General features: G+C 40.5%; 1 protein-coding gene across 3 annotated transcripts; it reads right to left on the bottom strand.

The window, feature by feature from the left end:
* Nucleotides 1-67,639: 67,639 nt before the first annotated feature.
* EPHA4 (EPH receptor A4) lies at nucleotides 67,640-211,911 on the bottom strand. 3 transcript variants are annotated; one of them, XM_059167923.1, is made up of 19 exons: nucleotides 211,602-211,911; nucleotides 210,513-210,636; nucleotides 207,391-207,458; nucleotides 202,506-203,169; nucleotides 144,839-144,994; nucleotides 128,317-128,655; nucleotides 102,934-103,058; nucleotides 101,571-101,730; nucleotides 100,115-100,226; nucleotides 91,546-91,604; nucleotides 89,617-89,730; nucleotides 89,170-89,355; nucleotides 85,157-85,218; nucleotides 84,495-84,704; nucleotides 82,434-82,583; nucleotides 78,776-78,969; nucleotides 75,383-75,538; nucleotides 74,095-75,044; nucleotides 67,640-70,126 (listed from the first exon to the last, which is right to left on the bottom strand). In XM_059167923.1, the coding sequence occupies exons 2-18, from the start codon at nucleotides 210,601-210,603 to the stop codon at nucleotides 74,930-74,932; spliced, it is 2,961 nt and encodes a 986-aa protein (XP_059023906.1). In that variant the 5' UTR covers nucleotides 210,604-210,636; nucleotides 211,602-211,911; the 3' UTR covers nucleotides 67,640-70,126; nucleotides 74,095-74,929. The 3 variants fall into 3 exon arrangements, with proteins under 3 accessions (XP_059023906.1, XP_059023905.1, XP_059023907.1); XM_059167922.1 differs by lacking the exon at nucleotides 211,602-211,911 and adding an exon at nucleotides 211,092-211,526; XM_059167924.1 differs by lacking the exons at nucleotides 67,640-70,126; nucleotides 211,602-211,911 and adding an exon at nucleotides 211,092-211,526 and having other exon boundaries at nucleotides 74,917-75,044; nucleotides 75,354-75,538.
* Between the last annotated feature and the right edge of the window lie 76,447 nt (nucleotides 211,912-288,358).

Below are 288,358 nucleotides of genomic sequence, written 5' to 3'. Positions count from 1 at the left end.
GTATTTTTCGATCTCCTTTATCATCTTTTCTTTTTCTCCCTGTCCTCTAAATTCAGCACTCTGGGTGGATTATGTAGATGCTAACTCCAAGATGTATTTCAAATTAATTCAGTTCTTTCCATCTCAACTGCACTCAGCTTAGTGCAAGCCACCATCATCTTATTCATCATCATAGTCTCAGAACTGGTCTGATGGCTTCTGTTCTTTCTTTTCTCCACGCTGACAGTGATCTTTATCAAATGCAAGTCAAGCTACTTCACTTCCTTTCTTTAAACCATTGAAAATGGCCTACAAACCCCACATGATCTGGCTCCAGAATTTCTAGAGCTTTATCTCATGCCATTCTCCTGACTACCAGCCAACGAGGATTTCTTTGTGTTCCTAAGATACAACAAGCATTTTCCTGTCTTTGCCTGATCTGTTTTCTTTGGTTAGAATACCCTTCCTTGACCTGGGTAACTCATCTTTCTCTCTGTCAAGTTTAAGCCTTAACTTTGAAACTACTCCTTGTAAGAGCACCCCAAACAAATTCATGTTCTTATTATTCTCAGAATATCCTGGTCTTTCTTTTATAACATTCATCATAATTTGATGTTTTTATTCATTTCTTATATGAACTTTTTCTCTAGACTATAAGCTCTGTTAGTCAAGGATTTTGTCTATTTTCTTCCTCATTGTATAAAATGTTGAACACAGGGCCTAGCACATACTAGATGCTTGATAAACATTTGCCATTAAGTAAATTTCCCTCTATAATGTGGTGTCCCATTTGGCATTTGGCTCAGCAACTGTGAGAATTCTTCTGAGGACAGTTAAATGTTGAATGCTCTTTGATGTTTCATATGTATTCTCTAGTCAATTCTTTTTTAATCTATTCTTTACTTTTTGGCAGTTCTCGTGTTTGGAGAATTGATGAGGGTTCTCTGGAATCTGGGAGGATAAAAAGGACAGAGTAAAAGAATACAACCTGAGTCATAGTCAAATGGTGACCATCACTGTGTCTCTTAAGACCATGCTACCAGCTCCAAGAGAGTCACCAAGCAGCTGATAAGAATAATATGCTAAGTACCTGTTGGGTTCTTAACTCAGCTTTCAGTTCATCTGACTCTGATTACATCTATGGCCATTTCATTCCAGGGTGGACTTCTGTCCTTGCTTTTGTTGACTTCCTGAACTGTTAGATTGATTCAATTGGGTATAGACCTTGATCCTTTATATTTCAAATGTGACTACTTTAGACCTAAAAAAGGATATACAACCTGCCTTGGTACATGCCCAGGATCTCCCATGGGCCTTGCTCTCTCTCCACAGTCCCCTCTTTCCACCCTCTTCCCAACACACCCCCAGTATGTTGTCTTTACAGGCAGCCTTGATTTGTTCTGATATGGCCAAACCCTGCCTCCTCTCACTTAATCACCTAATCTCAAAAGGGGACTTAAGTATTATCTATAGAATCTCCCTCACTTATATAAGGTTTGTGGTTTCATTGGTTCACAGGGAAAAACTGCAGTTCTGCTATAAAAACTGAGTATTAAGCCATCAACATTAGGAGACAGAGAAAGAGACTATTATTTCTAGCAGTAGTTTCTGCTATATTTCATGTCACATGGACTCAATGTTTCACTATCTAGAAAGTCTCTGAGATCCTTCTTCTCTTAATCTTTCTGTCTGCAAAGACTGACTCAAAGGACTCCAAAAAACCCCATTGGTTTGTTGTTATAATTTCTCATTGCTTTCATTACAAAGAGCAAGATCTTGTTTCAAGAACATTTCCAAAACAAATTCTCCTTTTTTTTTTTTTTGTATTCTACTACTGTAAAACATATTTATATAAAAACATATCCATATGCATATTCATTAAATATTCCATTAATACAAAAGTATCTAACCAGCATACATTCTCTATTACTATACTATTTATATCTCTACAATTCCCTGCATTGTTGAGACCTCTGCTTTTTAACTAATGCCGCTGCACTGAGATGTCAAATGTATCAATGTGTGACTTAAAACACAACGTCAGTTTCCACATTCATGAGTTGGACAAAAATAATACTGGTTGCCTCTCTGGATTATGTTACAAGATATGGATACTAATTAAGACAGATGGTAGAAACTATGTCAGCCTCTCTTACTTCCAGAGGTGGAGACCAAATCAACTTAGAGTAAGCCTTCCTTATTTAAGAAGTCTCTTAAATGTCTGACTTGAAGTTGAACAAACATAGGGCGGATAGATTCCCATTGTCTGGAATAAAAGGTGTAACAAAATCTTACAGGGCTCAGTCAAGACTGCCTTTCCTTAAGACCTCTGATATGAAAAGCTGGTCTTTGTGGATGTGCAGATCAATTTGCATAAAAAGCCCAGGGTCTCTGGGAGAGGAAAATCCAAGACCCACAAGCCTACTCACAGGGATATGATGTCACAGAGTTGGGATGCACTGAGGAAATACTTAAGAGTCAGCATCAGGGAAAAGTGGGAATATCAAGGCAATATAATGATAAGCTTTGGGTACAATGGTGAAGCAAGGAAGTATAAGAGAAGGAGTACTATAACTGTACCAAAAGAGGGTCACTTCTGTGTCCAGGGAGAGGACAAAGGAAGCAAAGTTTCCCAATAGCAGTAAGAAAGCTTTATCTTGGGATGTGTATGACTGGTCTTGAAAGAAAATACTCTGAGGTAGCAAGAAGTAACAATGGCGGTGGGCTGATCCTATTCTCAATTCCTCTTTATCTCTTCTTGTTTCTCCTCCTTCTCTGCTTTCTACTTTCTTTAGCACTGTAAGAATATACCCTAGTATATATTCCCTAAATATACCCTAGTGTTCCTTTGACCAAATATACCCAGGTGTTCTTGGACAATTTTGAGGTAGTAGATTCCATAAAGAACATACTAGATTTCATGTGATTAGCTTGGGTAAACAGAGAAGCAAGTGCTTATTTAAAAAACATAGAGGTGACTGCATTTATACCTTGAGCCAGGACAGACTATATTATTTATAATAGTAAATGAGTTCTGCAAATGACAATACTCTCTATAAAACATGAGAATTTTTTTCCTGGCTTTTGACTGTGATCTTTTTCTGGGGCCCAGTATACTCTGAAGTTGTCCCAGGTCATCTGAAAGTTGAACAAACATAGGGCGGATAGATTCCCATTGTCTGGAATAAAAGGTGTAACAAAATCTTACAGGGCTCAGTCAAGACTGCCTTTCCTTAAGACCTCTGATATGAAAAGCTGGTCTTTGTGGATGTGAGATTGACCAAGATCTAGAATAAAAATAAATCTTCTAAGAAGTATATACACGATGGTGTAAGGGGATGTTTGAGACAACAACTCTAGACTAAGAAGTACCATAAAGCACTTCGCTCTCAGATTGCATGATAAAAGCTACATTAAGGCCTTTGAAATCATTCTCCAGCTCCCTATGTAAGTGGTAAAAAAGTACTAGAGAAAAAGCCAGATATCACTGACCCCAGAGTCTTGTACATCACCTCTGCTATAAATTGACTGTCATGTCTTCAGTGTCCATGAAAAGAGATTCAGCAACTGGGAACTGGAGATACCCATTTTTAGCCAAGATTTTGCCCTTCAACTAGTCTCCCCAGCTCCCTTCCTAAAATGTACACAGAGACAACAATCCTTAGCAAAGTTCCTTTGACCACACTGCAGACATGGCCTTTGGCTTAGACGTTTGTTATTCAACCCTGCCCAGCACCATTTCTCTGCCTTCCAGCAACAGAACTTCTGTCTTTTTTTCATTTTGTGTTTTCATTAGTCTCTTTTCCTTACAAAACAACATAATAATCCAATAGCTCTTCTCTCCCATTTTCTACACCCATGCTCCTGTGTCATACTTACTCCCAAATTCCAATTTCTAAACAAATTTCCTGTACTCTGAAGGTATTCTGGAAATGATCACCATGGTCATATCACTATAGCAGTAGTAGTGCCTGGCACATATCATGTACTCCATAAATATTTTTTGATTTAACTATGTTCCTTGATGAACCCATTATATAAAAGAATTATTTTTTATCCATTTAAGAATATTCATCCTTCTTGTGATATTAGTCATCTTCTGAAATATTTACTGTCTTCATTCTCTCTCTGTAGCTCATACTTCTACTATTATTATTAATAATAATGATTATAATATACTATTTATTTGTTGATTTATTTATGTGCCACCCTGGCTATCTGTTAGACCAAAGAACTTAAGATGACTTATAAGAACACCCAAAATACAACAATATGACATAAATTTAAATAAGTAAAAAAAAAAAAGTCAGAAGAAAAGAGTAGAGAAATAAAAATGGGCTTGGAATAAAGTAAATGCAAAGTTTTGTACCATAAGAGCCCATAAGACTGTTCAGGGTAGATAACTGATTTGGCTTGCAGTTTCCTAGTTACCAGTCCTAAAAGGTAAACTCAACCATTTTAACAATTCATAGCATTTAAAAAAGAAGAAAAAGTTACTCCAAAGAAACAATTATTTGAGAAGTTAAGATAAGATGTTTTTCATGGGGGCTACTGAAGAGTCCTGTCATGTAGTAAACTACACCCCCATAATACCCTTAACAGGGAGTGTGCCAAAGTTTACTACTAGCATTTGAACAGTGTTCCCCACTGAAAGCCTATGACATCTCTCCCAAGGACAATGAAGTGTAAACATCCTGATGGAGCCCCAGTATGAATGATATGGTGCAGACACACAGATCTTTAGTGATCTGACTTAAACCAGAAGTAAATACAAAATCTAGTTATGCAGTACATAACTTCTAAGAAATTTTCCCTGGATATTGTTTCTCTCAGCTGAGTTTTGGTTTAAAATTGGTTTCCAACTGCTACCAATAGAAAAAAACAGCCACTTGTCAGGCACTGTATTCATTATCTGGGATCTCCAGATTAACCCACATGGTAGGTATTACTGTACATATTATGTTAATGAGGGAGCTGAGGCTCTGAGAAATTAAATAACTGCTCCAAGCCCACAATAGCTAGAAAATAAGGTCATGGGGATTTAAAACACAAGGCTTAATTCCAAACACATACTCATTTTATTTAATTATGAAAATTCTCAAATATTCAGAAAGACCTAGAGATCAATGTAACAAATGGCCATACACCTACCCACCATCCAGATTTGACAGATGTTAACATTTTCCCCAGCTCTAGTCAGTTGACTAAGTTCCTTCCTCTCAGTGCCTTTTTGGTGTCTAAGAGATGGAAACAGACTAACAAAAATTGCAAAGTGGCTTTTTTCCAACCAAACCAACAGAGAAATTTCCTGGCTGTCTTCTGTTATAAATCTCTAACTGCCCAAAATGACTTGGGCTGCATTATTTAAAACACATTGTGCCTCACCACCCCCACCCCGCCTTGTCTTTTATGCAGGTGCAATTGAGAGTAAAACTTTAATACTTCTCTGGAGAAGAAAAGGCTCCGCTGTTGGTTCATCTGCCAACTTCTGATACAGGTAAGTGCCATTTACTCCACCCCCAAAGAATCCTTTGTAACTCAAAACACAATGTGTGATTGACCCATTTTTTTTTTCCCATTCAACTTGGCTGAACATGAAAAGGACATGTTGTGAGAATATTCTTTTCAAAGGTGCCATTTTCTAGGTACATGAATTTTTTTCTAAGCATCTTTCATGAAATGTTTAATTTACAAGTGAAAGTGGATTCAAGATCTCATAACCATGGGTATGTGTTGATTTGAAATACAGTTTTCATCTCTCTTCACATTGTATTTATTGTGAGCTCTGGACAGCCATGAAAAGTGAAAGAATTTCTCTAAACCAAAGATGGCCTACATTTCAGAATTAAGAATAAAACAAGCCCTAGTTGGTCTACCAATTAGATTAATTAACACTATGACGAGAAGCTTAAGATCCAAGGAAGAACACTGGCAGATATTGATAGATAAATGGGTAGGTAGGTAGATAAATGATAATAGATAGGTGGATGATAGATGACAGGTAGATAGATGATTGATAGATAATAGATAAGTGATAGATATCATTCGATATCTATGATAGATATCTATATAGAGATATCTACAAATGATAGATAAGTGATAGATGAATAGATAAATGACAATAGATGATAGATATTTGATGAGAGTTACTGATAGGTAGATGATTGATAATAGATTGATATGTGATAGATAGATTCTCTTCAATGAACCAGTATGAAACTAGACAAAATGACCTCTTTACTTGCTACTACATTTAAATTTTTAAAATGGTATAGCTTGGGCACCTGGGTAGCTCAGTCAGATAAGCATCTGCCTTTGGCTCAGGTCATGATCCCAGGGTCCCAGGATCAAGCCCCACATTCGGCTCCATGCTCAGCAGGGAGTCTGCATCTCCCTCTGCCCCTCACCTCACTCATGTGCTCTCTCTTTCTCTGTTTCTCATTCAAACAAATCAATAAAATCTTTAAAACTAAATAAAATTTTTAAAAATTAAAAAATAAAATGGTATAGCTTAACTCTTATAACTTTCATTTGAACAATTATATCCAAATCACCATACATTAAAGTACTTATGGTAGATACAATTAACATTTGGGTTGACCATTCTGAGTTCCAAATTTCTCACTATTGACACGCAGAAACTAACAAGAAATATCTACAATCCTCACAGAATTTGCTTATCAATGTCATAAACTCCAACTTGTCTTAACAAATATTTGATTGAAGTCCTTTGTCTTCTTCAGCCAAACCTAACGATATGCATCCGGCTCAATTTTTAAAAAATGTGTTTTTAAAGGTTTCCTACAGCTTGCTTGTATGACCTTAAGTAATTTTCTTTTAGATTCTTTTTCTTTCCCAGGCAGGCAATAAGTGCTTAGACTTTGTACCATGAAGTGATATACAGTGGCAGCTAGACGTAGCATGCCTGTGTCTACTGAACCAGACCCACACAAAAAAAATTATATGGATCATTTGAACAAAAAAAAAAAAAAAAAATCCACTTTGTGTGTGTGTGTGTGTGTGTGTGTGTGTGTATGTGTGATTGTGTGTTTCCTGAAAATGTCAATTTAGAATAATAAAAATTTGCAATTAGGAAGTCTTTAGTGATTTTAATGATTTTCCTTCATTTTTTAGAATTCTACACTGAGGCCAGGAAGTTTAAGTGCTTTGTCCCAAATCACATGACATGTCTGTGGTGGTCAGCACTTAAAACAACCCCTTGATTCTTCTCATCACTTCACAAAGCCTCTGTTGGGTATCTCCATTTCCCAGGCATATTTCATTCCATTTTCTCCTCCTACCACGCCTACTTCCTTTTTCATTTTCTATTTCTTTCTTTTCTTTTCTTTTTTTTCTTGGTTCTATTTTGTATTGCTTTTTTTTTTTTTTTTTAACTTCCCACCTTACCCTATGTGTGAAGACAAAGACCTAGCTCTGGTTTAACTCAAATTGCAATGACTTTTTGTAGCTGTTCAAAGAGAATAAATCTTCTATTTGTTTTAACTGTCAGGTTTATTCCTCCAGCTCCCACAGAAACAGCCACTGATCTCCTCTTTTCTTTGACCCGATAAAAAGAGAGTTAAACCAGGCCAAATATTTTTAATAGCCTCCCCCCACCAAAAAAAAAAAAAAAGAGTATACACAGACAAACACACACACACACACACACACACATAAACATAAACCCTCAGACTGAGGTAACAAAGCCAATCACAGGAAAGCAGGACAGTAAAAGGGACAAAGAGAGTCTTCTGACAGGGGCCAGTAAAAGTCTTATTTCATCACTAATTTCACACTCCTGAACTCTGGGTGATCCTGGCCTAACATCCTCCCGTTACCATTTCTTAGTGCCCCAGCTCCAACTGGACATTGGATATGGAGCATGAATCTGTCCATTAAGGACACTCTGTCTGTAATCAAATACTAAGACAATATTATCTCAGAGCGTACATAGGGTATCACTTTCTTGCTCTTCTTAAGTATTCATAGCTAAATGATTAATGGACACACAAATGGATATAATGTCCCATAATATATAACAGGACTAATATTAAATGTGTTTCTTTTTTACTTTGTTTGAATAAAATTCCCAAAAATACTTTTAGCAAATGATCATTAATTATGTGCATTGTCAAATGCTCTCGGGTTCTAATAAGCAGGCCTCAGAATTTACAGTCCCTGGGTCTCTGCGAGTGCCCATAAATTCAGTGCGGGTGACGGTACTCAATAAAATGGCCCCATCACCGGAACAGAAACCTCAAATGGTTCACTTTTGGATATACCACAGATTTTTTTTTTTTTAATATCTACAATATGAGCAGAAAATACCCTTTCCGGATATTATTCCAAGGAACCTCCCAGACTATCTGAAGTTAGTTTATGGTATTTGGGTTTTTTGTGTTTTTTTTGTTTTTTTTTTTTGTTTTTTTAATAGGACTCTATTGCCCACAAGGGCTAAGTTCAGCCTTCAGCCTGTGGATTTTATCAACTGCATCTTTTGGACAGATGGGTTACCTGGGACAGAGATGAAAACCACAGCGGCTTCTCAGGGACTATTTATCAGCAAATATATTTTCCAAAAAAATAAAGATTTTAAAGGAAAAATGTTAAAATAGAGTTGTGACATCATAGTCAACATACTTAATCTTCAATGTCTTTGCAAATCCATTATACACTTGGGATGTCAGAGGGGTCTACAAATTACCAAGTTGTTTGAAGTTTGCTGCTTTCTGAAGTGGCTTTAGTCATTTATTTTCATAGAAATGTTATTTCTTCAACTTACAAAGTATGTAATGGCAAGGTCTTTTGAGACAGCTGTCTGAATAGAAAATGATTATCCATGTTCCTAAAGAAAGATGACTTTTTCTTTATATGAAGTCCTCCAAGGAACATTTAGCATTTTAAGAATATGAAAAGACCAAACTTCAATTTTTGAAGTATATAAGAAGTGTCCAGACAAAGAAGAGAGAAAAGCAGAGAAAAGCAACGGAAGGATGAGCTGCTTTGATCTGAGGTAAGGGAGGAAAATGCAGTGTATTTAGTCTTGAATGATTTTCATCTGAAGATCTCCAAATACTTTAGATCAATGTAAGAAGGCATTACTGTCTTGTTTGAATATCAGACTGAGGATGGAAGAAATATCTGGGCCTCCAGTTTAAGCTATAGTTAATGATTAAGTAGAATAAACTAGATGCTAGGCTAAGTGATGAATCCTATTGAGATTTATTTTTCTTTCTGGGAGATCTGTCCTTTAGAGGTTTAAAGTATCCAACTAAGAACAGGAAAATTCACACACTACCCTGTCTTTTATATGCCAGGAAGGTGCAGGATGCAATGCAGCCAGTAAGCATTACCACTAGAGATTTCATCCGAGAGGGAGACTTCTAATCAACTCCAACCCAAACTAACACAAAAAGCAACAACACGACAAAATCGGAAAACACAGGAAAATCAGAAAAATAAAATAAAGGCCAAGAAAATACCACCTGTCAAAAATGTTTAAAGAAAATGAACCGAGTAAAGAGCAAGAGAAATGAATTTAAGATCACTGCATCCAAACATAACAAATTTTAGGGGACATTGTGCCCATGGGGGCTGGACACAGGCTTCTGGATTCTCTGGCAAGGGCTTTCTTCCTTCCATGAGACGAAACATTTGTAGAGCTATCGTGTACTGCGAACCACAAATTATCTTGGCCCTTGTTTCAAGACTGCCCAGCTTTGGCCAGGACACAGCCTTCCAGCTTCTCTTTCCTGAAAAACAGGCCTTTCCTGGCTTCATTCTGGTATTGTTTTGTGTAATGATACCAACTCCATCCTAAAAAGAGACTCCTATTCCTGCAACTGCAGGAGCTCATCTAACCAACAGTGTATAGTTTATGCATATTTGCTTCAAAGCCATGGCAAACCTCCCTAGTGTGACAAAGGGCTACTCCTCCCACACCAGGAAAGCCATCTGCTCTGGCTTCCAGCACAGACAACCCTCTCTTACCACGGCAGTGCTGGCTCACCATAGGTCGGCTCATCTTCAGGTCGGCTATCATTATCGGCTACTCCCATTTTTTTTCCTCACTAGAGATCAAAATAAGGAATTCCCTGGATCCTTGAAATCCCATATAAGGTTGGGCCTTCTCTGTGTCTATTCAAGGCAGCTCTTGGATCTTTTAAGGAACCACTGCTGTTTGTCTGTCTGCATTATCATCTTCACATCTTGGTTCTGGGGGGATTGTGCTGAATTTATTCTGTTCAGTTAGTCTGAAGGCACTGCGTCCATTGTTTCTCAGAAAGCATTTTGTTTCTGAACCCTTTGATGGGAGAAATTATTTATTTGGGTTTGAGGTTGTACTTTTAGAATGGGAAAAGGGGTTATGGGGTCAGATAACCCCATTAAGGAAGGAATTATAACATTAAACAAGAGCACCAGAGTAGGATTTATTATTTTCTGAGTGATTCACCCTCCAGGAAGGAAATACTTGCCTCTGCTGAGCAGAAAGGAATTGTTTCATAATGGTCACAAACTAAGGTAAAGAAACAAGATTCAGACTAGACATCTCTGAATTTGGATATCCCAAGTAGATATTTCTTTTGATTCACAAACATTCACTATCAAGAGGCATATTGGGGCACAGGATGGGTGGGAAAGGGCATAATAAGTTCCATAGGAAAACACAGGGTAATTGATTCTGAAGGCGAGAAAGATGCTTTGAAGTCAGGGTTTTATCTCCCTTCCCCATGAAGCAGAGAAGCCCTTTTGGTGTAAATTGTTCAAATAGTGATATCTGCCTGCGAAGCTTGAAAACGTTGTTTTGTTTAGAAGGATAAGATCAGAATGGTAATTCAACTCCGATCATGTCCACCCATAAAGTGGGGACTCACTAACAAAAGCACCTCCATATTTTGGCAAATAGTCACATCTGGCAATTTCATTAACCCACAAGTTTTTCATCTGGGAATGGATCCAGATGTTTCAGGAGAATTTGTATTGGATCTGAAAGAATTTGGATCCTTTTGGCAAAGTGCTATTTTGTAGACTGATATCAGACCCTTTAGCTCCATCTACATGAAAGGGTCCAGATTTTGTTTCTTTGTGATTTAAACCCATTGGAAAGGCAAAATGTTTTTGCAATGTGTGCGCTCCATTCTGATGAATCAGGAGACTTGTTTTGCTGGCTTCTAGAGACCACCCATAATAGGTGGGGTAGGGGAGTGGGGGAAAGGCATATCCCTAGAGTTTAATGTAGAGTATAAACTTTTACTACTTTATTAAATATGTCCTCACAAACCTTAACTATTCTCCACAAAATTAACTAAAAGAACTTAGATGAATCAGAGAGACCCAAGAAAATGATCTAGCCCATCTCTCTCCTCACCTTTGGAACAGATTCTATTTACAACAATTCTAACCAATAAAGCTTTTTAAAATCTTCTAGGGAAGCAGATTCTGAAATTCTCATCATTGTCCAATCTAGTTCTTACAAAACTCTCAATGAAAAAGAAATTGTGTTTTAAGCTACTGGACATTAAAAAAACACCTTCTCTCTTTTGTGGTTCCTGGGGTATTCCAGGAAGGAAGGGAAGTATTTATATTGCTCACTCGCCATCGTCGTTCCTGACCTTTAAGACTATTTGATCCGACAGCTCAAGACAGATGGCTATGACAGCAGCTACTGGGTTAGTCTAATCCCATTGGCTAATCTAACTCCCCTGCTACTTTGGATGGTTGAAGCTTTGGAGTCAAACCAGGATCCCATTTGCAAGCCACATGACTTTGGGCAAATCATGCAATCAATCACTCCATTTCTTCATCAGAAAATGGTGGTTACAGTAGTATGTGTGTGTCCTATTAAATGTGTTTTAGGGAACAAATGAAATTATTTATGTAAAGTGTTTATTATGGTAAGTGATCAAAATTTGTTAACTTTCATTATGTATGTGTTTAAAACTACCATCACTAATTCTTTCTTCATGCCTCGCTTTACCTCCCAGTTCAGATGCCTCTCACTCAGACCTTTAGACCTTTCATCACAAAATAGAGATTCCCTGCAAAGGCCATTTCAGAGCAAGTGACACAGTCCCAGAACTCAGTCATGGGAACCTTGAATGACCTTATATCAACCCCCTGGGGTTAGCTTTTAAAATTCCAGATGTCTCCCCCATTTCTCAGAACAACTCTATGATATACAAAGCATGGATATGTATCATTTCTGACACCTTAAACTCATGAGAAGTCAATAATTTATCCAATGCCACACAATAGAATGGGGTCTTCCATGCTGATTCCATGTCTCCCAGACCAAAGCTTTTGCCCTTCCTTTCCACTGTCTTGAAATCACATCGAAAATCCTGGTCCTCAAACTAACTTGGAGCCCTGGAAAACTTTGGAGAAGGATGTCACAGAGGGACAAGAAGATCTTGAGCTTCTGCCTTCAGCTCAGGTCATGATCCCAGGGGCCTGGGATCGAGTCCCGCATAGGGCTCTCTGCTCAGCAGGGAGCCTGCTTCTCCTCATCTCTCTCTCTGTCTGTCTCTCTGCCTATTTGTGATCTCTCTCTCTGTCAAATAAATAAATAAAATCTTAAAAAAAAAAAAGATCAGGAGGAGGAAGAGGTGACTCCCTGATACTTCAGAAGATACTTGGGATCTTTCATGGGTCCCTCTCTTTACCAGAAAGGAAAATGTGTTCCATTTTCACCTCAGAACATGCTGAAAGTACCCCATTTCTTGGACTTTCCTCATTTGGGATATAGAGCCCTGTAGCAGTAATTCCCAATTTCAAGTGTGCATAAGAATCACTTAGAGAGATTCAATTTGATGGGTCAAGGACCGAGACCCAGATATCTGATTATTTAATTGACACTCCAACACATGTTGATGTGGGTACTCTCATTCCCCAACTGGAACAGAGCTTGCTCGAGTCCTAGGACGTTGTAAATTCTCTATTCTTAGTTTCTCTCAGTGGCAGCTACGCTGTAATTCCCTTCTGCTGACTCTGCACCCACTCGCAATATTATTTTTTTACACTAAATTTGCTGATCATGTAATATGTGTAGGCATCAAGCATGTATATTATGTAGATCACATTACTGCAATATAGCAAGTTTGACACCATCATAAAAGAAAATTAGAGTAGTCTGACAGGATTTAAGCAGTCACCAGTTATTTCTTAAGGTGATTTTAAAGCAGATGCATTATCTATAGGGAACATTGGATGGGTCCTAAATTATTGCTATTGGTAATGGATAGTTTTATTTTATTATTTCTAAGATACATGGTTCTGATAATATGTTACAGAAGAAAGTAAGAGAATTTGTTCCCCTACAGTATTATAGAATTAGAAGGAAAATGAATTCAGTTTATACCCAAAACCTTCAGTGTTCCAAACCTGTCCAGTTACAGTTCTGGCCCTTGTGCCCCTCTTTGTAGAGTTGATTCTTGTGACCTTCCCTTTGAGTTTCTCCAAGTGATGCATAGTCTCAGAAGTTTGTGTAATCTGAAGTCTAATTAAAAATATAAGTCCATGCAAGCCTGTGTGGATACTTGTTATGGGTGTGTGTGTTTGTGTGTGTGTGTGTGTTCATGTCTTACAAAGCAAAGAAGGAAAAAAAATGCAAATGCAAAAATATCTGGAAAAGTTTTCTGAGACCATTTCTTATGAAAAATATAGATGAATACCTACATAATATAGCACGTTGCAACAAATATGTGTGACTTTACACATATATGTACATGTATACACATGTGTGTGTACACACATATATAGTAACATACAAGTGAATGTTTAAGTAGTTCTTTGTGGGGAAAAGCACTGATTTGTAACATTTGCCAATTTCCGTGGTGTAAATGCTCCCACAATGGCTGAATGAAAGCTACCAACATGATTGAACCCACAATCTGCTTTCCTGAGCTGAGGGGCTCTAACTGCATCACTGCTATTTATTTACCTCTCTCAATTCCTCTTTGTCAAAGAGGAGGATTTCTCCAGCTAACCTCATTTCAACATTTAACAGTATGCTTTCTCTATTTACATACACACATCATAATTAATTGCCCTGGCTTAAGTAGGAAAGTAGGTGGTCCACAGTGTTTCTAATCGTACGGAAAGTAAAAAGTTTATCAGAGCAGATGTTTAAAAGCCACTGCACAAATTTAGGGTTTTGAAATCTACCACTGCTTCTCCCAGCATTCCTAATCGCATGTGTTGGCAGAATGGATTTGCACCTGGTCTGTTTATCATTGCAATCATTTCTTCCCATGTGCTCCACATATTTCTACATGTATCTTTTCCTTCAGAATGACTTCCTTTGTTTCAGATGTGAAATAAGAAATATTATTTCATGCCCCACCAGAAAGAAAAGAGGGGACAGAGTTAATTGTATCTGAACTGAAGTGTAACTATGGCCCTATTAAAGAGGTATAGTGATAGGCTATTGATCGCAGCACACAGGAAAAGCTTGTCATGTAAAGCCAAGAGGTTAATGTAATTACAAGAACGGGCAGCAGGATCAGCTGTAGCCCAGAATGGCGAATAACTAAAAGCTGCTTTAGAGACACATAATGTTGTCAAAGCATAAATAATTCATCCTAGCATTTGAGGAGAAATTACTCTTCTGTTCCAGCATATTATTCCACCATTAAAATCTTGCCTTCTGGAGACATTTGATATAGTCATATTTCCAGTTCTAAGTCATTGTGAGGCATGCCACCTTCATTGGGCCTCGTATTGTGTAGTTTTCAAAGTCTTCGAGAGGATGTGGACTAGATCCACAATTTGTTTAATCACTACAGTGCAGTTCAGATAAGAGGGAAGAGGCTGGGAAGGCTTTGCTGCATCTACTAGCTAAGTAGCAATGAAGATAAGCAACGTGGGGCGGAATTCTTAATTCTTGAGTTGGGTCAAACTCCATTCACTCTCGTTCCTTGCCGGCACTAACTCCTCACTGATCCAATCCCAGAAACCTTTCTCTAGTGCTGAAGAAGTGGAACAGGCATGAGAAACTGTGGCTGGTCCCACACCTTCCTTGTACATATCATCATCAATTGCTTATTAGCTTGGAGCAAAATACTGACAATGTTCATAATGGAATCCAAACTTTTTGGAATGGAATCTGCTTTTTGCTGGTCCTGTTTTTCTTTCCATCTGTCCATTTAGAAACAAAATGTTGTACTCTATGGCAAATGGCTAGCTACAGGCCCCTCAGAACCAACAGTCAACAACTATCCTGGAGTGATTACAACTATTATTTCTACACATGTGCTTGGCATGTAAATGGTAGGACTCAAAATAGTAGAAGAATGAACATAAACATGAAATCATAGAACCAAAAGTGACCGTAGAAGGGAAAATGTAGTTTCAAACCCAAATCTATCCTGTATCCTGCTCTGCCCTGCCGTGTGCCCCAGGATGGTGAACCTGGATCCTTGACCTTCTGCTTTCTTTTTGCAGATCAGCCAGTGAGACACCCTAGCAGATGATCAGAGAGCAGGAGGGGAAAGGTGGGAACATTTCTTATTTGTTTCCTCCATGCTGGAGGGCAGTTCTGGAGTAGCTGGCTTCTACAGGCTCTATCGAATGACACATCTTTAACATTTTGTGTCTCATTCAAGCTTTGGCAGCACTTTTTCCATCCCTTGCTCTGTAGACCTGTAAGATTGTACCACCACTGCAGCTCTCCGAGTGTCTCAGTATCATAGCTGGCTATCAATAGTCCCTTTATTGAAATTCTTCAAAAATCCCAGCTCAGTGTACTGAGCGTTTTCCCTGAGGATCCTGACTGATACATACAACAGGAGAAAGAGCACCAGGTCTGCTCCCCCTTCATATATTTTCTGGAAGAAATTCCTCCTCCTTAATTCTTAAGGCATCATAACACTTGCTAAAACCCTGCTAAAACCTTAGAGAAAGTCATGTCAAAACAAGACTCTGAAACACTCAGGGTCAGATACTCAGAGAAGAGTTGTGTCTTTTTGATATTCTAGGTCATACCACAAGTCAATTGGTTACCCTCTGACATCAGATCAGCTTCCTCTCTACCCACGTTAGAACGGGACTATGTCTCTCTTTCAGTGCCAAGAAGCTTAGTCTCCCCACCAGAGGTAAAATCTGCATATTCTGCCTCTGGGTGAGCTGCACTAGTGAGAAGCAACTCACTGTATATTTCAATGCATTGTATAGGACTCATTCTATACATTGAATATCCTTTTTTTTCGAACATTAACGGTTTTTTCTGCTTCTAAACTAAAACCATGTTCCCCTGAATTGATCCTGGTTTAAACTCACAATGAAATAACATAATCTTCATTTCAAAGAAGACATTTGAAGTATTTATTCAAAATGTCTGAGACATTCCCATTGGTGGACCTTAGCAGCAGGAATGTCTTGGAAAACATATGCTACAAACATGATCCCATGTTCACTTCAAACTCTGCCTAGCTTCTCTCCAGAGGATTAGTAAATATTTCTATTTAGCATCAGCAGCTAGAAGTCATCCTTGATTTAATTTTTGTCACCTCCATGCTAAAACTCTTAGCTTATCAGATCATTTTCATCTCTAAAATAAAACCTAAATCTCTCTATATTTCTATCATCTTTAATAATTAGTGCAACTTACCATCATCTTTAACCTGGATTAGTATTAATGGAATAAACTCACTGCTTCCATGCCTGCCTACTAATAATGCCCTTTGTACACAGAGCAAATAGTGTGACATTTCTAAAATGTAGATCAGATTACATCATCCCTCCCCATTAAGGCTTCCAATGGCTCCCATGATCTATAAGGCCCCTACATAAACTTGCAGTTCCCTATCCTTATTCCCCTCACTCATGATAATATACTAGCGTCACTGGCCTTCTTTCTAAGCCTCAAACATGGTTCCTTTCCCCCCTTGAGGTCTCCTCGTTCTTCTGCTCAGAATAATCAGCCTCCAATCTTTGCTTGGTTAAACATTCAAATCTAAAAAAAAAAAAAAAAAAAAAAAAAAAAAAAAAATCAAATCTCAACTCAGATGCCACCTCTTTGGCCTTTGTTACCACTCTCTAATGCCTTATCTTCAAGCTGTGTCCCCTCACCTTTATGCTGTTTCCTTCTAGTATTTATCACTATCTGAAATATATCATTCTTTTATTTATTTATGCTGCTTGTCCTCACATTTAGGGTATGAGTTCTGTGGGATCAGGAATCTCATCTGTACTGTTTACTCCTTTTTGTCCAGTCCCTAAAATGACACTGACAGAGTGAGGACTCAGAAGCATTCACTGAATTGCTTATCTACTGCCATAGTGTGAGGCAAAGTAGGGGTGGACTCGTATTCATTGTTTTTCACCAAATATTCTCAATTTGCTTCACTTTATGCTCACACTATCTTGCCTCCCTCCCAGTAGACATCAGCTAAACCTTAACATCCTCTGTTCAGTGGTAGAAAATTCTAGAACAGGTACAATGTGAAATGATTCTCATTTTCAATGAACGTCTCACAGGTATTTTTAAAACTTTGATTCTTATATATAATGCAAAGCTACTTATCAAGCAAAGAACATGGAATTTAAAAATACAAAAATGTGACCAAATGAAAGAGAAGTGATAAGAACAAAAGAACTGACATCCAAGTACCTTCCAGGATGAGCAAATCCTCCTCACTGTGGCTCATTGAAGAGGAGCTAGAGAGGGTGCCTCTTCCTGAGAATCTCAAAATCAAAAAGTTATTCATAAGATGGGGGATTTTTTTGATCTCGCATTCTGCTCATACAATCTTTATTTTAGCAGCCAATGGGGAAAGCCTGAAGGAGCAGATCTCTGAATCAGAACCCCCTACAGCACTGTTTATTAGACCTTGAGCAAGTTATGAAACCTGACTGAGATTCATTGTCCTCATCTGAAAATGAGGAGGTGCTGAGACTTGCCCACTCCTGGACAAGTTTGAGGGGAGCCAGAAGGCCGAGGGTATCTGTAAGTACATGGCAGCATGCCAATCATTACTGCTTCAAGAGAGACAGAAAGATGAGGGACTGGTGGTGGAAGCATTCACTGAGCAGTACAAGGGTGTACAAAGGATACTCCCCAAGTGTTGAACATTTGGAGGGAAAACAGGGAGAAGAACACACCAATAGGGAGCGATTGGTCTAGAAGTTTCTCATAGAGAAGATGTGATATGAACAAAGACCCGAAGAAGGACAGAGTCGCCATTTACCAGACAGAAACAGGAAAGGATGATTAGAAAGAAGTGCCCAGAACTGCCCAGAGGACAGGGATCTGAATGAGCAAAGCAGAAGCAGGTGTAGGGAAATGTGCTGCAGGTTCGTCTGACAGGAAGACAGAAGCCTCAGTGTAACGAGAGATGAGATGAATTAACCTAGAGAGGGGCCGAATGGTAGGAGGGCTTAAAACCCCAGACTGGAGGGTTGTGACCAGGTCTGGAGACAGGCAAAGCCTTGATCAAAAGAATACCTGGGGCCGCTGAGAACCTAACACCCTTCTTCTGCTGCAAGAGAAAAGGTGTGTCTAGATGAAGGAGGCAGGGGAGCCCTACTGCACTTTGTCAAGTTGAGCTGCATCTGCAGAACTGGGTTTTGTCTCAAGTGCCACATTTTTCAAAGGACATTGACTTGAAAGCACCCAGAGGAGGGTGACGGGAGTACAGAAGCTAATAGAAAGCATACCAGGCAGGGAAGAATGGAAGAGTCTGGTTAGACGCAACCCAGAAAAGTCAAGAAATGTGATAGAACTATCTTTTCTATTTGGGTTAATCTTGAATGACTTTAAGAAATTAAAGAAAATCTAGAACCTAGGAGATTCTGCATAACCTAAAATTCAGAGGTATTCTGCATAACCTAAAATTCAGAGGTATATGGAGAAGTCCACTTTCCTGGAAGCCAGAAGACCTGGATTGAATTCTAACTCTACCCTTCACTTGTGCATGCATTACTTACTTTCCAAGTCCTCAGTTAACTCATGTATTTTAAAAAAAATAAAAAATCTGGTTAGAGTAGAAAATCTCTAAATGGCACGAGAAAATGTCTCGTTGGTTCAGTCTATTCCTTACCAAGTTACCAGAAATATTAATTTTCTTGTTCCTTTTTTGGATGAATCTAAAAGGATATAAATCAGAGCAGCCGAAGTGACAGGAGTTTGCAAGCCATGAAAACTGGCCAAAAGAACAAACACTTGGGAGTTTATCAGAATCACATTACCCAAAAAATCTTAACAGAGTCAAAGATGGAAAATAAGGCATTAAGTGTTTGTTGTAGAGGGAGGACAGCTAGCTGGGAAATCAGGTAAGAAGAAGACACTCTCAACTGTGTTCAACAGAATCTTTGTGTTACAGACTAAATGTCTGCCCCATCCGACCGCACATTCATATCTCGAAGTCCTAACCCCTGATGTGATGGTATTTGGAAGCAGGGCCTCTGGGCAATGATTAGGTTTAGATGAGGTCTTGAGGGAGGGATTAGTGTCCTTAAAGAAAGAGGAAGAGAGGCCAGGGCTGTCCTTCTGTCTCTATGCCATGTGAGGACATAACGAGAAGTTGGTCATCTACAAGCGAGGAAGAGGACCCTCACCAAAAACCTAACCATGTTAGCACCCCCATCTCAGACTTGCAGTCTCCAGAATTGTGAGAAATAAATGTCTGTTGTTTGAGCCACCCAGTCTATATTTTGTTATAGTAGCCAGAGCTGACTAAGACATCTAGTGTTTCTGGTTGCTAGATGTTATTACTTCTCAGGGAAAGAGAGAAAGGGAGAGAGAGGAAGGAAGGAAAGAAGGAAGGAAGGAAGGAAGGAAGGAAGGAAGGAAGGAAGGAAGGAAGGAGAAAAGAAGAGAAAAGAAAAAAGAAGGAGGGGAAAGGGAGAAAGGAAGGGAAGAAGGGAGGGAGGAAAAAAGGAAAGAAAGAAAGAAGGAAAGAAGGAAGGAGGGAAGGTAAGAGAGAAGGAAGGGAGAGAGGGAGGGAGGAGGGAAAGAAAGAAGAAATGAAAGAAGGAAGGAGTTCTCCGGTAAAATAAATTTGGTTCGGCAAAATAAAAGTTTTATTTATGGCAGGATTTCTCAGCACCTTTAATATGTTCAAGGTTCTTAAGACTCAAGAAGGACACTGTACAAAGGAGCTTTTTTTTAAAACCATAAAGATGACCTTCTGCTTCACAATACCCACCACCTCCCTCTGCAAGCATTTTAGGAAGGGAAGAGTATTTATCAAGCATTACTTTACAGAAACCCTAGAGAGCCTTGTCCCTGGTTTGGATGGTTCCCAGTAGAGATGGTAAGAATGGTGAACTTGCCCTGTGGGAATAGAGCAGGGATCCCCTTAAATCAATCATTAAACACGAATGAAGTCCCTACAATTTGTCCATTGTAGTAGCAGTACAGAGATTAAAAGCTACTATCATTATTCTCAGTTTTCAAGATGCTAAGAAAATAAAACTTGCTCACATAAAAAGATAAATAACCGTGAGACACTCTTATTTGCTAACTGTCAGAAAGAGGGGGCCGATGTAGAAAGGAGCATGGCAGGAACCTGGAAAGATGGCGTGATCTCGGCTGTGATGGACGGGAGGGTGGGGAGGGATGTGGGGGGAGTGGGGTGCCGCTCTTGGAATGATGAGCAGGACCAGACCGGTTTACAGGAAAAGTCAGACATTTTAGCAGAAAGAGGAATGTGATCGAAGGGATAGGAAGACTCCTGGGATATTGTGGGGCATTGAAGAGATGAGTCTAGAGCTGAAAGTTCTGGAACAGTGGTAGGTAATGCTGGAAACCTGGGAGGGCAGAGTGTGGAGCTTATTAAAAAGAAACTCAAATACCAAATGCAGGACATTTGTGCCATGTCCTACAAGGAACGGTAAGCCGCTCAAGTTCTCGACCAAGTGTGTGACATGATGAGAATGTTCATGACACCTTCAGCTGCGCAGAAACCAGCGGAGGCTGCCAACCATCATTGGTCCCCCCATTGAAAGGCAAAGAATTTTTATTTCTGAAGCAAAGCAGTCATTCAGTTCCCTAAGGAATTCAGGGTGAAGGGGGGTGAGAGTTTCTGTTTTCTCTCTTCTTCTGGCAAATAAACAATCCTTCTGGTGGAGGAAAGGGTTCTGTGGACTATTTTTAGTCTCCTGCCAGTGGACCCCATGATAGAAGACATAGATGCGTTCTAATAAAAGATTCAGCTAGCCTCCTAGGCCAGCTCTGCACACTGTTTAAGTAAACATTCTAAAAATAATACAATAAACTTATATAACTGGGAGAGACAAGCTGTGGGTTGCAGAGTGATTTAAAGTGTTTCCTCCTTCAGTTTGGAGGTTTCTTTGAATTTCCGCCAAGAACAAGCCACTATCATGTCGAAGGGAAGGAACCTCAAAAGAAGTTTGGAGAGCCCTTCCTCTTCAGTATTTTTACATGAGCTGGACTACAACTCTCAGAGCCTTCCCTTGCTGGGCAAGAACCCCTCCTTGGTGAAGGGCAGAGCTGGGTGGCAGAAATGGTGTTTTGAGGATCTTCTTCATTCTGATTGCGTTCATGCCGCTGCTCTGCCTGGCCCCTAGGAGAATTCCAATGGGTGACTCAGGTCGAGGACTGAGTTCCGAAATGGAACAGAGAAAGAAAGGCATGCAACAACTAGCCCTGAATTATCCTTCCTTATCCTGCTTCATCATCGTTGGCCTCCCCTATCACCTGATCGCTGATGCTGTTGGGCCACGAAGCAAGTCGCTGTGGTCCAAGGGGTGAGAAAAAGAGGCTTCCTAGGGAAACAAAGCCTTACCTGGGGGGCTAGATCCCTTGTTACTAGTTCTACTAGTTACATATTTGCAAGAGTTACTTCATAAATCTAATTTTTTTCTAGGAATATCCCTAAATATTAGATGTTGCTTCCACTTAAAAGACCATGCATCCATATTGGAAAGGTTTTTTTTCTTTTCAAATTATACTTGATTTATGAAGGTCTGGATTTCCTTTATACTTTCATTAACCTAAGACATAGAAGACCATTCTACTGGCAAGTCTGGTTAGAAAGAAAAGAAACAACAAACAAAAGACTGGCATGACTAGAAAAGTGAAATATCAGACATTCTGAAATTATTTTTCAGGCTTCTCTGCTGGCCTCCTAGAAAGCCTCCAGTTTCCACTGAATGCTAGTTTGAAACCACTGCTGCCTGTAGGGCTTCCGACCGTTCCTTCTTAACTCTTGTGGCCAGCCTCCCCACCCACAGAAGACCGCCATCTTGGCAAGGGCATAGGCTCAGCCTTGTGAATGGACGCAGTAGCATGGAACAATCTGCAAAAGGAAGTCTGTGCGGAAAAGATCATGAGCTCAATATTCAGTAAAACTGCCTTCAGCTCTCCTTTTTGAAGACAAAGCCTGAAAGTCAAGCACTTCACTTTTTCTGGATTGCACTTGCTCTAAATAATGCAATCAATCCGGCGCTGCTCTGGAAGAGAGCATAGGGCGTCGATATCCAACCCCATCACCAGTCCAGCCTCGCTATCACAGCGGAGCCTGGTGCTCCCCTGAAAGCTCATTTATGAAAAAAATACAATCAAGCAGGTCTGCGAGGGGCTGCCCCTAGGGAACTTTTGTGTCATTGCCTTGAGGAGAAAGAAATTCACCTTGAGCGGCGACGAACTGACATTCTCTACGTGGTGCATGGTGTTACGTGCCTGATTGAATGCAGTGAAAAATAAATCGGGGCTGCCCAGCATCTATCCGCTGATGGTTATGTTGGAGCAAGGAGGCCGGCAAGATGATGTTGTCTCGTTAGGACACATAGCATTCATCTTTCTAAGATGATGAATCAGGAGACGCTCTCACTCTGTTAGAAACAAGAATCTACAAACCAGGGAAGAAAACCAGCAGCTCATTATCATTTCAAAACCACAAACTGAGCAGGGAACGCAGGAAGCAGAGAGGCAGCTCAAGGACACATGCCCTCCCTGTAAGGGCTTGACAGAGTGAAATAAATCAGCCCCATTGAAGACACACGGCAGCTCCCACCGGCAAAGGAGTGGGGAGTCTATTTGCTCAGCCTAAAGTTTCGGAAGCATCTTTTTCCAGGCCAGTCAACTGTGGAAGAGCCCAGATGAAAGAGAATCAGGACTGGAGTGGCTGCTGGAAGCCATGACGAGCCCTCCTCTCCCTGAGTGTGCAGGGGACAGTAGATACTGAACTCTAAGTCCTGGCCACCCCACAGTTCTCTCTAACCATGGCGGGGCTGTGACCTAGCTCAAAGGCAGATTCTTAGGGCAGATGATTGGACAATGGGCAGGAGTCACCTACCATCTGGGAGAGCCTATAGATCAGAGTACCAGAGAACGAGTCACTACAACTAAATAAGGAGAAAGTAGGGAGTGGAGGCTAGCAAACTGCTCCCAGCCACAAGGACAGATATGAACAGAGGGACTACGTGATCTGCTCTGCACACAGGACGCTTGCTATTAATAATTACACAATCAGAGGAAAAGGAGACTGCTCCAACAAACCGGGATGGAGGATCACTTTAGTTACGGACAATGTCAGGAGCAAAAACGGGAATGACTTCATTTTAGATCTTTCCCTCAAGGGGATCGAGGCCTTTTCCCTATCCAACTCTGCTGGGTCAGGAGTAGAATATCCTGCTCTTGTTGAGTAGCACTGGCATTCAAGATCAACCCCACAAGGAGGGATACTCCTCCGCAGGGCTGCGGTACCAAAGGCATATTTCGCTGGAGACAGAGGTGGTGATTGGGTCCGATGGACCTGGGTTTGGGGTCAGACTCTGGCATTTACATAAGTTTATTAAACCCCGTCCAGTTTTCAGACATCTGAAATAAGTAGAGAGGTTTTTCCATGGATGACTGGGAGGATTCCATGAGAGAATATGTTTGTAAATTTTACTGCAGCTCACCAAGCAGCAGGAACTTCTCTAATTCCAAATATGATTTACCTGTATTTATGTGCATTATTTCTTTCAAGGCAGAGTGCCTGGCAGAGAGAGAGTTTTGAACATATATGGATTATGAGCTTGCATGATTTTTGTCCCTCCTTTTTTTTTATTCTATTTTTAAATTTTATTTTAAAATCCAGTATAGTTAACAGTGTTATGTTAGTTCCAAGCATACAATATAATGATTCAACAGTTCTATGCATTACTCAGTGCTCATCAGAGTAAGTGTACCCCTAATCCCATTCACCTATTTTACCCATCCCCCCAGCAGACTCCCCTCTGGTAACCATCAGTTAAGAGTCTCTAGAGTTAAGAGTCTATTTTCTGGTTTGTGTCTTTTCTTTTCTTTGTTTCTTTGTTTTGTTTCTTAAATTCCACATATGAGTGAAATCATATGATCATATGGTATTTGTCTTTCTCTGTCTGACTTACTTTGTTTCCTATAATACTCTCTAGCTCCATCCATGTTGTTGCAAATGACAATTTATCATTACTTTTTATGCTAAATGATATTCCATTACACACACACACACATACAGCCCTTTATCCTTTCATTTGTCAGTGGATGCTTGGGCTGCTTCCATATTTTGGCTATTGTAAATAATGTTACAATAAACATAAGGGTGAATATATCTTTACAAATTAGTATCTTCATATTCTTCAGATAAATATCCGAGAGCGGAATTACTGGATCATATAGGAGTTCAATTTTCAATTGTTTTGAAGAACCTCCATACTGTTTTCCATAGTGACTGCCCCACTTTGGATTCCCAGCAACACCACACAGGTGTTCCTTTTTTCTCCACATTCTTATCAACACTTATTGTTTCTTGTGTATTTTTTTTTTTATTTTAGTCATTCTGACAGGTGTGAGGTAATACCTCATTTGATTTTTATTGTATTTCCCTGATGATCAGAGATGCTAGGCATCTTTTCATGTGTCTGTGGGCCATCTGCATATCTGCATATCTTTGCATGTCTGTTCATGTCTTCTGCTTATTAATAATCGGATTATCTGGCATTTTTTGGTATCGAGTGATATAAGATTGTTTATATTTTGGATCCTAACCCTTTATCAAACATATAATTTGGAAATATCTTCTCCCACTCAGTAGGTTATCTTTCAGTTTGTTGAGTGTTTGCTTGTAGAAGCTTTTTATTTTGAGTGTAATCTCAATAGTTTGTTTTAGTTTTGTTTCCCTTGTCTCAGGAGACATTACCTAGAAAAATGTTGCTATGGCTGATGTCAGAGAAATTACTGCCTGTGTTCTCTTCTAGGATTTTTATGGTTTCAGGCCTCACATTTAGTCTTTCATCCATCTTGAGTTTATTTTTCTGTATGGTGTAAGAAAGTGGTTCAGTTTCACTCTTTTGCATGTAGTTGTCTAGTTTTCCCAACACCATTTGTTGAAGAGACCCTCTTTTTCCCATTGCATATTCTTGCCTCTTTTGCTGAAGATTAATTGACCATATAACCGTGGATTTGTTTCTTGGCTCCCTATTCTGTTCTATTGATCTGTGTGTCTATTTTTTTTGCCAGTACCATACTGTTTGGGTTACTACAGCTTTGTAGTATAACTTGAAATCTGGGATTGTGATACCTCCAGTTTTTTTCTTTTTCAAGATTGCTTAGACTGTTTGGGGTCTTTTGTGGTTCCATACAAATTTTAAGATTGTTCTTTCTTGTTCTGTAAAATATGTTGTTGGTATTTTGATAGGGATTGGATTAAATCTGTAGGTTGCTTTGGTAGCATGGACATTTTTTTTTAATTTTTAATTTTTTGTTTTTTATAAACATATAATATATTTTTATCCTCAGGGGTACAGGTCTGTGAATCGCCAGGTTTACACACTTCACAGCACTCAATGAAGCACATACCCTCCCCAATGTCCATAGCCCCACCCCCCTTCTCCCAACCCCCCTCCCCCCAGCAACCCTCAGTTTGTTTTGTGAGATTAAGAGTCACTTATGGTTTGTCTCCCTCCCAATTCCATCTTGTTTCATTTATTCTTCTCCTACCCACTTAAGCCCCCATGTTGCACCACCACTTCCTAATATCAGGGAGATCATATGATAGTTGTCTTTCTCCGCTTGACTTATTTCGCTAAGCATGATACGCTCTAGTTCCATCCACGTTGTCACAAATGGCAAGATTTCATTTCTTTTGATGGCTACATAGTATTCCATTGTGTATATATACCACACCTTCTTGATTCATTCATCTGTTGATGGACATCTAGGTTCTTTCTATAGTTTGGCTATTGTGGACATTGCTGCTATAAACATTCAGGTGCACGTGCCCCTTCGGATCACTACATTTGTATCTTTATGGTAAATACCCAGTAGTGCAATTGCTGGGTCATAGGGCAGTTCTATTTTCAACATTTTGAGGAACCTTCATGCTGTTTTCCAGAGTGGTTGCACCAGCTTGCATTCCCACCAACAGTGTAGGAGGGTTCCCCTTTCTTCACATCCTCGCCAGCATCTGTCATTTCCTGACTTGTTGATTTTAGCCATTCTGACTGGTGTGAGGTGATATCTCATTGTGGTTTTGATTTGTATTTCCCTGATGCCGAGTAATATGGAGCACTTTTTCATGTGTCTGTTGGCCATCTGGATGTCTTCTTTGCAGAAATGTCTGTTTATGTCCTCTGCCCATTTCTTGATTGGATTATTTGTTCTTTGGGTGTTGAGTTTGCTAAGTTCTTTATAGATTTTGGACACTAGTCCTTTATCTAATATGTCATTTGCAAATATCTTCTCCCATTCTGTCAGTTGTATTTTGGTTTTTTTAACTGTTTCCTTTGCTGTGCAAAAGCTTTTGATCTTGATAAAATCCCAATAGTTCATTTTTGCCCTTGCTTCCCTTGCCTTTGGCGATGTTCCTAGGAAGATGTTGCTGCGGCTGAGGTCAAAGAGGTTGCTGCCTCTGTTCTCCTCAAGGATTTTGATGGATTCCTTTCTCACATTGAGGTCCTTCATCCATTTTGAGTTTATTTTTGTGTGTGGTGTAAGGAAATGGTCCAGTTTCATTTTTTGGCATGTGGCTGTCCAATTTTCCCATCACCATTTATTGAAGAGGCTGTCTTTTTTCCATTGGACATTCTTTCCTGCTTTGTTGAAGATTAGTTGACCATAGAGTTGAGGGTCTATTTCTGGGCTCTCTATTCTGTTCCATTGATCTATGTGTCTGTTTTTGTGCCAGTACCATGCTGTCTTGACGATGACAGCTTTGTAATAGAGCCTGAAGTCCGGAATTGTGATGGTAGCATGGACATTTTAACAATATTGATTCTTCCAATCCATGAGCATGGATTATCTTTCTATTTTTTTGTGTGTCATCTTCGATTTCTTTCATCACTGTATTATAGATTTTAGACTATAGGTCTTTCACTTCTTTGGTTAAGCTTATTCTTGGGCAGTTTATTATTTTGAGTGCAATTATAAATGGAACTGATTTCTTAATCTCTTTCTGCTGCTTCATTATTAGTGTATAGAAATGCAATGGATTTCTTATATTGATTTTGTATCTTGCCATCTTACTGAATTCATTTATCAGTTATAGTAGCTTTTTGGTTGAGTGTTTAGGGTTTTCAATATACAGTATCATGTCATCTGCAAATAGTGGAAGTTTTAGTTCCTTCTTACCAATTTGGATGCATTTTATTTATTTTCTTCCTTGTCTGATTGATGTGGGTAGGACTTCTAGTCCTATGTTGAATTAAAGTGTTGAGGGTAGACATCTTGTCTTGTTTCTGACCTTCAGAGAAAAGCTCTCAGTTTTTCACCATTGAGGATGTTAACTGTAGGTTCTCATAAATGACCTTTATTACTTTGCCATATGTTCCTCTAAACCTACTTTGTTCAGGGCTTTTATCATGAACGGATGTTTGCACTTTGTTCAATGTTTTTTTCTGCATCTATTGAAATGATCATAAGGTAGTTTTTCTCTCTCTTATTGAGGAGATGTATCACGTTGATTGATTTGTGAATATTGAACCACTCTTGCATCCCTGAAACAAATCCCATTTGATTGTGGTGAGTGGTGTCTTTAATGTATTGTTGGATTTGGTTTGCTAGTATTTTATTGAGGATTTTTGCATTTATGTTCATCAGAGATATTGGCTAGTAGTTTTCTTTTTTGTAGTGTCTATATCTTATTTTGGCATGAAGGTAATGCTGGCCTCATAGAATGAATTTAGAAGCTTTCTTTCCTCTTCTATTTTTTGGAATAGTTTGAGAAGAAGAGGTTTTTTATTTTTTTAAGATTATTTATTTATTTGACAGACAGAGATCACAAGTAGGCAGAGAGGCAGGCAGAGAGAGAAAGGAAGGGAAGCAGCCTCCCTGCTGAGGAGAGAGCCCGATGCGGGGCTTGATCCCAGGACCCTGAGATCATGACCTGAGCCGAAGGCAGCGGCTTAACCCACTGAGCCACCCAGGCGCCCTAGAAGAAGAGGTATTAACTCTTCTTTAAATGTTAAGTAGAATTCACCCGTGAAGCCCTCTGACCCTGGACTTTTGTTTGCTCAGAGTTTTTTGATTACTGAATCAATTTCACTGCTGATAATCAGTCTGTTCAAATTTTCTCTTCCTGATTCACTTTTAGAAAGTTATATGTTTATAGGAATTTATCCATTTCTCCTAGGTTGTCCAATTTGTTGGCATGTAATTTTTCATAATATTCTCTTACAATCCTTTGTATTTCTGCGATGTCAGTTGTTCTTCCATTTCTGATTTTGTTTGAGTCCTCTCTCTCTTTCTCTCTCTTTTTATGAGTCTGACTAAAGGCTTATCAATTTTGTTGATCTTTTCAAAGAACTGGCTCCTGGTTTCATTGATCTATTATTTTGTTTGTTTCTATTGTATTTATTTCTGTTCTAATCTTTATTATTTCCTTCCTTCTAGTGGTTTTGGGTTGGTTTGTTCTTCCTTTCCTAGCTCCATTAGGTATAAGGTTAGGTTACTTATCTGAGATTTTTCTTGGATCTTGAGGTAGGCCCATATTGTTACAAACCTCCCTCTTATAATTAATTTTGATGCATCCCAGAGATTTTGGACCATGGTGTTATCATTTTCATTTGTCTCCAAGAATTTTTTTTTTTTTAATTTCCTCTTTGATTTCTTGGTTGACCCATTCATTGCTCAGTAGCATGTCATTTAACCTCCATGTATGTGTACTCTTTTCAGATTTTTTCTTGTGTTTGATTTCTAGTTTCATAGTACTATGGCCAGAAAAGATATATGGCATGACTTTAATCTTTTTGAATTTATTAAGACTTGTTTTGTGGCCTATATATGATCTATTCCAGAGAATGTTCCATGTGCACTTGAAAAGAATATGTATTCTGATGTTTTAGGATGGAATGTTCTAAGTATATCTGTTAGATCCATCTGATGCAATGTGTCATTCAAAACCAGTTTCCTAGTTGATTTTCTGCTTGGATGATCTATCCATTGTTGTAAGGGGGTGTTATTATCCCCTACTATTACTGTATTACTATTGACTACTTCCTTTATGTTATGTGCTGCTTTATGTATTTGGGTGCTCCCACACTGGGTGCATATTTACAATTCTTACATCTTATTGTTGGATTGTTCCCTTTTATTATTATATAGTGACCATCTTTGTCTCTTGCTGCAGTCTTCTCTCTCTCTCTCTCTTTTTTTTTTCTTAAATCTATTTTGTTGAATATAAGTATTGCTGCCTCAGCTGTCTTTTGACATCTATTTGTATGATAAAAAAGTGTTTCTCCGTTCCCTCATGTTCAATCTACAGATGTCTTTAGATCAAAAATGAGTCTCTTCTAGGTAGCAAATAGATGGGTCTTTTTTTTTTTTTAATTATTCACTCTGTCATCCTATTTCTTTTGATTAGAATGTTTAGTCTATTTACATTTAAAGTAAATTATTCAATATTCAAATATTCAAGGAATATTCAAAATAATTATTGATAGACATGTATTTATGACCCTTTTGTTACTTCTTCTGTTGTTGTTTTTGTAGTTTTCCTCTGATCCTTTCTTCTGTTGCTCTCTTTCAAAGATTGTTGGGGGTGGGGATAATGATATATTTGGATTGCTTACTCTTTATTTTTTGCTTCTCTATTACTGGTTTTTGATTTGTGGTTACCATTCAGTTTGTATGTGACATCTTCTATATATAGCAGTCTATATTAATTTCATGGTTGCTTAAACTTGAACCCCATTCTTTATTCTTCTGCCCTGCCACATTTTAGATATATGATGTCATATTTTACATCCTTTTATTTTGTGAGTACCTTGACTGATTTTTAAAGGTAAACTTATTCTTACCACTTTTGTAGTTCCTACTTTTCTTACTTCTACTTATGAGCTTTCTGTTTCATTAAGAGTCCTCTTTAACATTCCTTGTAAGGCTGACTTAGTGGTCATGAATTCCTTTAACTTTTGTTTGTATGGGAAGCTCTTTATCTCTCCTTCTATTCTGAGTGACAGCCTTGCTGAATATTCTTTGCTGAAAGATTTTTTCCTTCACACTTTGAATACATCATACCACTGTCTTCTGTTCTGCAATGTTTCTGCTGAGAAAACAGCTGATTGCCTGGGGGTTTCCTTATATGTAACTGTTTCTCCTGCTGCTCTTGAAATTCTCTCTTTATCACCACTTTTTGCCATTTTAATTACTATGTGTCTTGGTGTGGCCCTCTGTGGTTTAACTTTGCTTGGGTTTCCTTGTGCCTCCTTGAATTGGATTTCTTGTTTTCTTCCCCAGATTTGGGAAGTTTTCAGCTATTATTTCTTCAAATAAATTTTCTGTTCCCTTTTCTCTCTTCTCTTTCTGGGACCCCTATAATGCAAATGTTATTATGTTTGATGGTGTCACTGAGTTCCCTGAGTCTATTTTTCATTTTATACTTTTTTTCTCTCATCTGTTTCAAGTGACTGCTTTCCATGACTCTGTCCTCCAGGTTGCTGATCTGTTCTTCTGCTTCCTCTACTCTACTATTCATTCCATCTAGTGTATTCCTAATTTCATATATTAATTTCTTCAACTCGAACTGGTTTTTTTTTTTTTCAATCTCTTTGTTAATGGTCTTACTGCAGTCATCCACTTTTTTCTCAAGTCTTGTGAGTATATTTGCAACCATTACTTTAAATTCTCTATTAGACATATTACATCTCTCCATTTCACTTAGATATCTTACTATGATTTTGTCTTATTCTTTCATTTGGGACATATTCCTCTATTTCATTTTGTCTAACTCTCTGTTCTTAAAAGTCAGCTATATCTTCTGCTCTTAAAAGTGGTGGACTTATGGAATAGAGGTCCTGTAGTGCCTTCAAGTGCAGTGCCTCCTGTTCACTGGAATCTGGCGCTTCAAGGGTATCTTCTATATGTGTTGCATGTGGCCTGCTGTTATAGCTGAGCTGCTTTTTCTGTAAATCCAGTCAGTCATCTGCAATGTCTCTCTTTGCCTGTTGTGGGCAAAGTTTGGTCCCTGTGCTGTGAGTGGTCCAGTCTGGGGCTGCTTGCGCTTGAGTTGAGCCAGATCAGGCATTTGCCACCAAACTGCAGGACAATTCCCTGAGAAGGTTTTGTTGATTGGGAGGTGGGGGTTAGGGAGAGGGTCTGCAGTAAAACCAGCTGTTTGCCTCCAGTCTACTGTTGGTTTATAGTCAGACTGGGGCATGTGCTTATCTTCCCCTGCTCCCTGAGGCAGGGGTCACTTTGGAACAGTGCTGCTCTTGTTGAAACTGTTTATATACTACCAGGTTTGTGGCACTACTCTTCATGGGTCTAGCCAACAGTGTATTACAGAGGAGAGGTCTTCAGGAGAACATGGGGATGGGTGTGTGATGCCAGCATGTTTTATGCTGGTTCACTGCAGGAGGGGACCTGTAACTGCTGGGACTGAGACAGGCTGGAATGGGTGGGAGGGATCCACAGAAGTGGGGATCACAGAGGTGGGGCATGCAGTGTTAACACGACTTATGAGAATTTGGTGTGGGAGGTGATCTGGTAGAGAGGCCTGGTTGGAGGGGGTGTGCCTGAATAGGAATTGCAAGGGTGGAGCACACTGTTAGGAAGTTAGGTAGGGCGTTATGGCACTGCCCTGGTTCTGTGCATTTAAGCTGGGGGTGGAGGAGGCAAATGGTGCCCACCAACTTCTTTGTTCCTGGATCAGTCTCCCAAGGATCCCTACCCCTCCAGCACACACTCTGAGATTAGTAAATAAATCACCCTCCCTTATGCCCCAGGTGTTTTTCAAACTGCTGTGTTATGCTGTATTTCTGAGGAGCTGTTTGTTGTGCTGTCTCTTAAAGGGTGGGGACTCAGCTTCCTTCTTCTAGCTTTCCTAGAGCCAAACCAAGTGATTTTTAAGTTCTAGACATTAATTCTTACTGGTTGTAAGAACTCACAAAACTTTCAGAGCCCAGATACAATGGGGATTTGTCTACCCTGGGCAAGTTCCCTGGTGTGATAGTCTGTTTCTTTCCCTCCTTCTCCTGTGGGTACCCCCCTCTGACAGCTGGACCCACAGGGGTTTATTTCCTACTATGTCTCTGACCTTCCTACCCTCTTCAATGTAGTCTCTTCTCTACATTTAGTTGTGGAAAGTCTGTTCCACCAGACATTTTTTGGGTTATTTACACTGATTTGAATGTTACCTAGTTGTATCAACAAGACAAGGTTCATTTAGGGTCCTCTTCCTCCACCATCTTCCCTGGAAGTCTGTCCCTCTTTCTTTCTTATCTTATCTTATAATTTGTACTTTTATGGGAGAATTAAAAATACAGTCATGAACCAAATATAGTTGTGATCACTGCCCAAACACCTCATGATCAAATTATTTCACAATTAGATATAAAAATACAAACACTGAGAAATTATTTGGAGGGAAAAAGTGCAGGGTAGCATGGGAGAGAATCATAGGGTGAATATATTTTAGCAAGGTATTCAGGGAAGGATTCACAAGGAAGTAGTACCTATATCTTGTGTGCTGAATGACAAGGAAGAGAAAGACCTCTGAGAGTGGGGCAAGGGCATTTGAGAAAAAGGGGATCTTTATGTGCCAAGTTACTGACCAGGCAAGAAATTGGCACATTTGAAGACCCTGAGGGAAGGTGGAAGATGAGAGAGACAGAAGGCAAAATATTGCCCCAAAGTAAGTCTCTAGCAGTGGGTGGTGGTCACACCATGGACAGCTTTGATAAATTTATACATACATATATATATACACATATATATACACACACACACATATATACATTAAAAATACATTATATATATATATAGTATACGCACACATATATGTATATACACACATATATACATATACATAAAAACATACATAGTGTGCCTGCTGTGTGCTCTTCTGGGTATCATTTGTTTGAATTTAATAGAAAAGTAATGAAAATCCATTAAAGAGTTTCAGGCTTGGAAGAAGCATGACCTATTTACAATTAAAAAGTGGAAAATCAGTGGGGAGGGGGAGAAAGAGTTGAAAGGAGCAATTAGGAAGCTCTTGCTGTAATTCAGGAAGGAGTGGATGGTGATTTGGACTTCAGCCATCTTGATGGGACTGGAAAGGAATGGCTGGACTGAGAATGTACTTGGAAACAGTGCTGAGGTGAAACTGAGTGTGGAGAGGAAGAAGAGAGAGGAAGAACAATTCTGCCCTGAGATGTGGAGCGCTGGCTGAACAAAGACTGAGAGACAACCAGGCATGAAAAGACAATTAAAAGTGCTGTGTGGATATGTAAATTTTGAGATATTTGTCAGATAATGAAGTGGATAGCTCAAGTGGACAGATGTGTGTATGTATCTAAAGCCCAAAAGAAGATATACATAATTGGAAGTAGTTGGAATATATGTGATATATATTTTTTAAGATTGATTGATTGATTGATTTATCAGAGAAAGAGAGAGAGATCGCACAAGCAGGGAAGCACCAGGCCGAGGGAGAAAGCAGGCTCCCTACTGAGCAACAAGCCCCATGTGAGACTCAAACCCAGGACCCTGGGATCATGACTTGAGCTGAAGGCAGACACTTAACTGACAGAGCCCCCCAGGTATCCCAGAATATATGTGATATTTAAAGACAGGGATAGATGAAATCATTTAGACAACCTATAGAAAAAGAAAAGGGTAAAGTGTGCTAAACACAGTCATTTCCCCTCACTGACCCTAAGAATTATTAAAAAAATAAATAACAGTAATTTTTTTCTTTGGCAAAAAGAAGGCATCTCACTATAAGCCACTTCATTTTTTATTACCTACCTGTGTAAAGCCCTTCCCTATACTTCAGTTAAGGTAGTCCTATTTGGGATTCATTCGTAAGTGTTCTTTATAGATTGAGAACATAAACTTTTACCTTCTGTGTTGCAATAGTTCTAGCTTGTCATTTATCTTTCAAAATTCTGTATAGGATAGAGTTTTTTTCCATTCTTTTTTTCACTAGTAATATTTTGTTTTTGTTGGTTTGTTTTGTTTTGGTAAAGGAATTTAGACTTTTCCTTCATGATTTTGCTTGTGGCATAATGTTTAGAAAGTTCTTGCCCACTACCAAGGTTTTAGAACAAAAATATAGAAACATAGAGGTTTATTATAACATTATTGTAACTATTTTTAAAAAACATAGAAATAACCTAAGAATGTATTTGTATTGATCTGCTAAATATATGACTTTATAAAATGATTTCAGCCATGAAAAATAATGCATGTCTGGCACCTGGGTGTTTCAGTCATTTAGGTAGCTGACTCTTGATTTCCACTCAGGTCATGAGCTCAGTGTCCTGGGATCAAGAACCATATCAGGCTTTGCACTCAGCACGGAGTCTGAGGATTCTCTGCCCCTTCCCTACCTCTCACTCCTCTGCACTCTCTTCCAAATAAATAGCCTTGAAAAAAAATTAATGTGTGTCTATTTACCGACATTGAACCATCTCCCTTATGTATTTAATAAAATAAGAAGAGAGAGAGAGAATGGAACATATCATTTTAAGATGATTCCTTTTTTTTGAAAAATTTTATTATTAGCAGCTATATTTCTGTCTATTGCGATTTCTATAATAAGTGAGTAATCATTTTACTTATGTATATCTTATCCCTCAATTAATTCTTGAGCTTGTCTACTCTCTTCATATGCTACCTACTCAAAAAAGTTCATTAAATTTTGTACATATTAACAAGAGATTATTTCTGATTTTTAAAATTTATATTATTAATAATGATGCCTATCATATATTTAGTGCATAATATGGCACACACATACTCCAGTTTAAAGGGGTAGAAAACTAGCAACAAGTTTTTAACAAACACATAATGAAGTTATCATTGTCTCCCACCTAAATAGCAAGTCAGAAATTTGGATGTTGACTGCCTTTGATAAAATTCTTCCAGATTTTTCCCTTCAGGCCATCAGGCTGGGAATTTTCCTCCCTTTCATGGCCAGGGGCAAACATGTCAAATAATCCATCCAAGGCTGACCTTGACAGCTTTGCACCTGCCTTTTTTTTTTTCCTGGTTTTCATTCTACACACCTCTAGATACCCAGAACCAGCAAGCCGCCCTAAGCCTCAGACTCTGTTACCTACTTAGACACCCCCCGCAAACTTCTCTCCCCCCAGACATCTCTCCAACAATCCCCTCCCTACCCAGCTGTTGTGTCATTTCTTTAACACAGCTGGTCTTACCTAGGAACTACGGGGAAGGCAATCTGATTCCATTTATTCTGAAGAAGTAATAGTTGACATATTTCTGATCTTCCAGGAGTCATTTGCATCCAAAATAAAATTAAGACATAAAAGAGGGGGCAACTCTGTAGCAAAAACAACTGTCATTGGTGGTAGGTTAACCAGTATAACCAACTGAAGTGGGGGGAAAAATAAAATGCAAATATGTCTGGACTATCCTGCTCAGGATGAGGGTTTAGTTGGAAGTGAGAGTGAGAAGGAAAGTGTACCAGAAAGGGTGTGTGTTGGGGTGGGGGTGGGGGGTTACAGTGGGAAGAAGAGGCATCACTTCCTTTATGATGCTCTTGATTTTTATAATGTTTTCCTTGCCTACATTTTAAAATCCATAGATCCTCTAAAATCTCCACATTTGGTCTTGTCTTGTTTTGTCTTGTTTTCTTATGGTTCTTTTCCCTCACTTTGGTAGTGGTGAGATCTCTAGCAACAGAGAGGAATCAGCAAGACGTTTGAACTCCTTGTGCCTGATAGTACCTGCCATGGGGAAGGTCAAGGATACGTACGTACATTGCAAGAAAGCCCCAAACCATTTCACCCATTTTTATTCTACATCCAACCTCACATTTCCTGTCTCCAAAGAGTCTCACCAGATCCTAAATTGGCCAGTCCTTGAGAAAACTGAGAAACCACACTGTCTTGGTCCAAAGAAATAGAGACACAGGGCTTACATTTTTCTCTTCCATTAGCATTCAAGTATTTTAATGAACACCAGATTTTACTATTTATTCCTAGGGGAGAATGTTTGAGTTTTTGTGGCTCATTTTATTTTTAATATTTAAAAATCTTTCCCCTCAATGAGGTATAACCATAATTGCATTTGTAAGAAGTAGGCTCTATTTGGTTGGTGGAACTGTTTCATAAATGTGGTGACAAAAATTAAGTTCATGTTCTTTTTATAAGGTGCTTTTCTCCCCATCTTTAAAAAATGAAAAACAAAACAAAACAAAAAAGGCAAAAAAAAAACAAACACATTATCAAAACGTGAAAGTTTTCAGGCCAACTCAGATCCTTGTTATGTGTAAATACCAATGTGTAATGACTGATAAGAAGCCATGTAAGCAAGTAGGTACAAGGAACAAGTCCTGTGCAAAGAGTATTCAAATTGTTCCATCCAACCACAAAGAAGAGCCAATCATTCCCTAAGTATAAAGTGGTTTAAAGACAGGGAATTGAGAACTAAATTTGAAGCTGACATCTTGACAGTCTCATGACCTAGTTTCAGGAACAAAGCTATACAAGAGTGACAAATGAAGAAAAAGAAGGAGAGGCAGACAGAAAGAGCTGGAGAAAAAGAAGAAAAAGAGAAAGAGGAGGAGATGCTGCTGTGAGGGGAAGAAAAGGCATCAAAAGCCAAGTAAGAATGAGATACTACAGCAGAACTACTTTGGCAGGCGACTGATACATGGGATGAGTCTATACATTTAAATATTTGTAATATATATTATCATATTTATGAGTATAAATTTACATTTTCCAATAGAATGCACCCACCAGAGACAACATGAAGGCCTGAGGGTTATAGGAAGCAAGAAAAGAAATGCTCCCAGTACAGCGTGCAGGTGGTCCGAGAGCGCAGCCTGGCCCAGCCACCCTGGCAGCAGGTACCTCATAGGGTGGAGGAGGAAGCCCTGGCAGCTACCCTCCCATAAACAGCACAGGTGGGTCTCCCGAACATTCCCTATAGCAATGGCAGCAGCAACAAAACGACAGAAGGTAAACGGGACAAATTTCGCAGCATTGTCCAGGTTTGGTTGCAGGGAATCTGTGCTGAGTATTGCAGGTTGGTGGGGCAGCAATACCCAGGACTGATGTACACACTCTAGAGACAAACTTGGGAAACCTCAGAAATGTCAGGGGAGTGGGATATTTGAATGCACTGTATCTCCTGACACTCATCAGGTGAGGTCTTCCAGCCAATGAAAATGGGATATTAAAGTCAATATAATGCATTCATAATCCCAAATAGAGAAGGGTGGGTCAGCTGGTTCCATTTGTATTGTTTTTTCCTCTTGGCTATTATACAAATCCACTCAACAAAGGAAATCCTGAAGACTTAAGTCCTCTGAGTGGCGACTTTGAATGCCCCAAATTCCTTCGGTTAATAGTCTCCAATTTATGCCTCAAAGATAGAAGGCTGTGTTTTTCCTTTAAAGATAAGCTAGGATTTAGAGCAAAAAAAAAAAAAAAAAAAAAAAAAAAAAAAAGTGTATCTTCCAGATGAAGTGTTACCTCGCACGTTCAATGCTCAATGCCCATTCTTCTAGTTATGCTTTCCCTATCCTTTTAGCAAGGCTGGGTGTTCAATGGGGAGCTCTGATGGTTTTGTGAATACTACATGTGGATTTCACTGTGGTGATCCAGCCCTTTTGCACATTCAGGCTTTGATAAGCACTATCTCAGTGAATATGCCCATTGCTTAATTTTAAATTCCATTTAATGCCCTCCCGAGGTGTTTTTAGAAGCAATAAACTAAGGTTTAATTTAACCATGACTTGAGCTTTTTAAATGTTTAAATCAAATTTGTCATAACATGAATGAAGAATTTAGATGAGCTAAATGATCTGTCTGGGCCTCAACACACATTTTTCTGTTAAAAAAAAAATTAGTAAATATTTTTGGTTTTGTGTGCTACCTGGTCTCTGTGACATTGCTCACCTCTGCCACAGTACCATGAAATATACAAAGATACTATATAAACAAATAGGTGTGACTATGTTCTAATAAAACTTTATTTACAAAAACAGGCAACCAGCCCAGGATCGCAGTTTGTTGACTTTTAGTCTGGGTCCTTAGATTGCTGTCACAGATAGCTTAGTTTTGTGATGTTGTGTTCCTAACAATGACCCATTTTTGGTGGTTACCCACAAGTAGAGAAGAAACAACAGATTTCAGAAAATGAGAGCGGAGTCATTAGAACTGAAGTGCCTAGCTCTATACAAGAGCATTATAGTCTTTGTTTTTTTTTTTAAGATTTTATTTATTTATTTATTTGACAGAGGTTACAATTGGGCAGAAAGGCAGGCAGAAAGAGAGGGGGAAGGAGGCTCCCTGCTGAGCAGAGAGCCCAATGCGTGGGCTCAATCCCATCATGACCTGAGCAGAAGCCAGAGGCTTAACCCACTGAGCCACCCAAGCATCCCAAGAACATTAGATTCTAAACAACAACAAATGAAACTATTTTAGTAAACAGATATTCATCCATGTTAAGAAAAAAAAAATCACAAAGGGCAAACTCTTGGTATGAAGAATTTAAAATAAAGATCAGGTAAATCTGTAGCCTAATTATAAAAGCACATCCATACCCACAGTGAAAAGGATGATGTCATACCAAAATGTTAAAGGAATTACCTTATTATGTAGATTGATGAATATTTGAAATGCATGGTTTCAGAAAGTCCTATCTCACCATGTAAGCAACAAAGCTGTCTCTTGATTGCTGATTAAGCCCATAAATTCTCGGGAATGATAGGCATGAACAGCTAAAGCCAAAGAGAGAAACAAAATAAAAGGAATCTGCTTCCCTTCGCTCTGATGTCTAGCCATGGCAACCACGCTCAACGCTATAAAAGGTAAGGACACAAACTTGCCTATTGAAGGCGGCTGATGGTTTTTCACTAACAAATGTCATTTCCAAAGATAATATGTTGATTTAAACTTTCAACTTTCCTCAGGAAATATTTTTTATAGGCCCACATTTTAGAAAAACCTCTTTTTCAAGCAATGAATATGTAAGGGGGGAAATGTGGCTTCCCTGTGGTTTCTACCATAATATAAACACCAATCTCTCATGTCATTCTCTGTTCTACAGATCAGAAAACTTGTTTTATTCAAACTTGAAAAATAAAATGACAAATTCCTGGTAGCTTATCTAGGTATTCAGTCGTTTCTGTGGCTTCTTTGTGCAGCTATAAAGAAATTTTTTTTGCACTGGTTTCTTTAGTAAAAATGATACTTAAGACTTAAACCAAGAGTGGTTCCTATTTGATATTCTTTCCTGCCCATCTTCTTACCATTTTTTAAAAATTGAGTTTTTAATTACCATACAGTAAAATTGACTCTTTCAGATGTAGAGTTCTGTGAATTTTAGCATATCTATAGATTGATAAAAGACAGCAACAGACCTTACCAGCAAGCCCACACATTTCCCCATGATATCCCTGGATGGCCACTCCTTTCTCCACTTCTGTTCCCCTGGCAACCTCTGATCTGTATGTGTCACTACAGTTTTGTCTTTTCGAGACTTTTTATCTAAAATCGTGTAAAAAAAAAATCATATTGTATGTAATCTTTTGAAACTGCCTTCTTTTATGTAGGATAATGCTATCAAGATCCAGCCAAGCTGTCCTGAGTGTCAATGGCTCTTTTCTTTGTTATTGTCAATGAATTTTCCATTATATTGATGTACCATGGATTGTTATTCATGCACTGAAAGACACTGGGGTTTTTCCAGCTTTTGGTGATGCTGAATGGAGCGCTGTAAATATTCATGTGCAGGTTTTTGTGTGAACATAAGTTTTAACTTCACTTAGGTAAATAGCTAAGAATTGGATGCCAATTGATAAGTTAAGAGTATCTCTAACTTTATTGGAAATTACAAACTGCCTTCTGAAGTGGCTGTAGGGTACCATTTTTGCATTTCCACCAGCAATGAATGAGAGTTCCTATTGTTCCTCATCTTCATCAGCATCTGATATTTTCAGTATTTTTGTTTGTTTGTTTTTAGTTGTTCTAATGGGTGTATGATAGTGCCCTCCTTTAGAAAAAAAGAAAGAAAAAAGTAAGTGTTTTGTCTTAGCGTTTCTGTTTTATTCTCTTACGAAAAATTATGTCTTCTGACTTCCTATTTTGTTCTAGCATTAAAGAATCTATGCTTTAAGGATGATTGCTTTCATTCCTTTAACATCTTTCTTTCCTTTTCCCCATTCTTAGTGGTTCCGAGCTAAGTGTAGATGCAATCCTTATTTGAGAAGGAGGAGTGAGTAAGTGGTTAATAGACAGTGAATCACCTCCCTTAGAGCAACACCCTATTTGCCAGGGATTGGCTATGTTGATTCAGGTGTGTGTGTAGTATTTTTTAAGAAGCAGAACTGGATTGTCCCCCTAAGCTAATGCACCTACAAATTGTCATATATATCCAGGCTTGCCATCTAAAGGAGATTCCTAACAAATACAATGTATCTCCACATATGTTGACAACCTATCTATAATACGATTCCATAAAGAGCTAAACACAAGAAGACCAAACTTGACTGTAAGAGATTTGGGGACTGAACTCTTGGGCACTAACTATCAGTGGAAAGGACACGAGAGTATAACTGGGGATTTCAGCGCAGGGATTCATTCGGAAAACTGCCAAGGTAGAGAGGGTGGAGGGAAAAAGAGTGAGCAGAGGGATGGTGGTGAGGGACCAGTGGAGAGTGATTCAACTTGGTTCTGGATCCAGTTCCTTGCTTATGCATTTGTTTAAAGTAGGTGGCCTTGGGGAAGCCTACACATGGGCCAAGGAAGGGAACAGGGAAGAGGTGAGTTTGCAGAAGTGTGGAGGTGAAGACTCATGTGTGGTGTTATAGAAAAAGTGTGTGCCCTTTACTCATTGGAGGTCGTCAAGACTGCAAATAATACACGATTAAAAAATAGTCTTAAAAAGGGATAGCTTGAGAGCCCAGGATAACACAGAGAGTGTAAAACAGAAATAAAGAAAACTAGTTAGGAGATTCAAAAGCAACCTTGGCCCCAAACACTTAATGTAGAGCCAGCTTTTTCTCTCCTGTTCCATCAGTGTCAAATTCCTCTCTCTTCTCTTCTTTTACATTCATATCAATCCCACCTCCCCTAGCCCCATGACGCGTTGATCTTGGGTTACTCGTGGTTCCATGTTTCCTACATTATTCCCTCCCAGAGAATGTTTGGAACAATTAATCTGATGTAGCCAGCATATATATGGATATAATTTAGACAGTGAAAAAGCAGTGGTTTAAAACGTTTGTCTTAATATTTTTCGTGTAAACTTATTGTTTCATACTTTGTTATTTCCCAGTTAAAGAAAGATTCAAGTTCAATGTGATGTGAGTCAGCAAAGCCCCCCAGCCACTCCTGTCTGCTGGGGAAGCAGACTGTTGATGCCACCTTGACTCCTTGCAGACTCCCCAAAATCCTTGGAATAGACCAAGCACCTTTCTCGGGGTTACTGTTTCCTGATGGATTTAAAGAGAGAAAGCTGGACTAGAATATGGACATTTCCAAGATCAGGATCCTAAGAACTGTATAAACAAAGTCCACGAAAACAACTAGAACCCAAATTCCTGATACATTGGAAAGTGTAGCACAAGATCTTGGACATAGTTGTTACCTATTGTATACTTCGTAAACTGAAGTGGATCTCACCATTTTATTTGATGTAACCCTTTTTTCTGCTGCATTTTTCCTTGCTGTAAGAACAAGTGTACATGAGTAGTTAGAGGAAAAAGGATTTTGAAAGAGAAAAACACTCGCCAACTACACGTAGAAATTAAAAATAACTATAAGACTTGGCTTGTGGAGATACAATTGTCATTGACCCACATGCTAAAGCATGGCGTGATATGTGTGTACACCTCCCAGGATGGTAAGTTTGCTGACGCACAATGAAATGTATTTTATTTAAATTTCAAAGGGAAATTTTCCAAATCAGAAAGTATTCTGATTCGCTGCAGCTGTCAGGTTATTCCTTCACTCTTATTTGCTACCTCTGAGTAACTAGAGGCAACACACAATAAAGAAGCATTTGAGGAGAACCTGGGAGACTCAGTCGGTTAAGGGTCTGACTCTTGGTTTCACCTCAGGTCATGATCTCATCGAGGCTCTGAGCTCAGCAGGGAGCCTGCTTGAAGATTTTCTCTTTCCTCTCCTTTTGCCCCTCCCCCCTCAAATAAATAAATCTTTAAAACAAACAAACAAAAGAAGCATTTGGAAACACATTCTGAATCAGCTTATCTTTATTAAGCCATGCTTAACTAAATATTCTTGGTCAACAACTTATTAAATAAAACTACCAGAAAATCAGGTGATGTTCATTTTACTTTGGAAGTTATTACTTGGCGGTAAGTACTAAACTTCATCCAAGGTTTCCCTTGATCTATGACTTCACGATTCTATATTTTCTGAATGAATCTGCCCATCTAGCTGCTTATAAACCAAGGAACTTAAATCAATGTATTCACATCCAATAAGAATTGTGTTGTGTTAGCATGGTCTTTAAAAAAATATCTGAAAGTAAAACTGATCGCATCATTTGGGGATAGGATGGCAGGCTTTCTTTTTCTTTTTCTTTTTTTTTTTTTAAGTAAAATTATGTAAGATGAGTGAGCTAGATATTACAATAAGGAATGCATTATAAGCATCCACAGTTTGTCTCTCTGTCTGGGGCTGATATTATAGACAGTGCTTCCCTACAAGATAACCTAACCACAACCAGACTGCCCTGAACAACCCACATCAGTAATGATATCTAGTTTGCCTACTTACCAGCAGTATGTTTTTAATGGACTGCATTTTTAAAAGCTCCTACAGGATCAGTTCTATCGTTTTCATTGTGATGACTACAAAAAAAAAATTTTTTTAAGGCTCCTTTTTGGAAAGTCACAGCATTTCTCATTATGTTTCCAGTGTCAGAGTCCGAGTTTGAAATTTTAGAAGAGTTCCAAAGAACTATCCCCTGCATATTTTCGCTATTTCTTTATCCCATTTGCCTCATATAATTGTAAATGAGGATATAATCTATCAAAAAGATCACCAAACACAACCCTGGGAAAAACCAGGGTAGGTGTACTTCTGCAAATATTTACAGGCTTTGTGTCTGAGGCTTTGAACGTAGACATTTCCCATTTTCATCTGTGTCAAGTTTGAGTATGTCTGTATTATCAGATGCTAAAAGAAGAATTAAACAGACTTGGATTCTGAGTGACTTTAGGCAAATACTTCCTGAATCCCAGTTTCTATTTCTATAAACCTCGAGGGGGAAGGGAGGTAGTAGCTCTACGAAGCAGTCATCAAGGCTCCCTCTTTCCACTGTAGTCTGAGACTCCAAAGACAAATTTCTGTTGTAGACCGATTGGTAATTGTTACCTGTTAATTGGTAATAAGTACTGATTGGTAATTAATTACCTGTAATTATTTACATGTGCAGCAAACAAGCCAAGACAGTCACACGCACAGCTTCATGGCACTCTTCTCTCATTTGAGCGCCAGCTCCTGGTGTCTCTGCATAATTTCCAAGCCTAGTTTGTCAACCGTAAGACGGCTCCCTCGACAAAATCCTGTGCTTAGCTCTGAGACTGTTGAAACCGTGCTTTTCCTTCCCCTGCTGCCTCCATCTCATAACCTTGAAAATAGCCAGGTGGTCTACTCTAAGTCACTCAGGGCTAATTAGTCACTGTTTATTTGTAAGCGTCGGTCCTCTCTGCTCCCAACATCTGCTTCTTGTACTCAGTGTTTAGCATCTATCATGCTCATCGTTACTAACGATGAGGCTGGTTGGTCACTGGGGCAAAGTTTCAGCCAAACTTGAAGTGAGTTTTCTTCATGTTGGCACATTGAACAAATATTTGTTGAATAATGATGGATTTGGTTAGGGAGAAACTATAGGCTCATATAAGTCTGTGGTTTCTACTAAATTGAGTGTAAATTTCATCTGTTTATGTTATTCTCTACCACTGCATTGACATAATGGTTGTAATGAAAGATAAGACAGTATTAAGGAGTTCTTTTGCTATTAGCTGCAGTGAATGAGTACTGAATAGTTGGGCCCTCTTACCATGGCATCTGCAACAGCCTTCATAAACCTGAGAGAAAACTGTGAGATGGACCCTCTAGAGATTTCTATCCTGGGACAAAACACGCGTCCCATCCCTCTCCAAAGAGTTCTTCACAGGTCTACAAGGCATCTCGGCCACACATTGGATGGGGGAGCATCTCGTCCAGTTTCCCAAGAATAGTTTAGTTAAGGTGTTCTCCAAGAGGCATATGGAGGGATATGAAACTTCAAGAAACTTAAGTTCTGCCCATCATAAATGTGGCTCGAAGTTGCAATCCGAAAGGATTTTGTTCTCTGCTCCCAAGAAACATGCAGCTGGAATCCACCTACAAGGAGAGAGTGGGAGAGAGAATAAATATGACATGTATTTCTAACACTACAATTTATATATATTTTTAAAGATTTTATTTATTTATTTGACACAGAGAGAGAGAGACATCACAAGAAGGCAGAGAGGCAGGCAGAGAGGGAGGAGGAAACAGGCCCCCTGCCGAGCAAAGAGCCTGATGTGGGGCTTGATCCCAGGACCCTGAGACTATGACCTGAGCCAAAGGCAGAGGCTTAACCCACAATTTATATTTTTAATTGGCAACTAAATATCTGCCTTCCACCCCGTTCTCCTAGAATTATAAAACCATTCACCAAAAACCTGAAGGACTTTTGTTTGCCCCATTTTGGGTTATTCAAAGCCTTTACTCCAAAGAATCACTCAGTGGTATAACAATGCATCACATTTGGATATCTCTTGTTCAGTTATCAAGCACCATTTTAAATCATTTGAACTGACGAACAGATCCATACAAAAGAGTGCAGAGATGATAAGCAAGTAGCTGGGCGAATCGTAGAAATTAAAGACGTCCTTACAACAACTCCCAATGTCTAAATATATGACATTACCAACTTTCTAGAAAGCCCTTCTGTGCTCTGTCATTTGTTTGTTTTCTCCCTTTTTGTGTGTGAAAAACCTCAAGCCTTCAAAAAAGTGAAATAATACAATAAACACAAGCACCCTTTTAAGCCAGATTCATTAACATTTGCCTTGCTCTTAGACCATCCTCCCATTCGCTCTTTTATCTAACCATTCAAAAATTGCCATAACACCTGACTTTTAAAAATCAATGTATTCCCTAAGAGCAGGACATTCTTCTAGTAGTCACAATACCATTATCATAATAAGTGACATGTCAATACAGTGACATCACCTAATATCAAGTCCATATTCAATGTTGTTCCCCAAATTTTCTTTATGATTTTCTTCCCATCCAAGATTCAATCCGTGTTTCTGTGTTCCTTATATTTGACACATATCTTTAGTCTTCTCTATTTTGTCACAGTCTCAGCACTATTTTTGCCTTCGGTATATTGAAAACACGAACAATACGTCTTAGAGTGTCCCAGAGTCGGGTTTTGAAACTAGGTCTTCTGACTGTTTTTCTTTGTTGTCGTGTTTGTTTGTTTCTGCTCCTGAGGGTGCTCCTCAAATGTCACAGACAAGACTAGCTACATAATTTATGGGACCTGCACAAAATGAAAATGCAGGGCCTCTTTTTTCAAAAGCAGGGGAGGAAATGCTTTTTAAGAGGGGGAAAGAGTAAGTTTTTAATCCTTAAAATTATTTTATTCCTATGAAACATAATGGAGTAGCAGTAATACATCAGTAACAATATCAGCTTAGAAAATGCAAAAAAAAAAGAGCTTTTGGTATTATATTTGTATAAGAAATAATAATCCTAATAAAATCAAAACTTTATTTAGTACTTACATGAGATCTTGAGTGATTGTAAAAATGTTTCTGGTTGTCTTCATTTTTTTTAGATCAATCAAATTTATACTTTTAGCAACTTCATTTTCAATCAATATAATTGAAAGTAATCATTCTCAGCAAATGAAAGATTACAAATGATTTTTGAGCATTTTTAACTTTGAGAAGGATCTTTATGCTGATGCAAGTGTTACTATAGTTAAGGGCATTTTATAGGCTGTGGCAATTTGGGAGAAATTTTTGACAATTTATTTTGAAATATAAACTTTAGTACATTTAGAGCCAATGATTCTTGAGAAACAACTTCTCTAAAAAGATTTAACTCTTCATAGAAATCAGTTTTGTATATGTTCGAATTTAATTGTAACAGTAAATTTATACAACGGCATTTTAATGTCTCCTCTGACATTTTACATAACTTGTGGAGGTCATACAAGAAACTGAAAGCAGCTCACGGTTTGTATGTAATTCAAATGCCTATTTATGCATCATATCACTGTATCTTCAATTACAAGGAAACATTAATCTGAGAAGTGTTTTCTTTGGTAAATCCAAAGCTTCATGGGAAAATAATATTCTTTTTTATTGAATGTGATCATTTTTAAATTTAATTTCGGTTTCTAAGCCTGTGGGTATCTGCTTTGCAATGGTGTAGCAATTTTCAGATCCAGAAAGTCTAAACTCTTTTAAGAATAACTCCTTGATATGCTTTATTGCAATGTCCATGCATATGCTACTATTTTGTTGTAATTTACTGACAAAGTTTGCTGGGTGCACGCCAGTAGTTCCCATACTGGTTATGTGTAATCAAGATGGCTGTTTATGCAATCTGTTGCTTCCTTGGGGATCCATGGTGCCCCGACTGCCCCAGGCATGCACATGCGCACTGGGCAGCCAAGCCAACTGCTCAGCGTGCGTGCTGTCTGCTACGTTCTCAGCCCATCCGCCTGAGTCCCATGCATGCTGCCAACTGGTAGATTTCCTCTGCTCACACACATGTTCAATTGTCTCATCGCACTTCACTTACAAAACATGAATTCAAAGATAAAATGACGAAGAATTTCAGGACAGAAGAGCAAAGCCTTAAACCAAGCTCATGTGTCTCCTGAGAGTAAGGCCACGTGACTGCTTCAGACAGAAAACCCATGAGGCTGGCTGACCCTGGGGACTGGCTAAGAAATTGTCCCCTAAAAGGCCAGGAGTAAGGGAATCTGTGGACACACATTATTTCCACAATAGGGTCAGTGGAAAGCTGGAACATCAAAGAGCAGTGGGAAGATGGCTGTTCCCAAGGAAATCCTACAGATTGCTGCCACAGGGCAGAGGTTCTCAGGCATGGTGTGGGTCAGCATGACTGAAGGGTAACTAATGTCACCATGTTTCTGACTGAGTAGGTCTGGGAGGGCCCGTGAATTTGTATTTCTAACAAGCTTCTAGGTGCTGCTGGTGCTGTTGCTGAAGCAGGAAGCCAGCTGTGAGGACCACTACCATAGGATCAGGAAGGACCAGTTTTTGCTTGATATTCCGTGTTTGTAAGAGAGATCAAAAATCCAGATTTTATGTGAAATAGTCCAATTTTTATACAAGAAATATTTACTTAAAAGTTATCGAACATCACATAAAACATGTATAGGTTGAATTTGACCTGAGTGTTCTTGGTTTATAACACTCCCACTAAGAAGTTATGCTAAACTATATGGAACTACCACTCAAAATCTTAATGTTGTTAAAACTCTAGTAGGAAATTGATACTATTCTCAAAAAGCCATAACCAGTGGAAGTGAAACTGCATTATTTATTATTTTAGATAAAACTGTAATTATTTTCCCTCAGACTGTAAAACACACACACACACACACACACACACACACACATATACACAAAGTATGATGAATAAATGCATGGATACCTTCAGCCTTACATTATCCAATTAAAAGGAAAACACACCTCACAAATTAGGTAATGAATTTTCTACCATGGGTAGGAGTTACAAGGCAAAAATGGAAAAATATTGTCTTGGACTCATTTTTGTCTGAAATGTCAAGTGCTAGGCATCAAGCCATATCTCCCCCACTCCCTTTACCTTCCTTTCCTTCCAACCTCCAAACTTCCCTTTATCATAAATACTGTACATTTGTCTTCACAAACCCAATATTCAACAGTTATCATTAGAATTGGGAGAAAAGAATGAAGGCATCTTTTTCTTACAGTGAAAAACTACAGCTGAATTCATTTTACTTAGTGGCAATTAAAACACATTTGTGAATTTATAAATATTTTGTAGCATGGTTCTGCAAGTGTTTCTAATTTGAGCAATGACAGGTGTTTGTTGTTTAAAATAAATAGTGATCCTGGGGTCTTTTACTTAAGATTCAAAATATGTCACTGTGGAAGAACAAAATTGAGTGCCAGCTAAATTTTCTTCAAAAACAAGTTGCTATGTGCTCTGCTTGGTTAACTTAGTTGACACATGTCAGACTAGCATGTGAGGTGCCTATCACATGCCAGGTACTGCTTTACCTACCGGCATGTAATTTCAGAACAAATCTGAGACTTAGGTCTTAGTAGCCCCATGTGATGCATGAGAAAGCTGAGCTCAGATAGGATAAGTGACTCAGTCAAGACCATATGGTCAAGAAGCGACAGAGATGATTATTCAAACACAAAGCCTGCATCTTACCCAGGGGAGTGGTCGCGGTGATGACCTTTGTCTTTGCCAACCACAGCTCAGCTGAGTACCTGTAGGAGTCATCCCACCTGGGAAATGCCGTCTTACATGCCGCTTAGGGGAGGAGGGACAGTGGGCTCTGAGTGAATGGTGTCCACATGCATCTTCAGGGAGCAACTGAAAAATGAAATCCTAAACTCTGAATTCAGAATGTTTGTATTCAAATCGTATCTCTGTAACTTAGTTCATGACCTTTGGCAAGTTGCTTAACTGCCAAAAGCCTCATTTTCCCACTGCCGCCCACCCTCTTCGTAACAATGAGGGGGATAACAGAACAGAACCTACCTCTGCAGCCGCACAGAGGATAAAAATAGATGAGCAGTACTCAGCACCCTGAGAGCCTAGTACTCGGCACAATGTGAATGTTCAAGAAGTCTTGAAAGCATAGTACTTGGCACAATGTGAATGTTCAATAAGTCTTGGTCACTGTGATGCTGCTTGATTTAAGGGGGATCTTTGGGAATGCTCCCACTCCCCAGTACCTTCTCTGCCCAAGAGTCACATTTGAAACCCTGGCAGGACAAATTCAGTCTTCAAAGTCATTAACTCCTCCTTCTATTTCAACAATCAGTTCAGGACTTTGTTTTTAATCTCCCAAGAAACATCTCCAAACATTCCGTACACATTCGCCAAGCATTCTTCTTATAAGATAATACACCATGTGAAATTATATCATACTATATTATGATGTATACTTTTTATTTGACCTTTGCCCTACTAGACTGTGTGCTCTCTGAGGGCAGAATGTCTTTCTATCTTAACCATCTTTGGGTATATCTATGAGTGCTGGCTCTTGCTCTAATCTGTTCGCATAGGCACCTACCTGGGCAAAGCACTCCCTCCTATTGCAAAGCATTTCTGTGAATTACTAAAAAGGTCAGTCTGTCTGACAGGCACCATGGCCCTACTAATGTCTGTGGACATACCTGGCCCTCCCTTGCTCTGTCCACCACAGTCATCCCCTGCCAAGCTCTGCTAGAATCCTCCAAGCAGCAGAATTGAGAAGTTGACTGTGAACAAATAGGAACCTTGTTTTCTCTGTCTGCATTTTGCCATGTTCTAAAATTCCTCGAAATAGAAGTGGAGTAGGAATGGTGGGAAAATGACAGGGGTCCCCCTTAGGAAAAGGCAATACAGGATGAACTGCCTGTAGAGGATTAAAAACAAAACCATCTAAAAGTCAACCTGCTTTTTACTCTTGTTGTATATGTCTGTCCTAACAATGGTAAACTACTCCTCCCTTTGGTTTATCTAAGTTCCAAACAAGTACTGCAGTTTTGGTGAGTTTAGTTATAGTGATAGCAAAGCAACAATGGTAATAACACAGACTTCAAATTAGCAAGGTTACCACTTATCTTTTAATAAACATGGTATTCCACATGAAAGTTAACTCAGAGAACTCCCGATTGTACAGTCACCCTCCAGATACACAAACTCAGCTACCTAATTTCATTTGAAGAGTAGAGAATCATTTAAAATCAATCCAGCTCACTTTGGGTGTCATTTGTGTCTTCAATTTCCTAACTACTACATATTTCTGTGTTTAAACAGTAGGTTCAGATTAATGGCAGCCTGGGGGTTGGGAAGATGAAGAGACAGGACTAGAGTTGCTTCAGCTCTGCCATTCTATCTGATCACTTGGACTTTTTGTGTTTGAAATGTAAAAATGATGAAATATAGTACAAATAGCAAGCTTTGCTTGGTAGGTACAGAATTCAGTTCATATATTAAATAATTTATTGAATTTTAATACTATCAATATAAAGTTCCTTTTTCAACTGTTTGTCAACTAAATAATGAATTGAGAAAATATTGTGTTATTATTACATGATTATTATAGAAGACAATTTTGTGGAATTGGGGAGAATTAATAAGTGATCTGCTCCAGGTGTCAAATATGTTTGGAATGCCATAAAAAGTTGTGCTGACCAGGTCATGATATCTTACAAAGAATAATCTTTCAGATATTATTGAAAGTCAGAAATCCACATTACAGGGATGCCTGGGTGGCTCAGTCAATTAACCTTCTGTCTTTGGCTCAGGTCATGATCCCAGGGTACTGGGATCGAGTCCCACATCAGGCTCCTTGCTCAGTGGAGAGACTGCTTCTCCCTCTGCCTGCTCTGCCTGATGCTCTCCCTGCTTGTGCTCTCTCCCTCTCTCTCTCTCTCTCTTTGAGACAAATAAATAAATAAAATATTTAAAAAAAAAGAAATCCACATTTGAGAATATACATATATATGTCTGTGTGTATATATATATGTGTACATAGAGAGTGAGAGAAATCCACTTACTGAGCATACATATTACTGACATGTATCATATAAGATACATGATATTACTAAAATCCAGATCAAATGCAACAAAGTCTAATATGGAGACAGAGGTTGAAACCCTTGTTTCCAGGTGAAATTCGTCCTGCTTTTGATCTTCCTCTATTTCCCAGGTTTCTGGCGCTTTTTTGCAGACTCCTGAGGAGCCTGCCCCACCGGTTCTCCCAGCAGTCAGATATGTGGGCACATGGCCATTCATGCAGGTAAGGCTCAGACTGGAACCCCTCCACCTTTGCAACCAGAGATTAAGTATAGAGCCCAGAGTGAGCAGGTGTACCGAAAATGTTAAATGGATAAATGAAAGAATGAAGTGTGTGAAATTAAACCACGTCAACATGATCTCATTTAATTAGAGCTTTTTCCCTCTTGGCTAGACCGGGAAAGGGAAAGGAGGACAGGCGGGTGTCAGGGAGGTAGTCAAAGGGTCAAAGCTAATGCTAGACACAGGGGGAGTTGAGCTCACTTCTCAGCCTGGCCAGGCGAGAGCCTGAGAGGGCTCATGTTTCAAGAGCTGCTCTACTGAGTGCTGGAGTTGAGCAACCAACAAGGAGAGTCCTTTTATTGTTGCTTTTCTGTTTCCATAGCACTTTAGGTTTCATGCTTTACAACCATTAATTATTTATTCCGCAAGGCACTCCAGAGAGATTATAGACTAGGAAACACGCAGAGCAAGATCGAGTGCCTTGCCAGGCCTACGGAGCACTTCAGTGAGAGTGAGGAAGACTGCCTTGTGGTTTCTATGCCTGTGTTCATGTCCCCATGGCCCTTCCACCAGCCTTTTCTGCCAGAGGTGAAAAAGCATGGTCTGGCTTCCCGAAGCTGATCAAAAAGTTGAATCCACTCCCTTTTGTTTCATCATAATTGAATACTTTCAGGAAAATGACTTTAGCTTTTGCAACTAATTTAAAAAGGAACTAATTAATAGGAAAAACAAAAAGTTACGTATAAACTATTGAGCTTTGACTTGATTTCTCCATTCCTTATCAAGTAATGACCGGGGTGAAACAAGATTTTATTGATCCCACTATTTCGAACCCTAAGGATATTTGGTATTTTGATCTATCAACCGGGCAGGCAGTCTCCTTTGAGCCACATCAATCAGGCAGCACCATCAACTACCCCTCCTTGTTTTATTCATCTAACAGTATTCAATTAGACCTCCAAATTTATTGAAAATATTAGCACCCAGCTCACTGCCTTTCTTGCCAAAATTAATCCTGTCCTCGTCATCACTCTTGGCAGATTCAACATCTAACAAAATAATCCATCCATCACTCTAGCCTCTTATTGCTAACAGTCTTTCCTTCAGTTCACCTTAGCCTTCAAGTCTTATGATCTTAACAACCTAGATCTCAAAATCACCATATCCATAACTATAATACCTCCACTATCTTGATTGTACTCGCTAACCATCAGCTCTATCTTTCTAATTCACATATTCTAACAAACCCCCCTCCATTCTAACAATTCTTTGATCTTCACTGGGACTTCTTTTTTTTTTTTTTTAAAGATTATTTATTTATTTATTTCACAGACAGAGATCACAAGTAGGCAGAGAGGCAGGCAGAGAGAGAAAGGGAAGCAGACTCCTTGCCGAGCACAGAGCCCGATGTGGGGCTTGATCCCAGGACCCTGGGATGATGACCTGAGCTGAAGGCAGAGGCTTTAACCCACTGAGCCACTCAGGCACCCCTTCATTGGGGCTTCTAATCTATTGACTTTAACACACCTCTCAATCCTCTTAACAGGTTTATATTCTTTTTTACTCAACTTAGATTTTGTGGATCACAAAGTTTCTATGGATCACAGAGAGAAGCTGGGTATTTCTGACTCAAAGTCTCTCATGAAGCTGTAGTCAAGATGCCAGCCCAGACTATGGTCCTCTGATGGCTTAACTAGGGCTGTAGGGTCTGCTTCCAAGTTGGCTCAATCACCAGAGTATTCAGTTCCTCACCATGTAGATCTCTCCATGGCACTATTTGAATCTTCACCACAGGGCAACTGACTTTACCCAAAGCAAAGAATCCAAGAGTGAGAGGAAGAAGGAAGCCATACCTTTTATGACCTAGTCTTAGAAGCCACACACCACTACTTCCACCATATTCTATTAGAAGGCAAGTCACTAAGTCTAGTGTACACTGAAGAGGAGGAAAATTAACCTCTACTTTTTGAAGGAACAAGTATCAGAAGAGTTTGTATACATATTTTAGAACAACCATACCATTTTTTAGATGAGGAAATTGATGTGCATGGTGGACAAATAACTTGCCTGTGATCACACAGTCTCAAACATGACAAGATTCTATTTCTCACTCACATAAAGTCTTGATCAGTGGGTTCTTCTCCAAGTGGTAGCTCCAAGATCTAGAACGCTTCCATTCTACAGCTCCACTATCTTCAAAGCATGGCTTCCAACATTAACATTTTTGTCTTCGTCAAGCCCTGGAAGGCTAAAGAATATGAAAAATCACACATGAGAGGTTTTTGTTGGGCAGTCCTCAGAGTAACGTAACATCATTTGTGCTCCTATTCCATTAGCGAGAATTCAGTCACATGACCACAACTATCAGCAAGGGACTTGTGAACTCTAATCTACAGAAGAGGAGGAATGGAGTTAGTAAGAAGTTAGAAGCCTCTGCCACACACAAATCCCATGTTCATATTTTTTATGCACTATGATGTGACAATGTGCTTATGGATGTTGTAGCAGGGTAGTAGGTGATGGAGCAGGTAGGATCATAACCGTTATCACAAATAGAAAATGTGTGTCTTAAGATAAAATGGCAAAACTTCATTGTATACCTTTTAATTGTTTGGGGGTTTTTTTTGTGTGTGTGTGTGGGGGGGTTGTTTGTTTGTTTTTGCTTATTTGTTTGTTTCTTATTTGTTTGTTTGTTTTTTGATAGAGAGAGGGATGCAGAGAGGGGCAGAGTGAAAGTGTGAAAGAATCTTAATTAGGTTTCATGCCCAGTGCAGAGCCTGACACAGAGCTTGATATCACAATCCCGAGGTCATGACCTGAGTGAAATCAAGAGTTGGACACTTAACTGACTGACCCCTCAAATGTCTCAATTGTTTCCATTTTTTAAAATTGTTCAATTGTTTGTTGACTGAAACCAACAGTGGATCCACATATCAATTCCATTAGGTGTCTAAAAATAAGCTTTCTCTGTCTTATATATAAACATGTAGTTTCAGGCCAGATATATTCTTTTCATCTTCACAGTATGGATATGACTTATTTGGGGCTCTATTTTAGAATTCTCTGGAAAATGCATCCAATCTCCCACTTCATCTGTGGAACACAATGTTCAAGGGCAATGAATACAAATTAATCTGTACCAATTATTCTGCCTGTTCAGGAGTTAAGCACCCTTGAAATTCTCCCACAGGTTTTTTTTTTTTTTTTTTTTTTTAATTCCCCAGGGGTAGTAGCATCTCATGTGTGCTCAGCAACCAGGACACTCCTGCTCTGCCGCTCCAGTATCTTACTAAGGCACCTGGCCCCTGACTGTAGACAGGGAGGCCCCAAGAGAAATACTGCTTCACCATACTCATCAGTTCTCCACTGATATCCACTCTAAATGGTGGTAGTACCAAAGCTGCAGAGGGTCTCTGTTTGGATCCTGACACTCTTAAGTATTTCATAAGCACATGTCCCTTACTTTCTGGCCTTATGACTTATGGTAGATAATAATACTGTTCAGGAAATATGTCCTCAATTCCCCCTCCCTCATAATAGGAGAATATGCCCCCATCCATTGATGTTTGCCTTAGCCATGTGACTTGTTTTGACCTCATGGTGGATGGAATGTACTTCCCTTGATCTTGATCTTGATCTTGAGCTCAGCTGTTTAACTTGTTTTTTGCCAATAGGATCTTGATCTTGAGCTCAGCTGTTTAACTTGTTTTTTGCCAACAATAAACTTGGTTTTTTTCTGTGTATATGACATACACAGAAGCTTGAAATGTGAATGGCATTTTAGGGTGGCGTGTATACAGATTTTACGTGACAAGAGCCAACTTATATCTTCTTCTGTGACCTCAAAGTTAGTCCCTCAGTCTAAGTCAGGAGGGTCAATACCAACCCATCCATTTCAATGTTTTTCCACCCATTACGTCCCCTTCAGACATTCCAGGACCAAACTAACTAATCAAAATGAAAGAAGGACCTAAACACAGTCTGGGACTCAACTCGGATATCTTGGTAGATTTGACTAATACTTACCTGTTCATGTTCTTCATGAATATGCTTGTAGGATTGCTTTAAAATTATATTTGGAAATAAAACTTCAGAACAACTTTTCACTACCACCTTAAAAAAACAAGCTTAACATTTCCTACAGAGAGAAGTTTACTAGAGTTTTTTCGGTTTAATTAGGCTCTCATGCATCATAGGTCTTTCATATACGTGACCTCACCCTGCAGGGTTAGTGGTATCTTTGCTGGCAAATATTTTACAAAGAGGACATTTGTTTCAGAAATACACATTTAATTTAGATGAATTTTAACGGCCACAGTGCTTGATTCTGATGAAAATGTTTATGGGCAGCATTTCTGCTCTGGAAACATTTGTTTCTATTATTTTGACAGAAACAAAATTTGGTTGGTTGTTGTTTGGGATGTGAAATGGTTTTGTAAGCATTTCAGTTTGATGCCCAGGCAGGCAGTCACAATAATTCTTCTCCAAATAAATTGTAACCACTGTTTTTGTATTCATTACTTCAATAAGAAAAGTTTAACTAGTGAAAGGATTTGCAAAACACTGCTTCACAAAAAGCCTAAAGTGAATCCCAACAAAAGTTAGCACATTGTAAATATTTTGCAAAGGTCTGAGCAATCTTTTCTTTTCAATAAATAGTTGTCTGCACAGTAAAGGAATGAAAAGTTGAAAGAAGAAAGTGTGTTGTCTCAGAGTCGCAAACAGCAAATATTACTGAATTCAGCAGAACTTTATTGTGTGCCTCATGAGTTATACATAAGGTGGAAGAGTGGAGTAAATTTCATGCCAACATATTAAGTGACAAAGAAGTGACTTCTGTAATTAAATCATTTTTTAATCATCAAAATTGAAAATAAGAGAAAACAACTTCTGAAGAAGTCCAGGGTCAATCAGCTAAATAAACTAAAGTCATTCAGTCAACTAGCATTGATTGGATTTTAGCAAGATGAAATTGACTTTGCTCCAACTCCACCCACTTCACAAACTAATTAAAAAAGCACATCAGCAACATCTTCAATCAGCTAAGCAAGATAAGTGGGCTTCAAAGCAATCAACTCCAAAATTCTGTCAGGAATAGCAATAGATCCTCAAAGAACCTTTGAGAGAGATCTGAAAGTTACTCATGTCAATCAGAAGAACAAAAACTCGGAGCCATGTGCTTCTGATCTTGGGGGGGGGTACCTTTTTGGACAAGGTGGTTGACATATAAAAAAAAAAGAAAATCACACACTGGCAGGACATGTTTGTGTCCAAGATCTCCCTCAACTGCAGACCTCCTGAATTTCCATCAGGCAAGAGTAATAACAATGCTTGGATCAGAAGGGCTTGCAGGGTCATTGGGTAAATCATTTAAAATGTCTAGAAATGTACAAGCTTCTATAGTCCTTAAATGGAATAGAGGATTATTAGATTACCTTTTGCAAGGAACACTGGCGTGATCAGTGAAAGACCTTGCATTGTGAGTGTCCCCTTCTTTCTACCGTCCAAAGCACCACAGAACATTTCATTCATTTCAGAATAAAAGAAAGAATAAAAGAAGCACTTTGAGTTCACTTAATGGCACAAGCAATGTTTTTTCCTTGTTTCCGTTCTCAAAGTACCAGAAATCTAATTTCTTAATAAAAGATATCTAATGATTCAAAGCTCTGTTCTGTTGACAACCCTAGGTAAAAGAGTCAGGAAAAATCTGAAAATAGAAATTTCTTTCCTTTAACTCTTGGATCAAAAAGAAGAAGGGAAGAAGGAAGGAGGGAGTAAAAAGAAAGAAAAGACATAAGAGAATGACATAGGAGACCATACACGTCTAGTATGGTGTTAAGTTTATAGATCAACTTTATTGATCCTTTGTAGTAATCCTTTCTTTCCTCTCTGTCTTCTTCTCTCTTTCTATCCTTAGTGTCTTTTTTTTTTTTTTTTAAAGATTTTATTTATTTATTTGACAGACAGAGATCACAAGCAGGCAGAGAGAGAGGGGGAAGCAGGCTCCCAACAGAGCAGAGAGCCCAATGTGGGGCTCGATTCTAGGACCCCAGGATCATGACCTGAGTTGAAGGCAGAGGCTTTATCCCACTGACCCACCCAGGTGCCCCTTTTTGTTTGTTTTTTTAAGGCCCAGATCTCTATTCAGAATTTTTATTGCTTAAAGGAGTGAAAATACTTCTAAACCTTTCAAAAAATAAAGTTCTATGAAATACATGGCTTCAGTGTTTGTGGGGCTGCACAGGGGCTAATTAAGAGAGCTAGGATAATGGGGACCACTCAGGGGACTTCAGAACACAAACTTTGCACCAAGTAGCATGAAAATATTTATATATCATGATGGTTGCTACGGCAGGACCAGACATACCTGCTAAATACCAGTGCTGCCTTTCTTTTCTTTGACTGCATATAAACATTCTTGCATTCAGAAGCTTGTACCTAGGAACCAAGAAATTTAAAGCATACATTGAATTTTAGAGCTGAAAGATAGCAGAGATTAGGAAGATTGAGTCCTGATTTTATTTTATTTATTTTTTTATTTTTAAAGATTTTATTTATTTATCTGACAGAGAGAGATTACAAGTAGGCAGAGAGGCAGGCAGAGAGACGGCAAAGCAGGCACCCTGCTGAGCAGAGAGCCCGCCTTGGAGCTCGATCCCAGGACCTGATCATGACCTGAGCTGAAGGCAGAGGCTTTAACCCACTGAGCCACCCAGGCGCCCCCTGAGTCCTGGTTTTAGAATAAGAAGTCATGAGTGACATATTCTCACTTACAAAGCTCTTTGTAGCAGAGTTCAGACTAGATCTAGTATCTTCTAAACTGTATGGTATTATTTTCCAATGACATCAAGCAAAGAGCACCTTTTACACTAAGTAGATTTCCTATCACATTGGTGTATAGCTGGGGTAAAATCGATTTCAGGTCATCGACCGGAGAATTAAAAGTCTTACATAAGATGTGAAATGTTGCTGCTTCTCATGAAAACACAAATTTCCCCTATATCCCACTCTTCCATCTAGGTATTTGGACAGATAATAATAATAATGGGCAACTTATACCAAAAGGACTGCTGAAATGAAGGGAAAGCAATACTTCCCAAGTCTGCTTTATGGAAATGCTACAGGAAGTTGACCAGTGAACCGCATTCATCTCCAGCTCTACTTCATCCTTCAAGAAGTATGATGGCATTGTAGGAAGAGCATTGTCTTCAGAGGCAGATGGATCCGATCTCCTTCCAGCCAAGTTCTGGCAAATAGCCTTCTCAAAGGTTTCTGAATGTTTCCCAGCATTCCTACCTCCCTATATACTGGAACAAATCTGTCAGGCTCCTCTTGGTTCTTCTCCCATGCTGCTGACAATCCTGACAGCATGCCTTTTCTGGGTAGCTATTTTTCATTACAAGCCCTTACTCCCTTCTCCCTGGTCTTACCATGAGCTTACTGCTCAATCCAATTCCCCATATCACAGCTGGGAACGGATTAGAGAAAACGTGGTTTACCCCAGTTTAATTGAAGTATAGGGTTATAGGGAATAACTCAAAACTGCTAACATCCCACATACCCAGGTTCCTCGTTAAATGCCTTTATTAGGTCAACACCCTACCTATCTCTAGCCTTCTTCTTTGTGCAGGGACTAATAATTCTCACCACTGGAAATACTCTGAACACTCCCATGGCTCAACTTTACTTCACCATCTGAGACCATACAGAAGAAAATATCCTCTCTAATAGTCCAAGGGCAAGATTCTGTTCAGCCCTAGAGCTTTCTCCTTTCAGGATGATTGACAATGATTAACCTTCCATCCAAGGCAAAATTGCCACCTGTTGTATGTGACCTGGTGTCATGGCTCAGACATGACATTCACAAGAGTCAATGGGATATTTCCCAAAGTCTGGCATATTCAATCTTAACAGCACATATGGGACAAGAGTTACTCAGTCCGAGTTGTTAAAACCAACCCAGTTTTTTTTTTGTTGTTGTTGTTGTTGTTTTTTTGTCTACACTAAGTCTAAATATGAAAAGACAACAATTTTTACATCATCCTTGTCATGGTCTGGTCTCACATTCTAATTTCCTATGAGCAAGTTTTAATGGTGTGCTCATGCACACCCAGGATCTAATCTAAAAGGGGAAATCTAATCTAAAAGGGGAAAGAATGGGAGGGATCCAAAGACAAATCATAACCAACCCTAAAAACAATGAACTTCTTAGAAATGTGTAATTGATAGGGTTTCAGCTTGAAAAAAGAAAAATGTTTTGCTTCCAGTCCCCATGAGGATATATAGTAGTATTCGTAGCTATTGTTAATCATAATTGGATCCGTAGGGTGCAAAACCAGTTTGAAATACCCAAACAAAGTAAATGGAAGTCAGATTTTAAATTTTAGGTGATAACTCTTATGAAAAAATAAAGCAAAATATGGCCTTCATGGACATGAAGGTAAAGAGTTACCATTTCTTAACTGTCTATTACCATACACCTGGCCATTTACCTACGATTTACTTTCACACAGCAACCTTAAATGTGAGACACCATTCCCATTTACATATGAGGAAAGCATGCAATTTGCCTAAGAAGACCCAGGCGGTGAATACTAGGACTATAACTCATATCCTATTTGATAAAAAAGCCAAGGATCTTTCTAATATCCCTTAATGCACTCAGCACTTGCCTGACACGTGGGCAGACAATACATAGAAATAATGATGATGATACCAAAGATAAGAAAAATGAAGAAGGGAGAAGTCAAGGAGTATTGATGGCTTTACAATGATTCACATATTTAGTAAAGGATATATACTAAGGGTAATGACTGAGTATTTCTTCTTTCCTTGAATTTCAGTGCAGTAAAAACAAATTACAAGCATTTACTTACTCATCCATTCAAGTAGTTCAGCCGGCATTGGTTGGGAACCTATAATATGGCAGTCATGTCTATATGTGTAAAGATGTAGACAAGAAAAATGAAAGATTCCTAAGATTTCTAAGATGTTGTTGATCTTAGAGTCTGGTAGGGGAACTGGAAAGAAAATTGATAAAGTAGTCTGCGTTGCTAAAAGCACTCCAGACAAGGTAGGCACAGGATGATATGAGAACAGATTTAGTGACTCAGACTAAGAGGATAAAGAACTCCATGAGGCACTGACTCAGGGTCCCAAAAAACAAGTAGGCATTAACCAGGTGCACACGGTATATAAGAAGAGGAAACAGCTTAGATGAGACATGGAAAGGGTTGGTATATTTGGAAAATTGTAAGTAGGTCTCTTTGAAACTTGGGTAAGTGACTCCTGTAACTCTAAGTTTTGATCTCTTCATGTGTGTTAGAAATAAAGTAACTTCTTTGTAGAAGTGGATGGTTCCTTTGTGCTAAGCAGATTCACACTTAGCACAGTTCTTGGTCCTTGGCAAAGGCTTCATTAATGGTAGCTTTTGTTACGGAGAACTTTGCAGACCATGGTGGATATGATTTTGCTTAATAGTCATCTGGGTCAAACTGACTTAAACAATAAAAGAGCTTTCTGGGCTTCTGACATGAAAAGTGCCAAAGTAAACCAGCTTCTGACATGAAAAGTGCCAAAGTAAACCAGACTTTAGGCGTGATTCAGTCAGAGGCACAGCTAGTGCAAAGCTAGAGAATGTTTACGATGCAGCTCTGGGGGGACGAGGAAGATGAGGGAAGAGAGAGGAGAAAAAGAAGCAGCAGACCTGACTTTGAGTGTTTGCACATGTTTGTGATATAGATATTCCTAACTGTGGCCAATTGTCAGCTCTCAACATGATGTTAACCTGCTCACAAGCATCCTATGTACGCCCTTGTGTCCGGCTCTGTTTCTTCAAGATTCTCTTCATCTATGTGTGTGTCACCTTCACCTTGAGGCTAACTTTTCTCATGATCCTGAAATGGCTGCCAGAGGGAATGGCTCCTTTTGTTCATGTAGGGGGTGGGGCAGAGTTCAAGAAAGATTGTTTCCCACTCTATGGAGAAGAAGTCTGAAGTTTCACTCTGATTGGACCTTCTTTGAAGCAGTCGTTGGTTCAGAGGTTTACTCTGGTTTGGACCCCCTAGTATAACTCCAGACCGGGATGGGTCAGTCCCACCTAAGCGACATAAAGAGAGAAATGGATCCTCTACTGAAATCTGTGAGGTGCTTTTAGGAGGAGCACCAAGGAGGAGTGAATGCTGTGTGAGCAACCAGCAAAAGCCCAAGACAGAACCCGGGGAGCTTATACATTATTGAGAGGATGATGCAGAGATCCTGGGGAGACAAATCACTGGAGAAAATTAGTCTTTTAATATCAGATGCCAATCCTTATTTAATCAGCTAGCTCTGCTTTTACTATGATGGCAGATTATATCAGGGAAAAATGCGTATTATGTTAGCTCAAGTTTTAACTTCATATATTTTATAAACAGTTGGGACCTTACTTATAAAGAGGCAATTTACAAAGATCTTCTCATTTTACAAATGAGAATTTGTTCCGATTCTCTAAGTTCCTGACCATTTTGAGGAGGGAAAAAGAAAATGAACTCAATTTAAACCTTAACTGAATGGTAAATGTGGTGGTGATGCTATTATGTCATCCATAAGATAATGCATAAGCAAGAAGAACCTACAGGGCAATTAGCCCCCAGAGAGATTCTAATATTTCAGTAAGTCACAGAAATAAATTCTGAGCAATTTAAAGACTAAGAACTCTATTAATTGTAATGTTCTCTTGCCCATATAAAAAATTGTTGTGTATGTGTGTCTTTTTGCCTTTTCCTTTCAAGTCTTTCTTGAACTTCCTTGCAACTTTTCAGCCCTGTGCATTTGCCTCTGGCTGATTTTAAATTATGCTAATTGGAAGAGGGAAAAATGCTGGTAATGGAATAAAATGGAATGCCATTTCTTATAGCATCTGGTGCAATCTGAGCCATTTAAAAGTGCATCTTATGGAATAGAGCTCTGAATAAGCAATGCCAGTCTGATTACAAACAACATGGGTCTCATTAGAATCCGTCAATCTGATTGCTAGGTAGTGATACACTGCAGATTACTAGGCCATAATTGCCTCTTACATATTATGTGTATAATATATAGTTTCTCTGGTGTATGTTTAAGCCACGTTCTCTCATGGCTATCTTTTCCAGCTCTACACAAAGCAATGTCTATGTTCTACTAAGTTGATTTTAACTGGGTCCTTAGGTTCTAATTCTATTTTCTTCTAAGTATTCATCAAGTTTTCTACAACAGTGCTGTAAACAAAGAATTATGTTCAGGGCAATTGCCAGAAACAAGATATGTCGGGGGTCTATTACCCATTCAGCTGGGAACAGTCAAAGGCTCAAGGCACTTCCTCCAAAGGAAAGGGTAAGATGACAGAGGCCGAAGCCCACAGTATAGCTACAAGTCTTAATTAGGTTGTTGATTTAAGAGTGCCGTGCATTTTTGCATTGTCAAATTCTACTGGATTCTTTACAAGGACTAGAAGAATTCAGACATCTTAGCCCTGATCATAACTTTGGCTCACACGGCTCAGTTCATGAATTAAAACCTGCTCTGAAATCAGGACTTGATTTTCATACTTCTGAGTAGCATAATCTCTCCTATCCATGCTTCCCACCTCACATGCTTCATTCCTAAAGAGTACTGCAGCCACTAGGCCATGCTGGAGGAAAGGCCAAATCTCCATGCAGCCGCAAAGCTGATTAAGTACTTGGAATATGCCCAGGGTTTTGAAAGTAGAATGCCTTGTGGGTGGCAGATCAGGATACTTAAACATTGTACAACAGTTGTGTGCCTATCTCCTTCAGTTTCCTCATATGAAACCCCAAAGGTAGACTGAGAGCTTTCATTCCATGGAGATGTGAACAGGATTTCATTTTCAAATGCCTTTGGAAAATGGTAGGCTACATTGGCAAAACTGGTTTCTTTACTGTAGGACTTCCAAAAGCTTTTAATATACCAGTGTCCTGGATGAATCTCCAGAAGGGGGTCACAGAATGCATGGTTTTCTCAACTTATTTGGCTATAGAACCCTCCTTGCCTCAACCTACTATCTGCTGAACAATACTTATAAACATCAGATCAATCTAATGTTTTATCAAAATACGTATTTTCTCTTGTGTTGCATTTGCACAATTACCACTCATTCACATGGCCTACCTGGCTCCTCTAGACATCCGTGTTTGCAGCTCCTGCTTTCTGGTTTGGACCCACTTTGTATGGGTGGGTCATTCCCACCCAAATGAACGGATTACCCTGAATTCTTGCAAGACCCTGACAAAGTAGGGGATTCTTACTTTCACTTGAAAGGTGAGTAAACTTTGTTTCAGGGAGGTTAAGCGATTTGTCCAAGGTCACATAGATCGTGAGTAGCCAAGGCAGGGTTCACTTTATCTTTTTTTTTTCTTCTTCTTTAAAGATTTTATTTATTTATTTGACAGAAAGAGAGGCAGAGAGGCAGGCAGAGGGAGAGGGGGAAACAGGCTCCCTGCTGAGCAGAGAGCCAGATGCGGGGCTTGATCCCAAGACCCTGGGAACATAACCTGAGCCGAAGGCAAAGGCCCACTGAGCCACCCAGATACCCCCAGGGTTCACTTTAAATCTGTGTACTTTTTTATTACGTGAACCTCAGACTCCACTTCAATGAATTTTTCTTTTGTCCTTGGACCCATCCTTTGTTTCTATTTGGTTAATGACTAGCCTCTCTGTCAGAGACTGTCATCAAAGTGAAGAATGGCACTCAAGAAGTTCCATCCGTGACTTTTATGCTTAGAATACCAATGTGATGATTAAAGAAAATCACTACTTCCTCCCCCACTCTACATCAGATGGTAGTATTTTAGTGAAAATAGATTACACTCTGCTTTTAAGTGAAGAGTTGACTTTGGAAATTAATTCTTGCAAAATGCAGTGGATAAGGTAACACCATATTTAAGTTACAGTTTCTCTCACTAGCGCTTACAAAAAACAATCAGCATGACTCACTGATCAAAAAAGAGCCACCTGGCAGCAGAAGAGACAGGCAGTGTTTAAGAAAGAATGTCCTGGCATATATACCTTCTACCGATGGCGTGTAGCTTCGATATCAAACTGGAACATACCCACCTGGCAAAATGTTTCATCAGATTGAGTTTATCATACACATGGTATGGCAGGGTGCTGTAGAAGTTAAAAGCAAATTGTCGGAGTCCAACAATTTGTGTTTAAGTTCCAACCCTTTTCAGCAAGGAGGCCTTGAACCAATTGTCTAAGCAATCTGTACTTTCATGTTTTCATCCATAAAATGAACATACGAGGACTTATGTCACAGGCACAGACTGTTGCATTTAAATAAACAGAGCTTAATACATGTCTGGCATGTAGTTAAGTGTTCAAAAATGCTAAAGGGAACGAAAAACCCCGTAAGCTTGAGCTTTGGCTTCAGTTCTTAAGATGCTTCAGACAGAACAAGACCTTAATTCAGGTCTTGCCCATCTGATAGATATCCAGGGGCTAAAGTGGTTTGGTTTTGCACGTTCTAGTTGTATCTTTACTCAAAGGAAAAACACTACTTTAAATCTCTTGCCCGGGATTATGGTTTATTCTATGCTCCCCACTCCCCGCCCCGGCCCTCATCCTGGGAATACTGAGTCACTAAGGCCATTTAAACCTGAATAGGCAGCATTTTTGAATATAAACAGAAGCTTGTGGCTAACAGAAGGCACAGAGGTCTGTGATTCAGGACGGAAAATGTTCTCTCTGAAGCATCTGGGTAGACAAGGATGAGGAAGCAAATATTATAGCAAGTCTGAACACTGCTCATGCTTCTCAGCATCTTTGGGAAACTAGCTTTCAACATAATTGTAGGAGCAGATGCATTTGACTTCCACAGGGAGCTTTCCCTGACCTCCCCTTGGTGTGTGGTGCTTCTTTGTACTTGTGGTAGATACTGGCTAGCTGCTCAACAGATTTGTCTTTACGTGCTTACAGGACTTTATTTCCCACCTCCAAACAGCGGCTTAGGCCCATATGATAAGTTCTGACCAATAAAATAGGGGAGGGAGAATAAAGCCTTCAGCTTTAGAATCATTCACTCTCTTAGGTGGTGGCCATAGATGTCACCTGTAGAAGATGAGAGCCTCATAGGAGGGAAGGAGCTTGGATCCAGTTCACTGCTTGCAAAGTTGCCAGAAAGATCCTCCGGATCTTCATTAGGCTATGATGTTTGCTAGAAACAACACTTAAGTGTATTAAATGCTGAAAATATGGGGCCTTGTATTACAGAAGTTAGAAGTTATTGCCCTAAATAATAGAAGAACCTCATTATTGCACTACCCTGAAATCAATCTCAAAATTATTAAATTACATGTGGCAATTTTGATATCCACTCTGCCAACTCATTCTAGAAAATGTAGGGGAAACTGCTTTACTGGTCAATGTGATGGTTCATTTCAAATGACCCTGACTGGTCATGGAGGGCCCAGATTATAAGAATCTCTGGGTGTGTCTGTGAAGGTGTTTCTGGATGAAAGCAGCATTTAAATGAGTAAACTCAGTAGAATGCCCTCCCCAGTGTGGGTGGCTGTCATCCATTATATTGAGGGCCTGACTAGAATGATGGAGGAGAAAGGTGGAATTCCCCTCTTCTGCTTCCTGCTCAGAAGGAACTCTCTGAGATAGAACATGTCATCTTCTACTGCCCACGGACAAGGACTTACGCCGTTGGCTCGGCGGGTGCTTGGGCCACTGGACTTGAACTGAGCGACACCACTGACTTCCCTGGGTCCCGGGCTTGCAGATCATGGGACTTCTCAGCTTTCGTAAGTGCAGGAGACGATTCCTTATAAAAAGTCTGTATCTGTATTTCTATAGCTCCATCTTCCATAAATACAGCTTTAATACAGTTGACTTTCTATCTTGCTGAACAAGTGGGATAGAAAATGCCAAGCCTAGTCTGCCACAAATCATAAATAAATTATCAACTACTCTACCTATTAGTATAGCTGATTCTAGAGAGGTATTTAACTAGGAAATAAACACAAAATAACCAGACATAACCCAGATTCTTTTTATTTCAAGGTCTATGTTTTAAAATATCTCTAGGAACACTAAACAGCATGCTCTCATTCTCTGAAGCCAGCTGCTCTTAAGGGCTTTAGTTAAGACACTGTAATAAGTCTTGAGACTGATTTTCAATTAACAAGGGCTTAGTCAATTGACAGTGTGTTTAATGAAATGGTATAATGATGGGAGCATTCATCCTTAAAACTATGGCTCTTATCATTTTTGTATCCCACATTCATTTATGATTTGATGAAATTTAGGAACTTTCTCCCCATCAAAACACACATATACATATCATTTACACCACGTTTTAGGGATACTCTTTGGACTCCTTGGAGCCCCAATGCACTCTCAAGGATCCAACAATCCAGAATTAAAAGTCTGTGGCAAGGATGGGTAGCTAGTCACTACCAAAGGTGTTAAGAGAAGGTATAGTACTGTGGATGTTGGAGAAGACAGGTTATATTGCTAAAAATGCTGAGAATACTGTAGTCCTCTTATCCATAGGAGATATATTCTAGGACCCCCAGTGGACACCCAAAACCACAGATAATACCAAATCCCATATATACTATGGCTTTTTACCCTAATGTATCTACCAATAAGAAAGTTTAATTTATAAATTAGGCACAGTAAGATGTTAACCGTTAATAGTAAAATAGAATGACATAATAATATGCTATAATAAAAGTTGTATGAATATGGTGTCTCACTATCTGCTGGAGATTCTCTCTCTCCCTTTCCCTCTGCCCCTCCCCCACTGCTAACACATGCTCTCTCTCAAATAAATAAATAAATAAATCTTTAAAAAATACCTGTCGTATTATAATTGCCATTGTACAAACAAGGAAATGGGCACAAGGAAGTTAAGAAACTTGCCCTAAATTGCATTATCAGTAGTACGTGGGGGAGCCTAAATTCCAACCAAAGATCACTGTCTTAATTACACTCAGATACATACAGAATCTCATAAAACCTAAGTCTGATTTGCTAATGTGCTGTTCTCAAGGCCAAGGGCTATTTAAAAGTCAATGTTTTTTAATCCTCTAACTAAGCACACTCAATTAAAACTCAAGATTTTATGTTCTAACCAAATGACAATCAAGAATTAATTGATTTAGAAACAGTAGGCATATGGAAAAATTATGGAAAAGAGACAACCGGATTCCAGGTCTGTATACGGCAACTACTTTATTATTTTCAAATGCAAACTCTTTGCATTTAGTTTGCTATTTTACAATTTTACAAACTAGGTATAAAAGACCATAAATAAATGACATAAGTTATGTGTACCTAAAGTTCATGAAGGGAAGAAAAATACCTTGACAAAATAAAACAAAATAGAAAAATCTATGTCTAACTCAAGAGATCGCTCAAATTTCAGAACATGTAGGAGCCAAGCAATGTTCTGTTAATTTCCTTTTCGGTATGAACTAAATTATAATATGCCTTATACATTCTAATTTTAACCACAGTCCTTGCATATTCCAACATACCTGGAGTGATACAAAAAATAAATGCACTCTTCAGTGTGTATCAATGGTTGATGTTGTTTGGAGAATGTTAAATAAGTGAAAATATTGCTTCTAGAACTTTCCTTTACTGGTCAGATTTTGAGTGTCTTCAGACAAATATTGAGGCTATAAGCGTGTATGGATTAATACACATATCCTTCACAGATTGAATACAAGAGTTCTCAAAACACACATACCAGCAATGTAGTGAGCACAACCTGTCTTGAAAATAACTTTTTCAACACACCAGAACATTTCATCCATGACTGTTAAAAATAATTTGGGGCCAGTGGACACATGGTGAAGCTATGTGATTTGGTGCAGGGGAACAGCTTAATGCTGCCTAACGGAAGATCTGAGCAAGACTGAGCATCTGAACTCACTAGGCCAGCACTCGCTTATGGGGCTAGATACAGTCCCTGAAGTTGGCCTCCTGCCCTGATCTCTGGGGAAAGATGACCAGCTCAGAGATTCAACCTCATTTCTTTATACATATTTTTCAGGCATCAATGCATAGGCACATCCCTTTAAAAATATATTAAAGTCCCCAAAAAGGGGTGAATTAACTTTTGTCACTCTGGCATAGCTATGAGAACACAATGCCACACACCCTGTCAGAATGTAATAAATACTTATTGATGATTTTCTCTACTTACTCAACATGGGGTTCAGAATCTTTTTTTTTTCCCATTTTTTTTCCCTGATTTGATGGTATAGCTTATGAAAATGGCCACAGTTTCTGCAAGCATAGCTTAGAATAGGCAAGGCAGCCACTCAGATTATGAAAAACGGCAGTATGTTGGCTGAAATTTGGCATACATGTCTTATCGGAACTGAATCTTCACACACCGACCTCAGATCCTAGAAGGCTAAGGACCGTTGGAGTTAGCTGCATATTGGTAACTGTAGAACTCTTCCTGTATACGGGGAACCGAAAATCACTTGAGGACATTTAATCCGAACGATGCTAACCTCAAGAGTCACTGGCATGTATTTTTCTGTGACATTGAGAGACCAAGTATTAATCCAGAACACATCATCTCAAAGCTGACACACGCGTCTACGTTCACCTCCGGAAGTATATGAATTGCATATATTTTGTTCGCATTCAACAAGTCCATTTATGCAGGGAAACAAAGGCTACCTCTATTCCATTTGGGGTTACCAGGCAAATTCCACCCCCTTCTCTCTCCCTCAAGAAACCGGCAATTCCAATGAGAAGCTCAATTGGAATTAGTAATTCTGATGATGGGCTGTCACCTGAATGGATGGACACTCTCAAGTTACCCCATCGCCAAGGTGAAAATGTCTCCACCCTAAGCTGCAGGCTTACTTACTAAGCTTCGTGTGGCAGCTACAGAATACACTTCTAAATACAGGACACTGAACATTTCCGGGCTATCTTTCTAGGAGGACCCGTGCGGGTCCACCAACTCATGTGGCTCTTCATCTCTGAACTGGCGAGAAACCAAAACTCTCCGGGTGTCACCTTCCACAACATTCACAGGCAGTGCTAAGCATGAGGTCCTACACTCACACGCACATACACCCGCGGACACGCACTCTCACACCTATGTACACACATCAAAAGAGATAAGTCAGCTCGTAGTTAGTCTAGGAAAAAAATATATTTATATCACGGCAATGGCACACCCTGGGTAAAATGTTACTTCAGCAATGCATATCATAGGCAGCTCATGGGAACTGGCTTTGCTTTGTGTGGAGGCACCGAACCTGGTGTCCATGGTACGACCTGTAGCCTTGCGTCCCTCGCTGCCGCGCCAAGGCAGCGGTGACGTACAGGAGCGATATGGAAATACATATAAATAAAACCACGAGGAGTTTAGGAACAAGGGCTCTGCAGAGCTGGTGCTGCGAGACAGTACATTCCTCAATGCAACGGGAGGACCCGTGCTGAACCTTGCCCGGCTGCGGTTTCTTTCACTAGGAAAGGAGATTCCAACGTCATCCATGCATTCTTCTCGGGTATGGGTGTTGTTTCATCAGTGACTTTGCTCCAGGACTGGCATGAGCAGAAGCAGAAGAAACGTGTTTCGAAGGGACTGAGGAGGGTGTGTTCTGTTTTCTTCTGTGGGCTTTGTAATCAACAGGAAGGGCTGTGAGGCCAAGATAGCAGAGTCTACTCCCTGTAGAGAAAAGAACAGGAGTTGAGACAAAACAGCAGCCAAGATTGTCAGCCAGTTGTCAGCCAATATTGCAAGAAAGAAAGAGAAGCACGTATAGTCGGTACAGCTCAGTAAGAAGTAATTCAGGAGGGAGAGCGTGGAGATCTAGCTTCTCTCCTCGGAAAAATGACAACTGGAGTAGCAACAAGAAAAAATGGCTGTTAATAGCTTAATTGTAACAACTTGAGGAAGGTACCGTCTTACCCCTATCGAATGGACAAGGCTGTCAAACATAGGAAAGCTCAGCTACCTGCTCAGGGGCACGTCCTACATAGTGAAGGAGTCAAGCTGGGATTGGAACCCACACAGTCTGAGCCTATAGCCAAGTCTTAGCTACTGTGTGAACAGCCACTCTGTGGAAATGAAAATTCTGACTTGGAAGAATCATGCAAGAGGAGAAGAGAAGAGTTGCGCAAGTTGGTAAAGGGATGTGAAAGGCGAATTGTACTACCGGAAAAGCCTGAACTACGAGCACCCAGCCTTTCCAGAAAGGGAAATTGGGTATCTTGGGAACAAATCTGGAAATACCACAATCTGCCAATATTCAACACTATGATTGAAAAAATGCAAACCAAGAGATAAAAAAAGCACTGAATGCTTTTCTTAAGAAGTAACTTCTAATGAAGGAGAGCATCTAGCAAAGGATTTACACGCGCTGCATGTTAACAGGCACAGAAAGAGAGCGTCAGGGAGATGTCTGGTGTGGCAGCAGGAAAGGTTTAGGGGGCTCGAGCCCACCAAGAACCAACCAGTCTCAACCATCCCATCAGTCTAGAACAGAACAAGATCAGCATGACACAACGGCGTCTCTGTGGCTCCTGTCCTCTCACTAATCAAAATGAACAATAATAAGGAATTTTCTCTTCTTTCCTTTGTGACAACTAACCACCAAGATTTCTTCAGACACCGTATCTCCCACCACAATGGCCGTGTTTAGCAGTGGATGACTTCAGGTGGAGAACAAAGGATTAAGACCAGAATTTATCTCCACAGACAATTTTGCTTGTTTTATTAAACCAATTCTTTATTTGCTTGTTTTGTACATATGTGTGTTTATGTATGTGAGCTACACATCAAATTTAGTTCCTTTGAGGTAAATAGCCATTATTTAGTCCTGTAGGAAATACTTTAGAGAGAAATAAAGTTTTCTTATAAAATATTCAGACAGAGATGACTTCTTAAGCAATTTAAAATTCTAAATGTAGGTAAGGTTTTTAACTACCAAGCCCTTCTGGAAGCCATTTGTCAACATCATTCATTTTGCCAATTATGAAGAAAACCAAAGAAAAGGACCCAGATCTACTTTTCCAGCTGTATCTTCTCTAGGGATAATCAAATGTGCAGGGTCTGCACTAGGCAGGCATGTATTTACATGCAGGATAAGGAGACATGAGTAGGGCCTTTACAACGGATGGAGTACAACCAACACCGTATGGATATGCCCACTTTTTGAACGTGATTTTATTTTGTTACTAAAAATTCCATTCTTAGAGGAGAAAAAGGAGTCCCCAAACCACGTCTGTCCCCTGTGAGTTCACCAACACACTTCTTCAATAGTTCCCAATGGGATGTAGGCTATTTGGGGACTCAGTGTATATGTTGAAAGGGTTGGATATTTGAAGTGAGAAGTGTGGGAATATGAAGGATTGTATCTAGTTAATTCCAGAATACTTTGCAGTGGAGAAAAAGAAACCTTTGCTCCTTTGAATTCTGGCAACTCCTTATTTGTGGGAACTGCTTGAACAAAGACCAAGGCATGTAGTCTATGTGGTATCATGAGGAAAGATCTATTAGGAAGACATCAAAGTGTCTTTACCATCCAGTTCTTTTCATTACAATGGCGTCTCGCTTGTCCATTTCTCCCTTTTCCATTATAAAATAACAATGTCATGAATTTCAAGGCTAAATGATAAAGGAATACTAGGTAGGTCTGCCACCTCTTGTAGAGATACATGTTTAAATCGAAGCCTCATAAATCCACACAAGGCAAGGGAGCTTCATCTGCATGGCTCCCACTACTGAACTCCATTTCACCCCACTCTGGCATGTCACAATACAACACTCGGGTTTGCGAGTGAAAGATGGATGAGTAAGACTTGGAAAACACTGGAGGAAGAGTATACCTTCCTTCTGTGAAGTTTAGTCCATTCTACCTAAGAGCATTTCATATACACTTGTAACAACGCCATGTGTTAGGAAAGGTGTTATTATTAAAGTATCATTATCTCTAATTTGCAGGTGGAGGGACTGAGTTATAAAGAAACATGGAGTGAATTTCCCAGTGTCAACAGCTCATTTGGCTTTAGAATCCATAGCTGTCTAGATGCCAGAGCCTGGCTCCATGCCCTGGGAAACAATGGAACATTCCTATTGTCCTCCCCTTTCTTTTAGAAATGTGTAACTTCACGGAAGCAGTAGAGTTTCACTTCAACTGTTACTGGATATTATTTTAGGCACTTAGAAAGCCCTTTTTGGCCTTTCCATTGGCCTGGATTCTAACTCATACAATGTGTTCAAATTAATATCCAGGAGGCAACCTTTGAATGCAGTAAGATTTCAAGCCTCGCCAGATTATTCTGCACGTACCCAAAATGTGTGCTGAGAAATAACACCAGGACCTCAGCACAGTGTCCAGCATTAACTTGTTAGGATATCTTACAACTGACACACTCTCTCTTTTGAAATGTTCTGCTTTGAGTATGTTCAGTGTGTAGAAAAATACCTCATCCTATGTTGTTGCCTTGAAGAAAGCAAGGCTTCTAATTATTCAATGTATGCAAGGAAACACTCTTTTGACTTCCAAGATAATGTCATCATGCTACCTTATTCGAACTGGTCTGTGGAGACTGAAAATAAAATACATCACAGCTTTCCTGAAGGAAAAAATTACATAGTTTTTTTGTTTTTACAGCAAACAAAAACCCCACCAATATATCTGTCACCTTTGAACATGAATATCCAGAACTCTTAGGGTTCGGCAAAAGTGGTGATAAAACAAAAATGGTTGGAGTAGTTTAAAAAAAAAATGAATTTCATATTCCTTCTGAACAGAAAAGCTTTTACAACCAATGCTGCAAAAAGGTTTTTACTAAACTGTCATGATTTGACAGCATCAAATTGAACATGCCTTGCTCTATAAGAAATAGCTTTCAGCATAACCAAGGGGGGAAGGTCATTAAAATCAGCCAAGCTCATGTTTAAAAGTGGTAAAAATGGAAGAGTTTAAGAAGTTAAAATTTGTCCAGTCAAAAAAGTTAGGTGTTTTTTTCCTAGGAATAAACAAAGCCATTTAATTCACGTTTCAAGAAGAAAATTCTGGGATTAACCAGAAGCATCTAAGGCTAATGGTCTTGACGGACCAGCAGCGTGTGTTCCAGGAGGTCTCATTCTGGTAACGAGGACATCAAGGTGAATTCTAAGTCTCACTACTGACTTCTAGGTAAATCTTCCCTGGCTGACCCTGTTTGGTGCAGGGGTTACTGAAGCAGGACAGAGAGTGAGAATAATGGACAGATCTTCCAGTACTTCTCAAGCAGCCAAGTCTCCGAAGAGTGAGGCATGATCCAAGGTTACAGGTGATTACCTGGTACCCAAAAGATACCACGTATTTGTGGCATGAATAAATGGCACCAAAGGGCAAGAGAAACCTTGTGTGAGAGAAAGCAAAGCAAGCGAGGCTCTAGGTGCCATGTTTCCAAACCTGACATAGTACAGTTCCTAACTCACGTCTTCCCAGAACAGCAGGGAAGCCGTATCGGTTTCCACACTGGTCTCTTCTCCCATTGTCAAGAGAGGACTGAAATCTTGAGAGAACCCCAAACTAAATGACAGACATGAAAGAATATTTATTGCCCAGCGTTTCAAATTAGATCAAGTTAAGAAAAAAGTTTTCATTGGAGAAAGAGTGCTGAGGTTTTGTTTTGCCTTACCTTGTAGGTTTGGGTTTGCTTCTTTAAAGGAGGGAAGTGTGAAAGTTCCCTATTCAAGATTGTCATGGTCCGCTATCCATAAGGTAGTTACAGTAAGTTTGTAGAGTCCCAAAATACGACTTTATATGGCACAGCCTCAGGCCCAAAGAAACAAACCTTGTCTGTCCAGTGATGGGGAGGTGCTTGGGTTTTATTATTATTTTTTATTATTATTATTTGAAATCCACTTTCTTTTTCTTTCCAGCCCCTTATGTCATCATAAGCCAACGGGGGGCCCAAGCACTGAAGGAGCAACATTCATGAGCCACATGGTTTTCACCTAGGCTGTTTCCTATGGTATGAACCAAGCCTTAAAAGCTACAACTATGTCCTTCCAGAATGTTCCTGGGCATGGTATCCATTCCGGTGAAAGCAGGATGACGGTCATTTATGCCACAAACAAAATACTGCAGTTGTAATTCCCGTTGGAGAGAGGATCAAGGACGTCTCGGAGAAGCTGAGTGTCTAGCAGCAACTGCGGCATCAAACTCGGAGGTGGTGTTTCTATTTATATACGTACATGTATTTTACAAACTGGTGATGGACGGAGTACTTCTGAGAAACAATTTGTTCCAGGTCTAATTTCAAACGACGGCTGTCATTTCTGCGAAGCCCCACAGTTTCGGCGATCTGTACACCAAGCAACACTGCGGGTATTGATATTTTTTGTTTTTTTGTTTTTTTTTTCCCTTAATTTCCGAGGGCGAAGACGAAGTAAAAAAAGTGCAGTTCTTCAATTAAAGTGCATGGATGAGGTAAACTAATTTCAAGAATTTCGAGTTTATTCAGTACTGGCTCAGACAGGAACCATTCTGCCATGGATCTGCTGCATTTGGGTTCTCATCGCCTGGACACTGCTCAAAATCTTATTCTGGTGTGTGACGGCTGTGATGCCAATTCTTGCCAGGTCCCTGGAGGTGGGGGAGAAAAAAAAAAGAGGGCCAGAAAAGTTACACGAGGGGAGAATCTCGTTTCCGGGCTTCATGCAGACACACATTTGAAATCAGCCACAATTCATACAGCGCAACAAGGCAGGTGTATTCAAATGTTTAATTAAGCAACTGAACGCAACAATGTAGGTGCTTTTAGAGGCTCTGTAAAATTATACTCAATCAAAATGAAAGGCATTCCAGTTTTCTTTCTTTTTTTTTTTTTTAATGAGGAGGATGATAATGCAGCTCAAAGCAAAAAAAGAAAAATACTATTAAATCTAGATTTACCCTTTGGTGTTACATCGCTGAGTACTTACTCCTGGTTCATGTGCACTACAGCCTCTAGTGTGGTATAACCAGCAGCCGTGAAGTTATCCTTATACCGGTCCATTTTAATGGCCTGGAGCCAATCGCCCACTGACACCACGGCAGAGAATTCAGGGGAGCTTGGATCCAACAAGGCAGTGTTAGGTCTGGTAAGGGAATGAGGGAGCGGAGACAGACAAGGATGCTCAGTGAGACGGCAAGATTCAGAAGTCAGACTGCCTAAGATAGGCTTTTTGGGGTCTACCTATCGTTCAATGGCATCAGGAGGTTTTTCGTTTTTGTTTTGGGGGTTTCTTTGGCCCTAATTTCACGAAGTTGCTAAAAGTGTGTATCCATCACCTTATCTGTTCTTAATTGCACTTCCTGCATTTGTTTTATGTGGCCTTCTTTGTACATTAATGATTATACAGGTCTTTCAATATTCTTGCCTGGGATAAAGACTGCGGGAGACCTTGTGGCTGAAACTGGATCAGTCTTTGCCGGAAGAGTGCAGTCCCTGCCGGCACAGAGCATTACATACTTCAAGACAGCATCTATGGAAACCCTAGCGAAGTATGAGTAAGGACAACTTGAGAGCTTGCAACTTGCCAGACTTGACAAAGCGGACAAAACAGCGAGAGTTCAAGTCCAGCATGCTCCCAGCCAGGTTTGCAGGCAGGCTCAGTGTATTCAAACAAACTTGGGACAGCAGGGAGTTAATGCCCTCTTTAATCAGCCCATGCCTGACCAGCACGTGTGCCAAGACGGGAAGGAAGAATGGCCACTTTGATCACTGCTTGGATTGTGGAATGTGCTTCTCGTATTCCCTCTTAGATAATCATTTCAATGAATTCTAAGCACTTTTTATTAAGTTATTTATTAGTTTATGCATTTCTCAGGCCAGGTGTTTTATGTTAGGCCATTGTCAAGAGTGACAACAGCTGAAGGCAGGAATTTTGCCATTGTCATGATATTGATACCTGACAAAACATCTATTTATGGAAGCATTTATTAAGAGAATTATAGTCATCTTTAACATCAAACTACTTAATAATCACTGGATAGACCTTCACAAGGTATTTTATACTGACAGTAACACAGGTACTTGTTTAAATTTTCTTCAACTCCCATTTCCCTAGAAATTACAGAATGTGGTGGATCTTAACATTTTGACCGAATTTTCATCCCGAGACTGTGTTGCTTGAATAGAAACACTAAATCAGAATATCATTTTTACTGAATTTTAACCAAAAAAATTATTTTCCTATGGAAAGAAAATTAAGTCAATATAATGCCTTGATTTTCTACACAGCACAATTAATCCTTTGTCTGTTTTATAATTTTTACCTGTTACTTTAATTTGCATTACTTCTTTCTTACATAACGGTTTTACCAAAGACATGTTTTATCAGTTTTGTGTCTTTGTGAGCTTTTATGTACATTATTCTAATAAATTTTCTGAGTAAAATTTCTATAAATTTTTATGGCACAAATAATCAGGATTTAATTCTTCCCCCCAATAACAAACGACAGCACAGAGGATTTTAACATTACTGTTAATGCTTACAAGTAATACTTATCTTTAGACAAAGACCAATAGTTTGCATTTCTAACTTTACAGCATTAATAGGGCCACATGAAGGCTCTAGGTACCTGACAAGGTCAAAATGACCTAAGGATGAAAAATATCCTCATTCAATCTCAATTAACTCTAAGCGTCACTCTCAAGCTTGTTCTGGAAGTCTCTGTGCTCTTTGTGGAACACCATGACATTTGCCCAATTTTGTGCTGAATCACAAGCAATGCTATACTACATCTCATTGTTAGCAAGCAGTAATAAGCATCCAAGGTACTGAAGTACTGTCAGTGAGAAAAATTTAGAATTGAGAAGAGTATGTCCAATGACTCAATTTGTTCTCAATTTGTTCTGCATAAATGGTACAAAGCACACATTATGCAATATTGGTAATTGAAGAGTTTCTGCCAGCAGGAGAAACAAACACCAAGTACCAATGAACCCGCCTTAAGACACTCAGACAATATGCATGGGATCTGGGATCTGGAGCCAGAGATCCAAAAGCTGAAGGAAGTTCACCTTGGAATAGAAGAGGCCACCTACACCTCTTGGAGAGTTGAAGAACAAGAAATAGCCCAGAAATGCCAGGAGATTTTTTTTTTTTTTTAAGTTACTTGACTATCAAGTGGCAGAAATAAGATGTGAATTCAGCCCCGTGTTACTTCAGAAGAAGAGCTTGATCATGAAAACTGTTGGGATTGTGGCCAGTGCTAAGGGATCTGAAAGCTTAAAAGGATAGAGGGTCCTCTTCTGTCTGTTCCAGATTCTTTTCTTCATGCATTGTAATAATCAGTATATACCACAACCATTTGGCTAAGTCTCCAGAAGACTGAAGGAGACACTCATAGCACTGACCAAGACTGGTCTATCTTCCGGTCCATAATCTTGGATATCATGGGGAAAACGTTCTCCTATATTTTTTTAACTCAGGGTCATGAAGAACCTTGGGGAAGCACAGATTTGGAGGTGAGTCAATGCCTCACTTCTTGTAGGCCTGAAGCAGCTGCCCAGTTGTCTTATGCTAATATTCTTATTTAATAGCAATGGTGGGATCCTGAAGCTTTCACTAGTGAGGCCCAGTCCCCAGGTAGAAAAGTTCCTGTTGAATTATGGACTTGCAGTATCCTTACCTCCTCTCTGGACTGGTAATGCTTCTTCCTTTTGCACTTTCCAATGAAATAACTACCTCCTTCACAGGGGGTTCAAGTCTATTCATTTTTTAAAACCCCTCTCAAACATTCATCCGCATGCTTTGTAACCTGATCAGTTTCTATTTTGGTCCTGTTTCCTTCTACTCATAAAAGACTCAAAAAAGAAACTTTCAGAACTGAAACCAAATGATTTCTTGCTTTAAAGCCTTTAAGCACCTATAACACTTTACAAGTCAACTTAAAAATACAGTGCAGGAAAAGCTGTCCTTGGCTCATTTTTTACTAACCCAGTGTTCCTTTCCCTTTCCCAAATATAGCATCTCGTGACCTGCATGTCTTCCCAAAGTCCATTATCATGTGTCTCCCTAAATGTTCAGGTCTAGCATCATCAAAGAAGCACCTTTATTATTTCTTCGCTCCTGGTTCGTTTTTGTTGATATTATTATTTTTTAAATTTGTTTTTCTTATGACTATTTGAGGCCTGACAGGTGTTAGGCTCTTCAACATGGTAAACAAAATTATCATATATACTCCATTAACTGAGAAAGAAGCCACCCCAGTTGCAGAGAGCTGTGCAGTGGCCTCTGACAAATAGGCAGGAATTCCAGGGAGCCAGCACTCGCCTGCCACCTCTAATGTATCCTTTCATACATCACTATTAAGCAAGCATGGCCGACCTGGAGCTCTCGGTCCCCGTCCTCTTCAAGCTGTTGGGGTTGCGGATGAGTTTGTCCAACATGTTGACAATCTGCCCGAATTTCGGCCTGTCACTCCGCTCCTTCTGCCAGCAGTCTAGCATCAGCTGATGGAGTGCAATGGGGCAGTCCATGGGAGGGGGTAGCCGGTAGCCTTCCTCAATGGCTTTAATTACCTACCAAAGACAACAGAATGATATATAAGCTGCCAGGGAAGCTGTTGTTAGAGATCCACCCTCCTGACCAGCAAGTTCCCCGCTCATCCAGCTGCCAGCCAGCTTGAGCATGAGAACGGCCCAATGTCTTCACAGAAGCCACTGCTGGAACTGAGTATTGCTGGCAACAGGGCAGGGAAGCCAGCTGTTACTACACGGTGTTCTCAGAGGGCAGGGAACTGTCAGTCTGAAATTCTAAAGGGAAGATGCATCACTGTTGCCAAGTGGTTAGAACATAATCAGATCAACAACCTGGTGGAGGCCTGGCCCTGGGAAATCACATGGCAATGACCCTCCCCCTTCTGCTACCCAGCAGCAGCTAAACCCTCTCAGCAAAAGGGACTCTAACCTAGTGTTAAAGACCTTCCTTAAGAAGCATTAATGGTTGCATCCAAGATGGAAGCCCCTTTTATCATTTTAAGCTTCTGTCCACTTGCTCAGACAGCTCATGGGACAAATACAGAAGCCCACCTTCCAGACCTCCCAATCCAGAAGACACTACCTCTCTCTAAAATAGCATTCTCCTCAAATGCTCTAGATGCCCAACTATTTTTACTTTTGGAAGACCACACTATGCCAATACGCCAATTTGGTATCTTATTCTTGATCTCGGCCGGCTGTCAAATGACACTTATAAAAGGTGCTAGTAAGGAGATTTAAAAAAAAGTGTTAGCAAAGAAAATTAAAACAAACACACAAATTTCTTTGAGGACATTCCCATTTTGAAGAGAAGAAGCTCTAATGGTAGATGGTAATTGTCTTATTGCTCAGTTCTCCCTGCTTAATAAAACATAAGCAAACCCTTCAACAGTCTTTCTTCTCATTCTACTTTCTCTAATCTGTCTTTACAGGTATTACGGTACTTTTCTTATTGGCATCCTGCTAAGCCCCTCTTCTTTTAGGGTGTGAATCCCAGGAATGTAAAATCACATAACTCACGCCCAATGTAAGGGGGGGGAATTATTTCTTGGCTACTTATCAGCAGTATTTATGGGCATCCTATGAAATTCTGGACATACTTTTGTTTGTTTGGAGATTTTTAAAGTTTTATTTGTTTTAAATCAGATTTTTTTTTTTTACTACTTTGGTAGAAAAAAAAATCATTTTTTTTTCTGATTTTCTGAAATATAACTTTTAGCGAAATACGAGAGCTGTAGCCATCTCAATTGGCTACATTGGCGTTCACCCTCCTGTAGGGTTTATTTACTGTCCAAAAATTGGTCTTTCAACAGAAAACAGTTAATTCAGTTGGGTCCAGTTTCTATGTATCAGTAGGACTATTGTCTTTTTAGCTAGCACACAGTTCAACAATCATCCTGTGATTTATTAAGCCCTCTGATCTTTTTTTCTGCCATGTATCTTTGCCAACATCCTGTTGTATTAGTACTATTTACCACTCCTTCTAGTGTAGACTTCTATATGCTACCTTACGAAACATTATTCTATTTATTTCTAGCAATTACACTAAGTCAGTTTGATCTTCGGACTTTCTTTTATCTTTCCAGGTGCATGGTGTTGACTCTGGACTTGATGAAAACATTTCACATTGAATTGATGAGAATGAGAGCAATATTGGGCTAATGCCAGGGTAACACAATTTGTTATAAAACCCTCAGACTGCTTAATACTCTTTCATTAGCTCCTTCTCCACTGCCAGCTTGGAAGATGGCTTGTGGGTTAACAAAGCATATTTTCTCAGTTTGCTGCTGAATGTTTTGTTGGGGGGGGGCACTGATGAGCAAAACAAACAAAAAAACTTGGTAAGTTTGCCATATTTTCAATAGCTATTTTGATTCTATTCACCATATGCCAAATGAATTCTGATGAAAGTCATTCCCCAGTTACATTTCCTATTGATCCCTGTTCTACACAGAACCCAACAGAGACAAATACGCGTGAATGACTAATCAATATTATTTGTGGGAGAGACTTGGCTTCAGATGTTCTTCATGGATAAAGCCAGACAACTGAAAGTTTAAGACAATAAAAACTGTTGTCATATAATACAGAAACTGTCAAAACTACAGGCCTGAAAATATTTAGGGCAGGAAAATGGACAGCATCTTTTAGATCCCCTACTCCTACAAGCATTTGGTCAGGACTCTCAACTGAAATGAAGTTTAAGTATCAAATCATTAAATGAGTAAACATATGCACTACTTGCTCCTGTAGGTAGTTTCTGTCCCTCTGAAAGTCTCTAATCTGAAACCAAATGTTGCTATATGGTAGGACCTGGAAGGGGTCTGTGACACAATCACACTAAACAATAGATTACACACCACTCACCTCTCTAGTTTTGTCCCCCTCTTCCCCCACTCCAGCCTGCGATTACCTATCAGTTATGCTAGCTATTGGCTTTCTTCCTATCTGCTATGAACCTTTCTTTGTAACTTACAGATAACACAATGTCAACACTATCATTCCTCTTAATCTGGTTAGAGAATTTTTTGCTCCACTAGACACGGAGTGCATTAGCTTCTCCATTGCTCTGAAAAGTCTTTTATCGATAAGGTAACAAGCATCTTACTTCCTGAGTGCACCTGGTTCTTCATTTAATTGTCAAGCCTTTGCAACTTCCTGTTGGTCCAGGATGAGGCAGATGGGCAGAGGGCATTCCATATGAGAAGCATTTTGTAAAAGATGAGTTTTCTCCCAAACTGTAATTTTTATCATTGGTGAACTGAATACCATGCCTTTGTAAACATCCTCTGCGAATATTTCACTTCACATATATAAATAACTAACAAGTGTTCTGGGAAGACCTCCTGGTTTAAGATTTTTGTTTTTGTATTTTTTCCCCCTTTCACACTGGAGATGTTTGTAATTAAATTCTATTACTCTGGAATCTTATTAGTGTCATTATTGAATGGTTTTCTGAAATTGCAGGCATTGTGGATACTCCCTTACGAAGTCGTCCAGATGGTACATTTAAAGGGATGTGCATAATTTACAAAGGGTCATTTAGTGAAGCTTTATTTTAGAGTCCTCAAGGGGCAAGCTCTAATTACAACTATGCCAGTTTTAAAATATTCACTAGTTTTCTTCCAATAAACCTTTGGTGTCAATTTTTTCACATGTGAAATTTGTGTTTTTCGTATATCCTTGTATTTTCTTAAGATTCAAAGTTGAATTTTGTTTCAGTATGGATTTGAGCATTAATCAAGTAAAATACTGTTCCTTATCACTCATCCATCCACCTATGTAACTATCTACTGAATCTGTCTTCCATACTATCCCATTTAACCTACATAATTCTGGGCCTTGAAATCCATGACCATAAGGTTTAACTAGATTACTACATCCGTTTTTGTTGAGAATCTTGCATTCCGTGTATCATTTTAAGCTCAGCCCTCACTCCATCACATGCTGATGCGATCCTTCCAGAATCTCAATGTGAAGACATATTTTAGAACATAAAGACTCACGTCTTGATTAGACATATCCCAATAGGGTCTCTCTCCATACGACATCACTTCCCACATAACGATTCCATAGCTCCATACATCACTCGCTGATGTGAATTTACGATAGGCAATTGCTTCTGGCGCGGTCCACCGGATAGGAATCTTGCCACCCTGTGAACATTCAAGCCGTAAGTTATTCCTTAAGTACATCACTGATGTGCCATTTCAGTCACTGAATGTTGTTACTGTTTGGAAGCAGGTCAACAGCATTCCTGAGATAGCTCTCCAAACAACAGTAAGAGACTTGTTTATTTTAACTAGTCTTCGAGGTTGAGATACTTCTCCTCATAGATTTTCTCTAGTCAATCTGTTTAATTATTTTTTAAAAGTCTACCTATTACCTGAGCTCTGCTTTCAGGCAATATTGTAGAAGAAAAGAATTTCAGGTTTTACACAATGCTTATGTCATCATGGTGTATCAATGGATGTGTCACGGAGACTCTAGTTGACTTCTTGTTGGATTTTCTCACTCAGCAGCACAAAGGCAGTATTTAGTATCACTTCTGAAATCATGAACTGTGGAAGTTAAATATGACCACACTGTGATCCTACTTTTATATAGCATGAGAAACATGTTTAACATGTTTAGAAGATAATACATTACATAGGCTCTCAGCAAAAGCCAAATACCAGATGTCAGAGCTGTTACTGTCTTCAGTGGGGTGAGGACACCGGCAAAAATGGTTAAAGCAATTGAGTATTACTCAGGAAAAGTTTAAAATGCTGTTTTCTTGTTTTGTTTTGCCTCAAATGTCTACTGTTTGATTATACTTATGTGAAAGGTATTTTTAATTGAGTTTCAAATTTCTTAAGTTTCCACCTAAGGAAATTAATGCAACCTGAATTCAGACCCTTAAGCTATTCAAGAGAACATCATTTCAAAGTCTGCTTTACTAAGGCTACTAAACAAGGCAATAAATTGTACTAGAAATTATACTGATTCTTACTGGCACTTACCCTGAAAATTCTTCTGGCGCTTACTCTGAAAACCTAGTGTGTTACATTTCTATTTGTTCTATGCAGAGGATGCTTGTGCTGCCTTCTACCTTCCTTAACTATTTGACTAAGGTTTTATCTATGTAAATGCTCATTCTAGAAGCCTTCTTTCACTTTCCTCTCTCCAAATACTGGAAAAAGAATTAAAGACCTTTAGCATTCACAAAGATGCATTCTTTCCTAACTCAATGGACTCAGAATTCAAAAGTGGATATATGTGTAGTGTAGACCCAAAACTACAGCCAAAGAAAATGAAAACTACAAGGAAAAAAAAAATAACCAACCAACCAACCACTCACACAAACAAACACACACAAAAACACAATGCTTAGGATTGCTAATGCAAAATGAGCACGGAAGGAAGAAAATGGCTGTTAACTGTCTGCTTCTCATTGATTTCAGCAGTGCCAGCCCTAATGGCCAATAACTTTTATGATTCTGTTTATTTCCTTACTATCTTATATTCAGCTTGTCCAGCTAAGATAGCAGAGCCATTAAACGGATCCTGATAACTCTTAAACTGTGTCCCCTAATCCAGCTTATCTACCAGTAGCAAAATGAAGACCAATAGACACTAAAAATTCTCTCATAGTATAAATGTTTTATAAATCTTGGATCTACATTCCCAGATTCAGTAGCCAACCAACTAGAAACATTGCTCCGTCTCGTTTAAAATAAGAAAATGTTTTTAATAATAGATAAGAACCAAAGAGAAAATATAAAACAGGAAGGAAGGAAGGAAGGAAAGAAGATAGAAAAGAAGGGAGGCAAGGAGGGAGGAAGGGAAGAAAAATTAAGTGTAAAAACTGCAGTAAGTAAAGCTCTAGTGTGCAGTCAAGTAGTCACACATCTTGAGGCGGTTTCAAAATCCCTCAGAAACATGGCTTAAAAATGAATGCGTGGGCACGAAGAGGCTCTGAATGATGAGGAAACTTACAAAATCACAAAGGGCTTAAACATCAAAGTGAGAAAAGAGGCACAGTTTCATCAGAGTCAAAACCCAGAGGTCGTGTAAATCCTCCTTACCCTGGTGGTGTAAGCGGCTTCCGGATCGTCCTCAAGCACTCGCGACATGCCAAAATCGGACACTTTGCAGACCAAGTTGCTGTTTACCAGAATATTCCGCGCAGCTAGATCTCTGTGCACGTAGCTCATGTCAGATAAGTACTTCATCCCAGACCCGATGCCACGAAGCATGCCCACCAGCTGAATGATAGTAAATCTGCCATCGTTCTTCTGTGCAGGAAAGGAATGAGAAACCATCTCATTAGCATGAGGTCTAATTAATTTTCACCAGGCATTTATTACTTGAACCTTTTTTGATATCTGTATCAAGTATGCAGTGAAATTCAACATTATTTCCGGACCTTTCTGAACAAAGTCACTTATTCTTTACTAGAGTGCATCTTAGGAGCTGGGTTTGCTTCCTGTAGTAGATGGAAATTATCCAACTGTAATGAATCTACCGCTCAAACAGCCCCACCACGCAAGAATGAATCTAATACTACCTTCATTGAACATGGATTATTTAATAGCCTTTAAAAATCACATCATTCTCTATGTCTCCTCTTCCTCCCTTGCCCCATTAAAAAAGTCCATGAATACAACCAAACAGAATGGACACAAGGAGTCTGTTCGAGTCTTCTAAATACCAACATTCTTGGGTTTAATATAAAGTAGTCACGTACCCTGAGGAATGCATCCAAAGAGCCATTCTCCATGTACTCTGTTATGATCATTACTGGTTTACCTAGAGTTTTCAGAAAGAAAAACACAAACCCTTGATGAGCACTGCAGTTAATGAGATAAAAATGGGCTGTGCACAATTTTACTGCCAAGACACCTGTCTTGCGCGATCTAATTTAATTAAAGCAAGCCAAGCTTATGCCTCAGCTGTGGGGAGCTAGGAATGAAATATTAAAAGGACGGGTAGGTTTAAATTCCATCTGAAAGGTTAACCCTTTGGGTGGCTTGTTGACAAGGTCTTTAACTAAAGTGGCCTCTGGTATCCAGGGAGCACATGAACGGATAATTGCTCTCTCAAGCAAAAGGGGAAGAAGATAAATGGGCAGGTCTGTGTAAAGGCGAAAAAAATCTTTAGGATAATTAATTTATTTTGTCCCCAGAAGAGCCACTTGTGTGATGCTAAAGCAATCAATGGATAGAGAAACTTCTTCACTGATTTAGAGAAACCCAAGTTTCCAGAAGCAGTAACCACACTGAATACTTTATCACTCAAACACATCTCAAAGCTTGAGCATGCACAATATTAACTGTCCCCTCCCCTCTCTGCCCACCTGCCTTGCTAGGGTCAGGAGCTGTATCCTTTCTTTTCCTTTTTATAATTAAAAAAAAAAAACCAAAAACAACCGAAAAAAAAAAAAAAAACCTTAATTTTATTTGCTCCCTTAAACCGACAACCTGAGCAACAACAAACAATAAAAATCAGAGAAAAGGTTCAGTAAATTAATTCACCGGAGACAGCAGGTTAATTCAGTACTAGAACATTCTTGCTCCTCCCTCCAACCTGTTCCCCCCACTCCCACAAAGAGAACAAAATTATTTTAAGGTTTGGGAGAAGTGGGGGGAGATAATTCTCTCATTTCACTTTGGTTTTCTTTCTGAGGAACCTAGGAAATAACCATTCTTTAGTTTCTTAATTGCTATGGGCTCAAGGTCTGAAATTCCTTTTTCCTACATGGTACTTGTGGGAGGGGTGGGGAGGGGAGCGTAAATCCTCCGTATTTTACTAAAGGATAGATAAAAGCAAAGAGAACATAAAAGATTTCCTGGGAGGAAAATAAAACGCTAGTTTGATAAATCAAAAATATTCACTTTCATTGCTATATTTGTGGAATGTTCGGACTCAGACATTCAGTCAGGGAAAATGGACTAGGATATGTCACTGCTGCAAAGTTCCTGTAATTACTCTAAACCAATACCTTTCCCACCCAGAAAAGACTCTGTTCTGATGTGGTGACAGGGGGAAATGTCTTCATCTCAGAGGGAAAAATTAGGAAGGGCAGTTTTTTTTCCCCACTATGTGTTTGGTGTCCTAAGAAAGCGTTCCAAGGTAAAACTTTGGAAACAATACCATGGAGACTTTCTTTAGAGTGATGAACAAAAAGCTGGCAGAAAAACTGGAAAGTGTGATGTAGATCAAAGGCCAAAGAAAAACCATTTCCCGTCTCTCCCCTTGGCTGGAAGGAGTGGTCTCTCTATACCTTTTCTGTCCTCCTCTCAATAAAATGCAATACATAGGAAACTCTTAGTTTCAGACTCCTTTACCCTCTACATCTGTGGCCACAGACAGACCAAATGCATCTAAAGGACTTTTAATGAACCCGCTTCAATCAAAAGATACTTCGTCAATTAATGAGAAAGGTTGACTCTCTTGCATTAACACCTACTCCAATTTCACCAGATCTCTCTGGAGGTGTGGATAAGAGAGAAGATCCAAAAGATGGGGGGGGGGCAGAGGAGGGGAGAGAATTTATAGTCTCCTGGACAATTTAAAAAGTTACTCAAGTAACTGCTGGTAATGAATTCACACGCTTCCACACCACCTCTGCACCCTCACACCTCCTTCCTCTGACAGTTGGCACCATCTTTACAATTTTTCTGCATTCCTTGTTCTGTTTATTGAAAGTATCCATTTGTCAGAATCTTTATGAGCTCTCCAAGAGAAATAGAGATGAAGGTCTCCATAAGCAGAGGGGCTTATAAAATGGGTCTCAGCTGGGCTCACGGATGGACAGGGCTCCTCCCCTACAACAGGCAGGGGTGCAGTGAGGGCAGGCCAGCGTCGGGGGAGGGGGGACAATGCCTCTGGTGGCAATTTTAAATCATTTTAATTCAGTGACAACTGCATTATGCAAATGCATCCAGTCGTTTATAACAGTTACAGCTGTAATAGCTACGGGTTTTAGAGGCGCGGTGGGACTTTAATACAAAGATCCCCTGTTTCTTCTCTCTTCTGCAGAGGTGCTATGAAAATCACTGTCTGCAGCAGGAAAAACACCCCAAGCTGAACAGAGCCTCCTTTTGAGAAAATGGACCTGCAGAAGTATTTAAACAGAATGTTATCTTTCAATTAAAGTAGTGAAGGGCTCTGGGCAGCCCTGAAGGCCACGGGCAACAGAAAAATATCCTGTCTGTAAAACTAATCTTAAAAAGCAAATAGAGCTATTCTATGCTAATTATAGCCTTCGCCTGAGGTAGAAAATTATATACCCTTAGCACCAAGGTTCCGTTTCTGAAGGACTCTGAAGATGGGGAAAGATGTTCTTCTTAGGATGCAGTAATACCAGTTTAACACCTAGGGAAGATTTCTGTTGTTGTTGTTTAAATTTGCCAAGCATTATGCTAAATACGGGAACTACTTCATCCAAAAAAAAAAACCTGCTGAGGCAAGTTCTATTTTTAATTTTATGGTACAGATGAGGAAACTGACGGTTTGAGCAACCAGTCCAGACCACATGCCCTCTGAGCAGTAGAGCTGCCTGGCATGTCTCTGGTCACCTCTCTGGCCACGGGGCCAAGGGGTCTCTAAGTCTGGTCCTAGGAACCACAGCTTTGGTTTATCTCCCCGCTCTGCAGAAATGCGAACTCACCGCCCCATCCCCACTGCTCAGTCAAACCGGAGGATGCGGTCCAGGAAGGCTAAATTTTAACACGTTTTCCAGAATTCTGATGTCGGTTCAGGATCTCTGAATAAACATACACTACCTCTCGCTTTTTCGTAACCTCCTTATTTTCTCTTCCTAAAGGTCCCGAACTCTTGTGTCTCACTTCCCTGCTCTGCCCCAGACGGCATGTCCAACGCTGACTTGTTAACCTCCCCTTCCCTCTCCACTGCACACCAGCCCCCCAACCCTTCGCCCACTCTGCACATGCTGACGGAGGATGCTTTTCGTAGGCACCTTGAATCAAGTTGGAGAAACCCCAGCCTTCCTGGAGACAGAGCCCTGGGGCTTACAAGATCCTTGACTTGTACTCAGGTAGTAGGTACCGAGGCTCCTGGAACAGAGCCATGTTCAACAACGGCTTCGGCGGTGCTTTATAAATTGGTCTTAGCCAGCCTTACAGATGTATTCAGGGTTTGCTTCACAAAATGCATCTGTTGAGCTGTGTCGTATTTTAACTGAAGCGTGGTTCACAGGCTTGGGGAATGCTAATGGGCTAAAAAAGGGAAGGTTCATCCAGGTGTTACTGTAAATAGGTGCCGAACAGCAACAGCCATAAATCAGGCAGAGCAGACAAGCAAATCCCCCAATATAATAAAGATTTCCAGGATTCACTCCCTGCATCTGGAGCCGAAGCTGCAAGCACAAGGTGTGGCAAGGTTTTGTTGTGGTTTATATGAAAAGTACTTAAATTTTATTTTGCTTACCATCTGCTTGCGCCTACCCTGTGACAATCAGTTTGGTCTAGCGAAGGTTTGAAAGATGGCGAGGCATACCGAAAATCTGCAATATTAATTTCCCTAAAATCTCACACAAGCTGCCTTGGAAATAGGGAATCAGCCTAAACCGTAGACCCATTGAGAGCTGACTACAAGATTAATGACTTGTCCTGCACTGATTTCCTCCTATTAGCAATCAGTGGGTCTGCTCCATCTGTCATTTCCCTGGAAAGAAAATGTGTGTTTAATTTGCCAGTAACTTCTAACTTGGCTTTGTAAAGGGAGCGACCCACGTACATTTGGTGACAACGCCTTCCAAGTGAATTATGTTCGGGTGGTCAAACTGTCCCATGATGCTGGCCTCACTCAGGAAGTCTCTCCTCTGTTTGTCTGTATAACCAGCTTTCAGGGTCTTGATGGCTACACAGATCTCTCTCTTGCCAGGCACTTTGAGACGCCCACTGCATACTTCACCAAATTCACCTTTGGGAAAGAAAAAACGAATCAACCATGGACCAGAAACACATTCAAGATGAAAGAGGAATAGCAAACATTTGTTGAGTACTTTTTACATGCTGGGCACTGTGTTCATGTTTTATATAGATCCAGGAAATTTCGTGTATACTGATATTTACATAAATACATGTATATACACTATGTTCATATAAATTTGTATAATCCACATATGTATGCTTAATATCTACAACGAAAATAGGCTAATCCGAAAGATACTCAGATACTTACCAACTCCTATGACTTTTTCAATCTTAATGCAGGATGCGTCGATTTCTTTGGCAAATTCTCGAACTGCTTGGTTGGGATCTTCATATGTAAAGGGATCCACGTAAGTTCTAACACCTAAGCAATAAACATGTGATAGGATAGCTGAACACTTCTCAAAAACCATGAATAAACTGAAGTTGTCCATGTCTAAAAATACTCAGTATAGAAAAGTGTTCTTAGCATGACAAAAATACTTAGCATAGACATACGAAAATATTTAGATCCTTGCTCTGGTTTTCATTAGTGGGTAAACAAAGAATTGTTAGCTACTTAAGAGGCTACAGCTCTACTGACTTCCTGGAATGTCTTCACACTTCAAGGATGAAATCTGAAAAACCACTCATCCCATGGAGGAAAAGAGAGTCTCTACAAGAAAACTGGGAATGTGTTGGCTGAATACTAGGTGTCCAGATCAGTTGCTCATGTCCTACCCATCATCTCCATCTTTTCTTGGGAAGGTAACTGGAGCTTTCTTTTTCAACAGGCCATGTCTACGAGGTGCCCCCTTTTGCCCAGTATCTGGACCAATTAAGCATGTGACCAGTAATTAACAAATGAAGATTAAAGCTGGGTTAAAATAGACAAGAGGGATAACACCAGCTAGCTGATGGAGAATATAAACTCTGGATTGGACCTGCACTTTTAAAAGTGCTATTAGTAAAGACACCACAGTTCATTTGAAAGCTTCAGCTGGAGAAAATGTTGTTGCCTCATTGTATGGATGGTTTGAATACCAGGAAGCGTTAATTCAGCCAAACCCCACAGTCAACTTGCAGCCTAAATTCAGAACGTGAGCACTGAGCCCAGAGATGTCTGGGGCAAGAAGCATTAGTAGTAACTGGGAACTCTCCTTTCCCTGCTAGAGCTCCTAGTATGGCTTTGGGGAACAGAGAGGGTGTAGGGTGCTGGTTGATTTAATAATCCCCTTGATTTTCCAGAACTGTCAGTTCTCATCGCAAAAAAAAAAAAAAAAAAAAGTCATTAAAAAAATATATGTATCGCTTGCAAATTTAAAAAAATATGGTTTTGGAAAGAAAACAGGGTGAATAAATAACAGAAGGTTCAGATATCCCATATACTTCAGCACTTTATATGCTGTAGCCAAGAAACTCTTTCTCAAGATGATCCTTCCTACCCGCGGTCAGTCTCTCTCTTCTACCTTCTCGTGATGTCCAACAGAGTAGCTATTACCCATAAGTTGCTAGTATATGTAAATTAGTTAAAATTAAATAAACTTAAAATACGCTTTCTCATTCACACTTGCTACTTTTCAAATACTCAATAGTGCATGTGGCTCTTGGCTAATGTACTAATGTAAATGCAGACAGAGACCACCACCATCTCAGAAGGTTCTAAAGGTTCTAATGGATGGCACTCCAGGAGGGGCATCAACTGCTCTCCATTTAAGAGTCTTCTCTCTTGCTCAAGTCATTCTAGGGCCAGTTCTTCAAATTTACTCTTCAATCCCCAAATAACCAGAGTACATGGAAGAAATATTAGTAGTCCTAAATGCCATAGCAAATACTCTTGGGATTGGGACAATTACTGTTCATTCCTAGAAGTTCTTTTTTTCCCCTCCAAACGTGAGAAAAACTGTGACCTGTTAAGCCTTGTCACCCAGCTACAAAAATGAGCCAGCAAGACCAATACTTTTCTCAGGGTGGAAAATAAAATAAGGGAACAAGTTTCCCCAACCTCCATCTTTAATCTCACTTGAAACAATCCCAAATCATTTATTTCAGTTGGATACCCTGAAGACCACTATTCAGATAATTCTGTGGAAGGACTGTAATATTAATAGTCTTATGAATTTAATTTAGGCCATTTCTACACTGAAAATATGAGACATGCTCTAAAAATAAAATTATTTTTTTAATCCAGTTTTTGTACCTTGATTCAAATGTTTCTCTTCATCTGCTTCTTGTTTAGCTTTACTGTATTTACTCCGTCTAAGTAAAAATAAAAAATAAAATTATTTTCAAAAGTTGTATGCCGTAAGTTCTTTGCTACCACCTTGTAAGTCAGGCAAATACATTGTGGACATTTCCCAGATGAGTAAACTGAGGTTTATGGAAAGTAAAATAATAAGGTGAGTAACTGTCACTTTGGTGCCGAATGATAGTTTCAAGCAATCAGAACCCAGAGTCTCTGCTCTTAACCATGACACTAAACTAAGGTGATAAAACAAATATTTTATAATATAATTTCAAATCTCAAGAATAAATTTATCTTACTGAAGACATTATAAATTTCTTGGCTAATTTTTCGATACATATTCTGAATTAAAGTAAGTTTCCATGGGTGAATTCTGCAGAAATCAAATGGCGAGAGTATTCATTGTCACAGTCGGCGCTGTAGCTACAACCAGAATAACCACTACCACCAGTCTCATTATCATATCATAGGATATTCTTAAAACAATAGTTTTCTGGTTATTGGTTTCAGCTGTTGCTTACAAATGTATCAATTATTAATGAGAATTTAAAAGGTAAATATTTGCTTTTTACTGGATTACATTCTATAAAAGAGTTTGCAGAGAACTTGCAAGTGTAAAGATGGAGAAGTTTCCCTTTGTAGCTGAATTCTCTTTCCAAAGAAATGGTGTATGATCTCACCATTGGCATTTTGTTCTAAATGTCCTGAAGAAATGAGATTTTGGGGCTGGGGAGGGAGAGGAGACAGACGGCTGGGTCAGCTAAGCATTGGATTCTTGATTTTGGCTCAGGTCATGATCTCAGGGTTGTGAGATCAAGCCTGTTTTCAGGTTCCACACTCACTGAGAAGTCTGCTTAAGGCTCTCTTTCTGCCTCTCCCTCCGTCCCTCTGCCATCCCCACCCTGGCTTGCACTCACCCTCTCTGGGGGGGAAAAATGGGATCTGGGTGTAATAAAAGTCTTGAGAATCAGAAATCCTGAATATATGTAAATCTCAAGTCAATAATTTTGATACACTGCATAGGTATGCATGTATGTATATCTATGTGTATGTGTGTAGGTCACAAGAATCAAAAAATCAACTCAGTTGGTACTATAGCTTTTCAAAGTTTGGCAAAATGAGACCAATTAAGTGAATACAATGTGTACATTTATGTTTCTGCCCCAAATGTAAAGTTGACATTGGAGTTCTTCTTGTGTTTTCTAGAAGCTTCACAGACGAGCTAAGCCAAGATTCTTGCAGGTAAGGAAGCTGACCCAAGATCCCCTCCAGGTCACAGAGCGTTTCAACAGTGGGGCTCTGTCAAATTCTGGAAACCTGACCTCTGTCTGAAGAAGCAGAGAAGGGGGGATGATCGTATAGGAGAGAGAAGAGCAGAGCAGTGGATGGGCTGCTTGGGGCGACCGGAGAGGAGCCCCAGCATGATCCGCACATCCCTCCAGATTGTCTGCAGAGGTCCCTCCATGGGTATCACTGCCCTGCAAGTAGTAACACCTCACGCTTTCACACTGCATTCAGCTTTCCAAGGTGCTCTGGACACATGACCATGCCCTCCCCTGACTATTTATGAAGCAGGAACCAGCTCTGTAAAGAGAGATTCAGTCACTCAGGTTACCGCCAAGTGTGTGGAATGCAGTCCCAAATAATAGTTTGTCTTTTTACTTTGCTTTTAACTTAAAAAGGGCCATCATTTTTAAATGATTTAAAGGGCCACAATATTTAATTGTATCTTCCCAGCAAGCCCAGGAAGTAGGCAGGCAGGCAGACACACACTCAGTTCTACTGTACAGGTGAGGCAGGGCGTGCAGGGCGGGCCGGGGGGGCGGGGTGTGTGGTTCCCCCACAACCCTCTTAGCAAGGAGAGGAGCGCACCACCTGCCCTGATCTGCTCACAATCTCACATGCCTCTCATAGTACTGATGAACCTACATCAAGATCTCTGATGAGAGTTATTATAAGCAATACTACATTGTTCGTCAGTAAATCCACTGAAACTGGATGCCACTGCTTTCAGAATCCATCGGTTCATCAAAGAAATGAAACACTTTGAAATGTCCTGAAACCAAACATTTGCATGAAAGATGTAGTCCCCTCCATCGTTCCCCACCCCTTCCACATTTTAAAGGAAATATAAGAGTGTAAGGTCAGGAACTATGAAAACAAGATTTTATGTCAGGGAAACGCGTGGCTCGGTCCCAGGGGTGTGATAGGGTCCTGCCAGCCTGAGCGATTGTATCTTATCAGAGCTCCTAAAAGCATTATCTAAAATTACAAGTATATCTCTTGAACCACTTTAGATCTCCAATACTGATCTGAACGTCTTTCCTTTAGAGAAGCAAAATAATACATTGAGCAGGAGAGCTTTGGTGCCAACTTTAAAATACCACCAAGTCTGTCAAAAACCCTGTAATATACCAACAGAAACAACAGCCTCCAGCTGCCCAGGAGGACAGTTACCTGTTTCCCATCAAGCACATCCATTAAATACGTGTGAAGCCAGAGGAAATGCAAAATGGCAGGGATCATGAATTCTAAGACCCACATGCCCATCCCCTCCTCAGACTTCTAAACACAAAAGGAGGAATTAAACATGAAGTGAAGGTGTATTTCTCAAGAAACTTCTTGACTTGCAGTGTTCCTTGGGGGAGAGGCCCCTTGGGAGTACAGAAAATGCTAGAAAAGAAACACAAGGAATCACCCTGTTCAAACCCTAATGGTAGCCTATTAGCTTTTTCAGAAGATACTGGAAGCTGAAATGCTTATGTCTGCCTCTACCTTTGTCACCTGATGACCCTTTCTCCTTGGCTCCGGGGAGGACAATGCGTCCGTTATTGTTCCAAGAAAGAAAGCCCATTGAAGCCGGTCAGTCAGGCTGGAGGGCGCCACAGGGCCAATAGAGGTGCTAACTTTAAATTGACCTCCATGGGTGGATCACCTGAATGGCAGAAGGAAACCTTTGTTGAAGATTTTCTAATTACAGGGACTCAGACAAGCTGATTAAGACAGGGTGGGGAGGGGAGTGGTTTGTTAGTGAATGCTCCAGAAGGAAGCAAGGGACCTTTCATCCGCAGGAGTGAAAGGGAAGAGCTTCATCCCGCAGGTGAAGCTGAGAGTTTGGAAGCTGAGCCCTCCCCAGCCCGGGTCAAAGGGGGACAGAATCAGGGTATTAGCAGGCATTGTGGAGGAACAGCGTGAGCCCCGAGCCTGCCCTCCCAACCAATGTGTCCTTCTGCCACCTTGACTATTCAAAAACACAAACAAAACACCGGAGGGGGAGCGTGGCAGGGGCCCAGAACAAACCCCGCTTTGATTAAAATACTAACTTCCCTTGATCAAGTGGATGGATTTGATTGATGTGGTTCACTGTTCCAAAACTAATTAGTAAAAGGTAAGTAATTTATTCAGCTAAAGTGCAGATTAAAGAAGATAAAGCAATGTAATAACTAGCATGGCTCCAGGAGGACCCTTTGCAGCGTTTAATGGCATCACCCACGAAGATTCATAGAAGCCATCCTTCTCTTCCCCTTCCTTAAGCTGTCATTGTTCTTGCACCGAATGATGTCTAAATGTTCTTCCCGAGCCACATTCTGAAATGGGTGAAATTGAACTGTACAACTGCACGCAAGTTGTTTAGAAATGTTCCCGCAGTTCCATCTGCCCCCTAATTGTATGAATTTACATGACTTCATCAGAGCCAATTTAGGCGAACATTTGAGTGTATTCATTCTTATGTGATCATAATATTCCAATTAGGACACCAGGGAAGATGGATACAGACTGAATGGTAACTGTTTTCGCATTACGTGAACAGTTAGCTCCAAAGTGGAAAAGCTGAGCCTTCAGATGAAGACAAAACCAACTCACGAAATCTGACTTTATAGTGTGCATTACATGGGCACAGTAATTCACAGACTACAAATGCTACCAACGGCACCGAGGAGACTCCTGAAATTTTGGTCCGCTAGTGTGGTCAGTATGGGCTTCCAATGTAGCCAGTATTGGAAGTCAGGAAAGATGGGCTCCTGTCCGAAGCAGGCAACTAACCAGTTGTGTAACCTTGGTTTAGTTCACTGTTTGATCTGCTATCCAGGTTCCCAGTACAGAAGGAGCCAGTGTTAGAATGAGGTAGTTTCCTGAATCAGGGTCTTTTGTGTACTTCTTCACGAATTTTACCACAACCCCATTTTTTTTTTCTTTAAATCAATTTCACTTCTTTGAGTAAAGTGAGTACAATATACACTACCATAAAAACAGACATAACCAAAACCCAGTAGCAATGCTCTATGCCTAGTTATCAGGCAATACTTGCCTCTCATCACCAAACTGGGCTTTAGAAATGAGTGACTCATCTTATATTCTAGTCCTTTCAAAAGTTTCTCTCACACAATAAAATAGTATTTGGGGAAGACACACTGGCCTCAAGCAACTGGGGATTAATCATATTTGGGACAACCTGACGAAATCACTTAATCACGTATAAAGAGGCAGGGGACCAAGGAAATGTGACACATTCAATCATTAGTCCCGGAGGTTATGACCTTATCATTGCATTTTATGATGTCATTGTTAGGAGTCGTTTCAAAAATCACTTTAGAAAGCAATAAAGTGGTTGCACGGTGGAGACCACCAATAGGTACCTACAGGAGTATGGGGAATGGTGCCTTATGCTACTCAAGAGGATGTACAGACCTGGTTGGGATGAACTTTCTAGGGACAGCATCCCATAAGTAAAGGGGCGCGATGCCTGAATAACCCAATAGCAAGAACAGCGGTGCGCTGGGAAAGCTGACCCAATACTTGAATTCCACATCAAGGATGAAGAGCGCGCTGACTGTAGATGCTTGTAAAAAAAAGGAAGTGAATTTTCTGGGGCGCCTGGCTGGCTCAGTCAGTTAAGCATCTGCCTTAGCTCAGGTCATCCTAAGGTCCTGGGATGGAGCCCCACATGGAGCTCCCTGCTCAGAGGGGAGCCTGCCTCTCCCTCTGTCCCTCCCCCTGCTCTTATTCTCTCTTAAAAAAAAACAAAAAAAAACAAACTTATAAAAAGAGTAAGTGAATTTGCTTAGCATAATGGGGGTGGTAAAAACATAGTACAGGTCTTAAGTCAACTTACTTTGTGTATCATTTTAAATATATAAATAAAATCTATAAATGTGGGAATTGGAGTCATTTACTGAGATCTCTAAATGTTTACAACACATCCAAGTTGGCCAAATGAAGAAGCGATCTTCTCATTGAAAAAAAAGGGGATACCCTGGCTTGCCTCAAGCTCAGGCTTCTCAGTATAAAGAAAATATAATAAATGAGGCAATTACTATCCAAAAAAAAAAAAAAAACTAGCAAGATACCAGCTGTGAGCCTGAGGCCGTTTCCTCTTTCCTAAACGACAAATTAGCACCAGACAGATTTTTCTTTGAGGTAATCAGGAGGATTGAAGATTTTCTCACTGTGTGGGTCCCTGTCCTTTACTTCTGAAAAAAATCTCACACACCGTGACCTGGTGGGACTCGGTTGGAGGGGAATCACCTCCTAAGGGATCCCCTCGTCTCTATCATTGACTCTGCCATCAACCTTCTGTGGCTCTGAAGGGCAAGAAGCAGCCGGATCATTTTCCGGGCCAGGGTGTTCCACTTGTTACCTTCCCAGGGGGCTGGCAAGATTGCTTGGAGGTGTCATTTACCACCTTTCATTTCTACCCACACTGAACGCAGGGACCAGACTTTCATCCGCACTACAGGTCTCCTCTCTCTTCACCTGTTCTTGCCGCACTGAAACATCGGCAGTCCAGTGTGACAGAGCACACCGCCTGTGTACGGAGAAGAATCAGCTGAGTGTGCATCAGCCGTGGCAAAGCCCGTCAGCTACCTGGCTCCAGGCGGCCTTTCCCGTGACAGCTTTATGGCCGACACTAAAGAAGAATCAATAGGAGGGCAAGGGGTTGACATTTCATTTTCTAAAAAGTGATCCATTGAGGACCAATCACCAAGCAGTGTTTATCAGCCTTGGGAAGTGACATTTTTTTCTTAAGGGGGGGAAGAAGGGACAAGAATCATCGCTGGGTAACTCGACAGGCTCAATTCTCTAAGGCGGGGACTCATAATTGGAAATCCGATGTATCTTCCTATCAATCCTAACTTAAAGAATAAAGTGATCAATAAAAGCAGAAACAAAATTAAGTCATCAAGTGTGCGATGCTATTTCCTATAGCTACAAGCTTTTAATAAGCTCGTCTTCCTGCATTACATATTCTTGTGCTTTTGCTTTCATTTTGTCAAAGTGAGGCATCCAAAAGAAACTTATAATGAGGTGACTTAGTCTTAATTATTCTGGTTTCACTGGTATATTTAAGGTGGCTTGGGGAAAAAAAAAGGTAACTCTAAAGAAAAGCTGGACAAGTAGACAAAGCTTCCCTTCAACATCAAAGAGGAGGTTGAGATACCACATGAGACCCACTTTCTGCAAAGGAGTATTCTCTCCAATGGTTCTAAGCATCACGTGGTCCTGGATTTTAGCCAAAGATTATTTCAATGTGGAGGTAATTAAGAAGTTTTTTTTTTCTTCTTCTTCTAGTTTTAGACTTTTAAACGTATTTGTGATTAAATTTTATTGATTAAATTTTCAGGCGCAGAAATATATGATAATGAAAACAAAAAGCCCGTGTAATTTCCACTTAGTCTCCCATCCCACTCTTGCCCCCCACTATCCGATGGACATACATTATTGTGTCCCGCTCCCCTGTGTTTGTGTGCCCAACATGTGTATGTGCCCAAAACCAAAAGGCAATGGACAAGAAAGAGGTCCATCCTGACTGGCTTCCAAAATCAAATGCCAGAAAAGGAAAGAAAACTTGAAATTAAAATTCTGTTTAGGCCAAATCAGAGTTTCCAAAGACTGAGCTTTAACAATATATAGGGTGCAGTGGGCATGTCTACGTAGACTCTATGTACAGTCCAGCAACAGGGAGAAGTGTTCACTGTGGATTTCACTTCTTCAGGAAGAACTCAGGGCTCTAATCAAACACAGAGTGACAGCCTTTGCCTCCCAAAAAACAAACACAATGACAAATGTAGGTGGTGCCTACACACAATGACCTCTTGGTGCATACCGTGTTTAGAGCGACCGACATTGATTTCTGTAATTCCAGCGCATTTTGGAGCATGGGAGTGGGGAAGCATGATATTAATAGATACATGTGACAACTGAGACCATCCCGGCAAATTAGGATATACAGTCATGACCCTAATTATAATGTACCGCAAAGTGAGCAAAGAGTGTGATGGCTTGCTCAGGCCAGTGGCGAGAGCCAGAGGCATTGTTGTGACATCAATGAGATCACCAACAGGAGGGGCAGAGAGAGAGAGGACACAGCAGACACAGGGCAGGGAGCTGATCATGGCGACTGGGTGTCCAGTAGTAGCTCTCCCACAGAGGGAAAGTAATAATTCTAGACAAGTACTTTGTCTTCCTCAGTATCATGTTCCTTTTCTGTAATGGGAAAAGGCTTATACTGAAGAGGATTATTTTGATGTCCCCAGGTTCTGCCCTTCTTTTGCCAAAAGCCCCTCTTTGTGAAATAGTTGATAGCATAGGGGACTGAAGGCTGGAGAAGCCTAGATGTGGGCACATGGGCACATACTAGAGAGGAGAGGCTGTCCCCTCTTGCCCCCTTCCTCTGGAGCCTCTGAGTAGTGTTAATAAGCAGATGGGAGCAGTAACAGTAAGGAAAAGTGGTTCAGAAAAACAGACTGCCAAGCCATTTTAATTTTTTTTCTTTTCTAGATTGGTTTTCAAGTATCGCATTAGATTGTAGACTTACACAGAATTAAGCAATCTGCTGTTTTAAATTCATTTCCAAGAACAATGCCATGCCCACAGTGTGCTTAATGGAAACTCTCTAGAAATGGTGATGGCCTCTCCCAAAAGAAGACCGAGTGTAGCACTCCATCATTTGCTTTGGTTGCAATTATTATCAACCAAACTCAAGTTGAAGCGCCTACTGTGTGCTGGATTTAGCTACTTTACCTATCAAAATTCTCCCATCAGTAACTCTTAAGAGACAGATCTCTGAGATCCTCTATCCGTACTTTATAAAAGGGACACAAAAGGACTCAAAGAGTTTAAGTAATATAGCAAATGGCAAAGCTTAAATTTTGGACCCAAGTTTTATATGGCCTCTTTTTTTTGCCTCCGGCAGTAAGTCTAAGCTTAAGAGAGGTATAAATGTAACACCTTACAGCTTAGAGAATCTGGAAATCGCTCATTGGCTTGCTTCTCGGCTGGGTTTCCAGGAAATAGCTGGGTCTTTCCAGGACTCTCAGCTGTGAGGGCCGCCACCAGGGCAGGCGCAGCCAGCAGCTCCCATAGCGGTGTGCGGAGATCAAAGCCAAGAGGAAGGAGCTGGCTATACACATGCCCTGTTTATGATGCTAATCAAAAGCCTCAGCTTTGCGGGAGGAGACAAAAAGCTCCCTCATAAAAAGTGGGATGGGGGTGGGGGTGGGCAGCGAGTGGCTTAAGTGCTTACCTCCTGCTGATGACAAATGCCGCAATGAGAATGACCACCAGCACCACACTGCCTGAGACGGAGACCAGAAGGACGGTGGAGTTGGCCCCATCTCCAATGATCCGGGAAGGCACTGGCAAAGACAGTTACACAAGGATCACCTCTGGGAAGGTCCTATGAGCTAGAACTTCTGACTGGGTCACGAGTAATCAAGGTTGGAAGCCACCGGGAAGGCTCACAGCCTCTTTTGCCCTTTGATTAAGTATTTATGTGACAGCATTTCTAAGACAACCTTAATGAGATGAAGACTTTTCTTTTATATATTTGTAGGAAGAACTTCAACCAGAAGACTCAAAAAACCCTCTGGTAAACCTTACTACCCATTGCTTTTTCTTCTTTTCTGGTTTCAGCCCTAACTCTTATTTAATGAAAGACACTTGGAAATTTCAAAAAGGACAAGCAATTTTGAATCCCTGCTCATCCCCCTCTCCAAATCTATCAAAAAACCTGCTCATTATTGACCAGATCAGATGCCACTTCCTCCTTGAAGCCTTCCAGAAATATCGCTCACAATTGTCAAACCCCATCAGATTCAATCCTAGAGTAGTTTCTCTTCTTTTTCACTCTTACTTTATTTAATAATTCATGAAGAAAATTACTTTCTAGAACTGATGTTGAAGATTCTTCTCTATGATCTCCTTATCCAGTAAGCTCAATCTCGATGTGTTAATTATACAGCCAGCTTACTCAATGGGCATCTCCTTTGTTCATATTTTCAAGTCAATCAATGAGTCCAACTCACAATGCTGAGAGTTGATGTTTGTCCAAAGGGTTTTTTAAAAAAAAAACAACAAACTGATCTGACTTGATTTAAACAGATTCTTAAAAATAAATAAAAGAAAATAAATCCAGTCCCTTCTTTACTCTTCCTAGGAGAAAACTTCCTAACTTCTTTAAGATAGTTATGCAACTCTCAATTCGTCCACTTAGCACTTCCATTTTTCTATGATCAGTAGAAGATTCAAATAAGAAAAAGAAGAAAACACTTTCTAATCACATGAAAAGACAGAACAGTTAATATGAAAAAAATGCTCTTTTCTAAAGAGCATGAGATGGGGAGCCTGGGTGGCTCAGTCGTTAAGCGTCTGCCTTCGGCTCAGGTCATGGATCCCAGCTTCCTGGGACCCAGCTCCACATTGGGGTCCCTGCTAAGCAGGAAAGCCTGCTTCTCTCTCTCTCCCACTCCCCTGCTTGTGTTCCCTCTCTCACTATGTGTCTCTGTCAAATAAATAAATAAAATAATTAATTAGCTAATTAATTAAAGAGCATGAGCTTTTCTAAGTTACAGACATCGTCATCTCAAACCATGTTCATTGCCAACAGAATGTTCGCCTAACCAGAAATCAGGTACAGTTCCTTGGATCTCACTGTAATATGATTTTACCTGTACTGTAAAAAGGGCCTCAGAAGTTGGTACCTGTGTTGGTTGTGACCTCCAGGGGCTCACTGAAGTCACCATAACCAGCTGCTGTCCTGGCGCGGACATGGAACACATAGGAAGTCAGAGGATTCAGGCCTTTGATGTCTGTGTTCCTGGCAGCCGTCCGGACGATGCGGTAGCTCCGCTCATTCTGATCCTGCATCGTGGGGCAATAACATTAGAGAAGGTGGGAAAATAAATCCCCCACTTACTCTAGGCACATAATTAAAGGAACCAAGCCAGTATACTTAGAAGTTGAAAGTAAGGGGCATCCAGGTGGCTCAGTCAGTTAAGTGTCTGACTTCGGCCCAGGTCGTGGTCCTAGGGTCCTGGGGTCGAGCCCCACGTCAAGCTCCGTGCTCAGTGGGAGTCTGTTTCTTCTTCTGTCCCTCACCCCACTCCTGCTCGCCCCCTCTCTCTCAAATAAATAAATAAAATTTTAAAAAGTTGAAAGTAAACAGAGATGAATAAACTCTAAACCTCCTGTTCACTTCAATGTTGGAAGTACCATTGTAAGATCTCGGACTCTGAAGGACATGTGGGGTTTGGGTGTGATCACTGTTGACACTGACCATATGCAGATCCTGACTTATGATCTTTTTTAAAAAGGAAATCAGATGATGGTTGGTGGCTTTTCTCAGTCCACAGACAGCAATTTAACAGAAATAACCGTAAGAAGGTCTCTCATCTTTTTCTATTTTCTGTCTAGAAAATGTCAAAAATGCTGTAATCTGGTTTCAGTGAAAAAATAAATCCTGTCCCCTTTCTGCTTTTAATAAGGAAGCCAATAAGTGATTATCTTTAAAAAGAAAGAGAAGTCAATTGTTCATTTTCCAGACAATCTTGAATGCAAATAGCTCTCTTCAGAATTCTGTCCTTTAAGGGAGACAAGTTATTTGTAAAAATAATGTCTTTCTATAACTTTAAGAGGCTGAAAATGTAATTTTCCTTCCCGGATTTTCTATTAAAAGTCATCAAAACCCACACCTTGATTCTGAATAGCAGTGATCTACTTAAACAGATCATTATTTCGACTTTTATGAGTCACTCTCACTGATAGAAGGCTTATATATAAGAACCGTTTAGTTATCTTGATTTCCATTACTAGAAAGAAAAAATGGTTATATTAGAACACAATGTATTTTTCCTATTTTTCAAGATAAGCAAGTTAATACATAAAATTCGTAATTGGATTCGATTGGGGAACAAAATGCATTTGGTTTTGAGATTCACTAACGTTTTGGATTTTTAACTGGCTAAATCTAAAGAGAAAAAGGAAGGAAAGAGGGAAGGAGAGAAGGAGTGGGGGACGGATGGTCAGGAGAAGAGAGGGAAGGAAGCTTGCTCATTCAAGTAATACCTTCTCATAATACTTGACTTCATACTCCAAGATCACCCCATTGGGCCTATCTGGTTCCAGCCAAGCCAGAGCAACACTGTATCTTGTAACTTCTTTCGCCTGGACCAAAGCAATGGAGGAAGGTGCTATTGGGAAAAACAAAAACAAAAGGGGAAGCAATCAATAATTTCATTTTACTTAAGAAAGGTGTGAAGGACTATCTCATCTTTCCCAGATTCCTGTGTCAGTCTTCGCCAGGACAAAAGCATACCATTTTTATGGTTCCTTCCAATATGCTGGTGTATGGTTGATTTTAGAAAGATATTCTCTGAGGTAAAAGCCTACAGCATCACCTCCACAGAACCTGCAGCCATTCTTCACGAAATCTATGGAGAACGCTACCTCCTTCTCTATTTTTTGCAAGTCGTGACATCCACTGGAAGACCTCCTTTTAAGTTCCGTAAAACTGCATCTCCTCCTACATCCCATGTTTCCAAGTGGTCATCTTACTGATCGTTAATTTTATACAAGCAGGAGAATCTGCCACTCTTCCCACGGGACGGTAGGAAGTGCAAACAATTTCTATCCTTTCCAATATAAATACAAGTACTGTTTAACTGTGGCTAAGTTTCCAGTTTGACGCAGTGATGCAAATAATGAAGAGCCCAAATAGAACAATGATGATCTTTCTGGACATGCGTGACGTTTTGAAGCTATTTTTATAGGAAGCTGAAATACTGCTTTTGCTGGCTGAGTAGCAAACTTTCTTCTTCCCACTAAGAAAGACGCAAAAGCAGCCCTCTATTGGCTGTGTTCGCAGGGGTTCTTCAGATTTATAAAACCAGGCTGCCCTCGTCTTCACTGTGATAGTCACATCTCCCGCTGTCGTCAAGCTCTGCTGGGACTGACAGTGACACAAATGTGCCATCTCTGGGGAGAAGGGGAGCATTCATGAAACCCGTCCACTTACCTAACAAAGCTGGTCTGTAGAACCAGAGATTAGGGGCCTCCCTCAACTGAATGTACAATCCTGTTTGCTACCAAATTGTGGAAATATGTGAAACCATCACAAAAAGTCCACTGAGGAACAACAACATAGCGTCGGGTCCTTCTCCTGCTCTTTCCCAACATACACACACAAGCGAACGTGCACACGGACCCCTTGCCCTATTTCTCTCTCCCACTCTTTTCCCCCCAAAGCTATTCCAGACTGAACCTCAGGCATAAACACCAATGAAAGGCATAGTGGATACACATGTCCTCCATCAAAGGCAACCCCAAGGTTAGTAACGCCAAACTGGGTGAACAGAGCTGCACACAGCAGACATATGGAAGCCACTGAACATCTGAAGAAAATGAAAAACGGAAATGTGCTCATTAGCTGCATTTAGGCTTCCCTCCCCCCAACACACACACACACACACACACACACACACACACACACACACACAAAAGCGCACACACACATTTTCTCTCTCTCTTTCCTTACTGGTTGACATGCAACCATTGTCCAGCCAACTGCAAGGAGGGACTCTCTCTTAAATACAGAGACGGTAAGAAGGCTAAGAAGGCTGCCCGGCTGTGAAAAGCTGTTTCACTCCAGGTAATCATATATTGTCTAACAGAGCACTTCAGGATACACTCCATAAAAAGGGGCTCTTTAAACTGACGTTCAGGATTGGGACGTGAAATAGAAAAGCCAGGGTTTTCGAAAGAAAGCGGCAGAGGAAGGGGCGGGGGATCATCGAGTTACACAGTGACTTTCTCTCAGAAATGGTCTGGGTCAGATCCTGATAATAAACAGAATCTTCGGGAAAGAACTGTCTGGCTGCCCTTGGGGTGCCCTTGACTAAGCTTGGTTCTCTCTGACTGGGTTATCACTAAACAGCTGCACGTGGGCAATGAACCTGATTTCCATTTTAGAAGCCAGAGCAGCGGTGTTCCTGTGACCATTCAAGGGGGATATGAACTCAACCGAACTCCTCACAATACCACAGGCAGGGCGTCCCCCATATAATTGTGTAGACTATTTCTAATGCAGTCGTACTTGGAAAAATCCATATGCATAAACGTGTAAATAAACCAACCGTGTGTGCTGACTCTGCCTAAGGAGATGAGATGAAAGAGGAAAGTAGAACAGTTCCAGTTCCCGAAAGGTATTACGCTGTGTGGCTGTCATGCCTGAATTCTTACTGGACAGAGGTCTTTCAGAGAAGCATTTTTATCAGGCCACAGTGAAAAAAGCAATCCATGACCAAGTGAGATGAAAAAATACACCGACTACAACATGCAACTGCTCTGCAGTCAAACATGGTGGCCATTCCTCCCCCTGAAGAGAGCGCCTTACCGTCTCTGGTACAAAGAACACCAGCTTGGGAAGGAAAAACACTGGGCTTTACAGGGCTGCCACTCTGGAGGGAAGAGGCAGTCTGGCTGTGTGCTTCACATTATAAGCCACCCACGGGTTTTTCCCTTGACCTTCCTACCCTGCTTCTAACAAAGCCTCCATCTCCACATCTGGAAGCGGTCACCCTGCCAGGTGTGCCCGGCCGTGGCTTGCTTCCCCAAATGAGCCACTTGGCAATGGCATTTCTCGATCATTCTCCTACTCCAATGGTTCCCAAGCTTGTCTTCTCATGCCATTCAGGTAATTGCTGCCACATCCTTCTACAACTTGTGCTATGATTTCATTAATGGTGTTCTTGAACCCACATGCTACACTGACTCGAATTACAGTTAAGAAGAAACTTCCCATTACTGATATAAATAAAACCCTGTTAACAGCAGGTAACCCTAAAAATGAGTATGTGAGTAAACAATACCATCAGTGGTTGCTGGACATTCTTGTCTCTCCCTGCATTACCCAAAATAGGATAATCCAGGCACCAACTTGAGATTCTAGCCTTGGAATAATGGGAAGAACTGAGGGAGAATTGAAAAGAAACTTAATTTTCACACAGGGCAATTCAGTATTACAGGACTTCCATATGGGTCTTCACTAAAATCATCTCTGGGGCCACCACTGTTAGGTTTCTACATTTTAGTAAACACTGCCAAGCCTTTCTCAATTTAGAAATGGTTTGGATCCTGGGTCCCAACACCCTAGGGCTCTGCTCTTTGCTAACAAAATTATAAGATAATAGACCGATAGAATAACAGATTGAACATTCTTGCCCTTAAAATATGGTTCAAAAGGAGCTATGAAATATCAATGCCTTACTTTAAAAAGAGGGTTTCTCACCACAGTGGAAATTTTAGTCAACATAAAAAGACCAAGCAGAAAAAAAGGTGTTGCTTGTCTCTCACTTCTCTAACTTACATTCCGAAACCTGTGGAGATGTAGTTTTTCCTCAGGATTGACTCATCCACAAGCACATTCTTAATGAGCACCTGTGGAATAAGGCAGAGATGGAAAAGCGCAGACAAAGCTGAATCACACACAGTCGTTGGTATCAAAGGAAGCCCCATCTGATCCTTCAGCCTCTTCTGAATTAACAACAACAAAATAGATGAGGAAATTTTTATAATAGTCTTACAGAGAAGACACCCATTTTCTAGAACTCAAGAGGAGGCAGTTCCTGCTACATTTTCTCGTGGTGATGGGAAGAAGAATGGGGTGGCTGCTTCCTTATTATACTGTGTTTTTAGACATGCAATACACCTACAAGAGTCAGAGGGGACGCCAGGAGGAAGATGAAGGCTGATGTAAGGAGCCTCACTACAAGAAAGAGACAGATTGGAAACATTCCTACCCACCCACAGACTTCCTTCATAAAGGAGGTGTTTGCTTTGAGGAAAGTTTTGTGCCCCTGGACATAAGCAGGCATTCTTTGATGGCCAGAGTTTTAGCATAACACTCAACAAGGAGGGCTGGTCATGCTCGCCTGACAGTAGGATGGTTGAGAAAGATGACTGAAGGATGTAAAGATCACAAAGACAGGAGCTATCAGAGGGTGGTTTTAAAGAAAGGTCTGTGACGTAATTTAATCAAGTCCGTAGTTTTCAAATGTTAGAAGCAATATTTCCAATGATTGACAGATGTCCATTTTCCTGTCCCGAGATGTTGTTATCTGAGACCACATCCTATGACTCTCAAGGGTATTTGAGTAATTTTAGTCCAAACCACATTCTTGACTTCCTTTTCTTTTTGCTTATAAATCACATTGACGTTCCAGTTCAATCATTCAACAAATGCCCTTTAAGTCTCTGCTCCAGGAACTTAAAATCCAAAGTAGAGCTAAAGAGGCATTTATATTTAAACAGTTAAACAGTATTTGGCTAAGTAAAGATACTGGCTGAGATAAGAAACCAGAATAGGGAAGAGGACATTGTAAATTCCAGAAAGAACCATGGAAGGATTTCGAGTAAGGCTATGAGGGTAGGTCAAGATTTACAGTGGCTAACAGGAGGCAGAAAGGTGAAAGATGGCTGAACGGAGGTGCACCTGCTCCGAGTATGACTGGGATTTTCTTGAAATAATTTCTTGAAATTACTTAGTACTCTAATTCTGTGATCATCGAGGGCTCACCTAGGACATGTGAAATGAGATAAAGATAAAAATATCTTTGACTCATATTCTTAAAGGTATTCTTCACTAATTTGGTGGAAGATCGATGACTATTAGAAAGATTCTGGGTGTAATTCTGGGTTTGAAATTTACCAGTTGCCATCTTGGCCAAGTCACTCAAATTTTCTTGCCTCTGCTCTCCCATTTATAAAACACCTTCCTTCCAGATACCAGCGTGTGAGCCATTACCATAAAGGTAGGGCTTTCCCTTGTCCATATCGATATCCAAACTATTCAATCATGTCTGGCACATAGTGAGTGCCCAATAAACTTGTCAAACCAATAACTAAATGTTAAAATAGTCTTGAGAAAATCTCTGTAGACAGGGAGATGTTTTCTAAATATGAAGTACCAGAAGTCAGTCATCCTTAAAACAACGTTTCATCTGCACCTGTTTCAGATGACCTTCTGTGGGTCTGGTTTTGCTATTTAGGTTAACTAAAATAATTGACAATTAGGAGGAAAGCAAATGACAATTCTAATTATAAATGGAGTCTCTGTTTTCTAAGAGATATGAGAGGCTTCTGAGCGCCCCCCCCCCCCAAACATACAGGTTGTAAAATGTCATTCAAATGTGAATTAACATTAAAAGCAGTCTTCGCTGCACCTGTCACAGACAGCATTTTGAGGGGCTGCTCTTTTGGTCTACAGAGATGTTGACAATCCCGTCAGCATTTCACCTCTATCTTGCGAGGGCATGTTAAATAGTTCTCCTCACCATAAAGGTATATCATAGCATTGAAATCCCCCTCCCCTTGCCAAGTCATAATCCTATATCCAGAAAGGGCCCTAAGCATCTCTCTTGTTTAAACCTATAGTTATCTCCAAAGATGTGCTAGTGGGAACAAGTCAGTGACTGGCCGAAGAAGCCATTAGGTATTGCGTGTATCCCTGAAATTCCACCAGAGGGACATCACTGATGAAGTGTCCGGGTAACAGAGCCCTCTGCGGTCAGGGTCGGGACAGCAAGATGAAGCACGTGGAAGGGAGATCTTCCCACACACACACTGGAAACAGTAAAATATTTTCACTTTCTAAAGATGGAGCCACCACCACAGAGGACAAAAGAAAAAAACGCACCAAAGCTTGAAGGGTTGAATGATCTAAGCTTTCTACTAGAAAGCCAAAATAAATTATCCCCCCTTCAAATAATTCTGTAATCAAAATTCCACAGATCTCTGAGAAACTGAAAGTGCTTTCTAAATAGAATCCCCATTTGCAATGTACCTGTGGTTACGTTTGGTGGGAGACCTGGCCACATGCATGCAGAAGGCACGTGTGGGTTTTATCAAAGTGTGTGTTCCCCATAAACAGGAACAGCACAGATGAGGGGCTCGATCGTGCCTCTCTAACAGTGGTACATTTCACAGCGAAGAATTACAGGAGATGCTTTGATGTCAAACAGAGGAGGCTCCTTTTAAGAAAATGGTAAATTTAACTGTCTTTGGTTCAAAGCTCAGCAGTTCCCCTTGCTCCCCACCGATGCAAGTGCTACAATTTTCTTTTATTCGCTTCCTCAATGACTCGCCATTAAACACCTACAAGTCGTTTTACTGCAGCAGTTTGGCACTCATGACACCAAAATAGGATGGAGAGGAGGAAGGAAAAAAAAAAAAGACACTGGGCCAAGAAAGGCAGGAAGGAGTCTTTGCGAATCACTGCAGGCTATCGAACTGTTTGCTTGGGTCCAGCATCAGGAGCCATGAATTAAAAACAGTTTGGGAGACCCTGAGTGGGGAAAGGAGCAGCTCAAACAGATCGACTGCATTTCACTACTGGCTCAAATTAGGAGGGCGGAGGGAGGAAGGCAGGAAATAAGCAGATTCGATGAAAGCTCTCCAGCCTGCAGGCAAGGAAGAGTGGAAACAGCCCTTTAGGAAAGTCAAGAAACCCAAAGCCAGAGATGTCAGTGGTCCAACAATGCCCAGCGCTAGGAGGAAGAGCACACTTCTTAACCACAGCAGGGTGCCCCCTTCCCAGATCTGAATGTAAGAGCCAGTGTTTACTCAGGGGTCTTTCACTGATAGGAAAAATAAACCCACAGTTTATACATATCTCTGCTTCATGCAAACGGCATATTTAAATTTAATTACTTGGGGCTTAAGGTGGTTTTTGTTCCCTCTTTCTTTCTCATTTCAACACCGCAGCTCTGATTTGCTCTTTATCAAAGGTTTGTGCATTTTAAAATGCTGTCAGGCATCAAAATTAAATGCTTCAGAGCACTAATGATATCCTTGTGATTAAGGGTTTTGCCGTCACAGAAATGCTAAGAACGCTGGTGCTAATATTAATTGCTTTCTTCTTCCACATCTCACCAAAGGAAGGAAGGATTTCTCCTCTGAGCTTTGCACTATCTATGGCACTAAACACCAGTGAGTAATTTTTTTCTTTTACTATGATCATTGCAGTATTTTATAGTACTCAACAGTGTGAAGTGTTTTCATAGACATATGATTTCATTTCCACTACATTGAACCAGCTGGCTTAACCCTCTGCTATTTTTTAGATAAAAATCATTAAAAAAGACTCAAGTCCCATCCACCCTCCCTCCACAACTCTGCTCTGCTCAACGTAACAACTTCAGCATCTAGCTGCCGCATCATTAATAAGCACCTAAGCACATTTTATCAGAGTCAAGAAATAAAATTGTAAAATTGTGTTAAAAAAAAAAAAGTACAGAAAAAGTTGATTACTCCAAAACTGATACAGAATTATTTTCCTATTCAACAAAAAACAGAGCACCAAATTCTCAATTAAATTCTTTAGAAGACTGAATTCAAGGAAGTTGATTTATATTTAAATATGGATATATTAAGCGTACACTTAAAATATATGAGGGATCCATTCCTTACCGCCCCCCACCCTGAAAGTGATTTCCTTCCCAGGTCAGGACACAGAGTCGATTTTAAACAAATACTATAAAATAAAGCAGGGTACAGTAACACTTACCAAAAGTCTGCAAAGACCCATGCTTCCGGAGATTTTCAGAATCTGGATTTGGGACACTAATGGTGCCTTAACTAAGTGAACCGAGAGCAAGCCCTTACAAAGCTCAGACTCTTATTTTACTTATTTCTCCAGAGAAATGGGTGGCAGATCATTGTAGAGAAATCTTTGAGAGAGAGCTGTTAACCCAATTTTGAACAACAGAATGTGACACTATCCTTGGTCCTTGTGAGACGTCTTGGCACAAGCAAGTGGAAGGTGTTAAGATTGGCCTCTGTGTCTAAGTGTCCAAAGATGTGAGCACCCCTCCCCCAAATAACTCCTTCTGGGATGGGGCCGCTCAGACAAGGACTACGTTTCCTTTTCAGGCTGGAGGGTTCCTGTGACTGAATTCTGGACAATAGGATGTAGATTTAAGTGATTATTCCTTTTCCAGACCTATTATGTAAATAGTGATCTTGGGCCTCTCCATCTTCTCTACCCTACCCTCTATTGGGGCTGAATGTTGTTCAGGTCCAGACCCAAATCCCCCCTCATCTACTAATGACTAACAGACATTTGGGGTTACAGCAGGTACTCATTCAGGTAACATGGAGCCATTCACAAAAAAGAGGCCTTTTGCACAGAACATTTGCAGATGGTAACTAACTAAATACTCCGGTGGTTCCAGAAGACTGAGCTGTGGTCTCAAGCTGCCTGAGTGATTTCGGGTTCCCTCCCAGACCCTCAGGCCACAGCTCGGGCACTGTAAGCAGATAGCTACTCACTTGTGCAAGAGACTGGGGAGCACTGCCCCGAGGTCAGCAATTCCAGGAGCAGATGTGCAGCTTTGCAGGGACACAACCGGCTGCAGGTCTTCTCCCAGTGAATGAGTTCAGCAGAATCACAAATTACTGGGCTCAAAGATTCCACGGAGCCTGTCTTAACGTTCCATGGGAAAAGACAGTGGGGTTCTCAGAATGGCTTTTCTGGGGCACCTGGGTGGCTCGGTGGGTTAAGCCTCTGCCTTCGGCTCAGGTCATGATCTCGGGGTCCTGGGATCGAGCCCCGCATCGGGCTCTCCGCTCAGCGGGGAGCCTGTTCCCCCACCCCCTGCCTGCCTCTCTGCCTACTTGTGATTTCCAGCTGTCAAATAAATAAATAAAGTCCTTTAAAAAATGGCTTTTCTTTTCAGAAAAATGTTGGTCTCCACTGCCTAGAGTTAACAGCTGATACAGTTAAAGGCTTGGACCATGTCGATCAGAGGAAAACCGAGAAGAGGGGGCAGGTGAGCGTATCTGGCCGCCTCCACAAGGCACTGGCACCCGCTTACCACCATTTCAACCAAGCAGCTCTCTGAGGTTACTTGTAATTATCACCTTTAAATTCATATTTGCAAACTTAGGCAACACACAGAAGGTAAGTAATTGTACCGGAGCTATAAAATGAGACTGTAAACCCAAGTCTGCCTGACTCGAAAGTACACGAGCCTCCTACTGTACCCTATGCCTATAAACACACACTCACTAAATTAGCATTTGTTAACTGCCATGTACCAAACACCGTTTAAAAGGTCTTTCAAGAATTAATTCATACAATCTTCAGAAAAACCCTATGAGGCAGGTACTATTATTGTTCTCATTTTATAGTAAGGAGATCAAGGTACAGAGAGTTTGAGTGACTTGCCCCAAGTTACAGTATGTAAGTGGTGAATTCACAAGTCAGGTCCTAGAGCCCACATTTTCAACCACTGAGCCACAGGAGGCTTCCAGTCTCTCCCCTCCTGGCACTTGTATGAAATGAGAGATTTGAACATTAAATGGCTTGCTCTCCCAAAGCATCACCAGCCTGAGTAACAGCATACCCTACATCTGCTATATGTTACTTAGGTATACGACTGTCCCCATTCATTCTTGGTCACCAAAAATCAGGAAGTAACTTGGACATGACCTCCGTTCACAGACAAAGCTTAAAAGCTTTTGGAGATGAATCACCTCACCAGAGAACTACTTAAAGACCTAAGAAGAGAACTCTCTGAAATAGAACAATTCAACTGCAAAAGAAAATAACAGTAATTGAAGTTAGGGGAGGGGGAGGGGGTAAAAGGCAAGCTTCTGGAAGGTTGACAATGTTCTAGTCTTTGCTCTGGTTTATGGTTACACAGGTGTTTGCTTTGGGATAATTCACTGACTGTACATTCGTGGCTTATCCACTTTTCTGTACATGTGTATAGTTCATAATCAAAAGGCTAAAACTAAGATATAAAGGATGGAATAAGAAAGTTAGTATTAGAAAGACCCATCCAGTATCTTTTGTTAACCCTCTGGGTAAAGGTCTAAAGGTGTCATGAAAGATCTGAGTTTTTGCAAATTAGGACGTTTCTAACTATTTAACTGTTCTGTTTCGTATTTGAGCCACACAGCAATTCCTACTCTCTGTAGTAAAGAAAATGAATTTCTTAAATGTTTGTTTTACTTTAAAAACTATCTTAAATTAACATTACTATATGTATAGCCAAACCAGTTGTAGGATTACAGGGGGTAACAGGGGCGCCTGGGTGGCTCTGTTATTAAGACTCTGTCTTCAGCTCCAGTCATGATGCCAGAGTCCCGGGATCGAGCCCCACATGGAGCTCCCTGCTCAGTGGGAAGCCTGCCTCTCCCTTTCCCACTCCCACTCCCCCTGCTTGTGTTCTCTCTCTCTGTCAAATAAATAAATAAAATCTTTAAAGAAAAAAAAAAAAAAAGGTGAGTAACAGTTCGACTTGGAAGGAAGGTCCATGTCCCCTAGAAGTAACTGAAGATGACTTCAGGCACTGAGTGTCTCCAAGGTAGTTGAAGTGTGTCTTCTGTTTCATTGAGAGCTGCTTGTTTTATTTTCTATTTGCTTACTAAGAAACTTGTTGGCAGGTTCCAACAAGGGTAGCCCAATATTTGCCAACAGAAACATGGCAGGATTCAGTGTGTATTTCCTGTTAAGTAAGAATGCCAGTCTGAGACTAATAGGAAAACAAGTCTTTTGACTGGAAGGCAATTTATAAGAATTTGCCTGAGAAAGACAACCGTTTTAAATGGGCAAAGTTAGCAAGAATGAATGAGATAACTTTTTTTTTTCTCTGAATGCCTCTAGGAAGATGAATCTTTTCACTGTACCTCAGTAGATCAAGAAGTATCTAGGATAAACTCTTGGCTGAAATTATTTTGTATGTGTTTTGATTAGAAAGGACGATGACAAGCCTTGGGCAAAGGGAGCTCCTCCGTGCCCAACAATGCCTGCCAAAATTATTCTGGAATACGGAGGATGGTATAAAGGAAAGGTTCTCTTCTGCCGAGCAGAAATACAGCATAGAGAGTGGCTGTGAATCAAGGCTTCTATTCCTCTAGCTGTCAATTGCACTGGAGAGCTTCAGGCATTCCAAATCTGGAAAATAAAAGCTGTGCTGTGGGTTTCAGGTTCTCTTTGTTACTCAGACAGCTGCTAATCGTCCCGCTGTGTTTGGAACCAAGGAGACAATGCTGTAACATTTAGCTTTTTGACATCCGAAGCATCTAGATCAGTCCCCTATTAAAGATGTATTAATCACAAAGACTCTAAAAGCCAGGAAGATAGATGCACCTAGTAAATCTTTGCTGTTGCCTTTTACTTCCCACACTCACGTTTCTACATTTACAGGCAGAAGTGCTTAAAAGCCTGCTCCAGAAACTGACCAATAAAGAGCCCTGTTCATTACTTTATATCAAATGCCTGATGATTTCCTACGCCTGGAAAAGCCTTTCAGAAGGAGGTAAGACATTGATCACTCTGCTAAAAGAGCCTGTCTGTTTCAATAAATAGATCCACTGTGACTGTTGTCATCTTGACTTTTCAAGTGTGATAACTAATTCAGGAGTGTGGCTTTGTTGCTACAGGGACATCCAAATCATCTGTGTAGTTTCAAAAGAAGAAGAAGAAGAAGAAGAAGAAGAAGAAGAAAGAAGGAGGAGGAGAAAAAAAAAAGGCCATGAGCTAAACCAACAAAACTCCAGGCAGCAAAATATCAATACTACCAGCACCAGCAGTACTAATCAGCACCACGACTACTAATACTAGTGCTACTAATAGTACTCATTTTACTTGGCCTCCAAGTCAGGTCAGATTATGCCCCAGGTCATGACCTGCCTGAGAGTGAAACGGGAGCTTATTCTGGGTTTGGACACCTGGAAAAATGGAGTAAGTGTGATGGATCAAGCTTTCAAATTCTGCACACCAAAATTTATGTTAATAAAAAGGTTTCAGAGTTATTCTCTCACATGGGTCTTCATTTCACAAGAGCATTCCAGAGAGACATCCAACTCTCTCCATCAACGAGTAGACCGTCCATAACATCTGTTCTGAAGGGGTGACCTAGTTATCAACCACTAAACAAAGAAAAAAAAAAAAAAAACAGGTAGCCTGACTGATGTTACCACAGAGGCCCAGAATCCAATTTTCTTTTTTCTTTCTTACCTATAATCTTCATCAGAGATACCTAATCACCGTGACACAAGAGGAAGAGAAATGTCTCACCACGAGGAAGCTCCTGTTAACTACGGAAAAGTGGCATTCACCATTCCGAGTTATTGGAAATCTTCTGAGATTAGATTGCTATTTTTTATTTCCCAGGCTAACAGAACCCCTAAGAGTCAAGTGCAGCATCTGCATGATGTGAGGCTGGTGCCAGCTCAAGGCGCTGGGTTCCTTGGCTTTCGAAGGAGTCTGCATACATCATGACGAACTCCTTCCCCCTCACTGTCTCAGAGACAGTCCACCGTCTTCCAAATTGAAAGAGTAGGAAGTCAATTAGTGTCACTTATGATGTGAACACCTGTCGACTAAGACCTGGACTGAGACCAATTTCATTACCATAGTCACTCAATGTCTGCCAGATGGTCAGGCCTTGGACCACTTATGATACAGTCCAGATTCAAGGAGGTGACCTAAAGACAGAAAGGTCTAGAGTCCCATTAGTCATCTCCTGAGCCATCCAATTCCCCATCACTTTTCCAATTGCAACAGGATACCTATTTTTCCTAGTGGTCATTTAAAAAGACCACAAGAGCTGCTTGAAAAAAGAAAAAAGAAAAAAAAAAGTCATGGTGACCAGAAATTGAGGATATTCGCTCTTAAATGATAACCACTTTTACCAGCCATTGTTATTTTTAAATCTGAAACTACTTTTTAATAACTCAACTTTCTCTTATTGCATTTTAAAACACATGGACAGAATAAAAAAAAAACCCACAGAAATGAAAAATATCAGACAAAGAATAAAGTGAAGCATGAAATTATAGGCTACAGATTATCACTGACAGGATAAGACAGACAGGCTGAGGGTACATTTCAATACAATTTTAGTTGCAAATCTATGTGTTCTTTGCTACTTGGAATTTTTCCAAGTCCAAATGTTGCTTGGCTTCAAGAACAATGGCTAAATGCTGAGAAATGATGGCCATGGATGGTAGAGTAGAGTGTTGCAGGTGGAGGGGGGAAGGGGAGAAAGAAAAAATCAGGATGATGAGCACTACTGTGACTCTCCCTCATGTCCCCAATTGGCTTCTCTACATGGAAGTCTGGGGACGTTCTGAACTCAGGGAAGTCGAATACTCAAGGGGCAGTATCCATGAGCCTGAGAACAAATGCCAAGGAGCCGATTTTTCAGTAATACCTAAGGAAGCCTTCATTTTACTTGGAGCTCAATCTTTCCCTCCCGGTTTCTTGCTTGCTATGAAGACAAGCACAGAGTGACTGATACATGGAGAGAAGTGATGGAGACCTTTGGGTTAAATTACAGCCAACACATTTTGCAAATGCTTCATATACAAATGGTCACCACATGCTATGCTCTCAAAGATGTGGCCATGAAATGATATTCTTGAAGCCCTCATGTTTGAAACTCTATCTTTTTGGCAATTGTCATAAAAGCTACGATCGAGGTTAGAGAAAGGAGCATAATTTATGACAAGGAATTTTAAGCTTGGGAATTTGCAACAATAGAATTATTATTTTTTTAAAAAAACATTGGGGTATCTGCCAGAAACAAAATGTATAGTCCAGATAGTTTAAACTCCTACAGGCATTATAAGTCCAAAGCTGAAACAACCAAGCTATTAAATTTTAAAATGTTATTAAGGCCAATAGATGTCTCCAGCTGGATCTGTGTTTGTCCAAGATAACTTTTGTAGGCATAAAGAATAACAAAGGATGAATTAGGAAATCTATCATTGTTTTAGGACTTGAACTTTCTTTTCTTTTCTTTCTTTTTTAACTAGGAGGTTCACAGCATCTCACTGGGGCCTCTCTTTAACACAACTTGCTGAAGTGTGAAAATCAGTATCACGGGCTCCACTCAGGAGTCAATCTGTAAATACTGGCAAGGACCTCATTAGAACAACACATCGCCTAGAGAGAGTCCCACAGCGTGGTCTCCGAGACAGACCCTGGAGCGGGTCTCCTGCACACTCCAGGCACTTATGGGAGTATTTCGTGTGTGTTCTGAAACAAGAAGGGAAGAGGAGCTGGAAAGAAAGAGAAAAAGCCGTCACCCAAAGCACACCTGCAACGAAGGTTATACTCCTGAAGAATTAACAGGGACATTTAAAGGGCTTCTCTTCGGTCATTCTTACCCAGACAATACCCTTTGACATTACACAAAGATTCCTTCAATGTATCACCAGCCTCTTAGAGCCACACCTGAATTAGATGACTACTTGGCACTGGTTTGCTATAATGAGGACAGCGAACACAATTTATGCTTTTTAAGTTCTATGACCTGTGCTCTCGTTACAAGATACTCACTTCCACAGGCTGATATTCTGCCATATTTGTACTCCCTGCTTTCAACAGAAAACAAAGCAACAAGCATCCCCATTATATACTGTGATAATAATCATGCCCCTATATTTAAATGGGTTGAAATGAGATGATGCTAGCTTCAAGAGTTCCCAAGCTTCCCAAAGGATCCTCCCAGAAAGATTCCTAAAATCAGGATTCAGTGGATTTCAGTGCAAACAAGAGCTACACCAACAACTCTTAAGATGACCTAAAATTTTCAGATTAAAAAATAAAGATTTTGATTATCTTGGAAAGTGGAAAGAACATTTATTAAGCTTAGTTGCATATCTGAAACCCCTCACCCATCTGTATGTGTGCCCCTGCTTTGATAGGGTAAGATGGAGGAATCTATACTCTCTTGCCCATCTTTAGACTTTCTCTATGCTCAAAATACACACTTAGTATGCTTCAAATAAAAAAAAAAAAATAGAGTTGATTCAAGAAGCAGATTTGCAGCTTGCAGTATGTTATATAGACAACGACGACTCTCTGGGGAGCCATTGTGAGCTTGACCCTCTCCGTGTTTGTGCTAATGGATGGATCTTACCAAGCTCCTCATATACAGTGAACCTATTGGTGGCAGGTCCCTATTTAATACCCACTGAGAAGCTGAAGCTATGTATTTGTCTTGTTTGTATGCATACATCACCATCAAAAGGTTCCAAGATACAGATTTTTTTAAAAAAAATCATCTACCCTAGAGCCTTCATTAAAGAAGTCTTTTTGACAGTGAGGCCAAACCGCCTGAGAAATAAATTCACAGAGCTTCTCAATGGAAGATGCCAGGCAAAAAGGAGTGGCCCACTCTTCACTTCTTCCCTCTTCCTCTCCTTGTAAGAGTGATCGCAAAATAGAACAAATATTTCAAATCACTGTCATTTTACCCATAAGATTTTTTTTTTTTTTGAGATTTTATTTATTTATTTGACAGACAGAGATCACAACTAGGCAGAGAGGCAAGCAGAGAGAGAGAGAGAGAGGAGGAAGCAGGCTCCCTGAAGAGCAGAGAGCCGGATGTGGGGCTCGATCCCAGGACCCTGGGATCATGACCTGAGCCGAAGGGAGAGGCTTTAGCCCACTGAGCCACCCAGGCGCCACTCCCTTAAGATATTTTAGATAGATTTCTTTGAAAAGTGGCCCTTGTGCTTTGTCATAAAATAAATAAAACAAAAAGTAGAGGGTATTATGCTAAGCGAAGTAAGTCAATCAGAGAAAGACAATTATCATATGGTCTCTCTGACAGGAATTTGGGAGGCAGGGCGGGGGGGGGCATTGGGGGGATAGGGAAGGAGAAAATGAAACAAGATGGGATCAGGAGGGAGGCAAACCATAAGAGACTTAATTTCAGGAAAAAAAAAAAACTGAAGGTTGCTGGGCGGGGGAGTGGGGAGGGATAGGGTGGCTGGGTTATGGACACTGGGGAGGGTATGTGCTATACTGTGTGCTGTGACTTGTGTAAGACTGATAATTCATAGACCTGTACCCCTGAAGCAAATAATACATTATATGTTAATAAAAAAATAAAAACAAATAAATAAATAAGATAAAATAAATTAAATTAAAAATAAAATAAAATTAAAAAGATGGTTCAGGAGAGCCACAAAGAGTCCCCTTTAGAATGAGCTGACCAATTAATCAGAATAGAGGAAGAAGGAATTTAATGTAAGATGTATTTCTTCAGCACTGTGCCTGAACTGACAGCCATTTTGCTGACTGTTCCGTCAAATTCCCACCACACTCTGGGTACCCACTTTCCCATGTGAGACCAAATCATTAGTGACATTTTCCAATGAAGCCATGGGGTTCACTAGGCAGGCGACCACACTGATGTCTGGAACCACCTTTCTTTTCTGTTATTGTAGCTCTGGGGCAACGTATGGAATCTTTTTCATTTTTCTGGCACAGGCAAAGGAGGGAAAAGTGTGCCTATTGGTGGGGGAGGTGGTCAAAAGTTGGACTCTGGGGGAAGACAGTAAAAGAGCTATTTTTAATGTGGATGGATAAAAGCTTAGGCTTGCTTATCTTGACAGATTTAAAAGCAAAACCTAAAAAAAAAAAAAAAAAAAAAAAATGTCCTCACAAGCCTTTACCTGAAGACAACATACGGAATGCTCTCTCACTATATACCCACATGAAAACAGCACGCAGATGTGGGCGTGCAGAGAAGGCTCTGTTCAGTGGGCATGACATGGACACGCATTTTAATGAGTCCCCATAGATTTAAGATCTCTCAATGCAGAATTAGTCCTGCAGCACGGCTCTTGGTTTTCCTGGTGTTTAAAGGAAAAAAAAAAAAATCTTTAAAGACATTAGTAGGGGGTTAATGGGAGGTTTGATAAAGTTTCTTCGGATCTTCTTATTAAGGCTCAGTGCAAGCTCTCTCCAGAGTCTCTTCGAGCCCCTCTGAGAAGGTAGTCATTAATTTAGCCAGTTGGAGTGATAACTAGTCAAGGTAGAAACCAATCTAAAACCTTTGCTAGTCTTGCACTGTTCATTTCTCATCTCCGCCAGGCACTTATTTTTCAAATCGCTTGATAGCTTCTCCAGCGGGTGCAAAGTCAGTGTTAGTGTTCAAAGTAACGAGCACAGCGCTAAGAAATGAAAAATGAATCAGAAATACACTGTCAAGGGTTTGGGGTAAAAGCTGGAGAATGAATTTTCCTTCCCACCAAAAATAAAGTGTGTGTGAATATGGACATTGATGTAAAAGTGAAGGGATGGGAGTAGAGACACAGTGTCCTCAGTCATGGGTGTAAATAAAACTTCTACTTCCTTAGACAGAAAAACAGTTGACTATTAAACAGCATGGGTTTGAACTAGGCAGGTTCACTTACATTTTTTTTCCCCCTAATACAACACTGTACTATAAATGTATCCTCTATTCCTTATGAATCCCTTAATAACATTTACTCTTCTGTAGCTTACTTACTGTAAGACTACAGTATATAATATACATAACGCACAAAATATGTGTCGATCGATTGTTATCAGTAAGGCTTCTGGTAAGAGTAGGCTATTAGTAATTAAGTTTTGGGGAATCAAAAGCTGTATGTGGATTTTTGACAGTATAGGGTAGGTGCGCTTAACCCCTGCATCGTTCCAGGGTTAACACTATTATCATCTTTTTAAAATTGCAAAGCAATTTTTATCTACATACAATAATTACTGGTTCGTTCTCTACACACACACCATTTGTCTATGCTACTCAGTCAGCCTTGAAGCAGGATAATTTAGTAGGTCCTTCTATTTTTTTCCTCCTCCCTAGAACTTGTGGCACCCACCCTGAATACAAATTCATGGGCCCCGGTGCCATACACAAGCGGCTGTGTACCATTGTACATCTCCCAGTTTATTTTATTCTTAATTATGATCATAATTAGTGAGTACGCTTAATAATTACAGAGGTGGCAACGATACTCAATAGACATAAAATTATTTTATGTATAATGTTAGAATCAAGAGACTATTCCTTTTTTTAAAAAAAAATTGTACTCCTTGTTTTTAAATGTACATTTCCTAGGCATTATGAACTAAACCAGGAACCCATAGCTGGATCCGGGCTATTAATGAGAAAATCGCTGCCTGGCTTCTCTGAAGCCCATTGTGTGCTTGTTTGGGCCTATAATTACTTAGGCACAGAAAGGACTCTCCAACCAGCTTCCACTGAGAGGTACTAATGATCACATACCAACCACTGGGGATGGGCGAACAACTTCCCAGCAAAATCTCTTGACGCAATCGCCCTACGATTTGTTGAAAGAATTTTAAAATATGTCTTTAGAAAGATTTCTGATTTAATATTCAGCAAGTTTCATCATGAGCTTTTCCTTTGACTTTCTTAGGAGTAAGAAAACTATGACATGATTTACTTGAAACCAAAGGCAAACGAGAAATCATCTCGGCGAGGGGACAATGTCAAAGAGCAGTGCCTACGATTGTTTAAGAAGAAAACTGCTGCCAGCACCAGCCAGCCTGCAACACTGCTCAGAATGCACGTTTTCAAGAGCCCTGAACGCTGCCGTATCAGAACACTTAAGCACGTACCCCGTTCTATTGAAACCTGAGTGTCTACTGGGAAAAGACCCGTGGTACAAGACAGCACAGGCAGGCTTGAAATTCGACCTGATTCCCTGAAACCGTGTTTACATAGTCAAAAATCTCTAAAAACAGAAGGTGTCTTGCCAAATATTAAAACTGTTTTGAAGGGTGTCTGGGTGGCTCAGTCAGTTAAGCGTCTGCCTTTGTTGGGGTTAGGATCTCAGTGCCCGGATCCAGCCCTGCCTCAGGCTCCCTGCTCAGTGGGGAATCTGCTTCTGACTCTCCCTTGGTTGCATCCCGCTGCTTGTGTTCTCTCTAGATCAAATAAATATAAAAAATCTTTGCATAAAATAAAACCATTCTGAAGGTAAGATTGCCCTAAATGTTAGAATCCATCACAACCTTGGCCAGGGTGGTTTGTGACAAATGACCCTAGCCGCTCAACATCCCCTCAGACTCCTTCCTGAATCGTTCTCTTTCTCAGTGCAGTACTTCAGAGCAGGGGTCGGCAAACCTTTTTCCACAAGGAGTGAGATGGTGAGTATGTTCGCTGTGGAGGACATGCACTCTGCTGCTGTCCTGTGAAAGCCGTCTCAGATGATACCTGGATGAAGACGTGGAGCTTCGTTCCTAGAAACCTTCCCTAGGGACACTGAAAACTGAATTGTCTAGCATTTCCCAGTGGTGCAGAATATTATTCTTTTGAAAGAGAGAAACCATTTTTAGTGGGTTGTACCCACCTGTCAGAGGATCAAGATTTGGCCCCTGGTAGTATAGTTTGCCAACCTCTGCATCAGGGCATTAAAAGAAGTCAGATATTTCATACTGACAGTCAGATAGTGGATACTTTTGAAAGCATCAACAGAGCTTCCCCACCCCTCACTCCACTTGCCTTCCTTTTCAAGCTTACAGAAAAGCCTCCATTCTGGTCACATCTTATTTGGGTTAGTATTTTACTTACCATTCCCCAAAATCACCAGGACTGTGCTTTCTGCCTGTGAATTTGATCACGACCCACATTTGAGGCCACTCTGGTGCTGCCTGTTACACTTAGCTATGCTTAGGACCCACTCCAGGGTGACCTTGCTCTTCAAGGCCTCTCACCCCAGGTCAGACTGGACCTCCAGACTTCTCTCCCTTCCTCCTGTTCCTTTCTATCCGTAGGTATCATTACACAAGAGCCCCATACTCGACAACTGCATTCCCTACAATCTGATCAGAGACAGAAGAATTATACACACCGAAGCTAAAGAAATTTGCCAAGGCCCTTTCTGAAGCCTCTTCTTCATTTGATATTTATCATTTTGTCGGATTTTTTTTTTTTCAAATCACACAAAAGTTGTCTAAGCTTCAGACCCCACAAAATTTGGTGCCACCATGCCTTGTGCACATTACCTAACTCAATTGCTCTAAGATGTTTCCCTTTCTACCACCATCTCCCTGAAGCTTTCCTCTTACCATGTAGAAGACAGGTAGCAATTATACCCAGTGGGGATGAGAATTCCCACTGTTCTCCATTATCCTACTCAAATAACATAATATGTCTAATTAAAAGATGACAGAGAAAGAGAGAATGGGAACCTATCAGTTGAGTAGTAAAAGACAGTCTGCCTCTTTCACTTAGTTATTTTCTTTTCTCTACTCATTATTTTGGCTTTATTAAATTTATCGCTACCTGATAAAGAGTCCACTGTTTTTACTATAAATAAATGTGTTAATCGACACAGGGGTATTGAGTATCTACCAGGGACTGTGCGGCGGCATGCCGTCGAGGTGTCCTGTCACTTCACCATCAATGTACTATTTTCTTTCAGTCTTAATTGTCCAGCCTAGAGAACAAGGCCAGTCTAACTAACAAGCAGCACCAGTTCACTCGGTGGTAAAGCAACTGGGTTTCTTCACAAGAGGTCCCAAGGGGCCTTTTCCAACTGCCTATCCTCTAAGATAGGGTTGGGGGCATTCTGTTCCCAGCATGGAGAAGCAGAACCAAGCAAAGGCAGGATCTTGATGGAACACTTAGAAGGTCGGCATTTCTATGAAGTCATGAAATCTGTTTATCAAACGTATCACTAGAGCAGACTTGCTCAATCTTGGCACTGTGGCCGCATCAAACCAGATGACTGCTGTAGGGCTGTCCTGTGCATGACAGGATGGTTAGCCATATCCCCGGCTCTCACCCACTAGATGTCCTGGCCCTCGTAGCTGAGATAACCAAAAATATCTCCCAACACTAACAGATGTCCAGGGATGCATGCTGAACAACTCACTATCCCCGTGATGCAGCTAGCTTACTGTTTCGCCTTTCAAAGAAAAGACTTTGGTAGGTTTGGGTTTGGAGGTAGAGAGGAAGCAGGATTCAGGTGCATTCTGCTAACTCTGTGGGAGTATTTGGAATTTTTTCCCCATCCTTGAAATTGCTGTTGGAGCCCATTTCTGAACAGCCATGAAGAAGCCCTACTTCTTCATGCTCATAGCCCATGGCTATATTCTTGGAATTACAGACTTTTAGAATTAGAAAAGATCTTAGAGATCAGCTAGGTTCAAACAATTATGTAATCCACCAAGTATCTGAACTCCTCCAAACTCAGTGTGTTACAGATGTTTGTGACTAGGACACTGCAGCTGTGCCAAAGAGAGATCACTAGATGCCATTTCATTGTCAAGTATCTAGAATAGGATCTCCTGCAAAATAAAAATCTGAAGTGTGATCATTTGGGTGCCTAGCTGGCTCAGTTGGTAGAGCCTGGAGCTCCTGATCTAGGAGCAGTGAGTTTGAGCCCCATGTTAGGTGTGGAGTTTACGTACACGTGTATGTGTGTACATACACACATATGTACATGTTTAATTGTCCCAGGTGCAGTTCAGGGTTAGGAGGGAAGACGACCCATGGCAGTTCATCATGATTTAAAATAAACCAAACACCCTCAAGTATGACTCGGCCCCAGAGCTGGAAGACAGGGGTGGGGACTCAGGGAGGGAAACGTGCAAACTGGCTTTGTGATAGTAAGATCTACTGTGGGCTGCCATCTCAGCATTTTTTTAGCAAAACTATTCACGGTTGTGTTGCTTGGCCAGGAACACCTTGTTTCATTTATACAGCATTTCTCTGTCCCAGTGACATGTCCTGTATTCATTTGCCCGAGATGGTCCACTTAAGGAAAAGTAAACCAAAGAAAAGCCATTGAGAAAACAAATCACCCAGCAGTCTGCTTGCTCATTTTTCACAAACACCAGAACCATCTCCTCCTAAATGGAAAACACAGCGGTCGCTGGGGAATGTTAGATAGAGGAGGGCGAACATGTTTTCTCATGGAACTTCCCTTTGCACCTCCTAGAAGGTAACACAGGAAAGTGACAGGGTAGGGACGAATTGCCTTTTCCTCATCTCTTCTTTTCCAAAGGTGACTTCTGTGGAGCTTCCTACCTTCACCCCCGCCTTCCCGCTGCTCGTTGCTCCTTCCAACTCTTGGCATGGGGTGGGGGGGGTGCCCAGGGGTGGCGATGGGAGCAGTCCTACACCCCCTCTGCTCTCCACACCTACAGACTTGTCCAGGCTGAACAACTTCCATAGCACAGTCTTTCTCCTTGTGGGGAGCCTGTAGTCAGCCAGCTGAGCTAGTCTCTGGGTGGCCCCCCCGGCAAATGTCATTAGAACCAGCCCTTCTGGCCACAGAAATAAAGCTTACATCCTTCAATCAGAGGGTCAGCAATAAAGCTGACATCCTGAGTTCCCTTTGTCTTGGCTCCAATGTCAACTGGGTTTGAACTCGGGAGGGGGAGGAAAAGCATGTTATTTACCTCTTAAGACCTCAACAATATGATTTGGATTAGAATGGTTTAAATGGCCATGTGAGAACACCGGCCCATTCACACCACATTCCACAACTAAATGATCAAAGCCTCGTCAAAAGACCATTTCCGTGCCCAGCTACTCCAAGTCTGGTTTCACCAATGGGGAGCACGCCAGGCTGAACACAGGGATGCTACTAATTATCCAATCACTGTAAAAGAAAGCAACTTTGTCCTTTCGGGAACAGGGAGGAGGAGGGTGCTCCCGGGTTTCAGGTACTGGCCCAGACATTAGCTTGGGTGAGTCAGGTCACCTTCACAAACCTGTTCAGCCATGAGAGTCTCAGAGGTGGTGGTGATAAAACCAGGTACCCCAGGAGGGTCTGTGTCTGTTTGTTAAATAAGTTACAAGAAAGAACCCCGTGAAAACTGGGCAAAACCAGACAGCCGTGAAACTGTGGCTTTCAGGTAGCAATGCTAACAATCATTTGTTCTATGTATTCCTTCCACAACGAGCCATCATTGTCTATAAAGTCCCTAAGGAATTTAGTTTAATGAAATGATAGGAACAAGTTCAATTAGAATATAATTGTGTGTATGTAAATATGCTTAGGGGAGCTTTGATAGAGTTTATGGTTGCTACATTCACCCAGAGTTTTGGCCCACGTTATTAATTTGCCCTACCATGAAGAATCGGGTTTGTTCATCAAAGATAAACTATTCCACTGATATTGAATTAGGGACCTCCAAATCATAGCAGGATAATGAGGCAGTGCGTCGCACATGTACAACTCTCAGAGAAGCGAAAGCTTTCTGGCGGACCACATAGGAGGTCTCCTTATTGAAAGATTTATTTTTAATTTTGAACAGCTTCCCAGCATTACCCTTCATGAAAATTAAAATACGGAGCTGGAATTTTGTCCTGTTCAACAAACCTCCTGGCAGGGCTACTCAGCCACAGCAGAGACAACCTCACTGTGTCAGAGGAATTCCCCGTCCACGTTTCTGTTAGAGCTCAAAGAATTATACCTACATTTCTAAAAAAATGTGGGACTTTCTTCCTGCCTCTCTTGTAACGTTTTTTGCACATTTTCTTCCTTTGGAGGATTTTTTTTTAGCCTTCCTTCTTTGCGCTTCTTGGGCTTTCTGGCCTGGTAGGAGCTAGCATAATCCAATAGCTTGAATTCTTACGTGTATTATATAGAGAGTCATAGCCATACTCCTCCCCGCAAATCTGGAGGAGCCAAGCCTGTCCTCAGCACGTCTCCCAGAGGCTGTTCTTTGCCAAAGAGAATGACTTCACCTTGTATAGCCTCAAAAGGTACCTTCCTACTTTTAAATCCGTTAAGAACACGAAGTAGTGATGTGTTTGAGGGTAAGTACATAGGCTGAACATAAGAATACTTTTTTTTTTTTTTTTTTTTTAAGATTTTATTTATTTATTTGTCAGAGAGAGAGAGCGAGCGAGAGCGAGCACAGGAAGACAGAGTGGAAGGCAGAGTCAGAGGGAGAAGCAGGCTCCCTACGGAGCAAGGAGCCCGATGTGGGACTCGATCCCAGGACGCTGGGATCATGACCTGAGCCGAAGGCAGCTGCTTAACCAACTGAGCCACCCAGGCGTCCCTGAACATAAGAATACTGATTGACTCATAAACCAGATTCTTCAGCGGGTGGACAGAGCTTGGCTTCGTTAACTCAGAGACACTAGTAGCACCAATATGTCTTCCCAACATCTATGGGCAATATTTCCAAAAAAGAAATAATAAAAAGCTGGCAAAGACAGAGTACTCGTGATACTATCACAACCTCCTAAAATCATACTAGTTTTTGTAAAAAAAAAAAAAATAAAACCGAATACCATGAACAGCGCTCACCACCTGTAAGTGCAGATATGAAAGACAAAAGCATAACCAGATGATCTGTTCACGCCGCGTATTTTAAAAAACTGGTTGCGTTTGTGTAGCTGAAACTGCCCTCTGGTCACATCTGCCATTCTAGCTCCAGCTTAAAATCTTGCCCGCGTCATAACTTTGTATTTATTCTAGAGAGTTCAAGGCACAGCAGAAAAATAATGACTTTAGGTTGGGACGCTGGAATCCTTTTCACTGTAGGATCAATTAATATAGATATATTTAACCATCGAGTGCACTTACTGAAACATTCATGTAAGAGGGAAGTGCAGTGAGAGGGGACAGGGCTGCGGGCAATTTATAATCCTTTTCCAGCGAAGTTTGTTGCTCTTAAGAGCCTCATGAAAGAGTAAACCACAGTTCTTTTCTCCTACTCCCCTTTAACTCGGCAGAAATAACTAACAAGGAGCCAGCAGAGATCCAGGGTGGAAAATGAGTGCGAGAAAGCGTGGAAACGTTTTCAGGGGAGGACCGGGCATGAGGGGGTCGGGAGCTGGAGCCTAGAAATGCACACTGTGATCTGCGCTTTTAAATATCCAATATCCAAGACTTTGTGACAGTTCTACAACTCAGCGGAAACTCTTTGTGAACAGAGGATGTTTTCACATCTACAGAGTTATAAGTGGAAAGCAACCCCGGATACCGGGAAAACGAACTCTCTTCCCCCACATGTCAATTATGGATTCAACTATGGAAGTGGCTGCAAAACCAGTAGGCGTTTTCAGGAAAACGTCGTCAAACCACACAGAATGCCCATTAAACTATTTACTGTTCGTAGATTTACATGATGATTCTAGCAGAGGTCCAGATATGTTTTTTAATTTCTAAAAGACCAAACAAGATCCAAACAATAGCCACGGATGCTTTGGCTGGAAAGGCAGCAGATGCCGACCTAGCACTCTGCCTTGGTAAAAATCAATTTTATGATCCAAAATAATCTGTTAAATGCTCTGATGTCCAACCATGGACCTGTGATCAACATGGCTGATATGAATCCCTTACAAGAGAAGTCCAACATGGAGTGACCCGGCTGACCAGACTACCATCCCCTTCCCATCAGACACTGTCTTCTAATCTCACCGAATCACCACCACTTAGTATAGGTCATGCTAGGCAGCTGGTGCCCCCAAAAAATACTTGCGAGTGAATGCATGTTCTTCCAAGTATCTTTTGTATGACAGAGCAGCTCATGGGTTTATAATTAGATCCGTGTGATTCTACTTCAATTGTAGAACTTTAATATCATTCATGGATACCAACATAAGCATCTCCCCCCTACCCCCGGAAAAAATTTGTATCATATAACAAAGGAGATCTTGTTCCTACCTGCTTGGTTGGTTGTTACGGTGACAGACACTGACTGGTCTGGGCTGGGATTATACTTGGACACTCCATTCACCGCCCAGATTTCAAATGTGTAATTGGTGTGAGCCAGGAGGTCAGTGATGGAAACTTTGGTGGTTTTCAGGCCATTCTGCTGTGGGGTATAGTGGACCCCACTGCCACAGGGTCGGCACTTGCTGAAATCACCAGCTCCGCATTTCTTGCACACCACATTGTAGGAGATATCCTGGCGGCCACCTGTGTTCTGAGGACTGCTCCATTCCAAGTTCACCGACGTCTCGTTGACATTCGAGATCAAGTTGAGGGGAGCAGATGGTGGGCCTAGAAAAAAAAAAAGAAAAAAAGAAATAAAGAAATAAAGACACACACACAGATTATTACACCAAGAACTAAAACTATCCTCTTGGAATCACTCAGAGTTTACATTATTCTCTGGAGGTAAGGTGGGCCCATGTGGCAAAGAAAGCAGAAAGCAAATTACCCCACAAAAACAGATCTTTTTTCAAAGAACCACATGAAAGAAGGCTGCCTGTATGTCATTCTCAATCCTGTGCGAACAACAGTAGCACTGATTGCCGCTCGGAGATGTCGTGCATCTCGACATCAAATGGGCTTCGAGTGCAGGCTTCTCTTTGAAGTGGCAGGAAAATACCAGAACTTATCTAGTTTTATCTCATCATCTGAAAACAGGCATATGAATGTGATTCTAGGATCCAGGGCCATGGTGGGACTCTGGGAAAGGAACAGTTAATGTACTACTTTTGAAGATCTATCATGGTTCCTAAGTGCAGCATGTCCTCAAGGTGGAATAAAATTAACTGAATTGTCTGGAGAGGCAGGCTCTTCGGTTCAACACAGCAGTCGAGAGTTCACCTTTTTCGAGGTAATTCGTGGGAACTGGTGTGACCTGGCTGCAGAGATGTCAAAGGTACAGCTGTTGGGAGATCCCAACTTGAGGCAGAGATTACGTAAAGGCTCCCGGGCCTCATCATGCCCCTCAGCGGCCCAAAGTCGCACCGGGGCCCTTTTAAGCATACTCATTCCCACCAGCATCAAAGAGTTTATGAAATGGGAATGATGCTGGTGGCTGTTTTGAAACAGAACAACTGACTGCAAACAACACAGTGGTTGGTTTTAAAGACAGTAATAAATATATAAATAAAAGGACCAGAGAGCCATGCCGAACCTTCTTGTTTCTTGCTGTTTCCACATGCCAAGAAGTTGTCACACACGCTGCTTTCAAGGAGAAGAATTCGGGTAGGAGAAGGGAGGGCATGTTCCTGGTCTGAGCCACTTCCAAAGGCTGCAGAGACACCTGCCACACTCTAATGAAAAATACTTACTCAATGGAACACATGGAAAGTCCTTTCTTTTCCTTCCTCTTTCCCATTCTGGTCTTGCAGAAAAAGAACCAGAGTGAGTTTTAATGAACATTTGAAGTTTCTCGCTCACCATATTTATTCTATTTCTAATTTACCTGCAATGACAGCTTTGAGGGAGATGTTTCGTGTTCATCAGTTAAAGGAAGTTAAATAGAGGCCTGTACGAACTGGGAAGAAGCTTTAGCTAGTCAACCATAATAGCATGTGTTGTCCCAAAGTAGCCATTGAGAAGGAATTGAAAGAGGTAACCTGTTCATCAGGAGCCATACACAATATTTATTACTTAGCTCATGCTGATGAATGGCTAAAGGATTTTGGTGGTAACACTGAATAGGGTAACCCACCCTCCATTTCTTTTCTTAGCATTTACTTGAAGACTCACAAAGCAGGCAGAACTCCCTATCTCCCCCTGAGACTAATTACCAACAACCACTCTCAGTTTTGAGATCTGGTCCCCGTCCATGTTGTTAAGAGTGTGTTTAAAAGATTACCCCCATAGAAGTCTGCAAGAAGAAAATGCAAATGTATTTCTTCTTTAGGTTTCAAATTTATACGTATGGTCCCTAGCACACTGACTGGACTATAATAAAGATACGTAAATGGTTAATGAATAAATGAAGTTATTTAAAATCACAGTGTCCTACAGACAGATAGGATGTTAAGCATCATTTGGTCACATAACTTCATTTTCAAGATGCGGGAACTGAGATCCAGTAAGTGGATATACTAATACTGAAATCTCATGCAACTGAGTGTCAAAATCAGACTAAAATCCAAAAGTACTCCCACTCTAAGGTTATTTCCACTCCCTTATGGGTGTTCCCCATCAAAGGTATAATACCAAAATCAGTAGTTTCAGCTAAAGTTTGAGATGTAAAGGTAGGGAAAGGGAAGGTGTATTTCAATCCCGCTCAAATTCTAGATAGGTTTGCCACCACGGTGAAATCCATTAGCGGTCTGCCACTAAAGCTGACCACAGCGTGGTTTATAAAATGGGTCAGCCATGGGTTCTTATTTTGCTGTGACTTCCAGAGTTAAATACGAGTGACTCTTAAATCCATTAACCTCCTTGCCAAGGTTCCTGGACCACTTTCACATGGGAAAATGTGACACAATGAATCAAGCAATGCAGAAGCAAAAAGTCAGTTAATTAGTATGTAGGACGGGGCATGGCAGTGTCTAAACAGAGAAGAAATGGAGCAGAAAAGGAAATGGTCACAGGACTCAGACATAGAACACTGCCCTGTGGGGGCGAGGTGTTGGCGGAGGGGGTTGGGGAAGGGGAGGGATGACACAGGATTCCAAAATGGAAGGCTGGACCAGAACCAGTGGTAGCCTGGAACAGCCTCCTTCCTTTGGGCAGTGAGTCTTATTAAAGACACCCCTGAAGTAGATGCTAAAGGAAGGAGCGAAGACAGGACAAGGCAAGTTCAAATTCAGTGATCCCTCCGTGAGTGGTTTGGTGAATTGCAATGCATGTGTTTTATGTGTTGCTGCCATAGGGAGGGATGTTATATAGGCTTCAAAACTGGACAAGAGCACAGTTTTGTTTGGTGGTTTTTTTGGCGGGGTAGGGGAGAGGCAGAGGGAAAAATGCCCACCCAGGACGATTATAATGGTGTTCTGCCAAGGCCTGGGAAAGGGCTCATGATTTATAAATTAAAATCTTAATGGTGGTTGTGTTTTGTTTCTGGGATCGTGGTTTTCTTTTCTTTTTTTTTTTTTTTAAACTTGTGTCAATTAAAAGATCATGAACATATTTCCTTTATAAGGAGGGACCATCTTTTCTTCAGAAAAGACTGTATTCTCAAGACAAGGAAAGGACATACTTTAATACAGCCAAAAGTCTAGCCAGACCCAGCAGTCATACTTAATATTAATAGCTGTGCCTTAAAACCATTATTTGTAGAAATGGCTATCAGGAAAAGAAAACAGTGTTCTGCATAATATGGGCTCTCTCAGTAAATACAAGGAATCCAGGAGGAAAAAATTTAAATCTCCGATTATCTTGTCTTCTGTTTACGTAAGTAGTGTATCTGGATATTTGGGAACAAGTTAAGTTTCTGAAAAGTGATTGTGCCTTTTTCATCAGAAATCTGTTCAACTGCAAGAAAGTCTCCAATTACAAATATGAGATCTAAAACAAAATGGGATAATCATACCACTTGTTTAAATTTTCTAGTCGCCATGTTGAGATCATATCTACTGAGCGGATAGCATCAGGGAACTTACAGGTCGTGTGCATGGCAGGATTCTGTCCTTCCCAAAACTTCTCACTACTAGCCCCTATGTAGGATCGGCTGCAATCCCGCTTATACAACTGTTCCACATTTCATTTATTTCTATGTCTTACTCTGTCTGGAAAATGCGATGGGGTCCTGCTAAGCAGACATACACTACACATCTGTATGTATCATCATTAGATGTGCTCTTCAAGACCATTGATGTCTTCATCATTTCCCAGTGTCTCCCCTGATTCCCTGTTCAGAGCAAGTTCAACACGTTTGAGGAGCCGACGAATGAATGAACGTCTAGACAGAAAACTCACAAAGTCCTCTAGAGTGTCTGAGGCCCACTACCTACGGTACTGGGTATTAATTATGATGAATTAATAAAAATATACATATAAAAATAATGAATACATACAGCCATCCCTGAGCTAAAGCTGGAATAGTCAGCTCTTCCCATGGAGACTCATTAGTATTAAGCCCAGTAAAGGAGTATCGCGGTGTACCTAGTTTAATTCGACGTCCCGTTTTTAAAAATACTTTGGGAGGATTCAGTCGGGCTATGTGTCATATCCTGTGCTTACTCCTATTAGGAGGGACTTGTGCACGCTTTCATGTATTCAGCAGGCACTTACTATTTGTCACCTGCTTTCAAAGATGGAGGAAAGAAGAACTCTGATTCATTTTGATGCTTTCCTGGATAAACGGAGGAGGGGAGGGCAGGAAATCTGAGGGAAGGAAAGCCTGAAGGAAGCCAAACATGGCTGAGCACAGGAGGCACAGAGCAGACTCTCTGCCGGCCCTCAGCATTTTTATAGCTCCGTTACCAGCCAGTGTGGCTGGGAGTATAAAATGTGGGCTCTGTGGGGCACCTGGCTGGCTCAGTTGGTAGAGTGTAAGACTCCTGATCCCAGGGTTGCAAGTTCAAGCTCCACACTGTGGCGATTCCTTAAAGGTAAAATCTTAAAGGGGCTCCTGGGTGGCTCAGTCAGTTAAGCATCTTCCTTCAGCTCAGGGCATGAGTCATCAAGCCCCGCATGGGCTTCCCGCTCAGTGGGGAGTCTGCTTCTCCCTCTCTCTTTCTACCCCTTCCCCCCATATGTTCGCTCTCTGTTTTCTCTCAAATACATAAAATCTTTTAAAAATTTAAAAAAATAAAATGAAAACAATGTGGGCTCCATCAATCAAATTTTGCTAATTTAGGATTGGTTATTCTGACTTTCTTTCCCCATCTTGGTTCCAGATGATGGTTTATTCAGGTTTGAAGCTGTGGAAAAACTTCGTATCTGAAAAAAATTTTTCATTTTCAAAGGCAGGCTAATATTTTCCTTATTAGCCTTTAAAGAACCACAGTTTCCCTTCACATTTTATTTTTATCATCAAAATTAAGACATTTTTAAAGACAAATCAATCAAATTCTAAAGACTATGTAAGGAAAAATAAATGTCCTTCCTTTACTTTTTTTTTTTTTAACTTCTTTGGAATTCGTGTATTAAAATCCCTTTCTGCTGCCAAGAATGGGGCTAGAACGTTAAAGTCTTTTAAATTTCTCATGTTTAGAATGCCCGTCACATTTTAAATATAATTTAGTGGCCTAGATAATAATGGCTCTGCTCTCAAGTCAAATGCAATATTCCTTAACCTACGAATCCTTTACAGTAGGATTCAACAAAATTTCCTCTGTGAAGAACCCGAGGGAGAGTCAGTATTTCAGGCGTTATGGGCTATACGTTCTCTGCGGCCCCTATTCCACTCTTCGCTGTACTGTACCCCGAAAGCAGCCAGAGACAACACGGAAACAAACGAATGTGCCTGTGTCCCCAAGAAAATTATATTTGCAAACACCGAGGGCAGTTGAATTTGGCGTTCGGGCTAGAGTTTGCCAACCCTAGCGGCTGACAAGTTTTGGGGAGCAACGTACCCTCCCCTCAAAAAGATGCTCAGAGGAAGCGTCATAATTTAGCACGTTAATTCTAGAGACTTCCAGCACACTCTGAACCTATGTAGGCAGCTCAGTCCAAGAACTCCTGATTTACACCCTCAGACAGCCCTTGGCTTCTGAGGGGAAAGTTACATCTACCTTCACTGACTCAGGAAGAAATAAAATATGTGAAATATTATGGCCTATTTCTTGAGTTTCTCAGTGCTCTGAAAGAAATGGGGCGCTGTATTCCTGCCACTGTGGATAAATTGAATGAACATCCATTTGCTTCGCTGGTGTGAAATACTTCCTCTCTAGCACAGCAGGCACCGGTGAAAGGTGCTACAATGGGTAATTATTATTTTCTGGTGGGATGTCAAGATGCATTCAGTTGGGACAGGAGTCTGACAGAATGAAGTCCCAAAGAAGCTGTAGCCAAATTACAGCAAAAGCAAAGGGCTATCATATCATATAATAAAATATCATATCATGTGATATCATAAAAGGAAGCTTGATCTTCCTTAACCCACCATGTGCTCTTTTCTGGGAAAAGACAACCTTCCAGAAAGAAAGCACATACTATCTGGAGAAGCTGAGTGAATGTGACATTTAAGAAGGGCGATATTCGAAGTATAAAAGAAAATTCCAGCCATTCTACATATCTTAGTTCTTCCCTCCTGTGTATCAGACTGAAGTGTAATTCCTGAGTAGTTCAGAGAACACATTTACTGGCTTATGTGAGGTTTTAAAGCAGCCCCATGCAGGAGAACCAATGTTAACACAGCCACATGAAATCTCTAGGACTCTTACTTTAATAAGGTCACTGGAAAGGGACCAGCCAACACCAAACCTAAGTCCTAAAATGCCTCTGATGTGAAGGAGGACTTTCCATAGAAAGTCAAGGTTAAACTACGTGCTCCCTAGGCACCCCGCCTCCAAACCACAAGTCTGATTAAACTCGTTTTTTCATTCTTATAGAAAGCAACTGGAACTTCAGTAAAACATGGGGGGCAGGGGGGAGGTAGAGCTGTGATCACTGCAGCTAGAAGTGGGTTCTGCTGCAGGGTTTGAATCCAAATGGACACGTGGTCTAATACGCCACAGCAGCCTGAAACTGCTGTTTCTTATAACAACTGTGAAAGTACGAACAGACTCTAGAGCCAAGGGGAAAAAGAAATCAAGCTGAAAGTACCCATTATTGGGGTACTTGGGTGGCTCAGTCAGGTTAAGCCGCCGACTCATAATTTTGGCTTTGGTCATGATCTCAGGAATGTGCGATCAAGACCCATGTGGGGCTCCACAGTTGGCCCAGAATCTGCTTGGGATTCTTCTCTCTGTCCCTCCATCCTTCCCCCCACTCACCTAAGCTCTGAATAAATAGATAGATAGATAGATAGATAGATAAATAAATAAATAAAATCATTTTGAAAATACCCATTTTTAGCACAACTCTAGACATACAACTCATAGTTTAGACCTGGTACCCTGCCAGGAATTCTCTGCCCTGACTTGTTCAATAGCTGCCTCCTTACTCCTTGGGGGGGTCTCAGCTCAGATCCTCCCTTCTCCCTCCCGACCACTCCCTGCAAAGTGAAATGCTCCCCTTTCCCCCACCGTGTGCTAACCGCAACATTCTTTTTTCTTTCTTGTGAGAATTTTAAATCATCTTATTTATTATTTATATTCCCATTAGAAAACAGAAATATTTTTTTCTGGTTCGTGAGAGTATCTCGAGCCCTCAGGAAGATGCCAAACATACAGCAGACCCTCATTAGGTACCTGCTGGACAAATAAGTGAATTAATGACGACTCCGTAACCCAGTCCGGCTCATTCCATAGAAGCATCACCACCATAGCACTTGTGTATGTTGCAAAAGCACATTCCCCCGCAAAAAGAAAAAAAAAAAAAAAAAAAAAAGGACAATCACAGGCTAGAAGGTGAACAAATTCAAATGTGCAACCAAAGCAATGGAGCAGTTGAGGGGAGAACAAAAGCAGCTGGGCTCCTAGAAAGAGTGGCTTCCAGAGCTATCGCAGACATTTAATACGTAACGGATTTTTAATCACCATTTTAAAATTCAATGTCTGGGTCATGAAATTAATTCTGGATGTGGAAAGTAACATTCCCCAAGAGCATGGGCAGAAACCTGACTCTTAAATGATCAATTTCTTCACATGCTACTACTGTCACCCTCCCGAAACGCCAAGGCAACCAGTACAAGACAGATCTTCTGAGGAAGAGGTGCCGTGGGTCTCAAGTTTCACTTCACAAGGCTTCATTAATCATGCACAACTTTGGGATTGTCAATAATACTTCAGTGCCTCCGCTGGAAAACCCTCCAACCCTCCAGATAAGCCTATGTTAATCTCTCTCCAGCTGAAAGACTGGCTATAGGGCAGAGTCAACAGTTGGGGTTGTAGGTTTTGATGGAAATGAAGCCCACGCCTCCCCCTCCCCCCCCCCCGCCCTGGACAGTTGTATATGTTGCCACCATTAATTGCTTTCCCTCTCCTCGCTGCTGTGGGTTAGTTTACATAAAGACTGCTGTTCGGGGATTCCCCTCCTGAGATCGATGGATGGTGCGTTAACCTTTGCTCATGGCAGTTTGTGTGTTTTAATGATGAAGAGAGTCAAAGCGTAACTGCCCGTTATTAAAATAAAAAACAAAACCATTTGGATGCATCAATCACTTATTGCTCCCTGAAAAAGTCTTGGCTTCCAATCAAGGTAACTTCTTGCTGCCATTTTGGCACTACCTATTTTAACATCCTCCTTCTCCAGGAAACCTTTGTCCTTCCCGGGTTAATTGAGGTTTTGCTTTATTTATTTTAAGATGACTAGCTGACGGCTGAAGTACTTTTAAAAGTAAACTCCCAGCTAGCCATGAGGAAGCTAGAATGTGGAAGACTGAGAAAAGTGATTTTTTTTTTTTTTTTTCCAAAATGATCTTTAGAATTAGCTCGCCGGCGAATTAATTGACATTTCTTGCAAAGTGGTTTTTCGTACTTTATCTTGTTTAATTCCTCATAATAAAATCTGACAAAAATTATTTATTAGCCTCAGCCATCTGATGACCAAAACGAAGATAAGAAAACGTTAAGCAGAGCCGCCCAAATTAACATCACCCAAATGTGCAAAGCTATTATGACCAGAATGCCTGATTCTGAAGCTATAATGGCCCCTGTCAGAATGACATAAGCAATCTGGAGGAAAAAAAGGAAAGCACAAGTACGAATTTTTTGTGGAACATTCCTCACTTTCTCACTTCACCCCCGAGTCACCCTTTCTCCCAGCTTCCTTCTTCCTTCATGCTGAAGTTTGCTGGCATTACTTCCTGGATGGTGGGCTTGCCTTAGATGAGTTACCCCCTCTCTGGTAACTTCTCTCTCTCTCTCAAATTCTATTGAAGAGAGAAATTAGGAAGTTTCTGCTAAAGGCTCTTTCCCTGGGGTGGGGTGGGGGGGAGAGAAGGTCCCGGGAGGGTGGGAGTGGGCAATCATATCTATGCAGTAAGACTCTTCCCTCAGTTCTTCTTCTGCTGAGCCACAGACAGAACAAAAGCAAAATCTGATAGTAAGGAAGGTAACCAGTGCTCACCCCAGGGGACCTGAGCAAAATGTGTAACTGACCCTATTTCATAGAAGCGTGCTGTGCACAACCGCTGTATGACTTCCATGAACAGTATCAAAAAAGCTATCCAGAAATGACAGGGCTCAGTTGATAACAAGCCACTCATAACTGTTCATAGTGGTGGAAAAATCACAACGACCTGACTAAATGGCATTGGCAAATTACTCAAGCCTCTCATGAAAACATCCATCACCTTCCTCAAACCTATGGATTGCCAGTTGAATCCACATGATACCATTAATCCCTATAAAATGTCCACACTGGACTGTTAATCTGTATAAAATGAGAAGTAGAGGCTGGAGGGTAAAGAAAAGCCTAGAATAGCGTTGGTCTGAAACAAATAATTTGGGGCATCTGGGTGGATCAGTCAGTTAACTGGCCAACTCTTGATTGTGGCTCAGATCACAATCTCAGGGTTCCAAGATCGAGCCCCATGTCAGCCAGCTCAGCAGGGAGTCTGCTTGAGATTCTTTCTCTCCCTCTCCCTCTGCCCCTTCCCTCACTTGTGTGTGCTCTCTCTCAAATAAATCAATCTTCAAAAAAATAAATAAAACAAATTCAACGAGATGGTACCTAATCCTTATTAAATATCCTAAAGATTTTTTTAAATTTTACAAACAACCAAATGGCAAGTGATCAGCCTGGGATCCATTCAGTCCTTTCTAGTAAGCATTACTTGGTGACCTTTCCCCCGTATTCCTGTCTTTGGATGAGAGTCATGCACTTGGATTCTCTGGGGGTGCTTTTTTCCTATTAGTCAAAATACTGAAAGGCAATCAGCAAAGAAGAGACAAGAATGTGGGTTACTCACTCACTGATGTCAGCCTGCGAACTACTGAGATCTAACCAAAGCAGCACCTAAAAATGAAACCTGTTGAGGATTGTATCTGAATCATCAAAATCTTAGATTGTTCTTATCTGTCTGATATGGTTGAGGGGCAGGCATATCAATGGATCACCAGGGAGGCAGCAAGACTGTACATTCTGAACTAAAAACCCGGTCACACAATCTGGCAATGGGGGAGTTGGTGTCTCAGTCTGAGTTTTTATCCCAAGACAAATGAAATGCAGTATGAAACGGTATTCTCACAGCACAAATTTGATAAATGATGTGAAATAACAAATTTCCCTGTAAATCTAGGATCCAAAAAATTTTCATAAAAATGTGTTCACTAAAATGACTGACTACATGGATGATAAAATGTGATATGGCAAGAAATCTATCAAAGGATCTCCTTAAACACTTGGATTAAGAACACTTCAGGCATCTTTGGCCTTTGTCCTCACTTGTACCAACCAGTCTTTCACTAGACCTAACTACGCTCTCATTGATCAATTTCACAGACTGTCCAACCTCACATCAGTATACTATTAGTTACTTGAAGGTCTAGAGAAAAGAGTACTATGCTTTTGGGTGGGGAAAAAATGTAGTTTACTTAAAACCAAAGGCTGCCTTTTATGCTATGGTTTATACATCAAAGACTCATGGTAGACATCCCTCCCCAAATCCTGTAGCCAGACTGTTAAGCATGTAAATCTTTGGGGCAGAGAACTGAATCAAACATCAATGGCACCTTCAAGGGCTTGTTTGAAAATGGATGTTGAGATTTCCAGAATTAAAGCACTTAAAAAAAAAAAAAAAAGAAGTCTCTCTTCTCCTGACCTTGGAAACAAGTAAGGACGATGTTATTTTAATTTGCATTCAAATTTTAACAACACAGTCACACAGCACCTCTGGGATCCACACTGGGTTTCCACTGAAGATTGCTCATCATTTCATTATGGTTCATTATGTTGATAACTGTCAGAAAGCATTAGAAGTGAGGGCTTTGAGTAACAGAACTGAAATGGTAATTTTAAAACAATACACTTTCTGGAGGAAATACAGTGGCGCACTAAATTCAATTACAAAAGGCAAATGTAAAGACAAAGTAAGTGATGTTTGCTGTTTGGAGCCAAGCTATTTCAATTTCTTGATAACCCAAACCTGCAGAAAGCTTTTTCAAATCAGGACCTTTCGTCATAGATCTTGGTAAATTTGCCCTCATTAGCTCAAAGCTTCTCCAGTCTGAATTGTCTTAAAAGCTGCAAATTTGGAATATTTTAGGCCGTGTCTTAGTATCAATCAATCACTCTTTGTTTGTTTGGCACAGCTGACTGAATTATTCAAGGCCGTTTACTCGGAGACAGATTTGTGAAGGTCCTTCAAGTTGGCAATCTGAAATAATAATCTCTTATTTACAGAGCGCTCCAATCAGGAGGTTCTAATAAGTTTCATCAAACAAGTTAAATCAAGAGTACCCAAAAGCACAAGGACAGATTTCCAACTGAAAAATACAGAAAACCATCCTGGTGCTCAGAAGAAAAGGTGGCAAAATAACAAATTTGTTATTTCTCTCTAGAGAAACAAAGCCAATTTACTTCTTCTATAAGGCTTTTTTTTTTTTTTTTTTTTTTAATTTTCTAGTGCATTCTGAACCACAATAAGGGGTTAGAAAGTTCCCTTAACTGTAGCATCGGTTCCATCTCCCGGTGGGGGGAATGAAGACCTTTCTCACTATAATCACGGAACAAGCAACTCAATAACTAAGGTAATCAAATCTTCTTGCACAGGCATGTGGCTGAATTCTCCCAACACTGCTGATTGTCTGACCACATTCCTGACTACCCAGAAAGGTAAGCAGAGGGGAAGGTGTTGCGGGGGGGTGGGGGGGTGGGGCTGGGTCTCTGTTGAGCAAAAGGATGTTGATTTCATTACTAAAAATCACATTCAAATTCTTTCTAAGAAATGATTCATGACATCAAAATGCCTTCGTCAGCTTAAATGGCATCCCTGTATATAGAGAAGTCTTGGCGTCTGCCTCTCGGGCAGTGTCACAGAACCACCGGCACCTTTCTTGAGGGATACAGGTGTCTCGGGCAGTAACTTGGTGGGGACTTGAAAAAAAAATACAAATAAACAAAGCTCCGTGGTGAGGGGTTTTGATTATGTAACTCTGAACCAGGCTGGGTTTTCTTCTGGGAGACAAAGGAAGTATTGCATTTCCATCAAAGGAGAATATTCACACTCCTTGCAATATTGTCCTAGAGTTGCCATTGAACTGAACCATAGCCATGGACAAAGGGCCTCCAGTCTCCTGCCATCCATTGGGAAGGATCTAAAGCCTTACGTAACCTGAAGACCTTCTACAGACCAGCAGCATCAGCAGCATCTGGGAACATGGCTGAAATGCCGAGCCCCAGACCTGACTTCTGCTAACCCCCAGGTGACTCCCATGAGATTTCTACACCCCTTGGTACTTATGAAGCACTTTTCTGACTCTCCATTCTAACAAGTGTGTATCGTTTTCTTGAAAATATTCATGATGCTCCTCTGGAAGCCATACCTCATCCGCAAGCAGCCACTTATGTGAACCTTAACCAGACGCTTTAAGAGAAGCCTTCCTAAAAATCAAGTTTATTTACCCTTCAAAGCTTCAAAGTTCTCAAGCAGTGTAGATGGTCTGAAGAACTTCTTAGGGGTTTCCTTCCAAATTAGCCAATGCTGCTTGTATTCACCTGGTCTAATCGTTCTCCAAGTGAACAAAAACCTGATTTTACAAACCAGTGGAGCAGAGTCTCTCTTTGGCTAGAAGAATGAGTCTCAGAGAGTGTGTTTTATTTCTTCATTAGTGTGCCGTCACAGTGAGCGATCACTAAATGCGGGGCTGCATAAGAATGCTGGGGTTAAAGATAGCATAATGAACAAAGAAGGTGCCTGATTATCATGGCTGTCAGCACAAGGGAATTGGGTTTGTCACCTGGCTTAACCAACTGGCAAGAACTGATTAAAGGCTGGAATCCGTTTGAAAGGATCCCTGATGTTTATGTTCCTTTCCATCCCCACATCTTGTCAAAAGAATCCGATAAAGCTAGGGGTAAGGCAAAGGGGGAAGGGCTTCACTCTGTTGGGTTATCTGAACAAGAGGTTTTTTGAGAAACTCCCACTGGCTTCTCTACCGAAATGCCTACTAAACCCTGTCCCACAGAACTTTCTGCAATGGCAGCAATACTCTATAGCAGAAGGGCGTCCAGTATGGTCACCACTAGCTACACGTGGGCTTTCAAGCCCTTGGACTATGGCAAGTGTAAGTGAGAAAGTGAGTTCTAAACTTGACATTAGTAATTTTAAATTTAAAGAGCCACATGTGTCTAGTGGCCATAGTCGTGGACAGTGCAGGAAGGGAGAAACCTAGAGTTGGCCATAAACTAGAATATTCTGCTGCCTAACTTACTGGTATACCTATTAGTGAAATACAGTCTCGCCCTTAATGATCCCAGTCTCAAAGGAGGTCTTAAGTAGTTAATGCCTAGTAAATAATAATAATAATAAAAAAAACTTAAAAGTAAACTCTATACAGAAGTGGTCTCGATTTTGTCTTTACAGTACAATTTATGGGGGCAACTTTTTAAAAATACTGATGCCGGAGTCTATCCCCAGAAATTCTGGATTGCTGTGCAGCCCCTGGGTAATTAGACTGCACAGCCAAGTGAGAAAAGCAGCGTCGAGAAGCGGTCAGATGCACCGGCCAAGTGCTCTGGAGCTAGTCTGGGGAAGCAGTGATCAGCTGGAGGTACAAGACGGGGACAAACATTTGCTAGATTCCAACCATGCGCCAGACCTTTACAAATAGTTTCTTATTCAACTCTTAAAACAACCCATTTGAGAATCCCATTCGACAGATGAGTACGCTGCGGTGTGGGGCAGCCGGATCACCTCGGAACTGTGTGGTGTTAACAGCACTGCACTTCGTCTTAACTCAATAAACGTCAGAACACGAAGCGCTTGAGTCAGGGACCTGTAGGCGGAGTCCAAGAGGATGGAGCAGGAGAGAAAAGGATCCCACACTGCTTTGGTATTTTCGTGGAGCTTTTATCAATGACACAAAGAGCCCCCCGGTCTTCCTCTTTAGACGTCACTGAAAGCAATCTGTGAAAACTGCACAAGTTACTTTAGTTCTTAAACCTTTTGGTGCCCCCAATTGCTGAAATCCGTATTTTCCTGTTCTCATTTGTATCCTCACGATAAAGCCAACAATTTATTCCCACATAAATGTAAGAATGCCCAGGGCTCAGCGACCACACTTAGACACACATGGCACAGCATTCCAGTAATTCAGGCGGGTGCATCTGTGGTCCCTGCAAACTTCCACACAGTAAAGCTGCAACAGTTAAGTGACTGGCCCGTGGTCCTAGAAGGTTGCAGGACAGATCAGAACCATGAGACTAAAAATACCTGGGAACAAGACCCGGGCCATCTCGCCATCAAAGATGAGTTTTATAAAGATCATAACACAGTCAAGCTTCAACATGGGGAAGGCTCTATCTGTATGAACAGTAGGTGGTGGACTACATGTTCCAAGTTAAAGGTCATCACACTCTCCATCACACTGTCTGCCCCCAATACTGCCCTTTGAGTCTGCTACCGTGTCCTAAAATCCCACACCTGGGCAACTGTTGGCAGCCGGTGTGGACACAGGAGAGTTGACCATCACCATCATCACACATCGTGGAACGCAGGATGGGGATACTCAGAAAAGAAAAAGTCTGGGACTTGAGCTGGTCAAACATCCATGGCTATCCAAAGAAGTACTTAGTTTAGGGAAGCCACAGAAAAAGGAAATGAGAAAAATCCATGCCCAGGATTCTGGGCTGACCCTAGCCAATTCCTTCCCTCTGGAGGAAGTTTGTGTTCGATCCGGGGGAGTGGGCAAGAGAGCCTGCCAGTAATCAAAACTACAGGAGTCGTGCACCTCTATCACCAAGCTGGCGTGGAGCCTAGGGTGTGTTCCCTACTATCTCTGAGCTGGCAGTTACCTCGTCTATAAAATGAAGATAATATCTATTTTACAGATTTGTTATAATATGAGCCCTATGATAAGGTTTCCTGAAAGCGCCTGATACATTACCTGGACATGATTATAAAATGGTTCTTATTGCTGCTGCTGTTGTCATCTCTGGCTAGAAAAGAAACTCTGGGGGGCTAAGTTAGTTAAGCATCTGCCTTGGGCTCAGTTCATGATTTCAGGCTCGTGGGGGGAGCCTGTTTCTCCCTCTCCTCCCCACTTAAGCGCTCTCCTCTTGCTATCTCGGTCTTGCTCTCTCAAATAAATTAATAAAATCTTTATTAAAAAAAAAAAAAAAGGAACTCTGGAGGGTAGGTCAACCTCACAACTGGGATGGGTCTGAAATCTCTTCCCACTCCCTTTAAAGGTGATACTTGACTGAATTAAGACAATGGCCTCAGCCGGCCCACGTACCCCCAAACCAGAAAATACTTCTATTCGGAGGGATGTTGGCTCCAGGCTAGCCAAGATGGAATTTATAATAGGGAACCAAACAGTAACAGTCATAAGCACAGTCAAAGCTAAAATATATTGAGTAACATCACTTTACGCATTTTTTTTTACTATGTAACCAACATGAGAGCATTAATACCAATGGTGGAAGTACTGTTATTAATCCCGTTCTATAGATGGGGAAACGGGAGGCTGAAATTCCTGGGTGGGCTGGAATACAAAGCCCAAACCTATGGGAATCCTGTGTGCGTGGCCCTCAGCTTCATCTCTCCATACACTGACAGACCCAACAGGAACACCATGGGTGAACACCTGGACCCGCGACTCCCTGTTCTTGTCAAGGTCACAGCCACCGCAGTGTCTGTGAAGCCCACAGTGCAGGTGAAAGAAATGGCAACACTAGGCACACTGTCCACAGGAAGTATAAGAATGGATTTCCCTGCTCTTCTGCATACCGAGGTGCCCTCCCCATCCATTCATTAGTCCAGCACTTACTGAGTGCCTACCATTAAACAGGCATTTATTAGGATCCAAGCCTAAATGTTATGAACACAAAACTATGGGGAAAGAAGGAAGAAAAGTAAGGACAACACAAGCCATGACGTCAGTGCCTAGAACTGAAACCACAGCCCACACGTCATCCTGTCCTCGGAATCCTGCCCTGTACCTGTTTCCCCCGCAGCTGTCAGGCTTCCAGAGACTGCTGGAGGAAACGATAAAGCCTTTTGGAAATTTCAGTCTCAGCTCTAATTACAGTCAGATTACAACCCTTCAATGTCTCTCCTCCACAAAGCAGTCTGTGGGCAGCTGTGAGTTTCAAAGGCAACCAGAACGGTGAGAAAGACCCTTGTTCTCATAAGCATCTCCCCTGCTTTGATTAAGAAAAGATTCATAGTTGATTTAATCTGCCCCTTACATGGTTATCATGGGAGAAGTCTTGGCAGTGCCCTGCTAGGTGGTAACGCAAGGTGTTGGCATCAAAGAAACAGGATGGAAGAACTTACGTGTGCAGGGCATAGAGGCTGCATCATTGTCGGCTCTGAAAAAGCCTCGGTCGCAGGTGCACGACGTGGCTCCTTCCCAGACTGAGTAGCTGTGGGGTGGGCACTTGGCACAGGTAGCATCCGTGGAGAGGGCCTTGTAATATCCGATTTTGCAGGCTACGGAAAAGACGGAGAAAAAACCAAAACAATAAAACCACTGCTAACAGAGGAATGCAAAATGTCATCTCCTTGATTCAGAAGAAGGGAGACATTTCTGTTGACTGCCAGAGATCACCTGGCTTCAGAGGCAGGTAAAGCCACCAAAAGCATTAGTTAATTAATTATAGTCACTCTTTAAATCGTTATGTTCCTGGTCAGGTGGCAAGAGCCCTATGAAAGAAATGCTCTTAAAGCCAGCGGCATGAATAAAATTACAGTTAAGTTTACGGAGTCCTTCCTAGGTGCAGGTACGGTGCTTATATGCTCAATACTGTCTCATCCCTACAGCACCTTTTGCAAAGGCACTGTAATTAGCTCTACCTTAGAAATGAGGAAGACCAGCTTTAAACAGGACATTCCTGATACCAGACCATGCATCAGGTAAATGACAGCGAGCAGCTTTGAGCCAAGCCTTCTGCCCCTAAAGCCTATACTCTTGGCTACATGCTATGGAATCTGAGAGCCTGGTCTTGAACCAACAGTTGGAAGTGTATCCAAGCTCTAACAAAATATTATTGCTGATTATTTCCTTATTTCAGGTACAGAGGGAACCAAACCAAAAGACCAACAAAGGCAACCAAGCATTTAAAAAAAAAAAAAAGGAGTTGGTGAGACATGGTCATAATTTCAAGGTAGAGTAATATAAAGTCTTAACCACAGTTTGTGGAATATAATATGCTAAGATTTTTTTTTTAAGATCAGCAGATATTTTATGTTGATTTTCCAATTAATGAAACCTTCCTGTTTCTCCCTCTCTCCATTTTTTCAACACCCACCTTGTTCCCCATGCACGCACACCCTAAGTGGCTGCTACAGAGAACATGGGCCATATAGTTCTTTATGCACCTGACATGCTTTCCATGACTTCATCTTTGAAAATATCACACTGACACCGAAAACTGCTTTTACTCATGTGGAAAATCTCCATAATTCTGTGAAACCTCACAATAAAAAATAATTAATAGGGCCTTGCTTGCCTCTTTTCCTCCCCTATGCCCTTCACCATCACCTCCCAAATCTGTCTCAACCTGAAATAAAAGCTGACCAACACCATCAGTATTAAACCCACAGTGACAAAGCCAATCAAAAACAAGTTTTTTCATAAGACCAGAGGTTTAAAAAAAAAAAAAAAAGTGACAGTTACCCATAATCTTTTCAGTACAATTCACTTTCAATTTTCTCCATGTATCTCATCCTTAATCTGTTCCTCAACTATCAAAAATGCAAGCCAGGAGAAGGACCCATCAGGCATTTTCCATCAGCCTGACCACCAAAGGAGACCCACCATGCCAGCAACCCAGCAGATTTTTCAAATGAGTAGATAAAAAAAAAGGGGGCCCCATGAAAGTGCTTGATTCTCTGAGGAGATACAGCCACATTGGCTCGTCGCATGACTCATCCGTCAAGCGTCTGTACGGCTTCCAGCACAAGTCTGTTCCTCCCTCTTGCACATCCTGTTGGTATTTTCTTAATCACGCTCTTGTGATGGCAAGCGGAAAGGGAGCTGAGCAGAAGCTCTAGAAAGGCACACAGTTACTTCATTATGATTAACTAATGTTGTTTATGGAATTTCCTTTAACGAGCCAAAACTTTATGATGTGTGGAGCACCAACAATAAAAAGCGCTGGGAGATCAATCTCTGCCTTATTTGCCTTCGTCTTTCACTGGACCGGAGAATCTTAGAAAAACAAGTTGCTCCAATGACTGAGATTTATGTGTCTCGAGTTTATACGCATCACGTAATTAGGTATGGTTCCATATGCAAGGTGCTCGTTGGTCATGCTCAAGATGGCCCTAGGGTTTTGATTAAACTCAGCCACACCAGCTGTGGGAGGAAGATGCACCAAGGGTCAAGCTTGTCCTTCCCACATCAAACACGATGGGTCCCTGAACTGAGAAACAAACCCACTGGGACCTGTCTTGCCACTCAGTAACAGCCCACAACAGCAAGTTGTAGAAACCCGGTACTGGGTTGGGTGGTGCTAGGACTGCCGAGAAGGCCTAAGTCGTTTTTATTTTTCCACATCTGGATATGGGATGAATCTCTCCACATTCCTGGTGATCGTTATGTACCTCCCTTCCACCAGGCATCAAAATCTAACATCTCACAATGGAAGTGGGAAGACTGACAAGAAAAACTGCCCTGTGATAGAGTCATTGCCATGTGGAAAGAGAGCCAATTCAGAAAGTTGCAAGGAAGAGAAAAACAGAGAATTACCATTTCCTCAACTTCTTTGCTGGTCAGACTACTCTCAGTTAAAAAAAATCAAGTTCATCGTTCACAAAGTCAAATTACAGGATGCCTTGAATTGTTTGAAGTTCAAAATTGAGTTGTATGTTTATGTTAATTTAAGGGAAAAAAAGAGATCACAACTTTATACTTTTTCTCTGTGTCCTTGAAGCTTGCATGAATGTGTTAGCGAGAATAAGTACACGTGAATTCACCTGGGGAATACGGAGTTTTACACTGATTTTGAAAACTGAAGGCTGCCCTTCTTTAAACACCAGACTATTTTTACTCCTTTTTTCTCCAGCTTTTACCAGCACAAGCAAAAGTACAAAATTGTCATTGTGCTATTCTTGGCAACCTCGCTGCCCCTAACACATTCCTTTGTCTTCAACTACATTAAGACCATGTTATTAATATTTCAGGATTCTTAGAAAGGATCTCTCAAAATATAGTAGTGGTTTTTTATGCACATGGCCATTTTGCTGCCTGCATTCAAAATGACCTACTAAATTGATGGTTGAGTACATTTCTTTGCTCTCATGGCTCAAAGCCGCCCAGCTTCAGTGCATGAATGTGTAAGTATATCCCATATTTATTTATTCTCCACTTATTTGCATCTTAAAATTTTCACTACATCTTTCATTTTGAACAAAATCCCCATGAAAGGTGTATTTGGTATAGCAAGCACTGACACGTGTTGTGATTTTCCATCATCCTCCTGTAGGTGAGAACTATTACACTGTGTTTTGGAATGGCAATGACTTCTAAGCAAGTCAGTAGTGAGTCAAACTGTACACCCAAGAGTGTGTGCAATTTCTTCTGCCCCCTTGCTGGAGTACAATATGAAGGAGCGCCTTATTTGGCCTTTCAAATATGTCACTGTGGAAAGATTAGTTCACATGTGCAGTGCAAACTTTGAATTCATTTCCTTTAGCTTTGCCTTAATTAGTTCTTTCTGCTGACTTTAAATAAAAGGAGAAGATAAATGAGGACAAGAAGAGAAAGAAAAACTCTTTTCTTTTCTTTCATTGCCTCACCCAGTACCCTCAAGAGTGGCATTTTAGGGTCGTCTTCTCTAGAAGCTTCCCTGTGGAATACTTAAACATAATAATTTCTGGTTAAACACAAAACCAAAAATGTTCTGAAGGTAACATAGTATCTTTCGGATTTCTTGGTGCATGGATGATTTACATGAGGAGCAGTGCTCCATTTAAGAAGCTGGTTAAACCTACTCTTTAAAAAGATAGTCTATCAATCTTACAATCATTTTCCTCCTCTTTTGCAGAAATAAAAAAAGACTGCCTTTATAGTTCATCTTTAAGCAATTTTGATTTGTAAAAATAGTTCATAACAGCAACAGCGATGACATATCAAGCATTTCTTGAGCATTTATGGAGTTAATATGCATTATTTACTTAATCTCCACAACAACCCTTTGAGCCTGAGGCTTTAGACCTACTCCCATTTTGCAAGTGAAGAAACTGAAGGTTTTGCGTAACTTGCCCGAGGGCACCCAATTAAGTGTTAGGGTCAGTATCTGAACCCAGCTCCTCTTTTTCTGTAGTTTTTCTGCAGTTGGGTTAACACTGACCTTCAGCTAACATGTGACACTTATATAATTGAGTATAAAAGAAGTGAGGATGATCCCAACTTTCGTTTGTCCCCGCTGTCCATCCTGTGGCCATTTTCACCAGCCACGCTTTGCAATCTGAGAACCAGTTTCCAATTCAAGGCTCCCAGAGCTGCTGTGGCCATTAAGATGGATAATTTATGCCATAGGCAGCTACTTGAGATGTGGCTGGTCCAAACTGGGACAGGCTCTAAGTTTAAAAATACACCCTGGATTTCAGAGTACTGCAAAAGGAAAATGTCCTACTGATAATTTTTATATTGGTTATATACTGAAGCAATGACAGTGGGTATATCAAGTTTATTAAATTTAATGTCGACTTTCAGATCTCACCTTATTTACTTATTTATTTATTATATTTGGCCGTTAATTTTAAGATTATCTGAGTGGCTTGCATTATATTCCCGCTTGGCAGAGCTACTCTCCAGTCGGCCATTTTGTCTCGAGGGGACATGTGCACGCCGTACAGGGACTCTTGCAAATGCTTGGTGCCCAAAGTGCTGGGGTTTGTATCACAATCACTTAATTGTATTACAATTAATTGTATCACAATCACTTAATAAAGCTTAGGCCGAGCCCACCTCAGTGAATCTGATTTGTTTCTATTTAAGTGCTGCTCTCCGCCATCTAGCTAATTTGAAAAACCCTAATTTGGGCTAAAATACTAACAAACAGACACCAATGGGATAAAAACTACCTTCCGAGGTAACAAATTTTCATTTTAATACAGAGTCCCCAGAAGGTCAAAGCTGAAATTCCTACATTGGCTCTTTAGGGAAAGTTGAAACATCTATACAAACTAATTTCCAGGGAGCTTTGGGCTCTGGGGACTCTCTGGGTCCCTCCGACCTCTTCATGTAGGTATGGTCTTAGGGACATGCTTCCAAACAAATTCTATGGGACCTTTGCCTGGTGTGTATTGGCTACACAGTAGATCTGGTAGCTTTAGGAATCTGCTTTTGAAGTATCTGAGTCACTTTCAAAGGGCATTATTGAATCAGTTCTCTGATTAATTGTTCACTTGCTAGACTATATGAATAGTTTAAGAAAAAATAGATGGGAAAGGGAAACAATCTGTCAAATAGGTTTCTGCTTTGAAGTTTTCAACAACACACAAGCCCCAGCCAGCTTAGGGAAGCTGTTGAACGTGGACTGATTTCCCACAGAACAGATGGGAAAAAGGAGGCAGAGACAATGAGGTGGCTCTACTTTGGGGTCCTTCTGATTATACTATGCTCCCAAATAGCAACACATGGCCAAGCACTGGCAAATCCACATCGTTCAGCTCATCCGCATTCCACAGCTGGTTTTACTGATATGCACTGAGAATATCTGAACACTGAGTCTTTGAAGGAACCTTAAAAATCATCTAGTCCAGGGATTGGCACACATTTCTGTAAAGAGCCAGATAGTGAAAGAATTTAGGATTAATTACCAAGAATATAATGAAGATACTTAATTCTATCACAAGATAAAATAATAACAAATTTTCTTTAATTTTTTATTGGATAGAATTCAAAATATAGTAGTAATAACAAAGTCCTTTTTAAAAAAAAATACAGGTTTACTCACGATAAGAATGAAATTCTCATCTAGAGAGATAACATTTCACATAGTGAGGTTTCAAAGAAAATGTTCCATATTATCAAACTGATTGCAAATGCCGTCTGTAAAAAACATTCTTAGCTCTGAGACCATACTAGAACAGGTTGCAGGCCTGAGGGCCATACTTTGCTGACACTTGATCTAGTCCAACATACTCCTTTTCGAGATGAATGACTTGCCAGTGGTTCCTTCTAGAGCCTTCCAAGACTAAGTCTGGAATCCAAAGTTCTGTAACCTCTGTTACTCTGCAATGCCTCCCTTAGTTTTGAACAGCAAAGGTTAACAAAAAAATTTCTTACCATTACTACATGAGTAAACTTTCCATCAACCACCTTCCTGGAAAACTAATTTGACTCATTACTATCACCCATAAATCCACTTTTTTTTTTTTTTAAAGATTTTATTTATTCATTTGACAGACAGAGATCACAAGTAGGCAGAGAGGCAGGCAGAGAGAGAAAAAGAGAGAAGAGGAAGCAGGCTCCCTGCTAAGCAGAGGCCCGACGCGGGGCTCGATCCCAGGACCCTGGGACCATGACCTGAGCCGAAGGCAGAGGCTTAATCCACTGAACCACCCAGGTGCCCCCGTAAATCCACTTTTAAGTTGATTTTCTTGGTTACCTGATGTAGCCTGACTTGGATATTCCTCCTGCATTGGGGGGTGAATTTTTTGTAATTAGACATTATGATTGATTTTAACTTTACATTATGTTAAGGTTTTATTTCCTAGGAATCCTGACCTGGAACTATTTTCCTCTGTACACTAAAAGAATGACATCATGGATTTTTGCTTTCTAAGACACTCAAGTTATAAAACACCTAAAAGAGTGGTCGAGATGCTTTGCATCTATGACACCTATGAAAAAATATTGCCTTAGCCTTCTGCCAGTAGAGATGGTTTTACTCCCCACCCAACTCAAGAATGTGCACAGGCCAGAGAGTGTTCAAGCACTTGGAAAGATATTACTGGTCTCTTAGGTCATTCTTACCGGGGCCTAAGCTCTAGTTTGGGATACCAGTTGATTTAAAAGGAGGCATCAAAGTGAAGATGACCTGAGCCCAAATTCGCCTAGGATGCTGAGCTTCTGTTCCAGTAGCCATCACTCTCAGACTTGAATATCCATCAGAATGATTTGGAGGACTTTCATAAAGACCAATTGCTGGACTCCAACCAAGTTTTGGACTGTCTGATCGGGCCTGAGAACTTGCAATCCTTACAAATGTCCAGGCCAATGACAATGCTTCTGGTCCTGACCCTGCACTTTGAGAACCACTGCCCATCTGTAAACAGACCCATCTCTAAGTAAAAACGTCAAAGCACACTTCATCTCAAATTAGGTAAAAGTATCTCATCCTTTTCCAGTACCCAAATGCTACAGGGAATGAAAACAAGACATAATTATTATCAGGGGGATTGTAATTGGTTTTGGAGACACGAGAGAATATGCCAGAAATCTGAAATTTTTTGAAATTTTAAGAATGAATGACTTCCTTATGAAACTGAAATCATTCTTCAAACTGGTAAAATTGCATCTTGTACTAATTCCAACATTATAGAACTGAACCTGTTGTGGAAAGTCTTTATAAAAATGGGTCACTCTGGGCCCCCTGGCTGGCTCAGTCAGTGCAGTGTTGACTCTTGACCTTGGCACTGCGAATGCCAGCCCTATACTGGGGGTAGTGATTATTTAAAAATAAGAACAGAGCTGCCTGAATGGTTCAATGGGTTAAGTGTCTGCCTTCTAATTAAGTCCTGATCTCAGGGTCCTGGGATTGAGCCTCACATCTGCTTTTCCCTGTGCACTTCCTGCAGCTTGTGCGCGCGCGCTCTCTCTCTCAAGTCAATTAAGAAAATCTTAAAAAATAATATTTTTAAATGGATAAATCCAAAAGCCAAAGGAAACTTGCTAAAGTAGCACTACCTCAAACAAGTAGTTTTCCTCTGATACCAGTACTGTGAATTGATCAGTTTGTTTTGATACTGTGCTTCAGAACTATTACATGGAATGTTTAATTCTTGTTTATTTGATCTAAGAACACTCTTCTGTTATCTGGGTGGCAAGTTTAGGATGGTAAAAACAGGTGTTTGTTGTTGTTTTTTGTTTTTAATTATTAAATAGTGGAACAATTATTTAGGGATCTTTTATATACTCTGGAAAAAATATTCTGAAAGACAGTTGTTCTGCTTCTGAAAGACCAGAAAATCAGGTTTATCCCATTCATGCTACTTCCCCTCACGAACTGAGCAATACGTGAGAGATGTACAACTTGTTGTGAGGGCTCTGCTCTGGGGCTGGTGGCTTTCAATCTTCAGTGTCCTCAGAATATTATTTTGAAGTAGCTTCTGGGGGGATGGTGAAAACTGAAAGTTTCAGGTAAAATGAAAATACCTCACTGGAGTCACCTTCATCAAGTTTATAAAGGAACAGATTGGACATCTGTTTAGGCAGGATAAGATATTTAAGACAAAGATGTTTCACACTCATCAACAAGATCGTAAGTAAAAGTAAAGAATGACAAAGGCAAAAGGTAAATCACTGGTTATTTTTTTATGTCATGTTTTTCCTTTGCTGTCTGATCCCTTTTCACAGTGTGTGATCATTTATAGCAGGGGCAGCAGGGGACAGTATGGGAAAGGCCCACAGTTTGGTCCTGAGTCATAAAGACCTGGATTTGGTTCTTGGTCCTGCCATTTATGGGATCTGTGAACTCGAGTACACTTTATGTACTCTGACTTTGACATTCTCCTCTACAGGGCTGGTGTGATGAGGAAATGAGACAGAAGAGAGGAGTGAAGTTGAACCTGGGCTGTATCAGCTCCTCCCTAAAAAGGCCATGGGTTTTGACTACAGTGTCATGTAGCTGGCCTGCCTCAGATGAGACTGTGGCTAATCCACGGATCTTACATAGTACTGGGTCTCATTTCTAAAACACTGCAAGGCAACTTACCCGTACTATTCCATTCCCCCTGCTAACATGATGTAGCAAACTTGAGAGTGAGTTTTCATTCACAGAATCTGCAGCTTATTTAGTGACTGCAGATAAGACAGGTTATCAGGTAAAAAGAGATCTTTATTAAAAATATGGAAATACATTTTTAGAAGGAATACACTATCGGGTTGGGTTTTCAAGGTTTCTTCTTTTCACTGATAGCTTATGATCCAGACCATCTCTTCCAGCAAGCCACAGTTCTGTCTTACTCTCTACCTTCCATCTCCTTCTATTGTTTCTACTCTGACTTGGGAGCTAGCTTTCATAAAAACAGACAAAGGGGAAAAAAATGACCCAAAAAATCTATGCTGAAAATTGACTTGCTCTTTCAAGAACAGAACGCAGTATAATCCCATAAATAGGCGGGTAATTCTAAAATGTCAGATGTAGACAGTTTTCACATAAGATGCAGTAAATCCTCTGGAAGGAAGTTCACATAAAGCTTGCTCAATTTAAATTAACTCCATAAAAATTATTGAACACAACAAGAAGAATGCAAGGGAGAAATAACTTACTCTTTCCCCCTGGCTTGCCCAGAACACAGACAATCTAATTATGCAAGGAGCTATTTCTCTTTGGTGAATTTGGAGGGAGTCAACTTGAACAACAGAAGTAGACAAAAGTTCAATTAAACATGGAATTAATTAGTGGACTCCACACATGAACAACACATCATTCTACCCTCAGAAACTCTGCACGGCCCTACTCCGTATGGCGTAAAGGTACTGATGGGAATGAAGATTGCTGGCTGCCATCTTTGTCCCTGCAACTTTTCGCTGATACGCCTGGGGCTCTCCCTCGTGGGGGAATTTTTAAGGGCTCTAGCAAAGGCAATCAGGCTTCCAAATACAGATGTAAGTCACTAGAGTGATAGATAAAGTGAAGGGCGGCTTCAGGATTTTTGGAAAAGACATAATCTATTCTGTTTGTTCTAAAGCCCAGAGGTTGCTAGCAGCTTTGATCAGAGCGCAGTTAGCAACTTTTACTTAGTTTGATCATGACAATTCTATCGAAGATGGAGTTACCATGAATTTGTAATGCAAGACCACGGAGCATTGTCAGGCACAAATTATTTTAGCTTGATAAGGGATGACAATTTTAAAATAGAAGGCAGCACAGCGAATTACTATTTGTGATTATTACTGTAATCAAAATAATTTCTTTTCTAATATGTAGTTTGTTAAAATAAAGACTCCTTATTCTTACTCTAAGCCTTTTTCTTATTCTCCCACTTAGGACACTGAAAGTTTTCTATGTAAAAAAAAAAAAAAGAAAAGAAAAGAAAAAAATCACAGATTTGAAGATTGCCTTGAAAAACAATATTCAGGAAAACATTCTAATCCCTAGATAACCCCTTTTCCCCCTTTATCTCATACCTAAATTTTACATGTCGATGACCCTGACTTTCTTTAGTAAACGCTGCAATTAAGGAGACGTTAATTTGACTTTCATTTTCAGTGTAAGGATCCTATTGAAGATACAAATTCAAGTACACTGAGCTGAACTTAATTGAATGACATAATAATATTTTAAGGTTATGACAAAATTTAAGCTTATCAGCTTTCCTAACACATATTAAGAAAGCAAAATAATGGTTGCTAAAAGCACATATGACCACACTATAAAGAAAACAATCAAGAAAAACCAATACTTTAAGATGAGCTAAAGGCAGAAAGTGTTTAATCATGTTTTTAAAAACACCTAATCCCTGCCTTGAACGTGAATATAAAATTACTGAAAATAGAAGGGAATACTTTTGGAAGATTTAAATGAGCCCAGCCATATAAACCATCAATCCTGGCCACCAGAGTACATCATTCACAGGGATGACATGCAAATGCGAAGCCATTAACACCGAACTTGATTACCCATGACATTTCAGAGAGGGCCAGGCTTTTTGATGAGTTCCTATTGTCTTCTTCACCCTTTGATATTTGGGGTCCATAAAGACTAGTGGCTCATTACATCTCCACTGATTACAAATACCAGGTCAAGGCACTGAGTAAGGGAAGCAGCTGGTCTTCACTCCCACACCCAACACTACCCCATATGCATCTAATACGGGGTCTGTGCGATCAGCGGTATTATGTAAAAAGTTCCGCCGTTAGAGGTAGGTGCATTTATTCATCCATTTCACTCATGTTTTAGCAAGCACTGATTGAGCCTTTACATAAGAACAGTAAATGGTGAATATTTACTGAGCACATACTAAGCGCTAAAGGGCGAGAAATGTGTTCCTGCTTCCACTGCTCACCCTTACATCTCAGTGGATGTTCTCTGGCAGAGGTGCCTGCGGACTATCATGGGGTCCTTCCCTGTGCACCTGCTTGTAGAAGGAACAGAGCAGAAAAACGGTACCTGAAAGAGTAAGGAGTCCTGCGTGGAATACTCCTGAAGAAAAAAGAACTTAGGCAGGAAGCCCTCTCCCCAAAGCCCCGGAAATCGAAGTGACTGTGACTGCCAACTGGTTGCAAACCACTGTGGTGGGCACCCCAGGCACCCACCACGCTGATCCAGACAAGGACCCTCTTTCTAGGGAGATCACAGCCCGACGGGTGAGAGAAGCGGTTTCCTCATTAACCGCACGTACAATCTATACTTGCTCATTTTCTCCGTTTAAAAGTAGAGGTGGTAAAGAAGACTGGGAAAGAATGAAATATGTTCTGAAGGCTGGGCCAGATCAAGAGAAACACGTGTTAAATAATTATTTGATTAACTCCGGCAGCATCGCTAGTCATTGTCATCCAAACGACTTTATAGCCTGAGTTGTCACAAATTGTGATTTAGGTGCAGCAGTAATAACTGCTTGGCTCCCCTTCTTCTTTTTTGTTATGCTGATGGGGTCTGAGGATCTCAAAAAAAAAAAAAAAAAGGCATCTCTAAAAGACCAACTTCCTCCACATTAGTTATTATTAATGCATTTAGATTCTCTGCTAAGGTTTTTAACCAGGGGGTCCCCTTTGCTGTTTACTTTTTGAAAGTTGAGATTTTTTTTTTTAAGAGAATTTTAAGAATCTGACTACTCCTAAAAAAAAAAATTGATTTATATTTCATGGATAGGATCAGGTTAAGCATCTGTTTTTGGCATTCCATGTAGTGGATTAATGACTTTTTTTAGAACTACCTACCAGCATTTAATATTCTATGTGTTTGACTATTCCAACACTGTTTATGTCTGAGGAGAACAAAAATAAAAATTCCCAAGGAGCTCCCAGAAGAGTCCTAGTCTAGACCAAGTGAAATTTATGGGGAATCTTGCACTGTCTGTTCTTGGCACAGTACAGTAGCGACCTCGGAGATCAGAACAAGAACCAGCCGACCAGACACGAGATAACAGTGATGACTTTGCTGTTGTACAAAATCGTGTACAACCAACCCGCTCTCTCCTGCTGACTCAGGTACCCTCGTGCAGGTGGGGAAGGATTTGATCAATGATTTAACACATTCTGAAAGCATCAGGTCCACAGACTAGTGTCCTAAGAATCAGTTTTAACTGCTGGCAGGAATGTGCAGTGGGATGCGGAGAGCCCACAGGCACCTGCCCGGACAAGGATGAGGGAGAAGTTCCTTGTCAGGGCTTACCGGTGAGCTTCCAAAGAACCACGTGGACAAAAGAGGGGGGCAGGGGGAGCTGCACACCTACAGATCTGAATTCCACGGCACGAGGACAACATCCTTGCCTTCATTTTGATCTCCTGCGGTAAAGCACAAAGGGCCAGTCTCTAGATCCTCCTGATGGCAGGGCAGGTCGAGCGGGTCCCACCCTTAGGGGCTCTGGGAGGTTCTCCTGCAGGAAGTGCTCTGACAGCCTCGGTTCTCTCTGTCATCAGTCTGGATCCGTGGGAAAGAGCAAGATGCCAAAAGCGCTTGCAGGTGAATTCTTTGTCCCTTTCAAGTGCATCTGACTTACACTGATGACTTACAAGTGTGTTTATCTTTTGTTGGGAAGGATTATCAGTTCGGTTGGTGAATCTTTTCTAGATATAAATTATAAATCACAAACAGGGACGCCAGGGGAAATACCAAGTCGTAATTTGCTCGTGTGTCTGTGTCTCATCCCAAATATCAAACACGAGCAATCGTGATGAAAACGGATAGGAATACAAACAAAAATGAGACCATGAGGCTGACATGTTCCCACAGGGCTGGGTCATGAAGGAAGAAAAAGTACAACTCCTCCCTTCTGCAAAATAGAGATGACCCATTTGAAGAAAGCAGGAGAAAAAATCAGGCTTATTATCAAACACAAAAAGAACTGCATATCACTAACATAACCTAGATTCATCTCGGACGTTTAAAAAAAAAAAAACAAAAAAAAAAAAACCACTTGACTTATCCAAAACAAACTTCTAAACCAAACTTCAAAAATGACTGTGAATAGTATATAGGAAACTGAAAACTTTTTCTAGGATTCTACTTACAAGACCTGGCTTACCTAGAGGTAGGAAAATGGTTTAATCTCTTTGCTAATTACTCTTCCTTTCTATACAGCATAAAGCAATGAAAAATCATTAGCAAGTCTTTCCAACCAGTCATCAAAAGTAGATCACTTTTGTGCCTGGAAAGCTGACACCAAGAGAAGACCTGCATTTTATTTATTAAAATATGAAACTTTTTTTCCTAGCCCTGAGGCTGAATCATTCTGAAAGAGGCTTGGATTTGAAGGGGGAAGGGAAAAAAAAAAAAGTAAAAAAAGATGAAGTCATAAATCCTTCCCTGGAGGTGGGGGGAAGGCATTAAAAAAAATTGGCAGGTGTATGATCATCTACATGAACAAAATGAAGGTTTTTTCCTCAAGGCTATGTCAAGGTTACGCTTGGTATGTCAAAAAGACAACCAAGAATCCATTCCACAGGGGCGCTGAAGGGCAGGAAGTAAGCCCAGAGAGCAGGCCTGCCAGCGGGCCAGGCTCCCTGGGGAGCGGACCTGGATTCCAGTCCCAACATTTACCAACTTAAGATCTCTGGGCCTCTGTTTCCTCTAAGGACACCAGGCTAAATTATTTATAAAATCTCTAAAATTCTACCTCTATCTACACTCTTCTGTGACCTGACAGACTCTGATTCTGAAATGGCCAAAGATGTTTTAATAAACACTGAAGCCATTTATAACCTGGTTCAAATGCCGTTCAGCAGATTAGTCGAGTACGTTTATCTTCCCCCTTCCGGGACTGGTGTGGGCTCATTCATGGAACTCTGGGTCTAAGCTTTGCCACTTACCTTGAGCAAGGGACTGACCTACCAGCTTACATGAACAATTATTTTTCCCTCCAAGAAATTCATCACTTCAAACCCTTTATTGAACTGTCTCTTTACCTCTTAGTAGTGATTTCTAAGTGTCCCCCATGTTCTTTTAGCTACTTATTAAAATTCTAAAAAAGGAGAACAAAGGAAAGAGAAGTCTTCATGGTATCCAAGTTCACTCAATCTCCATGTACTGTGGACCACCCACATCTGCCTAGCAAAGGAGGAGGTCCGACAAGGTCTGTGCTTTCAAAGATTATACATTCATTCTAGTGGTAGGATAGGAAAACAAAACTTGTGTTCAGAAACCGCCTTTCCTAGGGGACCGAGGAGTTGGGCCCTGAGCTAAAAACAGGTCAGCAAATGTGAAAATATACATGGAAAAGCATTCAAGGAAAAAGAGAAAGTTGCAAAGGCCCTGTGGTGAGTGTATATTAGAGGGATGGAATAAACAGTAGTACTGTGCTGGGGAATGCTTCAAGAGGCATGCCAAGACCGAGCTCAGAAGCTCCAGAAGCATCCGTATTGTAAGACCTAAACTCTGTGAACAGTTTAAGTTTACTCTCAATATGGCAATGTGATTTGCTAGAAAATTTCAAAAGATTGTTTTGGCCACCGGTGGAACATGGATAGTAGTTAAGTACCAATATTAGAGTGTGACCAGTGGGAGGCTGCTGAGGCCAGGGGGAGATGGTGGTCACTTGGGGGTAGGGAAGACAGCAGAGCAAGGGGTTTGTAGTTGGGTTTCAAGTAAGTGACACAGGTGCTCACGCTGCTCTCCCCGGGGTGAAAGATGTCCCGTGCAGTGGACTTAAGATACCAAACAAGTGACATAAGGAAAAAATTTGCATTTCCTCCCTGGCTCTGTCCTTCAAAATGAGCCCTGTCTAGATCTACCTGCACAGACGGGGGCATCGCTTCTACTGCTAATTACAGAACAACTCTTGCATCTTCTAACACAATAGCCTTTAGGAGGCTGGTGCCCAGGCCCTGGATTTGGCCGCACCTTGATGGCAGCCACTGACATCAGCCAGCCGAGGGGCCGGATTCCTGAGCATGTTTCAAGCAGGGACTGAGGGTGCCGCTGACAAGAATCTGTCAACAGCAACAGAGACATAGATGAAGTTACTAGGTTTCCAGCTGACATCACATAGCTGTTGCTGTGGGCTGTGCACTGTTGTTTTCCAAGGGAGAGCTTCCATTTCCTGTTTCCCGGCAGAACCAACTTTGACCTAACTGGGAGACTACCGAGAGTTTGCTGGTTACCAGGAATACTGAAAAATAAAAATAGATTTATTCAGACCTGGTACCATCCATGCCCATTTTTCTTGATTGCCCCTGTGGTCACAGAGCTCAGTCCTTATCTTTCAGTGTAAAATGGTCCATATCTCCAGCTTGTAAGAAACGAGTAAACTTCCCTGACACTTGTACTCGCCATGAAGAAGTCTCTCTCTGACAGACTCTTACAGAGCCTCTAAGCCCTCCTTCTGCACAATTTAATTAAGTCATGAACTGCATGCTTGGAGATTTATTGTCTATTTCCCCCATAGAACACATTTTCCCCTGTAGCTTGGTAGCAGCAGCCAATGCGCCTACCCTGTTCACTATGAAAGTTCTAACAGCAGGCACAGGATCTTGTGATATTAGCGGCTTGGGAAATGTTTGTTGAGTGAGTGAATGGATGGCCAAATGATGCCTTTAGCATCTGAGCTCTGATGACCATCTCAAGAAGTTTGGACGCAGAAGGTTATTCAGACCACTCTCGGCTGTGACTTTACAGAGATCATTCCGGGCTCCCTTTCCTGTTTCTGTGTTTCTTGGCCAGTGGGGTTTCAATTTCCCTTCAGACAGCCCCACAACATTATAGGTTCTGTGCTGAAAGTTGCCAACAGGAGAAACAAGACAATCCTTACAGGAGCAGGCAAGAAGGTCTGCTGCTAATCCTTAAATGCAGAGAAGTAGGGAAGGCAGGATTTTCACGCTCTCTGTTGGTGAGCACCTGTCACTCAGAGAAGCAGGAAAGCCGTGGTTCAGACCACCCAACAGAAAATGAACCCAGAGAGCAGATTAGTTTTGAAAAAGCCAAAATATTTAGGTATGAATAATTTGGGGAAGAATGATAGCAGTGAAGACGGGAGGGGCTTTTTTCCTCCCAGAGGAAAAAAGAAGTCCTATCAAAGGCAGCCCAGAGAGCTTAGGCAAATAGGGTAAGAGAAAAGTCCCTCTGCTAAGTTAGTCGCACTCTCCCACATACAGTTCTCTTGGCAAAGGTTCCTTTGCTAAAAAGGCAGGCACGTATTTTAAACAAAACATAGTGCACCATAAGACCTAGGGTGCTTATCAATGTAGTTTTTTTTTTAATTTAAAGATTTTTATTTGTTTTTTTGACAGATAAAGATCACATGCAGGCAGAGGAAGCAGGCTGCCTGCTGAGCAGAGAGCCTGATGTGGGGCTGGATCCCAGGACCCTGAGATCAGGACCTGAGCCGAAGGCAGAGGCTTAACCCACTGAGCCACCCAGGTGCCCCTCAATGTAGTTTTAAATACTTTTTAAAAGCCTCAAAGGAGGGGCGTCTGGGTGGCTCAGTCTGGTAAGGTGTTCGATTCTTGATTTCAGCTCAGTTCATGATCTCAGGGTCATAGGATCGAGCGTGGTGTTGGGCTCCCTCTGTTCCTCCCCCTATTTACGCACAATCTCTAACGAACAAATAAAATCTTTTAATTTTTTTTTCTTTTTTTCTTTTTTGGGTTAAAGCATCAAAGGAGTGGAAAACAACCAACAAGATCCATGGTTTGAGGATACTAGAAATACTAAGATTCCTCGGGTCCTGTGGCCACAAAGGCAATCAGGTTTCCTCACTGCACTTTCAATGAAGCATTGTTTCTGAAAAGCGGTGTTTTGGATCTTGAGTCCCAGACAGCAGAGCCGACGCTAATCCTGATGCCTTCGAGGTAGAATACAGCTGGCGATTCAAAGCAAGGTTCCCGAGGGAAGGAGAGAGGAACTGACAGGGAGAAAACTCATTCCCTTTTCTGCAGCTCTTCAGGCTAATCCAACACAACCTCTCTCCTCTGTTCAGCTCTAAATCCATGCTACCCTAGAGACTCTGGTCCCGACGGTATTAATGCTGCTGGCATTGCCATTCAAAGCTAATCCTACAACGGTCCCTTAGGAAGGGAGCCTGTCAAGTTTTATGGCTATCAGAACGTTAAAAGACCCGTGCATAGTGGGAGAACCACCACATTAACCTCTCAAATGTAAAGCAAAGGTAACATTCTAAACCCACAGTCTAAATAAACAAAAGCAGGTTACCTCCAACGCAATCTAGAGTTCCAGTCATGCCTTTTCTATCTCTTGGCAGATCGTCTTTCTTACTCTGTAATTTCTCAGTTTTTCTGTCTCTCCCCTTACCTCTTTTGTTTCCTCTCCCATTGCCTTCAATGGCCATTAACTGGAGTTAAGGCTGATTTTTAAATACTCATTTTACGTGACCAATAAAATACAATGCCCACGCCGATGGTGCCTGTTTAAAATCTTTCATGTGCCCCATCTGAATACCATGAAATTCAAAGGAAGAGTACAGAAACCCAAGGTCCCCAATACGCAACCCTAATTTGTCCCTCAAATATCCTACACGCAATCAAACCAGACTGCGTATCATGTGATTTTACTTGGATGGTCCACATGTAAGTCCATCACTTACAAATAATAAAATCTTAACCTCTCTTCAAAGCCCCAAACCAGACGTGCCTGAGTGGCTCAGTTGGCTAAGTTTCTGATTCTTGATTTCAGCTCAGGTCATAATCTCAGCATCATAAGATAGAGAGCCCTGCTTCGGGTCCCCACCCCGGGCATGTGGCTCTGCTTAAGATTCTCTCTTTCCCTCTCCGTCTGCCCCTCCCTCTCCCCTCCTTCATACCCCATCCTACTTTTTCTCTCTAAAAAAATTAAAAACAAACGCTAAATCAACCATCCCCTCTTATACCAAGCGTTACTACCTTCAGCAATCAGAACTCAAGTTTATTTTTGTATATGTGACATTTGTACTTTTATGGTGATTTCCAATTTATTTCCCTTATTATCCAACAAGCAACTGGTAAACTCAGAAGACAAGACTTACCTAGACATAGTCACATCTCTCTCTCTCTCTCTCACACACACACACACACAGACACATACAGAGCATAGTATCTTATCTTGAATATAAAGGATGTATCTTTACGAAGTGGGAATTTTAAACTCACTATTCAAAATGTTTCGAGGTTTTCAATTCCAATTTCTCTCTTCCATACCTTATTTTTGAAAGCTCTTGTAATCTCTGATTTCCACCCCCCATGCACTGTTACCCAAACAAATGAAAGCAAGTCAATCATCCTTGAAATCTGTGTTTCATAATGACATCCTAACATTCTAATATTGCACCTGCGCGTATGCATTATTTGAAATAATACACAATAGCAAAAGGTTACTACTGCACATTCAAAAACTCTTTAAAATGCATATGCATTTTACTAGCCATAGTGGTATCTGCATGCAGAGATTCGAAGAGTCTGGTTATTCCACACAGTAAGGTTTGGCCTGGTCCACAGCGTTAACCCAGGGACTTCTTGAAATGACTCCCTCCCTATTCTAGTCTACTCAGGCTGTGACCTACCACTGTGAATGTCAATCAAGCAGCTATTGCTTGGCCTAACTTCAAATGGCCAACTTTATTTCCAAACTTGCCCTTGAATGAGGAAAGGAAGAAAGCTCTATCCAAGACCAAACCAAAAGCAGGACCTCACTTCTGATTATATGTTGCAGGATATAGAAGTGGGATTGAAAACTGGCTTCAAGGTTTCCGGGCCAACTATCAGATAGAGGAGAGATGCTGTAACTAAAGTAGGGCCTAGAGAAAGAGGAGTCAGATTTGAAATGAGGTTGATTCTGCAGTCAGTGACGTTCAGATTTTGCGCTGATATGTTAGGGAAGCAACTGGAATACAGGTGTGGAGGTCAGCACAGCTGGGGATGGAGATTTGAAAAACACCTGTTGAAGAGCACGGGAGTCACAGAAGTGGAGAGCTGAAGATTCAGAGAAAGTTCTAGAAGGAATTGGAAATACCGTATTTCAAAGGCACCTGGAGAAAAAGTACTGAATAAGGCAGGGCATACAAGAGGAACACAGAGAAAGAATGGAACTAGAATTTACTGAGCACCACCAGGGACAAGGGCAGACACTTTACACATGTGACCTCACTTAACCTTCACCGTTTACTCCAGTTGTGACCACTGTCAGTCATACCCATGGTGCATGCAAAGAGCCTGAGAATTCTGGCACCCACTGCCACAGATCAAAGGCTATGTTCATCCTGGAGGAACCAAGAGAGTTGATGAAGAAAGTCAGAGATCAGAATTTCAAGCGGTCAAGAAAGGGGTCAGGGAGGACGAGGCCTAGAAGAGACTGGGATTGTCAGTGTCAGAGCGTCTACCACCTTTGAGAACAGCAGCAGGGGAGCGGTGTGAGTGGAAGCTTAATGGCAGGAATGGTCCAGATGGTCAGTCACAATGAATCAAAAAGTTACCTAACGGGCGCCTGGGTGGCTCAGTGGGTTAAGCCTCTGCCTTTAGCTCAGGTGGTGATCTCAGGGTCCTGGGATGGAGCCCCACTTCAGGCTCTCTGCTCGGGAGCCTGCTTCCCGCCTCTCTCTGCCTGTCTCTCTGCCTACTTGTGATCTCTGTCTGTCAAATAAATTAAAAAAATCTTAAAAAAAAAAAAAAAGTTACCTAACAACACCTACACAATGACCAACCATATATTATATGAAGACAACAGATTGCTATTACAACAAAGCTCACGTTACTAGAATTTAAACCCAATAAACACCCATCCCAGAACATGGCTCAAGCAGGATCTCCATACTTCATTTAATTGTGATCCATTTTCAGGAATTTTACCTTCTGAGAGTTCAATCACATTCTTAGTATCTTTTTTTTTCTCTTTTCATTCTTAATATCAACACAAAGTCAACATCCCTTCCTATAAGTTAAAGTTGATAATAAAAATTAAATACTAAGAATTTTTTTTAACTGTCTATGACCATCTAGAATTTGAAAACTGAGCTCACAGCCTGAGTAATATGAGTATATGAGCATATATGAGTAATATGCTCCCTAGCAGTTACTGGGGCTCCCTATGCACTCTTTTATTACTTTAATTGATCCTCAAACTCTAAGCAGTACGGGCTATTCTTTATTAATTAACCAATGTATTCCACAAATACTTTTACACAACTAGTATGTGTCTGTGTTCTAGGTCGCAGGGATAAATCAGAATTCCTTGACGAATCAGTGGGGAAAGAATAATAAATACTAAAATAAAATAAAATAAAATAAAATAATAAAAAAATATATAAAAAATGGTAGATGGTTCAAAGTGTCTTAAAGGGGCAATTGAAAAAAAGTTAAGATATATTTCGATTGAGAAAAATGAGGCACCCAAGCAATGCTTGGCTTGTGGAGGGCAGTGACAGGTTTACAGCACGAGGGACTCTGGTAGACTGGAGGTCAGACACAGAGAGAATGACCAGAGCAAAGGCTTCTGGACATTCCGGTGCGTTGCCTCTTGCCAAATGCCACCGTCACTCCTGAGGACCAGAGCTCCACAATCCACAGTGAGCACGAAACCCGTCAGAGGCTGCCCAACTGACACCCGGTACTAGGTGTCTGGATGTCTGGATAAAAGAATGAAAAACAGAACCTGAGAAACTGGGGAAGGCATAGTCCCTTATTGAATACAGTCAGTAAGGCGGGAGCTAAGTTAAATTATCCTTGGTCTGTATCTTCACAGGCATTTCGCCAAACTGAGATTGAAAACGCAGGGCAATTAGGTTAGTGGTGTTAAATCCTGGTATATCTGTAAGTCATGAGGACCCATCGAGTTAGTCTTATAACCAGCCTTACATAGGGTGAATATTACTGGGGAAGTGTAACTGTCATTGCTGTGTTAAACGGAAAAGCGAGCTAGAGAAGATAAGTATGGTCCTAGATGCTTCCCCTTTTACAATATCCCAAATGCTCAATTATCTACATAATGTGGGAGTTAGGGTCACAAGACCCCTCCTTCCATGCGGGCAAAACTAATCTGTGTATTGGGGCACCTGGGTGGCTGAGTGGGTTAAGCGTCTGACTCTTGATTTTGGCTCAGGTCATGATCTCAGGGTCCTGGAATCCAACCCTATGTCACTGTGCTGTATTTACTGAAAAAACTCCCCGTGTAAGTGGACCCACGCAGTTCAAACACATATTCTTTAAGGATCAATGTATATCTTAATGACTTTAAGACAAGAAGATACAACATAGAAGGAATTTGTCCTTGGGGTGCCTGTGTGGCTCAGTCAGTTGAGTGGCTAACTCTTGGGTTTCTGCTCAGGTCATGATCTCCGAGTCATGAGATGGAACTCCGGAGTCTGTAGGAGATTCTCTCCCCCTCCCCTGGCTTACACACACACCCCCCTCTCCCTTTCTAGGTAAGTGAAGTAAAAATATAAATATAAATAATAAAATAAAAATAATAAAATAACAATCATATGTTTATAATTCTTTAAGTTCCCAGAAGTGTGTTATCTCTTGTCTCCTTTCCCTGGGATAAATGCTGGGGAAAGGAAAAAAAAGAAAAAAGAAGAAAAAAGACAAATCTCCTAAGTCAATAAATATGTAATTTTATAACCTTCTGAAAGAGCTTACTGTTTTCAATACTCACCAAATTACATGCCCACGGTAGAAATTTCTATTTCATAAAAGAATGCGATAAAAATTGATGATGTAAACCAGCCCAATCTGTCAAGTAACATGGCATTCACCACGGCCTCAGGGCAAAGCGGCTGCAAGCCACCCGTCCCCTCCCCTGTGCACCCCGAGAGGACTTTCCTTATGCCGCGTGAAACTTACCATTTAAGTGAATGAAAACGGGACTAGACTCAAAGTGCAACGTATCTATTAAGTTAAAAGGTTAATTTTCTGACTCATGGTCTGGATATTGGAGCTGTGAAGGAAAGCGAGTCATTGTATGCTCCCTAAATGAGCTTTCAGTGAAACAAGACACGGGAGGGGAGAAAGGGATATGTCTCCTGTTTAGGTCCATTAGTTCCAGCAGCGGGGTGCTTGCTGCCTGTCGCACCTGTGCTGCCTGTCCCCGTGGAGGCGGGGCGGCCAGGCCCCTGCCGGGATGTCAGGAATGGAATGTCCGAGCTGCCGCACAGGGTGAGCTGGGACACCTAACCCTCAGCTGCGGCTCCCTCCATGAAATGGGGACACGATGTGAAAAATAATGAGAAATGGGTCAGAATGGACTTGGCCGGGCACTCAAAATACGCTGCCTTTCAGCTGCCCTGAGGTCATCCCCAGGAAATGTAAAACTTAGAACCTATATCCTCCACCTAGAAGAGTTTCCTCTCCAAATGGAGATCCCCTGAAAAAAATGTTGCCAATAAAAGAGGCTAGGAGTGGACAAGGGAGAAAACCCCTACGGGGTGTTTTTAGGCACTGGGTCCCCGTTAGTGCTGGATATTGCCTATAATCCTACTGAGACTCTGACAGATGCTGTTTTTCCTATTTTATTTTCTGGATGACAAAACAAAGGTTCAGTAAAAAAGGCAACGAGTTAAATGGCCAAAGAAGGGGTCAGACTGAGGTCTATCACATTCCAAATATAAATTACAACTAATATTTATTGGACGGTTATAACGCAGCACTTTACATAATCTTACTAAATACTTAAAATAATCTTACCAATAAGGAAATGCATTCTGTTTTAAACTAGGGAAACTGAGGCAAGCAGTGTTAATCAGCTGCTTGAGAACACTTGGCTGCTAAATTTTGGAGTGAGTTTTAGAACAAAGCAGTCTAATTCCAGAACCATGGCATAAAATACACACATGCCTCCCGAGGAGCTGTCTTTCCTCTAGATGCTCAGGGAAAGAGGGTCTACAGTCAAGAAAAATTCACTCACACACACACACACACACACACACACAGGTGTTTAAATTGAGAAGAGGTGTTAAAGTTCCAGTCTACTCATTTGTCTTAGAAAAACATAAAAGAATAAATTAGAATGGTGTGGAAATCAAGTAAATTCAACATGTCCCATTTCTCTCCGTTCTGAAGATTTTTACTAAAAAATATGTTCTACTTCTCAACAACAAGTGTCTCTGATTAATGTCCACGTACACCTGCCCAGTCTCTCACAGGAAAACAGAAAAAGAAAGGGAACAGAAAGGGAGCAATAAACCCTGCGAAGAGGTTAACAGAAATGAATAGACGTATTCCACCAAAGGTACCCTGGACAGACCTTACAGTCTCCAGATTCAGGACAATGACCCAGCCCCACAGGACGGAGGGGTCATCACCTGACATGGGGCCCTTAACTTCCACCCTCATTCCCGCCTGGACACTTAACAGCCAGGTATGGGGACCCTCAGCAGAACAAGAGATCGTCATGGGTCTGCTCCACACTCAGGTCCCGCAAACCCCTTCTTTCAATATCCCTCCAGGTTCTGAGGCTCAGGAGCAGAGACAAAGAAAGTTTCTCACAGGTTAAAGTTGTTTCTCTTTCCTGCCCAAGCCTCATCCCCACCCAACTCCTCCCCATTTCCCCTCCCCTTCCCTTCCCCACATGGAACCCAGACCTTATCTGTGGTTAAAACACAGAGCTGGGCCCGTCCTGTTCCCTCTTGTGTAAATGCAGCAAGATTCCTGATACAGTGGCCTGTAATCCCTAGTCAAAGTCTGATAAGAGTCTCTTAGGTGAAGAGAGTAAACATATTAGCTTTACAGGAGAATGGACTAACTGAGTTAAAAATACACAGACTAGGGGCGCCTGGGTGGCTCAAGTGGGTTAAAATCTCTGCCTTCGGCTCAGGTCATGATCCCAGGGTCCTGGGATCGAGCCCCACATCGGGTTCTCTGCTCCGTGGGGAGCCTGCTTCCTCCTCTCTCTCTGCCTGCCTCTCTGCCTACTTGTCATCTCTGTCTGTCAAATAAATAAATAAAATCTTAAAAAAAAAAAAATAAAAAATACACAGACTATGGAAGAAAGAGAGGCCAGCAGAAAAGGACAACTAGAATCATCCCAATTTCAGGCTAGATGACCACCTTCACAGAAGGCATCCACAGAAACTACTGGATGTATTAACAACCACGAAGAAAAATCAAACGGCCAGTTACAGAGTTTCACCTGCCCGCCCCCCCACATCTTCCGGCCACCGTTGCTCCCTTTATCCTTACTCCCTCTGAACCCCCCAGGTCAAGCCTGAGCTCCTTTTTCATTTAATATTAATATTACATTTAAATATAATTTTATTTATATTTATTTTATTGTATTTTATAGTTATTTATTACAGAAATAATATTGTTATTTTAGATTTATATATGATATATAATTATATTTATAAATAAAATATTGAGTATTATTATCTGCTTCTTTTAGTGCTGATCTGAAGATCATTTTCACCAGGACTTCCTCATTTAATAAAATGAATCATCCACACAACCCAGAGAAGTAGGAGTTCTCCCATGTGCCAGATCAGGAAACCTGACGGAGGTCACCCGGCCAGCAGAGCAGGAACCTGAGTTGGTTGGAAATGCAGGGCCACTCCCGTTCTGCCATCTTTCAACCCCTCTGAGGCGGCGGCTGCCTCTCACACCCTTCTTTCTCTATCCTAGCCTTCTGGTCCTCTGCTCTTCTATGCCATCACCAAATGTGCGACATTTCAGAATTTAAAACGGTTCTCAAATGGTCACACAACTCAAGGCAGGCTCTCAGCCTTTGTCAGATACTCCCCCTCTGATACCACCAGATAAAGAATCCGATTAGAATGTGCAGCCTCAAACAAATTAAAAGCAGAGAGTATTTAAAAAAAAAAAATTCCATCCATATGCCAAAAAAAAAAAAAGGAAAAAAAGTAAAAGGATAAAGAGATACTTCAAGAATATACATAATGTATTAATAGTGGTTCTCTCTGAGTGATAGGATCGTGGGTAATTTTCTTCACTCTGGTACTTTATGCTTCCTAAATTTTCTGTAATTAATATATATTACACTGTTTCACATGGGGGGAATGATCTGAAAAGTGATAAGCAAGGAAAACACGGAAATAAGGAGTCTGCTGAGGAAAGAAGCAAAGGGACAGGCTGTCACGGAGGGGAAGGAGGCAGATTCTGCCAGGTCCTTGGGGGGCTGTGTGAAGGTGGGGGTGAAGGCGGCTACCACCATTCCCACAGCACAGGGGACCCTGAGCAGAAGGCTTTTTCTCTCTCTCCAGCAGGAAGTATGACTTCTGGGAAACAGCCACCCCTCCCTAAGGGCTGCCAACCCTTTCCACATCCAAACACGCTGACTTGTACCAACAGAGAATGCCTATCCTCTAAAACAAGTTTGAAGATGGTTTGGATCTGGGCTGAGGAGGAGTTGATTATTCTGTAGGCAGAGCTAATTATTTTGACCCGATGCTTGGAGAGCCCCCTGGTATCAAATATGTGACTCAAATTCATCTCCAAGGTCATCCAACCCACACTGTCTTCAATCCTAATCTTAAGGCAAAACTGAATATTCTGTAGCTCTGCAGTCACATCGCTAAATGGCTGAAATTGGCGTCAACTGTAAGGGTTTCCAGACTCGACTCTTGGAGTTCTTAGACCCAAATTAAGTGTCCTGTTTTCCTTCATGTGGGCAAACCCACATTACTTTCCTCAACGTGAAGACAGAACACTGGAAACAGAAAAGGTGTTTTAATGTGAGCCTTGTTTCTCTACGAGAAAGTCCGACCTACCACAAAACGAACTCATGAAAAGGGAGAAAAACGGATGCAGAAAGTGAAATTATTTCAAATGTTATGTTAACTGAGTATCAAAATAATAAACACCAAAAGCAAGCAGGCCAGTAGGAACAGGTAATAAATCCAAATACTTGTGGGAATGGGACCTCATTAGGCTTGAAAAGAGGAACAGTGTTGCACAAACTGGTTATTACCACAGGGTTCTCACTTCGTCCCCTTTTCTTTTTTCCTTTTAAGAAAAAAAAAAAAAAATGGGACAGAGTCCAAATCTTTTAATACGTAATTTCTTTCCTTACTGTACATGTCTCAGCAGGTTGCCATCAGCTGTTATTTGTTAAGGATCCGTGTAAACATTAAGGCCAGGAGACTGACTCACCCGTCAGAACAGGAGGAGAAAGGACATGATCACACTGTTACTTTCAACCGCCTTCATGTTCAGCATTACCCATTACAGACGAGGTAGCAGCTAACCCTCCTGAACATGAAGCATCTGAGCACAGTTGGAAGCAAATTCTAGAATGCAACAACGGAGCAGCAGGTGGGCTGGGGAGGCTTGGGTTTGAGAAGGAGCATGAGAAGTGGCTCTGCCATACAGCAGAAGCAGCCCGTGGGGGTCTCCTGGGAACACGTGTGGACTCCGGACAACCTTCTTAGGAGTAGAGCAACAGCCACGAAAAGCTGCTACACGAGGAACCCTGGCATCTGTGGGCCGATGGTTTGGTGTGTCCAATTCGGGCACGGGACACAGAGGGAATGCGTTTTCCAGCTCCATTGGGTGTTTCCACAGCCCCGTCGAGCCAGGAAGGAAGAAGTACAGCAGGACATTGTGGTCTGCAGGAAGGCAGTTCCTTTTGTTGTCAAAAAGCTGTCCATTCCACCCAGGGTGGACTCTACTACCCCACTGAATGGTGCATGAACGCAATTCTTAGATTTATTTCTTTTAAATTTTATTTATTTATTTATTTATTTATTTATTTGCTAGAGAGAGAGAGAGAGAGAAAACACAAGCAGGGGGAGCTCCAGAGGGAGAGGGAGAAGCAGACTCCCTGCTAAGCAGGGAGACCCATGCGGGACCAGGTCCCAGGATCCTGTGATCATGACTGGAGCTGAAGGCAGCCCCCCAGCTGACTGAGCCACCCAGGCGCCCCAGTAAATGTGATTCTTCTTTTTGGGTTTTTTTTTTTTTTTTAAGATTTTATTTATTTGACAGAGATCACAAGTAGGCAGAGACAGGCAGAGAGGTGGGTGGGGGCGGAGGAAGCAGGCTCCCTGCTGAGCAGAGAGCCCAATGTGGGGCTCGATCCCAGGACCCTGGGATCATGACCTAAGGTGAAGGCAGAGGTCTAACCCACTGAGCCACCCAGGTGCCCCACTAAATGCGATTCTTTAAGCACTCTCTCCAACCAGCAAGTACCCTGGAAGTCCTTCAAATACCAGCTGTAAGTGGCTGAATATGCTGGTGTCCACACCTCAAGGGCCTGGGAATTAATTTACAAAGGCTTATTCAGAATCACTTGGTCAGCCCAGTGCACCAGGTGCAATCAAGTTAAGCATCAGATGTTAACTGGACATCCTGTGGCTATCATTTCACAATACATGCAAACAGCAAATAATCACATCGTGTATCTAAAACTAATATAACATTATGTCTCTTAGATCTCAAGAAGAAAATCATTCAAAAAAAGAGAAAAGAATTAGTGAAGGTACAACTGTTTCAAATTGTGTCCTAAGACCACTCCAGAAAGGAAGGTCAAGCAAGAATTACCAGAAACATCCAACAAAGAGCTTCTAACCATGCTTAGTACTGAAAGTGAAAAATTGGAAACACCTTTTAAACCTTTTCTCTGAGATAAACTGAACGTGAAAATCCATGTAGAAAATGTTTATACAGGCAAGTTTATTACTCTAGTATAGATTAATAGATTAACCACTTCAATGCCTCTGAAATACTGATCATTTCTTACATTCTTCAAAGCATTAGACCTGTTTCTGCTTGCAGAAGCCATGTGTACTTTCTGAGCTCAGAGTCAATTTGCCTGGGACTCAAAATCCTCTTTCAGCTAACTTTTGCTTTGTATAATTTTTTACAAAATTCCTGGCAGTCCTCAGGCAGGAATTACACAGCAATCACAAATGGAAACAGAGAAACAAAAGATAACTCTAATTCATGACTGAACCATGATAGAAAGGAAAAAATATGCAAATTTACTTCCTCTACAAATTAAGCCTTTTTGCCTTCCAACTCAGGGTTGATTCTGGATGATACCTCCTTTTTCTTGGTTGATGTATGTGAGAAGATTTTTTTTTTTTTTTTAAAAGAATAAAAGTAATGTAAGTAGGGTGACAATTATATCCATCTATCTGTATCATGCCAATCTGGACCAAACAATTTTTGTGTTTCTAGATATAGACAAAAACATTTTACCCAAATGTCTTTTATTTTTTACATTACAGCTACTCAAATCCAAACAGAATTTTCTATTTGGGTAAAGGCCATGGCTTGATTTTCCTCTCAGCAAAGCGGAGACTTCAAATACAAATGTTTGCCTGAAAGAAGGGAGAGATGTATGAAGAGATACCACGTACAAAATTACCCAATTCCCAATGAAAATGTGTCAGGAGCGAGCACTTCTAACTGGGTCACCAACCCTCTTCCTCCATCAAGGGAGTGACAAGGTCTCTTTCAAAGGGCACTGGCTAAGACAAACCAAATACACTGGTTTTTGCAAAGGAAATTTCAATCATGGATCAACCGTCATTCGGGTATTTCAATTTATCCCATTGAAAGGTAAGAAAATACTGATCGGCTCAGATTTAACAATCTAGTTCTGATTGCTGGCCACTCTAATTCACTAAGCAGGCCCATGAATTAACCAAATCCCTTGTCCTTAGAAGGGCTCAGTATTCATACTTCAGTTTCTGCTCAAGGAACCATTTCTGAGCCATTTGATGGGCCTTCAGGTGATAAGCAAAAATTCAAAGTAGTCACATGAAAATGGTCCAGTTTCGCTGAGCCACCCAAACAGCTTTGGCACAGAAACTGTTACAAAGTTACATTCAACAATGCGCAGGCTGATTAATACACCCATTATTTATCTGATCATCGACATCTCTGAACACCGGCATCTTTTTTATACAAAATGAGTTACAACAGATCATAAGCCCAGTCTGTCTTCTTTTGACTTGGTTTCTCTATTTCTGTCTGTGGCTCTTTGCTAACGTCAGAATGAAAACACGGAGGGCAGTGGGGAGTCATGACCCCATTCCAGGTCTCCACATGTGTCAGTGAGGGATACAGGCATGTGTGTGACTAAGGGGTTGATGATTGAGGGAGGAGGAAAGCTGTGTTCAAAGCATAAATTCAAAGCCCTGTTCCTGAAAGAAAAATGTTGAAACCCTGGTCTACACCCATCTGTGACTCCTAAAGTCAATACAGCTTCTAGACACACAGATTATAGCCCTCTGAACGAGTTCCAATTTTGGAGTTTCCAGAAATATGTAATAATGATACTATCTGGAGCTCTGCCTCTTCCAAAAAAAATAAAATAAAAATATAAGATAAAAAAATCAGGGCGCCTGGGAGGCTCAGTGAGTTCAAAGTCTCTTCCTTCGGCTCAGGTCATGATATCAGGGTCCTGGGATCAAGCCTCCCTGCTCAGCAGGGAGCCTGCTTCCCCCTCTCTGCCTGCCTCTCTGCCTACTTGTGATCTCTGTCTGTCAAATAAATAAAACGTTAAAAAAAAAAAAATCAGTATGATTTCAAACGCAACCTGATAACAAGTTTTGTGATTCCTATGCCAAAAACATGCCTCTGAGGTAGGACCTAAGAGAGACAATCTCTCTCTGAAAATTGAAATAGCCTTCTACATGGCTACGACACTCCAACTTCTGGACTCTGACAACATGGGAGCCATAGTGTAGAAAAACACACAGAGCCACACCACACGTGTTAGAACAAAAGCCCCTTGTGAGACCACATTTTCCCATACATCTGTGGCACCATGTGTCTCATACCTAAGTAAATAAAACATACATGGGGCACTGGGATGGTCAGTTGGTTAAGCGTCTGCTTTCCCCTCTCTCTCTTCCCCAGCTCTCTGTCTGTCAAAGAAATAAATAAAATATTTAAATGAAGTAAAGAAAGAAAGAAAGAAAGAAAGAAAGAAAGAAAGAAAGAAAGAAAGAAAGAAAGAAAGAAAATGTACATAGAAGAGCCCTAGTTAGGGTACCCACTCTCCTCTACCGCTGATTGTTTAGTCTGTCTAATCTGGAAAGCAGAGATTCGCCTGCAAATATCAGTCCAATGATTTCTCTTGAAGGGTATCAGCAGAGCCATTTTAACTGGTATCTTTTTTTTTTTTTTAAATAGAGATTCTATTTATTTGCCAGAGAGAGAGAGAGCGTGCGCACAAGCAGGGGGAGGCAGCAGTCAGAGGGAGCAGCAGACTGCTCACAACCTGGGACTCAATCTCATGACCCTGGGATCAAGACCTGAGCTGAAGGCAGGTGCTCGACGGACTGAGGCCACCCTGGCACCCCTATCTGGTATCTTTGTAAAGATAACTAAAAGGAAGCTTTGAGACTGGCCCACTAGGCAGATAAACTACAACATGCCTACTAAAGAATGAACTGATGCAAAACAGACTTCTATTAAATTAATCAGTACATCATGGGTGTTCCAGCCACCCACAAGCCATGTGGGAAATAATTCCTCTGCCCTCATCCTAGCCCTGATGCTGGCCGTAATTCTATTTCCATTTGTGGGTCATCTTAGCTAATCCACATCCCTGCTCTAAGCAAGCTTTCTTTTTAACCAAATGCTTGGTTAACTCCAGAAAATTCTGATAACTTCTCTCTACAAAAGCTCCCAAGTTCTAACACTGGGAAGGACCTCACTCGTGGAAAACTTGCATCTTACAGGTGCCCAAGACCCTGAAATGTCCCTCTTCCCTGGTCTGGCAGCAGTGTATGTGCTGGGGGCGGAGGATTTCCCTACTTTTTAGAAGGAAAAGAACAAACATCCTGGAGACTGTGATTATCCTGGAAGCCCAAGTCCACTTGGTGGCAGCTCTATCTACAAGACTTAGTAGTTGATAATTTCTAGCTCTGCTAGAGCTGCCACATTTAGTTTTATGCTTATAATCCAACTGAAGACACTTTCCCTCCTATGTAGCTGTATTTCACCTCACCTCCCCCCACAAAAGTTTCCATAGAAGCTCATCCCTCTCCAGTAGACCAAATTCCTCCTTACCAGGGCATCTACATAATTAATTTTCATTTTTTATTGTTATGATAATTATTTTTATTAACCCAAAGGAACATTATTCAGAGCATCCAATCCAAACATGTGGAATTAGCTTATTTCTACCTGGCGGGGACTGACCTGGTCAGACTATATGATGCTGACTCAGCACTTTCTTGGAGCCACAGGCCTTTCTCTTTCTCTTCCTACCAAGTTAAAGAGAAACGATGAGCACTATTACCTCCCTTCAGTCATGTACTTAGCAAGGGGACCAAGAAATCCCTTTCAGCTCTGGGTCAACCAGTCTTCTCTGTGTGGGCAGCAGAGTTCACAGTGGCATCTAAGTGCTATTCCCTCAACCTACAGAACCACCTAAGAGCTCCTTTAAAATTCTGATCACAGGGGCGCCTGGCTGGCTCAGTCCATTAAGCCTCTGACTTAGACTCAGGTTATGATCTCAGGGTCCTATGACTGAGCCCCACATTCTTCTCCCTGTTCAGTGGGGAACCTGTTTCTCCTCTCCCTCTGCTGTTTCCCCTGCTTGTGCTCTCTCGCACTCTTTGTCAGATAAATTAAAAAAAAAAAAAAAATGAGATCACAAACTCAAAACTCTTGGGATGTGACCTTAAAATTAAGTATTTGCAGCAAACACCCAACATGATTCTAAAGTGCAAAATAAGGGTCCATTTTTGGAACCTTCAGGGTTCACTATCAGAGGGAAAGCCCAGAAGGCAATCGTCTTCCATGCACTTCTACTCTGCCATTTTTACACCTATAAAAAGTTAACAACCAGGTGCTGACCTTCTCAAACAGTTCCAAATCCCAAATCTAAATAAACATCATCACCATTTTTTTAGTGTCCTAAACGATCCATCTACAAGGTAATAAAACATCAATCATTCCAAATCTAGAGCCCTTTTTTTTGGGGGGGGGGCACTCTTTAAACAACTGATTTGTTGTTTTCTCCTTTTGTTAAAATGAAGCTGATCACCCTTTAAATATAACCTTCAAGTCAACTTTACTCTGAGGCTTCCTTATCTTCCTGCTACATACCTAAAGTAGTAGAACAAAGATTTGGGTAAACATGACAAATCTTGCTATCAATGGCACATTCCCTTTACTTCGATGGAGTATCTAGACTCTTGCAAGATCAATAGCTCTCAATGGCCAGAAGATAGGAGGCAATCAGTGACTATCTAAGGAATGGACCAGAGGAAGAGAACCCGGCCTCTGTGCTGCCCTTCAAAGTCTTCCCCAAATTCAGTCTCCTCAGCCTCTGGGTGAGGCAGTCCTGTTCGCAGCTCGCAGACGCCCACTCCTTTTCTACCACCTTTATTTAACCACATTTAATCAGGTTCCTCCCTTCGGCTTGGAAGACTCCCCAGATAACGCCAATCAACATGGACGGTTCTTTCCAATCTCCAGGCAAACGGCATTGACTCTCCTCTCACACATTTGGATGCTTAAGAGCTAAAAGGCACTGACAGGTATAGACTTATCTCAGCTAATTATTCTCTAGATGAGGAAGCTGGCGTGTGAAAGCCAAGGAATTTGTCCATGATTAGATAATTGGGTATTTTCAAAAGAAATTAGAAACTCAAAGTCTCTCCAACCTGAAGTACTCTTTCTCAAGCTGATTGGAGGTCTTTTGGGGGCTTGGGCTTTAGATGAAACAGTATTATTGTGGTTATTACTATTATCATTATTTGTAAGGGAGAGAGAGAGAGTGAGCCAAGTGGAGAGGGGCACAAGGAGAGGGAAAGGGAGAATCTTTTTTTTTTTAAAGATTTTATTTATTTATTTGACAGACAGATCACAGGTAGGCAGAGAGGCAGGGAGAGAGAAGGAAGCAGGCTCTCTGGAGCCCGATGCACAGGGCTCCATCCCAGGAAAGGGAGAATCTTAAGGGGATTTCCATCTCACAATCCTGAGATCATGACCTGCGCCAAAATCAAGCGTCTGACAGCTCAACCCACTGGGCCACCCAGGTGCCCCAGATGAAAAATTATTTTTAATAAATGTCCTGGTGCTTGCTCTTTCCCTGAAGTCTGATCATCAGAGTATGGATGTTTTGCCGTAGAGCGGAGACATTCTTCAAAGTTAAATCTCCAAATCTCCACTAATTCTGAAATTAGAAAATCCCTCCATAAGCCATAATTTGGCTAATTCCCTTATCTCCGAAAAAAGGTTATTATAGTCCCAGTTTAGGATGACTGAAATGTGAGAACGTGTAACAAATCGGAAAGACGAAGACACACTGAAAGGAAGCACAGAATCTTGGTTAAGGTGTAAATCAGTAGCCAGATCTCTCAGGCTGAAACCCAATTCTTCATTTACTAAACTGCGTGACTTTGGACAAATTGCTTTGCTCCTCTGAGCCTGAGTTTGCACATCTATGAGGAGAGGATAATGACAATTACTCCTTCACCACGTTGTGGTGCTACAAAGAAATTGCTTAGCACAGAGCCAAATTCTCATCAGGCACGTGCACGCTGGCCTCGATACAAATGATTTAAATTAATAAAACTAAAAAAGGTAAACCACTGTATGCCATGGGCCTTGGCATGCATTTGTAAACTGCTGTTAATACTAATCCATGCATGCTTTTTATTCACTTGTTGATTCATTTCAATAGGGACTATGTGTCAGGCTTAGTTCCAGGTTCTGAGGATTCAGTGGGACCCAAAGAGGGCCCGAGGGCCCCACCTTCATGCACACTGCCTTGTGGGTGACAGAGAAATCCCCAAAGGCTGGCGACCTACCTTGTCCTTATTCCACTAATGTCACCAACGTTCCAAATACTTCTTTTGAAGCTGCATTCAAAGCAAGTTAAAAGTCACTCATGGGGAAGAGTTGTTATTCTGCAATCACTCATTGTTCTTGACTCAAAAGCAAGATGACACAGCACGCTTGATCTCTTCATTTATCAACAACCTTGTCTATGAATCATTTGATTTCTAAAAATTAAACCTACCTTAAAGGACAAAACTGCCCAATACTAAGCACATTTGAAAAGAAGGCACCAGATATTCTGAAAAAAGCAATTCCAAAAAAGTTCCAAAGTCATGGTGGCATTGTCATAATTCTACAAAGCCGTCAAGGAGACCGCTTTCAAGGATTCATTTGTGAGGCAAGTCTCTGCACGGGCTCTTAAAAAGTTGTGTTATACTCCAGAGGTACACAGACTTCTGTGTAAGTATATTGCTCAGAAAACTGAAGGCTGGGCATGCACAAAATGAGTAATTTATTGAACTGAACCAAGAGCCTAAAACATACTGGCATGAAATAGATGTGTGGTAGGTGGGGTTGTAAGTCTTCTCTTCTAAGACCCAAGTGAAAACCTCCGTAGGGATACAGCTCTACCTGTAATTTATCTCTACATTATTCTTGTGTGTAATATTATTTTTGGCACGTTAATGCATTGTCAAAGAATTCCAATCTAGTGACATGACAAAAGCTGTATTTCATTTCGGAATATAAAAAGTGTGAAAATCAATTGAATTATATATCAATGACATGCAGTAAGGATAACCAGTATATTCTGGGTAATGTCACTTTTCCAGAATGATTAGCAGCCTAGAGCTATTAGATTAATTACTGGAGTTTTATTCTTACTATTATAATCAGTTGGATTTGCTAAAGGGAGATAAAGGCTCAAAGCTCCCCACCCCCCCAAAAAAAGAAAGAGTAATTTGCCAGAATCCACATAATTCAGATGATTAACTTCCTTTCTTGGCACTTGACTAAACCCATGAGTTTATGCTGGCAAATAAAATAAGTACTGGAAGTTGAAGTCACTCTTTGATCTAGTAAATAAACCCAAAGAAAATTCAGCCTCAATAACATTCTTTAAATTTATGACATACCCAGTATTGTAACAAGAAGGTGGCAAATTCTGGTTTCTTACAGCAAATACATGATATGTTCCCTAAGTGTGCTTCAAAAATCAGTGGGCTGTTTATAAATAAACAAAATCACAGTGACAGTTGTCTTTTTACTTTTGTTTACTCATTTATTCCAATAATCACATATGGAGTGCCTGGACCAAATAGGACCCTATATACTACATTGTCTCCGACACTGTAGGGGATGCAAAGATAGATGGAATATAGACTTAGCCCTGGAAGAACAAAGATTCTGGCACTGAATTCCATATACAGTTGTATCAGTTGTTCACTGAACAAGGGTATCCAACTCAAGGGGAAAATGCAACTTTAACTAAAATGCAACCTAAACTCTTTTCGCCTAACTCAGGGCCACAATAACCCAGTAGTGAGAGAGGAAGAGCTAGTATTTTTTGAGTGACTACTATATCCCAAGCATAGTTCTGGGGCTTTCCAAATACTGACATGTCTAATCCACACAACAACCTGATAGAGTAGGTATTATTACTACTTATGTTTTATATAGAGCACAGAAACAAACTGACTTGCCTGAAGTCAAACAGTTAATAATCTGTACGGAGGTTATTCACTAAGGAACTCTGTGCCCTGAAACTAAGAATGCATCAACAGAAAATATAAAAGTGACATTAGGGAATGTAATCGAAATACCCACCAAGTTCCACGGGAGAAGAAAGTGCTGCTTTAACAACGCCTTGAAGATTGTGTACTACTGAGGCCGACAGGATGTGGGACAGCTTGGACTGTGGATGAAAGCCCAGCCGTTGGATGCAGTGAAGGAACATTTTAGAAAGAGCTTGGACCACTCTTCTCCAAAGGGCCATATGTAAAAACCAGGGATCATTTCAGAGTAGGAGTGACTGTGATCAACACTCAGGTTTAAGAAGATTTATAATCTTGATGTGTGTGTGTCTGTATGTGTGCATATATACATATACATATGCATATACATATACATAGATACACACACACACATACACATATCATTATAATTATATATCCAGCCTATATACTGAAGCCGGGGTAGGTATGGAGGAGGGAAGCAGGTACAAGAGGAGAGATTTGTCATCGTGCCCAAATACTCCTTCATTTATTAGCACTCGTCCATTTTTACAAGACAATTTTCTTAATTAGTTCAATAAATCCTCTCTATTCAGAGCAAAACATTCAGCTGCCGCTCCTGTGATTATTTAAGTTTCTATGTGCAAGACAAAACAAATACACATCCAACCAGGGATACCTTGAGCCAGTGAATTGTCAATTTCCTCAGCGGTCTTAACATCTGAGAGAAGTCAACAGGATCAACGTGTAATTTAACTGGGCCAATGCAACTGAAGTTACCAAACAGGCCAGTTTTGATCAATGCAGTACCTTTCCTCTTTTTGTACTGATCTCACCTTTTTAAAATTTTGTTTTATATTTGATGGGCATACCACAAAGCTTTCTGTACCAACTAGTCCTCTCAGCACAGGATGAGGGAAATAGTGAGAGAGTTTTTATTGAATCCATGAGTGGGAGGGGCAATTACTGTTGAATTAGAATAATCTTAAAATTAGAAGGGACCCGAGTTAATTATTCCTGTCTTTCTTTCCAGCGAGGGATACTTGCTGAAGCGCCTCGTACCAAAAAGACTCCCTCTCGTTTCTGCTTAAACACTTTCCCTGGCGGAGAGCTCACTGCTTATCTTTGATGGGCTGGCTGTCCAGGCATGTAGAAGCCTCACTGACACGGGTTAACAGAGGGAGATAGGGAAGAACCGGTATCCAGAGGAACTAGGTCTATAGAAACAGAGAGTGGGCCAAATCCGTGTCCCAAATGCAAAGCTAGGTGCTGATGTGGAACACTGTCAAACTTTCAGGACTTCGGATCCACAAGGCAGAGAACAGAAGCAGCTGGGGGAGGGAGATGGCGGGGCGGGGGGAGGCACAAGAAGGGACCATCGTGGAGTCAGGTAGGCAACCCACATTCAAGTCGATGATACGATTCTGTGAGACTGAGCAACACAGTGGCAGCAGCCTTGGGGAAGGGAATGGCAGGTTCATTCACAGACGATTTTGGGAATACAGCCAAAGGTGCTGGTCCCAGTGGGGAACTGGAATGCTAAGCTGGAAAGAGACAGGAGTAGTTATAGTTTCTGGGCCAATAAAGTGTGTGGGAAGCTGTAACACCACAGGCATGTTGATGCCAATACTCACCCCAAGCAAGACAGGAGGAATGCAGTCTGCAACAGCAAAACGCATCCCTACCCAACAAGTAGGTGATTCTAAGGTTACCACTGAATCATTTTCTTGGTCTGCACTGGCAGTCCAGAGGAAAAGACAAAGTACCACCACGTAAGCAGAATAAAACCATTCTATCTTTAGACATGTCCGGCAAGAAGCCAGAGAGGATAGGTACCAAGAATTTTCCCCAATAGGACTACAAGTTGACTTTGTGTGGACGGGTTTCTCTGTGTTTTCAAAATGCTCTACAAGGAACAGGATTAGTTTCATGAATAAAATGTGTTCGTTCACTTAACAGAAAAAAATAGCGATATGGCTTTATATTTCATATTGCTTAGAGGTTAATTGCAGAAAGCAGAATGCATGTTGTACCTCTGAAGAGACGCACTCACGGTCTCATTGTTTGTGAAGATTCTACCCTATTCCCAAATGACAAACTCTTCTAGATTAGGGCCAATGTGTGTGGGATTCTTTCACGGAGGAGGGAGCCAAGAGGATTACAAAAAGGTGGGAAGGAAGGGACGAAACGGTTTTCCATTTTCCATCCATGCAATTGAAAAAAATAAATAAATACACCTGCAAGATGCTTAGTTTGTTTTAAAGTGGGGAAGGTGCAAAATTGACCTGGATAATTAATATCCCATAGTGAGAAAGCGGGTCCCTGGCGATGACTGCAGGAATGCTCAGATACATACTCGGATGACCTAGTTTAAAGGTGTTAAAGCTTTGAGGTGTAACAAGATGAATTTTAAGGTCACAGAAACAATTGATTACATGGCAATCAATGCATTTAACTCATAAAGAAGGGGAATCAGCCAATCCTACAGGGATCTGAACTCCTGGTTTCTATGTGTGAATTTTAAAGTCCATGCACTGTCCATGAAGTCATTTTCCTTTCCAGCTGGGGAAACCCCGAAGGCATTCAGTAAAACTCTTAAGACAACAGTGTCTAAGCGATTATATAAAGACAATCAGCCTCATCAAGTTCACTTTAACAATGTCTTTTTGAAAGGCAGCGTTTCTCTGGGTTTTAAGAGCAATGATGATGCTCCTTGGATAGGAGGAGGCAAAACCTACAGCAGATTTAGAGGCAGTAATTTACATCAGGTGACTAAACCATATAATCCTTTACATTAAAGGGGAGCTGCCAACAGCTATCACAGGTAGCCCAAGAATCCTACATTTGTTTAAAATAAGCAGAGGAATGAATTGATTTTTAGCATGAAAAGGAAGGCTTTGTTGGCAAAAACCTTGAAAAGGTAAATCCTTAAAAGAAGTTTTCTCACATGCAGTAAGTAAAACTACCTCAGCTTTGGAGTTCATGAATGAGTATTGCAAGGAAATTAACACATAATGTCCCTAGAGGTACACTACTCCTTTGCTTCAAGCTCCGATAAGCACATCTCAAAACTGAGCCTTCTTCAATATGTGCTGAAACCTTAAAAACTGCACATTTTTCAAACCAATAATTATTAGAAAAGAATTAAGGCTGTATTTTGAAATTTTGCTATGGTGATATTCAGGGCAATGTTACTAAAGGCACCAAACGGAAAGCAACCCACATGTCCAATTCAACATGAGCTGGAGGAAAAAACGGTCATATACCCAATCAGGAGAAAGCTCTAACTTATTGATCTGGAAAGATTTGATGATCATGCTGTATGATCAGTAACTCTTGTGAGTGTGTATATTATATATATTTAAAAAGAAAAAATCTGAAAGCATGGAAACCAAAATGTTAAGCATGACTCTCTTTAGGTGGTGACATTATAGATGATTTTAACAGTTCTTTCTTTTTTTACTTGCTTATGTTATTGTATTTTTCTATAAACAACTTGTAAATTTCTTGCGTGTTTTTTTTTGTTTTGTTTTGTTTTTCCCTAAAGCTGATAACCCGTGATTCATCAGTTCCCTTGAACATGGCTTAAAACCGTATTTAGATACCTCAGAGTTAAGCAGGGTTTTCCATTCTACACCTGGCAGCTATGCACATAATGAAGCCAGAACACACTTAATGAGAAAGCTATGTTATAGTGTAAGAAGTACTAATCAGCTAAAATTTTAAAAATTACTATCTTCTTTAACCGAAGACATAACAAATATATAAATAAATGTAATGCATACTATATACAGATTGCATGAATTACACCGAAAAATTCAAAGTCTCTCCATTTCACAGATGAGGAATGCAAGGCCTAGAGGGATCACAGGGTTTATAAAAGACTGAAGAACCCTGGTCACCAGGGCCCAAGCTCTAGAACCCTTAGTCACATTGTTTTTTCTGTTGTTGTTATTGTTGTTTTTATTTATTTATTTATTTAGCCACATTGTTTTCATGAGAAACCCACACAGGCATAGATCAATATATAAAATAAACTCTGAGGGACGCCTGGGTGGCTCAGTCAGTCGGCTGCTGCCTTGGGCTCAGGTCATGATCCCAGCATCCTGGAATCGAGTCCCACATCGGGCTCCTAGCTTGGCCGGGAGCCTGCTTCTCTCTCTGTCTCTGCTGCCACTCTGTCTGCCTGTGCTCGCTCTCTTGAGCTCTCTCTCTGTCTGACAAATAAAATTTAAAAAAAAAATCTTTAAAATAAACTCTGAGACGGGAAGACAGAGACCCTGATACAAAGGTTGTAACAACCTGCCACATGGTCACATGTTTTTGTATAGAACAAAGAGGCATCTTTCATCTCCTGTGATGGAATGAAATGTATTCCTCTAAGAATTCATATGTGGAAGCCCAAACCCCCAATGTGACTGTATTTGGAGATCAGACCTCTAGGGAGGTAATTAAGGTTAAATGAGGTCATAAGGGCGAGGCCCAAATCCCACAGGACTAGTATCCTTTAAGAGAATCTCCTGCTACACACACACACACATACACACACACACACATATACACGGCCAAGTGAGGTCACGAAGAGAAAGGCAACTGTCTACAAGCCAAGAGGAGAACCTTCACGAAAACCAACCCTGATGGTACCTTCACCTTGGACTTCCGGCCCCTACAACTGTGAGAAAATAAAGTTCTATTGGTTAAGCTGCCCAGTTTATGGTATTCGCTATTGTAGTCCAAGCAGCTGAAGAGATTTCCCAAAGAATATCAACAAAAACCTTAAAAGTTGTTTTTCTACCAAGTCAAATACAGAATTGAAAAATAAATAAAAATGCATTCACTCTTCTTTCCTGGACCAGCACTCTCATCCACCCAGACATTCACAAGTATTAACTAGACTAGTCCTGCATCCTGCCACACCAAACTACCAATCCGTAAAAATTACTATATCCTCTAGGATTTTTTTTTTTTAACCTAAGAATGAAATCACCATGCACTGATGCACCATGCACTGATGCACCAAGGCTAAAACTTTGAAGTTATTCGAAGTTCTCCCTTTCACATATCCCCTTGTTCCCATCGGCTGCTCTACCCATGCTTGGGTTCCATCCCATCATCATTTTTGCCTCCCCTTGACCAGACACAGTAGATGCTTGAGAAATGTTTACAGCTGGGCACCTGGGGTGGCTCAGTTGGTTAAGCGACTGCCTTTGGCTCAGGTCAGGATCCTGGAGTCTCCAGGATCAAGTCAGCATCAGGCTCCCTGCTCAGCTTCTCCCTCTCATCTTCCCCTTCTCATGATCTCTCTCAAATAAACAAATAGAATCTTAGAAAAATAAAAAGAGATGTTTATAGTTGAAGTTGGCTGCTGTTCAATACTGTTGAATTTTCCAAAAACGTTCCTTCACACCTCGTCTGCAACGATCTTCAGCATTTCCCTCCTCCAGCTGCTCATCTAAGCTTACTTCACTTCTCAGATACTATAAACAGTTTTAAAAAGCTGCCTGCTCCCTTAGACTGCAAACTCTTTGCAAAGGAACTTTTTTCCAAAAAAGAAAAGAAAAGAAAAAGTGGTTCATAGAAACCACGGAGGATTCAGTACATACTGATGTAGACAGAAGCGGCAAGCAGCATAGTATATCCAAGGAGTTCAACTTTATATGAGGGAGAACAGCTTACTGAAACCTGAAAAAAGGACCAAATTTAACATTTTCTCAAAATTGAGGAGTAAAGCTTAGATATAAGGGCACTTAGTTCCCTAAGGTCAATTTCAGAGATACGCAGGTAACTACTTTGCCTTGGCTGCCCACATCTTTTCTGTGCTTATCCTGCCTTTAGCAGGATAAAAATGGCAGGATTCTATTATTCCTGACTTCAGGAAGCAATCCTTAATCATTTATTAAATGCGTCATTAATTTGAGCCTCAGTTTCTTCATCTGTAAAATGGGAAGTATGAGCTAACTACAAGGATTCCTGGGGCCCTACCAGCTTGATTCTCCACTCTCAAGGAAGACCAACATCCCACTTCATGGAGCAACAGTACAGATCTGGGTTTTCCTTTGCGTCTCTCAGCAACAGAACCCAAACTAGTCCATCCTGCCGTCGGGATGAAAATAGAGGACAAAGAGCCCTTCGAGATGTTTCCCTTGTAGATAGGACAGTAAAGAATCCCTTGGAAGGGCAACTACTCAGCCTGGGCAAACACATCATGTCTTCTATGCGCGACGTTTGTGTAAAGAAAACTAGTTTGCAAGTTAAAGTAGTTGCCATGTTAATGATCTCCTTTATTAATTAGGACTGCCTTGCAAGAAACAGAAAACCCGACTCTTAATGGCTTAATCTTAAAAAAGAGAGAGAGAGAGAGCGAGAGAAAGGAAAAAAAAGATTTTAAAGATTTTATGACTTAAAAAACAATTCAGGATGGAACTGTTTTTAGGTGCCAAAAGGACAGCCATTTCCACGGAAGCCACAATGCAGCACCCCAGTTAGGGAAGGGTAGAACAGATATATAGTGTGTATGTGGGGAGGGGGGCGGTTAAAGGAATTGACGCCCACGGCAGCCCCCCCTCACCCCTCCCCGGGTGCACTTCCCGTGGTTTCAGTTACCCACAGTCAACCCCAGTCCAGAAGCAGATCATCTCCCTTCTGACAGTCACCAGGTGGTCTAGAGCAGCCAATCGCCAAATCGCCTGCGTCATTCCTCTCCCCTTGTCTCCTCACAGGAGGCATTTTATCATTTCACGTCATCACGGGAGATTCTGAGCGACACACCACATTCTCAGAACTCCTACTTTAGTCTACTGTGGTAATTGTTCTGTTTTATTACAGTTATGCAGTTAATCTCTTACTGAGCCTAATTTATAAATTAAACTTTATCACAGGTAGGGATGTATAGGAAAAAACAGAGCATATACAGGGCTTGGTACTATTTGTGGTTTTAGGCATCCATTGGGAGTTTTGGATCGTATCCAAGAGAAGAATTTATCCAAGATAAGGGTGTGGGGTGTGCTACTGTACCATTATTTGCAATCGTTTACTCATGTTTTTTCACTTTCCTCCTTATTACAGAAATGTATTACCTCCCAAACGGTTTCACTGCCATTTTTTTTTTTCTTGCACACATTTCCAAGTAAATATTCTACCTGAATCAGCTTAAATGTACATGCCCAACATTTAGATAACTAAAAATTCGCTTTCCTTTTCAGATTGATTTTCCTTCTAAATCTCCCTGGATTTATTAGACAACATGTGAGAAATCAAAAAGTTCTCATTAGCTTAGTCTGTCCCTCTGTCAAGACGAGATGATGCTCTGTCTTATGTAAACCTGGGTCTATGTCTGTAACCTTTCTCTCTGCTCTAATACCAAGTCAACATAAGAATAATTTGCTCAGTAGCACACTCTAGGACAAGGTCTTCAGTCTTAATAATTGCAAAGTCACAATTTGCTCTTTGCTAGGCCATTCAGAATAACACAAAGGCCACCCATTGGCAGATGAATGTTTGACAAATCCTGGGAGTAAACACAGGGCACTGTTTACATAAGTCTGTAACTTGGGCATTTTAAATATTCTTCTTACCTTGTAAGAATAGAAGGTGATCCCATATTGTTAACCTGGAGAGTTTCCTGTCTTTCTAACAGTTCTTACTCAGGCAAAGTATGGTCTAGAGATGGCAAGTGAGGAGGCTGGAGCCAGTCTATCCGGTTGTTTCCAAATCGTCTGGGAGAGTCTACATAACCTTAGGCACCGCTCCCTGCCTCAACTTTCCCAACTGTAAAATGGGGATAATAAGAGTACCATCTGGTCTGTTACAGGATGAGAGGATGCCACAGGCATTTTGTGCCCAGGGACTGCTCCGGATACTAAATGCTTTGTAACATGTCTGCACAGCGTGCACAGGACAGATCTGCAAAGCTTGCTGCAGTACTAAGGAAGAATCATCCTGTCCAGAATGATAACAGAGTCCCTCTTGGGAAACACAGGGTCTCCAATCTCTAACATGTTAGATGGGCTAGGATCGTCCAGCCAGTGTGAACATGTCCAAAATATGTGGCACTCGTGGCCTTCCAAGGCCATCGTGCTCCACTCTCTCCTAGATCAAAATACTAGATGGTTCTTCCTTAGACTGAGGCAGCATCTGTCCTCTGGTCATCGTTCTGTCTGCCACAGCCTATGAAATAATTTGTCTGTTTGGCTAAGTAAGAACTGAAATTTGCCATTCCTCAAAACCAATATTAAATATTTACAAATTATTATGTCAGAGTTGAGGCTCCAAGGAGCACCAGATGTTTCTATTAACAGTGGATCTGTCATTTCTTGTTCTGTCTTTCTCTCTCAATAAAAAAGGGGAGTAAAGCCCCACAGCTCCGAGGGGCTGCAGCCACAGACACCCACAGAGACATGCAGCTTTTCCTAGTGGGATAGTAAACAGCTCCTCAACTAGCTTCTCATTAACCACCAGGCTCCTGATTAATGAGCAGCCTGACCATGCCAGTGTACTAACTCCAGGTTCAAGGATTCCGTTACCTTTACTTTACAGGTTCAAGATCTGCACCAGCAACACAGAATTTCAGTAACAGAACTACGGATGAGAGCGATGTGACATCTCTCCTTTTTGCCCTGAAGTCAGCATAGGCTGGAAAGGCCCAGATCAGAGTGAAAGAGCCTGTCTACTCTGGTAGGGTTGAAAATTTGTGTGATTTGAAAAACAACCAACCAAAGTGCTATGGCTACCTTCCTTTATGGGGCTTTTGTACTTTTCACTGAATTCTAGCAAACAGAAGAGTGCACAAATCTTTAAGCGCACAGTCCAAAGCCAGTTTTAATGGTGAATCCTTCAGACTCGCAGAGAAAAGCTAATTCTCATGCACATTAACTTTCTGCGGTATTAATTAAGAAATGGAAAGCTATCAGGGCGCCTGGGTGGCTCAGTGGGTTAAAGCCTCTGCCTTCAGTGCAGGTCATGATCCCAGGGTCCTAAGATCCAATCCCTCATTGGGCTCCTTGCTCAGCAGGGAGCCTGCCTCTCCCTCAGCTCCCCCTGCTTGTGCTCACGCTCACACTCTCTGATAAATAAATAAATTAATTAATAAATCTATCTTTTTTTTTAAAAAAAAAAAAAAGGAAAACTATCCAGAATTAATTTTACGAATTGACAATACCAAAACCTGCTAAGAACAGGATCAGAGAAAGAGAAAGACATATAGTTGGAAAGCAAGAAAGAGAAACAGAGAAAGAGGATATATTGGCTAATATCAATTGAATATTTTTTAAAGACTCATAATAAAATAATAATTACAATTTCCACATCTTACTGACCACTAAGCAGATGCCACTCACAACGTGAAACTTACTTGCATTGTTATGTACATTATGTTCATTATTTACCCTAAGTCTATTCATGGGATAGGTATCATTACCCCCATATTACAGAGAAAACTAAAGCACTAAAGTAACTGGCCCATCATCACATTTTATGTGATAAAGTTCAGACTGAAATTAAATCCTCTGAATGCTTAGTCACCATTTTCAGTGAAAAATAAAAATCAAGAAACCATCTATCAAAATTTACTGCCAACTAATAGTTGTTCCTCCCCCACAAATGCAAGAGAATTTATGGATCATTTTCAGAAAAATCTAACATCTTTAATATTATAAATATAGTAATTCAGAATGATCACATAACTAAAAGCAATACCTGAAATAATTTACCACAATTTAAAACTCCTGAGAAATGTTTAGGAACTGGAAATAGGATTTTTTTTTTTTTTTTAAAGATTTATTTATTTATTTATTTGTCAGAGAGAGAGAGAGAGCGAGCGAGAGTGAGCACAGGCAGATAGAGTGGAAGGCAGAGTCAGAGGGAGAAGCAGGTTCCCCGCGGAGCAAGGAGCCCGATGCGGGACTCGATCCCAGGACGCTGGGATCATGACCTGAGTTGAAGGCAGCTGCTTAACCAACTGAGCCACCCAGGCGTCCCTGGAAATAGGATCTTAAGAGAAAATAGTCACATAACATACTTAAACTATGCTGAACAAAACTGGGCATAAAATAAAGATATTCACAGTCCTATACTAGTTTTTATTACTGGTCTGCAAATTCTGACCAGTGTTGATAAGACAGAAATCAGAAATAAGAGGTCTAATTTTTAGAAAGAATGGAAATATATATATATAATTGCATGCAGTCAAAACTATTAGTTCTCCAGAAAACTCCGGAGAATTAACTGAAAACCTATTAGTATTCACAAGACAGTTCAATAAAAGATTGGATGCAAGGTAAACATACAAAAATCAATAGATGTCCTGTAGATCAGTGATAACCAGCTAGAAGATCCAATGGAAAATATTGGAAAAACTCAGTAAGTTTGTGTCTTTCAGTCATTAACTATAGTAGAAGTCAACAGTTCTTTCTTCGGGGAGAGGTTCTTTTTAGAATAACCATTTTTTAAAGTTAGGATAATAGTGTGATGTTTATAAGACCAGACATTACTTTCTCAAGAAATGACTTTATATTTCCTAGGAAAAAAAAAAAGATCTAACAACGAACTTTAAAAAAAAACGTTTCAGTACAACTGCGGAAATCAGAGTGCAGGATTCTTGCCGTACCAAATACCCATTCAAAAAATTACTGAAATAATTAGAGTTAAAATGTTTTGTGAATGAAGACCCTAGAGTCCTTCATAAAGGTTAGAATAAATTATGGACTTGGTTTATTTAAGCTAAGTACAATTGCTGTTTTTGCCCTGTGAAGGAAACTTCCAAAATCTTTTTTTTTTTTTTTTTTTTTAAGATTTTATTTATTTATTTGACAGAGAGACAGTAAAGAGAGGGAACACTATCAGGGGGAGTGGAAGAGGAAGAAGTAGGCTTCCCACTGATGAGGGAGCCCAATGTGGGACTCGATCCCAGGATCGTGGGTCATGATCAAAACCTGAGTCGAAGGCAGACGCTTAACAACTGAACCAACCAGGCATCCCGAGACTTCCAAAATCTAAGAGAACTTTGAGAGCTTCTGCTGATTTGCTTCAAACCTTTAAGTATTTTTCCTTTATGCAAAGATGATGTTCTCATTTTTCCATCAACATAGGTTCCTTTCATGTAAACCCACCATGCTTTATACTGGTTTACTAGAGTCTTACATGAGCATCAATTTAAAACTCTAGGATGCAGAACTGCTAAGTTACTATACTGAAATTAGTAAAACACCATATATTCAAATAAATAAATAAGATAAAAATGAAAAACAAAAACAAAAAATTCTAGGATACAGGGAGGTAGTTCCTAAAGAAAACATTTTCAAACTGAAACCTGAATGTTCAAATATTACTCTCAGCTTCACTTCTTTTGTGGGCACCTCCTTAGAAAGCAGAGTAATGAAATCTCAATTTCTCCCATTAGTTAATTAGCCACCTTTGCATCTTAAGTACTGGAAGCATTATACTATTAATTACTTACAAGTCCACTCTCAAAAATCAGTGACTGTTTTTTTCCCCCCTTATGCATAGATTTGCATAACCCTTAAAAAAAAAAAAAAAAAAAAACCCTATCCAATACTCCTCCACACACAGACTAAATGTTACAAAATGGAGTGCTCTAACAGCTAAAGGTGAATTCAGTCAACTAGTGCCCTTCTATTGATCTCTTATTTCTCCCAACGCTTTTCTTCTAATCCTCTCCATAATTACATGAACTGCTACAGCTTTCCCCAAGCTGTCAATGCCTCCTGCATCCGTTTTCAAATGACCAGCGAAGACGCAGTCTGGGCACTAGATCAAACTGTCAATGTTCCCAACTCGGCAATGAACAATCCTCTTGAAATCTCCTGGCACATCTGTCAAGGGCCTCCTAGGGTTCTTCAAAACTCTTCCCCCTCCAAGAGAGTAAGAAGGATGGAGGGGCCAGAAAGGTATTGATCCATTCTTTTAACATGCTAATTTGCCCAGGGGCTGCTATAGTCATTGCCAAGCTGGACACTTCAAAAGGAAACTGTTTTTTCAAAGTGGAGATGTCTTTTTCAAACACTTAGAACTGAAAACAAATGAACCCAAGCGTCAAGTTCACAGCGCAACGTGAAGGAGGCTGGCCAATTAGAAATGGAGAGCTCATATATAGAAAGGCGGTCTAAAATTAATGGATGGTAGCAAATAGCTGCAAAGTCTGAAACCTATCCTAAATTGCAAAAGCTTGTGTGTGCATCACAACCAGGTAGGAAATAGCCTGTTGGATCGCCTGCATTAATACCGGGGAGAAAAATTAAGACTTCAGTAATTAAACTAATGTAAAACGTTAATGACACTGATATTGATGAATGCTTGGATGTCTCTATAAATGACAAAAATAGAAAATAAAATTGATTGTTTAATTACACCTCTAACTAGCAACACATCATGAAGTTGAGACAAGAAAGAGAGGGATTAGTAGCACCATTATTAAAGTATCTTTGTCTACTGCCTTTGTCATCAGTTTATTATTTCATCAATGAAATATACAGTGCAGATAAGACTACAAGACACAATTAAGTGTGCAGTGATGGCAAAGCATTACCATATTAGGTTTGTAAAATTAACTCATCCAAAGCAATGATCTGCTCCTAGTTTCCAGGTCGTATATTTCTGGGGATAGCCTATGGGTCCTGAATGGTTAGCAATGGGAAATGCCGTATCGAAGATGAAGGATCTGCCCTGGCAAAGGATAGCTAGGGAGCTTGGTGTCTTAAATCAGGAAGTTCTTAAGGACAAAAGCCCATGAGAACTGCATTCCTCACTGAGCTGTGTCTTAACGAATGAGGTTGGCCCATATTTACCTGCCATGGTATTATGGGAGGAAATCAGTATTCTGTTAACCTCTGACCCGTGGGATCTGAGGCAGACAAAGGACCAATCTGGAGTCCTGGGAGAACAGAGCCAAATGTCAAACAGCAGGGAAGCAATTGTTACAGAAACATTTGGCGTGGGCACAGCCAGCTTCATTGGGGCAAACTGCTATTCACGGAAACAAGCCATGAAGAGATAACGCCATAAAATATGAACAAAATGGAACCTTTTCTGCCTTGCTTCTAAATTGTTAGCTTTATGGGACATCATGCTGAACAGTATGAAAAAAATCCAATTTGCTTTGAAGCGCATTAGTCTGTCTAACATCCTAATTATTGTTTACATTGCCATTTGCCTTCTATTAAGAATTGAATAATTACCCAGCACTTCATAGTTTAAAAATACAAGCAAACAGGATTATCTGGGTAATTAAGAAACTGTACTTTAGCTTTGTACTGCTGCAGAAAATATCTGTACACGTAGGGGAAATGATAATTATCAATCAACTTACTTCAAATGGTATTTTAAGGATTTTGAGCAATTTGAGATCTGTAACTTATTAAGAAGAGGTTAGTAAGATCACCTTTGAGAAGTGTGGGTCTGTTTAAATCCATCCTTAGAAACAAGATCCAGATAAGCAGCTGAATTTTCTCATCCACTAATGACACCAGAGAACACACCAAGTACAGAGCCTTCTGCTGTTCTTTAATCCCTAATAATCCATCCCAAATGGACTTTGAACAGCATCATCAAACTTTGTCAGACCATGTGGAGCTACACCAAAGCTCTTCCACATTTCGATGTTGTTTTAGCTGACCCTGCCTCTTCTTAATTACACTGCGAAGTCTGGCTATGCCCGTGTTCTGCCCTGTGAAATTAGCTTGAGCTCAAAACTAATTGAACTTCAAAAACATTTCATGCCAAGTCCTCTTCTTCTATTTTATAGAATGCATATGATCATGACCTTCTGAAGATAGCGCTGTGGCCAAGCAGGGTGAAGTCTGTGGTGAAGTTATGTATGCAGTGTCTAAGGGAATAAAGCAAAGATTAAGTCAACTTGGAGACCCTGGGTGGGATGTGAAGACTGAACTCGGAAGGCGACACGATGTTCCACCCAAAGAGAATGCACACGTGAAGAAGGAACAGAATTATAGCCAATATGCCTTTTAAAGAAATTTATCTGAGACACCAACGAAGAGAAGGGCTTTTAATTGTGAGTCTAGGTACAAAGACTGCTGTACTCATTCATCCATTTGAAACAGATGAAAATACCAACGGAGATCTTCAGTTCTATGCTTTCACTATCTATTTGTTGAAGGAATGAATGGATTCCAGCCCACTACTGACCTGAAGCCTATTTTCAGAACTTCCTGAGGTCTGACAATTCCTTTTCAAGGAATTTTATCTTTTTTGCTTTACAATTTTTTTTAAGCCTTTTGTTGGGACACTTCTCAACATTCCTGGCATAATCTGAATAGTGCCATCTCCTCCCACTCGGAAAGAACGGCAGGATTCCAGCTGAAGCGTCACGGAACAGACAAGCTAAAGGATTCACCAAAACTAGGTTACTTTCCAAAGGTCAAAATAAAATGAGCAGCAGGGGCTTTGGTTGTTTTGCAAGGGGCAAGGAGCTGGGGAGTGACAACCAACCACCCGAGGGAGGGGGGAGGGGGTGTCCAAAAAGAGCCCAGTGCAAACAGTCCACTCTACGCTCCCGCCCCCAATCTCTGGAAGCATTCAAATCAAAACCGAATTAATTTGCATGGTGTCTAAATCATTGGGTTCTGCATAAACAGAAGGAGATTTTGGCTGGAGTTTCCAAAGGAAGCCCTCACTGCCTTTGTGCGAGGGGGAAATGGGTGTGCTGTTTTGCATGAGGACGCATACAGAATATGCAAATGAAGACTCCGCAGCCTGGAAATGCAACCCTAGGCAGACAGCTGACGACCCGCATTCACCCAGAAAACGCTCCGCGTCTCCGAAGGGAGTTGTAAGCGGTTCCGACAGGATTGTTTCCCAAGAAGCCGAAACAGACCCTGAATATTCATAAAATGTCCATTTAGTCATGGGACTATTAATTACCCTTCGGATCAGGAAACGGAGTGACCTCACCTGCTCTCCTCCCCAAAAACAGCTCAGAGGTACCAGCTGTAAGGCACACAATGAAAAAGGTTTTGTGCCCGAAGTGAAAAAGATACAGTCTCTCAGGGTCCAGGGGACAGCTGAGACCTCCTTTAATCATGCCATCTCGCAAGACCAGATCCTGGATCTCACAACAATAAAACTAAAAGAGCGCCTGCCCACCTTCCTGGGACAGATAAACAGCTTTAAAAGGCTAAAAGCTACAAACTGCAGTCTAAGTTTATAGAAACATCTTAAAGGTTTGAATAAATTAAAGGCCACTCTTCTAAGTTACCTTCATCTTCCAGATTCTGAAAGTTTTCAGAACTTTCTTAGGTCATTTGAATTTTTAACCGACCTGTCAAGAGAAACGCTGATGGTCTCACAACCTCTTTACACTTTTAAAAATACGGAGGATGCCAAAACACTTTTTTTTTTTTAATCTGACTTAAAGCTGCCAATATTTACCACTGGAAATGGAAATTGAGAAATTTTATTTATAAAATTGAGAAATTTTATTTATAAATAAATATTAATAATTATTTATTATTATTTATTATTTATTTATTATTTATTAAGGCATTTCAAAAATCAGTGGTTGCCCATCACATGTTTACACAAATCATATGTGTTAATGAAAAAATAACAATTCTTTATGAGTAATACTTTTTTTCTTTTTTTCCAACTCTCTTTAATGTCTGTTTTAATAGAGGGTAGCTGGGTTCTCTTATTTGCTTCCGTATTCCATTTGATGAGATACCACACATCAGGAAGCCTCTAGAAAACTCCACTCATGAAAAAGAGAGAGGTAAGAGAGAGGCAAATGATAGCTAAGTATTAATAAAAAAAAAAAAACAAAAAACAAGAAACTTTTGATCTTGCAGACTACAACAAAAGGGGTGGGGAATCTAGACAGAACACACTTGGGGAATCACTACACGGGTTAACAGAAGATCTAATCAATGCATCTAAGATCAGCCATTCCATATCACCTCCTACCCTTGTTTATGTAGTATCATTCTCCCCCATCCACTCGCCTCCCCTCCCCCCAAAAAATACCTCTACTCTGGAACCTAAATGAACTGCTTTCATTGTTGGGTCAACACTGGTCCAATAAACCCATACCATCAACATATTTATTTCTACCTAACAACAATAAAATTAACAGCAACGGTTTCCATGTACTTTACTAAGTGCTTAGTAATTCTAGACACAGCATAGGATCCTTTCTTCCATACATACAGGCTTATGTGTGTGTATCATACATAGCGTACTATTACCACCAATTTACATTTGTGAATTTGCGGTTAAGTTAGTGTCCATGATCACACAAAGGGTTAAGCAGCACAAGCAGGAACTGAACCCAAGTCTCTAACTCCAAAAACAGCTTTTAGCCATTTTATGCCAATAACTCTGTTAACCCATGCATGGCGGACATTCCTGAAAGGTCAGGTGTAGAGATGATTCATAAACACAAAGAAAAGAGTACAGACCCAACTGAAGTAGGAATTATAAACTAGGACCTCATTAGTACATCAGTCACACACAAAGATTTTGATATATGATCCTGGCTCCGTGAAACATTACTCCACCAACTAAATGTTTAATATGAAACAGGCCACAGTTCCTTATGCATTTATTTATTCATTCATTCAATGAACATTTAATGAGACCCCACTATGCTCTGTAATTGTCACTGGGGTTACTTGTCTGATTATACCACACTGTGCTTCTTCATGGACGTGGCTCACGGTAAGAAAGCTTGCTAAGTTCACTTGTCCATGATAAAGCCAGGAAAGTCACAAGAGTAAGGCTCATCATTTGATTTTTAAGCAAACGTGTACATGTTTGGTTTATAAATTGAAGTATTTTAAAAATATTGCCAGGAAAAACTAAGAACCTAAGACATATATGTGTCTACCATGGAGGGGAAAATTATATGAAGGATGATATAAAGGATGAAGAGGAGTGAATAAGAGGATAAGAAGATATCCTCTAACGTGGAATGATGTCCATGATAAATAGTCAAGCATCATAAAAACAAGATGTTAATTAAGAAGATGATTCTACTTCTGATTCTATTATGTTTTTAAACTACATGAGTAAAGAGAATATTTGAGCTGTCTGGCAAATTATAAATTATAAAGAGTGGTAAGTCATAAAAAGTTTTAGAGTTTGAAGTATGCTGTTCTTTGGTAATGTGAAATTCATCAATTAAATGGGGGGTGGGATAAAAAAAACAACCTAAACCTGAAGTAGTCAAGTTCAATGACAGGAAAGTCAAACTTCTATCACAACCAGCTCTGCTTTGCACAGTAAACTAACTGAGAAGCCATTCATTCAGTCTTTTTTCCAAAGATTCAGGTCTTCACAGAATCATGATGTCTTACTTCATTTTTAAAAGGTACGAGGAAGCCCAGGTAAGTAAAATAAGTCATCAAAGCTTAAGTACCATATTCAAAAGTCCCTCACTGAGGTCATTCCTATGTGATGCTTTGGCGCGCCCAAAACAGAGACACATGATGCACACTCAGGAAAGAACCCTGGTCACGCGAAGAAGGTGCAGGTGGAAGGGGGAGTCATTAAAAAAAAAAAGTAAAACAGAAAAAGCACAATAATTAAACCCTGCTCTTTTTGGATATAAAGAATTGCATCTTTCAGTGATCACAGCCGGCTTCAAAGCTGGAGATAAAAGCAGCCATGTGATGCAAGCAATTGATACTTAAAGACATTGATTCAAAGGCAGGAGAAAAATTTCAAAGGTGGAAAGGATATGAAGCAGCATCTCTCTGAACTATATTTTAAATGCTTCCTTGCCAGTACTTATTTCTCCTGAGGTCTTTCTAGAGTAGAGTGGGAAAAAGAAAGTAATTTCTTTCTTTCTCTTTTTTTTTTTTAACATAAAACTCTCTCCCCTCTTTTCAGAGCCCAAATTGGAAATAGTCTTGTTAATGGCCATCAAAACATTTTCTGTCTTGTTCCTTCTCATAGGAGCTTTGACTGACACCTTTTGCTGATATGAAGGCATCATATATTAATGATAAGACATCTACATGTCTACCATGTCTACAGGTCCTGAACATGAAAGACCCCAAACAATCTACAGCAACAACGTGTCTTTTAGCAAGGCTTGATTCCTGTGGAGCTCGACTTTGTCACCATTGTCATTCTTTGGCTTGAAGAGTGACTCCAGAAGAACGCCTTCTTTCTCTTACTTAGTCTCATTTTTATATATACGCTCTAAAATAGTGCTTATTAATATTTCACAAAGAGTAAATCTGTGGCTTTCCTTTCATTTTTCAGCTTTTTAATTACACAGAAAACATGTTAATAAAGAATCTTTTCCTCTCTTTGTCGGTTTCATCTTCCTGAAGTAATGAAAACAACCTTCTAAAAACATCTGGACCGTTTCCTCCCTGGGAGGTATATGTGGGAGGTGGGGGGGCAGTGCCAGGGTCTGAGGTATATTTTTGCTTTCTCCTAAGGAAAGAAAGGAGACCAGGTTTGAGGATACCTGGTCAGACGACTAACCAGAGCCGTGACTCCTCTGCAGCCAGTCACGGAGTTCGAGCTGCAGCTGAGACCCGCCGGCCCCGCCTTCTCCTGGAGAAGACAGAGGAGCGGCTACTACTCCTCTTCGTTGCCCGAGGAGACAGAGCCGCATCATTTCAGAAAATGTTATTCAAGAACAGAATGAACTTGCAGCTGCTTCAGGGGGCAAGCCTGCCGTCACCTCTTGACACTTCTGACGTACCACTCCATCCTGCGCCGCACCATTAGCATGTACTGCTTGGAGGTAAGAACGCCAAGAGGAAGTGTCGTTCTGTCCCCAAAGTCCCTTGAGGACTCCCGCAGCTGACGGGGGTTCGATTCAAACAACAGCACACCCCAGGCCCCCACCCACCCTGGCCATTTTTGCCCAAGGATCCTTTGTCAAACATGTAAGATCTTAATCCATCTTCACTCTGACCTCCCAGACCCCAAGGAAGATGGATGAGGAAGTGGGTGACCTTTCACCTGTCCCATTCGGCCGGCAACAGTAGGCCCACTGAAAAGACAATTGGGGAGGAACCTGCTGCCACAATTCTGAAGACTTGCCAGTTCCCCTTTATATCCCTTCTTAAGCTCTCTTTGCGCCCTGGTCTTTCTGGTCCCGCCCCCAAATCACTTTTCCCTCGCTCAAAGGGAAGTCCGCTTTCCAACAGGAGAGAAATAAGATGACATTCTCTACATATCATTTTCAACATGCAGTGTGAAAATAGACATTATTCTTTGTTAGGGCAAGGGCAGTGCTTCCCTCCTATCTTTAGCCTTGACTTCCAAGAGGGGCTGGGAGATGGATGAACTTCTCTTTCGCTCGTTCCACTCAACATCCTTCAAGTCCACAGCTAGGACTGTGGGAAGAACCGAGTAAATAAAGAACTGCTAGCATGAACATCGGTTTAATGCTTTCGGATCTAAAAGGTGACTTTTACTAATCTTACATCATGGTGTCCTCACAGCAAGACGGTAAGCTAAGTACAATTATTTTCAACTCATTTTATAGACGAAAAGGGCTTACGAATTGTGCTCAAGGTCATACAGTTATTTATGTGACCACAATGAGACACATTTCTTTGTCTCCGTGTTCTTTCTGCTCTACCTGGTTGCTTCCCAGTAATGAAGTCAAGGATGAAGAGGACCATTTTTATTACTCCCAAGATTTTCACAGTCTTGAGTCATCTTTAGAAAAGTCTCACTCAGGTTTGGAGTTGAAGAATCTTGCCATTCTAAGTTTTTCCTTTCCCCCTTAATTCATCAGCAATGCCCACCTGGTAGTATTAAGAACAAACAAATAGGGGCACCTGGGTGGCTCAGTGGGTTAAAGCCTCTGCCTTCGGCTCAGGTCATGATCCCAGGGTCCTGGGATCGAGTCCTGCATCGGGCTCCCTGCTCAGCGAGGAGACTTCCCCCCCCCAACCCCCGCCTGCCTCTCTACCTGTGATCTCTCTGTCAAATAAATAAAAATAAAAATAAATAAACAAAGGGCAATATTTTGTTCAAAAAATGTCGTTCGAAAGAGTTAGTCATTTATGAGCAGCAAAGAAAATACTTGGGTAGCCAGAAAGAAAACAATGAAGATTCTAAAAAAAAAAAAAAAACACGGCCTCAATCAACCTCCCCTTCCATTAAATATCTGGCCTTGTAGTAGGAGTAGTTTGCTTAGAGACAGACTGAATCCAAAACACGGAGCCCCACCCTTCCATGAACCATATGATTAACTGAATTCCCAAGATTATTTCCATAAAGAAAACCACTAAAATGTTCAATTGGCTTTACATTCACTTTTCCCTCCATCTTTTTCTCCTCTTCTTCTAATTTGGGTTGTAAAAATGTCAAGGAGTTTCACAGTGTAGCAATGTATGAGTTACTGGGCTCTGTAACAATTGAAAATCAATGACATTAGATACAGAGATATACTAATGCCTGAGCAGGAAATGGGAGACAATGGTGTTCTCTCTCTCTCTCTCTTTTTTAAATACATAGAAGAATCTTGACATGTGAAGATGTGCAAGTGCTCTCTTACAAAAATCGACAAGGCAGAATAATTCACTCTAAAACGTGATACAGTGTCATCGCCCTGTTCACGTCACCGTACCTGCTATGATGATTGCAGTGTAGGTGCCAGTAACAACGCATTCACGTATGTTCTAATACTAAGACTAGAATACATTTCGGGGTTTCAATTTGGTACAGCTCCTCTAGCAGTTGCTAAGTCAAGAGCTAGCACAGTGATCAAGAAATGAATCTTTGCAAAAAACAACCGGAAACAACTTTAAATTCCAACTTTAAAATTTTCCAATTTAGGAGTTTACCTTTTCACTCTGAGTCACCAGAAAAGGTAGCCAGCCTTTATTATTTTATTTGCAATGAATTCACAGCATTCCTTCTTAGCTACTCCTGGAAATAACTAACAAATCAAGAATGACACTTTAAAACAGTATAAATTATAAAAGGGGAAAAACGTATAATCTAGGACATCAAATTATCAAAAATGCAACTTTCTTCAGGTTATAACTGTTGACTTCCAGTCTGTGAAGTGGATTGTCCCATAGTAAATCCCACTCTGTCATTAAGGTGGTTGAAATGCCAGACAAATTGTTTGGCAGTCAGTTATTTCAGGGTCTTTAATCACCAAATCAGATGAACCATGTGGCAATCAGTCTACAGCTCAACAATCACCTTGAGAACAGATTAATCGGATCTGTTCCATAGTCGGGCCCAGAGTTACACTGTTTAGTAGTAACCATAGTAAGACTGGTGGCAGCAGATTATCGATAAGCACTAAAAATAAACAGCAAGTAAAAATAACAACCTTGGGATAACTGATTTTTTTAAGCCTTAATCCACACACAAGACAAGCAATCCATATAAATACGAAGTCCTCTCATCTCTTACTTAGAAACAAAGCTGCTACAAAGAAGAATATTTTACCGACTCCCCAGAAAGGGGAAATAAGGAAAGAAAGAATTGCATACACTCGACTGCAGGTTAAGAAAGAAAAAAATCACCTTAGTAATGTGGTAAGTAGTAATTAACATGATACAAAAGTCTGGATTTCTCCAAAAACTCAATAACCAAAATGGACCACAATTTACTATTGCCTCTGACCACACAGATCGAATAAGACTCTCCCTAGCTGTTTATCACCTCCTCAGGGAAATCAAGAGGTCTTCCATCAAGATTAACGTCACTTGCAGACCCTATCAACGGGAGCTCAGTGGAACAGAACGCACTTGAAACCTTGTCACGCCGTTTCATTGGGCCACATCTACACTGGTCCATGAGGCCTGAATAACTATACTTTTAGCAAGAGGGATTTGCAAGACTGGAATCCTTACTTCACATTTTAGTCTTTTGTGTACATAAATATACCACAAGAGGTGGTAAATATCACTGTCTTTGCCATTTTACCAGGTCCACACACAGGGAAAACTAGGGTTGGAAAATGTGTCTGCCCTCTTTAAGTAAGGATCAATCAGGTCTGTTTCTTCAGCTTGTTCATTTACATTTCAGAGGGCACATCAAGCCGGTTCAGATCTAAGTGCCTGTTAGCAAATGTGTTTGGCCTTCTGCTGATTACACAGCATCATTTATTTTGTCAGTATTAGAAACGTCTTAGCATCGCCACCTGGAGCTATAGCACTTACTCATTAGACCCCCTCTGTCCCACCACATCCCACCGGGGCTGCTAATTACTGGCTTTACTCCATTTAGTCTCATCTCTGATTTAATTACGTGCACTAAGCCCTAATGAAAAGTACAATATGGCTCTTCTTACCTTGGCATTCTCCATTCCTCTCTTCATGCCCAGCATTGCACAGGCAGTTGCCAATGGGTACCAGCCATTCACCATCTGCCCCACAGTACATTTTTGGCACATCCTTCTCTTCTGAGTTGTTGACACAGGAGCCTCGAACTTCCACCAGGGAAGATGTATCAGCCCCTGTGATGGTGTCTGGAAACTGGGCCAAATTGCGAACAGTGAGCGGACATTTCTTGTAGAACACACGCACTGAGACCAGGGCGATGCAGGCCCCCACATCCTGAAAAGCCAGGTAAAACCCCTTTTTGCTCAGTGGCCCTACATCCCGGATCTCGGTGTTCAGCTTCATGATTCTGTCACCAATGTCCACTTGGGTGAAGCTCTCATCGGCTGCAATGGTGTCAATCTTGGCAAACTGGCTCTCTCGAATGAAACGCTCTTTGTCATTGTCTGATTCGTAGTAGTAGAGATTGAACGTCTCCTTGCAAGTTCCCATGACACCCGGAAGACTGTTGCAGTCTCTCAAGGTGAACTTGATCTCAATGTACACCCTCTGGGCCCCCTCTCGGGGGATCCAGTCAGTTCGCAGCCAGTTATTTTGGCTGGGTTCCATCACGTTGCACACTTGGTAGGTTCGGATTGGTGTGTTTTTCTCATCCATTATACTCACTTCCTCCCACTGCAAAGATCCAAAGGAAATGTATCAATTACAGAATGTCCCCCTGCTGTGATTTGTCAATTTTATTTTCCCCTCATAGGACAGTGACGATTTTTGTTTCAGGGAGGAATGAAACTACTGAGAACCAACCCTCACTAACAAAACACTTTATGGGAGATAAGACAGCATTTTATTGGGGATGTGGTCTTTTTGGTTTTGTTTTTGTGGTGGTGGTTTCATTCTTTTGCCTACAATCCAGAGGCCTGGGGAGATCTTTTGCTTATGAGTTCCCAGCAGGTCCTTGTGGTGGTCTAACAACCTCAGATTCACCTATTACAACAGCTACACTTTCAAGTGGCAACAGTTCAAATTTACTCATAAATGAAAAACTAGTATGTGTATTGTTTCAACAACTGAGCAGAGACCTGCAAATTAAGAGCAGGAAGAAAGAAGCTTGCCAAAGGAAGACAATTATCAGTTAATTAGTGCTGCTCCTGTCAGAACTTTGCTCTCTAATACCTAAAAAAAAAAATGTCAGTCAAAAAAAAAAAATTTTTTTTTTTTTTTGGCACTGTCACTATTCTTTAAAGGGGTAAGGAAAATCTCACTCTTCTGGTTTTGGTAATCCTGGGAAAATAGAGAGTAAACTTTATGGTTGGATTTCTCAAATCCACTGTCATTTGTAACAATGAAACACTTTCCCAGACCAACATATTTAATTGAAAAAGTCTGTGTATCCTTATTTTTAAAACATATACCCATAAGTAAACAAGAATGCACACATGCTTTGCTTCTAAATATTCTGTGGATATTAAAATAAAATCGTAGGGGATATTTATGATTGAAAGCTCAAGAAAACTAGAGGGTGGTAGGGCTTCCTTTGTGATCTATTTCGTAACATCAAGATTCTAAGGGTGGGAATCCAAACCCACTATGACTAGAGTAGTAAAAACTCACCTCTTGCCACAGCTTTAAAAAAAAATAATCCTAAAAGCAGCAAGATTATTTGGGGGCGGGGGGCTCCTCTAGGCCAGTAAGCAGCCTCCAATTCTTCACAAGTATCTACAGTAATGCATTTATATAGATCTGGTATAAATCAGCTTAAGTATCTAACACATGAATATAATTAGAAGAAAAAAGATAGTTTAAAAAAATTCATATTCTGTAATAGCTCCACTTAAAGCTCCATTCAATCCAATGAAGTACATAGAACCATAATGTATCTTTTAACGGGTTTTCCATCTGTGCATTGGAAAACTATTAATGGATGGAAACGTTACTGTGTGAAGGACTATACTGCATAAAACTCGGTATCCCTTTCATCTGCTACCATTATGAAAAGTTGGAACTGGGAGGAATAAGTGCCCTGTGGTGATTAAAATTTCTTTTTATCCGCTAAGCAATAAATCACCAGTAATTTACTTATTTGGGGGAAATTCATGTAAATCCAAAAATAGATCTTCACCTTCAAAAAAAAACCCTACTCAGCATGCTTCTCATCTCAGAACAAAGGGAATATGGGAAAACACATTTATCAATGTAAATGAAAGGATGCAGAGTTCATACACGAAAGTTTGATCTAATGTGAATTTTCCAGTCTAAACTTAATTTTGTCTAAACACATGGATCAATTTGCCAGAACAATGACAAATCTCACCTTATTTTTTGTATTTTACAATCAATATCAGAAATTCAATATGCTCCTTTAAATGAACACTGCCAAGAAATTAGGTTTCGCTATAATGTTGCCATCAGAAGCCATTACTTTCTATTATTCTTATGTTCTCCTTAGTTGTTCTTAGAGAAAAACAGAGAACAGTGAGTTGTCTCTGACTATATTTCATATTTTACTTGTGGTACTGTCAAGTAAATTTTCTGTTTCTCTTTAAAAATAACAATAAAAACAAATAAATGTCATTATTTATTGACAAAACCATGACCCCAAATTTCCAGCCAAGAAAGATGTGAACTGTCCTAACTATAAGCAGAAATTTCAGAATAACCAGAAGACACAAATGTGCTTTTATCTTCAGCTGGAAAGAGCTTTTTAAAGCTAATCCATTCATATTTGGTAGATAACCTAATTCATCCCTTCATTGTAAGCCTGAGATAGTCTTCTTTAATGACAAAATCAACAGGTTAATGAAACTTTGCAATCTGGCACATAATTTCTCAATGGCTACTGTGTATTTTGGAATGACCAATTCTATTGTACATAAATAAAATTTCATTTCTCACCCCCCCACAATGAGTCCCTAAAATGTTACATCCATCACATTTAAGGAAAGAAAAATACTAACACTCTACATTCAGAAGTCTACATTCAGCACGTGGAAAAGTTCTGGGTTGGACACAATTCAGCTATATATGCATGGTATTATCTTAAGAGACCTCAAGACGAAAGAAGTTTTTGTTTAGAAAAAGCGAGCAGGTGTTCTTTGGGCAGTTTGGGGGTGGGTGCGGGATATGGGATGTCTACAGCATATTAAGTTGCAGTAAAAGCTTTCCACAAACTAGACAGACCGTAGACTGTACTCAAAAATGTGTCATTCCTTGCTTTTAAACAGGTCACATGTATATTTAGTGTAACAGGTCAGGTCCCACATCATACTGGATGCATTCTCCCTTCAAACGTGAGTGCAGCCAGTAAGAAAAATAAGACTCATTAAATTTTTAAAAGTACTGATACCTCCCATCTTCAATTTTGCTAGCAGTTCTAATACTTTGAACCTGAAGAGCTTTTACTTCTGGTGTAGCCTGGGAAAGCCTCCCTGAACCAGTGACCTTTCCAGGGTATAGGATTAACAAGAGTCTGACTCTCCCAAGATAAAGCTGTACCTTTCTTCGCATTCAAAGGACGAGAGCAATTGCCTGCAATCAGCAGTGAATAAGGCCTGTCTACACTGCCAGAGGCCTGCCAATCACTCTCCCTCCCTTTAAAAAAATGGTTTTGAGGGCCGACTAGAATTTTTCAGCAGAGATCCAAGGAAGTGCAGTCAAGTTCAGGCAGAAAAACAAGAAGGCAAGGCAAATCTCCGTTTTATTTCACACAGATCCCAAGACCTGTTTTGGAAAAAGACAGCTTAACAACATTCTCCATTTTCATTCATCTCTCATTTCACAACTTTCTTGCCTTTTTTAAAAAACCCTTCCTCTTTGGTAACAATTTCTGTGCATCTTTACGGTTTTGATCCCTTCCTGTTAATTCAGGGGACAGGTGGGAAGCACCATACTGGGGGGCTGCTTATTTCCATTTTCCCCTGCTAAAGACCACTTGTCTCTCACTTCTATTGCTCTTAACCCACTGATTCAGTCCTGGATTCTCAAGCACATAAGGGCAGAATGATCTGGATTTTTAAAGGATCTGAGAGTTCCTTAAATTTGGCAGAAATCTGAGTTAACACGCTATTCTGATTTTTTTTCCCAAAGCTGATTCATGCTGAACTGTTAGGAAGGGTAAAGGGAGAATGTGGCCACTGATCTGTAATCTCTGAAATCTTCAGGAGGAGGCAAGGAAGGCACACTGCAGAACGAATGAACAGTGAGACATGCTCTCATCCTTTCTATTCTATTTTAGCTCCCCCTTCCCCAAAGACTCAAGATTCCAAATACTTAAACTTTTTTACATTTAGCACCAACAGCACAACAGCTTGGGGTTTTTAGCGTGGATCTCCTGTACCCCTTGCACAAGTTCACGGGGTTTCCTCTCAGTGCCCAAGAGAGCTGCAGCTTATATAAGGTTTCAGAGGTAAGGATGCCTACCCCCCCACCCTCCTTTGCCTATGCACAGAACTAAACTTGTGCCTGGTACAATCAGACGACGTGTTCTCTCCCCTGGTATCTTTATTCATTCATTTTCCTCATCTGGAAACAGAACAATTGCTCTAAAATTAACCCTGTCAGGTCTTCACGGCCATCACAGTAATAGGCACAAATTCTAATTTGGTCCCTGGATCATATTTCTTGTCGGTATTTTAGTTTTAAATACGCATCTAAGTCTATGCCTCCACCAATATCCTAATTTTGAAACCCCTTTCTGCCCTTTTGGTTTCTAGTTCTTCCATGACAGAGTTATCCAAAGGGAGTATAGGATTTCTCCAACAAAGCGTAATTCACTTCATAGGCCATGGCGGAAATCTGACCCCCTCAGCACAATCAACAAGAATCAAGCCATTAGGACTCTCAGAAAGTTGCTAATCACTCCTTTTTACCCTTTGGATCAGAGAGCAACTCGGAACTTACCCCTCCTTCCAGAGGGCTTGCTATCCACCCAAGTTCTCCCTGAACAGATCGGGAATCCAATAGGGTAACTGCAAGAAAACAAAGAAGAATGGATTAATTTCCAATTGCAAAAAAGCCAATACTACAAAAACCATTTGCCTGAGCGTTTCCATATGTGCTGGGGGTGTGCGTATCCAACTCTGATCAAAACCTAAACTCGGTCTCACTTATGTAAATAATCATTACTTACTTGATCTACTCTCCTCTTTAAATCTGCACGTTCTTATTTATTTAACTTGCTTAGCATTTAAAATTCCATCCCAGGACTGAGCTGATTCATTTTCAAAAAAGGATGAATAGAGAATCTCAAGTGCAATTCAAAAAATAAATATATCTATGTAGGGCAGCTACACTCCAGAGCAAAACCAGCATTCATCTCTGTCTGGTGTCTACTACAGTTATTTGTTTTTGGAAGTTTCAGATGACCACATAACTCATCATCATGGTGACAGAACCACAAGTGAATTCTAACAAAGTACTCAAAGGGTCATGAAAAGGCTCTCTCCTCTACAATTTCTTTTTTCCCTGCCCCACCAAATAAAGAGACCCTGGATGAGGTATTCACGGTTTTTTGTTTTGTTTTGTTTTAATATCCAAGTTTCAGAAAGGGGTAATGGCAGACCTGTAGAATTTAGAATGCCAACACAGTGGACTATTCTCTTCCCCAGGTCTTGTAGAGGACAGCCAGGGACTCATCCTTGGCCTAAGAGGAAATCACTGGTTTGAATTTTAGGTGAAGGAGTGCTGCCTAATAGATTTAGTGTTTGTCTTGCACCCAACCATGCATGTCAAAGCTCAGAGAAGAGCTGATGTCCCCCACCCAGGCTGGAACGGTCCTAGGCACCGAGGACACTGAAAAGGACACAATGGATTCTTAACCTCTCCACATTCCCTTTCCCACCGAGATCCGCAGGCCTGGGGGTCGAAAAGCCCATCTCAAAGGAACCACTGGGTTATTAATTTGATCAGTGAAGCTGGTTCTTTAGGCTGGGGGAGGGGTGGGAATGGGGAGCCCTCATCCTTGCTCCTGGGCACTCCGATTCTCCATCTCACCACTAGGCCCCTGCATTCTGCTCACCTTCCCTCAATTCATCCCCAAGTCAAAGGAGTTAAAAACAGCTGCTTTCGCCTGATATTCCCTAGAAGCCTGAATTCCTAGAGTCTCTTAATTATTTTAAAATGTAGAGCCTTCCTTAGGTCGCTCCCGCCTGGGTTGCACCCCCCCCTCCCCAAATTCCCTCTTCTTGGTCCCTAGAGAAAAGCCTGCTACATCCATTTGGATTTATGTAAGGTGGATTAGGGACACAAAGGGAACAATAAGACCCAATTTACAAAAAAAGGGAGGGAGTAGAAAGGGAGGGTAAAAGGGAGAAAAGGAAACGTGATGGGAATAAAAAGCAACAAAATGAATTAATTTTTAGGGGAGAGGAGGGGCCGGAGGGGGAGACACCCCCCCCTTCGTTCTACATCAGCCTACAGCTCCATCAACACTGTTTTTTTGTCTAGCGCTCCCAAGTTTTCCTTCCAAAAGAAAAAGGCAAGAAAAGGGAGGAGAAAAAAAAAGAGAGAGAGAGAGAGAAAAAGAAAAGAAAATCTCCTTTATGTCCGGTGCCAGAGAGGTCTTGGGGGACATCCTAACAAGTGTACGAAGTAGTCTCGAGAAATCGAGATCCATGATTCTACTAAAAGGAATGACCCTGGGGACCTAAGGACCGCAGCGACGGAGATGGCATCAGAAGCCAGTTAGGAGAAAGGGATCCAGAGGGCAGGAGAGCGCCCCTTTCCTCCCAAAGGGTGTCTGCCGGCAGGTGTGTGAATATCTCCCAGCCTCCGACTGGAGAGCTCTGGGTACCGGCTGCCCAGCCAAGGCTAAGTTGGTTTTTGGCTCCCTCCTTCGGAACAGGGAAAATGATAGATTGCGCAGGGATGCATGGACGGATTCTGGAGAGATGGACGCCTGAATAGATGGATGGGTGGATAGACGGATGCGGGAGGGCGGGGGGGGGGGGGGTGCTGTGAAAGAGTCGATGAGACGGGGTGCAATGCTAGATGCACACTGATTCGAGCACAAGCAGCACCGAACAGTCACAACACAATCAGGGCACTCACGCAGAGGCACACAATCGTCCGCGTCCACGCAGGCACCCGCGCACCCATACACACACGCGCACGTACACACACACTCACGCTGACACACACGCAGACACATACACACTCAATTCGCCTTTCTCTGAGACCATCAGAAAATAAATGATCAACACCCACCTCCCCTATACATAGAAAGACACACAATCTTTCTAACACGTCCGAAGACACGCGCAGAAAACAGCGTCCAGATGGGTCCAGCACGTTCCATCCAAACTAACCCAGTGCATAGTTCTGGGAGCAAAAAGGAAAAACTACTACGCTTAACTTGCCAGCGGGTCCCCAGGTCTGCGGGGTGATCTGAAAAGAGTGGGGCCCCGTAGGCCAGCGATCGCACACCCGGAGCGCGCGGCCCAGCGGGGAGAAGGTGTCTGACGCCGGGTGCTACAGAAACCAGGTCACTGGCGACCTGCGAGCGGCGCCACGACCGCTGTGCAGCTGAAGTCCCGGGAAGCCCAGGGCTCGGCAAACTTCACAGAAACCTGAGGTCCAAGGCTTTCACAGGAACCCGGGAGCACCAAGCACTCACTTAGCTCCAGGCTTTCGTTCGCCCCTTGACCCGAGCCGGGTTGGGAGCAGTGGTAGGGAGCGCTAAATCCAAATAATTTTTTTTTTTTTTTTAAATTCTGGTGTTGGCTCTCGTGTATCCCCTGGGGCTGCTGGAGCTGGGCTCGCCAGCGGATGCTACTAAACTTTGTCCTTTCGCTACAAACTTGGGTAGCCGAGCCGAACGCACGATCACCGCCCGGGGAAGGCTGCCCGGCAGATTTCCCACACCCCTTAGCCGATCCCCTCGTCCGGGTCCCCTTCTCCGGAGTCGGGGCGCACCGCTCAGCCGGGATCCCTTCATACCCTCCGGCCTCGCGCTCCCGGGGCCCATTCACCCGCAGATCTACCTCTCTCTGCCCGGGACCGCAGAAGGACAACCTCGCTCTTACCTTCATTCGCGGGGTACACTCTGGAACCGGTGACAGCGTCGCAAATCCCAAAGAGAAACGAAAAGAGGACGAAATAGAAAATCCCAGCCATGGTTCGCCGATGCCAACGTTGCTCCTACCGCTTCTATCCCAGTGGAATAAATGCTTAAGTTAGGAGTGCAGCAGGCTGAAGACATTGCCAAGGGGGTGGGCCCAGCCCATGACGTTCACCCGCCAGTCCGAGGCCCGTGGCCAATGGTGGCGCAGACGGGACGACCCAGCCCCGCCCCACTGAGCATAGCCCGCCCTAAGGCCCCGCCCCCTCAGGGCTCGGCAGGGCGCGCGGTCTCCCGGGGCCTCCGAGACCCAGCTCTGCCGGGTTCCCGCCCCCGCCGGAGGGAAACTGCGTGGTCTCCGGACCTAACTTCAGGGGTCCAGCACTTGGGCAGTGGAAGGAGCTTCGAAGACCGAAATCGACTGGGGGGCATCCGAGGAAGACTGGCAACCCCCTCCCCTCTCCCCCCGCCCACTCCCCGCCACGAGCGTTTTGAGATGGAGGAAAAGGTTCTTTAACTGCCATAAAATAAGTATAAAGTTGACCTGCAACTCTGCAGTTGCTCTTTTCTGAGGGTCGACGCGTTCGCGGCTCGCGCACGGGCTGGCGCACCGCCTCTGGCACCCTGAGCTACCTTGCCCTGTTGGTGTCTTGATGGCGCATCTCCAAATGAAATGCTCTTCGGGGGAGTCCTCTGGTTTGATTATGTCTTTCTTCCCCGGCTCCCCAGCTGGCTGAAAAACAGGGACCTAATGGGTCCCCAAAGTCCAGGGCAGCTCCCGGCGGGAGGCAAGGCACAGTCACCGTCTCCAGAGACGGAACCAGGGACTTTCTAGCCACGGAGAAGAGCCCTCTGGTTGCACCTCGCGTTCAGGCAGCGCGTCTCTTCCCGGCCCCAGGACAGTACTTCCCATCGCGACAGGACGCCCCGAGAAGTCCGGCCTGAGCTGCAGGGAACAGGCTGCGCGCTCCCCGGGGGTCGTCCCGGGAACCAGGCCTGGTCAATCCCGGGCGCCGGGGCAGAAGCGAAGGGCGTAAGGTGGGAGCGGGGGTACCTGCTGCTGCCCAGACCCCGCGGGGGGGACTCTGAGGCGGCCCGGCGCGACTGCTGCAGCTCTGCGCTCCGACGGCTCCCGAGCGCTGCTGGGGACCTCTCTCCGCGCCCGGGGCGCGGTGGCGGACGACAGAAGCGGTGGGAATCCTGCCCCCACCCAGGAGCCGAGAGTGTCAGTGTCAACCTCCGGGGACGTAGGCCCCAGTGGACCTTGGTCTGTCCCCAGATGTCCCGGCTGCGGAAGCAGCCACCTGAGCGCCGCCGGGCGACTGTAACGCTGTAACGCTGCAACGCTGCGGGCGGCCCCGGGACCGACCCCCCGACGCGACTCAGAGCCTTTCTTCCGACGTTTAAAGGGGCCCGATTCCTGACTTGGCCTCCTCCTCCTCCTCCACCCCCACCCCCTACCCCGAGGCCGCCCCTCCTCTGTCGCCCTCCTGGGTAGGACTGGGTTTTTCTCCGGAGCCAGGGTCCCAGCGGGTGGGCTACCGCGGGGCGGTGGAAGAGCCTTTCCCGCTCCGGCAGCAACTCATCGTGAGGCAACCGCGCCACCTGCCGGCCAGACGCGGGAGTGCGTGGCCCCTGCGGAAGGGCGAGCGGACAAAGGCTGCAACCCGCTACCCGCAGAGCGGAGGTTGTGTCGGTGGGGCATCTTTTCATCCGCCCTCCCACGTCCCGCGCTCGCTGGCCACGCCTGCGATGTGGTGGCGAGTGGTGGCGAGCGGTGGTGCAGAGGACCCGGGAGTCGTGTTTCTCGCTAGCTGGGTTACGGAAAATGGAATCAGAGCGCATCTCAAGGAGAAACTCACAGTCAACATTCCCAGGGCTGCGAGTAGCTGCTATCCCTGAAAAACAAACAAACAAACAAACAAACAAAAAGAAACCTATGTCGAACAGGAGGGGGTAGGGCGGTGTGGAGGAGAGAGCGGGCCGCGGCCACGGCTTCAGGTCCTTGGCCCGCGCGAGCCACGGTGCCTGGTCCGTGGTTGGAGAGCCGCCTCCACCCTTGCGAACTCCGAACCGGGCAACTTTTTTTGAGCGCGCTTGGCGAGGCTGGGTGCAGGAGCTGCGTGACTCGGCGGCCTCTGCGGAGCAGCTTGTGCGGGGCCCCAAGTGTTTTGGCTTCTTGGTGAAAGACCTTCTGAAATGTCACAGTCTGAGGAGGTGGATTTCGGTTACTGTAGCTCCTGTTCGCACACAAGTCAAAAGGGGGGAAATGCGCACGGGGGGATTTATAGGTATGTGTATGTATCAATTATTTAAGTAACTGCACGAAGTCCCTTTAAGGGATTCACTTCAACCTTCTTTGATGTGTCTTCCTGAGATTTATAGGAAAAGGAGATGAAATATCGGTCCCTGTCATTTGGCGCAACGCTGGCAAGAGGGAAGAGCAATTTGCATTCTGTCTAAAATGTTTTTAAACAATAGGTGCAGCTTGCCTCCCTGCACGAGTTTTGAGTTGTATGTGGTGGAATGGGAAATTGACTGCCCGCCTCCTTAAAAACAGTGAAATTTCTAGAACATGTACCATGTTTCCTCTCCTGGGATATGCATGCTGAATATTAAAGCCTTTGCATCCACAGCTGCCAGAAAGCAAGGCTTCATTTGCTAGGGTACTTTGAGTGACTCCCCCTTTTGTTTCCTATTTTCCTTTTTCAGACCCCAAAGCAACCCAATAACCTGGAGAACCAAAAGGCAAGAAATGGGAACTTGAAAAACTGAACTATAACTTCCTCTTTAAAGAATTTCTGAGATGAGTACCAGAAATGAACTACTGAAAATTCTGTCCACTGAGACTACCTAGAGGAAAAGTCCTCCAACCTAGGCAAGGTTCCTATCCAAAATTGGGCAGAAAATGAGGGAAAAAAAGACTGTGGCCCTGTCCATCAGCAGCATGGAACTTCCCACACTACCCAACCCCCCTACCCCCGCCCCAGGCCAATTTACTGGAAAACACCTAAGAATTTTCAAGCATTTAAGAGAATTTACAACACATTGATAACTCTCTGGTGTCATAACCATACAATAGAATACCATAATCTCAGAAAGTACCTAAAACCACCTTCTTTGAAAATAAGTTAGCATGGCTCATTAAGTTAAGCATCTGCCTTCCGCTCAGGTCCTGATCCCAGGGTCCTGGGATTTACAGGCTCCTTGCTCAGTGGGATGCCAGCTTCTACCTCTGACTCCCTGGCTTGGGTTCCCTCTCTCACTGTCTCTCTCTCTCTGTCAAATAAATAAAATCTTAAAAAAAAAAAAAAAGAAAGAAGTAAAATAAATTAGCTTGACTCCAGAGTAAAACACCCTAAATGCTGTGAGAATTTGAAACTATTTCGAATCCATTAAGAGATGTGTCAAAAGGGGTGCCTGGGTGGTTCAGTGGGTTAAAGCCTCTGCCTTCAGCTCAGGTCATGATCCCAGGCTCCTGGGATCGAGCCCCACATCAGGCTTTCTGCTCAGCAGGGAGCCTGCTTTCCTTCCTCTCTCTGCCTGCCTCTCTGCCTACTTGTGATCTGTCTTTGTCAAATAAATAAATAAAATCTTAAAAAAAAAAAAAAAGAACTCATCCATGAGTTTCTTCTTAAAAAAAAAAAAAAGAGATGTGTCAAAATATATATGCTTATAAGCTTAATGAATATAGTAATCAAATATCTCAAAAATTTGGATTTTTTCCCCTTTGTGTACAGTGCCTACCACAAAGACTTGGGCTTCCAATGACATCTTAAATGCAAAGTTGAATTAAGGTTGATTTTCAGAGGTCTGTTTAACTTTAAAACAGCACCAAATATCCCAGCATTTCCCCCTCTCAGTGGTGGGTCAGTTTCACCAAAGTGGTGAGAAAAGGGCCTTTGACTGGAAGGCAAGTAAGCAATGACTGAATTCTTGAAAGACCAGAGACAAGGTAACAACAAGATGAAACTACTCTGCCGTTTACTGAACACTCTGCTAGATTTTTTGAGCAAGTTTAACTGGACTTCTCTGGACTTCAGTCTTGTTATCAATGAAATGGAAATCCCAATAGTATAGCAAGGGCTCTACCATTGCCAAGAGCAGGAATTTCAAGACAGACATCCAGCTAGCTGGTCTTTTACTAGCTGTGTGTCTGCAGGTAAGTTACTTAACCTCTCTGAGATACAATTTCCTCATGTGTGAATGGTAGTTATGTGATTCTTCTAAAACTTGAATGAATTTTGTAGAGCATCTAGTATAGTGTCTGGCACATGGTAGGTAGTTATTATTCTCAAATAACATTTCACTAGGGGCGCCTGGGTGGCTCAGTGGGCTGGAGCCTCTGCCTTCCGCTCAGGTCATGATCCCAGTGTCCTGGGATCGAGCCCCGCATCGGGCTCTCTGCTCAGCGGGAAGCCTGATTCCTCCTCTCTCTCTGACTACTTATGATCTCTGTCTCTCCAATAAATAAATTTTAAAAAAAATAGAGTTGGTTGGACAATTAGGTAGTCAGAGCCAGAGTCCCCAACAAGAAAACAAGAGGCTAAGACAGCTAAGACATTTCACTAATAACTATTTAACAGTTAATCACTTAATGTTAATCATTTAATATCACCAATTTAATATCAATAATTTAATGTTACTAAGTGAGAAGCCATGTGTTCAGCTTGAAGCTTCCTTTCCACGAGGAAACTGGGCACTGTGATTTATGTCTTGTGCTCCATGAGAGGAGGATGTTTTATTTCACCGACTCCTAGAGTAGGGAGGGAAATAAATTCTAAATTCTTTCCTTCCTTCATTGTTGATTTGTTACAATTCACCCTCAACTCACATTCCACGATGATACAGTGGGATTTGAACCTAGAGGTAGTGCTTACTTCCAAATGTAATAGTTTCAAAAACAATTAAGTAAAACAAGGTGCAGAGAACCCCAAATCCCACAACTAAATCGAAATATTGGTGATCGGGAAGAACCAAAGCTCTGCCGAACGGCACAGCCACCTTGGTACAGAAGATACTCCAGACCCTAAGCCACCACCTGAAATGGAACCTGAAACAATGTTTGGCGAGCCTCCTAAAGCTTCCAGAAATCTCTTTCAGAGATTTCATCCTTTGATGTCAAGGCTTTGATGCTATTTCTGATGCAAATAAGAAGCAGGACTCTTGTTAGCCCTTGACAACTGAGTGGGAAAAATGTCCACAGAGCTCAGGTCCTCAAGAGTCAGAAGTGTGATGGCAAGACACAGGAAAAAAGCCCTCCCGAGTCACTGAGATGGAAAAGGGCAAAGAGTTCTCCAGGAAGAAGGCTTTTCAGAAACTTTAGCCTTGTGCCCAAATTTTAACTCCATTCTAGCAAACATTGGTTAAGCGCCTACTGTATACCAAACACCACATGTTTAATGTGTCAGGAGTTTCTCCTCAGCCCTGACCATGCATGACATCTACCCCCCCAGGGATGTGGGGGCTGAGCGGAAACCATCAGGAGCATTCTGTCATCCCCGGGACCCCCAAGCGGGAGGTGGAGAGAGAGGAAGACACTCAGTTCAGTCCTGGGACAACTCTAGACCCCAAGAACTAAACGCTGTATGGAGACAGTGAAACTTCCTTCAGGAGACTTTGGAGGAGGTCATTTGCATCTGTTTTTTGGCTGCACTGGGAACATGAGTTAAACATCGAAACTAGTTTATTTCAGTGGTGAGAAAGAAAATGCTGTTTAATTGGAACTCAATAAGACACCTATAAAATGCCATTCACTTGTTCTAACTCAAAATACCAACATAAGGCTTTAAGTTACAGCAATTAAATACTTTAATGCTTAATAGCTATACTGATTTATGATCATTAAAAAACTTCGGGAATTATAGTTGTTTTATAATGAAAAACTAATGATGATATATATGAATAACATAAACTGGAACTTTTTTAAAGCTATTTTTGAAAGAGAAATAATTATCTGGTTAGAGAATCAATTTATGGAAGAACTACAAGATCCCACTTTTTTCCCCTGAAAAACAATGTGTAATCACAATGAAATGCTGTAAGAAAAAGAACATAACCGTGAACATACTTTATGATTTACTACATAATGAGAATGTAAGTTTGGAAACCTAGCTTTCCTTTTCCCCATCATAGTCTAGAGCGTTTACCAAGTATTTATGTCCGAAACACTTGTTTTGTAATTTCAAAAGATCTCCGAATATCCTAACGATGTCTAAAATGACAGATAATGTATTTCCTTTTGTACAACATAAATCCTATAAATGCTTGTTTAGATAATGGAAACTTTTAAGTGCATTTACAGAGGAAATGTTACTTTGGAAATTATATTTATATATTATTTCTGTAGCCCAAGCATTGATGCAACATAGTAAATAGGAAAAGTCTTTTCCCTGCAGCAGATGACATCTCTTGACTCTGTTCAAAGGGGCTAAGAGAAAAAAGTCAGTCGGAAACCCAAGAAACATAGTGGATGCTCTTTCCTTCATCATATACTACTTGAGCTTCTTTGTAAATTAATGAAATCTTATTGAAATCAATTGAACATGAATAAAGTCCCTCTATAAAGAAATACAAAAGTGAGATTCATGAACATGGGTTAGTTAGAACTAGCATTATTGGGGGGCATTGTGGATATATGATGTGGAAAAACAATGAAGAATTTCTATAAAATAAGTGTTAGCCCAGGAGTATATGCATAAGGTTGTATGCGATGGAGGAAAGCATATAATATCTTCCACTAAGTTATATGTAGAATCACTTTTTTCTTAGACCTTCACTATCTGCACAAATAAACTGGTATGAGTTCAGGCAAACAATGAGTCATCTGAAGGAGGGAGTAAAACAATTCAGTTTGTAATAAAAGAATTCAGTTAATAATGGGTCGCTTGACTCAAAGCGACGTTTAAAGTCTATCAATTCAACCCCTTGTTTTTCCTCTTATTAAATTCTGTGTGTATTTATCCCCAGCTTTTATTTGCTGGATAATGAGAGAAAGAGTTAAAAATTAGGCATGAAAATACAGATAATGGTATTTCCATGAGATTGATTATTTAAACTGGTACAAGTAGCCTTCTGAGAACAGCACCCCTTAACCGTCGCTAGCTGGATTGGCGGTGGAGTTGGTGCCTATTTGGAATAAAGCTTCCTTCCGTAGAGAATACTAGTACATTGCAAATACCACAGGGCTTATCTTCAGAGACCTGATGCTTCACTATGATATTCAGGATTAATGTGTGGGATAATTTATATCTATTGTCATTTTTAAATATGTCATCACTTTTAAGTATGTCAGCTTTTTCTCTTGCAGCTCTGAATTAAAACTAATTTGAATCAAAACATGCACAGGTGATTATGAGAGAGATTCCAACATACATTGACTTATGCAACCTTATGCATACACTCCTGGGCTAACACTTATTTTATAGAAATTCTTCATAGAAATTCTCCATTCCATCGCTGCAACTTCAGCCTGCCCATTTATATAACTAGACACCTATCAGAGGTAGTTGAACATGGGCAGGATATTAATCAAGTCTTTTCCATTAAATGGTCAGTTGACTGCAGCTCAGTAAAGGTGGGCCCCATTTCCTCTGTGTGTCTCATTATGGTCTCATCTGAAACTTTTATAGTTTTCAGTCGGATTGTTATCATTTAAAACACTTTGATAAATGCCTACTTGTACCCATACTGCTTAGCAGGCCACCCGGTTAAGTGACTCGCAGAACTTAATTCACAATGCAGACATCCCTGCAGAGGTAATAAGAAAATTTAGGATGCTTTGGGTCTTTCCACTTACATCTGTCTTTAGCAATACACTCTGTGCACTTCATGATACGTATTTATGTGTTACAGATTTGCTTATAAACCTGGGTGCTGTTTTAAAAACCTGGCTTCGATTAAAAATAAGATTAGCTGGTTTTAGAGATCCTAAAGCCTTCTAAGTCTGGACATGTCTGTGATTTAGAACCTTCCTCTTGCTGTGTTCTGACTGAATCTGCTCAGCTCTCTGTTTTTTTTCCGTGTCCACCTACACCCAGCTGTCCATCTTCCTGCAACCTTTTTACTGTCAGTCAAGTGACAGCCTTGGAGAGAAGCTTTGTGTACCAAGGCCTCCTGAGGCCCAGCACCACATTTAGATGTAAAGGGTAGGGGGAATATAACCAATTCTTCTTGGAAAGCTGGGGGTGGGGGAGTTTGGGTCCAGAGCCCTTCAGAAACTGCTTTCTCAAACACATGCAAAAATGCAAACATATATACCAAACCCCCACATCTGTAGCATCAGCATCAATGTGATGGAAAATCACCCCGGGAGGTCAGCATTCCAAGGCTTGTGAAGGCAAAGAATAAAGCACCCATGCTGAATTTTATCCGGGGTTTGGAATCCAAGAATAGACGGGTTTCTCTCCTAGTGTGAGCGATCAGATGTGTCTAGCTTCCCCTTTCCTGGACTGACTGATTCTAAGCCGACTTGTAAGTACTAACATCTCTTCATCAAAATGGCCTGGAAATATTTGTTTTTGCTAATAGGAGAGTAACTGAAGGGATGTTCTGCTTCTGACTCTGAGGGGTTTGCATCCTGCAGGATTTAATGTCATAATATTGGAAGGAGGTTGCATCTGATAATATGAACCCACACCATGGAGACATTTCTGTTTGTATAGTAGATTACTTCCCCGAAAAGTCAGATAGGGGCATCAGCATAAATGAAAACTTGGATCCCTAGAAAGACACCCTGAATTAAGTTGTAGACCTTATTTTAATTACCTTGTTTTATTTGGTGCCTTCTGCATTCTGATTATAAGAGTCTCTCAAATTTGACATAATTTTCCTGATCCGCTAAAATTGCAGGATCTTTAGACAAAATGTTCCAGGTTTATGTTAAAATCACTCGGAGCCATGATGTTCTCTAAAAATAAACAGATTAATTTTCACCTTGTCTCAGGAAATGAAATATAGTTGTCTGTGTTTCTACTGAGCTACATGTCACCCAAAGATTTTACACATTTTACCGTCATAATGTATTGTACTTTTGTATTAGCTGTATTCCAGGTTTACTATGTTCTGATTTTTATTTTTGTTTTATTGGAGGTAAGAAAATATAAAAGAAAAAAGTGTGAGTGATATAAATTTGAATATTATCATTTATTGTCACATATAAATTGTTTTGCCATCTGGGAGCATTGTTGATTCTAACAATTGGGTTTCTCTTCTACCAGGCAAGAGGCAAGTGGAAGTTGTTCAGGGGCAATAGTATAACCAATAAACCTGGGTAAATAACTTTATAACACTGGAGTTTATTTGGGATGTTAACACAGATGCTTGGCAAATCCATGGGGAATGTTTGGCAAATGTTTGATTTGCCAGTGCCTTAAACCTGTTGGGTGTAAAACTAATAATTGCTAAGAAAATAATTTTGTGATTTTTTTTCTGAATATAGTTAGTCTTCAAAAAGCAGGGCTTCTTCTGGCACATAGGATAAAAATTGAACAAGTTTAAATGTAAAGAATTCTGGGAAATTATGTGCACGCACACACACCTGAAGAGTAGCAAAGATAGCAGCCTTTAACTTTTAAAACTAAAGCCCTATTATTGATTATTTTCAGTTTATATAAATCTTTTTCAAAGATGATTTACCTGTATATAATTTGTAGTATGTTTTGTACCTCGTGTTCTGATAAAATACACATGCATAATTTAAATCTAATAATACTTAGAGTTCAACTTTTTTGACAGTTGATTAATTTTCAAAATGATGAAATTGGTGAGAACAAATGAAGTAATACTGGGAATTAATATTTTAAAGCTCTGAGAACCCCCAATAAATTACAGGTGGTTGTAGACAGAAAGAAAGCTTTTAGTAAATTGTTTTCCTAGTAAGATAATGCCAAAATAATACTGCTCTTTAGAATTCAGTGTGGGTTGATTTGGTATATTTTGATACAAAGTGTATTTGGGAACTGTCTGTACAAATATTACACACATATATGCCCACCTTCAGGTATAAACTCGCAAAACCCACAAATACTTTTGGTATGCCACTGAAGTTCATTAGCCCTAAAGAATATACCTTCATGTAATACCATCTCACCTTCTAACTCAAAATAAAAGCAATTTATATGGAGAAGTGGGGAAGAATGGTTGAAGTGTTAAAGAAAAAAAAAAATAAACTCCTGAAAAATTGGCATCTGTATAAAAATCGTCTCTTTAAACCTCAAAATAAGTTATTGATTTTCTCTTTTAAGTTTCTAATATTGAATTTCTCCTTAATTCTTTTTTTACCATAGAGAACATACATTTTTCCTTTTCTGTTCAGTGTATTTAACTTGGAAATAATAACCATAAAAATTAATTTCAGTAGGTAGTTATACTGTGCATCGAGAGGTGATTTCCCTATTTGTATACTCATAACTAAATCAGGGTGCAATTAATTTATGAGATAAAATTGAACCAGCTGATGGTAAAAATTTTCCTGAAACTTTTGAAGGATTACTTCTTTGTGACCACATAAGATTTGCATTGACTCTCCTTATGAGGCCCATTCATTACAGCCATTTGGGGAAGAGATGTAGATTTTCACACAATTACTTGCTTGCTGCCAAACTCAAATGAATGGCCTTATGTTGTACCATATTGGACAAATGTGCCCACTTCTGTAAACAGAGTATCTAATTACATTCCCCATTGTCTCCACAGTCAACTTGTGATTTCAGGAGCTTGAAGATTGTCCCCAAAAGCCACTGACATTAGCTTTTTTGTTAGCTGATTATTTGACTGCTCCCAACAAAGAGAGGAATAAAACCCCAAACAAGCACAAATAGTTTGCAAGTTGTTAGCAAGGGCACTTAAAGTTAGATAGTTTAGAAAGTTCGAACTGGTGATTAAAATGAGCTTTAGAGAAACGATTACTTTAAAGTCATTTCCCTTTATTTCCACCTTTTTTTTTCAGGAATCAAAGATTACTCAGAATTTGTTGACCTATTGAAACTATTGTCAGAATTAAGCATTGAACAAAATATATTTCTTCATGGTATAGCATGGTAGACCCATTATACAGATTCAACATGCAAGGTTTTGACCATTTGAGAGTAACCTTGGCTGACAGGTGGGGTATGACTTCTAACTTCTTTGAGACACAAATTTAAATTATGCACTTTCTAGCTAAAGCAGGAAACGGTGCCATTTACTTAAAGGACACTGGCATTCAGCACCAGGTCAGTTCTCATATTTTCTATTCTTCATCTCAAACAGTCATCCTCTTGACACTTACCACATTCTAGGAGAGAAATGCATGCCCTAGTGAGAGTCGTCATCTGTAAAATGAAGCTAAAAACAGTGCTTGTTTCAGGACTGTTACAGGGATTAAGTGAGATATTCTGCATACTACCATAAACATAGTACCTGGCACAAAATAATTGTTTATTGTTAAAAGTATGGTACATTAACTTGGTGTTCTGTGAATGAGCTGCTAGATAACTGTGGTAAGCCATTTTTTAAAATTTCACTGTATTTTTATAATTCAATATAATTGTCTAGATTTTTTTTCATCTAAATGTTTTTAAAGAGCCTCACAAGTACTTCTCTGCCAACCATTATTATTTCGTTTGGTTATCAGTCTTAAGTTCAGAACTGGACTCACTGTGAGTCCTCCATGAATTGTCTTCCTCCTGTGGCCCATCTCTTGCAGAGATTAATCCATTTTTATATTAAGATAATTTACATCTTAGGCTTCATCTGTTGCAATATGTAGTTGCATGTGTACAAACTGTTTTTTTTTTTTTTTTTGCATGACTATCACAAAGTGTGAGCCATAACTTTTTTCCTCTACCTGAAATTTACATCAAAACACGGCTATCAGTCAAAAGTGCTCTCTCTCAAACACAGATGACCAAATTTTAATTAGTGGAGTATGGGATCTGTTTATAATATAACAAAACAGAGCATGGAAATCAAGCATTTAGCTCAAAGGGCTACAAACACATGTCAAACAATGAATGGAATGTGGAATTAGAAAGCAAGAGTCCTGGATTGTTTGATGTTGGATAAGTATTGTCTCTCTGGAAGCCTCAGTTTCCAAACTAGATCACCATGTTGGTTCCTTTAAACTCTAAAATAATATAATCCTAGGTCTAGCAACTTTCACACTTTTTCCTTGGGGAAGAATAAAGCTTCATATTCAATAACTTCAAAATAATTACCTGCTATTCAAAAAACAAAGCAAACATCGAGTGGGTTACATGCAACTTGATGTTTCTGGGTGTAAATCCTTTTATTCTCTATAAAAATTCTATAAGGAGACTAGTTAAAACCTATTTTGTATTTTACCCACAAAAAAAGCTCCGGTCTTCAAAATCACATATTTCAAAATTCAACCATATGAGAGAAATACATGAAATGCTTCGTATAGTTAACTTCTGTTATCATGTTAACCTTTATTGTGTTTGTGAATGCAAGCTTATGAATTCATAACTCTCACAGTTAGAGGGTCTTCATAAATAAAACAACCCACTTAGATCTGCATGTTTCAAAAAGCAAGGCAACAAGCAAGCCAACAGATGGATGCATTTTTAATTAGTCAATCCACTGCTATCTTTTGGTTAGAAAATTTTCTTGCAGGTTGTACAAAATATTTCATTGGGTGCAAAAACAAGGACACTCTCAGAATCACAGGTTTCCTGAAAGAATTATAAATTTCAATACTTTGATAACCTATTCAGGTTGTGTATAGCGATAAATTAAACTAAATTATTGGTGGAGAAACAAATCAAACAAAATAATTTGAGGTTATTGTAAATCCGAGACATGAATAAAATTAACATCAGTATCCACTTTCTTTTATGTTTACTGATTTTAACTGAGTTAAGTAAACCAGTATAATCCAATTCAATTCAAGGCAGTTTTTGCCAAGTTATAAGGAAAGAAGCTACAATATTATGCTTTAATTTTTAATTTGCATTATACTGACAAATAATTTTGGAAAAAGACGCTCTTTGTTTTTGAAAAATTGCTACAAAAATGAGAAGATAATATTTATCAAAAGAAGCCAGATGCAAAATTGTGCAAGGTTTTCAGTGATTATATTGGGTTGTTCCCAATTTTAAATGCTGTCTTTTTCTAAGAATAAAAAAAAAAAAAAAAAAGACTATCAGATTATCTCTTCATATGCACAAAGTAAAAGGGAATGGAGAAATAAAGTAATTATTTCCATAATTTGGGCACTTAAAACTTTCTTCTAAAATACCCAAATGATTGATATGATAATTTTGACTGAATTAGCCAAATTACTCTTTCACAGTTTGCCTTCTCATTACATCAGTAGATACAATGTAAGTGTGGATGTAACATTTATAAATGCAGAACCCTAAACTCATAGGTTATGGTAACTTTCACGATTTATCCAATTACATATCATTTACATTTTGGAAACATAGATAGTAATAGTTTATCAATTCTCTTCTTCAAAAGCAGGGATTGAGAGCTTTTCCTCTGGGACTTCCTAGCATCGCTATACAAAAGAACTCCATGTAAGACACCAGACCTTATCACCATACAGTTATTGCCAACCACTGTGGCATGTCCATATATAAAATATAGGTGATGACATAAACATTGAGCTTGGAATCAAATGAATAATTAGTTTAATAATATTTTATTGGTCCATTCAATAAAATGTGTTACTGTCTAGAGATTATACGCTTCTGCAGAAGTTACCAAAAAAAAAAAAAAAAAAAGGATCAGTCCTACACTGGAAATTCAACTGATTGTTTCTATAGAAATCTGATGACAATTTTTATAAATTGTTCATTTTAGTTGGCTACGTTTTCACAACTTTGTAAGTTAGCAACATAGTACAAAAGGGGAAAACAAGCATACAAAATTTCCAAACGATCCAGTAACAAACCCAGATATAGAAAGCAAGAGAGCCTCCTGGAATCTAGGGTCATTATCTTCATGAAAATTACATGTGTGTGTATATATATATATATATATATATATATATATATATATAAAAGAAGGGTACCTTTTGCCTTTGTAAAATGGATAAGGGACTGATCTGTTGATCTGCCTAGGGAAAGATGCTTTATTATTAATAATAAAAAAGAAGACAACTTATTTAGCTTAATTTTCCTTTTTTTTTTTCACACTGAAATTAAGAGATAGGTTTTTAAAATGGAACAGGAAGGAAAAAAGTTTGAGAATTTAAGCAGTCAACAATTAAGCCCTGTGTTAGATGGTAGGTCACAGTGATAATGAATGCAGATACAGTTTCCCCAGAATGGGGGAAGAGAGGAGAAGAGAGAGCAACTTAAGTAACTACAACTTTCCAAGTACCATTCAGTTCTTTCCCCGGAAAATAAAATAACTTACAGGTATGACTGCAGAGTCATGGTTGATAATCTTGAGGACACACTGTGAATGAATGGGATATGAAAAAAAGTGGCAAGCGACAAATAGCATTCTGTTATTTGCAAACCGAAAAGGTTGGACTCCAGAAGTTATAAACTAGTCAAATTAACAATGATATCTGGGTAAATGTCATAACAGTGCCGACAAATTGTTAAAAATATAGTTTGGGAACATAAAGTAATGGAAGAGGCGATCACTAGGCAGAAGAATCATTTCACTAAACTCAAGTCATACCTCAGTGCGTAGAAAATGTCTGGCACATAGTAGGCACACAAGTAAATCATCTTGACAGCTCTTCTTTTCTGATGGAATAGTTTAATCACATAGCACCACAGTGCATCTGAATTTCAGAAGGACAGTTAATAAGATTTCTCATGTTATAATGTACAAGATGGCTCTGTCTCGTTCAACACATTCATCAGTGATTAGGGTGAAATCCAAAGCAAGCTTATCATGTCTCTGTACATGACTGAGAAGAACAGCTAATTTACTGAGCAGGAACCAGATTTTAAATAATCTTGGTATACTAGAACATTGGAATAAAGCCCTTGCAAAGTAAAATTTTACTGAGATAAACATAATGTCTCAGGTTTAGATTTATTTATTTATTTTTAGTTTTGGATTTTTAAAAAATCAACTCTGTTAACTTGGGATAAAGTAGCTACGACCTCATGCCAGTTTATGTGAAGAAAGAGCTGTTAGGGTTAGTGGATGAAAAGCTCAACATGTGTCCACCATGTAATAGAGAAGATGATAAAACAAATGTGGTCTTAGCCTAAATAACCCAAGCTCTGTATCCAGATGAAGAGATACAACGGTCTTCCTGTCTTCTACATGGCGTGCACCACATCTGGAGTTGGATGTCCCTTTTTGGATTCCACATATTTACAGGGACATTGACAAATGACAAAAACCCGGAGGAGGGCAACAAAGATGGTTGAGCCTTGAGGCCATGACTTGTGAGAAATTGTTGAGGAGAGTGGGTAATGTTTAACAAAGAGAAGCTTAGCTTAGCAGACCATGACAGCTGTCTTCAAGGAAATGAAGGACTGTCATGTGGAAGAGGGGGACCCTTACTCTATTTTGTTCTAAGGGCAGAACTAAGATCAGCAGGTAGCTTTTATAAGGAAACAGATTTCTTGTCAGTATGAAAAAAACAAGCAAACAAACAAAAAACCCTTCTTACAATTGTCTCTTTTTGTTTTTGTTTTTGTTTTTTCTATCTGATGTTCTGTGAAATAGTGGCCCAGGAGGAAAGACTCAAGCCGACCTGGGTTAACCATTTATCAGCATTGCTCAGGGGGAGATTCCTGTGTTGATGGGAAAATGGAATTCCTTTGCCTCTAAGAGTATTTATGAAATGATAGCTAAAATAAGTAAATTGCTTTGCAATCCAGAAAGAATTAGGTGTGGAAGCTCTGCATTGAATGACAGCTATTATAAATTCTCTAAAAATGGAGAAAGCAGTACTTTTCAGTGGGAAGACTGCAAAGCAGGGTCTATCACCAAGGACAGTACTGTCCATTAAAATATGATAGGGAACATTTATGTGGGATACACCTGTTATTCTAAATGTTTTAGTAACCATATTTTCTTTTCTTTTTAAATTTTATTTATTTATTTGACAGAGATCACAAGTAGGCAGAGAGGCAGGCAGAGAGAGAGAGGAAGGGAAGCAGACTCCCTGCTGAGCAGAGAGCCCAATGCAGGACTGGCTTCCAGGACCCTGGGATCACAACCCAACCCTGGGATCACAACCCAACCCAGAGGCCTTAACCCACTGAGCCACCCAGGTGCCCCTCTAGTAACCATCTTTTAAAAATAGGAAGAGCTAGGTAAAATGAACTTCAACAATATTTTTATTCAGCCCCCATATATGTGAAAATTTCTATTTCAATATGTTTTCAAAATTCAGAAATTTATTGAGCTAATTATACTCTTTTCTTTTTTTCATAATAAGTCTTTGAAGACCATTGTGTATATTACCCAATAGCGCAACTCAGTTCCTACTAATCCCATTCCAAGGGCTCAATGGCGACATGTAGCCAATGGTTCCCATACTGGAGAGCACAGACTAGAAGCTGAAGTCCCCGTGCGCGGCACGTTAAAATAAAGGGAGTTCTAAAACCAGTTAGAACTGTACAGGTTACCAAGAAATTCCAGAGACACAGCCAAAATAAAGAGGGTAAAGCTGCGGAATGTTTTCATTCTGGCAACCACCCGAGTGGTAAGAGCCAGGAATACAGGTGGAGTTTGACCAAATGGAGTCGAGAATCCATCTGAGGCTGAACTGCACCTGCCCCACTCCTGGTTGCTCTGGCAACCGGACTCCCTCCCCATGCTAATGACATTATAATGAGAACATCCACATGCAAATGAATTAAGCAGTAATTACAGGCAGATCCTCACTTGTTCTACTAGCTCCACTTAAGGGGGTGGTGGTTGAGAGAGGAGTTGGGGAGAGTTGGATACTGCGCAGAGGGGATCGCGAAAGGGAGGAATTCGAGTTGCAAAATAAAATGGCTATCCGGAGCTTGTACGCCAGGCGATAACGTCTTGTAGCTACATATCCACATGGTCCCATCTGTTCAGCATTCCCTGCTCCTACCATCACTCCAGGGAGAGAGACCACCTAGGGGAAGGAGACGAAAGAGCGGGATGACAGCAGCAACTCTGAAAGGCGGGCGCAGGGTTTAGGGGAGAGATGCAGGTTCTCCCACCCCCTCTAATTTCAGAATAAATTCTTTACGAATAGCTCCACCTCCCGACCCACCCATGGGGAGCTACACTGCAAAACATCAAAACTCTGGGAAAGGATAAAAAGGAGAAAGAGAGCCGTTCCTTTATTCTTGGGTCTGGTTTGCTCTTAATTGCTTTTTACAGTTTCCCCAAGTAGATCAGAGCCCCACATTAATTAATAGAGAACAAGTAGAACACTGAACTGCAGACACTTGATAACTCTGACAACACAGAGAACTTCACTGTCGTGGGAATAGCACGTATATTGAGGTTTTGCATCTTGTAGGCATTTTTAGGTTTCCAGAATCTTTTAGGGCTTCTCAGAAAAACAATATGCATAAATATCCGGTGGATGGTGTTTCCAGAAAATACTCAGCAACTGAGCAAACAATTTAGTGCATTAGAGGGTGCGTCCGTTTGCTGTCACACCAGTAGGCACAATGATATTATTAACCCCATGCATCAGTAGTGGTCTTCGCATTCGGGCTTGTAAAGGAAATATTATAGCACTCTTTTCTTTTGGAGTAATGGTGAATAATTGTGTAGTGCTTATTAGATGGTGGGACTATTCTAAATTCCATGGCAACCCTATGGGGTAAGAATTTTTGTTAGCCCATTTTACTGGCGAGGAAATAGGCCTAATTAGTAAGTGGCATATAACTTGCTCAGCCTACTAAGGGGCAGATATTAGAACTGATTCTCTGGCTCTGCAATCCTTAGATATATTCTGAGATGTCTGGGATAGAAACTTCCAAATGATGAATCAGTCTACATTGATGGTTAACTAATGAACTACTTTGCTCTCTAGTAGAACTACTACTATCTTGGAATTATTTAACTGGTTATGACATGTAGAGCAAAAAGGGAAATCATGAGCAGGCCAGCTTGGCTGGGATGGAAAGTTCACGCACGGCATAGGAAGAAGGGCAGGAGGGGCCCTACTGTTAATCCTAGAATAGGGAGGTTCCAGAAATGTGTCCTCAAAACAGTATTTGAGGACATTTAATTTAGCAGCAGTGTGTAAGGGTAGGAGTGTGTAAGGGTAGGAGCCATTAAGACCAGTGAAACATACACATTTTTACCCTAGTGCATGCACGCAATGATGGTGGTAGTTGGAATGAAGGAAATGATCAATGGACAAAAATTTCCAAGGAAACAACCCAAGTGAAACTCTGCCTATTAAGTGGAGTGGGAAGCGTGAAGAAAACAGAGAAGAAAGACAACCACCCAGGATTAAATCCAATTCATTCTGCTAGAGGGACTTAGTGTCAGTAGATGAGGACAGCTTTTCAGCTTGGACACTATTTATACTGGGGGCCAGGCAAGTCTTTGTTGTGGGCTGTCCCATATGTTGCAGGATGGTTAGCACTAGCTGTGGCTTCCACCCACAAGAGGCTAGCAGCACCCCTCCACAGTGTGACAGTGTCCTCAGACATTGTGAAAGGTCCCCGGAGGCATCCTGGGGACGGGTGCATGGAGAGGGAAGGCAGGGCGTGGACAAGATCACTTTCCGTGGAGAAGCCCTGGTTTAGGAAATAGAATGGAGGTTAGTAGACATTGAGATAGCAGTGGGACAATCGGGTACAGTACCCAGGAGCCCTGGGGAGGGCCCTAACTGGCATTCCAGAGAGAGAGATAAGATCCCGACAGGAGATTTTTGTATTATCTTGCAAAGAAGCAGTAGTAGATGGGATAGCTGAAGAGAGGCCTTAGAGCAAAGAATGAATGAATGAATGATAAAATAAAAGGCAGAGAGCTCTAAAATCAACAATAAGGGGGAGAAGACAGAATGCAATCAATGAAAAGGGAAGGAAGCCAGCAGTATCTTGAGGCCCAGGAGAAGGAAGCCAGGTTGGGCAGTAAGAGCCTCCCTAAGGAAGGAACCGCATGGAGGGAGCGAGGGAGAGGTCTGGGGAGCTGCCAGCCTGATGGACAGACACTGTTGGTTAGGATGACCTGGAGGTCATAGTGATCCCAGAAAGAGAAATTACACTGAAATCTGTGTGTGTGCACGTGTATATGGGGTGTGTTTTGGGGGTGGGGTGGGGGCAGAGGTTGTGGTATAGAAATGAGATTTCACAGAATCAAGGAGTGAGTGTGTGGTGGTGGAGACACAGTGGCAATGAGTGCGGATTAGTCTTTGAAGAGCTTTGGCATTGACAACTACAGCAGAACCGGTGCCCCTGGCAAAAGGGCAAGGTCAATGGAAGAAATTTTTTTTTAGGAATTGAAATGATACAGAAAGTTCTCAATCAGGCAGCCAGATAGGAGCACTGAATACAATGGGGAGGCCAACACTGGAAAAAAAAATAATAATACCCCCTTCCCCCTGCCTCCTGTTTGACCATTAACTTCTAGGATGAACATTGCTTCATAAACACCCCTTCCTAGAAACTACAAAGAGCGAGATGTGAAACAGAAAATAACAAGGCACATTTACTTCTTGGTGAAACTGGGAAACGAACTCCAAAAAACTTTGTGAGGGAAGGGGGCAATTTGCTATATACCTTTGGGACTTTTTGTTGTTTGACTCATGCAAATGTATATTCCTTTTTGCAAAAAATTAAATAATTTTGCTTAAAGAAAGGCAAGAGCTAGAATATTAAATGCCATGTTCTTTTTTGGTCTTCCCTCAAAGAGAAAATTTTGGACATAGGGGGAGGAGCAAGATGGCAGAGGAGCAGGGGACCCTGTTCCAACTGGTCCCCTGAATTGAGCTGGATATCTGCCAGACCACTCTAAACACCCACAAAATCAGCCTGAGATGTAAGAAAATGTATCAGAATATCTCCAGTGGCCGGTTTCAGGAAAAGAGAGAATTCTAGAGTGACATTGTGCACAATTTTTAAAACACATTATTCTTGGGTTTGGGACTGTGTAAATTTGGTCTTTTGCCAGTTGTCTGAGTTACTTGTTTGGTTGTTGAAGTCAGATAGTTATGGTAGTTGTAAGCTGAAGTGGAATGTCTTAGACAATTGGTAAGAAGTGTTTTGGAATCATCCATTGGGTTTTGTTGTTGTTGTTGTTGTTGTTGTTTTTAGTTTGTCTGAAGTACCCCTAGAAGGAAGACTTTTCAACAACTAAAATCTTTTATTGTGGAACTGACTTTCCGCTTTTCTCAACATTTCCATCTATGCATTTAGAGCTAACTAGAATTAGAGGTTTGCCACATACCGAAATTTCACATTGTTTTTAATTTATTATAAGTTATTCTAAAATTATGCACATTTGCTGAAACTTTGAAAATAGTATATGTGCTACTCTCTGTGATTAAGAAAATCTTCCCATTCATCACTGTAGTTGCTTACTTTCAGCACATCTAAGGCATAAATAATTCATTCTTTTGGCAAACATAAACATTATATAAAAATTCAAAAAATCTAAGTATTGAATACAATATACTGAACTTGGTTTCATTTAATTGATTTTAGGACCTTTATTTCTTGAGTCATGGAATAATACCTTGAGGATCTCAGAAATTTTAATCATAAAGCTTTACTATGTTTTGTCTATAACCTTCTTTCTCACTCCCTTTGCATTTGCTCTATGAAAAAGTACTTATTGAAAATGATTCACTGAAAAAGATTATTTGTGCAATGCATACTAAAATGCTCTGTGTAAAGCACTCGATTTGAGTGAAATATTTTATATTACAACTGACATTCTAAGATCCTAATTACACACATGCATAGCCTTCTTGGTGTTCTTCTTTTATCTGCTTCCAAAAGAACACGTGTATTTCATACATATTCAAGCCTTTTTAACATACTTTTTTGAGCATCAGGCATTACATAAAGTGCTAGGAATGCTGAAGGGACCAAAGTAGCAAAATCCTTGTCCTGCTCAAGATAAACCAGTGGGAGAGAGGGAGAATCAGGCAAATGTGCAAATTCTATAATGTAATAAATGATCAAGGTTATCGCAGCCAAAAGTGAGGGAGCTTGGCCACCATAGGAATGTCAGTGAAGGCCACTCAGAAGAGTCCATATATTCAAGATGGAATATCTTCTCACTTTATGTGTAGTGAGTAGGTTACAGTTTCATATATAGCTTTCTGATGAGTTCACCCAAAGCTCTACTCCACAAACCTAGAATGTCAGTCTCCAAGTGCCTGATCATAAGGAACAGATATTTAAAAGTGCTGATTAATTTCTTTTAGCATAATCTCTTGCTTGCATTTAATCTAGTTATTGATAGCTTAAATCTAACACGAAAACACAATGTACAAGAAATCTACATCAAGTAAGTCTTCACTGTCCTCAGGTTCATATTTTTTGTTGACTTGGAGTTTAAGAATTGGGTTAGACACACTACCTTCATTGTGTTAAATGACATAAACTTGTTCTTAATAATTACTAATCATTATGCACTTGATTTCATTCTCTCACCTCTCCCAACCCACATTTTGGTCCAGAGTTTATAAATTGGAACTCAATGGAAAGTTTCCATCAAACAGAATAAGAATCTGTCATTCCCATCAGATCATCTCCATCATGGGTACACGAGATAAATATGAAATATTTTTTTATTGCATCAACATCCAGAATAAAAGTTGTTTCAGGATGCAATACAATATTAAAATGGTACCAAGCTCTGGAACTCAAAAGAAGGAATAGACTCTAGAATGGATACAATGACTTGGCCACAATATAAATGAACTCTTTTTGCGTGTGTGGTTAAGATTCACATACTATTAGAAGAAACAAGAATAGATAAAATCTAGGAAGAAGTCATTAATATGGACATATTCAAAAGATTTAGGAATAGACATGAAAACAGTACATAATGTTGAGATTACATGGATTTTTCCCAGATAAACGAGAAGTGCCAGCTTCAGGATATGGTTGCTATTATCCTAGGGTTGTTTCCAAACTCCACAGCAGGCAACAAGAGTCCCAATGTTCCAATTACTTTGCACTCAAACAAGTTATAGCTCTGGAGAACTGCCTTTTATTTGTAGTTTTTATGGATCTCTATGAATTAGCAATAGAGTTACCTAGATCAACCTGCAAGTCGGGTATTTATGTTGCGGAATAAACAAGACAAAAACATCAAGTGTTGGCACAATTTTTAAGATATTAACCTATAAAATCATTCTGAATGAGCCTAGAATTTCAGGCTACTAATAACCACCATTCAAGTGATAAAATTTAATTGCTTATCTTTAAATTTCTTTAATATGGTCTAAGTTAATAATTTCCAAACTTTTTGTTTGTTTGTTTGTTTTTTGTTTTGTTTTTGTTTTTTGTTTTAACTCTGCATGCTGTCTTCAGTTTTCTGGATAGTCTTTGGAAATATTAGGAACAAAAGCAAAAGCAAATCCTTTTAGAACCTGCTGACCAATCATTAAGCAGCAAGTGTGCCTTTATTTTCGACTTAGGTCTTGTGAGGGCCAAAGGGCACCACTACCCATGGCCTCTGCTGTTTTGTTGGGAAGATGAGATAAAAATGAAGAGTAGAAAGAAGTCATAGCAAGAGAACATAATACAAATTTAATGACAGCTCGTTTTAATGTTAAATGTGTGTGTGTGTGTGTGTACGTGCCATGTGTTACTTTAAAATTAAAGAGCAACGCTGGGATGTAAGTGACAGGTTGCTCTCATGCAGCGATATGAAAACATAGCTTATATATTTTTCTTGCTCATCTTAACCCAATCTGAATTTGATATTTCAAGATAACGACTTGAAAGTCAGCCCTGTAAGGAAAACGAAAAGAAGTGGATGGAAGCGTCGGCCTCATCTCCGTGTCTCTGAGCAGCTGCCCGCATGGGAACTTCCCAGAGGCTGTGTGTCCTCACCTGGACCGCATTGTTTGGACCCCCTCGGAACAGGGTGCTGGTGCAAACCCAACCGATAAGCTTCAGCAACATCTGGTGGCATTGGCAACCCCGCTCAGCTCTGATTGTCACCTCCTGTCACCGGATGAATGTGTCCCGAGCCCCAGTTGGGGTGTGAGATAATGAAGCCTGCATTAGCAAACGATGGGGCGGGGGCGGGCAGAGGCATTCTTGCCCCCCCCCCCCGCCATGCAGGGGCAGGATGGACAAAAGTGCTGATGCCAGGAGGCCTGACACGCTGCAGGCGGTACGTGACATCTCATGGCTTTTGGCTGTTGTTGGGTGTGATGTATGTCACGGGCATGATGGATGACTTTCAGATCTTTCCCATTATATCATATCTGTAAGAAATCCCCTCTTCCTCAAATGTCTTTTTGTTTCCCCACCCCGGAGCTGCAGATGGCATCTACCCACGCACTCCCATTGTGTGAAGCCCACAGAGAACGTCACCATTCTTCAGGGATCCTGGCTCATGGTTCAGTTGCTAAGATTCAATTAAGACTTGAAATTATGTCTTTGGGCAGTTTAACCTCTTTTAACACAGAGGAATGGTAGCTACCACGGCCATTCAGCAATTTCCAAAGGTGCCACTGATCTATTGCATTAAGGTCTGAAAGGATAGAATCAGTGGACAAAACAAAGGCAACTGTTTTTTTTTCCTACCCACTTCAGAATGAAATTATTCTTCAGAAAGAAAAACATATCCTCTTAGTGAGTAAATCCATTTGTACACATGCACGAACTCCTAGAAAAATGGGAAGTGATCTCTCGGTTGCAAAATCCAGCCTAACAATATTCATATTAGATGCAGAGGTTAAACATACATGACTTGATAGTAGGCCCAAGTAATAGCTTCTTCTTCTTTCTTTCTTTCTTTCTTTAGCTCAATGACAGAGACTGCATGTCTGATTTATGCAGCAAATATTTTTTGCTCGAGAGAGGCTGAGACGATGAGTAATGTGGAAAGGAGCAGATTGGTTATACAGTCTTTCCTGTTCCTTTCTTATGCTTGTTCCAAGCATTCTATAAAAGAGAATATGAGCTGTAGTTATGGATAAGTCGGTGAAGGAGCACAGGGACTTCTCTTGAATTGCAGAAAGAAATCAATATATCATCTGGGTGCTCTCGTATCCCTCCTGATACAGGCAATGTGAGGGTGGTTTAGACCTCGCAAATGGAGCACTCCAAAGTCGTGCTCAAATATTTGTGGGTTGAAATAACATTAGTTATAGAGGGCAAAAGCTACATGGATACCTGGCAATTGCAGATTCATTTTAAAGAACTGGTCTCACACTCCAAGTTCCAGGTAGACTGGGTCTCCAGAGAATTGGATGGAGGAGCATATACTTTGAGAGCTATCATTGGAAGCGTTCTGTGGCCACAGATAAAGAATGAAATGACTCTTGAGAAAGTCGGTATCAGGAGGGACATTCAGTGAAAAGGAGAGAGAAGAAAGGAACCAAAATAGGAGAGTTAATGAAAAAGAGTTAGGAATTTGGTCAAACACCTGAGTAAAAAGATATAAGGAATCACGGATGTAATAAAGACAAGGCTCTGGATGGGTGGCTGAGAAAGAAAGTGCCTTTTGAAGACTGACCTTTCGAAATGCTAATTTTTATCTACACTGATCATGACAAGGGAAAACAATAGTATCTCATGCTTAACTAAGAGCTTAATACATGCCAGACACTTTCCTAAGTATTCTATATGTATCATACAACCTTTGGAAGGTAGCTACTTGATCTATTCATAATATAATAGATTGTGTCCCTTGTGGTATCAGTATATACGCATTCCCCTGGGGCACTGTTTCCCAAATTACCAAATCATATGACGCCCTGCGTGCTACTGAAAAATATAGGTTCCGTGAGAGGTCTTGATTGAGTTAAGTGTCACTTTTTAAAATAAGCAATTCATGTAATTTTTGTGCTGAGAACATTTTGGAAAGCACTGACTTGGGGAAAAATAAAAAAGCTTCCTAGTTTGTTGTTATTGATGTTGTTGTTTTACTTTAGGAGAATATTTCCACATTCAGAGGTAAGCCTAGCAAAAACGTGTACTTTCCATATATATTAGACAGTGGACCCTCAATACATATCTTTGAATAATTGTATGAAAACCTTAGACTGTAGAATATTACCAAAGAAATGTAGCCTAAAGTTCAAAGGTAGCTTGACAATTCGTAAAAGGAATTTTCAAGTAAACGTCTTGCCTGATCTGTTTTAATTAGAATTCTTAGAAATAAATGACTTGTAAGGAGTACATTGCGTGCTGCAAAATGACCTCATGACTTACTGTACCATGGATCCTGTCACAGTGTGTGGATCAATGCTGGTTTCTGAGACCATAATGGTGTCTGTCGCATTTCTTTCACTGAAGTATGAAACATCTAAAAGAACGTGTTGCATCCTAATGGGATGGCTGCACAGATAAGCTCCAAGCCTCCTTCTTTATCAACTCCAAGTCATCTAGAATTCTGAGTCAAAGTAGCAGGACTCTACAAGTCAAAAAGACTAGAAGAGAGAATATTATTATTATCATTAAAAATATTTATTTATTTATTTGAGAGAGAGACAAAGAGCATTAGTCATGAGGGAGGGACAGAGGGAGAGGAAGAGAGGGGAAGCCAACTCCCTGCTCAGCAGGGTGCTGGGCTTGATCTCAGGATCCTGAGATCATGACCTGAGCCAAAACCAAGAGTTGGATGCTTAACTGACTGAGCCACCCAGGTGCCCTGAGGATATCATTTATTTATTTATTTATTTTGGAAATTCCCACCATAGTAAGTTTCTTTTCCAAGAAAACTATTCAAGGGCACCTGCGTGGCTCAGTCAGTTAAGTGCTTGCCTTCTGCTCAGGTCATGATCCTGGGGCTCTGGGGTCAAGCCCCAAGTAAGGCTCCCTGCTCAGTGGGGAGCCTGCTCCTCCCTCTCCCTCTGTCCCTTGCTCATGCTCTCTCTCTCTCCCTCAAATAAATAAATAAAATCTTTAAAAAAAAAAAAAAGTAAGTGAGAAAATTATCAAAGCTTTCTGAGAAAATCGCCAGGAGTCTACCTTTGGGTTACAGAAGAAAACAGGGCCCAAGGTAGTTGAAAATCACTTCTTTGTTTTTCTTTTTTTTGTTTCTTTGTTTTTCTTTGGTAAAGGTCATAATTTGTAAAAATCAAATAATTTCCAAGGTTATCATGTATCCCATATCCAAAGTCCCCGCACAAAGAGAATCGTGGAAGTGTTTGTTGTCTGCCAAGCTGCCGAGCCATTTCTGGGCATCAGACCCTTAAGCACAAGGGGGATGTGAAAAAGAAACAACCATGTGGAGAATTACTTCATCCCAACAATAGAGTTAGGCATAAGCTGGGTTGCTAAATGATACATTCAAAAATCAATTTGAATATCTATAAAACTTAAAATTTCCATTCATGGACTTAAGAACATCGTAAGCAACGTTGCTGTAAACGGATTGTAAATATATGATCGTTACCTAAGAAAAACTGTGATTTGGCTATCCTTCAAGAAGACGTAAACTTTTTCTGTTGGTAAAAATATTCCTGTGAAATCAAAGGATAAGTGGTGGGACCTGCCCTGTGGGATGTTGCACATTAACTCTGCTCTCTACCTACTGGATGCCACTAGCACTCCTCACCCTATCATGACGATCAAAAATGCCAGGTGGTGGGTATTATGGAGGGCACGTATTGCATGGAGCACTGCATGTGGTGCATAAACAATGAATTCTGTTACACTGAAAAGAAAAAAAAACTTAAAAAAAATGCCTACAAACATTGCCACCTGTCCGCTGGTAAGGGACTGGAGATGACCCCCGGTTGAGGACCACTACTGTAATGTGATCATCACCCAAAGGAATGTTCTTCCATGTTACCAGACTGTTTTGCAGCTTGTTAAGAAAAATGGCCTCAAGGGAACCTGGGTGGCTCAGTTGGCTAGGCAACTGCCTTTGGCTCAGGTCGTGATCCCTGAGTCCTGGGATGGAGTCCCACATCGGGGAGGTCCCAGCTCTGCGGGGAGTCTCCTCCTCCCTCTGACCTCTCCCTTCTCATGCTCTCTCTCATGGTCTCTCTCAAATAAATAAATAAAATCTTAAAAAAAAAAAAAAAGAAAGAAAGAAAGAAAGAAAAATGGCCCCAAATGCATCACTGTGTTTTTGGCTGTGAGACAGTGTCTTTTTTTTTTTTTTTTTAATCTTATCCTGTCATTTCTAAAGTCCCTGACAGTGGAATCAATCAAATCCTCCAAAGCTGCCTGACCCTATCTAGCTACATGAACACACACAGAAGGGGGAGGGAAGGAACGGTTCTCTCAGAAATTCTCGATGCTGCAGGAAAAACGCTCGCTTCCCCTGTAGTAACATTCTTACTCTTCCAACACATGGTGCAGGAATATTTACTACTGGAAGGGGACTTTTCTTCTCTGTACAATTTTGTTGGTTGGTTTCACCATACTTTGGGCTAACGAGACATAAGACCCAGTGTCTCTCCAAGTTTGCTTATAATGTCTTGTTTTCCCCTCCCACACAGAGTCCCTTGCATATTCTACTAAGCAGAACAGTAGCGTTCTTCTACGTCTCACTGCAATGGAAAGTACTGTGGTAAGGAATCTGATGTCCTGGAATAGCACCGTATTTGATGCGGGTGAAATCTGCAGGTGAGGTGAGCCCAGGAAATGAGTTTCTAAAGCAGGTAAAGACTTTTGGTCAGGATAAAAGTAAGATAATGCCCAGGGTCTAGAATGATACAAAAAAATATTGCTCTCCACAATAATACAACAACGTAAGAAATAGTCTCAAAATGAATTCAGGTACATTTGCTGGGGAGATAAGACTCACAGCAATAGATTGTCCCAAATTTGCTTAATTTTTTTTTTTAAGGGGTGCCTGGCTGACTCAGTTGGTAGAGCATGTAACTCTGGATCTCAAGGTCATGGAGTCCAAGCCCCATGTTGGGTGCTGAGCCAACTTAAAGAAATATTTGCAATCATTTAATTAATTAATTTATTTATTTAAGACTTATTTATTTATTTATTTGACAGAGAGAGACCAAGCAGACAGCGAGGCAGGCAGAGAGAGAGAGAGGAGGAAGCAGGCTCCTTGCCAAGCAGAGAGCCTGATGCGGGACTTGATCCCAGGACCCTGAGATCATGACCTGAGCCGAAGGCAGAGGCTTAACCCACTGAGCCACCCAGGTGCCCATTATATTTATTTTCTAAGGATAAAATCATATGTATGTGTTAATGTACATGTTTAAGGCTAAATATCATTAGGAAATGCATTGCTTCCTGAATAATTTTTTTTTTTTTTTTTTTTTTGCTTTAAGGAATCAAGTTTAGAAAATTTATTTTCATTGCTCACATATCTGACTGAAGTTTACCTTGAATCATAAATTTATCTTCCCCCTAGTAGGCTAAATAGAATCATGGATTATTAATTTGCTATTTCTCCTCTTTGTGCAGGTATGAGCTTGCATTTCTGATAACTATATCTGCTCGTTCTTACTTTCACGCTGCCTCCGCCGCTTTCTCCAGCACTCATCATTCCTGGAGAGGGTAGAAAAGAATCTCATTGACGTGAATGAGATGAAAGTTCTCGAAAGTCAGGGATAGAGACACATTTTTAAAAGACTGAATTACTTAAAATTAAATACATGCAGTAAGACTTCAAAAGAGAAGCATCTAAGCGTCCCGAGAACTTTTTTTTTTCGAAGAAATCAGCAAACGTTATTTAGTGTAAAGTGCTACTTAATATTCGCTTCAATCAGTGTCCTACCTCTTATGATTGCTTTTCTGAGTGGTATCCACCAGGGCTCCAGTGATAAATATTTAATAAAGGGAACTCCCCCTACTTTTTTTTTCTTTTTCCCATACGCATTAAATTAATTACTTCATTCTCGCAAGCAAAGCGGCTCTCTCCAATGTTACTACCTCAATATTTCACACTCTTGAAAACTCGCTCCGTAACAGGCTGATTTACAGTAAAACACTTTTAGAGATTGAAGTTAGGGGAGTGGATTTTGACAGAGAAACAAAAAAAAAAAAAAGAGAGAGAGAGAGAAAGAAAGAAAAACACAAAAAGTAAAAGATGCTTAGCCCACAAAATGGGAAGGTTTTGATATGCTTCCCTCCCTCAGAGTTGGGGAACATTGCTCCATATTTGGTCATTTCAGTGAAATGACATAGAAATTTTGCTTACTGCAAAGGGAAAAATAAAGATGTTTTATTTGCTTTGTGGAGGACTTGATTTCCCAGAGTCTTTCTCCCCTTTTCTTCCCACTCCCCCCCCACTTTTTTTGTAGAATTCTCTGTGTGCTGAAGACATTCTGTTCTGGTGAGCTCTGCACTTCTTATTCATGGCAATTACGTTCACATCTTTGATCTTGGATGAGATCTCTTGTGCATATTTTGTTCTATTTATGTCTTTGATCTGGTTTCTTGTGATTTTTTTTAAGATTGTGTTTTTACTCGAAAGACATTCAGCCTACAATATTTAAAAAGGAAAAAGAGGTGAAATTTAGTTTATCCATATGACATTGTCTTTTTAGGCATATGGATAAATTAGACTGTCTCTGTATCTCTCAGCTTCTTCTTCCAATGTACCGATAATTTGTGTTTTTCAGCTGTCATAACAGTGGAAAGCTCAGCAACCAGATAGACTGCAAAATGGTTGATCAAATTCAGCTCAACATTTTTGCAATCTTGTTATTCCATTTGTCATAAAGGAATCAAACTGGTCTTCCAATGATATGGACGGGAAGATAGCTAGAGAATAGTAAGGGAGTGAATTCACCAAGCTCCTGCTTATGGATGGCTTAAAGGAGTCTTATTTATTTGTTATTATCATTCTAATGTTATCTAATAGGAATTTATTTTCTTGTTTATGTAACATATCATCTATACGCAGATTTCAAGAATTCACCCAGGTAGCTTAAAGGTGGTATGTATTACTAAGGGGGGGGATTAGATAATAAGACAGCAGCTAGCGGTCGCTGTAGCAGCAAAGTGCTATGAATAAGGAGGCCGCACGGGACCTGGGAATGTACATGACAGAAATTGGTCACCATGGCAACATTTGAACAGTGGGAGACAGGAGCTGAACTGAGCAACGCAGAGCTGCAGTGGCCTGATTGAAAAGAACTGCCTATAATTTAGCTTGACTGACTTGTTATGTAATATGTTTTCTGTTCTATGCAAATGACTATAGAAATGAGAGAATCCAAAACAGTCTATAAATTCAGACTGCAATAAAGAACATACACCTTTCTTTGGGGGTAAAATTAGGAATTCCCATTTGTGGCCAGCCAGAGAGCTCTTTGTTCCTAATAACATTTGACTGTGAGCAGTAACTCAGGTATTTTCTCTAGAAAGCTGCATCTCTAAACAAGATTTCCATATTTTAGAGGCCGGTCTATGCAAACACTAAATATCATTTTATGAAAGCAAGTACACCAGAATTAGAAGGCAAAAAAAGTGGGCCCAAATATAAGACATTGCTAAGTTGAGCAGCTCCATGGTGAGTTGTATCATAGGGAATGTAATTCAATAAAGTTTTTCTTTTAATTTATTTCTAGCAAGTGCGTACTCTTTAAATTATGTGGATAACTGTCCTTGCTTTTCTTTTCAATTCGTTTGTGTAACACTGAGTTGCAGAGACATAAGGAGCCTCAAACAACCATATGATCTGGTAAACAAAGGCTAAATGGCATTTTTCAGTCTCATATTTGCATACGAGGACAGGGGACCTCTAAAAGGCACTCACAGCATATGTGTAGAGAAGGACAGAGTATAGTTTATTAAAAGTGTCTTAAGAACAATGATACTTTGCTTAATTAATCTTCTAAACATGAAGTCTCTTCCTAAGATTCGGTGATGTTGAGCATACAAGCATTTTGTAAATCACGTAAAGCAGAATTAGGAAAATCATATAAATTAATGGCCATGTCTCTCCTAAACTGTACATGTGTTAATAATAGTAATAAAATTTTAGTAATTATAGAAATAATGAGACCTTAAATTTACTGAACATTATATATATGCCAGGTGCTCCGTGGTGTCATTAATCCTCCCCAAATCATTGCAAGGCAGAAACAAGCATTTTCCCATTTTGCAAATAGAATCTTAGAGAGGTAATTTGCCCAAAGTTACGCAGAAAGGAGATTGCTCTGATTGAACCTAGGGCTATCTAGTTCCCAAACCTAGTTTTCTAAACACAGTTTCTTTTTTGCCATACATTCAGATTGCTTCTTTTTTTTTTAGGCTTTTATTTATTTATTTTAGAGAGCGAGCATGTGAGTGAGTGAGTGGGAGTGGGGGAGGGCAGGAGGAGAGAATCTCAAGCAGACCCCATGCTGAGTGGGTCCATGACCCTGAGATCATGACCTGAGCCAAGACCAAGAGTGGGATGCTTAACCAACTGAGCCACCCAGGCATCCCCAGATTATTATTCTTTTTTAGGTAACCTAAATGTTTATTTTAAGAAAGAAATTTTGAATCATTACTATAAATTGAAAATAGAAATCAGTTGCCATAGGTAGAAATTAACAATAATAAAAAAAAAAAAACTACAGTAAAATCCCTCTTTCCAATGGGTCATCCAGGTGTTCAGTTATAAAAAGTTTGAAGAGGCAAATCATAACAAACATACACAAATTACCTTTTAATAAGAGCTTTCTTCTCTATTCCTAACACTTATCTCTGCCCATTTCATCTCCTATTGGTCAACTGCAGCCCTTCCTTGATGAGTCCCAGATTCCTGTCATGCACTGAGACATGACAAACTTAATTTCTTTGCTTTGTAATCTGAAACTCGTGCATTTGCCTCTTTTAAATTTTCTACTTACAAAGTTTTTCTCCTTTATGATCGTGTATCCGTTAGCTTTTCCTTCTATTTTAATTGGCTAACCTGGATTAAGAAGAAGAATATGTCTTTGTTTAAATCCTGAACATCTTCATTCCAGGGGTGTGTGTGTGTGTGTGTCTGTGAGTGTGTTTTGTTTTGTTTTAAAGATTTTATTTATTTATTTGACAGAGAGAGAGAGCACAAACAGAGGAAATGGCCAGCAGAGGAAGAGAAAGAAGAAGGCTCCTTTTGAGCACAGAGCCCGATGTGGGACTCGATCCCAGGCTTAACCCTCTGAGCCACCCACGTGCCCCTCTAGGTGTGTTTAAATGTTGATGTCACAAAGGGATCAGGACACAAACAGAGAAGAACTGGTCAGGATTTGCTAGAATGTAGAATTCACATAGGTTAAAAGCACTAGGTCAGAAACTTTCTCTACAGCAAGGTGGCTTGAACCACAAGAATTTGTTTTCTCACAATTCCAAAGGCTACAGGTCTGAGATCAAGTTATTAGCAGAGGTTTTTCCTCCTGAGGCCTCTTTCCTTGCTGGTAGATGTAGATGGCCATCTTCTCCCTGTATCTCCATGTGGCCTTCCCTCTCTATGTGTCTGTGTCCTAATTTCTTCCTCCTACGAGGTACCAGTCATTTGGAATTATTGCCCACATTAGTGACCACATTTTAACTTAATTACAACTTTGGAGATCCTATCTTTAAATATAGTCATGATCTGCAGTACTAGGGATTAAGAATTCAGTATTGGAATTTGGAGGACACAGTTCAGACCACAACAGGTATAAAAGGCAGATCAGTTGACTGTGGGCATGTAAATATCTACACAAATGAAGCTTAACCAAAGATAAAGGAAGTTTTATGAGAAATTTCCAGGATATCAGTTTTCAAATGGGCTATTTATTTTTGACAACATTTTTCTTTTCTTTTTTTTTTTTAATTAATTTTGACAACTTTTCAAGTTTTCAGAGAGTGACATCAACAAGAGGGCCAAATATGACATCTCTTACTCATGCCTTGCCCTCGACAACAGCAATTTAGCCTCAATCCATGGACAAAGCAACTTTTATGGGAACTGAGGCATCCAGGTAGGAGACTGGGAAAGCCAGTAGAGTCCACAAATGAGGAGAGCTGTTTTGAGAATACAGGTCTGCACTTAAGTCGTTGACTTGCCAACCATGGTCCCGGCAATAGATCAGGAAATAGCTCGGTGCCTCTGAGGACTTGGCTCTACCCCATTTGGCCTTAGTTCTGTCACCAGCCCATACATCAAGGAACCTGCGAGGATTTCACCCACCTGTGCATCAGGTAATAGGCACACAGACCTCAGTCTTGGCTGTGGACCCAAGTGCCCCAGGGACTGACTCCTGCCCCTCTCAACCGTGGCCTGGGAGTCCCTGAAGAACATTGTCTTCGATAATTACTCACAGATGAAAGAAACTTTTGTACAAGTCCCATAATCCAGGAAAAGAGACAGAGAGAGAGAGAAAGAGATCGGATGTATTAGAGAGGGTGAGAGGAAATGTTTGACTTTTCCTACATTGCCCTTTCCCCAAGGCAGTACAGTTTGGTGCCAAGAGATCCTTGCTGGGCTTTTGATTTCTCCTGTGGGGGAAAGTGAGAGCATGTGAATGAGTGTCTGGCTCCCCTCACTTTGTAAGATCCTGCCAAAGAGGCCCATTTCTCTCTTGCCACATCTAGGGTACTGAGTTATGAGTTGCATGACTGTGGGACATAAGCTGGGAGAACAGCAGCTGGCATAAAATATATCCCATAAAACATATCAAGGAGACATGGATCCTTCTAAGCACATCAGAGACTCAGTTAGGGTTGTCCATGAGGATGAGGATGTCTTGCCTACAGATCCCCCATCTGGCCCATTGGCATTCACAGCACTCCATGTGCCTCATCCACATGCTGGCCCTCATCCTGTGGTGGATGGGTGTGGGGTAGAAGGACTACCTGTGCATGATCCAGGTGGTGACAAGAGTGAGCTTTTGCAGATTACTAATAAGCATGTAGAGAAAGCCAGTCTGAATCTATGGACCTGTGAGAGACCACCCTTGAGAAAACAAAAGAGAGGGTATGAACACATAGTTTGGCTCTGCAGGACCTAAAGAAGGCGTATAAGCTTAGAACTCTGCCACAAGAGAGAGCAATAAGTATGGAGCAGATTTATCCATAGAAGGTCTGAGACAGCCTCAGAATTCCTAGCAGTACTGGTGTTTCTCTCCTGAAGTCAGTTGGTAAAGCCTGGAGGAGGAGATGACTTCTGCTTCAAAAGTGAAGATAGCAATGCAAGACTTCAAGAAACATAAAACATCAAGGCAACATCACACTTTAAAAAGAACACAATAATTTTCTAGTAACCAACTCTAATGACATGGAGATCTGTGATTTATCCCATTAAGGATTCAAAGTAGCTCCCTGATCTACAAGAAAACAGAGCAAGACTATTAAATGAAATCAGGAAAAGAACACATGAAAAAAATGAGAAGTTTAACAAAAAGATAGAAATTGTAAAAAAAAAAATCAAACAGAAATTCTGGAGCTGAAGATGTTAACGAATAAAATGAAAAGCGCAATAGGCAGCAGTAGTAGTATCATGGTTCAAACAGAGGAAGAATCTGTGAATTAAAAGACAGGAACCTTAAAATTGTCCAAGAGAAGAACAAAGATTAAAAAATGAAAAAGGAGTAAAGAAAGCATCCGTGATCTGTAGGACATCAACTAAAGAAAAAGTCTGCGAATTATCAGAGTCCCAGGAAGGAGAGAAGGAGGGAAGAAAGCTTATTTAAAGATAAAATGGCTATTGAACACCTGGGTGGCACAGTCAGTTAAGTGTCTGCATTTGGCTCAGGTCATGATCCTACAGTCCTGGGATTGAGTCACACTTCAGACTCCTTGATCAGCGGGGACTCTGCTTCTCCCTCTGCCTGATCATGCTCTATTTTCCCTCTCTCTCTCTCTGACAAATAAGTAAATAAATCTAAAAAAAAAAAAAAAAAAGAGATAAAATGTCTATGAATTTCCCAAAACTGAAGAGACAGTTGAACATTCAAGTTCACAAAGCTCATAAATGCATGAACAAACTCAACTTAAAGACATCTTCTCCAAGATACATTATAAAAAGACTATCAAAAATCAAAGACAAAGAGGCAATCTTAAAAGAAGCAAGAGAAAAAGAAGCTTATAACTTACAAAGTCACCTCCATAAAGCCATCAGCAGATTTCTCAGCAGAAACCTTATAGTAGTAAGGGTAAGTATGTAATCAAATTCAAGATACTTTAATATTGTAATATGGTGATGTGTTAACTACTTAACTCAAGTATAAGGATTATAGGACAAAAGTATTAAAAATAACTATAGCAACAATAACTTTTAAGTATGTGGTATAAAGGAAGTGAATTGTGACGTAAAATACATAAAAGAATAGAGTGAATGGGGAGTGTTTTTGTTTTGTTTTGTTTTTGTATGTGATCAAAGTTGTTATCAACATAAAATAGAGAGCCCTATCTGTAAGGGGTTTTATGGAAGCCTCATGGTAATCACAAAGCAAAAATCTATAGTGGATATGCAAAAGATAGAAAAGAAGAGAATCAAAACATATTACTATGGAAGTTACCATTCTCAAAGGAAGACATCAATACAGGAAGGAAAGAAAATGGGCTAGAAAACAAGATCACTTTGGTAGGGTATGGGCTTACCAATCAATAATTACTCTATCAATAATTATTTTAGAGTAATTATCAATAATTACTCTAAATGTAAATGGTTGGAATTTTCTAATCAATTTAGCCTCAAGGACACATACATAGGCTCAAAGAGAAAGGGTGGAAAATGATATTCTATGTATCCAACAGCAGCAGAATACACATTCTTCCCAAGTGCCTAGAACATTCTCTAGAATAGGCTTTATGTTAGGTCCCAAAACAAGTGTTAGCAAATTTAAGAAGATTAAAATCATAACAAGTATATGACCACTGACCACAGTGGTATGAAAGTAGAAATCAATAACAGCAGGAAAACTGGAAATGTCACAACAGGTGGAAATTAAACAATACACTCTTACACAGCCAATGGGTCAAAGAAGAAATCAAAAGGGAAATCAAAATATATCTGTGATAGCAACGCAAGACTTCAAGGAACATAAAACATCAAGGAAACATCACACTATAAAAGGAACACAATAATTTTCTAGTAACCAACTCTAATTGAACCACAAAATTGAAAACACAACATACCAAAACTTATGGCATACAGCAAAAACAGTTCTAAGAAGGAAGCTTACCATGATAAACACCTACCTTAAGAATATTATTCAGCCATGAAGAGAAGGAAATCCTGCCATTTGTGAGTACAGAGACAAATATTGTATGATCTCACTAATAGGTGGAATCTGTCCCGGGTTCAAGTCCCACATCGGGCTCCCAGCTCCACGGGGAGTCTGCTTCTCCCTCTGACCTTCTCCTCTCTCATGCTCTCTCTCACTCTCTCTTTCTCAAATAAATAAATAAAAATCTTTAAAAATCCAAACTCAGAAACTGTAGAATGGTGGCCAGAGCTATGTGGGGTAAATCAGGAGATGTTGGCCAAAGGGTTCAACCATCCAGTTATAACGTAAATAAGTTCTAGGGATCTACTGCACAGCATGTACAGTGTAGTGATTATAGCTAACAATACCATACTACAGAGTTGAAAATTGCTGAGAGTAAACCTTAAATGTTTTATCACACACACGCACATACACACAGTACTTGCGTGAGTGATGGAGATGTTATCTAGAATCGTGGTACTAATTTCACAATAAATACATGTGTCAAATTATCACACATACGGGGTGCCCGAGTGGCTCAGTGGGTTAAAGCCTCTGTCTTCAGCTCAGGTCATGATCCCAGGGTCCTGGGATCGAGCCCCGCATTGGGTTCTCTGCTCAGCAGGGAGCCTGCTTCCTCCTCTCTTTCTGCCTGCCTCTCTGCCTACTTGTAATCTCTGTCTATCAAATAAATAAATAAAATCTTAAAAAAAATTATCACACATACACCTTAAACTAACACAATGCTATGTGTCAATTATATTTCAATAAAGTTTCCAATAGTTGCAGAGTTCTCCCTTCCCTTGTGAATTTGGTGGCTGAGTGTTTGTGAAACAAAAACACTGAACATTCTGATTGCCAAGCACCACAATGTTCCTATGGGGAAGTGCCTTGCTAGTGCCAAGGCAAATACTGGGGATACTCAGGATTCTTTACTGCAGGCCTGGAGATGAGAGCGGAGGTTTCTTCACACATCATTCAACCTACATGAGTTGGTTGTAGGCCTGAAACTACTGGGGCTGGGACTGGGGTTCCTATGGCCAGACAAAGAAGATCCACAGCTTAGGTAAAGAGTGCCTTATGATCTGAGGGTAGAACCAGGGTAGGAAATCTGGGATGAGGCATGTAATAGCGGGGGCACACTGAGACACTGGGACCAGGCACAGGGGATCAGGGACTGGGATGAGAAGGGACTGCTCTGGTGGACAGCTGGGACAGCTAGGGTGGGGACAGTGAGCATGGCTGTGATGGTAGGAGTGGGGCCGACTGTGTCTCTCCTTTGCCTTCATCACTTTGCCTCCCCTCTCCTGCCATCACCAACAAGTTCATGAGAAGGGTATTTGGAGCAGCAGAGGGGATCTAGGGTCTGGGAAGGAAGGATAACAGTAAGGTTTTCAGTAAAAGGAAAGAGAAGCTGATACGGAAGTGGGACAAACGGATAGATTCTATAGCAGTTCAGCCGGAGCTCTCACCCGGGGCAGACCCAAATGCCAGTTTAAACCCCCTGCTCACAGAGTAAACTCACATCATCTTTTCGTCGTGCATACTTTTGTGTTTTGTTTTTATCATCAGCTATCACAGCAACGTGGTCCTTTCTGCCCCCTGATGGAAAAATTGTTAATAAATGATATCACAAATAAGAACTGAACTAGTTTAGTTAAATTTAAGTTTATCTAGAAATTATGAGACTCAAAACTTCTTCTGGAAAGCCCCATCTTATATATTTAGTTCTGGAAAATCACATACTTTAATTTGGCTCACAAGTTAACAATTACAGAAATGAAAGAATTAATTTTTCTGTGAATATTCGTTTCACATCCCAGATGTTATGTGAAAAGAACGTGGCGTCATTCAGATATAAAACATTTGGATTTGCTGTGCGCACGTACACTCTTTGCACTTGCTATCTCTCCATATACATATTGCATATGTTGTCAAAACAGCTTCTCCTGTGCAGAGGGCCACCTTCCCACTAGTGCCATTACCTACATATGGCACAATGTCATAATTCTAAACAAATAACTAAAGCATTGTCTACTTTCTCTTCTGTTTTCTCATTTCTATTGTCTATCAGCATCTCTGCTGGATGCTTACCGAGAGAAAAGCACCATGCTAGCAGCGATGAGGTTTTACCTGGACCGAAGAAATGCTCTTTTGACCTTCAGCAATTTAGGAACTAAGTGGGGTGACAGCCATCCCAATTCCCAGCCCATATGTCAGGGGAGAGGACTGTCATATGGCTACATAATGATGATCACTCTTTAGAGGTGCTCTCCTCTGTAGGCGCAGGACACTGTGGCCTGTTGACTCCACATATATTAGATTTGCTGTCTGGAAAATCTGTGCCATCTGGGATGGGTGGGTGGGATGGGCCAAGAGGACCACTCCTGGCGTCTTTCCTGTGTGTTTTCAAGCAGCTGGGGAGCAAAGCTGCCTGGGTTTGAAGTAGTCCATTGTAACAAGGGTCTTAATGCATATGGAGTTGAAAATGGGAGGAACAAGTTTTTTTTTTTTTTTTTTTTTAATTTTTTTTTAAAGATTTTTATTTATTTATTTGACAGAGAGATATCACAAGTAAGCAGAGAGGCAGGCAGTGAGAGAGGAGGAAGCAGACTCCCTGCTGAGCAGAGAGCCCGACACGGGACTCGATCCCAGGACCCTGAGATCATGACCTGAGCCGAAGGCAGTGGCTTAACCCACTGAGCCACCCAGGCGCCCTGTTTTTGTTTTTTTTAATCTGAGAAGTTCAGAGGGAAGGTAAGTTGAACGAAGCTCATGGGATAGAAGACTCAATGCGGGGCAGGGGGTGCCGGGAAGGAAACAAGCACATTCTGATAAATTAGCCATGGTGCATATTTACAATGCAGAGTCAAGCTGGGAAGAATGAAGGAGGGATGGTCGATTTGTTTCCTGTTCAATTTCTTTTAAATAATTCATTCAAGAAAGACTTACAGAGTGCCTGGTGTGTCCTAGGCACTACCCTGCATTCTCAGTCGACAATCGAGATATAAACAAGCAAATCTTCTGCTTTTGAGGAGTTTATGTTTGAATGGAGAGAAATACAAAGTAAGAAAAAATGAAAAAGAAAAAGGTATATCATGTATTATCTTAGAAGGTGACAGAGCATGGGAAAAAAAAATAAAGCAGGCTTAAAAGAATGGAGGAATAAGGGAAAAAATGACATTTGAGTAGAGCCTTGAAAGAAATGAAGGTGGTAAGCCATCTATAAAACTGAACAGAAGAAACAAGAATTGTCCTGAGGTCACAGCAAGGAAAGTAGAGTGAGTAGAGGGGAGAACAGAGGGTAAGCCAGAAAGGACATGAAAACCAGTCTATGTTGGGACTTGGAGGCCCTGGTGAGGACTTTGGCTTTTTTACTCTGAGTCAAGAGGGTAGTCAAGAGGATAGTCATTTGAGCAGCAGAATATGCACATACGTTCAAATATTCAATGAGCCTGAGTTCAAACCCAATGTTGTGTCATGTACTGGAGATAAAATGGTGAATGTGAAATAGTCATTGCCTTCAGGAATTCACACTTTATTGGAAAATTTGGTCCCGGATGCTACCTAAGGAAGGGACATGGCAGGCTGGGTACAGATGTAACAGAGAAGACATATGGTTTTCCGAAAATTTTAGATGGGGGCAAGAGCTTGGTCACATGCTTTTAGAAGCATAAGGAAGATGACCCAAGCCTCATCTTGGATCACCCTTCACCCCAAACTTTATAGACTACCCTCTAGAAACAACATCTTCTGAGAGTAGGTTTCCCACTCTCAGAAACCTGAAGTATTGATGAATGTAACTGATGTATGTCCTATAATAAAATCAAGTGCCTTTTTGAGGACGAAGCCTGGTCTTCATCTTAACAGTTACCATACCCTGGTGAACACAGTTTGGATCCTCTCTTTTGAATAAGTTTTGAATGGGAAAAAGGGGGAGGGTCTGAAGTGACTAAACGTTTGAGGTGGAATGAGCGTGGGAAACGGGGTGCCAGAGACGTACAAACATAGGGGTTGGTGACACGAAAAGTAAACTGATCCCAAGAGACAGAATAGTAGGATATGGACTGTGTGACTGAGTGGAGACAATAGGGTTAAAGAGGTGTACAGGAGGTTAGCCAGATAGTGACCAAAGCTATAGAAGGAATCAGCAGGGAAATGAGGGACTTTGGGCAATAGTATGGAAACTCAATCATCATTAATTTGTAATACATTGGATAAGAAGTGTGCAGACAGAATCTCCTCTTTGGCATAGTGCTTTCTGAATATCTGAGTTAATGAAATATACCAGCACACTTGCATCTTCAGGAATGTTCCGAAGTTTCAATTTTTCCTTTAGGTTTTGATTCTCACTGGGATTTCCTTTGGGATTCCCTTTTGGAAACAAATTGGCATCATAAATCACTAAAACAACAATAACAACAACTAAATATTTGATTATTTTGTACAGGAAGGAAGGAAAGAAGGAAGGGAAGGAGCGAGGAAGAAAGAAAGAATAAGAGAACTTCCATCTTATTTCTGTTTTCTTTTTAAGGAATAAAATATCTAAATATTTTATGCAATCAACTAGGGGTTGACAAATATTTTCTGTGCAGTACGAATAACTGTTGTAGGTGTTAAGGGCCGTACATTCTCTGTTGCAGCTACTAAGATCTGCTATTATAGTGCAAAAGCAACCACTGACAGTATGTAAACAGAGGAGTATGGCTGTTTCAATAAAACTTTATTTATGAAAGCAGGTAATGGGCTGGATTTGGCCCAGGAGCCATAGTTGACCCATTACCAACTATGACTTTCAATGGGTTTCATTCATATGGGTTTCATTACCATGTTTAATATCTGTGTCTGTTGTAGATTTTTTGCTGTTGAGTTGCCGATTCATTTTCATTCCTATTTTATATCATGTTTTATACCCAAACTAATGATTTTTACAGCAGAGCTTTTAAATGCTTTAAAATTTTCATATTTTTCTTTTCTTTTTTCTTTTCTTTCTTTTTCCTTTTTTCTCCTCCTCCCAAATTTCAGTCTTCTGTGAACTTTTAGGATGGATTCAGGGAGTGGTAAAGCTTTAATTGTCCACTTTCTTTTCCCTGAAGGAAATAAAATGCATAATTTATTGTGTCATTTTTATGCTACAGCAGCTTTGCCATCAGTAGATTTCCATTGCAAATGTCATAAAAAAAAAGTGAAAATTAATTTTCTATCGTTTGAATCAAAGTGTCCCAAGGCCTCGATACGGTGCTAAAAGTAAAACTGTAAAAGTTAATGGAATATTATAATCTGCAAGATGCTCTTTTGTTGAAGAAAGAAAATTGGCTCATCCTCCATGGTTTGAAAGGTTTATAGCAACAGGACCAACTAAATCAGCAATTAACAGCAAAAACACCAGAAGAAAATGGATCAATCTCATCCTATTTTATCCAAAGAGTAGAAATTCTTACCGAAATACTCGACTTTTTTTGGTCTCATTTTTAATGCTTAGGTAAACAAACTCCTTTGCTTCTAAATCTTGCATTGGACCAAAAAAAAAAAAAAAAAAACTTAAAAAAAGAACAGTTGTTTTCTTTTTCCCCCCTTTGGCCTGCATTTGAAGTGATTAAAATGTTGACGCACACCAGCGTCCCCCGGCCTTGGTGACAGCTGCCATTCCTGTAGAGTACCACTGTAGAGCAAGGATTTATTGGTAAACTGCTCTACTGGTCCAAGTACTCCCTGCCTCCATTTCACACCAGCATCTGGTTCCCTGTTTTTAGATTTTCCTTCACCAACTTTGACAGAGGCAGAAATTCTATATCCCATGCTTTCACTCCTGTGACAGAGCCGCACTTGGTCAGTTTTCGAAGACGGAGACCAGAAGCTTTTCTTCCCGGAAACTGACGCATTGTGCCTGCGTTTTGTTAACAACAAACACGTTTTCACTTCTTGTACAATCTACACCAAGGAAATGGAAATCGCACTGAGTTACAGATTTCCTTTTGGCAGAAGAGAGCATAATCCTTTCGATCAAGGCTCTCCAAATGGGACTTGCGGCATCTTGGAGGCATTTTCAGTGTGTGTCCCAGTTTGTGGAGCAGCCCTGGTCACACGTCATCCCCGGTGACAACAGCTTCAAATGTGGCCGTGGCAATGCTCCAGAGATAGCGTTTAAAAAGAGAAGCATGTAAAACCCAGATTTGAAATTCAGTAAGGAATTCGGAGAAAAATCTAGTTTTCAGGACATCTCCTAATGAAATGAACAAGTGAATAGACACACTATTGCATTAAAAAACAAAAAAATAAAAAACAAGACAAAACAAAACAAAACAAAAAATACAAAAACAAAACAAACAACAACAACAAAAAGAAGTCTAGAAGACCACCAAAGGAGGTCTTGCTCACTAATGTCTGAAAAGAGCCCTGTCTGGAAAGGTATGCTTTTAGACTGAGAAAGCAGAAAAAACTAATTAGACAAGAAGCAACCGTGAACAAACATGTTAGCAGAATCAATAACTGGAACTGATCAGCTATTTCTTTAATTGTGCCAGCTGGGCATCCGTGATGTGCTTCGCAGAACATAATTACCAGTTTCCATCTCATAGTAAAGATTTTTTCTTTCTTTTTCTCTCTTTTACATAAATACTGGGCATATGCCATTTAATAATAATGATAAAATAGTAAGAGTCACAATAATACTATTTTTTTAAAAAACTGAGAAATTGAATGGAAAATGAGACATCTCATGTAAGATGACATTTTATGAATAATTAGACGAAGGCCAAGTAAGTATGCCAGTTGTGCTAATAAGAATGTGAGCTATCAGGGAAATGTAACTAATTTCTTAATTTAAAGGCCATTATGTGCTCCATGTGCAAACCTGCATTATTAAAAGTAGGGACAATTTGCTTTGCTCTTTTAGCATGCGTCCCATAGTTTGTTCTCATTTGTAGAACTATGATTGATTTGAGCCCAAAGCATTGTGCCTCTTGCAACTTGAAGGACCCCCACAATACAGTTGGCTGGTACCATTAGGAGGAATTAAAACACTATGAGTCGTGTAAGTAAAAGGAATAGAGAAGAAAAAGGTTTCACTAGTTAATTCAAAGAAAAAAAACCAATCCTGGCCCAATTGATTTGTACACTTTTTCCCCCCAAGTGACAGCAAAACAAAGGTTTGTAAGCATGTAATACACTGGAAAGCGCTGCATTTCAAAGTCCTAGTTTAGCTGTGTGTAACCACAAAAAGCTTATCGTTTCTGACATATTGCTGTGGGAAACGGGCCTCTTTAGGGCCGTTGTCACCTGGAAAAGTGACATGTTAAAGGAAATATGTACATAAGGAGTGAAGGGCAAACCAGAAAATACTGGAAGATACTGAAAAAAGTAAGGATTTTCTGATGCTTATTCAAAATTTAAACTTACCTAAGATGTCTATTTCTAGACATCTAGAAACTATTTCCTCCAGTTGTTTTGAACAAAATGAAAGAATCCATTATAATAAGTGCTTTGACACATTTGCTCCCAGATATAAAGAATTTATTAGCAAAGCAAAAACCAAAATAGTAAAATAAATTTTCAAGTGACAAAATATCCTAAATTCTTTAATCTTTTCTTCCTTCCTTCCTCTTTCTTTCTTTCTTTCTATCTTTCTTTCTTTCCTTCTCTCTTTCTTTCTTTCTTTTCCTTTCTTCCTTCTTTCCTTTTTGGATTCTGTTGCTACATATGAAATTAGAAATAGGAACTGCTTTCCTCAGTAGGTGTAATTCACTACAGCTGCATTGGACTTGAGGGTACCTGGGTTCTACCATCCCTGGAGAAGAGATCACTCTATCACCCAAGATGTTCAGGAAGGGAAATCCTCATACCACCTTTCTTCATAACAACAATTTAGTTCCTTTTAGTTCAACCCAATAAATCTTTATTGTGCAACTATCATGCACCAGCCCATTGTGAGGCACTTGTCCTCAGACAGACCCCTTGTCTTTCAGTCCCCAAAGAAATCATGCATTTTCTTCATTCCATGCTCTCTAAAAGCATAGTAAAACCAGTCTATTTCTACTTGATAGCAAAGAAGAAATAAGTTACTGATTCTAGAAGCTTTCAACTGTGGGATAGCTAGCTACCTTGATTATGAGACAGGTGACACGAGAGCCCATTTCCATATCACTAATTTGTTTCATGACTTTGCATTGATTATCTGACTTCTCTGGGGGCTTATGAGTCTTATCTGTAAAATGGGGATTATACTATTTTTCAATCTCATAATATTTTGGGGGGAGGGAAAATTTAAAAATTAACAAAGTAGTACAAAAGATAATATAACAAACAGCTAAGTTTTTTTTTTCAGAATTTACAACAGTTTATGTTTTTATAGAATTTGCTTTTTTTTAAATAATTTTTTTAAAGATTCTATTTATTTATTTAACAGACAGAGATCACAAGTAGGCAGAGAGGCAGGCAGAGAGAGAGAGGAGGAAGCAGCCTCCGTGCTGAGCAGAGAGCCCAATGTGGGGCTCAATCCCAGGACCCTGGGATTATGACCTGAGCTGAAGACAGAGGCTTTAACCCACTGAGCCACCCAGGCACCCCTAGTATTTGCTTTTAATTCATAAATATATTTTTAACATTTTTAAAAATAATGAGTAATGCATGTGTGACACCAGCTGGAGAATGGGAGAACAAGTATTCTGTTTATTAGGCTCTTTTGGGTTGAAAGTAAGAGACACCTCAGGTGACCAGAAGATGAGACTGTATTCCAAGATGCCAGAAGTGGTAGCTTAGCTACTGTGCAGATCCCCTGGGTCCCCAGTCTCAGGTATCTCATACAGAAATGGCCTTTGTCATCGAATCTTGCAGATGTTGCATAGTTAATCTCATTAGTCCACATGGTGAAGAACAGAAAGAAATAAGAAGCTCAGAGAAGAATTTAAATGTATATTGTATACCACAGACTTCTAAGAAAGAAAAGCATGTATGCAATCTTATTTGGGAGGAAGAGTAACTGGGAATCAGTTTCCCCTTCTCTGTGATGCTGCACGATGGAAATGGTCTATACCTGCTCCATCCAATAGGATAAAAAAAATGAGCCACAGGTAACCACTGAGTGCTTGAAATATAGCTGGTGCAAAGGAAGACCTGATATTTTAATTTTATTTAATTTTAATAAATTTAAATTTGAATTAAATAGCCACACATAGCTCATGGCTACCATATTGGATGGCACAGCTCTAAGCCAATCAGTCTGCCTGGGTTTAAATCCCAGTTCACTACCTGATGTCTGACTTTGATCAAGTTATTTAATCTTTCCATTTCAATGTTCCTTTTTCCATAAAATAGGAGTTTCTGATGATTTAATGAATTAAGATAAAGTGTTTAGAATGGTGCTTGGCATGCAGCAAATGCTGTCTGAGTGTTTTTGTTACTTTTATTAATGGGAGTGAACATTTATTTGTTTATTTGGCCATTTAGATTTCTTATTCTGTGATTTTTTTTTTTTTCATATAACCTTTGCCTGTTTCACTATCTGGTCATTTGTCTTTATTTTGTTGATTCACTCCAAATTAATTTGATTTTGAGAAACCATCTGATAAAGAATTTTAAAGGGACCATATTGAAGATTTGTAAAAAGAGAAGCAAAGGAATAATATCCACCAAAAGTACAGCATTTTCCAGGATGCTCTAATAAAAATTCTAAAAAGAGAGAGAATATGGAAGGATAAGAACCAAGAATTTTGCTGAATTAAAAAAGAATCTCAGAACAAAGTGTACCTTGATTATTAAAAAGGATAAATGAAGATAAATCCACACCTAGAAACATGATCACGAAACTGAAGAACAATAAGGAAGAAAAGATCCAGGACGCCTGGGTGGCTCAGATGGTTAAGCGTCTGCCTTAGGCTCAGGTCACAATCTCTAGGTCCTGGGATCCAGCCCCCCAGCAGGCACCCTGTTCAGTGGGGAGCCTGTTTCTATTCCCTCTGCCTCTCCCTCTGCTTAGGCTCTCTCTGTCTCTGTCTCTGTATCTCCCTAAATGAATAAATTTTTTTAAAACGTAAAAAAAAAAAAAAAAATCTACCAATCTCCTATTGGTTTTCCTCTATTTTTAATATTTTTTTCTTTAAGATTTTATTTATTTATTTGAGAGAGAGTGAGCAAGTTGGGGGAAGAGCAGAGGAGGAGGAAAAGGGGGAGACAATCTCAAGCAGACTCTGTGCTGAGCACCACACCTGAGGTGAGGCTTGACTGCACAACCCTGAGATCATGACCTGAGCCAAAACCAAGAGTTGGTCACTTAACCAACTGAGCCACCCAGGTACTCCTTCTTCTCTACTTTTTCACTGAGTAAACTTTTGTTTTGTTTTGTTTTTTTCCTGCTGAAATAAGTAATAATTGTTTAATAAGTATTTTGGTAGGGATTTGTAGGCGGTAAATTCTCATTGCCTTTGTACATTGAAGACCATCTCCTTTTTTTCCTCTCTTGAATGATATGTAGCAGAATACAAAATTCTGAGTTGGCATTTTTTTTTCCTTTGGCACTATGTAGATATAGTTCATTGTCTTCTGATCTCTATCACACCTCACAAGAATTCTTTGTCAACTTAACAGTCATTCACTTAAAATAGTAACCAATAGTAGTAACTAATATAAAATGTTATGTTTAAAGATTTTATTTATTTATTTGACAGAGAGAGAGATCACAAGCAGGCAGAGAGGCAGGTGGTGGGGGAGCAGGCTCCTCACTGAGCAGAGAGCCTGATGCGGGTCTTGATCCCAAGACCCTGAGATCATGACCTGAGCTGAAGGCAGAGGTTTAACCCACTGAGCCACCCAAGTGCCCCAAAATGTTATGTTTAAATTCTAATTCGCAATAGTAACAGAAGCTATATTGTACTCACATGTAAAAAAAGAAAATTGCATATGACATTTTTGAAGAAAATTACAAAACATTTACAGAAAGACCTGAATAGCTTCATATATAGTCCAGCTTCACGGAAATGTACATGCATTCTTACATATGGATATGTGTAATAGAGGCCTTAATTCTTTCTAAATTCCATATAATCCCAATAAGCATCCCAACTTTTTTTTTTTAATGGAATAAAACAACCTTATCTAGTAAGTAAGATGGAAGAGCTAAGGTCAAAACTAAGACAATTTTGAAGATGAATAGTAAGAGATTGAGAACTTGTCATATATAATAAATACATATGTGTGATAAATATATAAATATATTATATATAAATATATAATATAATATATAATATATATAAAAATATAAATTATATAAAATATAGATATACATATATATAAATATATATTTTATATATATTTAGAGAGTATGATATTGGCAAGGAATAGACTGAGAAACTCGTGGAACAGAATAGAAGACCTATGTTAACTTTACTGCCTGCCTTTCTTAACATTAGCTTTCTCCTTAGGCATGAAAGTTTGCTTTGCAGGTTCATTTTGAGGGAAATGTTGGTTTCTATTTTAGTTTTGTTTTTCTATTTCTTTGCCCTTATGAGTCTCATAATTTTGAGTTTCCTACACTGAGGTTCTTTGCTTCTGATTTAGAAATATGTGTTAAGGGGCGCCTGGGTGGCTCAGTGGATTAAGCCGCTGCCTTCGGCTCAGGTCATGATCTCAGCATCCTGGATCGAGTCCCGCATCGGGCTCTCTGCTCAGCGGGGAGCCTGCTTCCCTCTATCTCCCTCTCTGCCTGCCTCTCCATCTGCTTGTGATCTCTCTCTGTCAAATAAGTAAATAAAATCTTAAAAAAAAAAAAAAAAGAAATATGTCTTAAAATGCAATTAAGGGTACCTGTTCTGTGGTGATACCCAGATATTACAGACCCACTACTGGGCTGCCTCATTACTGGTGATACAAATGTCAAGACACAGCTTCTTTTTTTTTTTCTTTTTTTTAAAGATTTTATTTATTTACTTGACAGAGATTACAAGTAGGCAGAGAGGCAGGCAGAGAGAGAGGAGGATTTATTTACTTGACAGAGATTATAAGTAGGCAGAGAGGCAGGCAGAGAGAGAGGAGGAAGCAGGCTTCCCCGCCGAGCAGAGAGCCCGACGCGGCCAGATCCCAGGGCCCTGGGATCATGACCCGAGCTGAAGGCAGAGGCCCAACCCCCTGAACCACCCAGGTGCCCCAAGACACAGCTTCTTTTAAAGCCCTAATCCCAGATCTCATTTGGGCAGGTTCCCTCCACCCCTTAGTCTATTTTAACAAGTCTGCACATCTCACCCAGCTCTTATCTTTGGGCACTGAGTTCTAATTCTCCATTTTGTAATTTTAGTCCCTGCCAATCTTCATAAGGTGGACTCATAGCCACAGTTAGCTTCCAGCAACTGAGCTGATCAGGCCAGGGGTTTCAGCTCTATTCATTGCTACCCACAAACCCCCTTTCTGCTTTTCATCCATCTTTGTGAAGTATTTGGAACTGAGTGAGTTCAAATTATGAACTATAGAGCCATCTTGGTAGGTCCTTTAGATTGCCATTAATTCTTCTGAGAATTTACTCCCAATGAAATAAGAGAGTATGAATTCATGTCTCTGTTATTAAAAAAAAAAAGTCTGTTTTGAATATAAATAAATCAATGTCTGAGTAACGGTTTAAGTTGAATTCTAAACAAATTCAACAAATTCTATTTCTGGTGTCTTTGTATATGAAAATATTCAACAAAAATAAAGGGTACATACTCACAAAGCCATAAAAAATGCAGTGTCTGCCCATTTCCAAATGTTGCCTGTCTCTTGCCTAATGAACACAGTAAACTAGTAGCTGTCCTTGACCTATAGCACTTTTCCGATTGTGTTCTATAAGTACATAGAGGCCAAGTTGAGGAGTTGCCTTTTTGCTTTGTTTTGGAGTTCCATGTACATTTCATTTTAGAGAAAGTTCTGCTGCTATAAATGTGTTTCAAAGGTGTGGTCTATTCAACGTGAAACAGGAATCCATCAGAATCCTAGAGGAGAACACAGGCAGTAACCTCTTTGATATCAGCCACCGCAACTTCTTTCAAGATATGTCTCCAAAGGCAAAGGAAACAAAAGCGAAGATTTTGGACTTCATCAAAATCAAAAGCTTCTGCACAGCAAAGGACATAGTCAACAAAAAAAGAGGCAACCCATGGAATGGGAGAGGATATTTGCAAATGACAGTACAGACAAAAGGTTGATATCCAGGATCTTTATAGAACTCCTCAAATTCAACACACACAAAACAGACAATCATATCAAAAAATGGGCAAAAGATATGAACAGATGCTTCTCCAATGAAGACATACAAATGGCTATCAGACACATGAAAAAATGTTCATCATCACTAGCCCTCAGGGAGATTCAAATTAAAACTACATCGAGATACCACCTTACACCAGTTAGAATGGCCAAAATTAGCAAGACAGGAAACAACATGTGTTGGAGGGGATGTGGAGAAAGGAGAACCCCCTTACACTGTTGGTGGGAATGCAAATTGGTGCAACAATGTGGAGATTCCTCAAGAAATTAAAAATAGACCTTCCCTATGACCCTGCCATTGCACTCCTGGGTATTTACCCCAAAGATACAGATGTAGTGAAAAGAAGGGCCATCTGTACCCCAATGTTTATAGCAACAATGGCCACCACGGTCGCCAAACTGTGGAAAGAACCAAGATGCCCTTCAACGGACGAATGGATAAGGAAGATGTGGTCCATATACACTATGGAGTATCATGCCTCCATCAGAAAGGATGAATACCCAACTTTTGTAGCAACATGGACGGGACTGGAAGAGATGATGCTGAGTGAAATAAGTCAAGCAGAGAGAGGCAATTATCATATGGTTTCACTTATTTGTGGAGCATAACAAATAGCATGGAGGACAAGGGGAGATGGAGAGGAGAAGAGAGTTGAGGGAAATTGGAAGGGGAGGTGAACCGTGAGAGACTATGGACTCTGAAAAACAATCTGAGGGTTTTGAAGGGGCGGGGGATAGGAGGTTGGGGGAACCAGGTGGTGGGTATTAGAGAGGGCATGGATTGCATGGAGCATTGGGTGTGGTGCAAAAACAATGAATACTGTTACACTAAAAAGAAGTTAAAAAAAAAAAAGTGTGGTCTATGGCAGATTTGATCTATCAGTTGTTAACTACATTAAAACCTTGATAGTCTCCAGAATTATATCCCAAGATCTTCATGAGTCTCAAAGCCATTATTGCAATTAATCACTACACAATTAATGTTCTCAGTTTTCTCTTCTTCAAAGTGGTCCCAATCATGATTATGTTATATGTTGTTGTGGGAGTTAAATGAAGTAATATGTTGAGAAAAGAGACCACCATGCTGTATTGAAAGGAAAGCTGGTTGATAAGCACATCTCTCTCTAGCTAAACGATTTTCTTTCATATACCAGCCTTGGAACACATGCAACTCTTACTTCATGCTAAGGGGGTAAATGATTATAATAAACTGTGAAATTTGATTTATCAATAGAAAAGCAGAACTACAAATGTCCACTTGAAAAGGGTGGGGACCCTTGAAATTAGAGGCCTCAGAGCCCTCAGAATACCACAGAATGAGATCTCTTCATCTTTCTGGGAGATCTCTATAAGGATATACCAGCAAACTACCCCCACCCAGTACAATCCACCTCAAAAGGACTCTACCATTTTTAGTAAATAAAATATCCACAGTGTCTAGGAATCAATGTAGAAGTCAATACTAAATATTTATTGAGCATGGTACAAAGTTTGTGCTCTCCCCAAGAAATGTAGAAATAAGATTTATAGCATGCATCTGAAATGTTATTTAACAAAACAAGAATCCTCAGTGGAGGTCTGGAGGAACAGATAAACGCTATGGAAGTTCTGTGGTAGGAAGGCTCACCGTGGCCCAGGGTGAGTCAAAGAGGTATCACAGAAGCTGTGAGACTCAAGGAGTTGCCTCTGGTGGCAGGGGATGCTGGGGGAGATGGCACAGGAACAGCATAGATTAGTGGATAAAAGCTTGGGCTTTGGATCTAGGCTTTCTGAGTATAAATTCCTGATCCTGGCTTTTCCTATTCTATGATCTTGAGCAAATTACTTAACCTCTTTATGACTCCATTTTCTCGTCAGAATCGACTTAATAATAGTACCTGTTCTAATGGGGCTATTGTGAAGATTAAAATTTGGGTTTTTCAAGTGCTCACAACAGTGCCTAGCACTCAAGTACTCTGCCGGTATTTGCTAAACACATTAAATAAGGATCTTGTAGTGCCTGGCTTGACCCACACGAACCTGCTTTTTCAGAGCTCAATTCAAAACACTCAGTGATGGAAAAGGGGAGCTTTTTTGAGTCTCCAAAACAGATGGGCTTGATTTTTCCTCCTGCTAAGATTGTTGGACTATTTCTAGACACATATGAAAACAGTGAACTATAGAATGGTCTTGAAACTTGTGTTGCTTGCTCAGTGCTTTATGCAAGTTAAATTCTTGTAGATGGAACAGAAAGCAAATTTAGAATAATGCAGTATTCAAAAAAGCTCGATTCCTTTCTGTGAGTCTGGTCCTGTGTGGGGTGAGCTGAGCTCACTGATCTTTGATAATAATTGTTCCTTCTGGTAAGAGGAATTAGCTCTCCCAGGGCCCCAAGGTGTTACTGAATATGTTACCTTTTCCAATTAGGTGCTCTAAAAGAAGTTGTAGTTTTGGGGTCCTGTGATTTAAAATGTTCTGCTCCCTTGTACCAAACATAATTTGGCATAAGTAGAATTAGATGAGCTCCCTTGTCTGCCTAAATTGCTATCACTCACAAGCTGATTTGAAAGAGCACCTAAGGAGGAAGAGAATGAAAGTCAGCCGCGGAAGTGTGAGTACCTACGCTCTGAGGTAGGGCAACTCAGAGCCATGTAATTGTCCGCTAAGACAACAAAGCTCTTTGAAGGGTTTCTTTCTAGAACCAAATTACCGACTGTCCAAACAGAGAAAATTAAATTAGACTGCTTATAAATTAAACGTCTTCCCCCAGCAAGATTGCACTGCTCTGAAGGAAGTGTTGCTCTCAGGCAATCAGCAGCTTTGAAACATGACACCTGGATCTGCCACAGAATGTACAGAGCCATTCCAAAAGGTCAACCTCTTCTCTCTGCCTGGCTCCCACCTCACTCACAGAGAATGAAACTGGCACCAGCAGACTGTTTGGAATTACAGTTGGTACAGATCCATCTGGGTATCAGATGTTTGGCTTGTTCATCCTTTCAGAGGAGGGTTTACAAGCTCGATCTCCCATATTTGTAGGAGGCCTCAGTCACAGCATGGTAGTAGGAGCATTGCCTAAAGATTGCCAAATTCCAAAACGGCTTCCCCATGGCAGTTGGGGTCTGATCAGAAATGCCTCCCCCTAGAGATCTATTCTGTGAGTTGGGTTAGGAAAGGGGTCAACAAACATTCCCATGAAGAGCCAGGTTGTAACTAGTTTGGGTTTTGTGCACCATTGTACCTTACAGTAAGTGAGAGCTATCATAGACAATCCAGAACTGAATGGTCATGGTTGGCATAAGTAGAATTAGATGAGCTCCCAATTAAACTATTTATGGAGGGGCACCTGGGTGGCTCAGTGGGTTAACCTGATGCCTTCGGCTCAGGTCATGATCTCAGGGTCCTGGGATCAGAGTCCCGCATTGGGCTCTCTGCTCAGCAGGGAGCCTGCTTCCCTCTCACTCTCTCTGCCTGCCTCTCTGCCTACTTGTGATCTCTGTCAAATAAATAAATAAAATATTAAAAACAAAAACAAAACAAAACAAAAAAACTATTTAAGGAAAGAGGCAACTGACCCCATTCGGTCATCTTTGTAGCCAGGAAATAAAACCAACCCCCCCGCAAAAAAGCTTATTTATATAAAAAAGAAAATTAGAGACATATCAGATTTCTTTGTTGTAAACCTGGGAGCTAAGAAGATGGTAGAATGATGTGCACACACTTGTGAATCACAAGATTTCTGCAAGCAGTGAAGCCATCCTTCACCTGTGGGAGAAAGAGGACTACTTTTAGATATGTGGATCTTCAGAAGTATACCACCAAAGAACTATTGCTAAAGACCTGAGGAATTACTTCAGCCATGTGAAAATTAAGTCAGATCAAGAACTCAAGATGGGGAAAGACAAGATAAGAAAAAATAACGACTAATGACCTGCAAAAAGAGAAAAATTTAACGGAATAATAATAAATCCTAAATTTAAAAAAAGTTTGTAAAAGACTAGATTTACTTCAAAAGGGAACTTAATAATGTCCTGTATTAAAAGCAACCAGAGGGGCGTCTGGGTGGCTCAGTGGGTTAAAGCCTCTGTCTTCGGCTCAGGTCATGATCCCAGGGTCCTGGGATTGAGCCCTACATCAGGCTTTCTGCTCAGCGGGGAGCTTGCTTCCCCCTCTCCCTCTGCCTGCCTCTCTGCCCTCTTGTGATCTCTGTCATCATATAAATAAATAAAATCTTTAAAAAAAAAAAAAAAGCAACCAGAACCTGAAGAGTCTTATCCTGGCATATTATCAGCAAAATGTCTCATTGAAATCTAGATATTGTTAGATATCACTGAAATCTAAAGCACAGAAAGAAATTCAAGTTCAGATGGAGACATATATGATAAAGTGAGCCCTACAGGCTAATGGGTTAATGGTGGGTAATTCAATATAGCATGGAAACAACTGACTAGCTCTTTGAGAGAACTGATGAAGGACTTCTGTCTCATCATATATCCAAAAATAACTTAGAGAAGTTTTAAATACCCGTGTAAATGCAAAATATCAGGGATAACAGGCGAATATTTGTTCAACTTTGAGGGGGAGAAGCCTCTCCTAAACAAGACAAAAATTTTAGTATTTTTATTAGAAGATTAATAGGTTTGAATCTATAAACATATAAAGTTTATGTGGAAATAGTTTAGATAAAAGAACAAGAGCAAATATTAAGAAGAGTGTCCCCAGCTGAGCTCAGAATGCAACAAAAACATGAGGGGGAAAAAAAAACATTTTCTTAGGTCCTGACAGGTCTGCCTCTAACCAGAGGATCATTTCATCCATGCACATAACTTAAACTCTGATTCAAAGAGCTGACTATACACATAAACAAAAAGATACAGTAACAGACACCACCACATACTACATATGCAAATGTTCCTTTTCTCCTTGAGTAAGCATCAACAGTGTTCTTCTGGGGTCCCGCAGACTCCATGAAAGAAACCATCTAAGCTCCTGGAATTGGACCTATAAGGACAGCCCACGCCTCACACTGATACACACTCACGCACACACACTCCCTGGCATTAATTAATAATGCAGAAAAAAAATAATCACCCGATGTGTAAAAGCTCTGAAGGGCCCACCCGAGGACTGAGAGTAAATGTCTCCCTCCAGAACCAACTAATAAGAAAGAGAAGCTAAGCTCTTGAAATGATTGAATACATAGGATTGATACAACTCCTTAGGATCCTGCATAATAAAAGGGGAACAAAGTACTATCAGAGAAGACTGGATTTTTATATAAGCTTAATTTTAGAATGGAAGTGGTGGACAGCAGACTGACTAGTACAGAAAAACAACTCAGGTATTAGAAAATCAAATCAAGAAAGTCTCATATTCTGAGACAAGCAAGCACTGAGAAAATACAGTATCCACATATCTTTCCTAATTAAATTCAGTGAAGAAATACTACAATTGAATAATAAGTTAATAAAAATAATGTACTAAAAATAAGGAAGCTATATAAAATGATGATGATAAAGTCAATAATCACAATTTATATACAAGTAATGGTTGAAAAAATGATTATAAAACAGTGAAAATATTAAAATTCTTGGAATTTTACATTTTCTTGACATTCTTCAGTAAGGAGGAATAAAATGTGTTTATGTATACATCATGATCTGTTTATTCCTATAAAATCTGGTTGGTAAGTTCAGGAGACAGAGGAATTAAAATTTAAATGTATGATGGAGCATTATGCCTCCGTCAGAAAGGATGAATACCCAACTTTGTATCAACATGGACGGGACTGGAAGAGATTATGCTGAGTGAAACAAGTCAAGCAGAGAGTCAATTATCATATGGTTTCACTTATTTGTGGAGAATAACAAATAACACGGAGGACATTGGGAGATGGAGAGAAGTGAGTTGAGGGAAATTGGAGGGAGAGACAGACCATGAAAGATTGTGACTCTGAGAAACAAAGTGAGGGTTTTGGTGAGGGTTTGGGGTGAGCCTGGTGGTGGGTATTACGGAGGGCACGTATTGCATGAAGCACTGGGTGTGGTGCATAAACAATGAATTCTGAAACACTGTAAAGAAATAAAATAAAATAAAACAAAAAAAATTTGTATAGAAAAAAATTTAAATGTATGAAGTCTCTGTGGAAAACATTAGAAGATTCTACTTCTCATTTTTAAAGAAGAATAGATTTTTAAATTATTTTCTTATTTTTTAAAGATTTTATTTATTTATTTGCCAGAGAGAGAGAGAGAGAGAGAGACCAAGCAGAGGGAACAGCAGGCAGAGGGAGAAACAGGCTCCCTGCTGATCAGGGAACCCCATGCAGGACTTGGTCCCAACCTGAGCCAAAGGCAGAGGCTTAATGGACTGAGCCACCCAGGCATCGCAAGAAGCATAGATTTTATTTATTTATTTTTTTTAAACATAGCTAGCAGAGGGCGCCTGGGTGGCTCAGTGGGTTAAGCCGCTGCCTTCGGCTCAGGTCATGATCTCAGGGTCCTGGGATCAAGTCCCACGTTGGGTTCTCTGCTTGGCGGGGAACCTGCTTCTCTCTCTCTCTCTCTCTCTCTCTGCCTGCCTCTCCTTCTACTTGTGATCTCTCTCTGTCAAATAAAGAAATAAAAAATCTTTAAAAAGAAAACATAGCTAGCAGAAAAAGGAAATGTATTCTTCTAAATCAGAAACTGTATTTTTTCCAAATAAAACTTGAGTGATACAATAAATAAGATGAAAAGGAAAAACATAATCACAGTTGCATAGAAAACAACAAAACAGATGGACGGCAAATAAGGGTGAGAGATATGGGTGAATTTCATTTTTTTGTTCAAATCAATGTATTTATTTATAAAATGAATTAATTTTAAAAAATTTTTAAAAGATTTCATTTATTTATTTCTTTGACAGAGAGAGAAAGAGAGAGACAGTGAGAGAGGGAACACAAACAGGAGGAGTGGGAGAGGGAGAAGCAGGCGTTCCACTGAGCAGGACTCAATGCCAGGACCCAATGTGGGACTCGATGCCAAGACCCTGGGATCACGACCAGAACCGAAGGCAGATGCTTAACAACTGAGCCACCCAGGTGCCCTGAAATAAATTAATTTTAAAAAGAAAACTGACAATATATGTTTGGTCATTAAAATCAATGGTAATAGTCCAAACTTTCTAATTTAGAGACAAAAAGTTTAGATCACTCTAAGATGCACACCTATAATAAAATAACTTAAAACCATCCTTTGATTATAAAGAAAAAAATGACTTAAAAAAGTTAAAATAAAAGAGATGGGCAAACACATGTGAGGTAGAAAGAAACCAAAAAGAATACGTCTACAGAAGATTCCCTGTTATTAAAAATCTTCATCCCAGTTTAGAAGCAACCTGATATCCAGCTGCCAGGGACTAGAAAAATAATTTCTGGCATGTTCATACAGTAGAAGGCTAAAGGTTATGTTGACATTTGGTGTTAAGTTAATAAAGTGAATCACAAAGCAAAGTTATACTGACACCAATGTGAATGACATTTCGAAAATGGACATCTTCCGTAGATCTTGCACTTCAGAGAAGCTTGAATTCTTTGCATTGGAAATAGCCTGATGGAAGTGGACCCAGTCATACTACTCTCTCCCCAACTGATGGAAGGCTCCACACAAGAGCCCCAGGTAAATGGACACAGGTTGGGTATGAAAGAAGACAGCAGCATGGAGGTGGCTTGAAATGAACTTGACCCAAAAGTGATGGAGAAATGTTCCACCTGGAGGTCACCAAACAAACTCAAAAATCAAAACTCTCTTTTAGGAAGTAGAAATGGTAAAAGCATTTACTGAACTGGGATTAGAGGTACAAAGAGAAAGCCCCAGTCTGCTTCTCCACTTGGTCTCAAGCACTTGAATCTGTAATGACCATACTGCTGGTGAAATAGCTTCCCTCATCACCCACATCCCTGTGTACCCCTGACGTTTCTTCTTTGAGACTTTAGAGAGCTTGATATGTATGCAAAATATAATCTCATTGTTTGTATGCATAAAGGAAGATCTGGAAGTCTACCCAGCAAGATGTTGTATGGTTAACTCTAACTACTGGAGTTGCTCATGCTCTTTATTTCTATCTTGTTGCATATCTATACTGACTAATTTTTCTACAATGAATACGCCCCATCTACAATAAGACACTAATAAAAGTTACTTCAAAATTAAATTAAATTTAAAGGCAAACTTATTTTATAAGCAAACAACATGCTTTCTATGCAATTTGGTAATGTGCATATATAAATTTTCAAATTGTTCATAGTGTTTGACCTAGGCATTCTGCTTCTGGGAATCTACCCTAAGAAAATTTGATCCAGAAAAAGCTTTACGTACAAAGCTGTTTATCCAAGCATTATTTATAATAGTTCAGGACCAGAAGCGACTGAAATATTCACTGAATGAAATTTGGAAATGCCCCCTAATGGAATATCATGGAGTAAAAGACAATGCAAAGGGTTTGTAATAACAGAGAAAATTATTTATGGAAGGGTGAAAAATCACAACAAGGGTTAAGTGCTATTTGTATAAGAAAGATTATATAAACCACATGTTTAAAAAATAAAAAGAAAAGAAAAGAGAACAGACATCAAAGTCTTTCTTCCTCTTTGATGAAATTTAACTGTAACAGCTCTCTTCCCCAATGATGAGATCAGACAAACCTTGAGGTACTTAATAACACACTCAGCCAGTGATCAAGTGTCTTCACAGAAACATAAAGCCTCCTGAGCAAACACCATACCTTTGTAATGCCCAGTTCAAACACACTGACTAGTGGACACTACTTGTGGATGTCCAAGGCTCATTAGAAATAGGAAAGAGAGAACAAGGGGAAGAAAAAAAGTAAAACATCCTAGTGACAGTATACCATCTTGTCCCAAAGCTCAAGGAAGCTACCTGAAGAGGTTTGGCCCACATAGAGTGAGGAAAGTAGTAGAGGTTTATTTAACTGGTCATTTTGGGGACTTGCTCCCCAGGTGTCCTTAAACTCCTGTGTCCAGTTTAGTTCATAAATATTCATATTCGGTCAGTTACTTATATTTGACTACCTACTTCGAGGCATACATCGTGGGAAACGGATTGTTCTGGTCCTCCATATGATGAAAAGTCAAAATTTAAATCAAGATCTTATACAATAAGGGTGCCTGGGTGACTAAGTCAGTTAAGTGTCTTCCTTTGGCTCAGGTCATGATCATGGAGTCCCTTATCAAGTCCCTCATCAGGCTCCCTGCTCAGTGGAGAGTCTGCTTCTCCCTACATCCCTCACCCGGCTCGTACTCTCTCTCTCTCTCAAATAAATAAACAAAATCTTTTATTTTTTTTAAAGGATCATATGCAATATTTAACAGTTACAGGATATTTGATAATTTTAAGAAACTCATTAATTTTTGGCCGTGAAAGTATGAAAATATTAAGTGGATTTTTTTTAATAAAAAGTCCTTACTTTCCAGAGGTATAGACTAAGGTCTTTAAGGGTAGAATATGATATTTGGGAGGAACTAGGACACTATAAAAGGTAGAAAAGATAAAATGTGCATATGTCGGTAATTGTTAAAGAAGGAGGAGGGGAAGGGGTTTTGTTATATTTTCTCTATTTTGTGCATACTTCAAAATTTCCATAATAAAATGTTTTTTATGAGCACCAAGAAAATGAGACACCATTAAACAAAAATAATTGCCCATAAACAAGAAACATTATGAACTGAGATGAGTATTTTGAAGGAAAGGAACATAGAATTAGGAAAATGAATAGCAGGGAGCTTCCCCTCGATTGAGGCATGAAGACTTGAATTAGTGACTCCTGGACTCACACAAGGAGGAGGAACTATTAATCTGGTGAAATAACAGAAAGGGTGAAACATACCAATCAGTGAGACCTGCCTGTGTCCAGACCCCTGGGTGAAGGACTGCATGGAATGTTCTAGAACTAAAAGCAAGCTGGAATATGAAAAACAATGGCACAAGCTGAGTGAGATTAGCTGTAGAGGTCAGACACAGCCAAACCACAAAGCGAGGGCTTTAGAACAACATGAGGATATGAGTTCTTGTCCTAAGAACTTTGACATTTTGGGGCATAAGATCCTATATGCATTTTGCAGAGATGGTTATCTCGGTTACAATAAAGAGAATAAATGAGGGTAGTGTACTAGGGGGAGAGAGGTGCTACTACACGCAGGAGGAACAGTAAGAAGCCATTCTACAGTGCAGGTAAGAGATGATGACAGCTTTGTGGTTTGGATGGAGTTGGACCGAGGGAAATGGTGTTGAAAAATGTTTCGGGGTAATGGCCACAGAGTTTAGTGATGGATTACATATGGGAGACTAGAGAGATAGAGAGTTTCAAGAACAACTGACCCGTGGGGCTCCTGGGTGGCTCAGTTGGTTAAGTATCTAACTCTTGATTTTGGCTCAAGTCATCAATCTCAGGGTGATGGGATCAAGCCGTGCACTGGGCTCCGAGCTGGGTGTGGAGTTTGCTTGGGATTCTCTCTTTCCCCCTCCCTCTGCCCCTCCTGTCCCCAGTTAAAAAAGAAAAACGAATGACTGGTCTAGCACTTTTTGCTGCAAGGAGGAGTAACCAAAAATTTCCCTCTTAAGAGATTTTAGAAGCAAGGCTGGGGGAAATAAGCAGTTCTGACCTGATGTGTTAAGTGCTAAGATAGAAGTAAGTCCAGAGCTCCTAGGGAGCACAGAGGCTAGGAGTAGACTTGCACAGTCTGGGGGTCAGGGAATGCTTCCCAGGAAATGTGCAGTTCATTTAATTCTAAAATATATGATTTAGGACTGGTAGGAAAAGGAAGACAGAAATGGTATTCCAGCAAAAATAACAGTATGAGCCAAAAAACGGAACACATGTCACAGCATCAAGAGCTGGGTGAGATTCCTTAAGGAAAGGAACAAGTGAGATTTCTAAGGCACAGCATTTATGGAGATGCACTTAAATCATCCCAAGAGTCAGCACCTCCTAAATTCATACCCTATCGATGGGTCTGCTTCCTGGTGCATGGGTCTAAGGCAGAAAGTCCTAGATGGTGAGCAGAGGTGGGATAATTGTGTACTAGAAAGCTCGGACTTCATTCTGTAGGAAAAAGAGAACATCAAAAGGCATCATGCATGGGAGTTAAAGGTCCATTTTACACTTTAGATAAATCTCTCTAACGCAGAATGGACGAGGACCGAGACTGAGCAAAGCCTGGGAGACGTGTTCAGATGCTATTGTCTCATAATCCAGAGGCAGACGGTAATAGTTTAGTGAGAATGATAGTATGAGAGAGAACTTTACATATTCTAGGGACATTTAGGAACATCTGGAAAAAGATGAGTCAAAGGTAACCCAGGTTTTGCAGTTGGATAAATGAATAGATGATGATGCCGCTTAATTGAGATTCTCTGTACGCCTGTAAACACACACACACACACACACACACGTACACACACACAGGCACACTCATGTTCATATGCTCAGAGGGCCACTGTACAATGTATTCAACCATCATATTTCCTAATTATATTGCTCCAATTTCCAGAAAAACAAAACAAAACAAAAACAAAACCCCCAAACTCCACACATTGTCTAATTTCTGAACTATAGTTTTTTCCTGAAATATTATGACCATGAATGCTTCTAAGACTTGAGCTGAATTTTTTTTTTTAAGATTTTATTTATTTATTTGACAGGCAGAGATTACAAGTAGGCAGAGAGGCAGGCAGAGAGAGAGAGAAGGAAGCAGACTTCCCACTGAGCAGAGAGCCCCACGCGGGGCTCGATCCCAGGACCCTAGGACCATGACCCGAGCCGAAGGCAGAGGCTTTAACCCACTGAGCCACCCAGGTGCCCCTGAGCTGAATTTTAAAAACAGTAAATGGTGGAGGGTAATTATTTTCAAAATGAAATAATTATTTTTCTTTTTTATTTCTTTTTTATTATTTTTCTCTTTAACACAGAGGATGATAGGTTCATGACTACAAGCTCTGGGAGATCTGGTAGCATGTCCATTTTATTTACAACCATTTTCCCAGAAGTTCCTGATATGGAGGAGGTATTATGGAATAAAAGAACAGTATTTTAAGTTAGGAGGACCAGTTAGGCTTTCTGTGAAACTAGCTGACCCAAAATTCAATAGTTAACCACAACCTAGAAAGAACTCTGTACTTACATTTTCTCACTCTTGGCAGTACCTAGCACAGGGCACTCCACAGAAGAGTTCAATGATGTTCATTTCATTGCTCTTACATCTTGAAGATATGATGCTATATCTCTATTGTTCTTGTTCACATTCCTGTAGGTCAGTCAGGTTAATTGATTGACACTGGATTCAGCTGGGGCTTAGGCCAAGCCATGGACAGTATTCTGGTCATCAACACAAACATATTTCAGGCTTCTGTATTTTATGTGTAATTATTTCATTAGCTAAAGAAAGTCAGATGGTCAGACCAAAGACAAGGAGCACAGAGAATCCTTTAAAAGAGCTACAAAGTCATAGGGCAATATGGATGCAGAGAGGAGTGAAGAGCTGGAGCTAATCACTTAATTTACTACTGTCTACACTCTTGGTCAAAATTATTCATGTACCTCCTACTTGAAAAATACATTCAGCCCTATCCTAAGGCTTCTGAACTCTTCTCCAATTGTGGCATAAAGTTCCAAGTCCAGGATCTTATCTGTATCAGGTCCAATTTGCTTTGTCTTATCTGTAGATAATTTCTTTTCACATTTAAAAAATTAAAACTTTTTGGGATGCCTGGGTGGCACAGTCATTAAGCCTCTGACTTTAGCTCAGGTCATGATCCCAGGATCCTTGGATCAAGCCCCCTGTCAGGCTCTCTGCTCTGCAGGAAGCCTGCTTCTCCCTCCCCCATTTCCCCTGCTTATGTTCCTTTCTCTTGCTGTGTCTCTCTCTGTCAAATAAATAAATAAAAATCTTAAAAGAAACTAAACCTTTCATTTTAAGATATTTTGATATATTTCAATTTTAACTTGTTCAGTTTTAGGGCTATAATTGTTAATTTTATATGTCAGTTTGATTAGACCATGAGGTGCCCAGATATTTGGTCAAATATTATTCTGGGTGTTTCCTTGAGGGTACTTTTGGATGAGATTAACATTTAAATTTAAGTAAAGCTGATTGCCCTCTCTAATGTGGGTGGGCTTTATCCAATCAGTTGAAGGCCAGAATAGAATAAAAGTGCTGAGAGAAAACTTCTGCCTGACGGCCTTTGAATTGAATGAAATATCAGCTCTTCCTCAATCTCAAGCCTGCCAGTCTTTACAGTGGGGACTACACCATCTTCTCTTCTGGGTCTCCATTTTGCTGACTCACCCTGTAGATCTTCACAGCCCTGTGATGTGCCAAGGATACCTAAAATCACATGGAGAAAATTCTGCCTCTCCTGGGAGCACCCATTCTAGTCAATGGTAAGTAATTTTTAAATTGATTTTTAACATTAACACAGTACAGATAGATTGTGGAGTAGAACATGATAACTTTTTTTTTTTTTTTAACCTAAAACAATACTTCAAAGATATGCCATGCCCACTGCAGCCATTTGGGGTCACATGCACAGATCCTCTGAATTACAGAAGAATCTTTTCTGCTCTCAGAGGTGGGTTGGTTGAAACTTTGAGAAACACCACTAGTTACCTCCAAGTTTGGTATTTTCCATCTCCTTGTTCACGGCGCTCCTTGAGGCCAGAGACTTTGCAGTTGCCATTTTATTATTCCTCACAGTGGTGAGCACACAGCATTCTGCTGATACTGGTTGAATGGCTCTGTGCCTGGCTGATATGATCCTCTATCTGGATTCCTGATAAAAGAGTCATACAAACCTCAATTGAATCTTGACTCTGCCCCTCATAGTAATGTGACCTTGAGCAAACTATTTAACTTCTCTGAGATTCCATTTCCTTATCCGTAAAATCTAGGATATAATGTCAATTGTATGGGGGTTATTGTAAGATATAAAAGAAATACTGTATAAAGAATCCACCATAATTTGTGCTTTAAAGTAGGTACTCAAATAATGAGAGCTGTCCCTGTCCTCATGATGACACAGGGGATATTGTTGATGTTACCAATTGGAGGAAATACTGAAAGCTATAAACAAATTAACAATAATGATTGGAGGAAGTCTTTCTAAAAAGTAAATACTTTTTTCTTCCCTCAACCTCAAATCTCTATTTTATTCCATGTAGTAGAAAGGGTAAAGTAAAACTGATGTCTGCTCCAAGTTCACTAACATATACTCACATTAGCAAACAAAATCAATACTCTCTTTCCTAAATGTAAGTATTAAATAGAAATCTCAAGCCTTGCTCATATTTTCTAAGTTAATTATGAATCAGATATAATCAATGATGTTATAGGGAAAACACTAAAAATAAACAAATGTGTCCAGGGGGAAGAGGCTTTAAACAGCCATGAGGAATGAAAACCACTAGAGTCATTTTTCTCTGTCTTTTTTGGTAAGGGCATTTTAAGATGCTTTTTTGTAAGGCTTATTATTATAGAAGAGTGATAACATGAAAAAATTTCTCTGACCCAGACCATCTAATGAAAACATACACCATTTGCTGTCAGTATAACAAGGACGTCTGTAGCCACGTCCTGGAAGGAGGTGGTTCTCTGTCCCCCTCTGTATCTATGTAGCCTGAGAGAATATCATATCCACCCCAACGTTTAATGAGGGCCACACTCCCCCCATCACCAAACCTGTCCAGGCTTTAATCAGAAATTTTCACTTCCCAGTGGCTCATGTCTGTGAGTACACTGTCACAGGACAATGACTTCAAATGTACCTTTAAGCCTATGCTTCCTAATAATTTAGGGCCATTTTCCTGACACCAGGGGTGCATTTCTGCCCCTGTCCAGTCAGGGCCTGTTCGTGGAAGGAACTGTTCACTGAGAAGATACCCAGTTTTCCAGGATAGAATAGCACAGGACATTCCTAATAAAACAAATTCATGGGTCTTAGTGAATGTCAAACATGACCTATTTGGGAAATTTTGGCCATAAATAGCACTGATTTTTTTTTTCCCACCTGAATTCTGAATCGGGTGTGGGGTTTGTGACATGCCCCTTACATCTCCTTACATGACGTAAAGAGAGACAATGGGCTTCCTGATACTGAAACACCAAGTTAGACTCATTCCCTCAGATTCAGGTGGGGCAGGCCCTCCTTAGGCTCCCTCAGGGCCTGAGCTATGAGACTTCTGGTGTGGAGGAGTAGAGCAGAAACGCATGGGCTGTTCATTCTCAAAAGGACCAGGGTGAGGAAGGGCTGGTCTTTGTATTCCCAGGTCCTCAGCCAGGTCTCACCAACCTGAGCATTCACCCACCCCCCTGTGTGTGGAAGTGGAGTGAGACCATGGATGTTAAGCTGATGGGGCTACCTCCAGTGGAAAGAAAATCTAAGAAGTCAGAAACATCTTTGTCCCTCTTATCTGGTCCTCTCAACCTCAGTCCTACTGGCACTTTGGACCAGATTCGTCTTTGCTGTGGGGCTGTCCTGCACATTGCAGGATATTTATTTAGCAGCATCCTTGAATACTGATAGCACATAATCTCCCTACTCTGAGTCACAACAACTAATATCTCCAGACATGGTCAAATCTCCCCTTTGGGGGTTGGAGCAAAATTGGGCTTCGTTGAGAACCACTGGCCTAGACTCCAGTTCTATTTGTTATAAATTGGTTCCTCCTGACCTCTTCTGTTGAACACTCAGTATGGGCCAGGCTGAGGGGAAAGGCAAGGAAGATTTTCTCCTGGCTTTAAATAGCTCTGTCTAGTTGATGCACAGACATATGTGTAAGGAGAAATTTGATGGTGCACACGAATGTTTAACCATTCCCCAGCAATATTGGTCTTGGACCGGGAAAACCCAATTTGACCATGTGGACCTTGATCTGTCAAGCCTTCCATGACAAACTGCCTCTTAGGAAAGGAGCCATTTCTCTTTGGGTCCTTCAATTTCTGTTTTGAGAATGACTACTGTATCTGGCTTGACATTCAAAATGTATGCCTACAGCCCATGAAATTTGTTTTCTCCCTGAGTAATGGGGCTCTTCTACCCTCTGTCTCCATGGCATCTGTGAGATCAAAATCATTTATTTCATGACAAATACTAAGACCTAGGCAACTTAATCTTGACAGAAGGCAGAATCCCTAGGGAAAAATGCAGAGAGTTTAAACAAAAATAACTCACTAATGCTTTCATACCAGTACTTGTGACTTTTATATACCAAATATATTGAACTGATAGGATTGTTAAACTTAGGATATCATTTCAAGTAGTCATTTTTAAGGACGTAAGTTCCTATTTCCATGATTCAAATTTCATGGCAAATGGAGAGGGCCTCAAAGTAAAACCTCACAGGGAAATATTTTCCAAGGTACCCTTTCCACAAAAGGTGTCAGACATCTGAGGGACCAGGAGGAATAGGAGTGTTTGGGTCTGACTTTTTAAAAAATTATTTTAGAAGAATAGGAAGGAAAATGATGTCTTTTTCCAATAGGAGCTCTCACATTTTCTAGGGCATGGACCATTTTCGTGAAAGATTCCCCTTGAGCTTTCCTACTTTTAGATACATAGAAACATCACCAGGAAAAATGGGAATATGTCTCTTATTTTTAACAGGATGCTGAATTGGAGAAAGGGGAAGAGAAGAGATTCAACAGGAATCAGGAGACTGGAGCTGTAGACACAGGTCTACTTCTGTCTGTGAGATGATCTTTCAAGTACAGTTGACCTTTGAACAACACAGATTTGAGCTATGAGGGTCCAGTGAAGTGTGGATTTTTTTTTCAAAATCATTCACAGTACTGTACAGTATCATTCACATAATCATTCACAGAATGTACAGTACAGTACTGTACACCCACAGTATAGTACTGTAAGTGTATTTTCTCTTATGGTTTTCTTTATAGAATTTGCTTTGCTCTAGCTTATTTTACTATTAAAATACAGTATATAATAAATATAACATATAAAATATGTGTTAATCAACTGTTTATGTTACTGGCAAGGCTTCTGGTCAACAGTAGGCTATTAGTAGTTAAGTTTTATGGAGTCAAAAGTTATATGTGGATTTTTGACTGCACATGGCATTGGCACCCTAGCCCCCCATGTTGTTCAGGGTCAACAGTAATTTCCTGTTACAATATTAAGGCCTAGAAACAAGATTCTCTTTCTGAGGGGGGGTGTGTGTGTGTGCATGTGTGTGTGTGTTTAAAATCAAATAAAGGGTTTGGGCAAGATAAACTCTAAGTTCTTTTGAAGTTCTGAAATGTTACAGCTATTCATTCTCAAAAGGACCAGGGTAAGGAAGGGCTGGTCTTTGCATTCCCAGGTCCTCAGCCAGGTCTCACCAACCTGAGCATTCACCCACCCCCTTGTGTGTGGAAGTGGAGTGAGACCATGGATGTTAAGCTGATGGGGGTTAATAGGAAAATAGGAAAATAACTTTTAAAAATATTATTACTAATAGTGAATAATTTTATTCACTCAATGACATTTATTGATTGTCTGCTACATTATACTTAATTTTAGGCACTAAGGCTACAACAAAAGGGAATTGCTTATTTAGGCATGAAAATACATATAGATACTTTCTCATGACAAAAATCAAGGCCTTAAAAGACTCTTAAAAATAATCTCCTAATGGTGTCTGCTTTATTTTTTTTAATAATCTCCATATTTAAAGGACAGTTTAAGAATTCATCCATAACCCTTAGGTATCTTGAAATACGGAAATAGGTCTCTTCTTCAGGCTTAATGGTAGAGCTACTAGAATGAGCTAGAATAAACTCTGGAAGGCAAAAGGATGGAGCAGGGTAGGGCCAAGCCTATACCAGCCTGGGAAGCGCAGGGCTCACTGTCCCATTTCACCTGCATCCTCCCAACACTCACTCTGCGTTTTCATCTAGGGAATACTGAAAATCCACCAACAGAAGACATGAACAGACATTTTTCCAAAGAAAGACAGATGGCCAATAGACACATGAAAAGATGCTCAACATCACTCATCATCAGGGAAATGCAAATCAAAACCATAATGAGATATCACCTCACACCTGTCAGAATGGCTAAAAGCAAAAACACAAGAAACAACAGGTGTTGGAGAGGAACCCTCTTGTAAAAGGGGAACCCTCTTGCACTGTTGGTGGGAATGCAAACTGGTGCCGCCGCTCTGGAAAAAAAGTACGGAGTTTCCTCCAAAAGTTAAAAATGGAATCAACCTATGACCCCGCAATCACACTATGGGTCTACCCAAAGAATATTAAATTACTAATTCAAAGGGATATATACACATCCTGATGTTTATAGCAGCTTTATGTACAATAATGAAATTATGGAAACGGTCCAGGCATCTGTTGATTGACGAATGGATAAAGAATATGTGAGATATCTATATATAGATATAGATATAGATATGGGATATATATGAGATATATATGGGATATATATGGGGTATATGGGATATATATTTTATATATATATACATATATATATGGGAGTATTATTCAGGCATAAAAAAGAATGAAGTCTTGCCATTTGCAGTGGCATGGATGGAGCTACAGAATATTATATTAAGTGAAATCAGTCAGTCAGAGACAGACAAATACTATATGATCTCCCTCATATGTGGAATTTAAGAAACTAAAAAAATGAGCAAAGAGGAAAATGGGGGGGTGCAAACCAAGAAACAGACTCTTAACTATAGAGAACAAACAGAGGGGAGGTGGGTGCGGAGGATGGGTGAAACAGGTGATGGGGATTAAGGAGTGCACCTGTCGTGATATATGGTGATATACGGAAGTGTTGAATCATTGTATTGTACACCTGACATTAATATTACACTGTATATTAACAAACTGGAATTTAAATAAAAACTTTTAAAGATTTATTTATAAAAAGAAAAGAACAAAGAAAATCTCCCCACCAAACATCTGCACACATACACACACACACATACACACGTACCATGTTCCACCTGCATGCACACATGGGCCTGATTCCCAAAACCACCTAGCTAAATCTCAAATAAACACTAGAGAGAATGCATCACTTTTCTGAAACCCAAAGATTGAATTTCACTGAATATAAAGGGTAAACATTTGAAATCCCAAACTCCAGTGCCCTGATAAAGTATGGTGTATTTAGTATAAAAAATTAGTAAAAATTATTCCTAGTCAGTAATAGTGAATCTTTCTTGTAAGTCTTGGTTGATATTTAGCTTACTAGACAATCCTGGAATTCAACATGTCATTCAGTATTGAGCTCAACATTTTTAAGTAATGACTAAAGTTGTTCTTTCCCGTTGAACAACAGGAGATCGGTGGCTAAGATGAGAGAAAAAAGCTATTAGCTATAGAGTTTTACTTGCAATATAAATTATTCTCCTTTTGAAAGCCAAAATCCTTGACTGTTCTTCCAAGACGCATTTATTAAATGTTCATTATCATATCCAGGAGATAGTACTATGGGTGTGTGTTTCTTTTCAGCAGAATGAGACAGTGTAAGCAGGACAAAAGAGAGTTTATTACTCCCCCACCAATGTCCCCAAAGAGATTCCTAGAGATGTTGAATAAATACTGGGAAAAAATCCATTTACTTTTCAGTGAAGACTGGGTATAATTTATTTTTTTGAGCTTTTGCTTAACCTGAACCCCAACTCTGTTGTTAATCCTGTCAGTTTCCCCTGTTGAAATGTTAAGCAGGTAGTAAAATCCTTTTAAATTCAGTTGGTAGACTAGCTTTTATTCAGGGAATCTGAATATCACCAAGAGGCAGAAAGATGGAGGAGAGGAATAGACCAGAGACAGGGAGTGAGAATACAACTAGGAGAAACCAGTAGGACAACAGGGCATCCCTGAGACCTACTCACTACTTCTCTTTCATCCTGTGCTCAGTGATCCTAAGTGCAATTTCAGAATCCTTCTCAACCCAGGAAGCTAAAACCACTAGGTAATCCTGGGCACCAGGGATGAAACCTATTTCTTTTTTTTTGGGGGGGGGGGATAGGATTTATGAGATAAAAGATGAGAAATCATGGACAACTGAATCAGATATATTTCTGAATAGTCTCTAAGCAGGTGGCCTAGAAAGGCCTGATTTGAAAAATGCCTTAGACATAAATTTTACAAATGAGAAAGCTAAGTTTCAGAAGCCTGTTCCTTGACAAACACCAACATAATTGATGACAACCATAAATAGCATGTTTCAATGGCATCACATGTCTACCATCCCACCCATCAATCAGAAGCATGCATCTGCATTTTAAAATATGCTTATAATTGCTTATTATTCAAGTTTACTGTTGGAAAAGCACTCATGGTCCTATATACTGTGAGTAATTGAGTCTCTACTATATATTGTTAAATGATTTGCATGATCTGGACCCTGAGGTCCTAGCATGACATTTCCCTCTTCTCTCATTACTGGCTATTCACAGCATCCAAAGACATGACAGAGGCCCCAACTGTGATGCCTTGATCACTGCCAGGCCTCAGGCATTGAAGCCATGCTTGCTGCAATTCTCGTTGGCTAAGTTAGACACATGCTAAAATGGATACAAGGATCCCAGAGCAATTGCCTTGTAGGACACTTAAATGAAGGCAAGTGAACACAAGGTGGACAAGGGAAAGCTTTCAAGAACCTTGAAATTGAATTTGGAGTCACTAATACAGCTGGGAAATGATAGCGCTGAATGTCTCAAGGTCACTTGCTACAGAGAAGGGGCCTTTATTTCAAAGAAATTGCCTTGTCTGCCAAGATAAAAAGGAGACATATACACAGCAAAGAAAAGGAACAGCTGCTACAGAGCACTACCAAGGGAGAGGCTGCAAAACAAATCATCAGTGGGAAAGGGAATGAGGAATGCTACACATTTCTTCCATCATTGGGCAAGAAGAGCTCTTCTTCTAACTCAGAGGACAAAAAGTATGCTGGCTCCAAATGGCCGTTTAGGCCCAGTAGGGCCATTTGCAAGAATGGGAAAAGCTAGAGAATAATATGATTTTCTCCACTGTGCCAAATCAATGGCTGTATTGCGGCTGTATTGCACCTGCTGCAGCTGGATCCTAAGGGCTGAAGTATTTTGGAACCATTTTAGACCACATGGTCCCACAGTCAGGCAGTACTCTCAGAAACACCATTTCTTTCTACCTGTGGATCAGGTATCCACAAATTCCAGGAGGCAATATAAGTAGACTAAAATCTCCCTTATTTCTGGAGGGGATATAAGATACTATGGAAGCAATATTTTCTCCTCTGCTTTCTTCTAGAACTTTTTCAGTTTTAGGTTTCCTATTGAGTCGATGATTTTTTTTTTTAAATTTATGTATTTATTTTTGAGAGAGAGAGAGTGCATACAAATGAGGGTAGGGGCAGAGGAAAAGAATCTCAAGCAAAGTCCTGGCTGAGCAGGGGGCCTGGCCCAAGGCTATATCCCACAACCCATGACATCATGACCTGAGCCAAAACCAAGAGCCAGCTGCTTAAATAACTGAGCCCCCCAGGTGCCTAGAGTCTATGACCTGTTTTGAGTAAAGTCTTTTTTAGAGACTATGATCTGGATCACAGTTTGAATTTGGACATGGATATCCAATTGTTCCAGCATCGTCTGCTGAAAAGACTATCCTTTCTCCAATGAATTACCTTTTCAACTTTGAAAGGAAATCAATTAACCCATGCATGTGTACCTATTTCTGGATTCCATTCCATTCCTCTGATTTCTGCTATTATTCTTTTGCCATTACTACATCGACTTGATTACTGTAGCTTAGAGTAAGTCTTAAAAATCAGGTAATGTGAGTTGCGCCACTTTGTTATTTTTCAGAGTTGTTCTATTTTAGTTCCTTTGTCTTACCATATGCTTTTTGGATTAGCGTATCAATTCCCACACACACAAAAAATTCTGCTGGAATTTTTGGTTGGAATTATATTGAATTCAACTCCAGTTTAAATAGAGAATTATACAGTTATTTACTTAAAGTCCTTGTAAGTTTTTTTTTTTTTTTTCTTCCATACCAATGGCCTGGTTCTCTTGGACATGGAAGATGATAGAATTAAAACATTCTGTAATTATTCATTACCTTTATTTCACATGACACACATAATCTCTAAGAATGCTCATACTCTCACCAGAAATATAATTATTCATAACAATTAAAAACTTTTTCCTTGTCTTTCTGTTCTCCTCCCATTTGTATAATGTACTGTTTTCTAAGCATATATGTAGTCATCCCATCTCCCTTCATTAAGAATATCTTTCCTTAAAGGTGCATCTAAAATCCATTTATTCAACTTAGTTACACTTTGAATTCTCCAAAAGTGATTTTAACCTGCTTTGAAAAGAGGAAAACACAGTTGAGGAAAAAGGAAGACAAATATGCTAACCATAGTGTAAACGTATGCTGTAATTAAGCACAATATTTAGGACTACGCATCCTAACAGCCAAGCTGGAGTTGGAAATGTGACAGGTTACATAAATTGGGGGTTGTCTTTAGAAAATTCTAATTTTGTTTTGTTTTTATCCCCCAGACTCCGTGCCGAAAATAGTTATTTTTTCATATTGTATTAGTTGGAGATACATTTGAGGTGTATAATCATTCTCAAAGAAGTTTTCACAGGAATGTAAAAGTGTAATTTTTATGGAAAGAAAAGTTCAAATCATAATACTAAAGTGCAAAGTAGTAAGACTGAGTGATCTTTTAAGGAAAGTTCTTTTCTTTTACTGTTTTTAAATTCCTTGCTAGTTACTTAATGTAGCTGTTGCTATCTCTCCCCTTCCCCTTTCTGTATCCTCCCCTCTTTATATTATATGTATATATTATAATTATACAGAGAACTATAATATTATATATTTGCTTTCATATTTATTTGTATATGTATACAAATATGCACATATAATAACTGTACATATAACATGTGAGTGTGTGTATATATATATATATATATGTAAAACTTCTTGGTTTCCTAATTAGAAAGAACTTCCTCACTACCAATAATTACCCCCCCCCCCCAAAGAACTTCAGCTGAGTCTTTGAATCAAGAACAGACACTTGAAAATTATAATGAGCCACCTCTAAGAAACTGCCACAGGTACTTTGCCATCCTGTTTATGCCCTATTAAAACAAAGCTGACATCAACTTTAGGGGCAGGTAGAGGAGAAAACATTAGATGAGGATGTAATTATATGAAAAGAAGGAGTCAAAACCATGAGCAAGCATAAACTAGGCATGTGACTTGTGGGTGGGCAGTGAGAGAAGAGATGGAGATTAAGAAGGCCTCTTGGGACCAGGCCAGGAAAGGAAGAACACTGAGTCATTGGTGGTGCATTGTCAAAATCCAGAGGGATCTACAGGGAATGGGTGTGGCTTGGGGAAGCCTGAATTTGTTAAGAGGACAATGGCTTAATGTGCAGTAAATGACAGGATCACTGGGAAAGATCACTGAATAGGAGTAGGCTCAAAGATCCAATATTAAAGTCTCCTACATTCCCTTAGAGTTAAAATTCTATTTTATAAGAATTCTATTAAAAAATATTTTCCATATTGAACCATGCTTCATGATACGCTAGTGAAAAAAAAGCTTCACTTGTTTGAAGAGGGTAGCTTGCTGATATTCAGCCAACTCACCTTATTACCACTTGAGAGCAGGTGGGTTCTGTCAGAAACCTTCCGCTTATATAGCCTGGGTGTTCCCAATTTTTATGCCAATTTCTCTATTTTATTGCAGCACTCTGCGGGCATTCTGACCTATTAGTTCCTTGAGGGCTATAATTGAGTGGAAATACTCCCAACTGCAGAGGGAAAGGAATAGGAACTCTTGATAGATCTTTGGTCAATCACTTAAGAACATCTATTTCATTTAAGTCATTCCTGGAAATTTTTTGTATTACTTAAATATGTTGTGCTCCTTTTTGCTTCCCTCTCATGATGTAAGGACACACAGGTTAATGAAAGAAGCATATCCATTTGCTAAAGAAATCAAGCTTTTTAAGCCATAGGCATATCAGTTAGTTGTAATATTGACACTGATTCCTTTTCCTTTCCTTATGACACCTATATAATATATTATTTGCACTCATAAATTATTGAAATTTCATATGATTAGTAATGAAAGGTCCTCATTAGGAGGGAAAAAAAAAAATTCCTACCCATGGGAAACAATGGTTTCATCCGAAAAGCATAGAAAAAATATTCCATTAGTGAAACCAGGTTGAAAGTCTGGTGTATTGGGCAAAATACTGAACTTAGGGCTAAAGGCCTGGGTTCAAACCCTTGGTCTGTAACAAGTCCTATTACAAGTTCTCTAATACTGGATGAGTCATTGAGTAGGTTTGGGTCTCTATTTCTTTTTCCAGTTTTCAAATAGAAATAATAATAATTACCCTCATGGGATTGGTTTGTCCATAATACTGGTTGTTTATAAAATTCTAGGTCTACTCTGTTTAAAAAAAAAAAAAAAAAACTAAAAACTAAAAAAATTCCCATTCAGACTGTCCTGGTGAGAAGCCTGCCTTCATGAGGCCATATCTCCCCAAACAGCTATACCTGGTCATTAGATATTGTCATTCCTCCCACCTGGTGAGAAGGACTGGCTTGTGGATGACACCTCTAGGCCCAGGGAAGAGAAGCCAGTGAGCTGTGTGGACAGTGAGTGACACTGACCCCAGAGTCAGCACAGTGTGTCCCCCACCCCAGCCCAAGATCATTTCCAACTCCAAAGATCATCAAACCAACTACTGTTTTCATATTCAGGGCAAGATGTTGGCTGCTTTAAGATTATGGATGTTATTTATATGGTTGAGAGCAAAAATGATTATACACAATAATATATTTTCATCAGCTTTTGAAAGAGACCCCTCCATCCACACCCTCCCCCTGACATATACCCGCTGGTTATGTACTGAAACATGCCATTAAAGAATAAGTTTTTCTTTTTGCTGACAAACAAAATCAGATGCTAATCAATAGGAATTCAGTTGGCAGGGATGTCTTGCTCATCAGTGAAATTACATCTGGATCTTGTTGGCTTGGTAGGAAACTCTTCTGATGGAAAACTAAAATGAAAAAAAAAAATGTCCTCCATTCCTTATAAAAATATATATATATAAACAACCACAACATTTAATCAAGCAAACATACAAAATCCCACCAGTTGCTAGGATGTTGAAAACCAATTTGATCACTCTGTGCTCTCTTCCAATAAAAATATGAGTAAATAAGATATAATTATTAGGTTTGCTTATTTAAAATTTAAACTGATTACTCTCGAAAACAGTTGGGATTCAGCAAGCCTGTCCTGTTGTTTCTGTGACCACTTTAACAAAACTGTGTCACTCAGAACTGCCCCTTTCAGTCATATTAAATGGGATTACTACCTGAGCTCTGTAGCTATTGTTTACCCTTTAAGGGAAACACATGAATCATTAGCATTTACTAACAGTAAATCTCCCCAGATGGTCTCACTTAGGCAGATTTGCTTTATCCATAGGTGAAGATCTATCAGCCAAGTTGTAGATCTAGGCTAGCAGGGACACCTTTGTTATTAACCAGGCTCTTAGCACATGAAAAAGAAATTACTTACCCCCTCTTCTCTCCACCAAATATTGTGAAGACAGGAAAGTAAGGGAGGGGGGGAAGGACACAAAACACAAGCCCAATATGTAACAGGATGGCCATTAACCAGGATATAGTAGTTCTGTCAGTAATAGTTCTCATCTCACTATATATATATATTTTTTTTAAAGATTTTACTTATTTTTTGACACAGCGACAGAGAGACACAGCGAGAGAGGGAACAGAAGTAGGGGGAGTGGGAGAGGGAGAAGCAGGCCCTCCACTGAGCAGGGAGCCCGATGGAGCGCTCAGTTCCAGGACCCTGGGATCAGGGCCTGAGCCAAAGGCAGATGCTTAACGCCTGAGCCACCCAGGTGCCCCAACTATAAAGAGTTTTGATGCCTCTGGATATATACCTGGAATTGGTACTTCTGAATCATATGGTAGCTCATATTTTTCATTTCTTTGATGATCCTCCATACTGATTTCCATGATGGCCGCCCTCATTCATAATCCCATTCATACAAGAGTTCCCTTTAATCCATATCCTCATAAATAACTGTTCTCTCGTGTCTTTTTGATAATTGATAAACAGGTGTGAGGCGTTATGGCATTCTTCTGAAGATTAATGATGTTGGGCACCTTTTCACATACCAGTTGGTCATCTACATGCCTTCTTCGGAGAAATAGTTATTCACGTTCTTTGCCCACTTATTAACTGTATTCTGTTTTGCTTTGGTTTTGCTATGAGTTTGTATGAGTTCTTCATCTATTTTGGATATTAATGCCTTATCAGGCATTTGGTTTGCAAATATTTTCTCCCAATCAATAGATGGCCTTTTCATTTTATTAACGGCTTCCTTTGCTGAGCAGAAGATTTTTAGTTTGAGACATTATCTCTAAGAAATACCTGTACTCTCAGGATGCCTGGGTGGCTTCGTTGGTTAAGTTATTAAGCATCTGACTCTTGATTTGAGTTCAGGTCATGATCTCAGGGTGGTGGGATCAAGCCCTGCATTGGGCTCTGTGCTCCGCAGGGAGTCTGCTGGAGATTCTCTCCCTCTCTCTCCCTCTGCTCCTCCCCCAACTCACTTGCTCTCTCTCTCTCTCTCTCTCTCTCTCTCAAATAAATAAATCTTAAGAAAAAAGAGAACAAAATATCTGTACTCTCATGTTCATTGAAGTATTATTCACAATAGCCAAGGTATGGTAGTAAACTAAGTGTCCATCAATGAACAAATGGATGAAAGAGAAGTGATATATGTGTGTGATGGAATATTACTCAGCCTTAAAAAAGAAAATCCTGTCATTTTTGGCAACATGAATTGGAGAATATTATGCTAAGTGAAGTAAGTCAGATAAGGAAAGATAAATACGCATGATACAATTTATACTTTTAAACTGCATTTATAGGGGTGCCTGGGTGGCTCGGCCAGTTAAGCACCAGACTTGATTTCAGCTCAAATCTTGATCTTAAGACTTGTGAGTTCAAGCCCCACATTAGGTTCCATAGCAAAACCTACTCAAAAAATAATATTGGGGGTGCCTGAATGGCTCAGTCAGTCTCTATTTCAGCTCAGGTCATGATATCAGGATTGTGAGATTGAGCCATGCATTGGGCTCTGTGCTGGGCTTGGAGCCTGCTTAAGATTTCTCTCTCTCCCCCTTCCTCTGTAGATCCCAACCCTCCCTCCCTCTCTCTCTCTCTTTTTTAAATTTTTAATTGTTTAATTAACATATAATGTATTATTAGCCCCAGGGGTACAAGTCCTCTCCCTCTCTTCAAAAAAAAAAAAAAATTGGATTTAGAAAGACTAGAAAAGTGTTTGGCAGGGACTTGGGGGTGGGGGAAATGGGGTAGGCTGGTAGAAGGGTTATAATATGAATAAAGTCTGAGGATTTAATGTACAACATGGTGGCTGTAGTTGATAATACTGTTATAATTGTATAATTGAATTTTACTAAGAAAGTAGAATTTAAATGTTCTCACCAAAAAAAGAAAAAAGAAAGAAAAAGGAAAAAACAAATAAATAGGTGATAGATGTGTCAATGTGCTAATTAACTTGAAGTGCAGGATCCTTTCACAATGGGTATATATTATCACATCATCACCTTGCACACTTCAAGTATAACTTGATTTGTTGATTATACCTAAATAAAGCCCAAAACAGGAGTGTTTTGGATTGGTCACACCTTTAAAATAGGATATTAAACCCCCTGGGCTCCTTCCTTCCTTTCTAGCTGTAAAGTCTCCAAATGTTTTCACAGTTACCAGTTTATCTTGCCTTCATAGAAATCCTAAGAAATAAGACCACTAGAATGATACTTGGGTATTACAAATAAGATTATGACTTTGTTAAGGTCAACCATCTAACAGTTGATACATCTGAGTTTCAAACTCATGTTTCCTAACATCTGATGCAGGACATTTTTTTTTTTTTTCCAGTATCTCTAACCACCCAACTGCTATTTAATTTAGTTACTAAAAGTCTGCTGGTCAGTCTAAACCTTATGGATGCATTCAGTAGAATCAGTTATAAGTATGAAAGTCCAAGCAAGCAAAAAAGCATACAGAAAACAGTTTCAAAATTCTGAGAACTACTAAAAATATCAACAAGAATAAGCATTTTCTAGCTTAATCCTTCACATAAATAGATACTACTGCTGACAGTGTTTCTTCCAGAGCTGGACTTCCCACTGTCAGCAAGACGCATGCTGAGATATTTACAGTGATTGTGTTTTACATCACACCAGCTCCATCCTTCCTGGCTTTTTCTGTGTTCTCTGAGCAGAGTGGGATAAAAGGCTGGGTGGGATCCTGTAGCCATGACCTCAAAAGCCCTTGGCTGGGCACTGTCAATTAT

This window comes from Mustela lutreola, chromosome 3, assembly GCF_030435805.1.
Source record: "Mustela lutreola isolate mMusLut2 chromosome 3, mMusLut2.pri, whole genome shotgun sequence".
Taxonomy (NCBI): domain Eukaryota; kingdom Metazoa; phylum Chordata; class Mammalia; order Carnivora; family Mustelidae; genus Mustela; species Mustela lutreola.
Note: the sequence above shows the minus strand (reverse complement) of the source record. Positions and strands in the feature narration are given on the sequence as shown.

Coding starts and splice junctions, on each gene's coding strand:
- EPHA4 (XM_059167923.1), bottom strand. CDS start 210,603: ATGGCTGGGATTTTCTATTTCGTCCTCTTTTCGTTTCTCTTTGGGATT. Junction 89,356..89,616: donor TGAAAAAGTCATAGGAGTTG/GTAAGTATCTGA, acceptor TCTTTCCCAAAG/GTGAATTTGGTGAAGTATGC. Junction 75,045..75,382: donor GTAGTGCACATGAACCAGGA/GTAAGTACTCAG, acceptor CCCCACCTCCAG/GGACCTGGCAAGAATTGGCA.